The sequence below is a fragment of the Sceloporus undulatus genome, chromosome 5 (genome assembly GCF_019175285.1).
Source record: "Sceloporus undulatus isolate JIND9_A2432 ecotype Alabama chromosome 5, SceUnd_v1.1, whole genome shotgun sequence".
Lineage (NCBI taxonomy): Eukaryota > Metazoa > Chordata > Lepidosauria > Squamata > Phrynosomatidae > Sceloporus > Sceloporus undulatus.
The window spans coordinates 28,041,567-28,303,713 of NC_056526.1; the positions used below are offsets into that span (position 1 = coordinate 28,041,567).

The 262,147-nt window shown below is 39.9% G+C and overlaps 7 protein-coding genes across 21 annotated transcripts in view; 4 read left to right on the forward strand and 3 right to left on the reverse strand.

Annotated features, from left to right (window-relative positions):
• The first annotated feature begins 63,332 nt into the window (after positions 1-63,332).
• STAB2 (stabilin 2) lies at positions 63,333-161,929 on the forward strand. 6 transcript variants are annotated; one of them, XM_042467108.1, is made up of 69 exons: positions 63,333-63,605; positions 65,078-65,211; positions 68,571-68,686; positions 71,774-71,859; positions 72,215-72,284; positions 74,382-74,477; positions 76,382-76,507; positions 78,084-78,280; positions 78,546-78,679; positions 80,432-80,565; positions 87,251-87,333; positions 89,935-90,084; positions 91,458-91,601; positions 92,049-92,111; positions 92,220-92,339; positions 93,112-93,165; positions 94,406-94,486; positions 96,021-96,173; positions 96,482-96,544; positions 96,806-96,889; positions 98,553-98,639; positions 100,797-100,908; positions 102,717-102,897; positions 104,859-104,952; positions 105,157-105,315; positions 106,892-106,987; positions 108,353-108,448; positions 108,840-108,887; positions 110,154-110,290; positions 110,846-110,960; positions 111,253-111,330; positions 111,912-112,010; positions 112,402-112,509; positions 113,770-113,901; positions 114,940-115,068; positions 116,448-116,504; positions 117,919-118,008; positions 118,608-118,803; positions 119,888-119,983; positions 120,894-120,939; positions 122,090-122,166; positions 124,267-124,392; positions 125,848-125,921; positions 127,701-127,772; positions 129,425-129,544; positions 131,557-131,604; positions 131,794-131,877; positions 133,611-133,757; positions 136,802-136,942; positions 138,687-138,746; positions 138,903-139,079; positions 139,216-139,308; positions 140,476-140,622; positions 141,369-141,425; positions 142,985-143,108; positions 143,458-143,607; positions 144,449-144,553; positions 145,393-145,500; positions 147,628-147,821; positions 148,667-148,808; positions 149,352-149,485; positions 150,837-151,002; positions 153,063-153,169; positions 156,343-156,462; positions 157,045-157,203; positions 158,106-158,216; positions 160,161-160,286; positions 161,240-161,356; positions 161,616-161,929. In XM_042467108.1, exons 1-69 carry the CDS (start codon positions 63,525-63,527, stop codon positions 161,664-161,666), a joined length of 7,662 nt encoding a protein of 2,553 aa, XP_042323042.1. In that variant the 5' UTR covers positions 63,333-63,524; the 3' UTR covers positions 161,667-161,929. The 6 variants fall into 6 exon arrangements, 5 of the variants coding, with proteins under 5 accessions (XP_042323042.1, XP_042323043.1, XP_042323044.1 ...); XM_042467109.1 differs by having other exon boundaries at positions 161,243-161,356; XM_042467110.1 differs by lacking the exon at positions 156,343-156,462.
• Positions 156,871-203,247, reverse strand: NT5DC3 (5'-nucleotidase domain containing 3). The gene is made up of 16 exons (XM_042467113.1): positions 202,904-203,247; positions 190,464-190,648; positions 186,614-186,688; positions 184,439-184,494; positions 179,571-179,661; positions 177,492-177,629; positions 176,506-176,566; positions 173,605-173,707; positions 173,382-173,483; positions 172,916-172,997; positions 171,488-171,574; positions 170,200-170,340; positions 169,485-169,549; positions 168,059-168,273; positions 164,772-164,802; positions 156,871-157,051 (listed from the first exon to the last, which is right to left on the reverse strand). Exons 1-16 carry the CDS (start codon positions 203,109-203,111, stop codon positions 157,012-157,014), a joined length of 1,680 nt encoding a protein of 559 aa, XP_042323047.1. The 5' UTR covers positions 203,112-203,247; the 3' UTR covers positions 156,871-157,011.
• Positions 203,248-214,580: 11,333 nt separating this feature from the next.
• On the forward strand, positions 214,581-228,270 carry HSP90B1 (heat shock protein 90 beta family member 1). Its single transcript, XM_042468019.1, has 18 exons — positions 214,581-214,764; positions 218,173-218,272; positions 220,622-220,763; positions 220,846-220,962; positions 221,242-221,573; positions 222,222-222,333; positions 222,960-223,073; positions 223,427-223,543; positions 223,819-223,956; positions 224,043-224,120; positions 224,204-224,269; positions 224,749-225,018; positions 225,214-225,459; positions 225,548-225,684; positions 226,537-226,615; positions 226,861-227,016; positions 227,194-227,307; positions 228,003-228,270. Exons 1-18 carry the CDS (start codon positions 214,713-214,715, stop codon positions 228,030-228,032), a joined length of 2,400 nt encoding a protein of 799 aa, XP_042323953.1. The 5' UTR covers positions 214,581-214,712; the 3' UTR covers positions 228,033-228,270.
• Positions 228,271-230,344: 2,074 nt separating this feature from the next.
• Positions 230,345-233,326, reverse strand: C5H12orf73 (chromosome 5 C12orf73 homolog). Of its 2 annotated transcripts, none has more exons than XM_042468021.1 (3): positions 233,262-233,326; positions 231,560-231,699; positions 230,345-230,667 (listed from the first exon to the last, which is right to left on the reverse strand). In XM_042468021.1, the coding sequence occupies exons 2-3, from the start codon at positions 231,665-231,667 to the stop codon at positions 230,572-230,574; spliced, it is 204 nt and encodes a 67-aa protein (XP_042323955.1). In that variant the 5' UTR covers positions 231,668-231,699; positions 233,262-233,326; the 3' UTR covers positions 230,345-230,571. The 2 variants fall into 2 exon arrangements, with proteins under 2 accessions (XP_042323955.1, XP_042323954.1); XM_042468020.1 differs by having other exon boundaries at positions 233,226-233,301.
• Positions 233,327-234,212: 886 nt separating this feature from the next.
• On the forward strand, positions 234,213-245,664 carry TDG (thymine DNA glycosylase). 4 transcript variants are annotated; one of them, XM_042469436.1, is made up of 10 exons: positions 234,213-234,291; positions 235,641-235,783; positions 238,025-238,251; positions 238,687-238,756; positions 239,090-239,225; positions 239,300-239,382; positions 239,472-239,566; positions 240,459-240,630; positions 240,944-241,072; positions 242,729-245,664. In XM_042469436.1, exons 2-10 carry the CDS (start codon positions 235,690-235,692, stop codon positions 242,860-242,862), a joined length of 1,140 nt encoding a protein of 379 aa, XP_042325370.1. In that variant the 5' UTR covers positions 234,213-234,291; positions 235,641-235,689; the 3' UTR covers positions 242,863-245,664. The 4 variants fall into 4 exon arrangements, with proteins under 4 accessions (XP_042325370.1, XP_042325367.1, XP_042325369.1 ...); XM_042469433.1 differs by lacking the exon at positions 234,213-234,291 and adding an exon at positions 234,369-234,484; XM_042469435.1 differs by lacking the exon at positions 234,213-234,291 and adding an exon at positions 234,369-234,484 and having other exon boundaries at positions 242,732-245,664.
• Positions 245,665-245,686: 22 nt separating this feature from the next.
• GLT8D2 (glycosyltransferase 8 domain containing 2) lies at positions 245,687-260,492 on the reverse strand. 3 transcript variants are annotated; one of them, XM_042469438.1, is made up of 12 exons: positions 260,005-260,492; positions 257,899-258,029; positions 256,979-257,069; positions 254,406-254,454; positions 252,609-252,707; positions 251,492-251,660; positions 250,999-251,116; positions 250,537-250,621; positions 249,762-249,874; positions 248,015-248,181; positions 247,158-247,270; positions 245,687-246,201 (listed from the first exon to the last, which is right to left on the reverse strand). In XM_042469438.1, the coding sequence occupies exons 4-12, from the start codon at positions 254,422-254,424 to the stop codon at positions 246,029-246,031; spliced, it is 1,056 nt and encodes a 351-aa protein (XP_042325372.1). In that variant the 5' UTR covers positions 254,425-254,454; positions 256,979-257,069; positions 257,899-258,029; positions 260,005-260,492; the 3' UTR covers positions 245,687-246,028. The 3 variants fall into 3 exon arrangements, with proteins under 3 accessions (XP_042325372.1, XP_042325373.1, XP_042325371.1); XM_042469439.1 differs by lacking the exon at positions 260,005-260,492 and adding an exon at positions 259,062-259,136; XM_042469437.1 differs by lacking the exon at positions 260,005-260,492 and having other exon boundaries at positions 257,899-259,022.
• Positions 260,493-261,424: 932 nt separating this feature from the next.
• The window catches only part of HCFC2 (host cell factor C2), a 91,627-nt gene continuing 90,904 nt past the window's right edge, over positions 261,425-262,147 (forward strand). For all 4 annotated transcript variants that reach the window (XM_042469792.1, XM_042469794.1, XM_042469793.1 and 1 more), the window contains exon 1: positions 261,425-261,605. In XM_042469792.1, coding sequence (XP_042325726.1) covers positions 261,437-261,605 — 169 coding nt within the window. In that variant the 5' untranslated portion in view covers positions 261,425-261,436. The remainder of the gene's footprint in view (positions 261,606-262,147) is intronic.

The window sequence follows — 262,147 nt, forward strand, 5'->3', positions numbered from 1 at the left end:
CCTGCACTCTCCCCCCCCCCCCCATCTTTCCTCCCCAACAGCTGTTTTTTCCTTGGCAGGCAGGGAGAGGAAATAGCAGCAAAGCATCATGGGGATTGTAGTGTATTTCTATCGAATGCAATCCCATGGTGATCTACAAATGCATTCCACACCTGGCAATTGTGAATTGACTGTGGATTTGGAGGGGAACAGGATTTGTAAATTTGATTGTTCACCGAATTTGCCTAATGCTGGGATGACTAGTGATTGTGTTCAGATTGGGTTTGCATTCTCTCCAGCCTTGTTTGATAATCTCATGCAAAATAACGCTCAACCCATTCGATGCCCCTGGACTGAGGTTAGTTTAAGCTTCCAGTTAAGTCCTCAGAGAGCTCTGGAGCCATACAAACTACAACTCTCAGGAATCCATAGCATGGAACTTTGATAGTTAAAGTGTTGTCAAACTATAATATTTCTACAGTGTAGATACAGCATTTCTAAAAATATTTCAAATAGCATACACATTTTTATGCGTACCATATATACTCAACTGTAGGTTGACCTCATGTATAAGTCGAGAGCAGGTTTTGGGGCCAAAATTATGGATTTTGATATGACCCATGGATAAGTCAAGGGTAAAACTTAGAGGCATGTAACAAAGGATGTAAAGGATGATGCAGAGGAAAATAATACCAAAGAACTTAGAAAATTCTGGCAGGCATAACTGTCTGTGCTCATCCTAAAGGCTGGATGGATGAGAGAGTAGAGGGGATCCATGCTTCTTTTTTGTGCTCCCAGGATGGACTGAGCTCTTGCCTTTTATTCAGGGAATGGGGATAGCTCCTTTTTAATATACTGTATATAAGAGTTAAAGTACAGTACTTACACTGACCCATGGATAAGTCATGGGGTCAATTTTTTGACTAAAATTTCTAGAGTATACATGAGTTTATACAGTAACTTCTCTGCTACACACATTTTAGAATATATGTTTACATGTTTTATTTTTTTAAAATAGAACTCCCATCACAAAATTTTGAGTGGTACAAGTCCCTGATATATTGAAAGAGTAAATGTGTGTTTGTTGGTTCTTATCAGATTAGGAAAGGCGACACAAGTTATTAATGAGGAACAGCATGCAAGAAAGGAGAGGCTACAGCAGTTTGCTTTTGTCTGAACTTACTGGGAAGGGTAAAATTCTGCCCCCTTTCTCTCCTGTCACCCTTGCTGAGTTAATGGAGTACAAACTACTTCATCACGTTGAACTTAGTTTGCAGTAACTATCGTAAATTGGGGACAAAGGAGGAGGAGGAGAGGAAAGCTGGAACATTTAAAAGTAGCTGAAACTGGGTTGACCAAGCATTAATCAGGATGGTCCCTGCCAAACTGGGACAGTTGGGGGATATGGTGCAGGAGGAGGGGGCACAACTCACCCTGGGGTCTCATGCAGCCCTAGGCCTCATTTCAAAACCTTTATGGATAATTCAGTTCTCTCATGTGAACTATTAGACTTTGTCCTGACAGGACTATTAGGATTCAGGAGGAAGAAAGGTAGGAGGTTAAAAGGAGTTCTATAAAGATGGAGCTGGTTGAAAGAGATTGCGAGAGATAAAAGTTTGTTTGGGGGAATTAGCTTTGGTTTCAGCCCTGAAATTCCCAACATGCAGCTCCAGTAGCTTACCTTCAAATGAGCAGAAACAGAAAAGGGGCTGCTCAATCCTGTCATAATGGAAGCTGGACTTAAGATGCATGTGATTCCTGCCACATACAATTTGGTCAGGAATTCCAAATTGCATGGTAGAGTGGTTTGAGTGTTGGACTATGACTATGGAGATCAGGGTTTGAATCCAGCTCAGCCTTGTAAAAACCTCCTGGGTGAACTTGGGCAAGCCTCACTCTCTCAGCCTTGGAGGATGACAATGGCAAACCAGCTCTGAAGAAAACCCCATGATAGGTTCATCATATGTGAGAAACAACTTGAAGGCACACGACAATAACAACAATCCTGTGCTAATGGAAATTGGATTTAGATGCATGTGAGTCCTGGGACTTGTAATTTAGTGAGGAATTCTGTACAAGAAACCAGTGGTGCAGGAATAGGTAACTTCATGGGGGCCAATTTCCACCCCAGGCCTCAACTCCCACCACCACCATTGCCACCACATGAAGCCCAAATGACTCAATTTCCCCCTGCAGCCCCTTCCTGTCTATCCTATCCCCATTTTGAGAGGAAAATTGAGATATCTGGGAGCAGTAGCAGGTCTGCAGTGCTTGTGAAGGTGGGGTCAAGATCTGATAAACCTTATGTAGTATGGCCATTGTTCATTATAAAAATGCAGTTCTCTGATGGCTCATAGCTTTCAAACATATTGTTCATTTGGCAATTGAGTTAGGCCCCATTTCCACTGGTGGTTTTGCGCTGGAAGGAACTGGGCAGATTCGGGGGGGGGGCTCACTACAAATCAGGGGCATTTTAACCCGAATGCCCTCTTGGGGAAATCCGGGTTTAACATAAAGGCGCCTCTGTCAATCAAGCAATAGTCATAGGTAATGTTTGCAGCATCATTGGGGCATTGGAAGTTCCCCCCTCCTTTTTTTTAAAGAGCCAGGCACAAAATGCACCAAAATGCACACATTTTGTCAGATTTAAAAACCGTGTGTGTGTGTGTGTGTGTGTGTTGTGGGCATTTGGGTCAGTGCAGGTTATGATCTGCCCTTGGCCCCATTTTCAACCCCAAAATGCAAGCTAATGCATCCTGTATCCCCAGCTCCTTGCCACCCCAGAATGCCTCTTACACATATAATAATATTATTAATAATAATAATAATAATAATAATAATAATAATAATAATAATAATAATAAATTCCTTACCTTGGAAATGCCAGAAAAGGATGTGATTGCCATGCATTCTTTTTTGCTTTCAAAAGCAATTCAGGGCTATCTCTGAATTCCTTAGAGACCGTAGCAAAAGCATGTATCAATTTCCCAATTAACCAAACTGACAAGAGCAACTTTGTAATATTCGAATTGTAGCATTCATTTGCAAAGGAAAAAAAAGTCATGCCCTTTGCAACATTTCCCCTTTGCTGGAAGCGAGCAAATGAAAGGGAAAGTGGACAAGCAGCTAGCCACATTCTATCCATGCACATTTTTTGTCAAAAATAATTTTAAAAAATAAAAAGGGGGGAGGTGTCTGATGGGAGCTCTGTTCATGCCCTGCCTTTGACCTGAACTGAACTGACCCTTTTCCTCCTGCTTACATTCTCTTCAGAGGAGGTTTGCCATTGCCTTCCACTGAGGCTGAGAGAGAGTGACCTGTCACTTCCAACTAAAGTAGATCCATGTAATTAATTGGGAATAAAAGGGAAATGCAGCGCAGGCATTCTGACTGTAGTATCTACATATAACACAAATAATAATAATAATCCTGGAGCAAGAGGAAATGAAAGTAGCACAAGCAAGCACACAGACATGTCACCCAAAAAATCATGCACATAGATTGTCAAAAATAAAAGAGGCTCCTTCTGCAGCCTGATTTCCCTACATCCCTCCTCCGGTTTGGCCCCACAGCCCAATTTCCCTTGGCAATCCTCCTCCTCCTCTTTCCTTCTGACCCTCCCCTCCCTCTGAGCTGCCCTGGCTCCTCCATCCTCCTCCTCCTCCTGCTCCGTTATAGAATGCCCTCCATGGCTCCCTTCTTCCTGCGACTCCTTCATGATCCTCCTCCTCCTCCTCCGTCCCTTTCTCCAGTCCCCCCCCCCCCTCCCTCTGACATCCCTTTGCAGCCCCCGTCAGTCACCCTGATTTCCCCTTTTAGCCTCCTCTCACCCTTTGCTTCCTGTCAGATTCCTCTTTTGGCATCCAGGCTCTTTCCTCCTCCTCCTCCTCCTCCTCCTCTGATGAGTGGAGGGAATGCTCTGCCCTCTACCCTCCCTCCGACCTTAATCCCTCCCTGAATTTGCCCCGATCATGATCAGAGGCAAGTTCATATTTCGTAGAACCTGGGTATTTTTCAGAAAAGACAGGTTTTACCCCGAATCTGGATACCCCACGCTAAGGAACATTTGCTTGTGCATGCCTTGAAATGGATTGTGACAGAATCGGGCCCAGTATGAACTTCACGTGGAAGAATCGATTTCTCCTCCGGGTTAAAAAGTAGTCTGAATGGGCCCTATGTCATGCAACAGTTTGCCAACTTTGTATCAAAATTTGCATGCAGCACTAAATACACCATTAAAGAATACAACATGTGTGTAACAACATTTAGTTATAGTTGCACAAATTTTAATTCATATTGTGTGCCACCTTGGCTCCCACTTTGGAAGAAAGATAGAATATTAATTAAATAAATAGAAAGAACAGTGACAGTGCATAGGTGTAATCATTACACAGACTTATATTCCAGTTTCTTTCCTATGAAGAAATCATAATTATAATCAGTACAAAAAGGAAATTACTTTCTGAACAAAGATAATCTCAGTTCAACTAAAAAGAAGGGCTAGTATACCGTCTCTCATTATATACTTAAAAGCCATGTTTCTGGCTTTCGCTTCTAGCCAAATCAAATGGCAGGAAGGAGCATGTTATTTGTGTTTTCCATAGCATCATGCTGGGATACTGGCAGCATTTGACTATGTGCTCTCTCTGTTTGCTCCACATTATTCAGAGAAATAGATCCTACATCTGTATGAGTTGTCTTGGCAGCAATCAAGGTAGCCTTTCCTGGAAGCAAAGCATGCAGTTTTGGAAAGATTAATGAATTTTCTGGTACCTCGGCTAGAAACTGGAGCGTGTCCAAAGGAGGGCGACAAAAATGGTGAAGGGTCTGGAAACCATGCCCTATGAGAAACGACTTAGGGAGCTGGGGATGTTTAGCCTGGAGAAAAGAAGGTTAAGAGGTGATATGATTGCCCTGTTTAAATATTTGAAAGGATGTTATGTTGAAGAGGGAACAAGCTTGTTTTCTACTGCTCCAGAGAACAGGACCCGGAACAATGGATGCAAGCTACAGGAAAAGAGATTCCATCTCAACATTAGGAGGAACTTCCTGACAGTAAGGGCTGTTCGACAGTGGAACAAACTCCCTCGGAGTGTAGTGGAGTCTCCTTCCTTGGAGGTCTTTAAGCAGAGGCTGGATGGCCATCTGTCAGGGATGCTTTGATTGTGATTTCCTGCATGACAAGGGGTTGGACTGGATGGCCCTAGTGGTCTCTTCCAACTCTAAGATTCCTATGATTCTATGATTCTATGAGAAGGACCCATTTTAATTTAAATTTATTTTAAGGGTGGACTACTCTGTACTTGCTATCACTTATTATCATAGTTGCAAATAAGGAGTGAATGTTCTTATGTATCAGAACAACCAAAAATGTTGCTGTGTAGTAGGACTTAACAGTCTTACCTATAAAGAATATATTAGGATGGTCAAATGACAAACATGAAGGAATGACATATAACAGAGGAGAACAAGTGTGGAAGGCTGAAGGGCCACATTAGCCCTGCCCAGGAGACCTTGGAGGGCTGCAGCCCCACTGCACCTCTTTGCCCCCAATAACCTCTAGAGGAAATGGGGGTTCCCATCATGTTTGGGGCCTCCCTGTTTCTCTAAAGGGCGTTTGGGGTCATTTTGAGACCAAACAAATTCTGAACAAAAAATAAATAAAATTTTGTTTTGACTCTGTTTTGTTTCAGAGGGCTTCCAAATGTGGTGGAAATGCCCTTTGCATGTCTAAAGGTCATTTTGAAGCAAAAAAAAAAATTACCCAGTATCTTGCCTACCCAGATCTATAAGCTCAAAATGTGCTGTACAATCACATCACCTCGAGAGCATTTGGGAACAAACAAAATGTTATCCTTGAGATCCTGGGGGGCCACACAAACAGCCCTGTGGGATATACTTTCCCACCTCAGTATAGAATAAAAAACAATTTTACAAATACATGTAACTAAAATCCTAATTATTCTGTATATTGAAGAGTTTATACTGAAAGTTTTTGTTTGTTTGTTTGTTTGTTTGTTTTTTACTCAGCACCAGCTTGGTTTTCAGGACCTCTGAAATTTCTTATTTTTAAATCTTTGTTTGTTGGATTGTTGAACTGTAAAAAAGCAAACATAACTAGGCTTCATGCTCACTTCCTATGAAGCTGAATTCTTTTGCATTATTGACACAAACTCATTTTTCTGGGTAGACAACAATTGTGTCTCCTGGCTGCCTTGTTTGTTGAATTTTATACTTTTAGGCCTCCAGGCGAAGAAATTGGCATTTGACTTTAAGTACATATGACAGCCTTCAAATTTTTCCTAATAGATTGACTAGCTATGTTCCTGGGGAAAAGGAAGGCAGGTATTTTTCCTGTTCTTCCAAATGATTTTATATTTTACTTCTCTGCTAAAAAATGCTATATTATTTACACCAGGCTAGCATTTAAAATTTAAAAATGGATAAAGTAATAATAAATAAATTGTTAAAGGTGACAGGAAACAGCAAACTGTAAAATAATAAACAAAATTAAGCAACAGCAGAATTAAACTCTGGTTTAAAAAGGAATTTAAATACTGATTTAAAAAATTAGTCACTCTTATCCATATCGCTGCAGATAAGGGCACACACTGCTAATCGTAAAAGCAAACATTTAAAAAATAACCTTTTGGACTATGGGTCCCAGAATCTCCACCCAACATGACCATGCTTCCCAAAGTAGTCCCAAACAGTAACCTTTTCAAACTTTGCTTAAAAGGCACATAGTCTATATAAAAAAAGAAAGAAAGAAAAGAAATCATGCAGATACTCAGTATGCATATACTATTGGTAAAAAACAGATAAGATAGTCATCATGTTACTGCAGTGCACCCCATCAGACCCCATCAGACCTCAGCAGATGCATGTATCTTTATATAAAATGGTTCCATGAATAGAGAAAACCAGTCGTTGGGAAGAAGAGCTTTGTCCTAGCACCATTTCTCACTCACTAATATGCTAGTTTCATAGGATTTTGTTTTATTATAGTGTTTGCAGATCATATATTTTAATTATATGAGCCATCATATCAAGGTGACACATGCCCTGATTGCATCCAGTTGCTGTAATGCATTCTTCATGGGGTACTTTGGAAACTATTTGGAGAACCTCAGCAGGTCCAAAATGCTGGGGATGGTTACAGGGAGCATATAAGCTCCCTTTTGAAACAGCTTCACTGGCTACTGGTTCATTTCCAGGAGCAGGTCAAAGTGCTGCTTATAACCTATGAAGCCCTATACAGCTTGGTTCTAGACTGTAGCATCACAAGGGGGCATGGGGGTGCACACCACACCAGGTGACATCCATGGTGGGGTGACACAACTGCTCTTCAAACATCTGCTTTTTGGCAGAAATGGGCTGTGGCATTCACCTGTGTCCCTTTAAAACACTGAAGACAAGATGTGAGTGGGATGAGGCTCAGTGGGTGGAGAAAGGAGAGGCTCCAGTTTTTTAAGAAAACATTTTTTCAATTTAAAATTTTTATTCTTTAAAATTTTTAACCACATCAAAGTATGTATTTGTAAATACATTTAGGCAGTGTATATAATACTGTAGTTTAAACATATAATTTCAATTTTGCTAGTTGTTTATGTAACAATTATTACCATTACATTCAGTGTTATATGGGAATGAATAATTTATGGGTAATGTTATTAGAAAAACATTACTAAGGACTCTGTTTGGTGTGGTATGGGAAAAGGTTAATTGGGAGGGTGACATCATGAGTTGCCACACCGGGTAACTACAACCCTAGTAACACCACTGCTTATAAGCAGTCTAAAATTCTGTCTCTCCCAAAATGAGCCTGCCAGAGTTTTAAGATCCTCAGTCCCATCACGGGCACATTTTGTGAGAACACTGGAAAGAGTCTTCTCAGTGGCTGCAGTCAGACTGTGAAATTCCCTGCCACAGGAAGCTAGTTCACCCCTCTCTGCTCTCTTTCCAATAGCAAATGATGACCTTTCAGGTTAGCCAGAATATAGTGTTGAATGTAAGAAGTCTTATTATTATTATTATTATTATTATTATTATTATTAACCTTTATTTATTTAAGTCTTTTAACTGGGGTGCATTGTACAGTCAGCCCTCCATATCTATGGATTTTCTATCAATGGATTCAAGCATCCACAGTCTGAAAATATGTAAAAAATATATAAATACCAGAAAGCAACACTTGGTTTTGTCATTTTATATAAGGGACATCATTTCACTATACCACTCTATTTAATGGGACTTGGGCATCCACAGATTTTGGTATCCACGGGGTTGTCCTGGAACCATACCTCAGTGAATACTAAGGGCTCACTGCATTTTTAATCATTTTAATGATCTTTTAAAACTGTTTAAAATAAATGTTTTAATATGATTGTTTAATTGTTTTTAACTTTTGTACTATCCCTTGTTTTAATGGTTGTTGTTGTTTTTTAAAAAAACTCATATTGGTAGTAGTTCCACATGTAGACTTATGCTGGTCTGAGTCTTATACAACCCCTGGACTTACTGTACAGCAGCCCCCCCCCCCATTGTTATTATGCACCTTATGGAGAGTGGGCAGGATCAAAGCAACATCTGGCTGTGTCCCTGTAGTCAGATGCAAAATGATTACAGTAGGTAGCACTGAGATTTCAGGAGAATCTCAGTGGGTCTCAGCACTGATGTAATGATTTTTGCATCTGACTATGAACCTGTCTGTTGTCCATGAGGCATAGAGTAACTGTTCAGAAAGCCTTCAGAAGCTGCATAGTGAGGAGTGCTTGGGGTGCTGAAGAGGGAACAAACAAGAGATATAAGGGAAGCTTATGTATGTGTATGCCACTAACAGAATATCAGCCACTGAGAGCTGCCTTGTGTCCCATAATGGGGGAAAGGCAAGCTATAATTTAAATAAATAGATCACCTGTATTCTAAAGTGGTATAGGCCAGAAACATATATACCTCCTTATTTCATCTTTGTGAAAATTGTAACAACTTCACCAAAGCAAGGTATATGCCGGTTGTATGGCAATGGGGTGTCAACTCTGATTAGCGCACAGATGTATGTATACAGTTGCTGAAAAATGCATGCATGGCCACAGTGCATAAGCTTTATATTGAAAATACTCGGCCCATGTCCTCAAAACACTACTCTGGTCATACAAACTAGCTTACAAATGTGCAGATAATGTGTCATAGAGAAATCTCTGCCAACAATTATCCAAGGGACTTATATATAAAATCACACTTAGCAGAAACAGACAATACTGTTTAACAGAAATTTCCTTAGGGCACAAGACAGATAAGTAACATTTGTAGCTCCTGAATTGTTAGAAGATAGTGGAAATGTAGTATGTTCTCCTAGCACCTTTTTAAAAAAGTAAAGGAGACATGAAGCGATTTCTAAACATTTTGGCTTTCCCCCCCCCCCCCCCTTATAAATGAATATTTCATATAGGGTTTTTTAAGCCAGTACTTTAATGATGGCAGTCCTCAACCTGTGCTTAGCAAAAAACAAAAACAAAACAGTGAGTAGAAACAGACCCCAAAAGCAGAAAGATTATGCTGTTGATTCACCAGAAATCCGTGTATGGGTGACTAAAATTATACCTAAAGCTCTGAGTTTTGTCTGCTAAGAAAAGACAAGACAGTATGTTCTCAATATTCCAAGCAGAATTACACATTCTGGGAACATGAGGTAGGGGGAGGGTGGCAAAAATCCTTTAAAACAATGTGACTAAAATAGGCCAGATTATCTGGGTCACTAAATTCTCTGTATTTCCCCTGTAGCATTTCATAGTAGCTACTGTTGCCAAGGGAGGGTTGATCTTCTCATTATGTATGTTTGTCTTTCACATCAGAGCTAGCTGCTTTCTTTCTGTACCCTAGCACTGTAACAGAAATAAAAAAGGAAGGAATGAAGCCCTCCCTCACACATATAGGCGCGCACACACTCCTTCCCATTATTACACAAATACCTACAAAGCAGAGGGAGGGACCCTTTCAGGTCATGAGGTCAGTCCTCTAATCATTGATGCACTTGCTCCAGCAGACCCCTGTCTTTTGTAACTGGGTCAAAGCCAAGACCTCTGCTGAGTATCCTCAGTGAAGAATTAACAAGTGTGACAATTTGCGATCCCTCCCCCTAAGGCCCCTGGTCCCGTCTGTTTGAATGCTGTAAATAGAGACATCTGGATGGAGGCCTTTCAGTGCAGTAATTGAAAATGAACATGGATCAAGTTCTGGCCTCTTGTATTCATAAATCTTGAGGCTTAATTACATTAAAGGGGAATCTAGGTCCCAGCTCTATGGAGACGGCAGATTCTATCAGGCGCTCCAATCATGAATCTTTAAAATAAGCATTTTGCCGGCTCTCAGTAAGCAATGGCTAGATGAGAAATTTTCAGGCAGCTTTGGAAGGTCAGACTTTTTTTAAAAAAGAAACTTCTCCTTGGATGCATGCATTCATTTCACATTTCTATCCACCAAAAACCATACATGTAAGAAATTTAAACTGATTACTTTATTATATATCCAAAAAAGCCACACAGAAATTAGAAGAGAAAGAGTTCTTCTCATTACAAAGAACATTTACCCATCGCTAAAGAAATTAAGGTTTTTTTTAGTAGTACCAGATTTTCTGAGCTGCATCTGAAGAACACTCCCATCCCTACAGACCAGTTTCTCTATTTTTCCCCTTTCCTTTTCCTTCCCTCCTTTCTTATAAAAACTATTTTGAAAATAAATTTAAAAACTAACACCTGCCAAGCTGATATATATTGTTTAACTTTTGGTTACCCTGATGTTCTGATAATGTGAAAATGAAGACCAAAAATAAACAAATAAAAAAATGTACAATGCTAAATGTGTTAAATAAATAAACAATTGCCATTTATTTAGATGACTGAAATGAACATAATGTCTACTTTTATTTTAATTGAGTGTTGTTGTTTTAATTTCTGGGATTAATATTATTTTTTATAATGCAGAAGTTTTAAATCAATTTACATTTTATTTTCATTATATTATTATTATGATTATTATGATTATTATTATTACTAATACATTTGTTGAAAACACACACACACACACATATATACATATACAGAGTATCTGAGCATTCCATGTAAAAATCTTAGTATTATCTCATGCAAATTCAATCTTTTTACTATAAACTAGTCTTACAAGCCTGTCTGCTGAAATCTGCAACTAAACTTTGAGAGAGTAGAGTGGGGTCAGGGGGGAAGGCCAGGAGAAAATCCAAGGTGAAGGAAACAGTTCTTTAGTCTTGAAAATCAACATTTATTTATAAATATAAGGCACTGGCTGGTATCCTGTTGGGTATTTACATCATTATACACTGACTTACCATCATGTATAGGTGAATTGACACATTATGTAATGCTTGTGTTCTCAAGAGGAGAGTGGAGATTTAGCTACATCTTCAGGACCACTGCACAAACAATGCCAGCAGTGTGGCCACTGCACAATGGTCCTGATGCACAACTTGTCCCCCAATGCACAATGCATTCTAATGTAGAACAGGGCATAACAGGACCCGGAGTTGTTGTGTACCTTCAAATCATTTCTGTCTTAGGCAATCCTAAGGGAAACCTATCATGGGGTTTTCCTGGCAAAATGTGTTCAGAGAATGTTTGACATTGCCTTCCCCTGAGGCTGAGAGTGTGTCACTCAGTGAGTTTCATGGCTGAGCTGCGAATCAAGCCCTAGTCTCCAGAGTCATAGTCCAATACTCAAACCATTATGTCACACTGGACACAATGTATCCTGATCTACAATGCAGCCCAACATTCCCAATATACAATGTGATCTGATGAACAATGAGACATTTGTACATCAGGATACTTTGCACATTGGGACACACAATGCAATGGAACATGTTGTAGATTGGGATATCTTATGCAATGTCCTATGGTGCATTATTACAATCCACTAGCAAGTAAATGTATCATGTTGATGATGTAGTTTATTGTCCTAAAGTAATGCATTGTAGCCTCAGATACAGAACTCAGCCAAAACCTTTTTTAAAAGATAATTAGCAGTTCTCATAAATTAAACAGTATTCTTTTAGGCTACTAGAATAAAAAAGTATAGGGAGAGAGAAGATGAAACCAGGAGTGTGTATGAATGCCGATATACAGAGCATAGGGTTTCGGGTATTTTAATGAAAATTCCTGCCCAAGAATGAGTAGAGAGGCAGCCTGCTAGTGAATTCTAAGTATGTGGAAAGGCAGAAAACCACATGTGGAAACTAACCCTATTCACGTGTTATTTGAGTATGTGGAAAGGGTGTATGTGGATAAGTGACATCTTGTAAGGCTTCTGGACCCCTCCTTTTCCAGTGGGGTGTTAAACAACTTCCAGTTTTTCCTTTTATTTTCCGTGTGTGTGTGTGTGTGTGTGTGTGCGCGCGCGCGCGTGCTTTCCTTCTTCATTCCCACTCCCCCGGCATCCATTTCATTTTCATGTGGCCCCCCAGTGGGTCTCAGAAGCAAAAGATTGGCCCATCCAAAATTGCCCATCCTGATATAGGGCAAAGGAAAGAAACTTTGTGAAATTACCTGTACCACTTCTGAATGATCAGGGTTCAGTTTGCCAAGTAATCAGCCTTAGTTTCCAATTTTCTGCCTTTGTAGAACTTGAGGGAACTTGCAACAGCCTAAGCTACAGTCTTGTTGCAAGATCATTGAATTTTTTTTGAAAAGAAAGTTTATCAATACTATGTTTGTAGTCGTAGAGGGGGGGGGGGGGGTGGAGGGACAAAAACCCAAACAAATCAGCAGCTGAGTTTGTTGTTGCTGTTACATGCCATCAAGTCAACTGACTTAAGGCAACCCTTTCATAGGCATTTCTTGGCAAGATTTATTCAGATGAGGTTTACTGTTATCTTCCTCTAAGACTGAGAGAATGTAACCTGCCCAAGATCACCTAGCAAGTTTCTGTGGTTGACTCGGGGTTTGAATCCAGAGTACTAATCAAACTCTGAAACCAATACACCACACTGGATATCAATCAGTTAATCGATTAGTATAACTTAATAGGTATGTTCAAAAAGAAGTCTGAATAAATCTGTATAAGATTGCAATCCGCTGTCTTCATTTCCTTCCCTCTCTTCATCAGTGATCTACCTGTCAGGCAGAATGACTACTCAACCTTCAAGTTTACTTTATTGCTGTCTCTGTTGACCTTTGCCTGGATGTTCTTCCTCCACTGTCAGAATGCTGACAGGAAAGCCAAACTGGGTTTGACTTTTATCACAGGCAGAACTCAATGATTTTACTGAACTGCTAATTAAAAACAACACCAACAACACTGAGTTTCTCGATGAAATTTAGCCTATTCTGTAGGAATATCCATTCATTAAACTTCAAAAACTTACATTTTTATCCAAGCTTCCTTTTTTTTGAAAATTAACCTGTGCAATACACACACACACACACACACACACACACACTGGTGTGTTCAGTGAGACTTACATAGCAAAGAAGAGACTGGAAACATCACTACATCAACAAAAACCATTATAAATACAAACAGACCAATTAAGTACCTTGTTCTTCAAAAACGCCAATATGAAATTTCTACAATTGAATAGAAGTGCTAACAAAAATTGAAAAGGGCTGATAAGAATGTACTTAATAAGGATGTGATGGGAGGGAAGGAAGGAATAGGAACAATTCAGGTAACTATGCAGCTTAAGGGAAGTAATTTAACAACATAAAACAAAAATCCTGCCTCTATGCACACCTGGATGTAAAGCAGTTGTAGGCTTCAGCATGTCTCTCCATCATCAAAGCTGTTGGTGGATGAAAGTTGTGTCAATATATGCCTGCCTTTCTTATTACCATTATTCTCTCTAGAACTCCTGAAAATTGCCCATCCAACCTCTAATTAAAAACTTCCAGTTAAAGAGAATCCACCAGGCTTCAAGCAGGCAACCTATTTTACTTTTGAACAGCTCTGACAGAAGGAAGGAAGGAAGGAAGGAAGGAAATTTTTTTCCCAATTTTTAGGTGGAATCTCTTTTCCTGTAATTTGAATCCATAGGTTCAGGCTCTAGTCTCTGGAATAGCAGAAAACAAACAAAACATGCCACCTCTCAGTCTTATTTTCTCCAAGCTAAACATACTCACCTCCCCAAATTATTTCTTATAATGCTTGATTTCCAAACTTTTGATCATCCTTCTCTGGCAACATTCCAATTTGTCAATATCCCTGTTGAACTGTGATGCCCAGGATTGGTCACAGTATTCAAAATGAGGTCTGACCAAAGCAGAATAGAGTAGACTCCCCACAGTCTAGATATTATGGAGATTATCATACATAGATGAGATAGAGATGGGATTGTTCCCCTGTCCTTATCCCATCCATGCAATCACGTGAAAGCCTTTCATAACATAGCACTGATCCTGAACTCCCATTAATGCAAACTACCAGGCCATGCCACTTCAATGACAGGATCAGCACAACACCATTTTAAAGGCTTTTGGGCAATTGATGTTGCTTGCACTTTCTGAACAAGATGATAATGTCCAGATAAACATGACATCATGTGAAAGTCCTTCCTGCTATTGTGTGGGAAGGACAGAATAGGGACGCTGATGTCCCATCCCCCATGTGATAATTTCCTATGCTCTTGTTGATGCAGTCCAGAACTGTATAGGCTTTTTGATTGCTGCATCACTGTTGAATCATCTTTAGCTTGGGTGTACTAAGACCCCTAGATCCTTTTCACATGTACTGCTTTCAAGGCATGTGTCACCCATTTTATATTTGTGCACTTTCTTCCCTGCATATATGTAGTACCTTACCTTTATTCCTTTTTAAATTCCTTTTATTAGTTTTGGCCCAGCTATCCAATTTCAAGGTTCTTTTTTTATTATTTCTATTCCTCTCATCTGGGGAATTATCTACCCCACTGCTCTATTTGGGGTCATGTTGAAATTTGATAAACATGCCTTCTATTCTGTCATCTAAAGCTGTATCCGAGCTTCAGAAATAATCCAGGTTGACACCACTTTAACTGCCATGGCTCAATGCTATGAAATTCTGTGGATCGTAGTTTTGTGAAATATTTAGCCTTCTCTGTCAGAAAGCTCTGGGGACACAACTGTTGGAGTGTTAACATCAGTGCTTGTGTGTACTTTTATGTTTCCTTGAGAAGGGGCTATATCTTCCATACACAGATGCATAGCTACTGTATATGGTCATTTGCTCAGTGTGACTGTTGGAAGATGTCACTTCCCATACCCCTCACTTTCTTGGGGTTGATTATTCTCTTCCTCTCTCTGCTTTCACCAAGCATGGCCGCAGAAACCACACTGTGATACTAAAGATGTTTTCTTCTTACTTACAGACATTACTCCCTCGGAGTGTAGGGAGTCTCCTTCCTTGGAGGTCTTTAAGCAGAGGCTAGATGGCCATCTGTCAGGGATGCTTTGATTTGGATTTCCTCCATGGCAGGGGGTTGGACTGGATAGCCCTTGTGGTCTCTTCCAACTCTATGATTCTATGAGAGTCAGATCTAGGGACTCTTCTACCAAATATAGTTTTCTCTACTGATTAGTTATTTTTGTAAAACCTAGATGTAGCAATAAAATAAGTTTCTTTTTACCTACCAATGTATCCTGTTTATTTACCAGAAGCTCAAATCCAGTTGTTTTTACCAAATACCTGTGGAATACACCTTTCTTGCTGTGCTGCTGCTAAATTTCTTAACCACAAATAACCAAAATCATTTTTCTAACAACAACAAAGTACAAATTCCTGGAGCAACGGCAGTTAAATTGGTGTCAACCTGAATTATTTCTGCAGTGCTGATGCAGCCTAAGTCATTTATAAAAATGTTAAACAACACCAGAACAGTCACTCTTCCTGTGGTCTCCACTCAGTCTGCTGTCTCATTTCTATCAAGGAGCAACTTCAAGGCTCCTACTCTTCCTTCTCCTGTCTTTAAACCAGACTTGGACTGAACAGCCTTTAGGAAGATTATTGTCCTCTATAAAGCAGATCACGTGGCCACCCCTTCTAAGCAGAGTTCCCAAATCCCAGGCCTTGGCCGTTCTTCTCTAGGCCTCAGGGTAATTAACATCATATTGTTGCCTTGCAAAAGTGTTGTGTTTTTAAATGGTGTACTGCTGGTGGCTACTGCTGCCCACTGCTTAGGAATGACAGTTGCAGAATTTCCAAGTCCTTTGCCTCCCTCCACCTTTCCCTCTTTCCCCTCTCAACAATTCCAAATCGGGGGCAATACTAGGGCACAGCAGGAGGGAGAGGTCAGCTGCCTGAATATTTGCTGCCTCAGGAGTAAGAATATAGAATTGAATACAGGATTGCTGCTTTGAATATAGAACTGAATACAAGACTGAATACAGCATTCCTTTCTTATTGTTAATCTTCCCAGTTCTGCTTCCACCTTTCTCACCCTACTCTAAAAAGTTTGAAGGTGGAATACAATTTTCTTTCTTGATCCGATGCACATGTGGGTTGTACATTGTTAGCAAGAAGTGTGGCATAAATGTCTTCCTTCATCTGTTCTCCAGGGTGGGCAACTGCACGTATCCCTTGACAACTTTTGCCTACATTAAACTTCTCCTTCATTCCCCAGTTCCCTTTCTTTCTTGTCTTCTTTCTACCCTCCACCCATTCACAACTCCTGACTAATCATCTTCTCCTTCCTTTCTTTATTTCTCCTTCTCCCACACTGCACATTACCTCCATCTTTGCCCTCCCTTCCTAATCTCTCTGCCTCATCCTGATTCTACTTTTTCACCCCACCAAATCTCCTGTTTATGCAATTTTCCCTTCCTCACCCTCATATATCTCATGTTTTACCCTCACTCCTCCTAGCTACTTTAATCATCTTTGCAGTACTTCCTTTTTTATCTCTCCAATTCTTTTTCCTTTGCTGCTTCCCAAAGAAAATCTTGAAATCATTATTGAAATATATAAGAAGTTCTACATTTTAAAGATATAAGTCACTATGGATTCCCTATGGGAGAAAAGTAGAATACAAATTTAATAAATAAATAAATAAGGTAGTGTGTTGCAGTGGTTTGAGTCTTCAACTGTGACTCTGGAGATCAGGGTTCAAATCCCCAGCTCGGCCATGATAACCACTGGGTGACCATGGGCAAGTCACACCCTCTCAGCCTGAGAGGATGGAAATGGCAAACCCCCTCTGAAGAAACTTGCCAAGAAAACCCCATGCTAGATTCACTGTGGGGTCAGCATAAGTCGGAAACAACTTGAAGGCACACAACAACAATAATCACACAACCATCAGTGGTGCAGAAGCCCTCTCCATTTTTCACTCTGGCAAACCTTTATCAGAACTCCTTACCAGCATAGTTACTGGACATGTTTGCTCAGGGATTTGGGAGGCAAGTCCAGAGATACCACTTTCCCCAACTTTGAAATAACTTGTCTTAAGCAGTATGCACCTTGACTTCTAGTGCCTCTGCTGCAGGCAATAAAATTTGGGGTAGCCTTGTTGGAATCATAGAATTGGAAGAGACCTCAAGGGCCATCCAGTCCAACCCCCTGCCATGCAGAAAGACACAATCAAAGCACTCCCTATGACAGCTGGCCAACCAGCCTCTGCTTGACAACCTCCTAAGAAGCAGACTCTACCACACTCCAAAGGAGTGTGTTCCATGGTCAAACAGCTCTTACTGTTAGGAAAGTCTTCCTAATGTTGAGGTGGAATCTCTTTTCCTCTACTTTGCATCCATTGCTCTGTGTCCTAGGGACTTGTTGCACAGCTTTATAACATGACTTACCACTCCTGAGCTGAAGCATAATTCGGGCTGCATCCTGGTCCTATAGCATGGATTTTGTCTCCCAGTCTGCCATCCGAGTACAGCCCAACTGCATCCGCATCCCTTAACATGCTTCGGCAGCAATTTTTTCAAAGTTGGGAGCTTTCTGACTTTGAAAAATAGCTGCCAAAGAGCATTAAGGGACCTTTGGTCCAATCGGGCTGTACTCAGATGGTGGATTGGGAGACAAAAGCCATGCAAGAGAACAAGGATGCAGCATGAATTAGAATTCAATTCAGGAGTGGTAAGTTGCTTTTTAAAGCAGTGCAATAAGCTCCCTAGTCTATGGAACAGCAGAAAACAAGCCTGTTCCATCCTCAACATGACATCCCTTCAGATATTTAAACAGGACTATCATATCACATCTTAACCTTTTCTTCTCCAGATTAAACATACCCAGCTCCCTAAGTCTCTTCTCATAAGCCATGGTTTCCAGACCTTTCACCATTTTGGTCACCCTTCTCCAGCTTCTCAGCATCCTTTTATAATTGTGCTGCCCCGTGTTCCAGGTAAGGCCTCACCAAAACAGAATAGTATGTACAGTACTATTACTTCCTTCAATTAGCCCAGTGGTTCCCAAGCTGTGGGTTGGGACCCCTTTGGGGGAAGAAAATCCTTTCACAGGGGTCGCCTAAGACCACTGGAAAACACATATTTGCATGTAGTAATAAAATAATTGTATGGTTGGGGATCACTACAACATGAGGAACTATACTAAAAGGTCACGGCATTAGAAAGGTTGAGAACCACTGATCTAGACACTATGCTTCTATTCCTGGGTTTAGGGTTTGTGGATAACATGCTCCTACACACACACAACACAAATATGAAACACACATGTGTTATTTTCCATGTTAGCACACTTAGGAGATTAACCAGAAGGACTCTTTTCACCAAAATGCAGTGAAGAATGCTGTTGTCCTGTTTTAGAAAGCTCAATGTTTCTGTGGGCTATTTCCACTACATTTAGACCAAATCGTAGATTGGCGTAAATGACCTTGTCCCCCACTTGACACTGTTCCGATCCTTATTGGATCGATTTCAGTTGGGATAAAGCAGGGCAAATGCAAAAAAAAGGTTTTGCAGAGAGTAGTTTGAAAGAGGTCCTTTTCAGAAGAATCGATTTTGAAGTGTGTCCAATAAGTGGGAATGCCAGATCAGAATCGATTTTTTCTCAGGGGAGGGACAATGGCAGAGGGGTGTGTAGCATCCCTCCCCAGAGATGTCACACATATACCCAGTGCTGCCTTATGGATTTAAAATTAATTTAATTAAATTAATCACAAAATCAATAGAAGTAGTTGCTTGAGCAATCTATCAATTTTGCAATTAATTTTTATTTTTTTTATAAAAAAATGTCTCATCCTTCTCTCTGCCCTCCCTGGCCTCCTCTGTGCCCTCCCCAGCCTCTCTCATCCCTTCCTTGGCCTTCTCTGTGCCCTCCCCAGCCTTCTCTCCATCCTCCTTGGACTTATCTCTGCTCCCCCCCCCCCGGCCTTCTCTCCATCCTTCCTGACCTTCTTTCTCCCCCCCCCCCCCCGCCTTCTCTCCATCTTCTCCAGCCTTCTCTCCATCCTCCCTGGCCTTCTCTCTGCCCCCCCCAGCTTTCTCTCCATCCTCCCCGGCCTTTTCTCCCTCTCCTCCTGGCCCTCTTCTCTCTGCCCCCCCCCCGGCCTTCCTCCCTCTCCCCGACCTTCTCTCTGCCCATCACCCCCAGCCTTCCTCCATCCTCCCTGGCCTTCTCTCTGCCCCTCTAGCCTTCTCTCCATCCTCCCCACCTTTCTCTCTGCCCCCCCCCACCTTCTCTCCATCCTCCCGGCCTTCTCTCTGCCTCCCCCCCCCCCGGCCTTCTCTCCATCCCCCTGGCCTTCTCTCTGCCTAGGGTTGCCATATCCCCCCCCCCGGCGGGACAGTCCCGGATTGGGCGGTGCCGTCCCGGTCCCGGTCCGGTTTGGCGCCCAACCGGGACGGCCCCGCCCACCGCGGCCACCGCGGCCACCGCGCGGCTCCAAGGCCTTGCTGAGGCCTGGGAAGGCTGTCCGCAGTCAGAGTTCCGGCCGCGGGGGACTCCAAGGCCTCCGCAGGCCAGGGAGGAGGAGGAGGCTGCTTCCACCGCGGCCATCGCCTGATGAGGGGCGGCCCCCGCCTCCTTCCCGGCCTGGGAGCCGGCTGAGGCTTCTCCTCAGGCCGGAGGAGGAGGAGGCCGCTTCCCACCGCGGCGATCGCCGCAATGAGGAACAGCCTCCGCTCTTTCCGGCCTGGGAGCCGGCCTAGCCCCCTCTCAGGCCGGGAGGAGGGGGAGAAGCCCGGCCACCGCGGCAATCGCCAGCGATGCCAAGCTTCCCCCCGCCCCCTTCCCGGCCTGAGAGCCGGCCTAGCTCCCTCTCAGCCGGGAGGAGGGGAGGAAGCCCGGCACCGAGGCAATCGCCGCGATGCCAAGCTTCCCCCGCCCTTCCCGGCCTGAGAGCCGGCCTAGCCTCCCTCTCAGGCCGGTGGAGGGGGAGGAAGCCCGGCACCGAGGCGATCGCCGCGATGCCAAGCTTCCCCCCGCCCTTCCCGGCCTGAGAGCCGCCTAGGTCCCTATCAGGCTGGGAGGAGGGGAGGAAGCCCGGCACCGCGGCGATCGCCGCGATGCCAAGCTTCCCCGCGCCCTTCCCGGCCTGAGGCCGGTCTAGCCTCCCTCTCAGGCCAGGAGGAGGGGGAGGAAGCCCGGCACCGCGGCAATCGCCGCGATGCCAAGCTTCCCGCGCCCTTCCCGGCCTGAGAGTGGCCTAGCCTCACTCTCAGGCCGGGAGGAGGGGGAGGAAGCCCAGCACCGCGGCAATCGCCGCGATTCCAAGCGGCAATCGCCGCGATTCCAAGCGGCCCCGTTCCTCCTCCCGGCTTGGGGCCGGCCTAGGCGTCCTCCGAAGCCGGGAGGAGGAGGAGGAGGAGGAGGACAGGGTTTGAAATGTAGGCCTTTTTTTTTTATTTCCTAGCTAGGAAATTAAAAAAAGTCCTACATTTTCAAACCTGGTCCTACATTTGTCCCTGTTCGGAGGTCCTCCATTATGGCAACCCTATCTCTGCCCCTCTAGCCTTGTCTCCGTCCTCCCTGACCTTCTCTCCATCCCCCCAGCATTCTCTCTGCCCCTCCTGGCCTTCTCTCCATCCTCCCGCCCTTGCCTGCATCCTCCAGGCCTTGCTCTCTGAGCCTCACAATCTCTCAGCCTCAGGTTATACTCTCTCAGCTCAACACCCAAAAAATTTCCAAGCTGGGCTGCCCGGGCTGCTGCTGACATCACATATGATTGACAGGAGAATATGGAAGCAGCGCTACCAGTGGGGACAACAATCGTGGCAAAAAAAAAAAAAGATTACATGGGGTAAGAAAAAAATCCCCTTTCATAGTGGGAGCAAGGGACCTTTTGGAATCACTTTCCAAAATGGAGCAAGAGGGAATCAGGAAGTGATTTAAACTGCTAATGGGAATGAGTCCTGTGACACAAAGAGATCAGGTTAAAGACCTGTCCAGAGTAAGGAAGACATTTTGCAGAACTTCTACAAAGCATGTAGAAGTTAATCATTATATTCTGTGTTGTGAGGGAGCAAGCTTGAAACCAGATAAAATAATTTCCAATATTGCTATCCCCAAACCCAAACTCTTTGCATACTGTTGAGCAGTGTAGAAAGCTTTTGTGTGTGTCCATGTCTTTATATTCCTGTGGAAGAGTACTTGCTTCCTCTCCTGTGGAACCACATCATTTTAGAAAGCCGTCTTCCATTGAGGGGACAATTGTTTTCTATAGAGATGAGAAACAAATACCCATGACCCAGGTCACTTTGCCCCAGCAGGCTTTTGCTGAAGCTTCCTCTGAACAGCTACAACAAAGTCTGGCAGCAGTCAATCCTGCCAGCCCACACTGAGCCACCACAGAGAGGCCTGCTATTTACCCTTCCTATTAATCTGTCAGGGTCCTAGTCAAACACGTAAAACAATATGGTGTGTGCATATCTTGATTAGCCATTGCTAAGTAACTGAAAGGAAACACGAAAGAGGAGAAAACCATCCCACATAGTACAACGCAGTATTCTGAGATATGAAATGTTTGTTCACTTACTTGCCTGTCAAATTAGAAATGGCAGAAACCAGTAGTTTTTCTTTCACCTAAAATGCTGGATGTACTTTCTCAGATAGGAGATCGATGCATATCCTCTGATGTTTCATGGGGAGAAGTGGAACTGTGTCTGTAACTGTCCAAATCTCACATGAGGGCCCTATCTAACCATAGCATTTCCACCTTCTGCATGCTGTTATTCAGTTTAACTCTGAAACTGTTACTGATTTACGGCCAATGTGTGTTTAATCTATTGGTCAATTACATACTTTGAAAAAACTAACTCACAATATAGTGGGCCCTTGGTCTCCACTGGGGTTTGGTTCCAGGATCCCCCTCCCTGGTGGATACCAAAATCTGCCGATGCTCAAGTCCCATTATATACAATAAAGTTAAAAAAAATAGTGTCTGTTATATAAAATGGCAAAATCAGAGTTTGCTTTTTGGATTTAAAAATATCCATTTTCAAGCCATGTATGGTGGAATCTGAAGATGCAGAATTCATGGATATTGATGAGTGACTATATACCTGAGCAGCTTCAAAATGTAAAATAAGCTAGTGCAAATAAACTGAGATGTCAGATCAAACCATGGTGATACATACCTAGATCACATCACATTTGAATTACTGCAGCATATGGTACAGCCTTTGAAAACTGTTTGGAAACTATAGTATGGTCAAAATGTTGGGCCAGACTAGGACTGTTGACCAGATATTGACCAGGCCTAGTTACAGGAAACATACAACTACCCTATTTAAATAGCTTAACTGGCTAGCAGTTCTTAAGGAGCCCTGGTGGTGCAGTGGGTATATGCCGGTAATGCAGCCATTCACAGCCACAAGGTTGTGAGTTTGATGCCAGGCAGGGCTCCGGGGTCCACTCCACCTTGCGTCCTACGAAGTGGCAATCAATGCAGCAAAGAATTCATTCAATGCTGCACGGATTGCGTCGGCAGAGTCTCGTCCAGCAGAGCTGTTCAGGGTGGTCAGGGAATTAACTCAAGTATCAACCACCCTGAACCCCTTATTAGAACCGACTACAGCCTGCTGTGACGCTTTTAACTATTTCTTCGCCGATAAAATCTCTCAGATAAGGGCTGATCTTGATGCTGGTCTTTTGGCAGAATCAATAAGAGAGGTACCCAGTGACTCTGGAAACAAGGTTATTCTGGATCGCTTTGAGTTTGTAAGTACCGATGAAGTGGACAAGCTCCTTGGAAGTGTAAGGAGGATGACATGCCCTCTCGACCCATGCCCTTCTTGGTTGATTGTTCAAGGAGGAGATGCAATGAAAACACTGCTACATCTTATTATTAATGCATCTCTCCGGGAGGGTATATTTCCAACTGCCTTGAAGCAGGCAATAGTAAAACCGATTTTGAAAAAAAACTCCCTTGATCCCCTGTTGAGAAACAATTATAGACCAGTATCCCTTTTACCATTCTTGGGCAAGGTGATTGAGAGGGCGGCTGCCTCCCAACTCCAAGCTGTCTTGGAGGAAACCGATTATCTAGACCCATTTCAAACTGGCTTCAGGGCGGGATACGGAGTTGAGACTGTTATGGTCACCTTAGTCGATGATCTTCGTCTGGGCATTGACAGGGGAGACGTGACCTTGTTGGTGCTCTTGGACCTCTCAGTGGCTTTCGATACCATCGACCATGGTATCCTTCTGGAACGCCTGAGGGATTTAGGTATCGGAGGCACTGCACTCCAGTGGTTCCGATCCTATCTCTCGGGAAGGTTCCAGATGGTGAGGCTGGGGGATTGTTGCTTCCATAAAAGGGAGCTAACATCAGGCGTCCCACAGGGCACCATTTTATCCCCCATGCTGTTTAACATTTACATGAAACCACTGGGACAGATCATCTGGAAACATGGAGCACAGTGTTATCAGTACGCTGATGACACCCAGATCTATCTCTCCATGCCTCCGACTGATACAGTGACTAAGGAAGGCATCTCTCCTCTGGATGCCTGCCTGGAGTCAGTAATGGGCTGGATGAGGGAAAACAAACTCAAGCTGAATCCAGAGAAAACAGAGGTATTTGTGATGGGTTCCCCAAGTCCAGGCAGGGAAATTTTTCATCCTGTCCTAGATGGGGTTACGCTCCCCCTAAAGGACAAAGTTCGCAGTCTGGGAGTACTGTTGGATTCATCCCTACTTTTGTCATCACAGGTGGACGTGATGGCCAAGAGTGCTTGGTACCAGCTCCGGCTGATATGCCAGCTGCGTCCCTGTTTGGACCAAAAGGACTTTGAAACAGTAGTACACACACTGGTAACCTCTCGTTTAGATTTCTGCAATGCGCTCTGCATGGGGCTACCTTTGTACCAGGTTCGGAAGCTTCAGTTAGTTCAAAATGCTGCAGCCAGGCTGGTCGCCGGAACATCCAGGGCAGAACATATAACCCCAGTATTAAAATCTCTTCACTGGCTGCCCATCAGCTTCTGGGCTCAATACAAAGTGTCAGCTATTACCTATAAAGCCCTACATGGCTTGGGCCTGAGCTACTTGAAGGAGCGCCTCCTCCCACACAATCCGCCCCGCTCTCTCAGAACATCAGGAAAACATCTATTAGAATGTCCAAGAGTGAGATTGTCAATAACTCACAAGAGATCATATACATCGACAGCACCGACTCTCTGGAACAATCTTCCTGATGAAATTCGAGTCTGCCCTACTTTGGATGCCTTCAAGAAGGCTCTGAATAATAATAATAATAATAATAATAATAATAATAATAATAATAATAATAATAATAATAATACATTTTATTTATAGACCGCTATTCCGCAATGATCATAGCGGTGTACAGTAAAAAATTGCAATACAATACAAAATACAATGTGACAGTTAAAGGAGGGAGAAGTCTCGTCCTTCAGGCAGTCCCTGATGTTGCTGGATCTGTCTGATCGCTCCCTCTGAGGCCGAGATGACAGTTAAGGAGGGAGGGGCCTCTTCCTTCAGGCAGTCCCTGATGTTGCTGGGTCTGCCTGGTCGCTCCCTCTGAGGCCAAGGTGACAGTTAAGGAGGGAGGGGCCTCTTCCTTCAGGCAATCCCTGATGTTGCTGGGTCTGCCTGATCGCTCCCTCTGAGGCCAAGGTGACAGTTGAAAGAGGGAGGAGCCTCTTCCTTCAGGCAGTCCCTGATGTTGCTTTGTCTGCATGATCGCTCCCTCTGAGGCCGAGATGACAGTTAAAGAGTTAATTATTTCAATTAGCATACCAGTCTGACTCTCTGTAGTCACTATTCTTGATAGAATTGCATTTTACTGACTGATAGATTTTTTACTGTGTTTTTATGTATTTTAATATTTGAAGATTTTTTTAAAACTGAATGTAATTATATTCTTGATGTACACTGCTTTGATAATTGGAAAAGCAGTATATAAATAAAGTTATTGTTGTTGTTGTTGTTATTATTATTATTATTATTATTATCCTTCTGTAGGTCACTAAAATTAGTACCCAGTTTGTTGGGGCCAATTAGCTTACACATTGTAAACTGCTTAAGGAGTGCTTAAGTGCACTAATAAGCAGTAGTATAGAAATGTATTTGCTATTACTTGCTATATTCTTTTCTTGTAACAATTTCGTGACATATAAAGCTTAGTTCCAATCTATCTGAAAGTCTGTATCTCCCAATTTGAGCTTGGCCACATTTTAAGATTCTTCTGGCGGGGGGGGGGGGGCTTCTCTCAGCTCCACAACCATCGCAAGCACATTTAGTGACAATATGAATCATAGAATCATAGAGACTGCAAGGGCCATCCAGTCCAACGCCCTGCCAAAGTGAGCCTTCTTGGAGAAAGTGAGCCTTCTTGGTGGCTGCTTCCAAGCAGTGTAATTCCTTCTCTCATGAAGCTAGTTTGGGGGTCCTTTCTGTTCTCTTTCCTCCAATAGGCAAATGCTTTTTTGTTTATTCAGGATTTGGCCATTAAGTGGTCATGCAGATCTCTTAACTGGGGTGTGTTGTACTTTTTATCATCCCTATGATAACAACTTCTTGTAGATGAATGTTATTAAAATAGCTGTTTATTCAATAGTTTTTGAACTTTATATGAGGACTTGTTTTAACTGATTCTGTTTTAACCTATTTTAGAAGCAGCCTTTGGTCATATATAAGGAGAAAGGCATGATATAAATAAAATAAAATAATTAAAAATTAAAATTAAAAATAAGAAGCTGCTTACATTGAGTTGACTTCATCTCAATATTGTCTACACCAGAGTTTGTTTATATTAGATTGCAGGATGTCCCTGGACCTTTTTTGCAGTAACACAGATCTCTTCATAATATCATTTTGTTGTTGTTGTGTGCCTTCAAGTTGTTTCCAAATTATGGTGACCTTAAGGCTACAGGGTTTTCTAGGGCTAACTTGCCAAGTAGGTTTCCGTGGCTGGGCAGGAATCAAAGTCTAATTTCCAGAATTGTAGTTCTATGCTCAAACCACTATACCATGCTGGTTCTCTCACAACATTACTACTGCTGGTGAATTAAGCAATGCATTGCTTAAAATTAGCATAGTAAGGGAGAGGAAGCACTTTGCTTTCATTTTAAAAGAAAGCATGTATGAAGTGTACACCTTGAAAGCCTCCTTGAAGTGTGAGTCTCTTTCAAAACAATGTGCATTCCCCCACTTTAACCTATTTCATAGTTGAATGTGGGTTCCCACTGCCAATGTCAGCTGTAGCAACAGGGGGATGATATCCCCAGCAAAATTCCACGATCTAGATCTTGGGGCCCTTCAGACAGGCACTTTGGGCTAGCTGGGGGGCAGAGTTGGGGCATAGCATCTCCACAATGCATGCCCCAGCTCCGCCCCAGGAGAGTCACAGCACTGGAAAGGCCAAATCGGGGCTGCAGCATGAGGTTGCCGCGGCCCTGATCTGGCTGAAAAGGGGCTGCCTGCATAGCTCCACTGACCTCCAAACCTACTGAAATTGTCAAAAAACTGGTCTATGCACTGATGGACAGTAGCTCATCAGTTTTCAGACTCAAATGAAAATGGAGACCCAAGAGGAACTGGCAGGTAATCTACACTGTATTCTTATTTAACTTGCTCCTTTGAGCAACAGGGTTCCCTTAACCCCAAATGTTGTCTTCTCCCTATCTTTGACATCAGTCACAGTAACTCAGTGTCAAAGTATGTGCATTACATGCAGAAAGCCTCTACTCAGTGACATAGTTAAAAGGATAAGTAGTTTAGTCTATTAATTTAAGGTACTTCTTTACCAATTCACAGTACATAGTGCTAGAAACCAAAAGGCCTTGTTTGGGATCCTACCTTTTCCTCATTAACAGATTTTTTTCTCCTGATTTAAAAAAACGAGAGAAGGATAGAGGAAGATGATTATGTTCAGAACCTTTATAAAATTCCTTGTTTGAGATAATGATTGCACCATTAAAGTTTTTCTGAAAGTATGAAAATGGAAGCAAATGAAATTATACCTTTTCTGCCTCTTGTATGGAAGTTGCTGGATTGTACTTTGATATCCCAAATAAATATGTTTAGTGTTTCCTGCAATTTTGAGAGGCTTTGAGAAGAGGCTACAAGGCAGAATCTACTTATTGATTCAGAACAATGTACTTTATTACTAATAATTACTAATCATATAATAATATGATTCATTGTGTGCACAAAGCTGGCATAAAGACGCCTGCTGGTTTCAATGAGCTTCAGATTAGATCTTTTGTGAAAACCTGTCTGTATAATCCTCTCCTGTATGACCTTCATAAAGTGAAGATTCTTCTTCAAGACAATCCTAAAACAGCAGGATTTTTACTTTGAAAGCCAGTGTCCTGAACTGCAGCTTTAAAAGCCCATGTAATAGTCCCAGCTAGACCCCATACTATGCTAAATTACAATATCAGTTTCCATACTAAGCCTTGTTTTATTTTCATTTTATTTCTGATGTCAGTGTTCTCAGCAATACAAGGCAGATAAAAACAATATTTTAACATGAGGTGGGTTAGCAAACACAAATCTTATTTTATGGGAAACCATTATAGCAGTCTGCATTGTAACTACAGTTATAGATGTTTTTCCTCAACAGTTTATACACGAAGCAGCATCAATTCTTGTTTATTACAATTGTACAAGCGTTACCTCATAATCTGATTATGTTTCAAAAGATATAAATGGTGGATTAAATACCTGATATTTATCCTTCACATATGATGGACAGTTACTACTATGCTGATGTGAATGATGCTCAATTCATTATTGGTCTTAACTTCCGATTCTAAAGTAGTCTTCCACAGTCTGGTGCCCTTCAGACTAAATTGCAGCTTGGACTAACAGCCTCCACCAACATGACCAATGAAGATAATCCACGTGAGCTGAGGTCCAGCACACCTGAAAGGCACTAACTTGGGGTAGGCTGATCTGGACAACTAGCTGTCTGGGAATCATACCTGGAAGACACTGGGTTATATGTGAATGTTTCCATTAAAGGCAGTGGTGGCATAGTTTCATATAGGTTTGTGTATGTTCCAGTCTTAACCATGAGAACATTGATTCCCACTGATTTCTTAACTGAGTATATTTCAAAGTAAATATCTTTAGGAATTTAGGCCTATGTATATTGCCATATCTTATACCTCTTTATTCAGAAGTAATTCCCACTGAGCACAATGGGATTTACTTCCTTGTAAGTGTGCTTAAGGTTGCACTGTATGTATATGCAACTGTGTATGTGTGTGCACATAGTTATTTTTTAAAAAAGTAATTAGTATTTTCCATGTGGTAGCCTTGTGTTTGTGGATTATATGCTGCAATATCTACAAAGGTTGGTGTATCCTTGAGGTGATAAATAATAAAACAAACACAACCTATAAAATGTTCTCAGATGCCACAAAAATCCTATGTTTTCAACTACCATTGTAGTAGGAGTAGGGGAGTTCCTTTCACTTTTACTTTGTATTACTTCTTCTTCTCATGCTGCTCCTCCATTTGTGGTATATAAAATGTGAACTTGAAGCTGAAAAAGCTCTGTTGTTCTCAGCCAAGAAAGGCTGCGTAAACCGAAAAAAATTACTTGTTACTTGTATTTATTTATTTATGTTTGTCTCACCCAGCTCCTTCTTTGTCAGCCACTGGTGTTTAGGACTATACAGTGCTTCAAATGCATCCAAAAAGAGGGTAATGTGAAAAGCTTTTCTTTTTCCTTTCCACTTGTCCTAAAACTACTTGCAGAATGCTGCATGTGTTCCACCAATCTCCATAAAAAATCAAGAAACAAGTAGCTCTCTGTAAGCTGGCCCAGCAGCTCCAGTATGACATGAGTTAAGACAGCTTTGTGACCCTCTATTGTGCAGCCTTTATGCATAGAACCTGTTTCTTTTCATTTTTTCCCCTCGCATGTGTTTGTGTGTGCATGCATGCATTTCACCCTTTTAGGGGAATAAAGGAGCATCAGGATATTTTTCTCTACTGTAAAATAGACAGGGCAGGGGGAGGGAGAGAGAATTTATCTTCAAAAGCTATGGAACGACTACTTGAGAAAACACTGTAGTTATGGTTTCCAGAACCACCTGCAAACAAGTGAAGATAGGGCCATAGCAAATGGTGCCTCTTGGGGTTTTGTTGTTGCTGCTGTTGCTACTGTATAGAATATCTCTTTTCAACTTTTTTCACTCTCTTTCATTGGCACAAGACTAGCAAACAATTTATGTGACAGCTATGAAGGTAGGATACAAATTGTGAGTAAGAGCAAATCATTTTCAAGCCTTCCCATTTGATATACAGTAGTTACAATTTGCTACCCAGCATTGAATACTGAGCCAGACCTGATGAATGGGCGGTGGGGGCAGTGGGGGGGGGGAGAGACTTTACAGTCTGAGAGCTGTCCAGATTTCCTTCATTTCCTAGCCCATGAGTGTTTAGATTGGAAGAAAGTGATGCCAAAAAAGACTCCACTTTCCTTTATTTTCTTCTATCTCTAGGAGGCTGTGTTTTAACAAAGGAATGTTGGGTTGAATGGAGGGGGTTAGACTGTCTCTGAAGACCAAGCTAGATGTGCCAGGGGCATCTGAATGAATCTTGACTCTTTAAAATGTTGCAATAGAAGCCATTGGAGATCCCTGTCTGGACTATTTTCACAATGTGAGAGGAACAAGGGTTAACACTTTCCTCCATGCCATTTTTCTAGTAGTCCCAAGAAGATTTTTTAAAATCAGGTTCAAAAATGTAGTTAAATTCAACAATGCTTTAAAACCAGGAGTAGGCTCATCAGCTTCATGCCGCCTCCCACCATCTTTTTGTAGATGCTCACAGGCCCCATCCTCCAAATCTTCCACACACGTATACACAACAAATCATTTTTCACAATGCTCACTCACTACTTCTAGAGGCCTCCAGGAATGATGCATTTGTTCAAAGTACTCTTTGAACTGCCTTGGTCCAGGCCTTGGAGGTAGAGAGGAACTGCTGGACCTCATCCCCTTCCCCTCCACCACTTGCTTCTCCTTTTGTGTCATGTCTTTTTAGATTGTAAGCCTGAGGGCAGGGAACTGTCCAATTAAAAAGATTGTATGTACAGCGCTGTGTAAATTTACAGTGCTTTATAAATAAAGGTTAATAATAATAATAATACTCTCAAAGCCTTTAATAAACTTAAAAATTGCAGCCAGTTTTTGAACAAAAATGAAGCAATGAGGCACATTCCCTCCACCATTTTTTTTTCAAGAAAGTGCCATGTGGGGCTGATAGGATAACTTTTCCTGCCCATGAGAATATTTTCCCTATACATACAAACATAACAAACCTTCTATCAGCCCTTGAGAGGAAAGTGATCACTGGAATCTCTCACTGGCATATTTGTGGGGTATGATTTTCATCAGGACCACAGAGAAGAGGGAAAGGGTTGTATCTTCCTTGTGCATTACATCTCCAGTCCTCCTTGCATGAGAGGTAGTTGGCTATGATATCTGTGGGCTTGTGACTCCACTCCAATATTATTCTGAACTTAAAAGGAGCTATCCAGAATAATGGACCTATTTAAGGGGACAGGATTCAGCTAATTTAAATTTTAGACTAAAATTACATGGCTGACACCTGACGCAGCCATCAAGCCTGCCTCATTGGGACACCCAGAGGTATTGGAACAAGCCTTTGCCTTTGAAATCCATGCACTCCAGCCAAGGAGGACGGTTAGGGAACTGATCTGTTACTTGAAAAGGCAGCTTAACTTTTGCATTCTTGGTGCATTCACTGATATGCAACTGCTGCTAACAGTACTATTTCATGTAAGTCTACTCATAAGTAGTATTCACTAATTTCAATTAAGCATATGCATACACAACAGCCACACACACACCCCAATGCAGTAGTGGCTGCTGGAATTATCATGTCAGGAGGTGGTGAATCTGCCCAGGTCTTAGGCTAAACTTTAAAGGATCTGCCCAAGGCACTGAACTTATTTAGGGAAAGGGGGTTCAGTACCTTGGATAGCTCCTTCAGAGCCTAAAACCTGGGGCAGATTCACCACTTCACTGACATGGAAATCACCAGCTGCCTCTGTCATCCAAGAGGACATTTTCCAGTAGCCTTGGCCAGTGAGATCACTGACCAAGGATGATGCGAACTGTGGCACAGCAACATCTTGTGTACAAATTTTCAGTTTTAGTCTCCTAAACACAGGCTGTTTTATTCCATTTGGCTCTTGATATTTACTGTTCCAGATCAATCACACAATCTCTCCCATCTACAAGCCTCAGTAGGAATAGTGTGGCAGCAGTGATCATTGATTTCATCAAATTATAGGGTTGCATGGGACTGCAAGGGCCATCCAGTCCAAATACACAACTAAAGCACATCCAACACCTTTTTTAAGACTCCCCCCCAAAAAAAGAGTCACCCTCTGAGGCAGTCTTTTCCATGGTCAAACAGCTCTTACAGTCTAGACATTATTTCCAATGTATAGGTGGAATCTCTTTCCTTGTAATTTGAATGCACTAGTTTGTTTTCTGGTTTGTGGAGCAGCAGAAAACTAATTGACTCCAAATTCTACATAACATACCTTTGGGAATTTAAATTATGGCTATCTATCACCACTCGGGATGCGCCTACACTGTAGAAATAATGCAGTTTGACCCCACTTTAACTGTCATGGCTCCATTTTATAGAATCCTGGGGTTTGTAGTTTTGTGAAGCACTAGCACTCTTTGGCACAGGAGACTAAAAACTTTGCAAAACTATAAATCCCAGGATTCCATAGGATGGAGCTATAGCACTTAAAGTGGTGTCAAACTGTATTATTTCTACAGTGTAGATGTACCCTGGCTCATCTCTTCTCCAAGCTAAACATACCCAGCTCCTTAAGTTGTTCCTCATAGGGCTTGGTTTCTAGATCTTTAACTATTTTGATTGACCTCTTTTAAACATATTCCACTCTGCCAATATCTGCTTTGCACTCTGGTCCCCAGAACTGGACATAGTATCCCAGATACAATCAGGCTAAAGCAGTGCAGAGGGGAACTATTTCATCTCTTGATCTGAACACTGGAGTCCTGCTGATGTAGCCTAGAATTGCCCCAGCTCTTTTGGATGCCACACCACACTGTTTATTTATGTCAGGGGTAGGCAACCTGCGGCCCACGGGCCGGATGCGGCCCGGCGAGGCCTTGGGACCGGCCCCAGACTGTTCCTGCCGCCGATTGCCGCCAGGGCCTTTGGGGGGCAATTGTCTATAGAAGCCTCAGAAACATGCATTTATATTTAAAAAATTTTAAAAATCAGCAAATTTTTTTGCGTGTCCTCCACTTTTAAAAAAAAGTGTCCACCGTTTGAAAATTTTGTCCTACATTTGTCCCGGTTTATTAATTTATTTAAAAAAATTTTTAAATTATTTCATTATTTATTTTTTGGCTTCAGCCCCCCAGTTGTCTGAGGGACAGCAACCTGGCCCCCGGCTCAAAAAGGTTGCCTACCCCTGATTTATGTTGATATACTGGTGATCTACTAATACCCCTAGATGATTTTCACATGTACTGTTATCAAGGGAGGTGTAAGTTTCAAATCTAGGTCAATGGAAATCCCAGCTATGAAACTGAATTATTGACTCTAGTTCACCAACACTGTGCAGCATAATTCCTTTTAAAAGCTGTAGGTAGACAGCAACCTACTGAGGTTGAGAACCAGTGTGGTATAATGGTTTGAACACTGGACTACAGTGGACCCTTGTTATACGCTGGGGTTTGGTTCCAAGATCCCTCATGGATAACAAAATCTGTGGATGCTCAAGTCCCATTAAATATAATGACATAGCAAAATGGTGTCTCTTATAAAAAATGGAAAATCAAGGTTTGATATTTGAAATTTATACTTTTTGGGACATTTTCAAACTGTGGATGCTTGAATCCATGTATAAAAAAATCTGTGTATAAGAAGGTCCAACTGTATTACTCTGGAAACCAGAGTTCAAGTTCCTGCCTGGCCATGGAAACCCACTAAATGACCTTGGGCAAGTTGCACTCCCTCACCTTCAAAGGAATGCAAAAGCAAAACCCCTTTGAACAAATCTTGCCAAGAAGACCTCATGATAGATCTGCTTAGTGTCTCCATAAGTCAGAAGTGGCTTAAAGGAACTCAACAGTGACAGCAACCTAATAAGGCACAGATAATCCTTTAATTGTATGCAAGTTGGATGAAATAATTTGTCCATTATTAGAGTCCATTATTATTATCTAATTAGTATTAGAACTTATTCGTGTCAACAAAGGTAATGGCTATACATTCATTACAACAAAAATTGGAAGTACAGGAATTAAAAGAGGGAAGGAATAAGTACACTGGGAGTAAAATGGAAGTTGCATATGGGGTGCTGCCCTGGGAATTTATTTGAAGGATAAATTTCTATAATGAATAAAATTCATAGATCAGTCTACTCTACCAACCCTAGGAATCCTTTGCTACTTATGGAGATATTGCAAGGGCTTCCAGCTGTGCCATGTACGCTTGGAATTGCAAAATGCTTTGGGTTGGTCATGAGCCAGACATTTAGAGAACATATTTTTAGGGCAAAGCAATGGCCTAGGCTAGGTGATTAAAAAAACAGCATGGGGTGAAAGAAAAATTGGATGTGGAAGGCCATCCTCAGATAGCAGGTTTGTCTGTCATAAAAGAATAGCAACTTGTTATTTACTTGCATTACTTGTGGTACTGTTGTCAGGAGAAAAGAGAAACACTAAAGGGATTTTCTGTCTCAGATACCAGGGTAATTTGATCAGAACTGGATATTGTCCATCTCGACTTGTGGCAAAATTGGGGTGGAGTGAGGAAGAAGACATCAGTTGCTACTCTGCCTCAAACTGCCAAATATTGTGCCAGCCCTAACATCCCTTCTCCTTTTGTGTTGTGCCTTTTAGAATGTAAGCCTGAGGGCAGGGAACCGTCTATTATCCCCTCTGTTGTAAACCACCCGGATTCCCAGTGATTGGGCGGTATATAAATAAATCCTATTATTATTATTATTATTATTATTAAGCCCTCTCCCCTTTTAAATTTGTGAATCCTTTTTTTAATGATGACTTAAAAAAAAAAAGAAATCAGTCCAAAATAGGTCCAGCACTTTGGCTAGCTTCCTTACAGTTCAGATCAAAAGCCAGCGCAGGCTCACCACCACACTGACATGGAAGATATTATTTACCTTAGTATAGGTCTCTTCATTCTTGGTGACACCACTCACCAGGCACCTTCTTTTGGATTGAGAAGGGTGAGGTGGGTACACCATGTGCTGTTCTGGAGTATGTATCACAATGTCTTACACCCCTGCCTAAGCTTCCTCCCTCTTCTTCTGCAAGTAGGTTGTTTATGCAGAAATGCGGAGAGAGGGAGAGAGAGATGCTTTCAAGTTTATTGCTTCCTCCCTCTCCCCTTGTATTACTATTCCCTATTGGGATAAGTGAGAGAAGAGAACATGCTGGGTAACATTAGGCTAGCTAGGCAAGGGTGGAGGGGGGAAAGAGCCCAAGTAAGAAAACTTGAAGACTGACACTGCATCCGAAGAAGAGAAAAGGAGCAATATGATCAATATGGTTTCTTTGTTGGGCCTCGCTTACCTCGGCGGGAGACCATCTGCTCCCTGTCAATGGATCACCTGCTTGTCTGGCTTGTTGGCTGGGCAACCAGTGGGTGGAGGGATTAAGGAGAAGGAGCAAGCCTTTGCAGCAGGCTGTGGGGAAAGAGCCTGTTGTGTTCTTGCACATTGCTGGAAAAATAAATGGGAGGGGGAGGGAGGGGACTGGCAGGCCTGAAGGCCGAAGAGCAGAGCTGGAAGGCAAAGGGGGGCAGATAGAGCAACTGCGCAAAGCTCACTTGATGGGCTCTTAACTTGTGTCTTCTCATAAAGGCCGCTAGGCCACAGGGCCCCATGCGACGGGTGTGTGAGGAATTGCTCACATTTCTCAGAGATGCTGCCAAGGGTCAACCACACCCCTTCCATAGCTTCTGCTGAAATGCTAAACTCTTCTCCCTCCTGGGGTGGAGAAAGGCCCTACTATGACAAGGATGACAATGCACACAGTGTCAAAATTTTGGTCACTGCGAGCTTGGTTTGGGGAAGGGAGCAAATGGAACAAAGGAAAGCAGCGGACTTCACGCTTTCCGATATTCATGTGCTGTGCCCGGAAGGCACTTTTTTATTTTAAAAAATGTGAGGCTTCCCTATCGTTAAGAACAAGATAATTGCCTGAGTAAGCAAACACAGAGTTGTTGCAGGAGGTATGTGAAAATTTTGGAAATAAAACCTAAGACAAATTTAGGCTTGCTTCATCCAATGCATATTTACTCAGTATTCACTCCCAATAAAGTATTATTATTATTATTATTATTATTATTATTATTCCTCCAAAACAGGGACTCAGGGCAGCTTACAATATTAAGGGATTTACTCACAAGTAAGTTTATCTGGGACTGGACTTTAGGGTGACAGTCCTAAACATATTTACCAGTGCAGGTCAGAGTCATGTGGCACATTAAAAACTGAAAACAAAAAAACATGTATTTTTAGCATAAACTGAAAGCTTTTGAGGCCTAAAATGAGGGACACTTTTCTGTCTGACACTGTGACAAAGGTACAAAGTAGGATTGTCAGAGACATATCCTGTATCTTTAATGGTTGTGTAGATGCAGGGATTTCAACAGGTGATGTTTGTCATACAACCAAGTAACAAGTAATAGCTGCTAAAATTTCCTCTTCTGTGCATACATTAAAAGTACAGGAGCCATCTCTAGTTTTAACTCTGGCAAGACTAAGGCCCCATACAGACTGCCAAAATAAAGCTGCTTTGGGACACTTTGGAGGTATGCTCTTTAAATGTTGTATGCATCCTAAGAGTCTGGAAGCTGAATCAAAGCCACGTTCCAGTCCTTAGTACTAGACTGTGGCTTTGGTGTTGCTTCTGGATTCTTAGGATGCATACAACATTTAAACAGCATACCTCCAAAGTGTCCCAAAGCAGCTTTATTTTGACCTGTCTGTATGGGGCCTATGTCAGCTATATTTTTACAGCACCTGGGTCAAAAGAAATTGCACACTCATACAAGTTGCTGTCCTTTCATGATAGCCAGAATGTGACCCTGTCCTGTCTAATGGTGGTGTCCTACCTGCACTTCAGTTCATGATTTGTTGGATTTCTATATGCCATACAGTACTTTAATCTGCCACAACAAATCAGTATGATTTACACCTTGGAAGCTGTTAGTAGATTGAGTCCAAGTGAACTCATAATAGTGTGCACACACATCCTCATTGTGTCTGTTAACAATATAAAAAGTTATGATGAGAACTATTGGCTGTGGTTTCAGAAGCATTGCATAAGGACCTTATTGTTTTGCTTTCTGTTATATATATATTTTTAATGTAACATATTTTTACATTACATAACTGAACTCTGTTGATTTCCAGATAAACCTGTTTAGAACTAAACTACAAGAACCTGAGACAGGCTCTGTCTAACACCAGAATAAAAAACATTGTGTTTTTCAACTGTGAAACACTGTTTAAAATACTGTAAATCTGTAAAACACTGTTTAAATAACATGGTATTCCACTGCAAACCTATTATTTATCTGTTTAGAGTATCTCACCCTTCAGCCAAAAAGTCTTCTGGAGTGGTTTATAAATCATTTAATTTGACATTTCCCTGCCTTCAGTCTTACATTCTAAAAAGAAAGGAACACACAAGAAAAGGGGTTGACATTGGGTGAAAGTATTAGGTTCAGCTAATGCTAGATGCTCTTCTCTCTGGAGATTATCACATGGGGATAGGATAGGGATGTGATCCCTCCTCCATTCTTATCCCATCCATGACCCAAGTGAAAGTGATAGTGCAAATCACTTTCACATGAAATCGGGCTGAAAAGCACTTTCAGCCATCAGCTAAAATGGGTTCTTCCATTATTACAAAAGACTGGAAATGACAGTAGAAACTGCTTTCAGCCTGGTTTCATGTGAAAGTGATTTGCTTTCACTCGTGCAACCTGGGCAGCTGAATGATGGGTTCAGCACACTTGCTAGTGAAAGTGATTTGCACAATCGCTTTCACTGGCGCTTCCCTGCCAGGTCACATGTGAACATCCTTCCTGCAATCAGACAGGAAGGATGGGACAGGGACAGGACAATGATGCCCCATCCTCATGTGATAATCTCATCCCTCAGAGGCTGGAGCAATGGTAGTTAGAATATGGAGGGAGGGTAATTCATAGCCACTGGGGCCAAGCTGTGATCAGCTGTACTTGGCTGATCTTCTCTCCTTCAGAGGTCAGAGCAATTGCAGTTGGAACATGGAGGAAGGGCCTCTTCTCACAGGTACTGGGGGTGAGGGAGGTGAACTGTGCCTGGCTGCTCTCTCTTCTCCCAGAGGCTGAACAATAAGAAGATCACTGCCTCAAATTCTTGCTCTTCATGTGAGTAGAATGACATTAGAGCAAAATAAAATGAACATGCATGAGCCTATCTGAATTGGGCTTTATTAGGTGCATTTCTATACTTACCAATCATGCTAAAGAGCATATGGCCTTCCATATAATGTTGGGCTACAACTCATATCAGTCCTAGCAACTATACACAATGAATAAAGGATTCTGGGAGTTGCAGTCCAACAACATCTGGAGATTATGTATTTCCCCAGCAGTGTCATATTAAAGTTTTCAGGGCAGTTCATAAAACCAAAGTAAAAAATATAAAGCACATTAATATAATAAAACAATGTAAAATCTAAGATCAATTAAAACAGCCATGTAACAAAACCAACACATTTAAAATTTATATTGGAAAAAATTAAATGTCTGTCTAATTCAGCATTCTGTTTCCACAGTGGCCAATAAGATGCCTTTGGAAAATCCATAAGGAGACATGAGACATTAGCTATTTGCTCATGTTCAACACAATTTTACTCCCCTACTCTCCCCGTTGTAGCACATCATCCCACAAAGCCACCAAGGAGTCAAATTACCAAAATGCTTTTTGCAAATTCACAGCCTACAAATGGGACGGAGAATCAGGGGAGGGAGCACATCTATCCTTCACCATCCCAATCCAAAATTAAGCATGAGTATGTGTAAATATGAGAGCCAGTGTGGTGTAGTAGTTTGAGTGTTGGACTATAACTGTGGAGACTCATATTGAAATCACCATTAAGCCATGGAAAGTCACTGGATGACCTTGGGTAAGTCACTCTCTCACCCTCAGAGGAAGGCAAAGACAGTTGCTTCTTCTAAACAAATCTTCCCAAGAAAACCTCAAGATAGGGTCACCTTTGGGTTGCCATACGTTGGAAAATACTTGAAGGCACATAACAACAACAACAACCTTATGTAAGTATCCCATACACTCCTGCTCTGATTTGGCAGGAACAGTTCCAATTAATCCTCTGTTGTCCCCCTTTCTCAGCTGTTATTAAAATGTCAAAGTTTCTCTCTCTTCCTCTCACTTTCCTGCTTTGTCCTCAGCTTACTGAAATTGCTGCAAACTGAGTTCAAAGTGCATAAATGTGTATTCAGTTCAACTACAAAAGAGAAGAAGTGTATGAAGAGACTTACTCTTCCCAGGAGCGTCAACCAAAAGCAAACAGCTCCTGTATACTTCCTTTTGCCATCTTGATCACATTCTGATGTTGCTTGGCCACATGTGTATGAGTTTTCATCTTTTAAAAGCTGGAGTGTATGGGGCTCTCCAGACCGGCCTGAAAGTGTAGTCTGGAGGCATCCAGTTTTCCTCCAGAGGGACACCACAGCAGCCAAACCGCATGGTGTCCCTCCACCCCAAAAAGAACCCGGAAAAACCAGGTTCTTCTTGGGATGCCGTGCGGATGTCACGAGTGTGCCATTAGTTCACTGTGGGGCACCAGTGATGTTAAGTGACACGCTGAGATGTCTATACGCTGTGTGTTTCTTATGTCACAATGGTGGCCCTGTGTTGAAGTGAGGTTACCATTATGCCACCACTGTGATGTGCTAAGGTTAGGAAGCATGCGGTTGATGCGCACTCCCTAACCCTAGAATTGCCACCATGATGCCACTTCCTGGCAGTATGTACCAGGCCAAAGATATATTTACATATATCCATCCCATTTTATCCTTTTCTTTCCCTTTCCGGCTTCCTTTTGTTTCCTCTGATATCTCTCCTCCTTTAAACATATAGGCTGTGAATTCCTAGGAGCAGAGAACCAACTTCTTTTGTTGTTTTCGTTACACTTTAGAACAGTATGTATACCGATAGGAGCCTTTTCCATTTCACTGCCCTTTCCCTGTTGTCATTTCAGTTTCAAATTTCAGATTGTATCCTCTTCAGTGGTAAAGACCTGTCTTCCTACACTATCTAATGTGTAATAGTCAGAGCTTATAGAAATAATGAGCAATATGCTCGCACTGCTTTTTTAAAAAGACACAAAATTTTACTATAGTATTTTTATTACTGTGAAGGTACTATTGCTCTTAAGGACGTTTGCTCACTGTACAAGAGAATTCTCATATACTAAATCAGCTTTCATGAATAAAACAAAGAGTTTGCAAAATAAATCAGTTTCATAAAGAACAAACTGCCAACATGTGTTAAACAGAACTATTTGGCATGAACCTAGGACTGCAAAATAATCCCCTCTTACCACACTAAAAAAAAGACAATTAAGTGGCAACACTGAATATTGTTATGTTTTCTGGCACACTGAAGCTTAGTTTGAGCATGATGATGTGGCGCTCAAGGAGGACTTTCTAAAAGCATCCACTATGCATCACTGAAAGACAACACATGGCTTCAAGTTAATCATTGCTGTTTCTCAAGAGGCTGTCAAAACATGTAAACTGCTAGAAGAAGATATCATTTTAATATGAGAGTCTACCTCTAAATGATCTTTTCATAGTTTAAAAAGACATGCTTTGGAACAATTCTTTTCACACGAGCAATAAGGCATGTAAACTAATGTACATCAAGAGGACAAGCAAATTCCCTGTTCATTCAACTGTACTGTGATGTGGGTGGGTGTGTATTTTCTTCCTGTTTCACAGAAGAGTTGTGTGTTTTATTTTTTGGTGCACATCTCCCAGAGGTAGAAAAATTAGCATATTATTAATAAGATAAAAAAAATCTAAATCAATTGCCTTTGCATTAAAAGAGAAATATAACAGTTTTATGTAAACTGTCGTATTATTATTATTATTATTATTATTATTATTATTATTATTATTATTATTATTATTATCCTTTATTTATAAAGCACTGTAAATTTACACAATGCTGTACATACAATCTTTTAATTAGACAGTTCCCTGCCCTCAGGCTTACAATCTTAAAAGACATGACACAAAAGGAGAAGGGAGTGGGGTTGAGGAAGGGAATGAGGTCCAGCAGTTCTTCTCTACCTCCGAGGCCTGGAGGGAGGGCTTGGCTTCTTAATGGATGGGTAATCTTCTTCCAGGAAGGCCTGTTGGAGCTAGCCTGCCTCTCTAGTAGGATAATACATATAAAATACATAGCAATACAGGAAATGATTCAATAAAACAGGCAACAAAAGAGCATCAAATAGCAAGTGACAATTATGCAATGCCTGGGAACGCTTATCTGAACAGGATGGTCTTCAACTCCGTTTTGAAACTGGTTAAAGAAATGATGGCTCTTGCTCACAGAGGAAGAAGGTTCCAGGAGTGAGGGGCAGCAAGTGAAAAGGGGAAAATCCGAGATGGGGCAGAGGAAATCCTGGGCTGGGACAGCTGACCTTGACTACCAGAACGGAGGACCCGAGTGGGAAGGTGCGGAGAAATAAGGTCTGATAAGTAAGGAGGGGCCAGCCCATGGAGGGCTTTAAACGTCGACAGCAAGAGCTTGTACTGAATGCGGAAAGAGAGTGGGAGCCAGTGAAGGGATGCCAACAAAGGAGAGATGTGGTCAGAGTGGTGGGCGGATGTGATAATGCATGCAGCGGAATGCTGGACAGAGATTAAAGGACGGAGGTGAGAAAGAGGAAGCCCAGCCAGGAGGACATTACAGTAATCAAGTCGTGAGACCACTAGGGCATGGACCAGGATCTTGGCAGTGGAGGCGGAGAGATATGGTCGGATTTTGGCAATATTGTACAAAAAGAATCTACAAGCCTTGGCTGTGGTCTGGATCTGAGGGATACACAACAGAGAAGAATCAAAGATAAAACCAAGACTGTGGGCTTGCTAGACTGGTTGTATAGAAATGTTGTCCACACAGACAGAAAAGGAGTGTTGAAGGGTGGGCTTAGGAGGAAAGACAAGAAGCTCTGTCTTGGACATGTTGAGCTTCAAACGCCGATGGTGCATCCACTGTGAGACAGCCGTGAGACAAGACGAAAATTGCTGTTCAAGCCTTGGAGAAAGGTCAGGGGTGGAAAGATACAACTGGGTGTCATCAGTGTACAGATGGTAGGAAAAACCAAAAGAGATAATGAGTTTACCTAAGGACAGTGTGTAGAGAGAAAACAGAAGGGGACCCAGAACAGAGCCCTGGGGAACTCCAGCAGATAAGGGAACAGAGGATGAAGTCTGACCACCTGTTACCACTGCAAAAGATCTGCCTGACAAATAAGATCTAAACCAGTTGAGAACAGAATCTGAGAACCCAAGGTCAGAAAGTATATCAATTAGAAGACCGTGATCAACAGTGTCAAAGGCTGCAGACAAATCAAGAAGGATGAGAACAGAGTAAAGACCATTAGCTTTGGCCTGTAAAAGGTCATTCGAGATCTTAGTGAGAGCTGTCTCTGTAGAATGCCGTGGGCGGAAAGCAGACTGAAAGGGATCGAGGATGGAGTTGGCTTCAAGAAACTCAAGACAGCGAGAATAAACAACCCGTTCCAAAACTTTAGAAAGAAAGGGAAGAAGAGAAATCGGACAATAGCTAGACAAAGAGGAAGGGTCAAGAGAAGGTTTTTTCAGAATTGGGAAGATGAGAGCATGTTTGAAGTCCGACGGGAAGGAGCCTGTAGAGAGAGAGAGAGATTGAAGATATGGAGAAGCGAGGGCAGAAAAGAGGGAGCTATAGAGATTAGAAGACGAGTAGGAATTGGATCAAGAGAACAGGTTGCAGGTTTGGAAGAGTTCAGAAGTGTAGAGAGTTCATCCAAAGAAGCAGGAGGAAACACAGAAAATTTTTTAGGCGGAGGCGATAGAAGATTAAGAGCAGAAGAAGAATCAGGAGGGACTATCTCAGAGCGAATAGTGGTAATCTTTGAGATGAAGTAATTAGCCAAGTCACTGGGAGAGAATGATGAAGAGTCAGGAGGAGTATAATGATAGCTTAAAAAGCCATATGATGCTGAAAAATGTCATCCATTCTTTTACACACACACATACCTTGGTCATGGTTTGTGCATAAGAGAGAAGGAAACAACTCCATCAAGTTTTGAAAATCCCATATCTCATCTACCACATCAAAAACCCTTCTCTTGATTTCCTTGTCTCCCTCCATTAAAATCTCACCTGCTTACCCATGCACCTTTTTTAGCTTATTACATCCTACATAATTTACAGCATAAGTCACAGAGTTAAGAGCTTCAGTATTCAGTTTCCTAGGATAGGTATTGAGGAGTGCACTGGGCACCAATATGTGGCCCCTGAAACATCTTCAAGCCCCAAGACCACAAACAACAATGGAATTCAGGGTGATTTTAGTGAATTAAAAGGTATTGAAAACTGGAGGAACTGAGAGTTTCAAGAGGCAGTCCCTCAGCAGTCCATAAAATATATGATCTTGAGAAAATTGCAGAAGCCTGCCTGAGGGGCAATGCATCATGATAAACAAACAAAAAAAACCAGGGTAGTCCAGTGGCAAAAGCAAAAGACTGGAACATGAAAGATTTGGATTCTAGTTTCCAACAATCCATGATACTCATTCACTTGGTGACTGAGTCAATGACTTTCTCTTAGCCTGTCCTACCCCAAAGGGTTGTTCTGAGGATGATGTGGCAAAGTGGAGAGCTTGAGTTTGTTGAAGGAAAGCTGGAGCATAAATGTAACTAATAAATGAAAGAAAAATAAAAAGAAGCAAGCACAAAGGGTCTCACACAGATCTGTTCATATTCTGCCCCACAGCAGTCACTGAATAGGGCCAGAACTATTATTTCACCAGTATTAGTACAAATATTATTCTTTTCAATGGGAAGACAGTTCACACATGCCACTGTGGGGAAATGAGAGAGAAATTGGGATATTTTAAAAGCAACAGAAAAAATGGGATGACTGAGAATTAATCGAGAGTGTTTCTGCCAAATTGGGACAGTTGGAGGGTATGCTTCCACCATTCCCAGTTAGCTGGAGAAGACAGGAGTGTGCATATGTTGCATTTATAAGTATGCTCACCTGACAAGTTGACTGTAAAGGTAGGTTTGTACCATTAAGCAGAGCAAGGCACCTCCCTCAAGTGACAGAATTGGTGTACAATGAAAAAAGCAGCAGAATGCTACATCTTTATTTTATTACTAGTCTCTTTTTTACACCTAGGGATCTTCTGCCTCAGAACTAGTTATGCTATGTTTTGGGTAGAGGACCACTGTAGGATCAGGCAACCCTCCTTCTGTGCTCAGACCAAAGGTTGCTGGTCGATTCAGGTGCATAAACAACTTGTCCAACCATCTATACAATGCCCTTTGACTTACAAGAAGGGGAGCATTACTTGCTGCTCTACCTCATGCAGCAAAATACCTTGGAATGACCATGAACTATATAATTCTTTATACAGTGTGCCCGCTCTATAGGCGGGCACCACATACGCAGCTTCTTGCTTACACAGAAGCCAGGTGACGGGAGAAAGAATGGTGTGTGCACCCACAGCGCATGCGCTCTCTCCCGTGCCACGGTCACAAGCTCCATTCAATTGAATAGGACTTGAGCATGCATGTTTTTTGGCTTACAGGGGGGGGGGGGTCCAGAATAGATCCCCTGCATAAGCCAAGGGACCACCGTACTAATTTTTTTCCTTAATGGAAGCAATGAGTAATTTTAGTAAATTTCTTCCTGCTGCAAGAAAATCTTTGAAAAAGGGACAGCTATTTGAAATAGTGGGAAATTATTTGCAGCTCAGGACTTATTCTGTGCAACATTCACACATGTTCATGCGAAGAGCATTTCCTGCAAATAAAACCATCATTTTCTAGGCAGAAAATAAAAATTGTTTGCATAAATACTATTTGCTGTGTAGCAAATGTTGTGGTTTTGTATTTATAGCACTGTTCTTTTGCAGACAGTGCTTTACAGTAGTTGAGAAGTTATTCTGCACAAAATTCACATGTGTTTATTGTGCAGAAGACAGCACTTTCCATACACAAATATTATTTTCTTCACATAAATGCTGTTTCCTGTGCAGTAAACACTGTTTTATGTGCAAATGAAGCACATGCAAATTTTATGCATAATAAGTTCCCAACTGCAAAGATTCTTGTCTTCCCAGGATTCTCTTCATCAAGGTTTCGTGACATGCAAGAAAGACATTTTTCAACCACTATTTATTTATGTATTTATTTACTATTTTCAAATATTCTTTCTATTCCTACCATGAACCCACAGCAAACATGCTTGTGCAAACATATCTGAGTGAATATTTGTTATCACTATCTTCTTCATTTTGAGTATAAAGCAGAGCTGTTCTAAGTTTGGAATCCTGAACTGTCCTAACTGCATGAATGAAGGGCAGATGTACCAAATATTCAACACAAGAGAGAGTGAAAAACAGAGAGGGAGTGGACACACACTTAGTTTCCTTTAAGAAAGATGCCATTTGTCTGCTCTTGGGAGTTCTGAGCTTTGAAGGTCTTTTATTCCATTGAACTCTCTCCCTTGCTCTGCAGCATTCACCACTTGAGCCCTAGGAAAGGTGGATGAGCACAGCAGCCACCATTTGTGTGGAGTGGGAAAGTGCCATGTGCTGCCCCTGTTTCTTTTGAATGGCTTCGAAGCCTTTTTTTTTGTCTTTACACAAGCGTAGGGCAAGGGGCCAGGGCACTTTGCGTTAAGGAACTTGCCAGCACTTTTACGTTCCCGACAGAGAAAGAAATCTAGTTATCCTGTGTACCTGTATTGCTGTTTTTGAAAATACAAAAAAAAAATTACTTCTAGGTAGTGAACGTTTAAGGTGCACTAAGTTATATGTGTACAAATGGGTATGGTTTTTTGCAAGTAATTTTTCCTGCCATGTTTTTTGTTTGTTTCCCCCATTAATATGCACTGTTTTTGTGCAAATCTCTGCCAGATATAAGAATTTTGGTATGCATTTTTGTTTGTTCAGAGATACGTATCACAAAATTCTGTACTGTGAAATGGTACTAATTGTGATCAATCCATTCCATTGCATTGATGGCACTTAGTTACAACTGTTGCTGGATCAGAGCCATTGCTTCTATTATGGATGATCCTTCATGCAACAATATTAGCCTAAAAACATTGACAGATTGGCAAGAGTCCTGCTGGCTAACCCTAACCAGGCCAGATCCATTGAGTCCATTGTTGAATGGGGAGTCAATACACAGATAAATCCAGTTGATTTAATAGTTCATCTCTAGTCAGGACTAACAATAAGATTTAAGCCATTGGTATCAAAGCATTAATACCTGTATCTACAGCTTGTTCACATATTTTCTGTCCCACATAAACATAAGCTAAATGCTGGACCTAAGCAGAGCAATGGAGGAAATGTCTCATCCACAGGGACACATGAGTTGGAGTCAATTGAAAGGCAGTTAGCAACAAAACAAATGCTGCATGAGGTTGCCATCTTCTCTCTCTCTCTCTCTCTCCTCCCTCCCTCCTTTTAGAGACTTCTCATCTTTAATAACTATATGATGGTGTCAAACTTCATTAATTCTGCAGTGTGGCAGCAGCCCATGCTGGGAATGGTAGCACCTATTGAATTTGGTGCAAATATGGGAGAAATTTACTTTGTTTTTGAAGGCTTTGGAAGACTTCATAAACTTCATATTTGGGATGGGGAAAGTTGAGTTTCAAAGTATTTAAATAGGAGAAATAGGGTTGCCAGGCTGAATATGGGACAGTAACTCCCCTGCCTTTAATTTGTTGTTGTTGTTGTTATTGTTGTTGTGCGCCTTCAAGTCATTTTTGACTTATGGTGACCCTAACGTGAACCTATCATAAGGTTTTCTTAGCAAGTTTCTTCAGAGGGGGCTTCCCATTGCCATCCTCTGAGGCTGAGAGAGTGTGACTTGCCCAAGGTCACCCAATGGGTTTATATGGCTGAGCTGGGATACAAACTCTGATCTCCCAATGCAATGCTCAAATCACTACACCATGCTGGCTCTTTAATAGTTTAATAGTTTAGTAGTTTAACTTTTAACAGTTTAGCAAATACAGGGAAAGGAAAGACATTGCATAGCAAGTTCCTTGAGGGGTACTTGTCTTCTTTCTTCTGTCCCCCAAACTCTCCACCTTTCAGCTGCTGTATCTCCCCAACACAGCCATTTACTAGTGGGAAAGCAGCAGTAAAATGCTTAGCTATACTGTATTCTTAGATCATTATTCAGTGCTATGTGTCTTGCAATAGAGAAATATAGCTGGATGTTTCTCCTCCATCTCCCTCCAGCCAGTAAATGGCTATATAAGCGGATGCAGCAGCTGAAAGAGTTTTGGGGAGTGAAGAAGACATAGTTCCACATGGAAGAACTTTATGTTACGTCTTCCTTAAATTATTTGTTCTTATTTTATTTTTCATTTTGATACAATTGGAGTGCCAAGGCACTGAAATATAAGGAGCACCTGAACTATAAGGAACCTCCTTGGTTTTGTCAGTTTGAGGTGAAGGTGAAACATCCCAATAAAAACAGAAGAAACCATCAACATTAGTAAAAGAGAGAAAATTAGTTTGTCATCGCTCATTCTCCATAGTATCAAGCAGATATAATGCAGTCATTCCCATAAAAATAAAAAATAAAAACCCTGATATCAGAAAGCCAAGGCTAGACACTGTAATGATTTGATATGTGATGCACATAGTCTTACACAAAACTCTTCCTCTTGCATAGACTTTAGAAAGGATTTTGGGAGAAGTAAATATGTGAATACCTTGTCTGAAACATGATATTCATCATTCTAAATGAATTTTTTCAACAAGGTGTTTCTCCTCCCCCCCTTCCCTGAGAAAAGGCTTGGGGGAGTGTTTTTTCCTCTAATTTTTCTAGTTTGTTTTAGGCCTTCATATATCTAACTGTATGGCTGCTCCTATAATAGGCAAGAATGTCTCAGAGCCTGTTTGCATCAGTCCTCACTGTCAGAAGTCTAACAGAGGCCCGTTACAGACAGCCAAAATAAAGCTGCTTCGAGTCACAGTGGAGGTATGGTGTTTCAATGATGCATGCATCCTAAGAGTCCAGAAGCCACACCAAAGCCACGTTCCAGTCCTTAGGGCTGGAGCATGGCTTTGGTGCGACTTCTGGACTCTTAGGACGCATGCATTGAAACCATACTCACTGTGATCGAAGCAGCTTTATTTTGGCTGTCTGTAACAGGCAAAAGACTGAGACTCTGAATTTTTGCTGGATGGCTTTGCTGGGGATTGTAACTACAACATTTTACATTTATTATATTATTTAATTTATATTATTATGATTAGTATTCCTTGCCTTTGCAAAATGATGAAAAGGGATATGCTGTGGTTCCTGATGGTGGCACTAGGTGGCAGTAATGCATTCTATTTCAAGTAATGCAACTATTGTCTGGACTTTATTTGCATTTGTATATATGAGACCATCTGCCTTAATACCCTAAAGGAACCCAGTCCCATCTGATCTTGGAAGCTAAGCAAGGTCAGCCCTGGTTAGTACTTGGTTTGGGAGACCACCAATGAATACCAGGTGCTGTCTACTATCTTTCAGAAGGATCTGGGGAAACCACTTCTGAATATTCCTTACCTAAGAAAACCCTATAAAATTCATAGGGTCACCATATGTTGACACGTGACTTGAAGGCACATACACACACATATAAGAGTGTAATAACAGCAGAACTTAGGAAAGTCACTTTTTAAATTAGAGCTCCCAGAATCCCACAGCCATGATGGCAGTGGGGTGTCCTGGGAGATATAGTCCAAAAATGTAATGTTTCAAAAATCTGGTGAATGGGCATATAAATGAGGTGTGTATATATTGAATCGTGTTTACATGCATATTATCTCTGTGTGCAGCCCAGTGATGTAATGGATCCAGGGCTTGCCTATATGGTTTAAATACACCTCATTCTAATAGAATAAGCTGCAATCCAGCCACACTCAGTTCAAAGGAATTCAGGGAATGGAGACTCCATAAACTCCACTGAAAAAGGATTTGCAGTTTTTACCAGAGTATCCACAAGCATCTGTGAGGATGCACACTGTGGAACATGTGACTTTCTGACTGCTTCACATGGATTCACATGGTTTCTCATGGCTGTGCATTTTTGAGAGAGGGAGGCCAAATAGATGCAAATATACACAGGAAAGTGAAGAAAAATAAGGGTTGATGTGAAAGTGCAAAAATCCACAGCAATTCACTATACATGTACATGTAATCTAGCCCTAGGATATCACCTTCCATCCTTCTTGGACTCTCCTGTTCTCTCCCTTTGAGTATAGCAACAATTGGGACAGTAACTAAAGGGGACATGAATTTTACCAGCAATTATGTATTCTTATGTATAACTATGTATGTGATAACCCAGTTGTAATCTAAAGTATCTGGGGAGTGCCTTGAGAAAAGATTTGTTCCAGGTAGAAGTGAAAACCACTAGAAACAGTTTTTGCTCAACAACACCTGCACTTTTGGAGTCTGAGAGTGGGGAGCCTATACAGATGTCCTGGTGAGGGCTTGCACTGCTATTTTTACTGCTATGCTCCTCAGTTAGATTCAGCAATTCCTTCGACAAAACATATTTTAACTCTGGTGGTATAAGATAATTCTTATACTGAAGATTTCAGAGTGGTGACTTTCACCTAAGGACAATATGGAAATGTTAAAGCATATTGGGGGTAAGAGATTCTATCTCATAGAAGCTTCCAAATATTGAAAAAGTTAGTTTGACAGCTATGAAATTCCATAATCTCCCAGACAGCTTGGGTACCCAGGCTAGCTGGGGAATTCTGGGAGCGTAGTCTTAAAAGTGAGAGCCAGTGTGATGTAGTGGTTTGAGCATTTGACTATGACTCTGGAGACCAGGGTTCAAATCCTGCCTCAACCATGGTGACCTTGTCCAAGTCATAATCTCTCAGCCTCAAAGGAAAGCAATGGCAAACCCCTTTGAAAAACATGCAAAGAAAACCCCATGATAAGTTCACCTTAGGGTTGCCATAAGTCAGAAATGGTTTGAATGCATACAACAACAACAACAACAGCCTTAAAAGTAAGTCTGGATGGTCTCTTGGATCTACACTGGAAATTGTTAGGAAATGCCACTTTGGATGTGAGAATTCAAGAATCTGCTGCAGTACATCAGTGACTCATAGAATTAGCCCAGTGCTGTATCTATGCACCTTTATGTATAATGTGGCCTCCAAGTACAAACAGATTGACCTACCCATGAATTGCACACAGAACCCAAAACCCAAGATGCTGGACACACTTGTTGAAAACAAAAGAAAAACTGTGGCCAACAGGATAACTTGAACATAGTCAGTATACCCTGTCTACTGGAAGTGTGTGTGAGCTACATTACAGTCTTAGGAGAAGAGCTTGACTTCCTTTGGTGCATAAGGAAACTGATGACTGTACAGAAAACCTTCTGTGTCTATGTACAACTGTACTGTGGCCAGGCTGGCAATTAGGAGATAATGGCTGAAACTTCATTGCTAAGTGAGAATTTTTCCGAGGACTCACTATAAAATATCTAATTTCATGATTTCTTTTCAATTGCTCCCCAGACCTCGCTATGACTGTGTATGAGACAACAGTATAGAGAGGATTCCCACTAAGTTTCTAGGTATCTTCATCACGTTCAACGTGATGAATAATGTAATATCTGCTCACCTAAAATATAGGGTAGAGAAACATACAGTGAATGTGTCTGTTAACAACTGATTCTAATACTGTAGGAGGGAAGAAGAGGAAGCAAAAAGTTGGTAAAGTTGCTGCATTCTGATGCAATTTCTTTTATTCTGCTGCCACCTGGTGGCAGTATCTTAAAATTGCTTTCAACAACAGGACATGCAACTGATGGGTGAAAGAACGTTTCTAGGCATATCAACTGTTCTATCCAAACCACTTTTAGATCTTGCAATGCTCTTAACATTGGCCTCTCTAAAGAGCAACTGAACCAGCACACCTGATAACAAGCAAAAGAACAGAGCCCTTTTCTCACAATTTCAGAGCGGAGCAGGGGGAGAGCTTGTCCATGTCAAGTTGCAAAATCTCTTTCTTTTCTACTCACACACTGAAATGAGTGTGCAGTTTCATAAGCTTGAGGGGGAGGATGGTAACAGTGAAAGGAAATGGGCCTTCCTTTCCTTTACTCAACACTTTGTTATTTTGTGCCGCCAAGTCATTTTTTTTTAACTAATGGCAACCCTAAGGAGGACCTATCATAGAGTTTTCTTGGCAGGTTTCTTCAGAGGGAAGTTGACACTGCCATCCTCAGAGGCTGAGAGAGTGTGACTTTCCCAGGGTCACCCAATGGGTGTTTATGATCTCCAGAGTCATAGTACAACATTCAAACCACTATTCCAGTCTGGCTCTATATACTTGAAAACCTGGCATGCAGGTTTGATCCTGCGATATTTGGACAAACTGGGCACCATCCACCTAATTGTCAGCACCCCTACAAAACAACACAGGAGGTATTTGGACACTTCAAGGAAGGAGATAGTCTAGGAAAATAGATTTAGTTGCCTCTGTCTCTTAGCCCCTTAGCTTTGCCCCTAGGGAAGTTGCCCTCTGCCCCACCAGCCTCAGGGGGATCCAACTGCTGCTGCAGAAAAGACATAAAGGGCAGGATTCCCAAAAGATAGGGGGATATTGTCATGCCTCCTCTACCCTATACCTTCTTGCTTTCCCAAAGGAGGACTATGTTCTCCAAGGGGAGGAATTTTCACTGCAACTGTTGAAAATGCCCAGATTGCAGTGCTATCTTCAGAGCAACATTGGTCAAGCCACTGCAGCAGCAGAATGAGAACTCTTGTTCAGTGTGTGACATCAGGAGTAGTAGGAAAGAAGGAAGACACAAGGGGCAAGGAGCATATGGGATATGATTTAGAGCAGGGATGGGAAACAGATAGATTGGAATTTCCAAGTCGATCTGTGGTCTGGGTGATTTGTAGGAGGTACTGGATTAGCCATAGAAATAGTTAAAAGGTTCATTACCCTAAATTACAGCAAATACAGCCAAAAAAAAAAGCCATTCTCTAATCATTTATGATTTAAACTGAAGAAAAGGTAAGCAGAAGAAATGAGTAACATAATGCAATAAGCCGACAGTTGTAACACAACACTAATAGATCACTTCTTTGGACTTTATAACAAGTTTAATAACATGTTGCTTTAAAAGTAACATTTCAAGCTTTGCTGCAGAAGAATGTGGATTATATAGCATCTTTTCAAACTTTCTTCATTCCAATTATCAATTTCCCAATTCCTGGTTTGTTTGTTTTTTAAAAAAAAGAGTTTAAAATAGAATACATGTTTGCTTGACTTTGATAAGGAGAAAAATGGTTGGGAGGAGGCCAACAGGCAGCTGAGATCCAGGTTTTGTTTGTTTGCTTGTTTCTCTTTTTAAATTTAAATGCTTGGTTGTATTCAAGGGAAAGAGGTCCCTCAGTTACTATTATCATGAAGAAAAGCTTTCACACAGCCCATGAAGAGAGGTGTAGGTTTGCAACATAGGTGACTGGAAGGATAGGAAAGAGATCTTAGAATGGAAATGAACTTATCTAGTCAGAGGTCACTTTTACACAAGGCTTTTATACAGGGAAAGGGTTAGCATCAGAAAGCTGAAAGTCCTTTCACACATCATTGCTGATGTTCCATTTTTCTCCTGGTGTAATCCCTGTATTTCCTGCAACCAAAAAATATCTATTTGTCAGCCTGGGTTACAGTACTGTTCTGTTTTTTTTTTTGTTTTGTTTTTTACTGGTAGAAAAGTTCCATTTCACATGTATTCCAGTTTAAAGGTGAGGTGGGTATATTTGGGGCATGTAGTAGTCATAGTTACCCAAGGTTTGTTCTCTTCCCCCCCCCCCCTCACTTTTTCTTGGAGTTGGAAGAAAGAGCTGGGTACACCGATGGATGATTTTCTATTTTTCAACATCATCATTATTATATTTTTATCGTTGTGGTTATATTTTAGCTGCCTTTTAAAAACTGTTTTTAAACTGGGCCATGCTGCAGCATCTGAAATCATCCAGAACAGGTTTTTGAAGGAAATGTTGGCACTTCCCTGAGAAGTCTGGAAACTGACCTTCCTTCCATTAAGGCAAGGATTTGTCAAAAATCCATGCTTTATGGGAAAACACTGATGAGGCTGGAGTCTACTAACCTAGCAAAACTAGGCTTCTCCAAGCTATCACTCAGGACAAAAAGGAATGTTTTTGATTAACAAGTGTCTCAAACTTATTTTCATGATGTCTAGGTCTAGTTCATCCATAAGGACAAATATTCTCTTTGAAACAGATCTATGTAGTCCCCAAAGTTATTTTTTCCACCTCAGGTTTGGAGGCAAGCAAGACCAAAGTAACCAAAAGCATAGAGTGGCAGGAGACAATGCTGCTGCATTACTGTGAGAAGAATGGGTGCTTAAAGACCATGAAGAACCATATCGATAGTATCCAGTCACTTTGCACTCTTGGTGTTGTTTAGGAAAATTATCAACAGATTAAAGATTAAACTGGATTGTGGGTGACCTTTCGTGCAGGGAAGTCACTACTTGACACTGCATTCCCCAAGAGATAGATACATGTATCTCTGGTCCTATTATTATTATTATTATTATTATTATTATTATTATTATTTCATCCACAGCCTTTAGGTAAAAGGAAAGGAATGGAGGCCTCGAAGAGTTATTATCAGACTCCCTTGAGATCTAATACAAGGCAGCCGGTGGTCCTCTGGCCTCCTCATTATCTAAGCGTCGCTTGCCTCACTGATATGGCTTCTCTTAATGTTCCTCCTCAGCAAAGCCTTCTGCACTATTGCCTCAGATAGATGGGGCTTTTGTCTGCGATTTCCCCAGCTGAGAGAGTCTTTTAAGAACAAAGGGGAACAAGCAAGCTGGAGCGGCTAGATGGATCTAATCTGTGGATAAGGCTACCTCTTGATTGACAGTGTGTGCCATCATCAGCTGTAGGCCCCACAAACACATTCTCTTCTCCATCAGCTGTCTTTGCCTTTTCCCTCATGAATGCTGATGAAAAGCAGCCGGCTCCAACAGACGCAGCATTCCTTAGCATACCATCTGCAGCTCCTCAGACCTAAGACTTCCGTTGAGCTTTTCAGAATCCATTTGTTCTGTCAGTAATGCATACACACAAAATGGCTGCCATTGTGACTGACACCAGGATTTAAAATTACACAGTAGGGAGAGGATTCTAAATCAAGGCCAGTCTGATGCTAATACTTCAGATTCCCAGAAAGCAGAAATAGCTCGATTGGTTATGGGGGGGGGGGGGGGGGGGGGAGAGAAAAAACTAAAACCCATATAAGAACAGTCTTTCTCAAAATATTTCACAATTACTTTGTTCAGCTAAAGTTCTTATTCTTGTTGCTAAATAAATTATTTCTCTTTTTCTGCTTTCCAGAGGGGAGAAGTGGGACAGAATCTGAAAGAAACAATATTAATAGTATTCAGTAGTCTAAAAAATCAGTAAGCAAGGGAATCTTGCAGCACATTTGAGCATTGGACTACTTAGGCATTTTGCATCTGAGAAACTAGGCTCATGTCTACGAAAGCTCATGCTACCAAATTCTATCTTTCAGTTAGTCTCAAAGATGCTGAAAGATTACATACTAATAGTAGTAGTAGTAGTATGTATGTATGTATGTATCCTTGAAAGCTCCTACCTCTATAAGCACTGTGCAGATGTTTGGTCTTTCCATCTTAACAGATATTTTTAAAAATACATTACAATAAAAAAAAATACAAGAGGAAAAAAGCAATGATTCAGAGGGGGTTCACATTTACCTCAGATGGTGAAAATAATCCAGGATGAATCCAGGTTGAATCCTTGTTGTTCACATGCATTATGAATGCACTCAATTAAGTTTTTTTATCCAAAAGCCCACTTAATCCAGGATAATCGATATCGGTGGGGGGGGGGTCTTGAGTTTTGTTTTTTGTTTGTTTGTTTTTTAAGATTTACATCATCAGCAGTGTGAATAACCAATGCAAGTAGATCTGGGTTAAAACTCTGCATGCCTTGAATATGTTTCGAATACATTCACATTGTCAACTCCATATTTATTCTACTGTTGGCATGTGTGAGCAACCAAACTCATAGAGATGTCCATACTGTGAATAACAAAACCCAGAATGCGTGAATGAAATTATTTGTATCATCATGCTAAAAAAAGACAACATCTGAATGACCCCTGAGTCTGAGTGTGACTTGCCCAAGGTGACTCAGTAGGTTTCCATGTCTGAGCAGGTATTCAAACCTGGTCTCTCAGAGTCATACACCATTGCTCAAATCACTACACCACACTGCCTATTTTAAATATCCTTCCCTAAGCTGCAATGCCAGGATACCACTGGATGTTGGCATGGCACATACAGTGGTGCTCTGGTCCATTACAGGAAGCTATTTAAAGAGAAAGTTCTCAAACCTAATTCAGTAATGAAAGGAAAAACAAAACTGGGTGTCTGGACATATTGGTTCTAAGTATGAAAAGGTCATCGCTAGGGATGAGTAAGTGTCCGTTTTGCTTTCTCCAAAATTCCAATTTTGACAAATTCTTATCAAAAATGAACTGAAACAAAATTCATACCCACCCTTTATCCACAGTTAAGCCTGAATGGACCCTCATTCAGACTTATCTGTACACAAAAGAACTCAGAGCAGGCTGAACACATCATTTTAAAATTTCCCCGAAGCCCTTGATTTAGCATCAGAATAGGGCATATAGGAAAAGTTAATATCAACTCCCAGATACAAGTACTCAGCATTTGTAGGCAGGAAAGCATTGGTAAATGGCTAAAGAGCAGGACAAGAATCATTGGTGGATTCTGCTATGGTACAAGAGCCCATCAGCTACATAAAATGCACTTCATTGGCCAAAACCTAGACATAACTAGTTACAAACAACAAGTTGCTTGGAAGTGATTCCTTTTCCTGATATGTCATTGACAAACATTCTTCCTTTCACTGTGTAGTTTCAATTATTGTTTTTTCTTGTTATAGAAGTTTGGCCTCACAAGTGGTGGAATAATATCAAGTCGTTCAAGTACTGACTTGTGTTGTGTCTCATGCTGTTCCATTCACATTTTTTTTCAGAGCTTGAAAGGTTACTTTTTTCCAAGACAGGTAAAAAGCATCTTTTTTTATTTTGTGAAATGTGCAATGAAAGAGTTGCTTTTTTAAAAGTTACATGATTGTTATCCAACATTATTTTAATTTGTTGTCTGCTATGTTTTATCATTTGAATGTTAAGATGTATTAATATGTATTATGTTTAATTATTTTCATAGAAAGTACACTGTAGGCAAGCTTATTTTATCTATTTTAATTGATTGTATGTACAGCACAGTGTAAATTTACAGTGCTTTATAAATAAAGCTTAATAATAATAATAATAATAATAATAATAATAATAATAGCTGTAAGTACAGTGTGTCCACATCATACACAGCTTTCGGCTTACTCTGAAAGCCATGAGATGGGAGAATGAATGCTGTGGGTGCCTGTGGCATGTGCAGCACATGGAGCGTCCTGCACAAGCCCCATTATATTCAATGGGACTCGAGCATATGCACTATTTGCCTTATACGGGGGGGGGGGGGTCCGGAACAGATCCCTCGCATAAGGCAAGGGCACACTGTATAATAGTAGAGTACTAATATCAGGGGCTTGGAACTACATCTGTAAGTAATTAGTTCCTAAATGTCTGCCATGTTTAAGAACTTGAAAATGAGATTTTGGGGGATGACAGCTGCCAGAATCCCCTCCCCAGCATAGCAGCCAGAATGGGAGGGAGACCTGTGGGACTAATAGTCCAAAAGGCAGCTTCTCTGAGTTGAGTTAACAATGCACCCAAGTCCTCAAGAAATCACCTACAATATTTACAGCCAGTGGGAGTAGAATATGGGAGAGTTAATGGAAGACTAGATGATAACTGTTTGGGGTTTGTTTGTTTTTAACTTAGTTATTGCACAGGAAAGGGAAGTGTATGATTTCTAGCCTTTCTGGAAGCTGTTTTGGTTGACACAGGATAACAGGAAAGAAGTCACAATGACCCCAAATATCTGTGAGCTCTGAACAGGAACAGGGGCACAAGAAAAGCAAACATATTTTGTGAAACATGAGTTCCTAGGTTTTCCTCTCTTTCCTTCTTTTAGTGCAACTCAGGAAATATGATGTGAACATTACTTTAAAAAAAGAAAAAGCAACTTTCTCTCACATTTTTATGTTTCTGTTCTTCCCTTTAGTTTTCCTTGCCTGCTCTGTGCATCAATACGCTCTCTGTCCTAACGCAGGGATGTAGCTAGGATTTTAGGAGGGGGGGGGGTCCAGACTAAGTGCCACCATTATAATGGTGCTTGGGTGCGGCTGTGCAGCAGCACACATCATTCATTTTTCTAATGGAAGGGGGGGTCCAGACCCCAAGAACACCCCCCCTTGGCTACATCCCTGCCTAACGTAAGCTCACCCCAATGAGGAACAATTTTAGAAAGCTGCTGATTATATAAACAGAAGTAAAACATCTGGCTTCTTCTCTTCTCCTCTCAGTGACTGGTTTATTCTGTCTTTTACTTCAGGGTATCACTCCTGAGATCCAGCAGGGTGTAGTGGTTTGAATATTGAAGTAAGACTCCAGGAAACCAGGGTTTGAGTCTCTGCTCAACCATATACACCCAGCTGGTTGACTTTGGACAAATCACACTCTATCCCCCTTAAAGTAAGGCAATGGCAAACATCCTCTGAATAATTCCTACCAAGAAAACCCCAGGATAACATACTAACATACTAAGTACTAATTTTTGTGGGTGTTTGTTTTGTGGGGTGTGGAGGTTGCATGCAACAACAAGCTGAAAATAAAGGGATTTTGTTTTCCACTCATTTATGGGCAAATCAATCTGCCCATGAATCATGCATTGTGTACAAAAGCCAAGGAGAGAAGATAGACTTGTTGAAAACAAAGGAAAAGCAATGGTCGACAGGATAACTGCAATGTATACATTTTTGGTGTGCTGAGTCTACTGAAATGTATACATTGCAGGCTCTGGAAATGGTTTACTTCCCTCATCACATAATGGACTGATGATCATGCAGGAAATTTCTCTGACTTGTTACTTCCTGTGTATAATTTTTAGAATTTTAAAATCCTTGTCTTAACTTAAAACATTTGAAAAGAAGAATAGATCATCACAATGACAGGTTACCATTTGGAGATTGATTTGTTTGGTGCATGTGAAGTGTTTAATGTTATCCACCAAGATAAAGTCTGTTTGGAGACAACAACTGAGATGATACAGCACTGGCAAGAGAGAACTCAATAAATGAATATGAAATTTAGTTAGTTATAGTTACTTATGCAATCAAAATGCTCTAGGTACTATGTAAAGCAGATATGTAAAATGCTACTTGCACATGGTATGTAAGTGATGGAAAATGTTCTAGGTAACCACATATAGTCTAAAACAATGCATGCATTCTTGTTCAGTAGCACTCAAAATTGCCCTTCACTAGGTCAGTCCATATCCATATAGCCCAGTATTAATATCTACTCTGACCAATAGCAGATTTCCCAGTTATCTACCAAACTCTTTGATATTACCTCCTGCAAAAGCATTTTAATAGAATTTGCCAATGACTGAACCCAGGAAATTCTGCATGCAAGGAATCTCCTGCCACTGGATTATGTTAGCACCCTATCATTTTTAATGTTTTAAAATCTGCTGTATACCACATTGGAAGACTTGTCCATATAGTCCAGTATTGCTTCTTTAAGATGGCAGCCATTAAAAATAACTTCAAGGAATGGCATTTTCCAAATTTCACACAGGACCTTTAACAGCCACAGACACATTGTTTGTTCTGCCCCTGAGCCTATCATTGTGGACCTACAAATCACCATTATTTTTATTTTTTTAAAAAACAGAAGTTTAGTTAGGATGACCATGTGCATTTCTGCAGGCAGTCATCTACTTGAACATGTACTCTAGCTGAAAGGCTCTTCAGCCTTCTTGTGGTTATTTGCCTTCAAATAATTTCCAACTTATGACAGCTGTAAGGCAAACCTATCATGGAGTTTTCTTGGCAAGTTTCATCAGAGGGGGTTGCCATTGCCATCCTCTGAGGCTGAAAGAGTGTGACTTACACAAGGTCACCCAATGGGTTTGCCTGACTGAGACAGGATTCAAACCCTGGTCTCCAGGGCCAGTTTGAGCATAAAGAACCATCAGAAAGGAGACTAGGTACCTTGAAATTGTCCACCAACAGCAACTGACCAGTAAACTAAGTGGCTACAAGATCACAGTTTTCCCCTGCTATGTGGCATTGCTTTTACATTTAAAATTATAATTCTTTGTAAATGTGTGCCTATGCATATAAATTAGCATATTCAAATCTTACTTCTTTTTTCTTTGCTTTGGTTTGATGGTGCTTTTTTCATTTCGGTGTCAAATATCATCACTATCCAGGTGCTAACTATTGGTGGTTACTAATATTCATAAATGGATAATATTCATGGGGGAGAGGGATGCACCACTGTGTGGTATAGTGGTTTACAGGTTTTAGACTAGGACACTGGGAGACTAGGGTTCGAATCCCTACTCAGTCACGAAAACCCATTGGGCGACCTTGGACAAGTCGCACTCTTTCAGCCTCAGAGGAATTCATGCATATGCCAGTGAGGGGAGGCTGATTAATAGTGGATGTTTCCCTGCGTAGGGCACATACAGGGGAGTATCAAGATAAACTGAAAGAGGTTCTCAAATGCGCTAAATGGGAAGGAATGGTGCATTTGTTTCCATGTGTAGAATGTTAGATGTGTCTAAGAATCAATCTCTGCATTACAGTGTTATTCTAGATATCATGAAACAAATCTGACATGAAGCCACAATCAATTATGATCATTTCCATGCATTCTAAAAATAGCTGCCCCACTAGATTCCCTCACAAAGAATTTCACACTGTACTTGCAGTATATTAAGACATTGTCAAAAGCAATGGAAACCATGTTCTTCTCATATAGGCATCAATTTATTAAAATCTTGGGATGTATTTATTTTACATTTGATCATGTACAGACTGTCATACAGTATAAGATGAAAGAGATGACATGAACATGAAGCAGAGACAGAGAATCGATCAACTCAAGGGACTTTCCAAGAATGCTTTTATGATCCATCATTCTACATTTATTAATGAGGATTAAAAGAGATGAAAGATTTTGCAGAAGGACTGATATATCCATATGTATCCCAGGTAGTTAATCCTATGTGCTAATGAAAATAAAACAGTATTAAACTGAGTCTGGTCAAAGATTTCTCATAAATAGCAGCCAAGAGGAAGAACGACAAATAATAGTAGCATATTTGGGGGTGGGGGGGGATAATTCAACCTCAAAGCAGTGATGTGGAGATAAATTGTGGAATGAATGCACTCATCCTGACAGCCCTCATAGAATCATAGAGTTGGAAAAGACCGCAAGGGCCATCGAGTCCAACCCCCTGCCATGCAGGAAATCTCAATCAAAGCATCCCCAACAGATGGCCATCCAGCTTCTGTTTAAAGACCTCTAAGGAAGGAGATTCCACTACACTCTGAGGAAAGAGTGTGTTCCACTGTTGAACAGCCCTTACTGTCAGGAAGTTCCTCCTAATGTTGAGGTGGAATCTCTTTTCCTGGAGCTTGCATCCATTGCTCTGGGTCCTAGTCTCTGGAGCAGCAGAAAACAAGCTAGCTCCCTCCTCAATATGACATCCTTTCAAGTATTTAAACAGGGCTATCATATCACCTCTTAACTTTCTCTTCTCCAGGCTAAACATCCCCAGCTCCCTAAGTCGTTCCTCATAGTGCATGGTTTCCAGACCCTTCACCATTTTGGTCACCCTCTTTTGGACACGCTCCAGTTCTCAGTGTCCTTTTTGAATTGTGATGCCCAGAACTGGACACAGTATTCCAGGTGGGGCCTGACCAAAACAGAATAGAGTGGCACTATTACGTCTCTTGATTTGGACAATATATTTCTATTGATGCAGCCTAAAATCTCATTGGCCTTGTTAGCTGCCACATGGCACTGTTGACTCATGTTCAATTTGTGGTCTACTTGGACTCCCAGATCCATTTCACACATAGTCTCGTTCAGCTAGGTGCCCCCCACAGTCTTTTCCAGAGGAGGATTCCCAGTTTTAACCATTTGTATCTCTATGAGGTACAATTTAGGAATTCTAACCACTTACGTCATTGTATAAATAGGCCTTGTTTTCCACTTCAATCTACACCCCTAAAATTGTTTGCATTAAAGCAGGGATAGCTCACAACCATCTACTTTGCTGAGGAAATTGTATGTACTGTAATATTTGGGGATGGGGGAAACCATTTTTGCTCTTGAAACCCTGTGGTGGCCCTCAGGGAGACATTTCCATCAAACCAGCCAAAAATGGTTTCATTTTTGGCTGTTTAAGAGGAGTGACGTGTGCTCATGGAGCAGAATAATTCAAAACAAATGTGGATAGTCTAGCACCATTCAGGAATGTTTTAGGGTAAAACTGGTTTAGAAGGTTGTTCCTGAGGGATTCAGGGAGGGCTGCAAAATGGAGTGAGGGACCATAATTGGCCTACATATCTCACCTTCTTCATTTTCCAGGTATAGGAAAATAATAATACATTTTATTGACAATGACATCAGCATCATCTTGACACTGGTGTATTTTCTTAACAATTACGTTGCAGTCATTGATGAGCTTTGGATGATGTGACAGAAGCCAGACATGACTACAAATATAGGCACATGCAAATTTCTCTTGTAGTACAAAATGTGTTCAATGGGGGCATGAATGTCACTGCTGGACCAAAATTTGCCTTACGTTGTACCATTTTCAGTGAAATTAGACAAGAGCTCTGGATAATTTTCAGTGTGTTAGTCTATATGATTGCCAACCAACTTGGTCCTAACACATCAAAGGCACTTCTGGTATTTCACCTATTCATTATTATTAACAGTTTATTTTAACTGATCAATTTTAATTTTAATGTGTTTAATTCTTTTTTAGGAGGGATGGGGCTTTTATATGTACAATGTATTGTATATTGGAATGATTTTTAGATGTAAGCCACTTTGATTGTTTAGCAACAGAAAAGCGGGATATAAATAAAGTTTTTTTTATTATTATTATTATTATTATTTATTCATTGTGATACTGCAAACAGATTTAATGAAAGAGGTAAAAAGGCAATTGGGGAAAGCTGTAATATAATACAATTTCTGCAACTACAAGGCTGAGGACATCTTTGCCAAATTAAAGAGAAATGTAGTTTTTATTTTTTATTATTATTATCACAGCAAAAGCTGACAATATTACAAGGAAATAGCTATGTACTAATAAGGACACTGATTAGCAGCCACTTAAGCCACACTCCATTTTTTTCAGTGTCCTTTCCATTTTCAGACAAATGGGTCTGACACAAGTCAGTAAATAGGAGCAGGATGGGCTCTTATATATGATTGCAAATGGAGCTTCGATGTGACTAAAAAAGGAAATAAAATATGACAGTGCCAAAGGAACCATTACAGTATAATACATGTTGTACATATTAATGCACATATCAATGTGGTGCTGACAGCCAGCTTAGTTCTTACATCTTTTCCTTAGTCAAGATGCAGAATGTTCAAGGCTAGCCATGTTATTTTGGTGAATCTCTCTGGCAGGAAAAAAATTAACAATACCTATTTCCTAACATTTGTGGGACTCAGAATGTACTGCCTCAGGCAACGTTGTATTCTGCCTAATGGTAAGGCCAGTACCATGACTGATCCAGAAGAAAACAACTTTCAGTAACTAACTGAACAGTTAACAATATTGCCTGATTTATCTCTGATGGCCTGTCATTCAGCAATACTGTAAGTGGAAGCTCAATTCTTACATGTTATTGGGTGCCTTCAAGTTGTTTCTAACTTATGGTGGCCCTAAGATGAACCTATCACAGGGTTTTCTTGGCAAGATTTGTTCAGAGGAGGATTGCCAATGCCTTTGCTTTCCTCTGAGTTTGAAAGAGAGTCATCCAGTAGGTTTCCATAGTTCAGGGACATAGCTAGGATTTTAGGAAAGGGGGGGGGGTCCAGACTAAGTGCCACCATTATAATGGGGTTTGGCTGCGGCGGCACAGCAGCACACACCATTCTTTTTTCAAGGGAAGGGGGGGTCCAGACCCCTAGAAACCCCCCCCCCCTTGGCTACGTCCCTGCATAGTTGAGCAGGGATTCAAACCCCCATCTCCAGAGTCATAGTCAAACCACTACACCACTCTTTTGTGCACATCTTTTCAAAGACGACAAACCCAGTTGTATCAGATTATACTTCATTTAAGAAAGATTAGGACACAATCTACTGTGTTTAGCAGCCCCTTTTTGAATTTAGGTCACTCATGTCCAGAATGTTATCTTCTGTTACCAGTCAGTGTCCTTGGAACTGTGCTGTCACCAGTGCTAGAAACTGGAAATGAGGGAATTAGCAGAGAAGGGACCACACAGTAATGTCTGGCAGGATGCCTGTTAGGAAGTGTTAACTACATTTGCTGTGAGCATTCTCATCACCAGCCCTTTGCCTTTGAATAGCCTTTCCTGTCTCTGGTCATATTTCACATGCTCCTCAATCTTAGCTTGTTTCAGGAGAAAGAGAAAGAAAAGCTGTGTTATTGGAACTACATGGATATTTGTCTAATAATGTGGATGAACTAAGCATAGCAGCATTTGGGAGAAGCTTTGTTGCTATAACATTGATAGTTGTGATAACCAGCTCTTTTTTTCATTATGAGTAAGCATTTGACAGTCTTCTTCTTTCTAACATCCTTGACTGCAAATACCTTCAGTTTAATAGAAATTGCTGAGCAGGTAAGAAGTGGGTTTTGTTTTTTGTTTTTATATATGAGGCTTACAGTGGGACTGCCTTACTATCGGCCTTCACAGAAAGAAGATGTACCTACAGGTGAAGATTTGCCTTGTCAAATTTAGTTTTATACTTGTTAAAAGCAGCAGTCATTTTGAATTCTTATTTACTTGACATATAGAGGAGAAATGGGATCACAATCTCTTGGGAAATTTCTTTTTTGGCAGAGAGGGGGAACTATACCTTCTAGAATCCCCAGACCTTTGGAGGATTCTAAGACCTGCAGTCCAAAAAAGTAAATGTTTCAAGATCTACTTTCCTGCATAGACTCTCTCCATCAGTGGTGTCACTAGGGGTGTGTGGAGCACACCAGGCAACACACTAAAGGGGGGTAACACCATTGCTCCTCAAACATCTGTATTTTCACCAAAACAGGCTGTGGCATTTGCCTGTATTTCTTTAAAATGCTGAAGAGATGGTGTGAGTGGGGTGAGGATCAGTGGGAGGAGAAAAGAGAGGCCCTAGGCTTTTTTTTTTTTTAATTAATATGTCAAATTTGAAAAAAAAAAATTTTTTTTAATAAATTTTAATTAATTTTGAAAAATTACATTTTACCAAACTTTCACTTCAGTCACGTGAAACTATGTATATACGTAAAAGCATTTATTCTATGCATATGATATTGTAATTTAAAGGTAATTTTAATTTTGCCAGTTGTTTATGTCACAACTATTACCATAAGATTCAGTGATATGTGGACATTATGATTTATGAGTAAATACAGTTGAGCACAATTAGACAATCTTTTCAAGGAAAAACCTTTACCTTTACCTTTACTTTATTAGTCCAAACCAGCCAATAAAAAAAAATCTGAGATTTTGTGATGAATTCTGAAGTTAATTCTAGAGCTCAGTATTTCTTGGCTGATACCAAATATTTTGTTAAAATGATATATTTCGGGGTAATATATTCAGTTGTGAATAAATCTTACTAAATACATTAGGACATACTTTTCAGTGTATGTATCTCAATGAAAACAGATAAAATAGCTATGAACGTATCTATCCAACTAAATATAGCTGCCTAAACCAAAAGAAACAGCTCAGCCATAAGTCAAATTGGAACAGAGAAATACAGATCCTCCCATCTTTGAATAATTTTATGATGCTGTGTTTTAATCTATTGCTTCTGTTGCTGTTCTTCTATTGTTACTATTATTGTACTGTTTTAATACTGTGGGATGTTAATATATAGTTATTCATCACCAGTTATGCTATTAGCTGCCTCATGAGGGAAGACATCCAGACTATCACACATCTGTTAAATAAAATTAGTGACAAAGTTAATGATACTCAAAACAGTCTAGAAACCACTGTTAATTTCTGTAACTGAAACTGTTTTTAAAGGAGTAGTGATAATGCCTCACTAAAAAGTTGGCAACCCTATACTCTTCAACTTGTCTTCTTCCCTCCTTTAGAGGAAGAACATTTGTGATAAGAAGACACTTATTACCACCAAAACCAAATGCAGATCTTGCTCTCTCAACTATGAAATACAGTGTCCTGAAGGTTATACCAAAATTACCAATAACTCTGGGATACGTGACTGCAGGTACATAATTCTTTTGTTAATTTGACTTCCCCCTATTCTGAAAGAGATGTTTTCCAACTGAATGGGCTACACAATATCTGTAGATTTGAAGTTCATGTGGAGGGTGGACTTATTTCTCAGTCAGAAGCTGCTCCGTTGGTGATATTTTATACACCTTCAATGAACATGTACAATGGTAGCTATCAGGACCAGGACCAGCCACCTAAAGGAGCAGATTTTTTATTCTTTGAAAGGGCAATATTTTGTTAATTTGGGTATTACTGTATTTTTACTGCAAGGTAGGGTGAGGATAGGTGATCATGAGATTTTCTACCACATGTGCCAAAATAACCTAGTTGGCATTGAATACAATGTAAATTGACTTGTGGGGGGTTGGCATTTGTTGTTCCATGCCAGGCAGCAAAGTCTCCAAAGAAGGTATCAAAATAGTTGAATCTGTCTCCGTGTGTGTGTGTGTGTGTGTGTGTGTGTGTGTATCTTGGTGTATGGACTGAAACGATCTCCACATATACAACTGTATTTGTTGGTAGTTTCTCTGTGCTTTTAGGAACACTCTTTTCCCAGGATGCATGTGGAGGAGAACTCTAGGTAGGTGTGTCACTAGGGGGTGCAAGGGGTGCAGACTACACTGGGTGACAGCCCAGGAGGAGAGTACACCTGGTAGGACTAGTGTGGTGCTGAGTGAGCAAGAAAGGACATTGCCAATGGAAGTTCCATCGCCACCTTCTCAACAGTGGGTGCTCACTGTATGCATTTAAATGTCAGGAATGGTTAATGATAAACATAAACATATGCATACATACAGGATTGGCCTTCCTATTGGGCAGAATGAGGTTTCTCCCATATCTGTTCTTCCTGAGTCCCCTAGCTTTTTCCCCCCTTTCCTTTGAAGGTCAGAGCTGGATCACACAGCTTGTCTTCAATCCACTGAGACTGATGTTTACCACAGGTGTGACCCCCTACTCCATTACCAATATAGAAAAGTTCAGCCAGCTAACCAATCAGGTTCTGTCCATAGCATAGAGGAGGCACCACCTTTTACCTTACCTTTAACAGCAAAATGTCTTGGGCTAGCCCAACAGGCATAATAATAATAATAATAATAAAATTTTTATTTATACCCCGCCCTTCCAAAAGATCAGGGCGGCTAACAAAATGCACCAAAGTGCAACAACATACAGGTTAAAAGCACATATATAAACAACAATCCTAAAAACAATAAAAACAACCCCTTAGCCCAACCTCACGGCCACGAGAGAGGAGGGAGGCCCACAGGATATTTAGTCGGGGAATGCCTGATTAAATAGGAAGGTTTTTAGACCCTTCCTAAATTGGGCCAGGGTGGAAGATGAGCGGAGCTCCGTGGGCAGCGTGTTCCAAAGGGCTGGGGCAGCTGTGGAAAAAGATCTTCTGGCTGTAACAGCCAACTTAGCCCCAGGCACCTTCAGGAGTTGCTGCCCAGATGTTCTGAGGGTGCGAGGCGAAATGTACGGGGAGAGGCGGTCCTTCAGGAATCCTGGGCCCAAGCCATTTAGGGCTTTATAGGTAATAACCAACGCCTTATATTGAGCTCGGAAGCGAATGGGCAGCCAGTGAAGATCTTTTAGCACAGGTGTTATGTGGCTGGTCCTGGATACGCCAGTGACCAGCCGGGCTGCCATGTTTTGCACCATTTGCAGCTTCCGAGTTTGGTATAAGGGTTGCCCCATGTAGAGTACGTTGCAGAAATCCAGTCTCGAAGTTACCAGAGCATGTACAACAGTTTCTAGGTCCCTCTGGGCCAGGTATGGGCGCAGCTGGCGAATCAGCCGAAGCTGATAACAGGTGCTCTTGACCGTCGCATTCACCTGAGCAGTCAGGCGAAGGGACGAGTCAAGAAGCACCCCCAGACTGCGAACGGAGTCCTTCACAGGGAGCGTGACCCCGTTCAGGACAGGTGGAACCACCTCCATTCCTGGACCAGGAGAACCTATCACTAGTACCTCCGTTTTCTCTGGATTCAATTTGAGTCGGTTTTCCCTCATCCAGCCCATTACTGACTCTAGACAGGCCACGAGAGGAGAGACGCCATCCCCAGTCACTGCATCAGTCGGAGACATAGAGAAAATAATTTGGGTGTCATCAGCGTACTGATAACCCCGCGCCCCATGTCTCCGGATGATCTCTCCCAGCGGTTTCATGTAAATGTTAAATAGCATAGGAGACAGAATGGCTCCTTGAGGGACCCCGGTTTTAAGGGCCCGCTCGCTGGAGCACACGTCCCCCAGCTGCACCATCTGGGACCTCCCAGAGAGGTAGGAACGGAACCACTGGAGCGCAGTGCCCCCGATTCCCACCTCAGCCAGGCGCCCCAGAAGGATACCATGGTCTATGGTATCGAAAGCCGCTGAGATGTCCAAGAGCACCAACAGGGACACGCTTCCCCTGTCGATGCCCAGACGGAGATCATCGACCAAGGCGACCATGGCCGTCTCATAAACCCTATGTCTGTAATTAGGGACCCCAGAAAAATGGTTAGTAGAGGACTACAGGTTAAATAAGCAATATGCACAATTGCCCTCAGCCTTTCATTCATCTTGTGATATTTGCACATAGAAGTACATTTCTAATCTGCATTTCCTGTGCCCTTTTGACTGCTAAAAGACTGATACTCGGTTACTGGAAAGATTTTTTTCCCCACCTGTGATCCAATGGACAGATCTAATAAAGTTTGCAACACTTGAAAAAGTGATGTTTAAATGAAATTTACAACTGGACTTATATTTAGCCAACTTCTAAAGAAATGGACAACTATGTGGTTATTTTTCCTCCTTTTGTGTTTTTATTTTCCTGCCTTTTGCTGTACCAGAATGCTATTGTGGGTAACTGAGTTCCCTTTTGAATGCAGATAAAAATATAAAAAATATAAAATTATAGGGGGAAAATATGTTCATTTACAGAACATGTTAAAAGAAATGTATAATTAGTAACTAAGTTCCAAAAGAAGAACATGACTTCTAATGGCCTGTTAGAGCTCTGAGGGAGAAAAGGTAAGCCTCACAGATGCAATACTTCCCATGAGAGTGCTGGAGTATTGGAGAAAATTGCAAAGATCCCAAATTTATTATTATGAACGTATGGAAATTATCACTTCAGACATCCAACTCCCAAAATATAAGATTAGAACCTAGTGTAAATGGTGCTCCTTTCATGCATTCTGGGAATATGATTGATTGAGTGAGTGATTATATTTATATCCCAGTCTTTAGAAATGCTCTCAGAGTAGCTTACAAATTGTTAATTGATGTGAATAAGATCCCTAACAGGGCTCACGTAAAGGCACTAAAAAGTTTAATAAGCCTTCAATCCTTTACTTGCAGATATGATCTTGAAATCAGGGCTTTCACTCTCACTCTCTCAGGATGTCGACATATATGTGTGAGGGAGTTCCTGCAGCCTCAATGTTGCCAAGGATATTGGGGACCAGACTGCTTAGGTAAAAAGCACTTTAATGGCATATATTCATGTGTCAAAAACAACAACAACAACAATGAGAGTGTTCTTTTTTCTTGTCTTTCTTTCAGAAATCCAAAACTGCAGTTTAATCTTTCTTTAATCCCAGATATCTGAAAATTATTTAGGTATTTTTGCGGTTGTTGTTGTGTGCCTTCAAGTAGTTCTGAACTTTAATGGAGATCCTAAGGCAAATGTACCACTAGGTTTTCTTGGCAATATTTATTTAGAGGAGGTTTGCATTTACTATCCTTTGAGGCTAAAAGAGTGTGACTTGCCCAGGGTCACCCGGTGGATTTCCATGGCCAAACAGGGGTTAGAACCCAGGTCTTCAGAGTTGTAGTCCAACACTCAAACCACTATACAACACTGCCTCTTATTTAGTTATTATTTAATAATTATTAAACACCAGATATGCCTTGTTAGAGATTTATCAAGAAAAAGCACATTAAGAACACACTTTTGAATTATTTAGGTAAGGCACATAATATGTTCTCTGTGTATAAAAGGTCTCACATTCAATCCCTAGGACAGGTTAGGAAAACCACCTGTCTAATAATAATAATAATAATAATAATAATAATAATAATAATAATAAATATTTATTTATATCCCACCTCTTCTGCTTTGAGGATCAAGGCAGGTAACAGCAGAGTTAATACAATGTACAACAACAAAAACAACAAGACCCACAAGACCCCGGCCCAACCCTCCCTCCCTGTCTAAAATCCTGGACAGCTACTGCCAAGTGACAACTCAGTGTACAGACCAGTCTCTTTTTATTTGGCACCTTCCAAATGTGTAGGACTAAACTATCATCATACCTGGATTGTACAGCCATCAGCCATTCTGGGTTAGTTAGCAGCGGTTGTGGCCCTATGTACCTGGAGGGCACCAAGGGGAGGAGGGGTGTTTTAAATAATACTGAGCAATGGCCTGACGCTTAGAAAGGTTAAAGCAGATACAACTAATAGATTAAAATATTAATCAAAATAAAAGCAATTAAAAGCATGTTCATTAAAGAAAGTAAAACTCTAAATAAAGACAAAATACTAAAGGCCCTTTCCAATGAGCAATTTGTCCTCAGAGGACTGACAAAAGGAAAAGGTCTTCTCTTCATTCCAAAAAGGATAGCCTCTCTTAGAAGGGAGCTCCAGACCCTGGGGGCAGCAAAAAAAGAAGGCCCTTTCTTTTGTTTCCACTTGAGTTGCCAGGTTTTCTAAATAATTGGACCATCCAACATCATGACATGTGGAATTGACAATTTTCTGTCTTTATTAAAATTCATAGCTATCTATATTGGCAGTAAGCTTCTGCAACTTGGTCTTCTCTTTCCTCAAAATGCCCACATCCCCAACTACTGAATTTGTGAATTCTCATTCAGTCTATATAAAAATACAGGCTCTCCAACCCTCAAATTAGGCAGATCCTTTATAAAAAAAACTGGCAACCCTAATGTCTAGTCTACCACTTTCCATACTATAGCACAGTGGTACTCAAATGTTTTACCCTTGGGATCGCCCTTTACATCTGCATGTGGATGTCACCAACCCCCACTTGACATATGAATAAAAATATTTTATTTAGTGTGCATGTTTTCACACACACATTCATTCAGTCATGTATATTTGTATTTTAATATTTTGTAAGAAAAACATTCAAATTAGAACAGTTTTATTTACATAAATTCAATATTTAACTCAACACAAAAAAAGTTTGTGGAGGAGGAGAAGGAACAGTGCCTCCAAGTTTCACACCTAACCTTGAGCAACTCTCATGCTGACCCACGGTTTGAGAACCACTGCTCTAGAATACTATAAAACAATACCTTGTCTTTTAAAATGGTTACAACTACCTTGTTCATGGATTTTTAAAGAGAACTTTGAAAGGTTCATTTCATAAATTTATTTTGTAATCGCTTTGCATCATTACATAATTACACTGAAGTTTTTTTGGTGTTTTTTTTTTGGGGGGGGGGTTACCTATGATTGGCATTCAATCAGGACTAGACCAGAAAGTAGTGATTACTGGGTGGTGGGATGAAACAAAGGAAGCCTTTAATAGATGCTATTCTACACATGTTAATCTGGAAGCAAGTATCATGGAAATGAATGGAATTTATGCCCTTGCATTGTACTAAAGGCTGTAGCCTTAGCTTGCAGTCCTATAATGCAATGTTGAACTGGGGGTTAGGTCCCAATGAACTTTGTTATTATTGCTGTGTGTTTTCTGACTTATAGCAACCCTAAGCCAAACCTATTATGGGGGTTTCTTTGCAATTCACTTCAGAGGGGTTTTTCCATTGCCATCCTCTGAGACTGAGAATGTGACTTGCCCAAGGTCATCCAGTTTCCATAGTCTCCATAATCAGAGTCCAGTGCTCAAACCACTACACCATGCTGGTGGGGGTTATATCTGGATAGATATGTATTGTGTGTCACAAAGGAGATAATAAAGCCTAGAACATTCTGAAATGTAATAGGAAGTGCTTTTTTGGCCAAGGTATAACTGGAGAACAATGCAGTAATAGTGTGACCTGATTGAGCACTGGCTATTGTAGTTTCAAAACAAGAAACAACAGGGGAATGGAATGGAATTGTCAGCAGTTTTCAATGGGCTGCTTATTTTTAATATTTAGTTGGATGTTACTGATGATCTGTATCTGTTTAACTTGGTCTGAGGACTAAAGAAGCCTCGAAAGCATGAAGATAAGAGGAGGAGAATGCAACCCTTTTAGGTTCTCCTAGACTTGTCAATATCTTTTGTTATCATCAACCATGTTGTCCTTCTGGATGATCTGGCTGGTTTGGGCTGAATGGGAATGATGTAGTGGTTTTCATTATATACTCTCCCTCTCTCTCTCTCTCTCTCTGTGTGTGTGTGTGTGTGTGTATACACACACACACTTCATTATATATATATTTCATTATACATATATTTCTATTGAACCCAAAAATGTTAAAACATAAAACTATATATAAGGGAAAAGCATACACATCTGAGTAGATTTTAAGCAGCTCACTAGCCTACTGTAAAACTCATTGGCATTTTGTTTATTGTTCATTTCCAGAATGTCCAGGTGGAGCAGTGTCACCATGTAATAACAAAGGGCATTGCTTTCAAGGTGTTTTCGGGAATGGAACCTGCACATGTCAGGTATATGTTTGTGTATTTAATGTGATTGTTGTCATCATCATTATGTAAATAACATCAGAAATATTAACATTATTAGACCTGGGGAAAGGCACTGAAGGAAGAGTAATGCTTATAGTGAGTTTATTCAAAAAGAGAAAGAGGTGGAAGGAACCTCAGTGGTCATAAGGTCTAGATCCTTGCTGCAGGCAATCAACTGTGGCAGCATCCCTATAGAATTCTGCCACCAGACACTTGAATTATCTCTGAGATTCAATAAGTTTTCACCCTTAGCCAGTTTGGTAAGGATAGCAGTTTATTGTGCCCCCCCCCCCTTGATGTTACTTCTTCACAACCACACGTATTCTTACTGTTACAGAAAGAATTTGGTGGAACTGCCTGTGAAAAATGTGCAGAAGACAATCTTTATGGACCAAACTGTACATCAGGTGTGACTGCTTTGGATTTTAGAAACTAAATGAAATAGATTGCAAATTAAAGTTGTATCACTATTACTGCTTAATATACTGCCCAGATAAGTTACTACATGCATTATTGCAGCATTCAAAACTTCAAAGAAAACCTGTTGTTATTATCAAATCATGACTCCCATGAGCAGGATCCATGATCTGAGAAATCTAGTGTACTGCTGTCCAAAGGAATGAAGAACTGTGACCGCTGTGTGGTAGAAAAGCTGTCTGTGGATTGTTTCTTGCAACAAGATATACCTGAGAAATACAGTTGTTTCCAGGTCCTTCCAAATAAAGGAATTCCTTCCAAATGAATGCTCACTACTTCTTGACAATTCAGTTATGTAGTCATGCTATCTCCAAGGTTCATGTTTACCCAGAAAAGGGGTAGAAGGAAGTTCAGAATTAACTGGTAGATCAGTGAACCCTTCTGACTGCCTCTATTTTAACAATAGTGCACCAAGTTACAAGTTACTTTTCTTTTCCCAGCCATAGCTGGCCTTGAGCTAATTGCTTGTCAGCCTCATCTGTAAGCCACATTTTTGTCTTGTTAGCTCTCTTGTAAAAAAATAATAAACCAAATGCCTTTGAGCAAGTATTCATACCCCTCCATCAACCAGTTTTCAGGCTTTAACGATTTAATGAATTTTAGTGTTCAAATCATTGATCGCTGTCATAACCCAGATATAGATTTGTAGTCTATATTGGTTGCTCTCATACCTAGTGTATGGGAGGCAAAAAAAAAAAGGGTAATCAGCTCAGTCTCCTGAACTTCCATTTTGTTGGACTAGTTCTAGCAAAGTAAACCCCCACAAACTTGAATTCTGGCTATCACAGCCTACAGCAATTGCCATGATACCAAAAGCTATGTGTAATCATGGAATTACAGAAGTATAAGGGACCCCATGTGTCATCTGATCTGATCCCTGCCAATGTAAGAAATCCACAGCTAAAACATCCCTGGCAGGTGACCACTGAGCTTCTGTTTGTAAATGTCCAAAGAAGGAGGGTCCTCCATCTTCTAAGCTGATCTATATCAAAGAGTTCTTACCATCAGAAAGTTCTTCTTAGTGTTCAGTTCATGTCTCCTTCCTTATAGTTCGAATTCATTAATTTGGACCCTACCCTCTTAAGCAGCAGAAAACAACTGTGCTGTACCTATGGTCCTGTAACATACAGGACGTTCTGCAACATTTAACCAACTGCAGCCCTCTGTGCACCAGTCTTCTTTCAAGTTCTTGGATACAAGTATGTTTCCTGTAGATAGTTATGATCTATGTATAGAGTAAAACTGCAAAGGTCAAGGTTAGTGGGTGCTGCTGACACACTGAGAATGTATTGTAGACGTTTCCTACAGATATTTCCTATGCAATGCAGCTGATGTTTTCTGTGAACTGTTTCTAAGTAGATCAGTTCTGGTAAATGGAAACTGATGTGTGCCAGGGGACAATATGTTCAATTTAGAATTGAGGTTCAAACCCCAACTTCAGCCAAATGGACATGGGGAAAACCATTTAGGTTACTATCCCCAATGTTTAAATACACCTTTAAATGTAATCAGTCTCTGTTGCCTTTAAATACATCCGTCTCTTAAAGTTGAATAGTATAATCATTTGTAGAGGAAAATATATAAATATCACAGTTCAACAATAATGGTATCAGCATGATTAATAAGTGTGAACTTTTAAGCAATATACATTTACTTAAGGGTAAGTCATTCAGAATGTGCCTTAACGTGAGATCGTTTTTCTGGCAATCATAACTGCATTTTGCTGACACAGGATTAGGAAGTTCCTCGATACATCACCACAACAAGTTTAAGAATAAGTGAACAACTGTACATTCAACCAATCTCTCTCCTATGTTGGGCCTTCTCACAAAGTTGTGTACTATAAGCAGCTATAGGCAGGCTGGAGGTGAAGTGGTTGATATGGACTAGCATGTACGTATTCCACATGGAGACTCATTAGCATATACCACTGAGTTTTTAATATTTTACTTATTAAAGTATTTCTGGAACTATGTATATAGTTTAAATATCATTGGCTATCTTAAAGACTTCACTCTTATCCATAGAATGCAACTGTGTTCATGGAATATGCAACAGTGGAATAACTGGAGATGGCAAGTGCACATGTTTATCTGGATATAAAGGTCCTAGATGTGATCAACGTAAGTAAATGTTAATGTTTATATTCATGGATATATACAAGAGCTGGAATGTCACAGGTTAACAACCAAATCATCATATAGTGGCAATGTATAGCAAGCCATTCAAAAGGCTAAGTTGCAGTGGGTGTATCAAGGTACATCTGCCATATTTCACTTTCTCAAATCCAACTAAACTATTGCTTCTGATTGTCCCAGCCTCATTCACTGATAGGACCATCCTCTTTGTGCCACAATCAGCACATGAACAGAATTCCTTCACCTGATCTGGCTACTTGTTAAGGTGGGCTGAGGGGCATTTACATAAACTTGTAGGAAGAGTATATTGTCTTTTTTTAATATGGAGCAGTTACAGAACTGTAACTTTGTGTTATGAATCTGGAATAGCAACACTGAATGCCAGCCTTTATCTTTCCTTCATAATTACTTGCATTTACTTACCAAGAATCTGAAGATTCATATTAAGCAATATCTTTGGCCTGTTACAGACTGCCAAAATAAAGCTGCTTCGGGTCTCTTTGGAGGTATGCTATTTAAATGATGCATGGGTCCTAAGAGTCTGGAGGTCGCGCCAAAGCCACACTCCATTCCTAAGCACTGGAGTGCAGCTTTGGTGCAGCTTCCGGATTCTTAGGGTGCATGCATCATTTAAACAGCATACCTCCAAAGAGACCCAAAGCAGCTTTATTTTGGCAGTCTGTAACAGGCCTTAGTTACCTTCTAGCTGCCCTCTCCTCTTGCCTTTTCTGAGTTCTTTCTTGAAATAGATTTTATTTCTCAAAGGTCTATGTAGACCAGCCATTTTTTTTTTTTACTAGTATAGCAATGGTAGCATATGGTATGTTACGGGGTAAGAAGAATTGTAGCATGTGCAATGTAGGTACATTATTGGGAAAGAAGAAATATCACACAATGAATCTCATTGCACGAAGTATCACCAACTTGTGTTACAGTTTCTGTGTGTTTTTAAGCTGACATTTCAGAGAACTTGTATATGTGGTCAGATTGCAAGGACATCTATTCACTCCCTTCTTCAGCTTATTTTAGATTTCCACTCAGCTTTCTGAAGTGTAGCACTTTAGCTTTAGGTGTGTACATAGCTACTCATGTATATACATAGTGTACATTTTTAACCATAGGGCATTCTTACAAACCTCAAAAAATTCTTATTTTCAGAAACTACCAGTACAATGAAGCAGCAACAAATAAAAAATCCTGGTCCAGGCTTGTCTAAACCAATAGATTACATTATTGGCTACCATGCTTTGCCCTGAATATATACCAACCCTTCCCACAGTGTTTCCAATTCCAGATCAATTCTAATTTGATAAACACTACTGATACCCTCCATTTTTGCTCCCTAAATCCTAAATTCAACTCCTAGCTAATCCAAAATCACAGCTAGAGTAGACCCATGCAATCAATAGGAATTTGCTAAATCAGTACTAATGTACTTGGGATTTACACATGAATTTAGGCCTTGGTATCATCCCTCAGAGTACTTGAGTATTATTCCTCTAGTATGCATGAAACTGTGTGCACTTCATGGTTCAACGGTCATTGTTAAGCAGTGGTGGAGAATCTTCAGCCGTCCTGATGTTTTAGAATTAATTTCCCAGAAATCCCAGCCTCCATAGCCACTGATAAGAGAATGTGGTAGTTCAACACATCTGGAGAGTTAAAGATACCCATCACTGTTTTAAATGGTTGATCCTTTTTATTCTTGCTACATTAATACCTTTGGAAGGAGAGTCTTCTAACATATTGATTATACACTCAGCATGTGTGAGCATCCCAGATTCATCCATTTGTCTTTGTTATAGATGACATTTGAGAGATTTTTGTTTGTTTGCTCAGAGTGGTTAGTGTGGTAACCCATGATTCTATAGAACTTCTTTTTGCCCTAGCAATACCTGAATGCCAGGAGCTGCAGTGCCCAGAAACCTCCAGGTGCTCCATATCTGCTGCCAGCGGAAACCAACTGGAGTGCAGATGCCTTCCCAACTATGAAGGGGATGGCAGACAATGTGAGCGTAAGTAACTAGGTTTTATCTAAATTTTTAAAAAATTAACACAGCAAAGACCAAACCTGCATATACATTAAGTTGTTGTGGTTTTAACTGCCTTATTTTAACTTGTTAATTTGTTTAATGTGCTTTTAGTCTATTTAAATTATTTTTACAGATTTTCATTGTTTAAATCTGTTAAACAGATTTGATTACATGCCACCCTGAGATCCTATGATATGGGGTGGGATATAAATATTTTAATAAACAGATAAAATACATAAAAGTGAATCCATTTTAATTTCAGAACACTGTTTTCATGCACATGAACATGAGAAAATGAGGAGTTTTAACATTTTTTAAAATAAACCTTTTTTCAAAATTCCCAATATATTGTCATATTTGGAACAGAAACAACTTTATTTTTACAAAAAAGTTAGAACACATTTGCCCACACAAGCCCAGGGCTTTGAGTGTTTAATTCATAAAAAATTGACTTTGAACCATTATGCATTTAACCATATTAGAGCTGAATGAGGGTACATGCTGTTGTGTGCTTGCAAGTTTGGGGGGGGGATTTGTTTGTTTGTTTTTTGGCTTATGGAAACCGTAAGGCAAACCTATCACAGGACATTATCAGACAAGCGAAATTGGAAGTATAATCCAATGGCAATCCGAATGCAATCCTGGGGTTTAACATTATTGCATGATAGACCACCACACACAATTTCGGGCAATGGGAAGTCAGTCTGAATGCAATCATAGGGTTTCACATTATTGTGTGAGAGATGATCACACACAATTTCTGGCAATGGCAAGCTATTTTCAGGCAATGGAAAATCAGTTCAAACACAATTTGAATTCACGTAAATTCGCTGAACTAGCGAATTCATGTGAATGCATTCTGGCCCCACTTTCTTTTCATTTGAAATTAAGAGAAATTCTTCCCATCTGATAAACTCCACAGTGTTTTCTTGACAAGATTTGTTCACAATAAGTTTGCCATTGCCTTCCTCTAAGGCTGAGAAGGTGTGATTTGCCCAAGGTCACCCAGTGTGTTTCCATGTCTGAGTGGGGATTCAAACCTTGGTTGCCAAAATCCTAGTCCAGTGCTAAAACTATTAAACCATACTGGGCTTGTAGCATATCAACAACAGCACCCTGTTTGGGCAGTACTAAGCGAGTTATCATCATCACCAGTTTCTGAAGTTAGTAGGAAGCAGACCTAGCCCTACTTTTACACTGAATGGAGCACTATTTTATCCTTTACCTCAGGTAGCAAAATATATTGGGCCAGTCTCAAAGTCAAAAATAATTTTTCTCATCTACTTTCAACTGTCCTCTTGCAATAGCCAGTGCTAGACAGTTTTTTGGTCACCATCTAATTGAACTACTTATAATGGTCATTGTACCATTCTGCCAAGAGGTAAAGAAAAACATATCACTCTCTTGTTCCCTTCAGTTTTTGATATGGTGAGATTATGTTTATCACTAGAAAAAATGATAGAAGTGACACACCCTTGTTTGATGTGAAAAAAGAAAACAATAATTGTTTGTTCTTTCACTTATGTGTTTTACTCTTCTCCTCTCCACCTCTACCCAGCCATCAATCCATGTGCAAAACTAGTCTGTGATCCTCACGCTGATTGCCTCTATCTGGGACCCAATCATCATAAATGCGTGTGTAAATATGGTTACAAAGGAGATGGCCAAGTTTGTATGCCAATAGATCCTTGCCAAGAAAAATTTGGGAATTGCCCTGTAGAATCTACAGTTTGTAAATATGATGGACCTGGAAAGGTATGTGAAACAAATGCTAGCCTGAAAGGGTTAAACACACACACACTGTCACACAGACAGACAAATGCTTTGGTATACAAAGTATTAAACCAACTCAAACAGAAAACTCTTATCACTATTTCATTGGTACTGTGTAACTGAAAGAATCTTACATACTTAATGCTCCCTGCTATACCAGCTTTCTGCTTTCATGGCATTGTTTGAGTTAGAGCAGAGTTTTATATTTCCTCCAATTAAACCTCCTTTCTTTTCTTCCCAATGTAAGTCCCACTGTGAATGCAAAGAACATCTCACGAAGTTTGTGCCTGGACTAGGATGCAGCATGACAAACCTCTGTGTAAATAACAACCCCTGTCATAAATATGCTGAATGCACAATGGTTGCACCAGGACAAACTCTGTAAGTCCTTTATCTTCTAGCATCTTTGGGGGAAGTGTACACTGTTAATTCATTAAGTTGTTTATAACTATAGGAATGGTCCAAAGGTAAGCTTTCATGTAAAAATAAATACTATTTATTTATTTATGTATTTCCCACCTTTCTCCAAGTATAAGATCAAAAGCGATAGAACAGAACAGCAAAATGGCTATTATATCTTTTGTGAGAAAACACATTCAGAATATGCATTTCCATGTGTGTATTTCCAAATGCATATCTGTACTAGGTCTTGGTCATTTGTTCATAACAGACACAGCAATCAGATCCTGGCTCAGTATTCTAGTTAGGAGACCAATGTTAACCCAAAGATTCCAGTTGTAGATATAAGAGGGATGAAACAGGGAACTCTGGCTGAAAGAATCCAAGATATCCATGCAGAATTTGATGGAAGGAGGGGAGATACAAGTGAAATCTAAGCAGTGGAAGCTGGTACCTCTCATTCAGCAGGGTGGTACATCTGCTCCAGGTTTGAGCTTTAAATGACCTACCCAAAGTATTGGGCATTATCCCTCAGACTGGTTCAGACCAAGAACAGATTAACAACCGCACAGATATCAGCTTTCACTGACTATGAAGGAGGAATATATGAATCTGATATTGATTTCCAGCTTTGTCAAACACAGTCAACAAAACTGGGAGCACTGCATCTAAACTGACCCATTTCTTCTTCTTCTTCTTCTTCTTCTTCTTCTTCTTCTTCTTCTTCTTCTTCATATTTTTCAATATTCAATATTTGGAGTTGCTAGGTTCCACTTTCAGTGGGTTTCTGCAGCTTTAAAAGGGTTTTTCAACAAGCATATCTTTTCCAATCACAATGTTCTAACATGCTGGGTTTTTTTTTAATCTGCTGGTCCATGACTGAAATAAACTGGACCAACTAAGAGTGCTTATTTGGAAGAGGAAGAACTGCACCTGCCAAATGTTTCCTTAATACATATTATTATCTCATTTCTGGTGACAGGACTGTGGCCTGGAGAGTGTTGAAGAAAGTGAACTCTGGTGTTCAGCCATGACAACCACCTCTAGTTATGCCAAAACATAGCAAAAATAATTCTGTCTTGAGAAAAGGGTGTCAGGCAGTGCATAGTTGGAAGAAGAAGGTTCTGGGCTCCCTTTTTGAGCAACTCAAAGGGGTTCTGCCAGCAGTGCTAACAAAGAGGGCTCAAATGAAATAAATGTGTAGGACATGTGGATTAAATTCCCATATTGTATTATCTAAATGCATCATGTGATGACAGCTCTTTTCAGTTACAAATACAGAATGAATTAATCACCTACTAAATGTCTGCTGAACTAATACAAGTAAAGTCCTCGTAATGTGAATGTAATGCTTCTGAGTTCTGTTGAAATAAATTTATTAACTCCAAAGAAATGCATTTTAATGTAATTGGGATATAGGTCCATATCAGAAATAAAATATGTACATATTAAGCAAGATCCAAAGAGCCAGTGGCCCCATGCTCAAGAACAGCAAGAGCAATAAAAACATTTTTGAAAATGAAGAGGGTAGCAATAGCAGTCTATGTTATTGTATAAGACTTAATAAAAACCAAATACGCCTGAAGCCTCTCCCCTCCATGATCTAAAATAGCTCTTTGGATAATAGACATTATAAATTACAAATAATAAACATTTAGTATGGGACATTTTACATATTACTATGTATGTTTGTTTATTATCTAGCAAACCAGTAATACTTGTTTTTCTGCATAGATGTACCTGCCAAAAGGGATATGTAGGTGATGGTTTTATATGCTATGGAAATATCATGGACCAAATTAGAGACATAGATGCCAAACCTGGAGGACAATGGCAAGGAAAACTAATATCTGCAATAGAACTCTTTGGTAAGTAGATGTGCTCAATCAAAAAGGTAGAACTAGATGAGTAACTGCTTGTAATCTACATTACAACTGACTGAAGCATAGCAATTTAGAACTATTTGTCTCCTAAATTCTAATCCTAGATGCCAAAGCTTGCACTTTTCAGGGTTTTTTAGTATTTAAAATAGAACAATGAACTTGAAGAGTTCTAGCAAGTTGTTCCTTTCTGGCATCTTTTCAGAGTAAACAAATAAGCACTATGATTCTACTTTAAGTGCTGTAGTTCCATATGTGGTCTTTTGTAAAAATGTTGACATGCTTATTAGATAAATTAAGGTAAAGTGTGATTATGTGCATGATGTATAAGGCAAGTGATATGTTGGGAGAGGAAGAGAGCATGGAACATTGAGGGTAACTGGTGACTGGCTGAATGTTTGAAGGGATTTTTAATTTCAGAGCTAGGAATTAGTTAGAAATATGATGTAGAGTTTGTTGGAGTTATTTAGTGTGCAAAGTGATCTTACAGCACTTTTGAGACAAACTGAAATATAGGAGTGAGTAGCATGAGCTTTCATATACTTGAGCCTACTTCCTCACATGCCTTTGGTGGAGTGAACAGCCTCGATCCCCAACAACCATCATTAAAACTGAGCATGTCACCTCATATCCACACCAAAAACTCCACACACTCTTGCATTCCTATGGACACTCTCACACCCGCAGACTGCTATATAGGTTTGTCTCTGGGCTTTCCACTCCATCAAATGTATCTGTGGAAGTAGGCTCAAATCTTGAAAGCTCATGCTACCAACATCTATCTTTCAGTTAGTCTCAAGGGTGCTACAAGATCCCTTTGCATATAATTTTCCAGACTATGTGGCTACTTCTTAGATTTAGTTACAGAAAAGATGGCGCAGTGTGAAGTGAGAGATGAGATAGTGAAAAAAAGTGTTTGTCTTTGAGGACAGTTAGGACAGGTTCAGTTAGGATCATGAAGAGATGGAGAAAATGTTAGTGAGTAAACATGTGGAGTTAACCTGTACCTAGGAAGAATCTTTCTAATCAGACTGTATGAATAGCCATAGAGATGCAAAAATTATGGGTAAGGTGATGGACTGGATGTCCCTTGTGGTCTCTTCCAACTCTATGATTGTACAGTGGATCCTTGTTATACGCTGGGGTTTGGTTCCAAGATCCCCCGTGTATAACAAAATCCGTGTATGCTCAAGTCCCATTAAGTATAATGACATAGCAAAATGGTGTCCCTAATAAAAAATGGAACATCAAGGTAAATTTATACTTTTTTGGAACATTTTCAAACCATGTATGCTTAAATCCGTGTATAAAAAATCCGTGTATAAGAAGGTCCGACTGTATGATTCTATGAGGTGACAAGTTCAGTGTTAATTTTGGTTGTTGAGGGACAAAGGTAGGAGGAAAGATGTTGCCCAAGGTCAGGGTGGGTGGATGACCATATGAATGATGGAGGCAGTTTTGGAATGTGTTGGTGCAGGCTGGGAACCACAAAGGAGATATGATAAACTGGCTAAGAGTGTGTCCTTGTGAAGCTGGGGTGTTAGACAGCATTACATGTTGTGTTCCAGGAAGCCATTGTGAGATTTCTAAGTACACCAGGTAACTTCCAACAATTTCTGTGTAATATATTATTCTGGCAATATACACACATGCCCCTGGGAATACTAGAGACTAAGTCTGTGATTGCAGCAGTTGTTCAATGTTGGTGGTAATTTTGGTGCCATAGTGATGGGACAAGTGGAGGACTCCAAACCATCCTATGCAACTGTGTGTCATTTGGTTTGTAGTTAGGTGAGGCACTATTGGTCATTGACAAAGAATTATAAACACTCCTTGCTAAACTGTAAATCCCAGAATTCCACAGGATTGAGGAATGGCAGTTAAAGTGGAATTATAGTGCTGTGGTTATGCAATGTGAAAAGAGGCCCCTAGTCTTTGGGAGGAGTGTTGATTCTAAGTTAAGGTGGGAGTGGCTGAGACAAAGTACTAGGACACATCTATATTTCAAGAATGCAAGCTTTGTTTACTAGTATTATATAGTGTTGTTACTAGTATTTTCTATCTTTTCATATATTTAAGCTAGCACCCTGTTAGTTTCCCTTGTGTGTGCATATGTCCATTTTTAGGTTCTGGGGAGTTGGTATTCCATCCCTCCCTCCCTCCCTCCCTCCCTCCCTCCCTCCCTTTCTCCACAGTACCCAATGCTACCCTACTTACTGAACAGCCTCTGAATCACATCTCTCTCTCTCTGTCTCTCTTTCTCTCCCTCACACACACACATGTACACATACAGAGAGAGACAGATTCCCCAGTTTACAGGGAACAGGCAAGACTGTAGAGGCATCTCCCTGTGTCCAGACACAAAATGATGACATTAGTATTGAGATCTGCCAACATCCTACAGGGGTCTCAAGTACTGCAGCAATCATTTTACTTCTGCCTATGGGTGTGTAACCAAACACTTTTGCAATGGCCATGCAGGAGAGGTTCAGAGGGTGTTCTGGTGGGTGGCATTTCACTTAACCTGGTGTAGGCCTGCAAGTGGACCTACTGTGGTATTGAGGCCTATAGGATTGCAGCCACTTTCTGTTTGTAGGCCACAAGAGGGGTTTTCTTAAACTCTGAAACATCTGAAACATTTATTTTTTCCCCTCTGAAACAGCACTGGAAACTGCAGCTAATTATATTCTAGCGATTCCCTGCTATCTTCCATTATCAGTTTCCACTTCCAACTTCTTCATCCTGTTTCCTTCTCAAGTTAGCAAAACTCTTCCTCCCATTCCTCATGTAGCAATAAAATGAAAACCTACAATAGAAATGTATGGCAGTAATCCAAATGAAAACGATAATTTAGTCTAGTATTTTCAAAGAGACAAAAATGATGGCCTAAAACTGAAGAGGACTGCATTTTGTTGCACAAGAGATGTCTTCATTTGGGAAGACTTGTGTAAACTCACTTAAACAACAACAGCAACAATCAATTACCTTTGTCCCCAAACAGAGTTCAGGTATGTTTAAAAGCTCTTAGTAATGTAGAGAAGCAATGCAGTTAATTACCTAATAAATATTGTTACAAGTAACAGTAGTAATCTTTTAAAGTAATTTTCCAAGCTCAGGACAACAAATACCACAAGATAGGTCATTTTCATAATCAACAGATCTGGATGCACATCTGGACCTCAATATTTACTGAGGTCCCATTGAACTCAAGCCAAACTACCTGTACCAGAAGACTGAACCTAGCATCTTCTCATCACAAAGCATATGTTCTGTCACCAAGACACAGCTCTTTTCCATAGATAGGCCATCATTCCACTGTATCATTTCAATTTCCTAACTCTGTATTTTCCAGCTGCTATGTTTCTAATACAGTCGGCCCTTCTTATACACGGATATTTTATACACGGATTCAAGCATACACGGTTTGAAAATGTTCCAAAAAAAGTATAAATTTACCTTGATGTTCCATTTTTTATTAGGGACACCATTTTGCTATGTCATTATACTTAATGGGACTTGAGCATACACGGATTTTGTTATGCACGGGGGATCTTGGAACCAAACCCCAGCGTATAACAAGGATCCACTGTAGTAAACTAGAATAACTCATGGATGATATTCATTTATAACAATAGTTCTGATTTTCTGTATTTGATTCAAATTACAAGTGTAAGGAAAATTTATTAAGCTATTATCACAGCTTGTGCTACAGGTTACATTTTAAAATATGGGTTCAAACAATCATTTACTAAGAAATATTTTATCAGGGCCTTACAACAAGCCTGATAGTGATTGGTACCCATTATAGGCCAGCCATAATGGGTATAATATGAGTCCTACACCTAAACCTTCTTGGCAGCCAACTGTCTTGGACTGCGGCCAGCACACACAAACAAACGCCGATAAGAATGGCTCAGCAAGGAAGCCAGCTATGCAACTGAAAATCAGTCTACAGACCTTGCAGAGAGAGCAAGCCACAAGCCAAAGCCAGAGTCAGGATATCAGAGGTCACGGTAGTCAGTTTGGTCCAAGGTCAGGGCAGCCAGAAGGTAGCAGTAGTCCAGTCCGTTCCAAAGTCAAAGAGTCAAGGCAACAAGGGTTCAAGAAACATGGAGCCAGTGCCAGCAGCAATCACACCAAAAAAATCTTGCAATAAACTCTGGCACTGAGTTAGTGTCTCCCAGCTGGTTAAATACGAGACGCTCTCCCTGGTGCCAGCTGTGGCTTGTTTGTAATTTGCCTCTCTGCCAGACTCCTGGACCAATGCACGCAAGCACTCTCAGCTCTTCTCTGCTTAAAGGAAGGGACCTGCATGCTTGGTTCTTCCTCAGGAGCCACACTCAACTGCTGAGCCTCTGGAGGGGGCTCCCCAGAGCTAGAGCCTGGCTGAGCCTCAACCACTGGGGCTGGAAGAGCAAGGCTGGGGTCTGACAGGGCAGAACTGGGACCTGGTACAGCCTCACTCTCCCCTTGCACCTGAGGAGTCACAGCTTCCTCTGAGTTCCTCCGAGTCCTTCACTTGGCTGGTCGTGACACCAACAGAAGTATTTTGTAGCAGCTGAAACTTCAAAATGATCTTCAAAGGATGTTTGATATTATATACATTATACAGTGGGCCCTTGGTATATGCGAGGGATCTGTTCTGGAACCCCCCGCATATACCATAATCCGCCTATGCTCAAGTCCCATTTGTTCCCAGTGGCAGCTCGTGTGAATGCGCACCGCCATTGGGAACAAAAGTCCCTGGCCTCCCTTCCTCCCTTCCCTCCCTCACTTACCTCCTCCCTGCCTGCCTCCCTTCCCTCCCTCTTACTTACCTTTCAGGCTGGGAGGCCTCCAGTGCAGCTGCTTGGCCTCTTTGCTGCCGCCGCCGCCGCCACCACAGAAAAAGCCAGGTGGCAGTGGCGGCGGTGGAGGCCAAGTCTCTGCCTCCTTGCTGCCACCGCGGAAGTGCCAGTGGCAGTGTTGGAGGCCAAGAGGCCCCCAGCTCCAACACCCGGCCTTTCTGTGGCGGTGACGAGGAGGCTGAGTGGCAGTGCGGAAGGCCTTGAAGGCCTCTGGTGCTGCTGTGCTCTGCCTCCTCGCCACCACCACAGAAAAGGCCTGGCGGCGGCAAGGAAAAAAAAGTGGAACACAGCAGCGCCAGAGGCCTTCAAGGCCTCCCGCACCATCATCATCGCCGCCACCACCACGGAAGGGCCGGGTATCAGTGCTGGGGGCCTCTTGGCCTCCAACACCGGTATCTGGTCCTTCTGCGAAGGCGGAGGTATGGAGGAGGCGGAGGCATGAAGGAGGCCGAGTGCCGGTTCTGGAGGCCTCTTGGCCTCCCACACTGCCATCGGGAGGGAGGCAGGGAGGGAAGGGAGGAGGGAAGCAAGGAGAGGAGGGGAGGAGAAGGAAATTATCCGCAATGGCACAAGCGCTGCCATTGGGGACAACTTCCCGGTTTGCCATCTGCGGATGCTCAAATCCGTGGATGGCAAATCCGCGTATAAGAAGGGCCTACTGTAACACACTGGTGGTGCAGTGGTTGAATGCCTGTTCTGCAGCCACTCACTCACAAACCATAAGGTTGTGAGTTCAATACCAGCTCAGGGTCGACTCAAGTTTGCATCCTTCCATGGTCACTAAAATGAGTACCCAGATTGTTGGGGGCAATTAGCTTACACTTTGTAAACCACTTAGGGAGTGCTTAAGTGCACTGATAAACTGTATAGAAATGTACTTGCTATTGCTATTGCTACAGTACATCAGTAGTGGCTGTTAGTGTCCAGGTTGATAGGATGATGAATCTGCCCACAGAGTTTTAATCTTATTTTTGAAAGAACTCTCCAAGGTACTGAATCTTATCCTCAGGCTATATTCAGCACATTAGTTAGTTCTTTTACAATTCAAACTAAAACCCAGTGGATTCATTGTCCCACTGATATGGGAGACATCATCTGCCACTGCATACACTGGACTTGAGGTAAGACAAAAGAAGTTGAATTCGGACTATGTAAAAGCACCTTACAAATGCCAGCTGTCTCCTTAGAGATCTGCTGCAGGAGCAGTGGATTTCAGCTAGCTATCTGTTGGAGTTGTGAGATCCTCCAGATCATTTTATATCTTTGTAAATAAACACAAATATTACAACGTGCCAATTACATGTCAGTGTTGAAGCGCTGAACCCTGATTTTAAAAAAACCATAGATATGGGCATTTAATGAATGAGTCGTTTTAAAGGCATAAAAGTGATGCAGCATTTCTCTATCTATGAGGTTAAAAGAGAGGCTAGCAAATGTAGCCCTCCAGATGTTGCCACATTGCCAGTCTCATCAGTCCTAGCTAGGCAATAGTAAGGAACACGATCGGTGTTGCAGTTCAAGAACATCTGGAGAGCTCCACCTTCCTCATGCTTTGAACAACAAAGAAATGGTCAAAGCAGCAATGGTCAACAGAGATGGTGCAAGCAAGAAGGTTACCCAGGAACCTCAAGTGTAATCCCGCTTTTAGGGATTAGTTGGGCCACATCATTTATTTCTATTTGTTTTGTTCCAATACATTTGTTAAAACTAACAAATGTTATTTTATACACTTAGAAAGAAACTCTTCCATAATATTCAGATTTGTCTTTTGTGTTCTTTTTCTTTCTTTCTTTCTTTCTTTCTTTCTTTCTTTTTTTCCTCTCAAGAAAGTACTTATGAATGGCCACTGACTAGTTTGGGACCTTTCACGGTGCTCGTACCAACAAATGCGGGATTCAAAGGAATTAAAGTAAGTGCAGTGTTCAGAAATGGTATGACATTTTAAAGGATGACTTTGTTTAGCTCTATGAAAAACCACACCTCCAAAAGCTAGAAAGGAACAGTTCTCCAAGCACTAGAAAAAGAAGAAACAATTATCCAATCATTTCAAAAATACAGCTCCTTCTTTGGGATTTTGTGTGTCATTCAAGATTAAACTCACTAAAATCTACTCCCCTAGCAACTTGAACCAGACTCTCATACAAATACAAAAACAATGGAATGCCAAATAGATATTTATCTTGGAGGAAAATTAGCTTGTGCACTTTCTTTTGGATATCATGTACTTTTCCTTTTTTCCTGGTTTTGTTACAAAACTGACATGACATCAAACTTAGAGCTTCATGCATATATCCAAAATGAAATACAGTTCTCTTCAGGCTATTAGTTTTTTTAGGGGTTTAACTTACTCAGTGTGAGCCAACTGGGCAGCTGCTAAAAGGCCCACGCCAGCAGGGAGCCTACTAACAAGAGTCCTTTGGATCTGTGCCTCCTCTTTTCCATGGCATTCAGTAGTGTAATGGGCTCAAGGCTCAAAGAGTCAGAGACCAAGGACTTTTTGATTATCAGCAACAATGGCATGATCTGCCCTCCTCCTCAGGATTCCCCATCCTTTTTATGTTTAGTTTCTTATATTACAATGAGAACTGTGAACTGAATAGAAGAAGTAGGATCCTGAAGAAGCCTGCAATAATTCTGAGTACAGTGGTACCTCGGGATACGAAATACCCAGGTTACGAAATTTTCGGGATACGAAAAAATCCCATAGGGAATTATTGTTTCGGGTTACGAATGTTTTTTCGGGTTACGAAAAAACTTTTGGTGCTTTTTTCGGCTTTTTCGCACGGAATCGCAGCTTTTCCCCATTAGCGCCTATGGCAATTCGGCTTACGAAGGCTTTTCGGGTTACGAAAGCGGCCGCGTTACGAATTAATTTCGTAACCCGAGGCACCACTGTATTCTGTAACTGTCTACAAACCTCAAAAAGATAATTATATTTGTTAAGAATAATAATTGCCTCACCCTTATCATCTGGTTTTAGAAATAAGACAGTTAAGGGCACAATATTGCTGTAAGGATAAATTATGCCAAGGATGTTTCAGAGAGTACTTCATGTGTTCTATGTCTTTTAACACCAGATCCTCAAACATGGTGTAATTGCATTATGATTAACTGCAAGAGTGAAACAAGATCTCACCTATGAGCTATGATCTCATCTATGACCTGATTAATAATCCTTTGATCCAAAAATTGTATTTTTATTAATCTAATTAATTACTTTAAATATGTCTACTTATGTCTGAAAAGGATTATAACCTGACATAGGTACAAAAGGAGGACCATAACATCTGTTTTTCTGGTGAAGACAATTGATATTGAGACAGATTAGCAACTAAATCCTGCTGCTCGTGTCCCTGGGCTGATAACATTTGAATTGCCTGTGTTTAGGTTTAGTTAACATTCTTCACTGTAACTGTGGAGGAAATGGATTTTCCCACAATGTATTTTTGTGAGCTATTCTTGTTATTACAGAAAGCATATTGGGTGGTTTGGTCTCCAGTGACATTTAAAACACATTAGCTTTACAAAAGATACTGGTAGAACTTCTTTGTTGGTCAGAGTCAATACAGCTGCCTACATTTTTTTTTTTTTTTACTCATTGGAAGTGTGGCTATGGAGAGGTATAATGATCAACACTTGTATATCAACATTTTTGAGTATACAAGTGATGACAATCTGATAATAAACCCATCTCTTGGTCCAGACAATGTTTATGGTATAAAGGAAAAATAGCAGTCCCTGCCTATATGTTCAGATATTCTCTGTCAAGCACACTGGTGTTTTGTTTTATTTTATTATTTATATCTTGCTGTCTGTCTGAGGATCTCAGGGCATCATACAATAAAATCAGTTTACAACAGTTTACAACAATGCGAGTATTGTTAAGAGTGAACGACTATTCAACCATATTCATATTACTGTGTGCTTCTAATTTATGGTGACCTCCAAGGTGACCCTATCACAGAGTTTTCTAGGCAAGATTTTTTTTTCAGAAAGGGTTTGCCTTTCTCAGCCTTCCTCTAGGGCTGAGAGTGTGTGTCTTGCTCAGGGTCACTTAATGGGTCTCCAAAGCCAAGCAAGAATTAGGACCCTGGTTTCTCAGAGTTCAATCCAAGATGCAAACCACAACACCATGCTGGCTCTAATAAAGCCATATAATTCTCATTAAACTGTACAATACTTTAAATAAGACAATATAAAACCAGTTGAAGCCATTAAAATAATGTACTAGCAATGGGAAGGAGATGGGGCAGCAAAGCAGCTAGCACCGGTGCTAACGAAAAAGCAGACACATGGAGTGCATTACACCTAAGAGTTCTCCAAAATCTGAAAGCACTGCTGCTCAGATAGTAACCTCCCCTTACCCTTTGAAAATTGCAAGCTGTCCATAGCAATCCCCCCACTACATTGTTTCAATAGTGTCAGCCTTTCACATTATTTTGAAAATTGTTCATATTCCAAGTGTACCGCAGCATGATATGCTACATAATTCATACATTTAATTTTACAGATTAAAGATCTTCTTTCTAATAAGGAGCATGCCCAATATTTTATGAAACTCCATATCTTTCCTGGACAGCTAGAGCTGAATAGTCTGAATAATGCAAGTATGGTTTATACACTGACTGGCAAGCCAGCAGATATATTAAATGATGAAAAGGTACAGTATATTTTAATACTTTTTTCATTACAATATCACTGTCATAGACTGCATCTACACTGCAGAAATAATCCAATTTGACACCACTTTAACTGCCTTGGCTCAATCCTATTGAATCCTGGGCACTGCAGTTTGTTGTAGCACCAGAGCTCTCTGACAGAGAAGGCTAAATGTCCCACATAACTACCATTCCTAGGATTCCTTAGCATTGAGCCATAGCATTTAAAGTGGTGTCAAACTGGATCTTTCAGTCATGTCATAACAGCAGTGTGAAGGGAGAAGCTCAGCGAGCTTGGAATTTGTCTTCACTTTCCAGAATACTCTGGGGTGTCCCCGGTGTATTCTAGCCCCTAATTTCCAACAAATTCACTCCCTTACCTACTCTCTTTTGCTGCTGGTTTTTGGTTCTTGTAGTGAATGACAGGCAGCTGCCTCTTCACACAGTCTCTGTCCATCACCTGGCACTCCTGCAGAGGTCAGAATGAGGTGCCCTCCTTGCAGGGCTCCACAAGTATTAAATTGAGATGTGAGTCAGATCACGGTGACTAGGACTGCTCGTTCTTCTTCAGGTTGTTTGGAGTATGAGCTGACAATTTTTAGTTATTGTGATTATATATTGTCCATTTTTTGATGGCAGGAGTGTTGTGTTAGCATTTATCCCAGTTTATTTAATCTCTCTTGCTATTTCTTTCATTGTTGTCATTGAGCATCTCATGAAACTTTTGTTTTTCCCTTCCTCTCTGTGCATATCTAGCTATTTTTAACTTCAATTCTCCCTACCAGTGTGTCTGGGTATGTGAGAAATCAAGTTGCAAAACTTCATGTAGTAGTTTCCCAAACTCAGAAAAGGGATTGGTGAGAGGAATAAATACGTATTTTAGGGCCCAAACAGACAGGCCAAAATAAAGCAGCTTTGGGTCACTTTGGAAGTATGCTGTTTAAATGACACATGCGTCTTAAGAGGTTTCCGGCCACTTAGGATGCATGCAGCATTTAAACAGCATACCTCCAAAGTGATCCAAAGCAGCTTTATTTTGGCCTGTCTGTTAGGGCCCATAGTTTTTAGTAACACAATGATACATTCCCACTCAATTTCCTATTTCTGGGTGATCCATATAAGTAATGTCACCACTTCAGCCATGATCTTTGAAGACACTCCTCTAGTGATTTCTATGAGCACTATAAGTAATGTATGGACTACGGACAGTACTGAATTTCTATATGTTCTCTTTCCTTCATTTCAGGCAGCTTTTTGATGATCTGGGTGCTGAATATCATCACTTTATATAATATTTCAGGACTTTTGTGAATGAAATAAACATAAATTCATTATTGTATAAAATATTGTATATTCCTTCTCTTGGGCCTTCTAGGACAATTTGTTAAGAATTAGAATACATGGAGGTAAGACGAAAGGGAAGATCTTACAAGGAGATATTGTTGCCTCCAATGGAATTGTGCACATTATCGACAAAGCCCTGGACAATATGGAACCCACTTTTGCAAGTGACAAAGAGGTGAAGAGTAGTATGCTTAATTGTAGAGCTTACAGTTCAAGTTGTGAATAAATTCAGATATTTATTGTGACAGACTCCTAACACACAAGAAAGTAAGGGAATAATATTCATATTTATAGAGCACTGGAATCTAGTGTGAGTAAACACAGCAGTCAAGTGGCAGGCTTCAAGAGTGAGAGTGCTATCTTACATCAAGGCATTTATTCCATTTAGCTTAGGCAGAGTTCTTTTCTAGCCCTATCTGGAGAACACAGGACTGAATATGAGATTTCTTATTCTACCCTGAATCACAGACCTTTACTCATGTTGAGTTTCTGGGAATATAAAGTCGTACAAAAGTGTCTACACATACATACATGTACACTTCAGTACAAATAGATTTAGAGACTCCATTACCATCAGTGTTTGTAATGCTCAGATTAATAAATCTGTTTGTGTTTTCTTAAGAGATCTATAATGGCAGTGCTTCAAGACCAAACAAGATACAGCAAATTTAGATCCATGGTGGAGGTAAGGCTTATACATAAAGTCAACTTTACAGATATTTTTTTAAAAAGATACATTTTAACCACTGTGTTTTCCCTGTGTGTTGTTGTTGTTGTTGTCATTTTTAAACAGAACACTGTTGTGGGACCAATGTTAGATACACATCCTGGACCTAATACAGTTTTTATTCCAGCCAATGATGCTCTCGATAACTTGAGGGATGGAACTCTGGACTACCTCTTGTCAAGTAAGGTATAAGTCTTTCAATAATGTGTACAGGCACTCAGCCTGTGAAGTAATATGCAGCAATATCAACTTAGGATGGAGGAACTATATGAGCAGCCATTCAAAGTAACCTATAATACAACTGGTGTCGTTCTGTCTACATCTGTCTATCCTTGACACTGGTTAATTTGTCAGAATTAGTTTTTTCCCAAATGATTACTATGTAGATAAGTAGTTATTCTCCCTCTCTGTGTAATGAGCTCCCAAATGCTCCCCCGCTCTATCCAGAGTGTTACTTTAGCAAAAGATATTCCACCTTATACTGCCTCACTGACTGGATCATTACTATTCCTAATTGTGTGAGAATAATGTGCTATATTCCAGGTTACTAGCCCCATTACTGCATTGATATACACTTCTCCAACTCAGAAAGAAAGGGAGAGGAGTAGGTGATGCTTGTTGAGTAAAGGGCTCTGACCTCTGCTTGGAAACATTATTGATTGGACTACAACTCCCAGCATCCTCCAGTCAGAATGACTAAAGTTGTAAATCCAGAAAATAACTTCTCCAAGGTGTCTAGGATGATGGTGATGAGGATGATAGTGATGGTGGTGGTGATGATGATGATGATGATGATGATGATAGCTGACATAATTCCCAGTAGATCCAAAGGAATGTTGCAATAAACATGTTTTAACACCTCTGTTAAAGAGATATTTCTGTGTGAGTTAACACATAAAAAGATATTTCATATTATTCCTATGCAGATAAAAAAAAAGTTCATTCTTTATTTATACAGGGTTCCCGAAAGCTTCAAGAGCTAGTTCAATATCACATTGTTTCTCACACCCAGGTTAGTGCAAGTGATATCTGTGCTACATTGAGTATGCTCACACAATCACCAGCTGGTATCTTGTTGAGCAAAGGTTGTACAGAGTTTTTAATACATTCTAAATTTCAATGCATAATTGTTTTCACTTTTAAAATTGTTTAATTGTGTGTGGGGGGGGGTTACTTTTATATGTATACATATTTATATACATTTGTGGGAGAGCAAGCGTGGAGTAGTGATCTGAGCACTGGACTAGCACTATGGAGACCAGGCTTCGAATCCCAGCTTGGCCATGGAAACCTACTGGGTGACCTTGGGCAAGTCCCATACTCTCAGCCTCAGGGGAAGGCAAAGCTCCTCTGAACAAATCTTGCCAAGAAAACCCCATGATGGGCTCACCCTAGGGTTATCATAAGTCAAAAATGACTTGAAGGCACACAACAACAACAAATATACATATGTATATTTATATTTATACAAGAATATGGCCAGAGATGCCCGTGTTTTAGTGACATCTAGGCTTGGTTATGCAGAGGTAGACATTACAGACATTTTTCAACATCTCTCATGATTCTTCACGTAGTCAAGGCTGATTTTAATGGGAATTGCAAACCAACAGTATCTCAAAAAACACTGGTGTCAGTTCCTGTTGTAGTGCACTTTAGATAGGGCTGCCTTCTAAGCTGGCTCAGAAACTTAACTAGTACAGTTGAAACTGTCACATGCTAAGCCAGGTATACATGCTTTCAGCAGTGACTCCATATTGGTTGAATTCTGTTCTGATTTATATCTGCTGGGCACCATATCATTATAAACCTCAAAGACTCACCTGGTTAGTTTGTCCCATCATTGAATCAGCATACTGCTGGGACTATTGTATGCATGGTGCTTTGGGGGTTTCACTGTGAAGTTTGATTTTATTATTGCCCTTACTCGCTGAGTAAGGAGAGAGCTGATAAAAATGCATATGAACCAAAAGCAAAAGAGGAGACAAAGCTCCATGTGCAGATAGATGGTCACTTGTTTTATTTGTTATTAAATAACACCACTGATCTTACTAGGTTATTATGTTCGTGACTTAAATTTAGTTGTACACTACTTTGTGAGGGTTTATCTTTAAAAATGCCTGCAGTAAATAAATTCCTAGCACTTTCAGTGGAGCATTTCTTTGTTTTTCTTTTGCAGTGCAGGAGTAGGGGGGAAATGCACCATTGCTCTTAAATTAAATAATAATTTTATAATATTTAATTCTTCCTTACAGCTGGAGGTTGCCAGCCTTATCTCCATAGGACACATCAAGACTATGGCTCAACAATTCATATATTTTAACATCACTGAAAGTGTATGTCCAAGAAAATAAATTCTTATTTATTTTTCTCTTCTTGTCAATTTACTTTGAACAACAGCAGTCACATATTTCTGCTTTCCCTCCTTTGTTTCAGGAAGCAGTTTAGTGCCCTCCAGATGCACTGGACAGCAACTCCCATGATTCCCAGTCATGCCAGTTAAGAATGATGGGAATTGCAATCAAATCCTTTAGCTGTTATAGGCCTGTAGACTCACTCAGTCCAACAGCTTGTAGCCATTTTAGTTACTTTCGAATAACAAGAGAGTAAAGTTACAAGTTGCTTGTAAATATAACAGCAACTAACTACCTTTGCTGCTACTATGAATTATAACTAATTGCCTTTTAAAACTAACTGTGTGAACTCTGGACTGTTTATGTCTATTGAAATGGTGCTTTCCATAGAGATAGAATTCAAAGATATAGCCATGTTAGTCTGTAGAATCAGTATGTAGAGAGTTCTTGTAGCACCTTTGAGACTAACTGAAATAAAGAAGTTAGCAGCATGAGCTTTCCTGGTCTTCAGTCTACTTTCTCATATGCATATAGACTTAAGTCTACAAAAGCTCATGCTGCCAACTTCTTTATTTCAATTAGTCTCAAAGGTGCTACAAGATCTCTCTGCATACTGATTCTATTGAAAAGGGTTGTGTTTGAGATTTCGTTCATGATAATTGACCACCTGAGAAGGACCTATGCACATACTCACCACTAGATGCTCATCAAGTGATGAGTGTGTGTCTATGAGTAGGAGAAAACATGCCTCTGTTAAAGCTCTGCTACAGTGCTGAACAGTGGCGCATTCACCCTAGACAATTGCAGCATTATGGTTCCACTTTAACTGTCATGGCTTGTCATTTGCTGAGATAATAGGGCTCTCTGGCTGAGAATTCTACATACTCTTCCCTAAAATGCAAATCCTAGAATTGCATAGGATGGCAACATGACAGTTAAAGTGGAATCACAATATAATTGTGTAGTATGAAAGGGTTTCCGGTCCTAACTCATGTCAATCAGCCATCCTATTGCAAGTATCTCTTCACCTGTTCTTGTCTACCCAGCAACGTGGATGAGGAGTGGTTATACTCACAATACTCATTCCTGTTATTCTGTAAAAAAAACAACCAAGAGTCCTGCACACCATAAAGTCTATCACATGTATCACAGCATGAGTCTTGTGTACTACAATAAGCCCCACTTAAATGCAATTGTCACTATTAGTACTTTCTCTATTTAATTTCTCTGTGAGCAGTGGTATATAGATGTTATATTAATAATGCTACTTTTTACTGTATTCCAACTAGTCTCTGTTATTTCTGCAACCATTTTAAATGTCCAATAGATTTCTTATTTTTTAGAAAAGTGAGATTTTATAAAGAGTGTAAATGAAGAATGACACTGGAAATAAATACAGAAGCAAGAACAGCTTACAGTATAAAACAGTACAATTAAAACATTTTGAAGTAATAATAAGTAATTTCAAAAGGGAATTTAATTTCTTTCTCCTCCTCCCAATTATTTTTTCCCCTAGGGACAAATCCTGGTCAATGGTGTACCAATAGAAGAAACAGATATCACTGCAAAAAATGGACAAATTTACACACTTTCTGGCATTCTTATACCTCCATCCATAATCCCAATTCTGCCACAGAGGTGTGATGAAGAAACAACTGAGATTAGGATGGTAAGGTCCCTTAGAACCATAATGTAAGAGGCAATTTCCAATAAGTGTTCTCTGTATAGTTCCAGGGCATGTACAAACTTCCCCTGGACATAAGACTCTCTTAGTCCATACTATTATTCCACATGGCCATTCCCTTATGGATGCAGGCCAGCTCTTTCTACGAACATCGGAATCCTCAATGATCATTAAAAGGCTCATAAAACCTTTAAGAAATACTATAGTTAGAAATCACAGCTCTAAGTGTACCTAACATTATGTTCTCAGGGCAATTATGTTCTCCTAAACAATAAATGTACTGTTTGTTTCAGGGTGCCTGTGTAAAATGCCAAGTATCCCACAAGAACAGTTGTCCAGAAGATTCAATACCTGTTGTAAGTAAACAAATAATTGCAATTATCAAGAAAAAAAATACATATTTCTTTCTGCCTGCATGCCAGTTATCTAACAACCATAAAGATAACATTTGCTTGTGATAGGAAAAATAAAAATAAACACAAGCACCATATTATGACAGCAATGTGAACTCTTCTTCAGAGACATTAGCATGGTTCCATCATTTCTAACACTGATTAACTCTGATGGTTATGTAGGGTTTAGCTGAATGATGACTTTGTTGTTTTTAAATACTATAGGCTTCCACGGGGACTAAATGCATTTACCATGACCAGACCCATCTAAGATACGGGTGTGCTAAGTACTGCAATATAACAAAAAAGGTGAGCAATATAATAGATCTCTGAAGATGCCAGCCACAGATGCTGGCGAAACGTCAGAAAGAAACTCTGTTAGAACATGGCCACATAGCCCCAAAAAACCACAAAAAAACTATGGATGCTGGCCATGAAAGCCTTCAACTTTATAATAGATCTTTGTGTTTGTAGTATTGTCTTCACTAATGTAGTTCTCTCCCCCTACATTCTATTCTTTAAATGTACTAGCTACTTAAAACAAAAGTTATCTCCAGGCACAGCAAAACTATCCTATTTGTCATAATAAAAAATATCATATTTGTTATGACTGGTAGCAAGCGGCCTGAGCAAGGAGGTTGCTGCATTAAAAAAAAATGTTGTTGTTGTTCTTACTGTTGTGTCTCCAAGTCAACTTATGGAGACCCTAAAGCAAACCTATCATGGAGTTTTCTTGGCAGGTTTCTTCAGAGGTTGCCATAGCCATTTTCTGAGACTGAGAGAGTGTAACTTTCCCAGAATCACCCAGTGGGTTTCCATGGCAGAGCTGGGATTTGAACCCTGGTCTCCAGAATCATAGTCCAATGCTAAAACCACTACACAACACTGCTTGGGAACAAATAAAAACAGCATCAATTAAATCTTTGGTATTGAATTTCTGAGGAATGTATACACTGGTGAGAGCCAGCATGGTATAGTGATTCGAGCATTGGACTGACTCTGGAGACTTGTTTGGACATGGAAACTCAGTGGGTAACCTTGGCCAACTCACACTCTCTTCATCTCAGAGGAAAGCAAAGGCAACCCTCCCCGCTGAACAAATCTTGCCAAGAAACCCCCATGATAGGTTTGCTTTAAGGTCACCCTAAATTGGAAATAACCCGAAGGCACAAAACAAAACTAGTGCCCAAATGCTGGTAGCCTGTGGTGTGTACAGGGAAGAAAATGCTTCATCCTGCATTGGTGGAATAAGCCAATCTTAGTGCTCAAGTCACATGATGCTGGGGCCAGTAGTTTCCATGTGAGTGGGGCAATGAATCCACAACAGAACCTAGCCCAAATTTGTTGAGCCCTATCTCACAAATAGGTTCAATATCTTGGATAGCTTCTTTGAAGTTCATATGAAAATGTGGAGTTTATTTACAAAAGCATCCATTTCAACATGTGATGATAATCAAATAGAAGCACTGATGGTAAGCCAAGTGTCTGTTAACGTACCTGGGTGCTAAAAACAATATAGAGCAAGTATAGACCACTCACACTACATACACAGTGATAGCATTATAATTCCATTTTAACTTGAAGGCTCCATAGTCATGCCTCCATCGTGTGGGATTTGGAGTTTAGGAAGGTACATTTAGAATTCTCAGCCGGAGTTCTCAAGTATCTCTCCAAACTATAGACCCCATGATTCCATAAGATGTGCAATGGCAGTTCAGGTGGAATAATAGTGCTAAAACTATACAATGTGAATGGGCCCAAGGAAAAGAAAGCACTGGCAGTACAGAATAAGGGGAGCAAATGCTGCAAACATGATTTGGTATTCCATCTTTGATCTTTTAAATCCAGATTTTTACTCCCCATTACAATCTTTTTAGTTAAATCAAAATTTGCAGAAAGTGTACACACACTGTAACAAATTTGGTTACTGTGTATTTTGCATTGCCATGAAGCTTGTTTGCTTATTTCACAGGAGCCTAACTGTTGCAGAGGATTCTTTGGCCCAGATTGCAATCAATGCCCTGGTGGCTTTTCCAGTCCCTGTTCAGGAAATGGTCAGGTAAATGAAATTGATATATTTAGAGTAAACTGGAATCTATGTCCTTGGTAGAGCTCTTTTAGTGAGATGGTGTGATGATTGATTTTGACAGAGTCAGCATGCCTTCTTTATTCATCATCACCGGCTCACTTTGTTTTGGTGCACAAGAACTTGAGTGACTGTAGAATGACTGCAGAAAATTTTCCATGACTTCTTAAATAATGAATACACAACAGAGCAAACTAGAGAAAATGTTGCCATCTATGCTATGCACCTAAGTCAACACCACATTACAATCAAGCAGGTCTATAGGCATCCTGCCTAGGACCAGAAACTTAAAAAGTTACATTTCTGGTCTACAGCTTCCACTTGCCAAGCTGGCAGGTAGCTCTAGGAACTGAAGCCTATTAAGTAACTTTTCCAAGCTCTAGCCTGAACCACTGTTCAAATAGCCAAGTACTGAAACTTTATACTGAAATTTGGGATGAGGCATCAGCTGTTGGTGGTTCCCATGTCAGTGGGCAGTGAATCTGCTCTGGGTTTCAATTTGAACTTTAACCTGTCTCCAGATAAGTTCAGCACCTTGGATAGCTCCTTTATATTTCGGACTAAATCATGAGCAGATTTCTTGCCCCAGTGACATGGAGACTACCAGGCCTGACTAGGGGCAGGGAATGTAAACATTATTCTTTACCACCTGCTTCTGGGTTTTTAAAATATATATTTAAAGAGGGAACTGCCATCTCAGCACATATATACTTGACCAAGAACTGCAGTCTGCAAAAGGGGCCTTCCTCTGTGTTCCATGAGTGAATGCAATATGAAGTGGGAGAACATGAGAGAGAGCCTTCCCAGCTGTCGCACCACAATCGTGGGATGCCCTCCCTTGGCAGTCCAGCTGGCACCAACTTTAATTTCATTCTGGCACCATTCTGGCTTTAGGCAACAGGTGTGTAGATAACCATATGAATGAGTATTGGAATGTAGTGTGGAAACCAGAAAGAAGCCTGTTATATATGTATGTGTGCTAACTAGTGTACCATTGTCTCTGTTCAACCCACTGTTGATGGAGTGGAGTTTGTGGATATATTCTAACATGGTTAAGTCTCTGACTTTAAAACTATGTACAAGTACCCTTGAAATAAATTAGAACACAAGAGTCAGTTTTTGGCTTGGTGCCAGAATGAAATCAAAGGGGAGGGCATTCCACAATTGTGGTGCCACAGCCAGGAAGGCTCTCTCCCATGTCCTCCCACTTCATATTGCCTTCACTCATGGAACTGTCAAAACTGAACTTGTCATATCATTTCCATACCCACAAGTTTTGCATTTCTAGTGATATTATCACACACAGCCTGCTTATATAGATCTGTCTCTGGACCCTCCATTCCATGGATCTGAAGAAGTAGACTCAAGTCCACAAAAGCCCATACTACCAGCTTCTTTCTTTCAGTTAGTCTCAAAGTTGCTACCAGATCCCTTTGCATATATAGTTTTAAATTGTTGTGGGTTTTAAAGTGTTTTTAACAGCTGTTTTAATTGTTGTGGTGTTTGGTATGCTTTTATATTGCTAATTATTCTTTTCTTCTCAAAATGTTTTAAATTATTTGTATTTTACACTGCCCTGAGATCTTGTGATAAAGAGTGGGATAGAAATGTTTTCATAAATACAGTGGAGCTCAATATCCATGGACTTGCCACCCATGGATTTTAAGCATCTGTGGATGGCAAGCCTCTGTTGTCACTAATGCACATGGCCTCACTACCATTAAAGACAGTCCTTGTTGTCCCCAGTGCTGGTGCATGCATGCAGCCGCATCACCATTAGGGACCATGGGATTTCACCCAATGTCCCATTATCCTTAATGGCAGCATGACCACATGCATGCACTGCCATTGGGGACAATGGGACTTGAGGTCCTGCAGATTTTGGTATCAGGGGGTTCGGAACAGATCCTTCATGGATACCAAAGTCTCATTGTAAAATAATATCAAAATAATATCAAAGGATCCAAGGGAATGTGAATATTATTCTTTACCAGTTGCTTCTGGGTTTTCTATTTTTAAAGAGAGGAACTGTCATCTCAGCAATATTTTTCCTAGGAAGAAAATGTTTCAAATACTGTTGCATGTGAATCTCACTGCACAAGTTTCACATCTGTTTCCTTCACATTGCAGTGTGTGGATGGGATGAAAGGAAATGGAACTTGTATTTGCAACACTGGATTCAAAGGATCACATTGCCAGTTCTGTTCAGATCCCAATAAATATGGGCCACAGTGTGACCAAAGTAAGCACTGACGTTTTGTCTTTCATTGAATATTTTAAGCCTTACTCATATTACAGGAGAAATAACTTGATGAGCTTTCATGGGAGACTACTTTGTGATGTCCAAAAGCAACTTCACCCCAGGGGCCAAAAAAAAGTTATGAACTTGGAAATGTGGGTGAGCAACAGTGGCTTGCTAGACCATGCCAATTTGCCACATGTCTGTTGGCAAACACATTCCTGACATTTAAATTAAATTAAAAATAAAATATACTGGCAAGCCATTACTTGAAAGCTGGATGGTGATCTTGGTGACCCCACCTCCAGATGCTATATCAGGATATGTTGGTGGTTTGCTCTGAGCTTGGAAACAGCACTTTTGGACTACAGTTCCCAGAATCCCCCAGCCAGCATATCCACGTGCCATGCTGGCTGTGGGGTCCTGGCTGTAGGATCCAGTCTCTAGTTCATTTACCTTTAAAGGAAGAAATTGTTCTGAGATTGAAATAGACAGAGGAGTTTCTTTTTCTGGGCCATGTGAGTTTTATGTGTGTTAATTCATAATACTATTTCATCTTGTTTATTCTTTTAAAAATGCATAAAATTCCCTTTTAAATTCACTTTAAATAGCAAAATGTACTTTTATACATACATTATGACCCCTGTATCCATGGGACTAATACTCATGGTTTCACTTACCATGTCTGAAAAAACATATTCTCTGTAGTCGTTTTCTTGGCCCTCAAATTCTATGGTATACTTCTTGTGGAAGTTAACTATAGAATTGAGCTGAAAGACTTAGAAATGCCTAGAGGTGGTTATCTCTAGGAATCTCTAGGTCCCCCAGTGTTACTGTATGGTCAACTGGCGCAGTGGTTAAATGCCTGTACTGCAGCCATTCACTCAAGACCACAAGGTTGCGAGTTCAAGACCAGCAAAAGGGCCCAAGCTCGACTCAGGCTTGCATCCTTCCGAGGTCGCTAAAATGAGTACCCAGACTGTTGGGGGCAAATTAGCTTACTTGCTAATTAGCTTACTTGCTGTTCACCGCTATGATCTTTGGAATAGCGGTATATAAATAAAAAAACAAAACAAACAACTTCCCCTGGAAGTCATTCATTTTAATAGGTTTTGCTATTTTCCACAGTTTTCTGTTTCCACAATGAGTCCAGGAATGTGTCCCTTGTGAATACAGGGGTTGTATTGTATTATATTATATGATATTCCTTTTTATGCACATTTTATACTCTTTTTATGCTAAGAACTTTATTGAAAAATTCACTGGCCAAGGATAAACTAGTGTGGTTTAGTGGTTTAAGTGTTGGGCTATGACTCCAGGAAACCAGGATTTGGCTCCGCACTAAGCCATAGAAACTAACTGGTTGATTCTGAGCAAGTCATGCTCTGTCATCCTCAGAGGAAGGCAATGACAAATCCCCACTGAACAAATCTTGCCAAGAAAAGTCCATGATAAGATCACGTTAAGTTGGAAATGACTTGAGAGCCACAACAAAGACAATAGAAGCAACAACCACATAGGATAAGTGCATTTAATCTACATTTTAGTCCAGAAAGTAAGAATCAAATCAGTTTGCTTTAAAATATATGCCAGACAAAATCCTCAAGCATAGAGATTTTCTTACAGCCGCTGCTGTAAGGGATTCATTCCTGTAAAAAAAAAAAAAAATTAGAGAGCATCCTAACATCTAGGAAATATTTTATTTAAAATAAAAGTATATAGTTCAATTAAGTGTACTGTAATATTTTAAATAATAGGATGTAAAGTTATATCTTTATTTCAGATGTTACACTGCCATTTATTTTTCACAGAATGTAAGTGTGTTTATGGAAAATGTGACAATCAAATAGAGAGTGATGGAATCTGCCTGGCTGGTTCATGCAAAAATGGTTATACTGGGAAATTCTGTGACACACAGGTGTTTCCATGTGGGACGTTCCTTCAGTTCTGTCACGCACATGCTGATTGCATGTTTGCCAATGGTGCCATGAGGTAGGATCATAATGTATGTTAGATTGTATGTGTATGTGTGTACACTACTTAAGTAGTTCAGTTGTGCGATACTATGTTAACATAGTCATCTTCCCAGCTGATATCCTTTGTGGGCATTCATGTGTTAATGCTACTGTGAAGATGGGGCAAATTCTACCTTTCCTTAAAGGCCTTTGTCTTCCTGACTGCTCCAGTTGATTGCCAGATGGAAGGGAGGAAAAGGTTGGTTATCTGATGCTATTCCTTGCCCTGTCTCCTTGCTTTGAGAGGTATGGAGACATTCAGGAGATCTTGCACCTTATATGCAGTTCTTCTAAGGTATAACAACATGCAGATAGACATAAACACATACAAACACAATGACCATCATCATGCACATCAATTGACCCTTAATTCCATAGAGGCGATAGTAGCCACTTGTTTGAAGGGAATATTTAGGGTTGCACAGGTCTGGCCCTGCCATTTGACAACATTAGTCAGTTATCTCAAATGGAAGATGCTAGGAGACAGCTGTTGTAGCCCACTACCATCACTACCATCATTCTTTCTGAGTCTTAATGTAGGGTAGAGAAGTGTTGCCACATGGCCTGCCCTCCACCTTGTAAACTAACCAATCTACTCTCAGGTGTAGTGAAAAACACTGTCCAATTGTGACTATTGACACAATATTCAACTATCAGTGCACTTTTTTCTCTAGGTGATATGGGGGACACCATGTTATCCTTATCCTTACATATCAAAATACTGTTGGCTGTAGAAGCAGTATAGTAATATTCCTAACTTCCCCCCCCCCCCCACCTCAGTTGCTATCAAAGAAGACATGACTTTCCATAGTCCACTTCATTTCCATGGTCCCTCATTACAACCTAATTTTATTTTTCCCTCTTCATCTCATTTAAACTGTGCCTCTTGGGAAAGGCAAGATTCTACCCTTCCTTTTCTCTGTGCTACCGAGATTGCATGTACACTGTAGAAATTATACAGACACTACTATAAGTGTTGTAGCTCCATCCTATGGAATCTTGGGATTTGAAGTTTTAAAAAGTCTTTAGCCTTTTCTGGCAAAGAGTGTGGGTGCCTCACAAAACTACCAATCCCAATATTTGGTAGCCATGGCATTTAAAGTGGTGTCAAGGTGCATTATTTCTACAGTGTAGATACACCCTGAGTTAAGTGAGCGTACACTAGGTTTGCATTATTAACTCATTTTCCAGCAGTTACCATAAGCTGATAACAAACTGGGAGAAGAAAAGTGGGGACATTTTAAAAGCTGCTAAAAAAAAAAGTGGGACAACAGAGATTTAAGCAGGTTTGCCTCTACAAAACTGAGACAGTTGTTGGAGTGTATGAACATGCACTTCTCAGTGTTTATTAGACCCAAACTGCAAGGATGGAAAACTTCTCAAGAGGATAAGATATAGATGGAACCTTATCCCAAAGCAGGCCATTGGTCTAGCTGATTCAGTATTGTCTATTTTCAGAAATGCTGAAGAAGCAATTCATAATAATTGAGATATTCCCTTGCACCAGCTGGTCAAGGCAGTAGATCAAAATCCCAAATCCATTTATACTGGGTCCTTGCTCAGCAACAGAACATGTTTTGTACATCCAGATGAAATCTGGGGGTAGAAATCAAATGCCTCACTCTGCAGAATGAGCAGGAAATTGCTTCCAGAAGGGATAGTCTAATGTTTATTACCATGTAAGATGCCCAAGCCACCATCACCTCCTAAAAACATTAAGTTCAGAGACTAAAATTATTGATCAATACTACTGCTTGCAGGTTACGAGGGTTCAGTTCTCAAAACCTGTGGTCAAAAATGATTTTAGACAGCAAGTGTAGGAAAGAGTGTATGAAAACTTATAGAATTGCAGCCCATTGAGATTGAAATGTATGTTTGATTTCATTTTTTTCCATTTTTATGACTTCTAATTTCACATACTTTGATGTACATTTTTAGCTGTATTTGCAAACCTGGATATGAAGGAGATGGAATAATTTGCAGTGAAGCAGATCCTTGTGCTAACTTAATTCCACATAGTTGCAGTGATAACGTATGTATACAATTCCTTACTATTTTTATTTGCTGTAAAGAATACAGAAACACAGCTGTAGACATACCAGATGTTCATGTATGACTAGACTAGGCAAGATCCAACCCATTCTGAGCTAAATCATAAGGTGAAGTGGTGATAAAATGTTTATGCTTACTCCAGAAGTGTCTATATAACATTCTACTTATTCTAACATATCTGCAGGCAGAATGTATCAAGACTGGCCCTGGAACCCATGAATGTGTATGTCAGCCAGGATGGACAGGAAATGGAAGAGACTGTTCAGAAATCAACAACTGCCTGCTGCCAAACTTTGGAGAGTGTCATAGTAATGCTACTTGCCTGTATATAGGTCCAGGTCAGGTAAGTGCACTCAGTTGTGTCCTTAACATCTATACTATATTAAGCTCTTATGTAGCCTGCATTTTGCAAACTAGTACTCACATATGGTAATAAAGAAAATGCCATCCTATCAAATTCAGTAAGGTGTGCAATTGTGTGTCAAGTGTAACTTAAAGGCCACATGTGCCCTGCAAGGTTGCTTTTGGGTCCCTGAAATCTCTCAGCACCCCCCCCACCCAAATTCTCTCCACACGCTAAATATGTTTGGCAAAAAAAAAGCATGGCCCAAAAGGGGCGGTCTCGGGCCACTGCTGGTTGCAGTGCGGAGGAGTCGCAGCAGCCAAACCGCACGACTCCTTCACACTGCAAAGAAAGAGCTCGAAAATCGCGCTCCTTCTGGCAAGCCGGAAGAGACACCACAAGTGCCAAAGTGCGCACTCGCGGTGTCACTTCCAGGCTGCGACATGTGGACGCAGAGCGTCTGTTATGTCAAAATGGTGGCGGCCGTGTGGAACGGCCGCTGCCATTTGTTATGGACTCTGTCCGTAACAGGGTAAGGGGCGTCTGGAAGAGACGCCCCTTTTTCAAAATGGGATGTCCTAAGGACGTCCTTTATGGCAGTCTGTAACCCGCCTAAGTTTCCAGAGGCAGCAGTTCTGCAATAAAATGGTAATATGCCTTTCCAATTTTTCAAGTAAGGTTTTGCCACTTCTGGACTGGTGGTAGTGGGTTGTTGGGTTTTTAAAAAAACATCTTCAGTATTGGTGGATCCCATGGTCCATTCTATTGTTGAAGAAGGTGTATCTGCTTGGCTGCTAAATCTTCCTTTCTTAATGTTTTTTGAATTTGAAACATAGGAAGCTGCTTCATGCCAAGTCAGACCATTGGTCCTGAAACCCAGTATTTTCATTTCTGACTGGCAGCAGCTCTTTGAGATTACAGTCAGGATTTGTTCCCAGCCCTACCTGGAGATCCCTGGTATTTCTTTATGACTCTCCATACATGTACTAACTAGGCCTGACCCTGGAACAAGATTTCAGGGTGGGGTGGTGGTAAAATAAATATAACTCTGTGTTTTAATTAAGCTTCTGTTTTGATTTTGTCTTTTAGTGTTGCTGTGCATCTTGAGTTCCTTTCCTAAAAGAAAGGCAGGGTATAAATTAAATAAACAAAGAAAACTACAATGTCATAGAAGATAGAAAATAGGGGTTGGGGTTAGTTAAAGTGTAGCTAAGTAAAACATGTTGGGGAAAGTGGGCATGAACTGAATTTCTATGTGTATGTTCACTAATGCTTGGAAAAGTTATTTTATTGATTACAACTCCCAGATACCCTAGCTAACCAGTGGCCATGCTAGCAAGGGGATTCTGGGAGATGTGGCCCAAAAATAGTGTTTCCAGAGTCTAATTTACACATCTGTAATAGTCTTCTAATTTATCAGTATGACATTCTTAGTCAGCTCCTAGTGTCAGTCTGTTAAGCAAATATATTAGTCTGCTTTGCACTTCTTTTTAAGCTTTTCTTGATAGTAACTCATACAAGTGATCCAACATCCTTCAGTCTAATAACATTATTCATTGTTTCTCATATGATGCAGAATGACTGTGAATGTAAAGCAGGATTTTGGGGCAATGGATATGAATGTGAACCAATAAAATCTTGTCTGGAACAAAGTGAGAAGTGCCACCCACTGGTGAGCTATCCATTTTAAAAAGTTTACTATATATCCCAATGATGTGCCTTCTTGAAATTGGATTATCATTTTTAAAAAATCACATGGGAAAGTGAAAAAATAACCCTTTACTACTTAGGTATTACATTTCTAAGCTCTTTAGCCCTTCCCCCTTAACTGTGGCTAGTATGGTACATTAATAATGCCAAGCAAACTGCTCTAAATGCCCCTTCTCAGATTCTGGCATCTGTTGTTGCATGCTGGACAGCTCTTTGGTTGACATGTCTCATTGTCTACTTACACCTATCAGTGAATATGAAAAGTTTGAGAGCCAACATAATGTAGTGGGTTGACGTTGGAGTATGACTATGGAAACCAGGGTTTTCTTGATTATATTTATTCAGAAGGAAGTTGCCTTTCTCTGAGGCTGTGTGACTTCCCAAAGTCATGTAGTGGGTTTCCATGGTTGAGTGAGCAGTTGAATTTTGGTTTCCCAAAGTCCTCGCCCAACACTGAGATCAGTATACCACACTGGGTCAGGGTCCAAATGCCTCCTCAAAATCCTCTTCTAACTCTATAAGTCTCTCACAGAGTTCTAAACCCTGTTCCAGCACTCTTTTTACTTCCCTTATTTTCTTATTTACTTTGCAATGGTAAGAAACCATAAATGGAGACCTCTCTGAGGCGCTTCCCTCCCTACTGGCATATTGTACAATTTTATCTATGTAAGATTAATAACAGCTTTACAGAAACTCTGAATTAACAACTGTTAACAATGGAGCTATGCAGACTTCATGGATATAAAACAGAATAATGGTTTTCATGGCAGAAGTTAATATTGCCTAGGGGAAATTTTTTAAATTTAGCTGTCTAGTCTTTGCAGCTAGTGCATTAATTAATGTACAGTATTTGAATTAGAAGGCTATACTTTGCCATTGCCTTGGTTCACCAAGCCTTGTGGCTAGCAGTACGCTGACATCTTACCGTAGTTCATTTCACTCTGTGTGTGTGCGCGTGCGCACACACACCTTCAAGTTGCCTATCAACTTATGCTAAACCCATGAATTTTATAGGGTTTACTTAGGCAAGGAATATCTGAGGTGGTTTTGCCTATACCCTCCACTGGGATTCATGGGCGGTCTCCCATCCAAGTAATAACCCAGGCTGTCCCTGCTTAGCTGCATGGATTAGACAAGATATAGTGCATTTAAGGGTGTTTAGAAGGCCTCAAGAAAATGCTTGATTTCAATGAATAGCAATGTTTCCATCAAACAGAACCTACCAGAAACGCTTTCCTATATGTGAACACTACAATCTTTTATGCGGTATGCCATATCAGAAAGATTGCACAGTTATCACAAATCTGAACAGCTTTCTCTTTCACAGGCAGTTTGTCAGCTCATATCTTCTGGAGTATGGGAATGTGTGTGTTCAAAAGGTTATGAAGGAGATGGAAGTATGTGTTATGGAAATGCAGCAGAGGTAAGCAGGAAAATCCTAAATCAGGAATGGGAAAAATATGTCCTTCAAGACATCATTGTACTGAATCTCCCATCATTACACACTACTGGCTATTTGTAGCACTGGTATGTAGTAACAGGGATATAACTACTCCAAGAATATGCTTATGTATGTACCTGAGATTACCCCATTTATGTTAGGAATTAATAATTATAGAAAAGAATATTCCAGATAGAGCATCATACTACCTGCAATGCCTAACATGTTTTTTCAATGAGATGCAAAATGTTAATGGCTGAGATTTCTTTATTTTAACTGGAGACGTCAAGAACTCAATTGGGATTTTCTAAAGCATGGGCTCATCCTCTACGCCTTGAATACTCCCTAAAATTATTTTTTTCTCTTTGCTCAGGAATTGTCTTCTCTTTCAGAAGCTGCTGGATTTAATGAGTGGGTTGATGTGAGTATCTCTTGCAAAACATATTCAGAAAGGGAACAAATGTTTGATTCTGAATTGTTGAAATATTAAATCACATTGTTCTGAATCCAGTTACTAGCTCCAATGAAGTAGACCTACTGAATCAATTGCTGAATGATAAATCAACACTAATATGTATCTCATTGATTCAAAGGATCAACTCTAGCTGGGACTAGGGACTGTAGTTAAGTTAAATTAAAATACTAAAACATAAAAACCTATACATAATGAATGAATAGGAGTGACAAAGATCAGTGATAAAATAATCTGTAATGCACATTAAAATGAGTACTATAATAATGTTTAAAGTGCAGCCTACCCTTACTAGCTACCCCCAGCATGTGAAAAATGAATGTACCTGAGTTTGGCCACCAAAATGGAAATCATAAGAAAAATCGAGGTTAGTGAAAGAAAAAGCAACCCGACAATACATTTTAGAGTGATCTCTAGAAGATTCAAAATGCTTTTGTTTACTTATCCAAGGCATGGTGGCTTTGTTTCACATGTTCATACTGGTCGTTTTGACTAAAAACTCCAGTGATACATATCAAACTTTTCTTCCTTTTTTGCGGTATAGTAACCTATCCCTATTCTTTCCATGTTATTTCTACCTCTGCTACAAAATTTTCTGTTAAGCTAATGTCAAGGAACTCATCTGTTTTGTGAACTGTAATTTAACTTAGACATTGAGTGCTGAAGTAGGGCACCTGAACACCAGAGTTTGAATCCTTGCGCAGCTATGGAAATCCCATTCAGTGACCATAAGAAAGTTACACTCTCACACTAAAAGGAAGGCAGTGCCAAATCTCCTCTGAATAAACTTTCCACAAAAAGTCTGTGACAGAAATGCAATGAGGCAGAGTTGACTTGAAAGCATTTAACACCAACAAGGCAAAAGACAAATGATAAACGTAGGCACAATAAAAACTCAGCAATAGACAATAACAGCAGCAGAGTATCATCCTGTTTCCTCTGAAAGAATGTGATATAGATGATGAACCTAACTACATGTACCTGAGAGCAATCCTATTGAATACAATGGAATTTATTTCTAAATAATCAATAAATAAGATCATGTTGCTAGTGAGATGGCCAAGCATGTTTTTACCTTGGCAGAAGATTCTACTGTGTGAGGGTTTTTTTCATAGAAAATAAAAGAAAACCATGCTCTTGACTCTTTAACCTAACAGGTAGACCTGAAACAGGACCTGTAGAATATTAATGCATTTTATCCTGTGCTTCGTTCAGATAGCTGCAATGAAGATGCTGCTGACACATGCAACAAATTTAACAATCCTTGTGCCATCTCACCAAGCAATTCAGAATATGGACCAAGATGAGAAAGATTTTTGGATGTCAAAAGACAATATTCTAACCCTAATAAAGTATGCTGAGTATTTCTTTGTCATCGTCGTCATCGTCGTCATCATCATTGTTCTGTTCATAATGTACAAGACTTTGTCCCTTAAAATCATTAAAACTAATTTTGTCACCTTGTCATCATACCCACAAGCTTTGCATTTCTATGGCTATTCATACAGTCTGATCAGAAAGGTCCTTACTGGGCATGTGTTCACTCCATGCATCTGAGGAAGTAGATGTAGTCTATGAAGGCTTATGCTACAACATTTTTCACTCATTTAATGTCAAAGCTGCTATGCATACTAATGTTCCAGACTAACATGGCTCTGTTTGGTAATGGTTTTGCAAAGTTCTTTGTATATTGCAAACACTCTTTCCTTAATTATTTAAACAAACATTGTCAGCCAGAACATTCACAAGGTTGCAATTTACCCACAGAGCCTTATTTCACAAGAAAACAAAGTGAAAACAGAGCCTAATAGCAGCAGCTTTTTCTGGGTTTTACCACATGACATTGTAGTGCTTCATTTCCAAGAGTTGTATCACATTTGAACTTAACTGTGTTTCTTTTCCATTAGGCATCACATATTAGAGGGAGCATACACAGTGGCTGATCTCCAGCATTTGTCGTCGTTGAAGGGGGTGGCAACATCTATGCATGGCAACTTCTTGTCATTGTCCAAGAGAAGTGGAGTAAGTTTACCAGTACTCCTTGATAATGTTACACACACACACACTTCCCTAGAATTGACTGGAGCCTTGGAGAACCACAAGAATCAAGGTAGAAAATACTGAGCTATCTTGCAAGATAACTTGATCTACCCCTCCTCTTGACATTTCTATGAATAAAGCATGGAGTAGTAACCTCACCTGGAAGTGGCTTTGGTATAAAACAGCATCCATTCTATCTCTCCATCTGCATGGGCAGGAAGCTGGTAAAATTATAATACCACAATAAACTGTATTTCTATGCCTTCTTTTCTAGGATCTTTCAGTTGATGGTGCAAACATTGTAGCTAGTGATATTGCAGCAACAAATGGGATTATACACGTAGTGGATAAGGTATTTGAATCTTTACGATAAATAGCTAGGATTTTAAAAGAACTTCTTAAAAAACCAAGCTAGTTTTTATTCCTCTTCCACATCTTTACCTTGCTAAATGTCCTGCCTAGTAAAGATTTCAAAAGCATGTTAATCACTTTGTAATATTGATTGGCCCTAATAAAAGTATTTTGGATTTTTCCTTATGGAAAAGCTCAACTGCCTTTCCTTTTTGTGAACTAAAGTATGTACATTATTAAAATCATACAATATTCTTCCACTGAAAATAGTGTCTGTCCTACCATGCTGTCTCATAAGAACAAGTAACCAGAAATGATCTAAAGAGTCCTTTCAATTTGTGGTTAAATACATCTAAACAACTCTCGCTTGCTATGAAAATCCTGGTATGGGTTTAATCTCACACTTTTGCTGAAGTGGTGCATGTTATTTTCTCTGCCTTTTGGATAACTAACAAGTAAAATGCATTGCCTGTTCCCCCCAGAATTATTTTATTTGATATTTTATTTCACCATATGAACATTATAAGAACAGTGAAAAATTGTTTCAAACTTGTCTTCTGGTTTGTTTGTGTTTATTTTCAGGTTTTGACACCCATAAGAGGAGTGAGTGGCACATTGCCAAAATTACTCCCCCGCTTAGAACAGATGCCAGATTACTCCATTTTCAGAGGCTATATAATTGTAAGTATATATGCTTTAATAGTCAGAACTTGGAAAAATTGAAGTTTTATTAAAAGTTCAAGAATCCCCTAGGCCAGTATTTCTCAGGCTATATGATATGGAGAACTAGCATTTATGTTTTCCAGGGTGTCAGGGATTCACACCATATATGTATACTTTGAGTGCAATTATTTCTTTCCTTCCTGGAAACTTACCAGGGACCATCAGCCAATGGCTTGGAGAACACTGCAAGTCTCAGGACCACTATTTTGAAAAGCACTGCCCTAGGTAGCATAGCCGATGGTCATGGTAGCTCAGGAATCTGGCAGCTGGTATACCAAAAAGTGATTCTTTTGAGCTTTGAGAACAGTCATGCACATTTTACAATCATCCATTTGTGTCTCTGCAACAGCAATACAACTTGGCAAGTAAAATTGAAGCAGCTAGCACCTACACCATTTTTGCTCCAACCAACGATGCTATTGAAAATTATCTCAAAACTAGACAGTCAGTTTCTTTGGTATGTATCGGTTTTTACTTTTCAATAGGGCATTTTTGCAATAGAATTTGTTTGCTGCTTGTTTGGTGCTTTAGAGCAAAACTGGAAATTGAAAACTAGAAATTGCTCACTGAAAGGAAGTGTTAGGAAGCTACAAAGTGTAGTGCACTCATAAGGAAATGTTTATGCATTCATACTGTTGTTGTTATTATTATTATTATTTTATAAAGTGCTGTAGAGAAATACTAATTTCTTTGCTTCATTTCTGTGATTCTAACACAGTTGGGATTGGCATAGTTGCTGAGTTGGTTACCATGAAAGGTTCCAATGAACTCAAATGGCAAAACTGAACCACCTTTCCACAGGACTAGCAATGGAATTTTATTTTATTTTATTTTGGACTGTAACCCCAAAACATGACACTTCCTTGGTCCCTTTTGGTGCAGGGCATCAGTTTAGGTATCAACAGTCTACAAACCATTGGAAAAGTTCTTATAAATCAAACTACAGCCAGAGTCTGAAAAGTTACTTTTTAAAGACAGATTGCCATGTAACTCATTATGAAAACCCAGAAGTGACTTGCTACAGTTGCTACTGTAAAAAATCTGTTTTGTAACTTGTTTTATTGTATCAGTTGTTGCTTTTGAATTCTTTTTTAAAGTCTAGAAAGGTAAGAAAATACTCTAAAAATTGCAAGGGGGGACTTCAAAAATGTTCCAAGAAACTGCTTTTAGACCTCAAAGTAATGAGAAAAAGTAGCACAAATATTAACAAATGTTTCCAGTATTACTATTTATCTCCCTTACATTACAAGAATAGTTGTTATTTGCAATGCATTACTTCCAAGTTCCAGTCATAGTCCATTGTTTAAAACTGGGAAGGTAAAATGCCCTAATCCAGCCCCTGAATCTTCCTCATTAGGGAGTGAAGAATATCAAGGAATCCCCTCTGCATTCTCAACTGCAGTTGCAAACCCAGGACTCTCATCAGGATGCAGATGGTTTCAATAAATAATTCCTGATAGTACTTTGTCCCTCTTTGCCCTTTTCCACAAGGGAAGTGCATCAGGGGACAGAGAAACCAGCCTTGCTTTCAGCCAGCTTTTGCAGGTGGCAGCTGAGAGCTCCTCTCAAAACTGAGTCAGCACTTCATTCCTATTCACTTTTCCCTTTATCAAAAATAGGAAGGAAGAGCTAAATGAGTCAAACTGTGTGCCAGCATTTGCGAGGAAATCTACATCTTCCTGAAGTGTTTAGTATCCATAATTAATTTAATCTACAGGATGAAAACCAGATCCGGTACCATATTATTCTGGAGGAGAAGCTCTTGAAGAACAACATGCACGATGGGATGTTCAAGGAAACCATGCTTGGATTCTCATTTAGAGTGGGATTTTTCATTCATGATGCCCAGGTGCTACAGTACATCTAAAATCAGTCAATAGCTCTTGCTGTGCCTTATTTATTTAAATACTTGCTTCAGGAAAAAGATTTATATTTGCCTTACTGACGGTATTAGGGAAAGGTTCTACTGAAACCAGGATCTTAAGTCAAACTCATCTGGGAGCTTGACTGGCATAAGTATATTTACATTCCCAGCTAATGAAGTCACTCATTATATGTAAACATTAAGCATGTGCATTAAGTGGTGAACTTAGAACTTGAGATAGAAAGTAGAACTGAGAGTTAATGAATCAGTATTAATGTCTGGCCTTAACTAGAGGTCATCTATTTCAATGTACTGTACCTCTTATTGTTTCAAAAGCAGTCATATTGAATGGGTTGGTGATTTTTTTTTTTAAGACAGCCAAAATCTCCTCAAAGTGAGGAGAAGATAAATGTAATAGATCTATGTCAGATAGTTATCTGATATCTGATGTTTTTAATTTGTCTTTTCTTTCCTGCATTGTAATTTTATCTATTCCTCTATCTAATTGTTATTACTTTTAGAGTGTATGCCTCGGGCAGGCTTTTATATATTTCTTAATGTTATTGATTTTGTACAGCGCTGTGTATAATTACAGCACTTTAGAAATAAAGTTTAATAATAAAATAGTTGACATTTGTGGAATGATTGATTGGTTGCATAAATCAAGCTGGAGAAATTAGAAGAAGGAAAGGAGTAACACTAGGACTATAGACCTGCAAACAGCCAGACCAGAGCATTATTAAGACTGGGACATATTATGATATGCAAAATACTCCAAGTCTTACATGGGGTTTAATTATAGGCTCGAAGAACTTTATAGAAAGGACTAAAATTGCTTAGAATGGTCTAAAATACAGCATTTTGAGTAATGAGCTATTTTTCCAGGGCTGTGTTCAGTGCTTTTATATGCATTTTTATTGTTTTCATGCAGAGACAGATGCACTCACTTTGTAATAATTATACGACAAATATTTATTTAAACTTGTCTCCCTAACATCTTCTAAACTGATATTTTGTGTGTAGCTCTATGTAAATGAGGCACCTATAAATTACCCAAATGTTGCAACTGATAAAGGAATAATCCATGGAGTGGGAAAAGTAATGGAAATTGAGAAGAACAGATGTGATTACAATGATACTGAGATCATAAATGTAAGTTATGCCCTTCTGTGTGTGTACTCTCTCTCTCTCTCTCTCTCTCTCTCTCTCTCTCTGTGCGTGTGTATGTGTGTGTGTGTGTTAATGAATATAGTTATAACTGAATTATATACCACTGGAACCAGTTTCGGCTGGTTTAGTGTGAAAATTCTGATTGTTTTCTGATTGTCTGGTTGTCTTCTTAGAATATTTGCAATAAAATCAAGCCTAAATCTGAAGTTATGAGAAGGGGAGCTTCCCCTGCTTAGACCATGAGTTGTTGAATCTGACTGGAACAAAGAACCAAAACCTATGCATTGATCAGGGATGGGAATTGTTAGGCCCTCTGGACATTGCTGAACTAAAATACCCAGCATCACTGGACAATGTAGTAAATGGAGAGGAATACTGAGAACTGCAGTTCAACATTTATGAGGGTGATATATTTCCCACCCCTGGCACAGACACTTATATGTTACTTATTTTTAAGGTTGCTTTGGATCACGTTCAATAGGAACTGCAGACAACACAAACAGAAGACCTTCCTTCTTACCATTTGAAACAAGAAATAAGAATACTTTCTTGAAAGTAGGCTTTCTACTTTTCCATTTTAGTTGTGGATTCAGTTTCGTTCAAATGGTTTCTGACTTATGGTGACCCTTGAGTGAACCTGTCGCAGGGTTTTCTTAGCAAGATGTATTTAGAGGGTTTTTTCCTAAGCCTTCCTCTGAGGCTGAGAGACTGTGACTTGCCCAAGGTCACCTAATGTGTTTCCATGGCCAAGCCAATTTCTAAAGTCATCATCCAGTGCTCAAACCACTATACCATGCTGGCTCTCAATAAAACTGTCTTACAAATATGTCAAAGCTTCATTTTAATATTTTTATATATTTTATTAAAAAATTCTCTCCCAACTTGAAAGGAGCTTGGAATAGCACATATCATTCTCTTTCCTCTCATTTATCCACACAACAGCCCTGTCAGGTAGATCAGGCACAGAAGCAATGATTGTACCGAGGTTACTGATGAATGTTTTCACTAAGCAGGAATGGAAGTGGCACATTTTGTTTATTAGTGTGGCCTTTATTCCTCATTTCTGAAAATTAAACAAATGAAAATAGTAACAGCATGAAGGGAATAGAAAGTTAAATTTTGCAACATTCTGTTTTATTAAAGCAGAAAGAAATAAATCTAGTGGACAGTGGGGGGGGCAGTGTAGCCATCTGATCAGGAGAATTGTCAGGACAGTAATCAAAAGTTTCATTCAGATGAAAAGTAAAAATGTCTCTTTCTGCATTTGCAATGCCTTTCTACGGTTTGTACAGAGGAGCTGCTAGTGATCTTTTCTACATGCTTTTACATAAAAGAGAATGTGTGTTTATTTTGTTTTTAAGGGGAAATGTTTGCACTGTTCATACCCACCTGGATGCCCTCCTGGGACTACACCAGTGGTAAATATCTTGGAATTAGATTGGTGTAAATAGATGCATTTTTTCATATATATAAAATTTTGTTTTTGTATAATAAGGCCGTGATATCCCCTCGAGTTTGGTTCCAGGATACCAAAATACAATGGTGTAATAAAAATGGCAAAATCAAGGTTTGCTTTTTGGAATATATATGTATACTGTATGATGGCATAGATGGTTGAATCTATAGATAAGGAATCTGTGAATGTGGAAGGGCAGGTATTTATTAACTGATTTGCTATTACAGCAGACCCTTGTTATATGCTGGAGTTTGGTTCCAAGATCCCCCGTGGATAACAAAATCCATTAAATATAATGATATAGAAAAATGGTGTCCCTTATAAAAAATGGAAAATTAAAGTTTAATGTTTGAAATTTATACTTATTTTGAACATATTCAAACCATGTATGTTTGAATCCATGTATAAAAAAATCAGTGTATAAGAAGAGCTGACTGTATGTGTAAGTTGACATGTAACTTACAGCAATCCTGTCCTACAGTTTTTTTGGCAAGATTTATTTAGAGGAAGTTTTCCATTGTGCTCCTCGGGGCTGTTCCCATTGGCTTATATTCCGTGTTACAAATCAAATACAAGGTACATCGTTCCTATTAGAAACCAAATTAATTCTAGAACAGTTCTAGAGCAACTAGTGTCTCTTGTGTTCCTTGATCCGCAAGAATCAAGGAACACGAGAGGCACTGCAGACTGGGCCAGCCAGAAAAATCAGCAGTAGCAGAACATGCCACAAACCATCCTGGGCATAAAATACTGTTTGAAAACATTGAAATTCTGGACCATGCCAACCACTACCATGTCAGGATGCACAGGGAAACCATTGAAATCCACAAACATCTGGATAATTTCAACCGGAAAGAAGAAACCCTTAAAGTGAGCAAAATTTGGCTACCAGTCCTGAGGAATAGCAAAATAAGGACTCAGCAAATGCAAATGGGAAACCATTCAGAGTCAGGGACTTTCCCAGCAGATAATGATCACCAACTAGCAGACATTAATCCTCTTTTGCATTAGCCTCCCAGCCTGAGGACTGCCATCAACATAGAACAATACACATGCAAATCACTCCTGCATTCCCAGGCTCACACAGTGTGTGTGTGTATGTGTGTGTACACAAACCCACTTTTTTCCAGGCAAAGCATTCTCTGAAGATGCCAGCCACAGATGCTGGTGAAACATCAGGAAGAAAATCTTCTAGAACATGACCACATAGGCCGAAAAACTCACAAAAAAACATGGATGCTGGCCATGAAAGCCTTCAATTTCAGAATATATTCATTAATTGAAGTATAAAAGAAAGCTATTCTGACCCTGATGTAATATTTTATGCATAAAAATCACTTGTCTGATAATGTTCTGTTCTTTTTATTTTTCTGCAGCCAGGCAAGAGGGAAATCTGTTTTTATCTCCACTATTATAGGATGTCTTTTCGTTCTGGATGCCAGCCAAAATGTGTTAAAACCATAATTGTGAGTACTGATTCCCAACCCAAGCCAATATTTTTATTTCTCAACCGTTGTTCCACTGTCAGAGCATAATAAAGAGGAAGAATACTGAGAATTGGCTGCTATATCTATAAGTGGGAGTTAGGTTTTCTTCCTGAGTGATGGATGTTGTAGTCGAAAAGAAGAACACCAAGGAGGAGGACAATGAAAGGCTGTTGTTCTTTATACAAAAATAAATAATCATATCTTCTAAAAGTTTTTTGCACTATTGAAAAGAAGAGCAGGCCCAAATTCCAGTTAATTCCTTTTTCCATATGGATAATAGTGTTTGTGCTAGATAAGCAACAGCACTCATACCCTGAACATGAGAAACAAAGTAAAATATATAGAGAGATTAATGTGTGCTTTTAGCATAGCAGCCCAAGCAAAGCTTGGAGAAATAACATTTGTGAACTACAACACCCAGAATGTCCCAACATCATGAGGAATTGGGATTTATAGTCCAAAAAAGTAACTTTACCAGGCTCTGTGCTCTGGGTGGCTTTCCTGACACATCTTCCTTCTATCTTTCTTCTCTTCACATGTAATTCTGGTTTTGCCTTACATCATTTGTTTCTTTTCAGATCAGAGAATGTTGTGCAGGATTTTTTGGCACACAATGTGAGCCTTGTCCAGGATTGGTTGGAAATACTTGCTTTGGCAATGGAATTTGCTTGGATGGCATCAATGGCACAGGTTCTTGTGAGTGTGAAACTGGATTTGAGGGAGTCGCCTGCAATAGATGCATCAAAGGCAAATATGGCACCAACTGTGATCAAGGTACTTCAGGTTTCTGACTAGTGGAGTTTTCAAAATGACTGCCAGGCATTTGTAGTCACTGCTGTGGCAAATTATTCTATACCAATCATGTGCTCTATTTTGTTCTAGGCAGCTAGATCCAGTGCACATTTATACTCATGGAAGAACTGGTCATGGGAGGAGATCTGCAGGCCTATTCTTCCATCTTTATAGGAAACTATTGTTAACATAATATTATCTGTGAAATTCAAAATAGTGGATCTAGACTTGTCATATGTGGACAATGAAGTTCTGTAGAAGGTTCTTCATAATGAGGTTGTGTGATCACTGTCGCTCCTACAGCCTTCCTCAGACTGATGTTTTCCAGAAATTTTGAGCGGGAATTACCAGTATGCTTGAAGATTTCCCAGGCTAGTTGGGGGTGATGGGAGTTGTAGCTCAAAACATCAGGAGTGTAGTACTGCATGCAAAAACAGATCATTGGGTCAAGATGACACGCTACAGGGCTTACTTCTCTCTGTCTTCAGAGCTTGATCTGTAGTGAAAAGTGGGAGGAGACAGAAATATATAACATTCATAACATAAAAGTTATACTATAGAAAGTTATATAAGTTACATTTGAAATATAATACAGAAAGTTATACAGTGCGCCCATGCCATATGCGAGCGCACTATACACAGCTTTCTGCTTACATGGAAGCCACGCGACAATCTAAACAATGACTGCCATGTGCACGTGCCTCATTGTTTTCTATGGGGCACAAGCATATGCGGATTTTCCCTTATGGGGGGGGGGGGGTCCGGAATGGATCCCCCGTGTAAGGAGAGGGCCCACTGTATAAGTTACACTCAAAATGCTGTATATTTGGGCAATAATGTTTTCCAGTTAAATAGACTTTGTTGTGGCTCCCATAGTCTGGAAAATGCAATATATCTGGAAAATGCAATATGTAAACTACCCATTAAAAGGATTAATTCAATTTCAATGTTATGAAAAATGAAGAATATGCAGCTGGAACACATTAAGGTAGATGTTATCATAAAACAACCAATATTACTGTTGTGTGCAATTTTTTGAAGCTTAAATCTCCCTCTTTGCATTTAGATTGTACCTGCATCCATGGGAGATGTAACAGTGGTATTAAAGGAGATGGCACTTGTGAGTGTGATGTTGGCTGGAGAGGTGTGAAGTGTGAGAATGGTAAGTGCAACTGCCGTCCATTTCTCTGTTTTTTTGAAGATGCAAGTTTGCCAGGAAACCCCCATGGTAGGTTCACTTTGGGTTTGCCATAAGTCAGAAATGATTTGCAGGCACACAGCAACAGTGTGTGTGTGTGTGTGTGTGTATAGTAACCAAAAACAACTTGAGTGCTTTTCAACTTCTTACTACTTGTGAGAAGTAGTACTTCTCATTACTACTGCACATTCTAGTTCATTAAGGTCCCAATCTTCATCTCAGTTACTATATTCCCACGGTTCTAACAACATGTTTATATCTTCTGATGTATCATTTTAATTGTCTCTCAGCTATTGGTTGTGTTCTGACAGAAAGATTGTTATGGTATTGTACTGAAACCTGTACACACACACACACACACACACAACTTGTTTTTAATACCAACTAACTTCTGTGGAGTTCCTGACAATAGCCTTGCCTGTGTTTTTATCATACACAAAGAATCATAAGGGCAGATAGATTGCTGTTCCATCTTACAGCTGATTAAGAGAAAGTAACTTCCACTTATTAGTATTAAATAACAATAATACAAATGAAACAAAACATCCGTGATGGGAGGAACAAATTTAGGGAGGTTCCAAATGAGAATTTTGTCAGGCACTCTTCCTACTTCATTGAAAATGTCTTCATCCTGTAACCCTCACATGTACTCTCATTGTTTTTCTTATCATTTTACTCTGGGCTTTCATGCAGAGATGAAGAAGCATTCAAACACTTCTCAAGCTGAAATGGTATAATCCAGAAAAATGTGTAGATCAGCTATTAGGCAATGGGATAAAAGAGGAAGAATGGATATCATTGTAGACTACTTTGAACAACAAAAGTATTTATTCTTTCTTTCTTTCTTTCTTTCTTTCTTTCTTTCATCTCCCAGAAATCAAAGATGATGAATGCAATGGTACCTGCCATAGTAGTGCCAAGTATGTATTATCTCAAACTAGCTCATAAGCATGAGACAGAATTCAGATAGCATTCAGGCAGTATCAAATTTGAACTTGGAGCTGGGGAGGAAATATATTTAAAACTTACTTTGTTTACTCTCTTGTATTCCATTATGCTATGGTGGTTCTCATATAAATTTTTAAATATATATAATTCAGTTTAAAACCAACAATCAAACTGCAACAGAATAGCAGTATATGTTTTAAAAAGAAAAAAACAAGCAAACAAATCAAGTAACATGAATAATAAACCAAAATCAGTCACCTCAAATCTGAACTGAAGTGCGGTGTCACTCTGAAGTTCTGAAATGAACTGAAACCACCCAAATGGGTTCTAAGCTTTATTTTTGTCTTGGCTGCTACTGCTATTTGCACAGCCCTGCTGAGCTAAATGACAGATGAAAAGTTTTTGTGTGTTCCATCAACCTGCTTTGAGACACAGATGCTGATTTAATCACAACTTGTGTTTTTATTTGCATTTTTCTCTGTTTTGCACATCATCTTGAATCCCAGTTGGGGGAGGGGGGGAAGCAGGATGGAGGGTCAGCATGGTATTGCAGTCCCTCTGCTGGGCTATGACTCTGGAGACCAGATTCAAATCCCCTCATGGCCATGGAAACTTACTGGGTGACCTTAAGCAAGACATAGTCTCTCAGCCTCAGAAAAACAAAGCTTTCCAAGAAAACCCTATGATAGGTTTGCCTTTTATATATGTCTGTGTGCTTGTCACCTGTTGACTTATGGTGACCCCATAACTTTCTTAGGGTTTCCTTAAGCAAAGAATGCTCACACGTAGTTTTGCTAGTTCCTTCCTCTGAAATACAGCCTACAGCACCTGGTATTCATTGGTGGTCTCCCATCCAAGTACTAATCAGGAACTGGCTCTACTTAGCTTCCAAGATCAGATGGAACTTGGTACCTTGATGCTATTTAGGCAGCAGATTCACCTTTGAGTCATTGTAAACTGGAAATAACTCTAAGGTACACGACAACAACAATAAAGGGAAGGAAAGAGGGAAATATGCAAACTGTTTGGAAGAATATAGCTTGAAAGAGCAGTGGAGATGCTATAGAGATTAATTTAGTTTTATACATGTTGCTTTCCTCTTTCACCCAATTCCTCTTTTAGCTGCTTTCTCAATCCTGGAGGCACAGCGTATTGCCAATGTGCAGCTGGGTTTAAAGGGAATGGGACATATTGTACAGGCAAGTGGACTTTATTCTCTTCTTTTTAAAAATTTGTGTTGATTTTTGCAAGCAATTGGTCTGATGTAACAGGGTCCATAAAACTGAATGTGTTAAATTAAAAGGTAGAATCATTCCCTGTTTGTGTGTGTGTGTGTGTGTGTGTGTGTGTGTGTGTGTGTGTGTGTGTATATATATATATGTTTGAAATGAAGAGTTCCCAGTTTATTCGTATTTTTTATAATGAAGTTTGTAAATGTATTTCTTATGATTTATTTGATATATTTGATTTATATCATGCTCTTCTTTCAATATGGGACCCAAAACAGTATAATTTGAAACACAATAACTAGGATACAGGTTTACAGGATGAGAACAGTGGAATTTTGCAGGTAATGATTATTCTATGTGAGCAAGTCAGAGAGGGATGAAAACCAACAAACAACTCAACTGGCTCAAGAAGAGGGAGGGAGAATGACCAGCAGAGTTTTAGCAAAATTCATCCACCTGAAGACACCCATGCAGTCTTTCAGGACCTTGGACAGAGTCTAGGGAAAGCAGGCCACTTGTCCAAGGAGACCTTCTCACATCAGCCTTTTGTTGACCAACTATGAAATAATGAGACCAGACACAGTATTTGGGTTAAACAAGGACCATTTTATTGACCTAAAACCTGTTTAAAAGTTTGAGGCCTGGGGTTGAGCTAATGAAGTGGGGAGCAACCTAGTGTGGGTTTAACTGAGGTCCAGATGTCAATCTATGACACCTCCCCAGCCACCCTTGTGTGATACACCAGACCTCAAGGGCAATCCAGAGAGATTGACTGCTATCTTGGGTGGCCATTTTGGAAGGCCAACCTGGAGGGCTGCTTCCCAAGCCCCGTGACTTTATAAGAGAGTAAGCCCCCAGATCAGCCTCAAGGGCAGACTCTTTCACAAACCCCACCCCATCCCAGCCAGTCCTAGGTCCTGTGGCAGATCCAGAGCCCAATGCTCCACCAGAGCAGAGTACCAAGGTGTGCACCAATCAAATATCATCTCCCACCACACTACCTACCAGATAGAGGCCTATTTAATGACACCACCATGTGCCAATTGTCAAAGCTACAGTATGGGGTAGGTGAAAAACACCAGATAAAGGAGAAATTCCTACCTGGCCTCACAACTACCAGTGATGCTCATACTGCACTGAGGGCTGGTGGTGGGTTGTGTTGATCAGGGGGCACATGAGGAGGTGACAGGCCCTTCCTTTCCCTCTACACATGACCTCTACACATTCCCTCTACACATGACCTCCTTTCCCTCTACACATGGCCCATAGGCACCTGGTCTCCTTTCATGGGGGACAACAAGAAGCCCTCTGCCTCACAGTGACAGACACCACACAGCTCAGGGACCAGTTCAATACTCCCTGAATGTGATTATCCCCTCAGGCTCTTCTCTTTTTGCATAAGTCCAGTGCACAGGGGCATCTCTTTATGTTTTCACCTGTGGTGGGAATCATGCAGCCTTCCAGTTCTTCTTGGACTGCAAGCTCCAAGTTCTTAGCTAGCATTGCCAATGGTTAAGAATGATGGTAGTTACAACCCATTAACATCTGGAGGGCTAAATCATTCCCATCATTCCCATCCCTGGTTTACATGGGGATTACTTCATTGCTTCACATTTCCTTGATCACAGAAGGGAACTAGTCCCCATGTGATAGCCTATCATAGAGCTGCTTTGCTCATTACTAGTGCTAAGTGTTCTCATCTTTCTTAAGGAGTTTCAGGGAGTATTTTCCTTCAGAGAAGGCACTGAGTTCTTTAAATGAACTCAAGGTGATGTTGGGCAAGACACCCTTTACCTGCAAAGGAAGGCAAAGGCAAATCCCCTCTGAACAAATATTGCCAACAAAACCCTTCATTGATTAGCCTTTGGATTGCCATAATTAGAAAATGGCTTGAGACAAACAACAACAACAACAACAACAACAAATACTTGTCAGCGAGCTTGTGTTACATTTTTCTGTCAAATGTATTTAGGGCAAACCAAGGTGTGCTACTGTATGGGGGCTGCAGTCATAGCTTATATTGCAAGTCAAGAACTGCTTTCATAGCTTATATTTTGAATGTCTTTGTAGCTATCAATGCGTGTGAAACAAGTAATGGCGGTTGCTCTACCAAAGCAGAATGTAAACGTACTACCCCAGGAAACAGAGTGTGTGTCTGCAAAGCAGGGTACACTGGAGATGGAATAGTCTGCTTTGGTAAGTGCTAATAATATTTATATGGCCATTATGAAGTAAAGAAATAGCTAGTGATGTTAACATAGTAATGTCTATAGTCTACGCACTGTGAGTTTTGTTTCTTTTAGTACATGAAAGTATAAACCATTCATTCCTTTTTAAAAGAGAAGTACATAGGCTCACAAGGTTACTTAGTTATTTAAATATATCACAAGATGTCAAGGTGGCATTCTCATAAAATCAATTTAAACCAATTTAAATTTAAAATAGTAAGGAACAAGTTAACAGTCTAGAATCATATTAAACAATTTAGCTAATGAAAACAAATTATACGTTTAAAAACATGCCCCTGTCCTGTACAGATTTGGACATATCATTATATGCTAGTGGCTTTACTGAAAAGCTGTGCTTTAATTTGGCACCAGAATAAAACCAGCATTGGCATGAATGAATTGGGCTTCCAAGGGCAGGGCACCACAGTAGACAAGGTCCTCTCCCATATCCTCCCATATTTTATTGCTCCACTGGTGGTATACAGGGAAAAGCCCCTTCAGCATACCTCAGCCCTCATGCAGGCATAGCTAGGAAAAGGCATTCTTTCAATTATTGAGACTGTAGGCCATTTAGAATGCCATCACCAGCATCTTGAATTCAAACCAGCACATCTAGAAATTACCAGCACATGAATTGCTGTGGCCAGGTTATCCATTTCCAGGAAAAGCATAGCTTGCAGAGGAAATTCATTTCCATCCAGAACACACTACTTCCTAGACATGGGAACCACCAATTCAGAGAACCACAGTCATATGTTAATTCACCTTTAGTTTATTAATCAATCCATCCCATTACCTGGGAAAAGTTCTTGGTCAGAGCAACTATGCTTGTATTAAAACCAGATGGAAATGGATCCAGATAATGTTTCATCTAAAAATATCTGATGTTGATTAGTCAATTAGAGCTAGTTAGTTACCCGCATTTGTTTACCCAGATGGGGTGCTACAGGACACAACCTCACTGGAGATTGCAGTTTGTCTGAACTATGTCTGGGGGTCAGGTTTTTGCCCATTGCAATTAAGTTATATAGTCATCATCAAGTTTTTCATGTGACTCTCATGTCCAAAAAGAGAAAATGTTGAGTTGAAACACAGAACTATTTCATAACTCACATGGAAAGTGTTTTTGTTTGTTTGTTTTTTCAGTGTTCCATTCCATAATCTGCATGCTACTACATCCAGGAGACTATTTTGAATGGGCTTTTGATTAGTCTGTTTTACATATTTCAAAAGGGAATGTATAGCATTGCCACCTCAAGCTGCAACAAATATTATCATTTTATTTTACACTCATTGCAAAACAGAGGGAACAACAAGGATTACTTCAAATAAGCAGATTTTTACTGACTGTGTTTCTTAAAATGAGCTTTAGAAGACGTGAAAAAGTATTCACTTTTATCTTTTGTTGTTTGCTCATATAAAGAGATTAACCCCTGCTTAGAGAAGAATGGTGGCTGTGATACAAATGCAGAGTGTACTCACACAGGACCTAATCAAGTAAGTAATGTTCTCTTGTATTAATACACACAGTAAGCAATTATTTCTGGTGAGTCATGGATTGTCCAACTCCTACTCTCCCAGGCTAAAATGAAAGCAATGGAAAATCTCCTGTGGATAAATCCTGCCAAGAAAATGCTATGCTTGGGTGGCTCTCCATAGGTCTGAGTCAACTTGAAGGCATATAACAACAACAACAACATAAGCTATAAAATGATAACCTATACTTATAAGAAGCTGCTTTGAACAGAGTCAGGTCATTGGTCCTTTAGGCCTAGAGCTCTATGCTCTGACTGACAGTAGTTCTTTAACATGTAAAGTTTTTTCCATCACCTACTGGCCTGAGATTTTTTTTCAGTGATAAAAGACAAAGTGTCCCTCATATATTCTCTGACTCTGAGCAGAGGTCCTTCCTCATATCCTGTTCTAACTGCAAAGTTTTGATATAGCCAGGAAGATAAATCTCAGTTTAGCAATGAATTTACTGAAGGAGGTTAGATAATCCTGTGCTTCAAGATTTTAGCTGTAATATGGGGATTCCAATGTTATCTTCCCTTGTGAAAATTACTGAAATAATGTGTTTTGTGGTGGGCAAAAAATAGATCAGGACTTACTACTTGGAGGCTTCCAGTAGACTGACAAGGGCACTGACTTCCAACTTTTTAATAGCAATGACTACATATTCTCTTTGGCTAGTTGAAGAAACAAAGCAAAGCTTTAGAAAAGTGCTCGGTAAGTAGGAACACATTGTGTGAAAAGGTTGAATTCAGTTGTGGTATCACAAACAAATACCCTATCCAAGCACATGCTCAGAGATAAACTTTGTTCTTGTTTACTTCCAAGAGTGCGCTGGCCCCAGTCAGCTATCTCCTATGCCCCTTGGCAGCTATTGAAGAATCTTGTTATTTTTAAAAATCACACAAACCTCAAGTTTGTTGGCTGTATGTGAAATGGTTTGATCAATTTTAAAGTGGTTTCTCAATTAATTATTTGATTCTACTTTGGAGATCATACTGTACATATACCTTTCATCACAAAGTTCAAAGACGGGAAAGAAAAGGATTATTATACTATAACGTCCAAAATCTTACATTAATAAAGAAAAGAGCCAGAAGCCTATATTATGAGAATGCTGCAATTTAACCTGTATAACCTGAATGGAAGTTAGTTGCCTAGGTAACCAGATCTCTGAGTATTTGTATTTCCAGTGAGATATATGAGATAAATTGAAATAACAAATAAAGATCTAACTTGAAAAGCTATTTTTGAAACATTTTTGTTATTATTTTAAATGATGATTTCAAATAGTTTGCAGACTCTTTGAACTGTTTTATCTGACAAGAAGCTCTAGCACCTAGAAAGAAAGTGGGGCAGAATACACAGCTTATGTGCTCCGCATATACGAAAAGGAACTTCAAAAGAGATATGAATTCAGAATAGGCTTCAGTTATTCTATTTCTTATCCAGATTATTTTAAAATTATAAATTTTAAAGTATGATTTTTAAAATATGGGGTGATTGTTTGAATATGTGTTAGTCTCATATGTCCTTTTAAGCTGATATGTGTTTTAAACTATTTACGTGCTTCATCTGATGTTATGATTTGTATTTTAATCTGTTGCTATTCCCTGCCTTGATCAATGGCGCTGTGTGTGTGTGTGTGTGAACATTTATTTATTTATTTTTCTATACCCATAAATGTAGCCAATTAAATTAACAGTCTGTAAAACTGTCATTATACTGTATCACTTGACATTGCTTATTTCCTTATTCTGGCAGGCAGCCTGTAATTGCTTAAAAGGATATTCCGGGGATGGCAAATCGTGCACCTACATCAGTCCATGTTCATTTGTGAGTACATTCATATCAGTACAGTTTTTGATTGGCATAATATTTTTAATGTGTGCCTCTTGTTGTCAAATAGAAATCCAAAGGTACTGCCAAAGTATATCTTGTAATACCTCCCGCAAACTGATGTAAAACTGACCTCTGTACCTGTTGCCATTTACTAATAATAATAATAATAATAATAATAATAATAATAATAATAATTTATTTGTATACCGCCCTTCTGAAAATCAGCTGCATGTGATTATTCAACCTCTCTGTTGATTTTGCTCTAGACTTAATTTGAGTGAGGATTAAACTTCACTCAGATCATCCGGCTGCATTTCCCCCGACTGTTTGGTGATTACAGGCCATCAAACAAATTAGGAAAAGGAACTCAGGTCAAAACATTTTTAAGGAAGGCCCCAGTGTCCCCTTTATCTTTATCCATCTACAGTACAACACTGTACTAAAGATGTTAACCTGTTCACTGAGTCAAAAGCAACATTTTCTTCTGTAGTGCCACATGAGAGCATAATTAACAGTGGTGCAGCCTTGAGAAGAAGACCAGGTCTCCATTGTAGTTTCCTCCCACAAGTTCTTCCTAAAAGCTTCTTGCTTTGATTTGGCTTTTCCCCATGTTTCAGAACCATGTTTTCATGCATTTCTTGAAGGAAAACTAACTAGTAATCAGTCTGTGGGTTGGGAAAACAGGCAGGAAAAGGATTAAGCACTTATCTCTAGCCCTAAGCTACTCCTCTGTATGTCATATCCTTCCAGCTCTACTTTGCTTAGAAGAGCAGATTTATAAAATTATACCTAGTGTGGAGAAATTGGACAGAGATAGGGTTTTTCTCCTGTTTTCATAATACCAAAAGTCAGAGCATCCAATACATGTCCATGAGGTTCCGAACAGACAACAGGAAGCAGTTTTCCAGACAATCCATATTTAAAATCACTGAATGTGCTGGTAGCCAATAACTTGCATGGCTTCCAAAGGGATTAGAGATATTCATGAAAGATGAGGCTATCAGTCACTTTCTCATCTCTCTTTTATACTGGGTTCTTGTAACATTAAAGAGGAGCCAAAAAGTCACACAATATTTCAGTGTTTGTTCATTCCTCTCCAGTGCTTCGAGTCACAGAAGACAAGAGTCACATCTCATTGAAATAAGTGAAACCTAAACTTAAAAGTGAAAGGCCCGTTACAGACCGCCTAAAAGGGGCGGTCTTGGGCCGCTGCCGGTTGCAGCACGGAGGAGTCGCAGCAGCCAAACCGTGCGACTCCTCCGCACTGCAAAGAAGGAGCATGAAAATCGCGCTCCTTCCAGCAACCTGGAAGAGACGCCGCAAGTGCCTAAGCGCGCACTTGCAGCATCACTTCTGGGGTGCGACGTGCATACACAGAGCGTCTGCTACATCAAGATGGTGGCCATGTGGAACGGCTGATGCCATCTTGTACGGACTCAGTCCGTAATAGGGGTAAGTGCATGCATAAGCCACGCACTTACCCTAAAGCTAGTACGTCCCCAGGACGTACTAGCTGCCCATGTGTAACGGGTCAAAGTTAAAAGTGTTCCACTTTTACCTACCTTCTTTTCCTGTTGATTTAGTCTTTTAAATGAAATGCATGTTGACAAAGGAGATTTTGTTTAATGTTGATTCTCTTTTCACAGAACAATGGTGGCTGTGGGGAAAATGCATACTGCAATGATACAGCACAGACAGAAATAACCTGTACATGCAGACCGAATTATATTGGAGATGGATTTACTTGTAGAGGGAGCATCTTCATGGTGAAACATTTCCCCTTTTGTACTGAATACTTATTAGATAATTTAATGCTCTTTAAAATCAAGTCAGCTACAGTGAAGCGAGGGGAAGGGAGGACTATTTGCAGAAGTAAGTCAATGTTGACAGAAAAATGCTTACCATTTCCATCATATCCTGTTCACCTGACATAATCTCCCACCCGCCACTACTTTTCATTGTAAAGCAACAATCACATGTAGATCTAGGAGTGGAAAGAATATTCACTTCATGTCCTAGGTGAAAAAAGAGCACTTCTCAAAATTACAAAATATCATTGAGAATAACAGAGAAACAGCGAGGTTTTTTGCACTTTGTAAAGCCTTTGAGGCCAGTTCATTTGCACAAGAATACACTTGTTTTTCCTGCAAAAAAAAATCCATGAATTGCCAAACAGAAAATATGTTTTCTATATTTCTGCACTAAATGAAATTCTAAGGAGACTTTCTGGGGATGGGGGAACTGTGCACACTTGATTAATGAAAAGCCTCCTCACAGCAGAGAGAAAGCTATGGTATTTATTTGCTCTTGCTTATCTGGTCAACAGCACAAAGACTTACATCCCATTCTACAACTCTCTGTCCTTTTCTCTTCCCCCTGAAAGTCTCCTCATCCTGCAGTTTTTCAACTGTTCTGCAGAAACCTAGGTTCCAAAACTCTTCTGTTGAATATCTAATCTGGTGCAAGAACCTGGAGATGTTACTTTTTGGCTGCAATTCCCAGAATCCTCTAGCTAGCATGATTGCTAGTCATAGTGGTTAAGGAATTCTTGGAGCTACTGTAGAGTTTTGTGTGTGTGTGTGGTTTTTTTTTTTTTTTAATAGTATTTCCAAGTTCTGTCTAGTACAAACTGAGGTGGTTTACAGACTACCCCTTTGGGGCTGCCTGCACCCGCCCCTTTCCCCAATGGATCGGGGCCTCAGCTGCCACAGTGGCAGCCCTGAGGCCCCAATCCACTGCTTTTCCAGGCCGCGGAGAAGCAGCAAAAGGCTGCTTCCCCGCGGGCTGGAAAGGGGTGTCCTTGGGGCTTCATGCCCCAGGGACACCCAACAGTGGCGGGGAACAAGAGAAAGGGGTCACTCAGCCCTTTTCTCCTTTGTGTCACTGGCACAGCCTTGTAAATGCTGCGCCAGCAACACAAACCCAGGAAGGAGCTCCAAAATGGAGCTCCTTCCGGTGCCGTGGAAAGGGCAACACAGCGCCTTCCACAGCGCCAGGATGTCACATCCACGCCACTCCATTTGAAGGTGGCACGGCCGTGACGTCGTAATGGTGGCGCCCATGTGGACAGGGCACTGCCATTTTGTACATACTCTGTACGTACAAGGGTTGGGGGCGTCTAAAAGAGACGTGAGTTATCATTAAAATACACTTTAATTGCTTAGACATTATTTCTTTTGAAATGAATTTGCAGCATTGTCTTTGAAGTGACAATGTAGATAAATCTCCAAGGATTCTTTGAGAGGCATGCATCTTTTTTTTTTTTAATTTTTAGTTTTGATGCTACCATCTCTGCATACTGAAATGTTTAGAAAGCTGGCCTCCAAGGTGAGGCTGACCAAAGTGCAGCCTTCTAGACATTGTCAAACTGTAACTCCCAGCATTCCTCAACACTGTTGCTGGCTATAGCTAATAAGAATTGTAATTCAATAAATTAGAAGTGCACTTGGTCCACCCTGGAACGAGAACATTAAACATCTGGTGTTAAGAGATATTTTTAAAAGAAGCAATTGATTTCAAAATGGCTGGAAATCTTATTAGCAGCTGATCTACTACTGTTATGCATATATACCATTTACTACATATACCACCAGCCTAGAACAGTCTGGTCTTTTTAGACAGATCTGCAGAGTTCCAACCCTGGCAAAATCATCAGCTGCTTATCCAATGAAGTATACAATCCTGTGCATATTCTAGTGCTGTATGTTACACGGGATTATTAAAAGAGTTGCAATTATGATTACCACAATTTATTTTGTTGTTCTTATTATCATTGCAGGAGCTTTCAATGGATTTCAATACTACTCGATTTAATGGATATTTAATGGTAAGGAGGCTGCATGTCATGTTTTCTCAAGTCCTAATTTCTCTTGGTAAGTGTTATTGCATATGTACTGAATGTTTAACAAAGGAAAATGTCCTTCCTGTTGATTGACATGATAAGTTGGAAAGTGCCACTGCTTGAATCTAACAATGGTAGAAATCAAAGTTAACATTTTGCATTCTTTTCTTGTAGGATGCTGGTGTTAGAGACATGGCTGGAACAGGCCCTTTTACTGTCTTTGCACCAAGTAGGGAAGCATTTATAACTGAACTAAAAGTAAGCAAAAAGACTTTAATGCTTTAATAACAATTTATTATGTTATTTTCCCAAATAATGAGAAGTTTCAGGGCTACTGAGTTTAATTTTCTGCAGGATAAGAGAACACTGGAAACCTCAGGAGTCCTCAGACTTCAAATATTTGGTTTCTTTGGAAATATTGCTGTTATGTGCCTTCATAGAATCATAGAGTTGGAAGAGACCACAAGGGCTATCCAGTCCAACCCCCTGCCATGCAGGAATTCTGAATCAAAGCATCCCCGACAGATGGCCATTCAGCCTCTGTATAAAGATCTCCAAGGAAGGAGATGACACTACCCTCCGAGGGAGTGTGTTCCACTGTCGAACAGCTTTTGCTGTCAGGAAGTTCCTCCTAATGTTGAGGTGGAATCTCTTTTCCTGTAGCTTTCATCCATTGTTCCGAGTCCTGTTCTCTGGAGCAACAGAAAACAAGCTTGCTCCCTCCTCAATATAAATAATAAATAATAAATAAAGTTTTTATTTATATCCCGCTCCTTCCTGCGATCAGGGCGGCTTACAACAAGGTTAAAAACAGCAATACATGAAGCATTAAAATACAAAAAATACATTAAAATACAAATACATCAGCCCTCCATTCAAACAATAAAAATAACAGGCGAAAAAGCCCCATAGCCCAACCTCTTGGCCACGAAAGAGGAGGGAGACCCACAGGATTTTAATCGGGGAATGCCTGTTGGAACAGGAAGGTTTTCAGGTCCTTCCTGAATTGGGCCAGGGTGTTAGTCGAGCGGAGCTCAGTGGGCAGCATATTCCAAAGGACTGGGGCAGCCGTGGAAAATGTCCTCTGTGTGGTGGAGGATAATCTAGCCCCAGGTACATCCCTTCAAGTATTTAAACAGGGCTATCATATCACCTCTTAACCTTCTCTTCTCCAGGTTAAACATCCCCAGCTCCCTAAGTTATTCCTCATGGTTTCCAAAGCCTTCACCATTTTAGTCACCCTCCTTTGGACACGTTCCAGTATCTCAATATCCTTTTTAATTGTGGTGCCCAGAACTGGACACAATATTCCAGGTTGGGGCCTGACCAGAGCAGAATAGAGTGGGACTATTACTTCCCTTGATCTAAACACTATACTTCTATTGAGGCAGCCTAAAATCACATTGGCCTTTTTAGCTGCTACATCACACTGTTGACTCATGTTCAACTTGTGGTCTACTTAGACTCCTAGATCCCTTTCACATGTAGTCTCATTCAGCCAGGTGTCCCCCATCCTATACCTGTGCATTTCATTTTTCCACCCTGTGCCATTCAAGTAGTTTCTGAATTATGATGACTCAGTCTAAGGCGATCCTATCATGGGATTTTCTGAGCAAGATTTGTTCAGAGGGGGGTTTCATTTGCCTTCCTCTGAGATTGAATGAGTGTGACTTACATGGCCATGCAGGATTTCAAACCTTGGTCTCCCAGAGGCATAGTCCAATGTTCAAACCACTACACCATGCTGGCTCTTATTTGGAAATATACAGCAGAACATAAATGGAGGCAAAGATGTTCTTCTATAAGGCAGCAAATCTGCTGACCTGCATCAGAGAGTGAGAGATGAACAGACAGACTGGCTGTGTATCTTCCACTGTTCTATTTTACTCAAACTAATGTCTTGTCATGTTTATAACCATGACAATATGTGTAGTGTACATTATTTGCCATTTCCCTTCTTTAGCTGTTATGTTTTCTTATTCTCTTCCAAGGTTAATGACTGGTTTTCCAAAGGTGTCATGCCCCAGATTCTTCGTTACCACGTTGTATCGTGTGCAGGACTGCTCTTTAATGACCTGACATCAGATAAAACTGTCACCACTCTTCAAGGAGAGCAGCTTAAGATCACATTTTCACAGGTAACCAAGCTTGGGAGGATATGGCTATAATTATATCTTCATTTGTCTTGTCAGAAAATTGATGCAGCACTCTGTGATGTAGTGATCGCTGACATAATAAATAGAAGCCAAAAGAAAACTAATTTAAATGATTAATGACAGATATGAAAGAGAACAGTCCATTAGCTACGTTCTTCTTGCAATTTTCATGTTTTCTAGTGAAGCTTGTGCATAAGAAATCCTTAGATTCTGTTACCTAGTTAGCCAAGGGCTCATCCCAATTGACCAGAAGCCTCAGGATTTTGCAAGCTGCATGTCCTTCATCCCCTAAATACATAGCTTGTCCTTCATCCCCTAAGAAGCTCTTGGGTAGGTCCCCTGTGGTTAAGTCGCTGGTCTAGTTTATTTTTGTGCATGAGATGGAGGTGTAGGAATCATCTTGCCCATTGCTGTCAGTGGCAAAATGTCGAGCCAAGGAATAGCACTGAATTGTTTAATTCTTCAAAGTGTTAATATGTTTTACTTTAAAAAATGCAGAATTGTGTTCAAGCTGTGACATGCTACTGCACTGGATATTGTCTGATCTAGAACGGCAGTTTCTTTGACTTAATGTTCCTGGGCTTTAAATTTTCTTCTCATAGTCCAAACTTATGGAACACCTAATGCTTTGCAAATACAACTTGCATTGTTGCAAGTAACATATAATCAAGTCAAAAGCAAATGGGACAAAAGACTCTCTGTTCTCCCCAGAGCTTGAGGAAAATATTCCTTCACTGGCTACAGTATGATGACAGAAATATTCTGGAAGTCACAGATTTAAAGAGTAAATTCTCCAAGTATTGTTCTCCCAAATGTAAAACTAAATTGGCCAGAAGATGATTGATAACTTTCTAAGTAATACCTCTTCTTGCTGTACTTCAAAATATCATCGTTCTGCCCAAAGCCTTATGTATGCTTTGGCAGAAGAGTGCTAGTTCACAGTATTACGTGTAAGGAATTGTTTAACATTAGAAATCCAGCTTCCCATCTGTCAGATCTGTCTACACCTTGAGAGTCCCGTAGTTGTCTCACAAGTAGTGGTGGGTAATGGCCAGAAATCTATGGTATTTCCACAGTCAGATAAGAAAGCAAGACCTTGCTCAGATTAATTATTCGCCCCAGAGTCATCTGGTGAGGAAACTCATGTTGTCACACACGCACATCCATTTACCTTCTCCCAAACCACATCATACAGAATCCTTAATAGTGGTTTTGTACTGATGTTACTCATCAATCATAATTCCTATATATCACTGAATGTAATAGCAATAGTTGTGACATAAAGAGCTAGCAAAATTAAATTTATGCCTTTAAATTACAATATCATACACCCAGCAGAAATATATTTATTTGTACATGGCTTCATGTGCTCCCAATATTGCTACATTTCCACTACTGTATCTGGTGCTATATATGCAGGTCCAGTCCCAGACTTTGGAACTCCCAGACTTTGGAACTCCATCAGTCACATGGCATGGGTGGGCATCATTCTCCTTCTGAGTCAAGAGATTTTAGTTTCCATACAAAGATGTAAGGTTTTAAAGAAGATTTTAAAATAATTTTTGAAATTAAAATAATTAAAATTTAAACATTTTAAATTTTTATTTAAATTTTATTTTTAAAAAATAGAAAAAGATGGGGAGCCCTTCTTTCTCCTCCCACTGAGCCATGCCCCACCCACACCATCTCTTCAGCACTTTAATGGGGCACATTGAACACCACAGCTCATTTCTGCCCAAAGGCAGACAACTGGAGAGCAGTGGTGTCACACACATCCCCCCCTTTAAAGTGTCACCTGATGTGGCCCTCACCACCATGACCCCAGTAATGACTCTGCTTCAGCATAATATATTGTCTGAGGGATTTGTGTAGCTTTCTATGAAGGTTTCTTTCACTTGAAAAAAAGCTTACTCAAACAGGTAATCTGTTCAACACTGTTGAATATTAACTCATTATATGAATGAATGAATGAAACTTTATTTATATACCGCCGTTCCTTCGATCACGGCGGTTCACAACATAGTAAAATACAAATTGTAACAGCAACATCCCCCCATATTAAAACAGTACAATACATCATTAAAAACCATCATTCAATCATAATATTTAAAACCAGTAAAAAACAGTAAACATTCAATAAAAACATTCACAAAACACAGGAGAAGATAACAATTAGGACATGTGGGGGAAAGCTTGGCGGAAGAGATAAGTCTTAAGATTTTTCTTGAAAGACTCAAGGGAGGGGGCCGAGCGGAGCTCGTCAGGAAGAGAGTTCCAAGTCCGGGGGGCCGAAACAGAAAAGGCCCTATGTGCGGACACTGTGTATCTAACCTTAGGAACTCTCAGAAGTTGTTTCCCTCCTGACCTGAGAGTGCGGGGCGGATTATATGGGGAGAGGCGGTCCTCCAAGTACTCTGGGCCCAAGCCATTTAGGACTTTATAGGTAACAACCAACACCTTGTATTGTGCCTGGAAGCGGATAGGCAGCCAATGCAGATCTTTCAATATAGGTGTTATATGGCTGGCCCTGGAGCTACCAGTGACCAGCCTTGCTGCCATATTCTGAACCAATTGTAGCTTCCGAGTATGGTACAAGGGTTGCCCCATGTAGAGCGCATTACAGAAATCAAGTCGAGAGGTTACCAGTGCATGTACCACTGTTTCAAGGTCCCCCCGGCCCAGGTAGGGTCGCAGCTGGCGTATCAGCCGAAGCTGATAACAGGCGCTTCTAACTGTCACATCCACCTGAGAAGTCAGGTGAAGCGACGAGTCCAGAAGCACCCCCATACTGTGAACTGTGTCCTTCACGGGGAGCGTGACCCCGTTCAGGACAGGTGGACAAACTTTCTTCCTGGGACCGGGGGAGCCTATCACAAGTACTTCCGTTTTCTCTGGATTCAGGCTGAGTCTGTTTTTTACCATCTACTGCCACCAGGGGCAGGTTTGTTTCTCTTGTTCTGTTTTGTCATATTAAAACATCATGGGTCCATGAAAATAATGTGGTGCTTTATGTTTTATGCTTTCAGAATTCAGTTTTTTTGAATGGCAAAGCTAAGATTCTAACTAGTGATCTGATCTGCACAAATGGAGTAATACACATCATAGACAAGGTCCTAATTCCACAGAGGATTCAAGACTTCCCACGTGGGCAGCCAACTCCTGTAAAGGTGCATAACCTTTTTATTGGGAATGATATCTATTTGAAAGTTGCTCAGTGAGTTTTTATTACTGTACTCTGTTTTCATTCAAGTGGTTAATTAGCTATTTAACTGGTCAAACTAAGGTTGCAATATGTTAATTATATGATATGTTAAGGATTCTTTCTTTTTGCTGAAATACCAAAATCATTCTTTTTGCAGTTTTTGGAAACATGCTTTGTTTTATTCAAGAGCTGCAGTTTGATTATTTGCCTCAGTGCTTCAAGTAATTACTGTATTTTTACAGCCTGCACATCTGACATGATGTTGTTTTCCTTCTTCAAACATATGTGTGGAAGAAGATTTAAATTATCTGAAAGGAAGTAAGGAGAGATGGAAGGAGGACTTGTAACTCTTCAAACTGTTTCCTGCTCCTATAGCAAAACAAATGTCCTAGCCTAGTGTTACTTCTTCCTTAAGTCCAAATTAGCCTTGATGCTATATGTATCACTTCAAATGCCACTCTTTTGAAAGTGGTATTAACAGCTGCTGCAGGCAGAGAAACCTTCCTTTGGAATATGGGTAAGGGTGAACATCTTCCTGTTTCACTAAAATCCTGATGAAAACTGAGGGAGTAGGGCCTTTGGCACCTATTAATAATAATAATAATAATATTTATTTGTATACCGCCCTGTGGTGAACCAATCCGGGCGGTTGACAACAGTGAATTATAACAGAGTAAAATATAAAATTAAAAACATTATAATCCCTCCCCTCCTTATAAAAGTATTAAAAAATATGACAGATTAAAAACACAATATCAAAACATAAAATATAGTTAAAACAAACTAAAAACCCTGGTGTCCCTCTGGAGATCCTCAACCATCACTGAAGATGGGGCCACGAGAGTTGTTGGGGGGTATTTTTTTTTTAAGTAGCCATGATCGTTTAAGTGACTCGAGTAGCATCATGTCTAATTTGGCCTTTTTTTTTTGTTCTGTTCCTTTGGTTAGACAAGGTCTGTTAGAACTTAAAACCCTGTTTTAAGAGAGCAAGATGGCATGTTTTTGTGAACACATTTACCCATGTGGGTGCAATTTGGGTGCAGTCACACTAAAAAAATGTTGGATGAGACCAAAGGCTTATTGAACTCAGCAGCCTGTTTTCCACAGTAGCCAGTCGGGTGTCCATAGGGAGCCCACAACAGGAAGCAAGAATGAGCCTTGTTCCACAGCATGCAATTTCTAATCCAGGAAATAACATAACCACTGTGATGCTACTGATAGCTTTAGGACTTGTCACACAAGGCTGGCAAATCACAATTACAGCAGGATATTTAGCCTGGTTGGTAGTGGGTAAATCTCACACAATGTCATGTCTCTCATGTTGCTGCTTTGCATTCCAATCATTGGTGGTCAGTACCTTTTCACTAATGAGAAAAAAAATCAATGGCTCCCAATATTGCTACTTTTCCACCACTGTATCTGGTGCTATATGTCCCTTCCAGTGCAGTTCCACTATTCTGTCAGTCATGAGTGGGCATGATTCTCCTTCTGAGCCAAGAGATTTTAGTTTCCATACTTCCCAATTCATTCTCACAATGCTTTCAGCTACCTGGACGCTTCAGTTATAAGATGTTTCTGAAGGCAACAAACATTTTTTTTATAGTAAGCATATAAGCAATCAACACGTCACTAATTTCTGAACCACACTGCTTTTGCTATTATGTTTCCTGGGCAGAGAAATAAACTTAGCAAACAATTTACCTCCTTAGGAAAACCTCAAAATGGTTGCAGCAAAAAATGGGTACATCCTCTTCTACAACATCATAGAGGTAAGATTATTTGGCTTTGCAAGTCTTTAACACAGCATTTGGGTCCACAAGTCCGATTGAAGGAGACTTACCCATCCTCCTTACCCATACTCAGTAACTTAAATATAGCTTAAATACCATTGTGGCAGTCCTCATTTCCTTTCTTTCTTATTGCAGAGTTCAGGATTGATTAGTCTTATTAATGACCCTCTTCATCAACCAGTCACCTTGTTCTGGCCCACAGATAAAGTAATCAGGGGTCTCTCCAAGGACCAGCAGGATTTACTGTTTAAAATGTCTGACAAGGAAAAACTACTGCAGTACTTGAAATTCCACGTTATTGGAGGTGCTAAGGTGGGTGTTCAGCATTTCTGAATAATTTCTGAAACAGAAACAATTGACATTTTCTGTTGTGTAATTCTGAATTCTCTGTTCCTCCATCCCTCCTTTCTTTTCTCTCCCTGTCCTACATTTCCCTGGTGTCTTCTAGATTTTTGCTTATGCACTCCCTAACTCTGATTCACTGAAGACACTTCAAGGCTCTGATCTCACTGTGACATGTGGTGATGATGACACAAATATTGTGAGTACGTCAGAGGCTGTCCAGATTTTCAGCTAGGATATTTTCTTAGTTTTAGCTGGATTTGCCAAGCATTGAATTTTGGGCTTCCTACATGCAGAGGTTATGATGTATCACTGAGTGCTATTGTCATTTCTCTTAGTATGTATAAATGACACTGTGGCCTGTAGATGATACTGAATATCAAACATTTCTTCCATTGTTTTTATCTTATTTATCTTGATGCCCTTGCATTTGAACACTCAGTTTCAGCCAGAATGACCAGTTCTAGTCAGAAATTTTAGACAATATAGTCTCAGATGTTTGAAGGGCACTAGTTTGAGGGAGACTGGAAGGGAGCATGGGAAGCAAAACTGAATCCCAAGGAACTCTGTATGTTCCAAAGGGGAGAAAAAGTAGTCTCCCAACTACAACCTCTGTAAACCTGTCCTCTAGAAAGGAGCAGAAGGACTGTAGAACCTGCAACTTTTTAAAGGAATAGAAATAATGCAGAATCCACAACCCAGAAAGCAATCCAGAAGGATATAATGAGTATGACCAATGATACTGAAAGCAATGTAGAAGTTCAAAGTGTCGACAAAATTAGACTACCTCTATAGTTCTGCCAGCATAGGTCATTGGTTAAGTGTTCAAGGGAGTTTCACTCTCCAAACCCCAACAGAAGCCATATTGACATGGATGCAGAAGCTTTGGCTTCATTAAAGAACACATAAAATTGACTAGGGTTAAAGAAATGACTGTTCATTTAAGAATGAGTGTTTTAGTCATATGTAAGTACTTATTTCCAGTAATTTCTTGACATCCAATAGCAGTGTCCACAGAGGGATTTATTATTATTATTAACCTTTATTTATGAAGTGCTGTAAATTTACAACAATAAATTCTTATGGTACAATAATAATTTATCACCAATTAATATAACAATAAAATAAAACATAAAAATGGCAAAAGCAATATGAATATACAACATCACTAGACATATTGAATAAAAATATTATACAGGAAATATTGGCTTTAGTTTTTTGTTTTGTTTTGTTTTTAATTCATATGTTGGTCTAATCTTTCTTTGCAAACAGAACCAGTGAGTCAGCTAGCATTCCTTTGATTGTGCTTTCTAAAATTTCCTATACTCGGTGATCTTCTAAAACAGATACAACTTTTCTTGTTAAGGGAGAATTGTTCCTCAGTGAAAAGATGTGCAAGATAGTACAAAGGCACTTGGAGTTTGATGGTGGTATTGCTTATGGTATTGACTGCGTGTTAACAGATCCTGTTCTTGGAGGTCGTTGCGACACTTTCATCACTTCTCAGTTACCGGTCAGTCTTCTTACCCTTCTCAGTTTTAGGCTGATACAGTGCATTTTTCGTATGTGGGTACCCCTGCATGTACATGGGAATTGTTGCATGTGAAATGTTAGATTAGAGTATTGCAATGCCAATTCAGATATGTTCCACTGAACTCTACAGAATTCAAAGACATAGCAATGTTAGTCTGAAAAATCAGTATGAAAAGGGCTCTTTGAGACTAAAATCTCAAAGGTGCTGCAAGATCCTTTTGGATTTGAATTCTATAGTTCAATAAGAGTAATAGATTTACAGATTTCTATAGCCAACTACAGGAAAACCCTATAGTTGGCTACTCAGATGAATGCCCCATTGAATTAGTAACATCTGATGTGCTGCATGATTTCCAGCTCTATGTAAGAATATGTTCCAGCTCCCATTTATCCTCCATATTGTTCATTAGTATGAACTTGTTCTTATTGTTGTCTCCCACACATCCATTAAGTAGATCCTGTGTTTAATATGGGCAGGGCTTCTACGTTAACAAGGAGTTTTGATCTTGTGAGAAATATCAAAACATATACAAAGAGGGAGAGAAAGAGAATGAAATATAGTTTTGGAAAGAAAATAGTTGTAAATATGGAAATTGTGATCAGGGTTTCAGCTGATGTAGCTGGATGGGTAATGATTTTGAATTTTAATTATTTTTTTTACTGCTGTGTTAGCAAACTTTTTATTAAGTCTTCTAATTTAAAATATGTAACTCTCTTTCTCAACAGGGAGACTGCATTAGTTGCTACAGAACCTTTCAGTGTCCTTTGGGGAGCAAAGTAGTGGTAATTATAGCTCTATACTTTTGATTCTAACTTAAACATTCTAATTGAAAAGAAAATGGCAAACAGACAAGCTGTAAATACGTTGGTACATAAAGGAAAGCATCAAAATGATGTAAATATTTTTGCATTGAATCATGTACACTCTAGTCCTTGAAAACCTGTGCCATAATAGTTTTTAAGATACCAAACAATTTTTGAGCACTTATTGGCAAAGCACTCCCCAGGCTAGCAATTAGAAGGCACTATTCCATCTTTTTCTACTGAATAGGCTTTTCATAGTAAGACAAAAAGATGGAATAAGCAGTAGCAAGAAATAGAGGGTTTTCTGGTCATGTTGTGGGTGAAATGAGAGAGTTATTAGACTGCTGGGCAGTGAGTGACAGACATCACTCAGACACTCGGACACCCATGACTGCACTGTACACAACAACTCAGAAGCAATGCATAAAAAAGACCAAGCCCTTTCAGAGGCAAGCTGAAAGATGCATAGATCTAAAATAAATTCTACTGTTAGTTCCAAGTAGAGCATACCTATTAAATCCAAGAGATGTACATATATGTTGATTTATCTTAAAGCAGTTCATGCTATGGGTCTACCTCACTTAGAACTAATCAATAGACAGTTATCGGAAGGAAGAGGGCACATAGGGCATGATACAAAGTGGCGGTGGGGACCTATGGGGAATAGCACAGCTGATGAAAAGGAGGGGTAACCTGCAGTTGGAACAAATGTAGAACACCCCTCCACATGCCCTTTAAAGCTAAATCACACTGACTGGACTGGGTACAACCCTTACTCGGAGATTTAATGCACAGGAGCAAAAGGAAGCTCTGCTCAACAATTGGCTAAGAATGGAACTTTTGGGCCCCATGTCCCCTCAACCTGAATGCACATGCAACTTGTCATAAATGATTATTTGTCTTTGGCAGTGATTGATTTATGATGGCTTTATGATTGATTTGTAATAGCATTATGAGAGATTTATGATGTCATTATGATTGATTTATTATGGCATTATGATTTTTATTTACAACCTGATTATGACTGATTTATGATTGAATTATGATTTATTTATGACCTATGTGTTATGTCATAAAGTTGTGGCCATCTTTGTTATCCCATGAAATTGTGTCCAGCCCACATTATCGCACCACAATGAGCAGTAGCAAGAAGTGGAGGATTTTCTGGTCCTGCTGTGGGTAAAATGGGAGAGTTTTTAGACTGCTGGGCAGTGAGTGGAAAACATCATTCAGGCACCCATGACTGCACTGTACACAACAACTCAGAAGGATTGCATAAAAAGACCAAGCTTTTCAGTGGCAAGCTGAAAGGTATTCATGCACTCACAGGCCTGAATTCTACAATTACTCCCAAGTACAGCATACTCATTTAATCTATGAAATGTACTTATGTGTTGATCTACTGTACAGCAGCTCACTCTGCTTGGAACTAATCAGTAGGATACGGGCCCAGTACTGTATTACATGTAAAGACTGTTAATGTCTTGTTTTTAATTTTTGGTTTTGGTTTTCCCCATCTACAAATTTGAAATCTTCAGGGAGAAACAGAGTCATGCACTTACACTATCGCTCATCGAATCCTGTCAGGCTGTCGGAAGGCTTGCTCTATGGTGGTCAGGGTGCCACAGTGTTGCAAGGGATATTTTGGGAATGAGTGTCAAGGTGAGACTTCCCTATCCTACTTTTCTGTATCCCCTCCCCAACTCCACCCCAGTAGTGATAAAACTACTGCTTTGGAAAAGACAGCAATTCTGATCTAGAAAATGGCTCAGAAAGGAACAAGGTCCACTCTTCTTGTCAAATCACACAAAATGATTCATTTCTGATGGATCATTTCTGAATCTGTGCATGGTAGCCTTTGACATTACTAGGGTTCTTCTGCCCTGGAAGATTAGTGCCATAGCTTTTTGATTATGTAAAATAGGTCCTTTTCTGTAGAGATTAGTTGCAAAATAGTCACTCTAGAAACAATTCATGCAAGATTGAATCTGTGCTGTTCACTATTTTCCAGCCTGCCCAGGAGGGCCAGAAGGTTCTTGTAATAACCGTGGTACCTGTGATGAAGGATATGCTCGTACAGGAGAATGTTCATGTAACAGTGGTTTCAACGGTACTTCATGTGAACTCTGTCTGCCTGGAAGATATGGCTTGGATTGCAAGTGTATGTTTATTGTTCATGTTTCATGTTCATATTAAGTAACTGTATCCCAAATTCCTTAGCTGAACCTGAAAAGGCTGACTTCAAACTTACTTGCTAAGCAAGAGCCTTAGTTCTAGAGCATGACAAGAAGTATAGGATACACTTGCTTTGCAGTAGATATGTAGCTTTGGGTCTGGTCAGTACCTAGATGGGAAACTGTCCTTCAACCCTAAGTCTGTATGCCACTTTTGTAAGGCAACATCATATTATACATGTAGCATTTGTATTCCCTCCAACTGTCCCAAATTTAGTTGGAAAGTCTTGATTAATCCTTTGATATCCCACTTTCTCAGCTGCTTTTACAATGTCCCAGTTTGTCTCTCCTCCTCTCACTTTCTTCCTTATTTCTTGGCTTAGCTTCAAACTGAATTCAAAGTTCAAAAGTAGTTTGGGCTCAGTTAACACTGCAGAGAGAAGCAGAATCCTGTCCTTTCCTTTACGCTCAGGCAAAGTAAACTGCTGCAGCTTCTCCAAACTTATCTGTTTTTCCTGATTAATAACCTTTCCCATCATAACCATATCCTCATGTTCTTTGTTAAATGATGGAAAGTATGTGCTTGGCAGACAACAATATATACTATAGTTAACATAACATACTTGTGCAAGCCTGAAAAAAAAGTGCAGATCTTTCGTCACACACATCTCCTATTCAATGGCTTCAGTTTACTTTTTTATTATTATCAAGGGCTCTAGGGAAATGCTTTTCTGGTGGTTAATGTTCATAATGCAGTATGGGAACTTTTGAGTTAGACAGAATTTTCTTTATGATTATTTGAATAATCCAAACATATTCTGTTTTCAGCCTGTGAATGCACAGCAAACGGACAGTGTGATGAAGGGATTACTGGATCAGGTCAATGTTTCTGTGAGACCGAATGGACTGGACGGCTCTGTGAGACCAAACTTGGTCAGGTTATTTAACAGTAGGAATAAATAGTCTCATAAATTAGTGCTGTCACTGTTCCTCTCTGTAAAGCAGATTTCACCTTGTCATTACTTTTTAGAGTTGCCACCTAGTGAAACTAATTTTTCTCAGGATCATACAGAAATCAGTTATCTCATTCATCTGTATACTGAGATAGTATGAATGCCCAATCAGAAGGAATTCCTGCTGATCCTAGTGGGCCCTACTTCCAAGTAAATATGCTTAATGTTGCCAACGTTTAATTAAGCAAAATAATTAGTCACCAGTCTCAGGGTTGTTGTGAGGGCATATCTGTAAAGCAAATGTGCAAATTGTTATGTGAACAGCATTGGTGTCCTAAGACAATAACTCAGTGTAAAACTTGAAACCACTGTGAATTGACTTAAAATAATATTTTCAAATCTGGGCTGGGAAAGGATTAGCACAGATTTCTCCAACATTTTGCCTTCCCACATGTGTTGGATTACAGCCTTTGTCATCTCCAGTTAAGATGCACATGCTTTATACTAGTGATGTAAGCTCTATCCGAATACACCTGAAGGCAAAAAATTAGAATAAATTAGAGAAATTAGTGCAGTGTCTCCTAAGTTACAGTATGTGTTCTTCCTCATTAATAACTTTTGTCATCTTGACCACACTCTAACACTAGTTGGTCAGATGTGTCCCAGTTTTCATCTGTGAGATATTGGAGGGTATGTTCAAGAACACCAGTTAGGCCATAACCTCACATTTTTCTAAAATTTCAAATTGGGTTTATTTATATCATTCTGAGAAGCTAGAAAGGTTTGAATATAAATTGTAGTTCTGAATCTTCTTGACAGCTTCATCCCCAGTGTGTTCTCCCAGCTGTTCCGTAAATGCTGTGTGTAAAGAACATAATACCTGCCAATGCAAGCCCTATTACAGTGGCGATGGAATCACCTGTACAGGTAAACTCTCCTTGGAGATAATGAGAAAATCAACTGCCAATGCAGTTTAAGCATTTTTGATATATTGTTATTTTAGTCATTTAACTCCTGCCTTTTTTCAATACTATGACTCAATGGCCTGTTACAGACAGGCCAAAATAATGCTGCTTCGAGTCACTTTGGAGGTATGGTATTTCAATGATGCATGCGTCCTTTGACCTGTATGTAACAGGCCAAAGTTGTTTTAAAATTATTAAAACCAGTATAGATTTAAAACATACCAAAAAAGTAGTAAAAATATATAGGGCAGTTTTTTTTAAAAAAAAAATTAAACAATCTATGAGTTGAAACAATTTAAAATTAAGATTTAAAAAGGATATAAAATCAACAAAACACACGATTAAAACCCTTTGCAGTCAATTCCTAAAAACCTAACAGAATAGGAAAGTTTTTATTTGCCAGTGGAAGGAGAGCAAGGAAGGAGTCAAACTAGCTTCCACAGAACAGGAGTTCCAAAGTCTGGGAACAGCCACCAAGAATACCCTTGTTCCTACTAAATACGCCTGGGAAGGTAGTGAGACAGGGAAAGGGGCCACTCCCAAAGATTTTAGAGCTCAGACAGACTCAAATTGATTTATTTTCCCCCTTTCCCCTCTAACATTCATGTATGCAGACATGCACACATTTCTGTCCTTCAAACAAAAGCACTCTTATTCCTCAACCCTCATACAATTCCCATGTTGCACACTAAAATATGAAGATAGGTATATGCTTACACCTCAGAGACATAAGTTATTGTGAGATCAATATGAGGTAAATAGAGCTGAAGCCACTTTGCACAAAGGCAATTCACATTTTTCACTTAAGAATAAGTTATTCACAGTGGATATATATTTACATTTGCACCATAATTGAACTTTATCTTGCTAAAGGGATCCATAAGCTGAAATATAAAGTTCTGCTTGTAAATATCATATCCCAAAGAGTACAAAAAGGGAAGTGGAAGCACATCTACCCTTCTTTGTAAAGTACACCAACAATCCAATAATTAATTCAAAAGCATAAACCACACAGCTTTCCCCGAACAGCTGTGCTGCAGTTGTACTGGACTGCAACTGCTGTTGCCTTAGGCAATCCCATTGCCTGTGGATAGTGGAATTTGTAGTCTTGTACATCTTTGCGATGTCTGAATTTCAGAGGCTCATCTAACTAGGAATGGGCATCACTCTCAGATCTGGCAGTGCTGCTCCTTTCTTTGGCACTGGAATGGAATAGAGTGGGAGAAAATCTCCAGGTACAATATGTCCAGTTGCAGCATTGGACTAACAGCCTTCTGTCACTTTCAAAAACATCTCTAAGTCAGGCCACATTTATAGTGTTTACAGTGTTTCTTTTTTTTCTTCCTTTCTCCCTTTCTTATTGTGGCACCAAGTTTTGATGAGATAATTAACCTAGCAAGTTGGGCCAAATCCAGCTGTCCATTTTAGCTCTGACCTTTCAGTTCTAACCTTCAGCTTAAAGAAGCATGTGATCATTAAAGCTCTCCTCTACAAAGCTGGCCCATTTGTGGTGGGAGGGGGGGCAAATCCAGACAGAGATGAAGAGTTGAGCTGATGTAGAGAGCCAAGTAAGCATTTGCTTCTTCCTCCATTTCAGGCAGAATTTCTGTCTGCCTTACAACACTCTTTTGCAATGAACCAAAATATCAATAATACCCTTCATTGTTAAAGATATTTGCACTGTTTTCTGTTGTCATTCATATAGCACAGGAGGTAGTGCCATGTTCCTATGTTGCCTGAAGCTGCCCATACTTTAAAAAAATGCATTTTCCTATTCTTTAGGGACCATTTATAATTTTTCCAAAAAAGGAGTAAAGTAACTCATGAAATTTTTTTCTACTTAAGGCTAGTAATAGTAGTAAATGCATTGATAGTTTATATACAGTATTAATAAACAAACCAAAGATTTTCTAGGCAATTAAGAGAATGAATAAGAACATAGTTTTAAAATAAGATCCAACACTAAACTACAGGTCTCAACACAGTATAAAACTCAGATAGAATTTTAAAATACTGTAGCCCAATACATTAAAAATATAGGAGCTAAAGACATCATTTGTTTGTGGAATTTTTTCTTTTCACTCTACAGCTGAGAACCTCTGTAAGAAAGCCAATGGTGGCTGCCATAAGAATGCAAAATGTATACAAATTGGTGTGACGGTCAATTGCACATGTCAGAAAGGTTACAAAGGAGATGGCTACACCTGCATTGCTATCAACCCTTGCACAGATGGACTCAATGGTGGATGTGATGAACATGCTACTTGTACAATGACAGGTCCTGTAAGTGTTGTAGCTTTTTTAAATTACATCATGGACAGAGGTTGTTTCTCTCTTCTGTATTAAGCTGCTTCTTCAGACAGCATCTGCCCCTACTTGGAGTTGAATACTTTTAGTATAAAAGGGAGCATAACAAGCTTGCCAAAAAAAGACAGACACCCCTTAGCTATTTTGGCCAGCTATATTGACTTGTACATTCTATATTTTATTTAAGTATTTTAACCCTGAGACCCAGTGTGGTGCGGTGTTTTGAGCATTGGACAATAACTCTGGAGACCTGGATTCAAATGCCGCTCAGACATAGAAGCCCACTGGCTGTAGCAATAGTATGTGACATCAGTGGAGCAACATCTGTGGAGCCAAAGGTTCCCCAGTCCTAGTCTAGAAGAAGGTTTACAGACTTAATATTATATTATATAGAACAGTCAAAAATGTAATAACATACAGCTAGTATTCCATTCTGGTGTCATAGGGAGCTGGATCATTATACATGGAAGTACTGTACATATGTAGTGCACAAAATAGAAATGGAACAATTATACAGCTATCCCCTAAGTAAACAACATGTAGATGTTTGACTTCAGTGAAAAGTAATAGAATTGATAGTTGATCTAAAAATGTATATTCTGTCCTAAATATGTTCTACAGGACTCGGTCTGTAGAACATATTTAGGGCACACTTGTAACAGTCATTTTATGAGGGCTTCCCAATAATTGGAAAGGCTAAAAATTTTGTTTTTCTCTTGCATGGAAAATGTTCAGAATTCAAATGAGTTGCAGTTCAATATCCACATCACATCCTTGTGTACTTTTGATATTTAGTAGCAATTATTTTTTTTTCCTTCCAGGATAAATATAAGTGTGAATGCAAGGATAACTACATTGGTGATGGACTGAGTTGTGAAGTGAAAAAATTACCAGTGGACAGATGTTTACAAGATAATGGACAGTGCCATGCTGATGCTAATTGTGCTGATCTTCATTTCCAAGGTAAGTACTACAGAAATAAGCACAGAATTGGTCAAAAGTTTGGATCTTCCTTTAACAACCATGTATCAAGATATTTTGGGATTACATAATCCTATAATTCTTTCAAAACATATGTATTCAGTTTGCATGGGAAACTGGCTACCCCAGAGAGTGTTCTGTTCTCTGGACAAAAAGATTTTACTACCCGAGTCAAAGAACTGGAAGCAAAGAACTAGACTGGACTGAGAGTTAAATCATCCTTTCCCAGTGGTAATGCATCAGAATTCTTCACTACACCTGAATACAATAAACTAGATTAGGGGGTCCAGGGCAGACTCTCTCCTCCAATACCTTGTTGTCATCTCACAATTTCTGCCAGCTGAAGCAATTGTCGCATGTGGAGCTGGATATACTGTAAAATGTGGGTGTTGACTATAAAACTGTGCAGTGGACATATTTGATTTCAGTTTTCTTACCTTTAAAAAAGCATATTGTTTAAAACTGATGCCCACTCACCACCAGCATCATTCCTTGATTTTATTTTTGCCTCTTTCTTCCTTGCAGATGCTACTGTTGGAGTTTTTCATGTACGTTCTCCAAAGGGACAGTATAAGCTGACTTTCAGTCAAGTAAATAAGACCTGTGCAGATGAAGGAGCAACAGTAGCTACATACACTCAGCTTTTATATGCTCAGAAGGTAATGATGCTCATTTCACATAGCACACAGGGCAGCTGTGCATTGTAAATAATATTATGCTCAGTATTGAACAGTGAAACCTGGCTGCTTGAAGGATTCATTCTAAAGAGCAGATACAGTAGATACACAATTTGTTTGGTCCAAAGAAAAACGAAATTCAAGTGATGAAAGTTGAAATGTATGACCATTGTCTATTGCTGCAAGCTTTTATACAAACCACCAAAGACAATTCATATACCTGCCCATATATTTTAGCCTCTTCCTTTCAATATATTATATGTACATTACAGCCAGTAGTGTAATAAGTGCATTGCATTTTGACCAGTCAAGATCAGCAATGAATCAGTAGAAACCACTGCAATGAATGCAAAGGCCTGTATTGATTGAATTTTCTGTGCATAGTTTTTTTGTGGGTTTTTCGGGCTATGTGGCCATGTTCTAGAAGATTTTCTTCCTCGGAAGGAAATCTTCTAGAACATGGCCACATAGCCCGAAAAACCCACCAAAAAACTATGGATGCCGGCCATGAAAGCCTTTGACTTCACATTTCTGTGCATACATTCCTTCACTCTTTCAAGTTGCAGAACAATCCCAGGGTTTTGGCTCGTGTTGTCTGAGCCATTCTGTACCTGAATGTGCAAGAATTCCCAGGTTTGGGAAGGTAGTGGGACAAAGAAAGGGGCCTCTCTCAAAGATTTTATTGATCCACAAACAATGTAATGGCACAATCAGTGCATCAGACCATGCCATAATTGGGCATAAGATGCTGCAGGATTTGACAAATAAGGCAGAATTAGGGGCTATCTGCACAGGCCAAAAGCCCCTTATCCTACTGGCCTTGTAGTCCTGTTTGGACAACATGGGCCAAAACCCTGGGATTGGGCTTGATCCTAGTAAACTGAATGTGGATTCACAGGATCTGGCCTGATTCCAGGATAAATAGCCCTTACCTTGCATCAATTTGACCTCTGATTTGCTGCAGAGGATCCTGGAAACTCTGTAGCAAACTCTGGCACTGCAACTGGCCCACACGTGCTCCTTATGTTTCAGCACTGTTGCTCATACTGTGAAGCCCCTCGCCTCATCTTTTATATAGTTGAAATGTTTTTCATTGTTAACATATTTTGTCAGTAAATATTTTTCCACTCAGTATTGCACTTTGTATTACATTTTTATTTTGGAGATTGATATTCCCTATCTTTTGGTTAGCCACTTTCATTAAGAGATCTTTCTGTGTTCTCGTATTTGATGATCTACCATGGGCAGCAAAATGTGTTGGGCCACACCTGACTTGGCCTACAATAACTACCCATTTTGTTTTATCATCTTATTGTTCATCTGCTAATGACAGGCAAACTACCATTTTTGTGCTGCTGGCTGGCTGGCTGATGGCAGGGTAGCATATCCAACAGCCTTCTCTGCCCCAAAATGTGGTGGGGGAGTCGTTGGAATTATTGACTATGGGCCTCGATACAACAAAAGTGAAACCTGGGATGGCTTCTGCTACAGAGTCAAGGGTAAGAGTGTCTTTACCCAGTACTGCCTATTGAAAACTCAGCTCATTTCCAGAAATGCAAGTAGTCTTGAGTTCTCATAGTATTTTATTCTCTTGGCAGCAGGCTCCAGGCTTGTTTTTATATATTCTCAGAAAGTTTTTAACACAGCAGAAAATGCCACCATTTGAATAGAATAGGACTTTATTTCTTCATGCTGATAGATTGCCTACTTTCCCAAATTCAGATGGCTGAGGATGCATTATGGAGAAGTGTCTCATAATTATCTGTGTTGCTACTAGCAATGGTCATGAGCTGATGGATACATATCCTGCAACATTGTGCAGATGGAAACTGAGGCACATGTGTCCAATAAGCATCAGAATGTGTCCAAGATGTCAAAAGTTATTAATGAGGAAGAGCACAGAAACCAAGGAGATTCTGCAACAGTTTTGATTTTGCCCGAGCCTGCTGGGAAAGGCCACATTCCCTGCCCATCAATCTTTTTCCCTCTTACTGAGTTAACTGAGCATAAACTTTTGTATACTGAACTAAATTTGCAACAAAGTGGAAAAGTGGGAGGAGGAGAGAGAAACTGGAGCATTTTAAAAAGCATTAAAAACTGAGATGACAGAAGATTAATTGAGACTGTCCCTGCCAAATAGGGACACTTGGGGATATGATAGCTACTGTGATGAACTACTGGATTGCAGCTGTAGCCTCTAATTATCTTTGGTGTCTAAATCAGGAATGGGGAAAATCCAGTCCATATGCTGCATGTGGCCCCAGAGCCCCATTTTGTGGCCATCAAAGCTTCTCTAAAGATCCCTGGAGCCATCAAACTACATCTAATTTTTTTTTTAAAATCAGTTGGAAAATGGCTGGAAAATAGGGGGAAATGTTCAGTAGGTTCAAGCAAAATTAAACTTCTGCAGTCTCTCCTATTGCCCATGTATGGGAAATGGCCTTTGCTCCCTCCTAGTTCCCTAACTGTTCCCTTTGCTTTAGATTGATCCACTCAATGCCATCAGGTTCGGTATTGGATCTTCCAGGAGAGGGAGAGATATGAGTTCCTCTTGAACTAAACTATGGCCCTTTCCAGACGCCCCCAATCCTAGTACATACACAGTACATACAAAATGGCGGCGTCCATTCTACATGGGTGCTGCCATTTTGATGTGATGGACGCCTAGCATCCGCATGTCCCGGCGCATTTGTGACACCGCAAGTGCGCCATTGGTGCCTTAGGGCGTCACAAGGGCACCAGAAAAAGAAGCCGCTTTTTGTGGCTTCTTTTTCTGCCGCTGGGAAGCCTCCCCATTTGGAGGCTGAAAAGGAGGAGGCAGCAGGCCGCCCTTTTTGGGCGGTCTGTAAACCACCTGTGTTTCTGTATTCTTTCTTATTCTTACTGACCCCAAAGATCCTAGTTCACTTCAGACCATGGATAGGGGAGTAATTTGGACAACATTTGAATGCAAATGTATCTAATCTGAATGTGTGTGAACCTAAACATAAGTTATCTTTTGAAATCATATGTCTTAAAATTTTGCAGCGGAGTTTTCCGATAAAAATATGCACATAAAAAATTATATATTGGGGCAAAATAAACAGAAAAATATGTATATTAGCAAAAATTGACTGGTTCATCAATCTCTGTGCCAGATTCCTGTGCATAAATCATCCTTAACCATAGCTGAGGAGACAAGGATGTTGGCATGGACTACTAGACTGACATACTTGGATAAGGATTCTGTCAGTCTAGCACTGCACTGAGCATGTGCTCAAGACTTCATGATAGGCTGATCATGCATATACAAGCGAATACATCAGTGGTTTCTAAAATTGGATCTCCAGATATTGCTTGACTATGTCTCCCAGAAGCCTGAGCCAACATGTCCAGTGATCAGGAATTTGCAGTATCTGAAGCTATGTGGTTATCACTAACCCGAGCCTTTCTGAATAAACCATTTTTATTTCAAAAATAATGTTGTTTTTTTTACAGTTGCAGATGTTTTTGCAAATATCAATATAGTGCATCATTTTGCTGTCTAAAACTCATCTCTTTTTATAAATTTATTTTATAGATGTCAACTGCACCTGTAAAACAGGTTATGTGGGTGATGGATTTGCATGTAGTGGAAACCTGCTTCAGGTCCTTGTTTCTTTCCCAACCTTTACAAACTTTGTGTCAGTAAGTACCAAAAGCGGATCCTTATTCTCTGAAACACATTTTGATCAAGAACTTGTCCAACAACAGCCTCTGTCCAGTTTATTTATATTACTTTACCAGGAAAAAAAATCTGCACCGATATATTTTGATCTTTATATTTTGAACTATATTCCATTGCCAATGTTCGATATAACTAAAATGTTCAGTCAGTTATAGTAAACAGAATATCTGATGCTACCAGGCTGAGACATCCACAACTCATAGTATCAGTGTCAAAATCACCCAATTTTAAATTCTAGTCCATTTAGGGTAATTCTGGACTTTTTAATTGCCTTCTTGAATACAGTGTGCCCTTATTATCTGCTGTGGTTTGGTTCCAGAACCCCCCATGGATAACAAAATCTGTGGATAGTCAAATCCCATTAAATACAATGGCATAGAAAAATGATATCCCTTATATAAAATGGCAAAATAAATGTTTGCTTTTGGGAATTTATACATTTTTAAAATACTTTCCGGAACGATCAGATAACACCTGTTCTGAAGTCCCTTTATTGGCTGCCAATCAGTTTCTGAGCAATGTACAAAGCGTTGGTGATTACCTTTAAAGCCCTACATGGCTTGGGTCCAGAATACTTAAGGGAACACCTTCTTCTGTACTGTTCGTCCCACACATTAAGGTCCTCAAGTAAGAACCTATTTCAGCCAAAAAGAGCTAGGCTAACTTCTGTCACTCAAAGGGCCTTCTCTACTGTTGCAGCAAAGTTGTGGAGCAACCTGCCGGAAGAGATCCGCCATATCCCCACTCTTACAGCCTTCAAAAAGGCTCTTAAAATGGATCTCTTCTGGCAGGCCTTCCCAACCTAGCTAATAAATACTAGCTTCCTCCCTTTGTGTATGTTTACGAATATGATCTCAATTTTGTGATGTCTCTCTGTCCGCCAATTTTTTTTTAACTTTAACCTAATGCTGTATAACAATTTATTGTTTTTAAACTTTGATTGTTTAATTGTAGTTTTAATATCAGGGATGGGGTTGAGAAGGGATCAATTAGTATTTTATTGTATTTCTAGTGCATTTTTACTGTTGTAACTTACCCGGATTCCTAGTGATTGGGCAGGCTATAAATTATTGTTGTTGTTGTTATTGATGCTTGAATCTGTGGATGAAAAAATCCATGGAGACGGAGGGCTGGCTGTATTAGAAACTTTAAACAGTGGCATCAAATGGGAGTGGGGGATATGGGCCGCACTGGGTGACATCCCAAAGGAGGGTGTCATCTGATGGGGCAGTACACCTGGAGGGACTGGCACAGCCACTGGGCAAGTGAGAAAGGATGCTTTCCTGCTCACCCAGCAGCCACACTAGACCATTAACCTCCCTTAGTAGTGGCTGCTGCTGGGGGAAGTTGTACCTTCAGGGTCCAGCATGGCTGAAGCCATACCAGGCCCTTAAGGTCTTTGTGGGGCAGCTGCCTTGGCAGAGGTCTGAGTGGGCTGGTGAGTGAGGAGCAGGCAAGGCAGTTTGGTGACACCAACCTTGATGACGCCACTAATTTTAAACAAGTTTAACATCAATGAGCATCTTTTACATAACCAGTTGGGAGAAATTGTCCAAAATAAAAGCAGAGAGGTTATTCTTTGGATGAGGGAGAACAAACTCAGTGTGAATCCAGGGAAAACGGAAGTACTGGTGATAGGTTCCCCGGTTTCGGGTGGCGAGATCTGTCATCCGGTCCTGAATGGGGTCACGCTCCCCCTGAAGGACTCGGTGCACAGCTTGGGAGTGCTCCTTGATTCGTCGCTCCAGCTGACTTCTCAGGTGGATGCGACGGTCAGGAGTGCTTGTTATCAGCTTCGGCTGATACGACAGTTGCGTCCCTACCTGGACCGTAAGGACCTTGAATCTGTTGTACATGCTTTGGTAACCTCTCGATTAGATTTCTGCAATGCGCTCTACATGGGGCAACCCTTGTACCAAACCCGGAAGCTGCAAAAGGTGCAGAATATGGCAGCTAGACTGGTCGCTGGCAGTTCCAGGTCGGACCATATAACACCTATTTTAAAAGACCTTCACTGGCTGCCTATTCGCTTCCGAGCTCAATTCAAGGTGTTGGTTTTGACCTATAAAGCCCTAAATGGCTTGGGCCCAGGGTACTTGGAGGACCGTCTCTCCCCATATAATCCGCCCCGCACACTCAGAACATCCGGGACAAATTTGTTGGAGGTCCCTAGGTCAAACTTTGCACGGACCTCACAGAGGGCTTTTGCCATCGCTGCCCCTTCACTTTGGAACAAGCTCCCCGTAGAGCTTCGCTCCGCCGCCTCACTAGATATTTTCAAGAAAAATCTGAAAATGTATCTATTTCCGTTGGCCTTCCCTTAGTTAAATTGTTTATTTTCCTGCCCCTTAATTTTTTTTTTCCCTTTCGACCCCGGACCATTGTAAATTAATCTCTCTTTCTCTTTGCCCTTCACATGTGTATTTTATTGATTTCCTGTTCCTGATCCTTGTAATAATGCTTTTAACTTTTATATTGAATTTTTATCTTGTATTGTAATGTTTTAAATTTTGTAAGCCGCCTTGATCATAACTATGGAAAGGCGGGGTAAAAATAAAATTTATTATTATTATTATTATTATTATTATTATTATTATTATTATTCATGCTTGTTTAAATCTATTTACTAACATCACATGTCATTTGGCAAGTACCAACCAGTGGCTAACATGTCAGTTCTGGCTTTTAGTCTAAAGGAGTTATCCAGGCTTCTGTTGCCTATCCTCAAGTAAGTTTGGCACCTTGTTTAGCATTCAGACTAAAACACAGAGTAGATTCACCAACCACCATGGAGTTTAACCCTTAGGATTACACCATGTGGGTTTCACAACAGTCTCACAAAAGCAACATGTATCCCCTTGCCATTTACCTAAGTAAAGATAAATATATCTGGAGCAGCATTCTAGCTAAAAAACAGAAAGGTATTTTCCAGGTTATGAAATCATAATTTTACATCATTCACTCCACTGCTTGTGCTTTTATGTGCCTTTTTGGACTAAAAGCACATTTTCCCAAATAGATGTGTGCATATAAAAAAAATTTTCATAGAATCATTTGCATATCTTTGCCAGACTCTTGTGAGAGAGAAATTGCATTCCATTATATTCTGTAATCACAATAAATCTCTTCACAGAAAGTTCTGACTTATTCAAATGCCTCAAGGAAAGGCCAAGAATTCCTAAAATACCTCAGCAATTTGTCCATTAAAGCAACATTATTTGTACCAAACAATGATGGACTGAAGGAAAATGAGGTAAAAAAATAATGTAATGTTCTTTTTTTATAATTTTGAAAGCAGAAGTTGGAAGTACTGAATTAAAAGTACCCTAATTACTTAAATATCTTGCCCCTCTTCCTCTTTGTAACACAGATAATTTGAAGTTACATTGAAAATGGAATGGAATGGGTGAGAATAACATCATGTTTTGTACTGTAATGACTAGAATTTTCTAGTTACATTTTAGTTTATTTTAAACTGGGTACAGAGACTCAATACTTGCTAACCTAAGTATTTATTTATTTATTATGTGCAAATTCTTCAATACCCTTCATTCATGCACCTGATAGAATTTTTCTGAAATGGGGTTACATTTAAGGATGTAGTCTTTTAACAAGGATCAAGTCTTAACATTAAGACCCACCCACCTCCCCCCTATTTAGCATGGTGATAACTGCTATGCATTAGTGGAAAAACTCTGAAATCAAAGAAATTTTTAAGATTAACTTTTAAAAACTGGTGTGTATAGTATGAATATCATTGCATACAATCTACAAAACCTGTCCAATGTGGTCATCTTGTGAATTAACATTCCTGTGTCTTGCTTGCTGTCTTCAGACACTTTCTGGAAGAGATATTGAATATCATTTATCCAACATTGGCACACTGTATTATGAAGATCTGACCAACGGAACTACACTGCAAACTAGAATAGGGAAAATGCTGTTAATTACACACAAAGAAGACCAGGAGTATCAGATTTTTGCTGCTAAAAAGGTGTGTGATTTGTACAAAGATTTTTGTGGTCATCTAGGCCCTGTGCTGGCTTCAAACCATCTCCTAGGTTTGCACTAAGGTTTCCTTGAGAGCCAACATGGTGAAGTGGTTTGAGTGCTGGACTATGACTATGGACACCAGGGCTTGAATACTGGCTTGGCCAAGGAAACCCACTGGGTGACTCTCTCAGCCTCGAGGGATGGCAAGGCAAACCCCCTCTGAAGAAACTTCCCCCCCCCCAAAAAAAAAACCATGATAGGGTCACATTAGGGTCATCATAAGTCAGAAACAACTTGGAGGCACGCAACAAGAACAACAACACCTTGGCTACCACTGCCATGCTCAATAAATTGTTACTTGCTTGAACTGGAATACACTGTATTAGTTCAGACATACTGTTTTGCATAGATATAAAAATAAAAAAGCAAATAAAACAGGGCATTTTCAGTTCTGAGTAGCATCCAATATGTGCAAGACCACCCCAGAGTTCTCGCACATTCCTTTAACATGTTGGAAATTCTGCAGTATATAATGTATAAATTACAATAGCAGAAAAATTACCATATCTGGGTAGGATAGATACTCAGTGAGATGGAAAGAATGTAGCATTAGTTCAACAGGTGATACATCTGTTTAAAACTAAAGTGTGACTGAAGTGAGTTTACTTGCATGAGAGATTAGCTTCCTTCTCTAGCCAGCTACATACAGTTATTCCAGCCAAGGAAAACATGAATCTTTTTTAGGCGGACGTCCAACAACACAGAAAAAGTTGAGTTCTTTAGCCAAGAGCGGATCATATGAGAAGGATCTAAGCATTGAGAAACAAACCCCAGCTCTCTTAGAAAGGTCATATAAGGTATTCATCATGTTACAGCTCTTTGTGGCGTTTTCTTTCTTTTTAGATGAAAACAAAGTATGTTGATGGAAAAGCTATCTTGGGATGGGACATAATTGCTTCTAATGGGGTCATCCATGTCATCGCAGCACCTCTGAAGGCACCTGCTATACCTGCTGTAAGTGTATACCTGCTGTAGGTTCAGCAGAGTTTGAGAAAATTACTTCTGGGACTACAACTTCCCTAATTTCCCAGTCAGCATGGTCCATGGATTCTTGGAGCTGTAGTCCAAACACTAACTTTTCCATTCTTCTAGTGATGCCATTTTATAACTTAGATACAAATAAGCATCCAGCTATCAAAACACATTCTCTACATTTGAGGCACAGGTACCATCTTCTTCACACTCAAGGGAACACTTAAACTGTTGAGTTGACAGCAATAGCTAGATTCACCCTTTGGTCCTTGACTGACCATTGTGTAAGTCACAAATCCAGTTCTTTCCTGTGTAGATTAGGGCTGTGCACAACACTGACTGGCTGCTATTTGGGTCAGTAATAATAGTACCTCCCCCTTATTTGGATGGCTGTTTCAGTTCTTTGAGTTGACATTTAAGAGCAAATAAAAACAAAGTGTATCCCTATTTCAGCTACATCACTGATGGTTAATTAATTAAGATCAATGGCAGGTAATTGGAACAGAATCCCTTTCACTGTTAGAGTACATTATATGTATTTGTGCTTTGTATAAAAACGTTATACATCTTTCACACATTTTTGGCCTCTTGGAATGTATAAAACCTCTTTTCCTCTGTTCTAATATGAACTTAAACCACCAACTATGAAATAGTCTCTTATTTCATGGTCTTTGCCCAAACTGTAACTACAGATGGAAGAATCAGCCTTCTCACAGATCATGTCAGTTTCATATGATGTAAGTTTGTTCTACTTCTTACAGCTACGATTTAATTTATACAGGATTGAATCCTATTGGTTAATCCCAACTGGAGTAGACTGACCGAATCAATTGTTTAGTGGTGAGACAATATACAGGTAAATCCCATAGACTGAATGGATTTACTTTAGAGTAACAATTGAATTCCAACCATAATTTATATAATTTACATATATATAATGTACATAATTTAAAACAGTGAACTAGCATGGTGATTTGAGGTTGGACTATGAGTCTGGACACCAGGATTCAAATCCCTGCTCAGCCATGGAAAACCTACTTGAGCAAGCCAAGAAAAGCATATAATAGGTTCACCTTAGTCACCATACATCAGAAACAACTTCAAGGCACACATCAGTTTAAATACAGTGACATGACAATTCATTTATTTCCATATGCATTTTTTTCTAATATATGTAGTTTTGTATTGCAACTACTATATATACTCATGTATAAGTCTAGAAATTTAGGTTAAAAATTGATCCCAAAAACCTGACTCGACTTATCTACGGGTAAGTACTGTATTTAAAAGAAAGAGCCATCTCCTGGTGAAAATCAAGAGTATAATAGATGAAGCACTGACCCCTCTACTCTCTCATCCATCCCAGTCTTAAGAGTAAGCACAAAGAGTTATGTGTGCTGGAATTTTATAAGTTCTTTAACATTGTTTTGCTTTTCTTCATCCTTTAAATCCTTTGCTATATACTCCTGAATTTTACCCTCAACCTATCCACATCATATCAAAATCCATAATTTTGGCCCCAAATCTTGCCCTCAACTTACACATGAAGTCGACTTATAGTCAAGTATATACGGTAGTACATGAAGTTTTATATTACAACTTTATCTAATATCTGCATTTTCATACCCTTTCTGGATCTAATACTATACTGCCAAATTCAAAGAAGTGTGTAGGTTGGGGGGGGACCACTGTTCTGATCTACATATTAGTCCAGGAAGTGTGAATTAGGTCTATACAATTTAAAAAGGTACATCAAGCCAAATGCTTCTTTCCTTATTTCTTCTACTCACTTCAAAAATCTAGGGCCATAATATAGCTGGTTATACTGTATTTAATGTCCCACATGACACGCTCCCCCCCCCCCCCCCATGTCATACTAACAGAGCCTTTTCTTTGGAATTAATTGACTTTACCATCTTCATGCAGACTTTACATCCCGGAGTTGGAACTGGAATATTCTTTGTAGTTCTTCTTGTGATTGGAATTGTTGCTCTTGTTGGATATTTGTTCTTCAGATTTAAGCGGGGAACCATTCGCTTCCAGCATTTCAAGGTAAGAAGCAGATGGAGACATATGTCCCAAGTTCTTAGTTTGCCACCATGCATGTGCTTCTTTCTAGCCATGTTCCTAAATGGCTGCCAGAGACTTAGATATCTGGGTAGGGGATCTACTGTAAACATTGCAGCTTCAATCATGCAAGGGAAAGGCAGCCCAAAAGGGGAATGGAACAGTCCTTTTCAGAGTCCATTATCCAAGATACTGTTAAGTGCTGAAAGCTCAACATGTTACAGCTTAATATGTATATTCTAGTCATTCTCAGGAGTAATCTAAACATCTCATCCTCTATCCAGTGGCTTAACATATTTTCTTATCGACTCTATTGTCTCCTATTGTTATAAAAGCATGGATCAATCATCATAAATAATCTTTGCATTCTTCATGCAGTTCATATAGGAGTGCAAAGATCCTAGTCCGTATTCCTAGTTTAATGGGAACTATATTTTTCTGTGTTCACATTGAGCATACTACATTCACCACAAACCATGTCTTATCTTCAGTTCAGGTTTGGAAACTACAGTTTGAAGTATGTCTTCAAACCCCCGCCTAGGTTGAGAATGAAGATATGGCTTGTGGTGAGCTACGTTTGCCCAATTTGGAGATCGTTAATGCAAATCAGGTAGTAAAGGAAGGAATCAGAATGCTTGTGTCCATTTATTATGACCACACTATAGTTTTAAAATTAGAGCTCAACTTCAGTTGTTAACCCAAAATATAGACTAATCAATTGCTGAATGCTAAGTCACCCCGATACCTGTTTTACAGTGATACTTGTGTTTCAATCTGTTGTTGTTCCCTGCCTCAATCCATGGGGGGAGGCGGGTAAGAAACTGTTGTTGTTATATCGGTGTAGTCTACGTTGGACTAGCAATTACATTTTAGCGATAGCAGTATTTTTTATTCCTTAAAGTGTATATGCAAATTGTAAATAACTTCCTTTTATAAAGCAGGAAAAAGATGACACTGATGTAACACTGGACAAGGCACAGTCCTCAAGCATCTCCAACCCTAACTATGAACACTCAACAACTTCTCCACTGGATTCTTCTTTCGATCCATTTTCTGTAAGTTTGATCTACCAGAATCAAGGACTTTTCTGTGGTTTCCTCTGCCCCAGGCAATACTGCATGTGGCTCCATCAGTTTTAGAAACAAACAAAACTATAAGTAATTTATCAAACCTTTAGGGTAGAAAACGTCCATTTTAAAGCAAAGGTAGTGCTACAATTGCTTGGAAAAATTGTTTTCTATGTTGGTAACTGTTTTATAAGTAACATCAAAAAGCCACAAACGTACTGAGTATTATCTATTTTTTAAAACACAGGTCTCTGACGAACAACAGCTGGTGAACAGTAGCACCCCTGAGGGGTTCTGATTTACAACGTTGCCAAAGGAACAAATTTTCAGCAAGAATATAACCTAAAGATACAAGGAAGTGTACAAAAGCATTTATAGTTTTAGGGATGGATCTTTGAATATTATAGAAAATTCTCAATAGTGAAGGCAGATTGGATCCCTTAGAATCCTGATTGTACAGTATGTTTTTCCAACGTCAAATAAGTGGAAAATGTGGTGTTGATATCCTGTTTGTAAGAATATGTTTGGCTACTGTATGAACAGAGTGCTGGACTAGGGAAACTTTTGGTCTCATCTTTGTGCTTCATTCTTACCTCATAATTTCGCTCCAGGAGCAGAGGACAGGATGTGAATGTTCCTTTCTCAATCTCTCATTCACTGCAGAAGTAGCTTATGTTACATATTTTAACAGTGCTTAATATAGAGTTCAAATCTGTGCTCAGCTTTGGAAACCCACCAGGTGACCTTGCGCAAGTAATCCTATCTCAGTCTCAAGGCAAACTGTCATGGAACAAATCTGGCCAAGAAAACCTTAGGGTCATCATATATTGGAAATAACTTGAATGCACACAAAAACAACAATACAGTTTTAGTATGGCAGTGCTGATCCACACATAATATTGTAAGGATCCTCATGAAATTTATGTTAAAATAATATGTATGAACAGTTCAGATAACAGCATTGCAACTTTCGAATTCTACATATATGCACACACACACACACACACACATTACTTTACACACATATTATCGTTTTTTAAAAGGACTCCAAAACAAATAAAATTGCAATTAAAATTTTAAAATATCAGCCTGTTCAAACAATTAAGAGATGTAAAGTGGTGGCATAATACTTAAGCTAGTATCATACAGCTCTGTTTACAAGAGTATAAAATGTGAGTTTTGAAATAAGCGTTTACAATAATAAATCCAAAGGTCAGCAACAGATACTGGTCCTACAAAGCTAACAACTGTATATTCCAGCAGGCACCAACTGAACTCATACCAATAATGGGTCTTCAAAAGCTTTCAGGAGTTGCTTAGGTTCCACCATGTTATGCCAATTACTTAGGGCTAAACTAATAACAGTGCTATCAATGTTTCATAATATTAAGTCTTTTAGGGTATATGGCTACAATCCAGAGGGGCATGTGTCCCCTCTACTACTACAGGTTTTCCTCTTATAACCTACCCTTTTTCCACTCCACAAAAGTATTTAGTGTTGCTGATCTTCTTGAATGCCATTTTCATTTCTGTTGCAAACAGTTCCTATACCAAAGCCACAAAGTCTATGCTTGGGCTATATATTTTCCATCATATCCCTTTAAACATACATTGTGTCTTTCTGCTGAAAAGACTTGCATTATGATTTTACACTAATTAAAATCTGGATGAATGTGACACAACATTTATTGGTATACAAATTAACAGTACTGCAATATTTAAAATGTTTTTTCCCCCCGGTACAAAATGGGTGGCTTGATGAGAAGCTCCATCCTGTGCATCACATTCTCACTTTGGTTTATTTCTCAACAAATTAGAGGCCCAACTTCTTCATGTTTGATATTTCAATCAAGTATACTGATAAAAGTCCACATGGCACAATATCAAAGTGCTTATAGGTAACAGGTTTCAAAACTCAAATGGTCATACATTTTACATCACAGCAGTAACACCAGTGTTTGCGTGAAAGTTAGTTCACAGCTATATGACGATGGGCCAATTGTCTTCATGCAAAATGTTTTTACAACATAATAAGCTAATATATGTAGCAGCAATCAGCACCAAGTAATAAATGTATTGTATATTATGAAATAAAGTATTCAATCTAAAACAGAAGAGCTTTTTTCCAAAGCAAGTGTCAATATTGTCAATTAACCAATCTGGAACAAACACAAACTCAACTACATTCACATCATTGCACAGTCTATAGAGGTTCTGATAAATGCTGGAAGATTTTACATCCTGTTTAAGTATAGTAGTAAAATGGGCCCTTGGTATCTGCTGGGGTTTGGTTCCAAGTCCCCCCGCCCCAGCATGGGTCCTGGAGGGGGTTAATCCACCCCCATGGATACCAAAATCCATGGATGCTGAAGTTCCATTAAATACAGAATAGTAAAATAATGTCTTTTATATAAAATGGAAAACTCAAGGTTTGCTTTTTGGAATTTATACATTTTTTTAAATATTTACAAGCTGTGGATGGTTGAATCCATGGATATAGAGGGCTAACTGTATACTCCTTTCTTGTTTAGATAAATAGATCTTGAAAGGTGCCATGAGGAGTGATTGATGCAGTTCAATCAGGTCCTGTTTTAATTTTCATTGCCCCTCCCCCTAGGTTTCCTCCTCCTCCTCCTCCTTTGTTTTGAAAGCAACAAAACAGATGTTAAATTATTTTGACACAGCTTGGCCTATGAGTCAGCAGGGTTTCTTTCTCTCTAGCAAAGAGCATTATGGTAGTCAGTAAAAGTCATGCACTGCATGTCAAGTACGATATTTATAAGCATACAATGCTTAACAGGCCAGCAACACTGAAAGACAAGAATCGCCATTGTGCCCCATGGCCAGCATTTCAGAGAATTCAAAAGAAGGGCTGAGTCAAATAAGGTAGGACATTCCAAGAGCATGGTGTGAGCCGGGATCTACACAAAGGGCTGCCTAAAGTATTTCATATTTGAATGAGTGAATAGGCTTTCCCATGTGACTGGCATAGAAAGTGCTACCCCCCACACCAAATGGGCTTTATTTGTCCTTTATGATAAACACATATAGAGCGACCCAACTGGTAGAAAGTATTGGAACATCACATTTATCACATGATCCCCACTGGTCAGGATCAAATCAAGAATATGTCAAACAGGATAATAATATCAAAATAGCAGCCAGTGCAGGGAAATCAATAGTTGAATTAAAATATATTTCTTAAGGATATTTAAGCCTCCAAGTGAAACTTCATCTCAGCCCTCCTCAGAAGTCTGTTCCAAGGAGATGAAATCTTTGACAAAATAGAGCCATGCCAGCAGGCTGTTCTTAAATTATGCAACACACAATTCAGAAATCTATCAATGCAACTGCAAACTTACACATACACAGAAATGCTAACAAACTTGAAACACACATTTACCTGACCAGCATTTGAGGGACCAAATTATTTCCTAAAAATAAAATGAAATTAATTCTTAATATTTTTTTAAAAGGTTCAAAAGAAATACATGAAAAAATTAAAATATTTTAAGGAATGTTATGTTTCCAGATTCACAGAGTAACTGAATTGGGATACTCATTTTTTAAAATGCTGTTGTCTTTTTTGTTGTGCTACCAAGTCAATTTTGACTTCTGGTGAGAGAGGCCTCTAATAGACTATTATTAAAAGCCTTACAACTCAGTCTTATAGCTGTGACTTTAGTTAGTCCTTTAATTTTAAATATTTTAGAAACTTCTGCAACATATGTTTGATATGCATCACTATGTAAGCTCCTTCCCTCTTGGAGAGAACTGGAATTTTAGATTACAAGAAGAGTATTGGTATTTAAGTCATTCCATAATTAACTATCACTACTGTCCTCTATTTAAATTGGATTATGAACCTCCCACCTTTAAAATATAGTTATTGAGAGCAGTTCCTTGATGTCTGCCTAGCTAATAATAGAGGAAGTAAAGATTAGTTAACAACAGAGGAAGCGAAGCTATCAATTAGAAGCGCAATCTTCCAAGCAACTCTTCCACTGAAATCCCAGTTCATAAAAAAGGACTATGTAACAGTGGAATTTGGCCTAAAAATGAATTACTTTTAAGGACATTTTAAAATGTAACCCTGGAACTCACATATACAATACCAAGGTCTTATATTGTAATCACAGCATTACACAAGTTTATGGAGGATAACGTTATCAATGGCTACTTACTTCTGATGGCTATATATTACCTATTGCTGGCTCAAGAGGGCTAGTGTGCTCATGCCCTGCTTGTGGATTTTTCATAGGCCTTTTGTTGGGGAATATGACTTTATTAAATAAAATGTTGAGTTATGAAAAATACAGTTGTGGATAAGGAAGATGAAGACTCTAGTTTATAATGGACAACTAAAATGATCTGAAGAAAACCCTATGCCAAATTCTTTCACAAGACAGAAGATCTCAAAGGGTTTTGGATTAATCTTCTCACTCAGCACTTCTGTGAGTGGAAGAAGCTTTTTGCTCATAGAAGGGCATCATTGGAGCAACTATATCCTAGTTTCATTTTCTGTATACTGTACTATATAATACCTACCTTTCTTAATAAAAGCTGTCTTACATGCATTAACAAATTGCTAAGCTAATTCATAACTTATTATGGAGGAGAGTCTAGGGAACAATAGGTTCAGCCTACTGCATTTAGCCAAAAGGCTGACATGCAATACCTACTGCATTCAACAAGTGAATATAATTGGCACCATCAAGAAAAAAGCTAGTGGGAATTAACCTGTGTTCTAAGCAACCTTACTGGGTAGTAAACTGAACTGATCACAATGGGGCTCATTTCTGAGTAAACGTGTATAAGATTGAATTATATACTACACAACATAAAAGCAAATGGACTGCATCCATGTGCAAATTGGGATTCTGAGTTGGGCATGAGGTTGACAATTTCAGGAAAACCTTTAGAAAATATTATCTGTTCTGCAGTGATAGATGCAATGTTTCCTAACATTTGCTTTACATGTTTGACTGCTGCCCTTCCTAATACATATTTCATATGAAGGCACTTTAAGAATACATACTGTTACAGACCGCCAAATAAAGCTGCTTCGAGTCACAGTGGAGGTATGGTGTTTCAATGATGCATGCGTCCTAAGAGTCCAGAAGCCACACCAAAACCATGCTCCAGTCCATGCATCATTGAAACACCATACCTCCACTGTGACTCGAAGCAGCTTTATTTGGGCTGTCTGTAACAGGCCAATGCAGTCTTTTATATACAGTACAGATCCCAGTCCAGTCCCACTGAATTCGGCTGGGCTTGCTCCAAGGTAATTGTCTATAGCACATTATTAATAACAATACCTGTGTACCATAGACTTACCTTTATAGTGCATTACAGCCCTTGACTGCAGTGCACAATGGTGATATACAGGTAAAGTACACAGTGCTATTTTTCTGTGTGTAATATCCATAGGTATTGCTATAGTATATGTAATACTATAAATATGATGGATACTTCAAGGATATTCATTTTTAGCTCATGCTGGAAAATGTATTTTATTGTGTAATAATATATATTTATTTTTTGTAAATGACTATGTCTATTCATTTGATGCTTTACTTCCTTTTTGCAAACTCGTAAAACTTGTTTATGTATTTCATAATATAGCAAACTGCAGCTCTCTTTCCCACATTGTATTCAAATAACAAAAAGTTTAATCAAACTAAAAATATGAGTTTCATTTTATAACTGCACCAAACATGCTGCTTTGGATGTTTGGACCCCAATTAGCTTATGCATTGTTAACTGCACAGGAACTAGTATCCATAGATGGAGTTACATACTTCATCTGAATCTAGACTCTAAATTAATAGGGCCCAAATCAGCATATTATGAATGCCCATGCTGGTGTACATCTTTAGAAAAACCATTTTACATTCTTAAAAAGCTACAATAATTTTTAGATGTTGCAAATGTTACATATACCTATTTCCCCTGGTGTCTAAAACATGAGCCAATATAAGCAATTCCCCTTAACCTCTTTTAAAACATCATACCTAGCAGAAAACTGGTTAAACTTTTAGCTAACTGAATCAGGATTCAAAATAAGCACCAAATCCAAATGCAAAGTCTTCCAATAAGAAGATACAAGATAATCAGGTTTTGTAAGACATAGTTAAAAGACATATTTAGAATTTGATTTATGTTCATATAATCTTCCCTTCCAGCAAATACTCATCTGGGGGATGAGAACTATTCTCTCTCAGTGCAATCATATCTCCCATCAATTCTCACTAAATTCAAGAATAAGACAGAATAGCTAAACCAGAGGTGGGAATCATGTGGCCCTCCAGATATCTCCCAGATTTCCTCACCCTATCCCACAATTCCTCACCATGTGATATGCTAGCTGGGGCTGTTGGGAGTTGAAATCCAAAATATCTACAGAACTACATGATTGCAACCCCTGAGCTAAACAGATATTTCTTTTTGATAAATTGATATTTACTCTATACCCATATACAGCAGTAAGAACTGCTACAACTATTATTAAAGAGATTATTGCTTTTAAAGATACATTCATGTTATGATAAATATACTTTAACCTACTGAACCACTGGGGAAAGGGAATGGTAGAAGTTTGACATTGCAGAAAGTGAGGTGAGATTGAGAAGAAGAAAAATTATTTAATCTGAATCATCTCTTGCAGAAAAGGTATTCTGAATGTACCAGTGCACAGTTGGTCTGACCAAGTCGGGAGTTCATGCTGCAAAGGAGTCCTCCTTGGATAAAAGGTGTAATCATGGTCATAGTTCAAAAGGCAGCTCAGGGATGCCATGTAAATATCAGCAAAGCGTGACAAGCGTCTTAAGAAATAGGTTGGGTTCTGGTCAGTCCTGAATAAGCTTCCAAACTGAGAGTTGAAGAAGTTCCTGGTCATTTCCCTGGAGAGAGAGGGGAAGTGATATTTTAGGATTTCCAATCTACTCCTTATCTGCCCCTATTAGCTGGGAGAAAAGAAAACTGGGATGTAATGAGACAGTCATCTCTAAATATCTGAGGGGATGCCATGTAGAAGAGAGAGCAAGTTTGTCTTCTGCCACTCCAGAGACTAGGACACAAGACAACAGATACAAATTAGAAGAGAGATTTTGTCTAAACATTAGAAAGAATTTCATTATGGTAAAAGCTGTTCAACAGTGCAACAGACTACCTCAGAAGGTAGTAGACTCTCCTATGGAAAAAAATTTAAACAGGGGTTGGATAGCCATCTCTCAGCCATCTCTCTATCAGCAACACTGGGCTGTTGTGGGTTATCCCTACTCCAGTGCAGATTATTTGGGGATGGATTGGTCTTGAACTGTCAATTAAACAAACCCTCATTCTTGAAGCAAATTTATTTTCAGGCAAACATCTTAATTACCCTTTCCTCCCCAAACAGTGAGCATTGTCCTTGATCATGAAGATGCAACATTGTTTAGAAAATTATCAGTTGCATTTAAAATATTATTGCAATTTGAATAATACACTACCCCCCCCCCATTTCTATCTATTGCTTCTAGAGTGATTAAAATTCTAACCGTGGCTAAGGGAATTATCACATGGACAAATTACCCGATTGCTCTCTAATGGGATGCAGCTGGGTTGCAGGATGCAGGTGGGTACTATAGCTTGTAATCTGCCACCAATTCCACAGGCAATTGCATCCTGGCTGCATCCCGGGCCCCAGGCGCACTTTGGAGGCCACTTTTCAAATACAGAAGGCTCCCAACTTTGAAACACAGACTCCAAAGTGCACCTGGGACCTGGGATGCAGCTGGGATCAATTAGCTGGTGGAATCAGCAGCAAATTATGAGCGATAATACCCGCCAGTATCCCATAACCCGGCTGCATCCCATTAGAGAGCAATCAGGTTATTTGTCCATGCAATAACCTCCTAGATTTTTCAGGACAACAGCCACCTTAAGAAATTTCCAGTAGTCATATTTGGAATCCAAAGGGTTCTCTGCTGCAATTTTTCTTCTGCTACTTCTGATAATAATATTGATAGAGGTAGAGAGGAAAATACAGCCAATAGGAACCATCCCATTTTTACTAAAAGGGAAATCTGGATTTATTATTTTAAAACCTTGAAAGAAGCACTTCAATGTTTACCTCATTTCCTTTCTTTCCTTCTTCCACTCCTGTAAAATCAGCTGAGAGTCAGGATCCTTGTGAACCTGAAATGACAGAAACCAAGGGCATAATTGCAATTTATTAAAGAAAAAGGGCACAAAGCCCATCTTGGCTTGCTGCCCCACTGCAGAAATAAAGCAGTTTGATACCACTTTAACTACCATAACTCAATATTATGGAATTCTGGGATTTGTAGTTTGGTGAAACACCAGAGCGTGCTGACAAGGAAGGCTAAATATCTCACAAAACTACAAATACCAGAATTCCACAGCACTGAGTCATGGCATTAAAAATGGTATCACACTGCTTTAATTCTTGCAGTGTGACAACAGCCTTAGTGTCAGCATGCCTACACAAAATGTTTGTATGCTATTAAAAATACGACAGCCACAGAAATATTGAATTAACAAGAGCATTTTAAAAAACAATAGCAGCACACAAACTGAATGCAGTATGAGAGGGCTAAATTTATGTTACTTATTTCTAACAGCACCACTACAATTTCTTTTACTGCAAGGATAAAAAGAATAAAAGTATTTTATTGAGACTGAAACAATTCCATACAGTCACAATGGGCTAAATTCAATGTTAGTGCCACCTAATAAACTCACCTACTTAAATGGTGACTAATACCATTTTGGAAGGGGAGGAATAATGCGGCGGTGGGGGGAGGTAAGGGAGAAAAAGAACAAACCTGCATGTGTTCCAGTAATCCAGTGAGAGTTTGCAGCCAGGTCATGGTCTGAATATACCGCTCTGTGTTCATGATCTTAATCTCTGTTCGTAACTCTGGAATAATTGCACCTGTTCGCCAGCCATGCTTTAGGGTCAAATCCTATTTGGGAAACCAGGATTGCAAAACACAAAAGCATTGGTGTTAAGATAAGAGAGAGCAAGGGTAGTTTTTTTAAAATCCATTTTAAAACCAGATCTTAGAGCCAGGGGAAAAACAAAATATAGCTGAACAGGAAGGACGTTTTTGTTTCAGAAGAACAGAGAGGAAATATTGTAACATTAGATGCAATAAAATACCAAGCTCCCATTTATTCAATGAGTCTGCTCCAGTGAGGATTAACAATTATATTCAGGCCTTTAGTTTATTACACCTCCATTCTTTCAAGATAGCACTCAGACCATTATACTGTCACTATAAAATGGTTTTTCTGTCATAGGTACTGATTTTAATGTTAATCCAAACCATCACAAAATTCCTTGTGTCAATATGGTACCAATGAATGTCAAGGTTATACAAGGAATTCACCAGTTTCAGTTGTGAAGCTACTATCACCAAGTTACTGCTTTAATAAGATTCAAAAAAGGGGAAATGTTCAGCAATTTATACTTTTAAAAATTAGAATTAGCTATTGTGGAGATCCATGACAACATAATGTGTTTGTTAAAATATGAAGAACTACTTCTCAAAGGTGGGAACATCTACAGGCTTCACTCTAATGCTACAGTATTCTACAAGCTGAGCAGTATTTCCAAATGGCAAAAAAGAAGACAATCCAATTGTCTGCACCACAGGCTCAATACCCAGAAACTTGTCCTGCTGATATGCACAGATGTGGAAAACTGCTGTTCTGCCACATTTCAAGCAATGCAGAATCATGCAGTACGATTTCTGTTTTCTATTTTCCATTTAAATGTTTATAACAGTGGGCAGTAAATGCTTTTTAAACAACAATTATTTCTATTTTCAGTCCACCTACAACTCGTATTTTATATACAGCAGAAAAGTATTTGTTCTATGGCCTTGTTCTTAATAATCAGTATACAAGTACAAAACTATATGGCAAGTGGAATAATAAGCTTAGGTTTTGCTGAACTGAAAAGTAATCCTATCAGGGATTTTCCCACTTTTATGACAGAAACATGGCACTCGTTTTATTTTCATAAGTCTTGCTGACTTAAAAAAGGAATTAGTTCATTCCTGTAGACAGTACCCGGTTTTTTGAATCAAAAGGGAAAAGACTACTTACTGCAAGATCACTGTAAATATGATCACCAAAATACAAGACTTTGGAACCCCTCCAACCAGTCAGTTTCAGGAACTCATATAAGTTACCCTACAAAGCCAGAGGTAAAGACAGAAGTTATGAACCGTTAATAAAATATGGCAATGGGAAGGAGTAAAGCTTTTCTTCACATGTGAAAACCCAATTATAATTCTCTCACTTATACCAATTTTTCCCCTGGCCTTACATTCTATCTCCATTACCAAGACAGAATGTTTGTTTTTTTGTTCTCTGTTTATATATTCTTTGTTGTTGTCTATCTGGATGACTGGTTCATTTTTCTTTTTGAAATGAATTTATTTAGAGTTAAAATATTATGTGGGTGGGGAGAGGAGAGGGGAAGTATAGCCTAATAATAACAGGATTGGGATTCTACGCTGATCTGTGCTGTATGAGATCCAATCTAATATGAACAAAACTATCCATGTTATAATCATATAAAATCTGTGGAACTGCTTTATATCTACTGCTACTGTCTAATTTGATACAGTATCAATAATGTCAACTTGGTTAATAAAAATTATTTTAAAAATAATGTCAACTTGATATACTGCATCTTTAAACTAAAAGCTCTCCAAGTATCTGTTTTATATATATTTTTCCTAGCCTTTCTCCCAGCACACAATCCAAGACAGTGTACAACATTTTAAAATCAGAACATATTTTAAAAAAAACTCTGATACAATAGTTTAATAATTTTTGTGGGGGTTTTCGGCTATGTGGCTGTATTCTGGAACAGTTTATTCCTGACGTTTCGCCAGCATCTGTGGCTGGCATCTTCAGATAATGCTGTCATGGAAGTGAGTGGGATATATATATATATATATACACACACACACACACACACACACACACACTGTGTAACCCTTGGTTGAGAGGAGGTGATTTACATGTTAATCTTCGTGTTTCTCTGTTGTTGAAGGGCAAGGCATCAGGGTGTCTATTTAATTGGTGATCCATTGTCTGCTGAGACAGACAACAGTTTAAACTTAAACACCTATCCAACCAAAACAGTCCTACCTATATTTTTTGGTCTAAGCCTAATTGTAGTCCCAACTAAAGAAGACACACTGAATCAACAAATTAACATGAATATTGACTTTAAATTAGCAATTGTTTCAATGGGTCTACTCTGGTTGGAACTAGAAATTTGATTTACACCATAGTAACCATATGAGAAATATAAAGGACTTATGATAAAATGTACATACAAACAGAAAGCATAAAATGTATATACAAACAGCAAACATACACACATCTTTCCTGCTTTTTTAATTTTTTTCTGGTTTTGACTTATATCTATGTATTTTTCTTATTGCCCCTGTTAGTTGTCTAAAGGTCCTCATCAAGGAAGAAAAGGAGAATATAAATATTTTAAGCAATAAAAAATACCTGTTTATAAATCTGGCCTTTCTGCAATTCATGGATTTTGTCCCAAAGCAAAACACCTCTTTCATTTACCTTACGGAAAGGTCTAAAAACAAAAACAAAAAAGCCAAGATCAGGACCTCAAGAGCACCAAGTGGAAACAGGCCACCAGCAAAAAAAATAATAATAATAAAGGATGAAAGCCCCCCTTGAAGATTGGTTCCTTTTCTCCAGAATGTAAGTAAATGCATTTTAATTTCTGCCTGAGAAAGAGGATATTTATTTTAGGAGGCACAGGGAAATCAATGCTACAAGATACGATGGTTACACTATCTCATGAGTGGCATAAAGGATTTTGTCATTTTCTTGTCCACATAGCCTTCCTGATACAGTACTATTCAGTTGTGTCACACTTCCACAATATAGGGAACTTGAAACAACTATGCTGCAGTTGCTTACCCACACTTTAAGAAAAGCTACTGATACTCACCTTCTCTTATCATTAAAGAAGTTTGGTTTGTCAGCCTGGACAATGACAACATCAAAGAGATCCCTCCAGTCTTTCCCAACAATGAACCTCATGCCTCTGTCCCTGTAAGGAATAGATGAACTATTAAAAAAACAAGTGTAAATCAGCTTGCATTTTAAGAAATGACAAGTAATATTTACTACGTAGAGGCCGTTTTTTGGTATGTACAAAGTAAGCAACCTACACAAAGCTGCTAGGACTGTTTGTGATGAGGAACATCTTTTTGCCATGATCTGCTAGCTTTGCTAGTACAGCACGTGTTTGATCCGCGTAACAAACATATTTCTCTGGAATGGAAGGTGGGAAGAGAAGGAAAAGAAGTTATTGCTTTATTCGTTGCACATTTAAGCCACCACTGACTAAGGTTTTCTGGGTAATGTACAGTCCATTAAAAATATAATACGCAATATAATAGTGACTAAAGAAGCAGAATATAAAACCAAATAAATCTACCAGATGCAGTGAATAAATTTCCACTACTAAGATTCCTGACTACATTAATAAATGTAACACAGACATGTCTTCAAACTTGTCTAAATCTAAAACATACGACCATACATCCAAATTACAGCAGTAGTGGTAGAATTCAAACTGCATGTAGAACAATTCAAATGAAAAGCACTAGCCTATGTGCTATAGTTAATCATTACTGAACAATGTTCTTCCCATAGGAGTGCTTCTCAGGCTTTGAGCTGGCATAGAAAAGTGGTTCCAAAACAAAAGGCTGGGTTCACCAAAAAAAAAAAAACCTCTACCCCTTTCAGTCTGAGTAAAAGTAAACTTATAAAGCATTTTAAGAGGAGTTGCTAGTGGAAACCAAAAGTTTATAACTACACTAGATTACAAATCCAGTGTCTCTATAGACACTGGCATTCTAAAGTCTTTATATGGTGCAGAACATTTTTGAATTGTCTAAACATTTTAAGAATGTAGCATATACCAAGACATTAAAAATTCTAAAGCATTTCAAGAATCTGTACTGTTAGTAATCCTAAGTGTGCAAGTTGAACCTCAAAGGTCTGGGGAAATCATCTTTAAATGACACCTAGAAGGGAAGTTTGTTCCAGTTCCTGCCATTTCTCACTATCAAGGAGGGCAGAGTTTAAGAAAATAAGCTGGGATCTGGGTGCAACACGCTGTGTAGTCAGCAAGTCCTGTATAAAGAAAAATGCTACCTTGCTTAAAACAAAACAAAATAAAGAAAAGCAATAGTCTCAGAATCCATCATATAGAGGACTTCAGACAATTTGGTTCACTGAATCTCTGTTACTCATCATAGATTTTGAATAAGGAAGGGAGGGAGGCAGACAAGTACCTGAATCCACCATGGCATGTCTGCTAGAAGAATCTGTTCCTAAATGTGAGTTACAACACATCTGATAAAAGCCATTTGTTTTTCCAAGTTTTCACCTGCAATTAAGTACTATTACTCCAAGGCAAATTAAGCAACATGCTTATTACTGAACCTTACTCATCTGTGAGTTCTATTCATCTGTGGGACATCCAGGTTACTGTCCATATGGTACAATTAACTACCTACTTTCACTGGATGTATCCACATATATTGCTATATCTTCTATGCCAATCCTGCCAATCCTGACCACTGACAAAGACTTTCTGTCGAAACACATTTGGTCCTATTTTATCAATTCATCACTTGTAATGGGCTCGCTATGTTATCCCTCCCATCTGATTCCTTGGAGGTGTTGAAAACTTCATTTGTATTTGTATTTTACATGTATGACATCTCCATATACTCAATTTATTGGTTGGGATTTATAGTTTCATAGCCTAGTACATACTGGTTACATCAGCTCTTTTGTCTCATAAGCTTTTGATTTTATCTTTGGGCTCTGCACACAGACCACAGCATTTCTGTCTGTCTCCAGGATTGACTATATTTTACCTATCCCTCCCATTTTTTTATCCAACTCTTCTAGTTTGCTTCCAATAAAACCTTTTCTATTTTTTGATCATTGCTCCTTTTTTTCCCTAGACCTTTTTGTTCTGCCACTTTCAGTTAGGGTTTAGGGTCACACCTCTGTGTCTTCATCAGATCACTGAATTGAAGGCATATCCAATAGCAGAGGTTCAGCCAAAAGAAATTTAAGAGTTCAGATCACATACATCAGCATACCTACCTTCGCCATGATAAGCTGTAATGGTCCAGCTGAGGATGGTGTCAGATGTTGCTGACATAGCAAAACGGAGATGCAAGAGGAACTTGTGCCTCTTCATTTTCTCCATCTAATACAGAGGTAGGCAACTGCGTGAAGGCCAAGGGTCAACTACCCTCTTTGGGCTACACACATATACATACCAGCATTACAAAATGTCTCTGTTCCCTTCCCCTTCTCCACCCAAAATGGTGACTGAGAGTTATGTCGCATCACTTCCTTTCACCATTTTGGAAAAGACATAGAGAGAAAATGGGAGCAATTAAGGACGATGGAGGGGGGTTCTGGTGTAGTTTTGGGAGGATGAGGAGGCCCTTTTTTGGCACCTTTGTATGCATCTAGTGGACGTTTGGCACGGTGAAAATGGTGAAGACTGTGATACAATCATGCCAGGAAACAAAAAGGGAGTTGTGGGCTTTGAAGAACTGGCTGTTGGTTTCCAGGGCCATGTGCAGCCTATGGGCTGCACCTCCCCTATCTGGATCTTATGCAATGTTGGACATGGCAATTGCATCTGGAACTTGCATTATTCCTCTTGGGAGACATCCACAGCTTCTTGCTTACAAATTACTTCAGAAGTGTGATATGATAAGATGCATATGGAGTGACATGAATATCCTCCAAGGAACATCCAGACTAGCCCTTTTGAAGCCACTTATTGTTCAAAAGATACCAACTTCCCATTATATTTAAGTTACCACCCAACAACTCTTACTGCAATTCATACCAAGAACAGAAATGAGCTGAGTAACTTTAAGGAGGCAATCTTTCTACATCCTACATCATTTCTGCAATTACATGATGATATATGCTTGTGAAACAACAAGAGACACCACCTGCTGGAACTAACAATCATAAAGCATTAAACGTGAGAGCTCTCTTTTTTAGAAAACCTCATCAATGCTTACCAATATCTGCTTCAATTGCACGGTACATTATTCCCTTGATGTGGACATCTCTGATTGAATCCTGTCAGGCAAATTAAAGTGAAGTTAACAGCAAAATTCTTCTCCATGCTTAAACTCAGTTAACAGATAATAAGGATATTAACAAAAGGCACCTTCCACACACCAGCTAATGATGTGATTTGCAAGATTGGCTCTGAAAGCTTGGGCTCTGAGGAAATGTAGTTCAAAAAGCAACTTTTCTAATTTGTTATGATTAGACACCAAGAACGGAATGAGACCAAGAACTGCAGTACAAGACACTGGCAAGGAAAACTCCCAATCACTAAAAAAAAAAAAAAAAGGACTTCAGGAAAGAGCGGGAAACAAGAAAATATGGGGAAACTCAAAATGGTTTCTTCAAATAGCAAAACTGTGAATTTTGCTGTTGTACTTTTGTTATCAGAGAAAACAGAGCTCTATTTGCTTTTGAAGGCCTGAAAATATTTCTACACTCAGAGCAATAAAGATACCACATAAAAATTAGAAGATTCATGTTGGAAAGCAATTTGCTCTCTTTGTACCACACAGCTACCCACCCACCCATCCAGAGTGACACACACATGAAGTCAATAACTAAAGCAATGGTGTTTACTACTTACTGCTAACAAGCCTGACTCAAGTGCCAATACCAGAAATGCTCAGATTAATTTCTTTTAAATGTAGTTTTCTGTTAAGATCAGGGCTTGAGGGGAGAGGGGGGGCTCTTTCAGATCTACACCTGCAAGCCAAAACAGGTAATCACTAGAAGTCCCATCCCTTCTCCCAAGCTTCTAAGATTTCATGACACACTTCAATTTTATGATTCTAGAAATGTAGGCATATAGTGTGTAGCAATGAAGTAAGTTAGCCTGCTGAAGCACAAATCCAGAAATGAGATAAAATAGCTTCATATATTCCAGAAACACAAAAGATGCATTGATTACTTTTATGCTGGAACAGCCCAGTACCTTTACATCTTTGTAGAGATGAACTGGTTCATAGTCTATGTTATTTTTCAGGAAGTACTCATTCACGCAAGACAGGAGTGTCATCTCAGGCAAGGAGAAGATATCCATGAACTGTTTCATGGTGTTACCTTGTGAACTCTGCAAAAAGCATATGTGATTCAAACCTTTGTTACACATAAAAACATTTACATACTTTTTTTAGCTTTTATTAAATATTTAGAAGTTATTATCCCCATTAAATCTATAGGAGCAGAAGAAAAAGAGACATAAAATAATCAGGTCTCTTAAACTGAGAATTAACCATTTTAGACTGAACTACACTGGCAGGCACAAGAATGGAGCTTTTTTGGCAATAGCTCCCTACTTTCAAAATGCTGTTTCAGGGGATATACCATTGCCTCCCTCCTTTAGACAGGCTCTCAGAACTTTGTGTTGCTTTTAGGTAAAAATGCTCTCAACTGTATTTCCAACTGTCTACACTTCCAGTCTTTCCATTTCAAATTGTTTTAGTAGACTGCTATACGGATTAGAAAGTGTTTTAGACTGCTGTTTTTCAGTTTGTACTCTTCGATTAACTGATTTGCATTTGTATTTTATGTTATAATTTTATATGCAAATCTACTTGGAAAGGTGTTATGCTCTATGAGGATATGAAAGTATCTGCAGTAATTAAATAAGTTGTTAGAGAATGATATTCACTCCCCTTGCAGAATCAGTTTCTACGTTCTCTAAAAAAGCAAGAATGACAGCATATCCATTCAAGAAGAGTAATCTTGCCATGAACATCTGTCATCTTGCACCCAAAGAATGCTAGCTTAGCAATGACACACCAAGGATACAATCCAAAGGACTTTCTCCCATAGAAATACACACACTAATGTGTCCAGCAATGTCATTTCTGTGCCATTTACCTCACTAATCAGATTTACCTTAAACATACAGTGGTGCCTCGGGTTACGAAATTAATTCGTTCCGCGGCCGCTTTCGTAACCCGAAAAGCCTTCGTAAGCCGAATTGCCATAGGCGCTAATGGGGAAAAGCCGCGATTCCGTGCGAAAAAGCCGAAAAAAGCACCAAAAGTTTTTTCGTAACCCGAAAAAACATTCGTAACCCGGAACAATGATTCCCTATGGGATTTTTTCGTATCCCGAAAATTTCGTAACCTGGGTACAGTATTTCGTATCCCGAGGTACCACTGTATTCTAGAAACACAGGCAGAAAAGAGAAAGAACGCTGGAGAAAAAAAGCTGTGCAAGCCAGAGATTGTCTAGCATTAGCATAATAAATTGTTATCATAATTATTTATATTCCACTCTTTTCCCAAAACTGGGACTCAGAGTGGCATAATAAATGGACTATTGTGATTCTGCCTCTTACTAGTAACATTCATATTAGCTGCAATATTACTGAATAATCTACCTTCCTAAATCACTGGCACTTCATTAAATCTTCCTCCATTTTTCACTGTTTTTCAGCTGAACTGCAAGTGGTGACTCATGCCATGTATCGGTAGATCTTATTAAAGCCATGTCAAAATTGAGAAATGATACAGTTCAGAATAAACGTTTTTGTTTGTGTTTCTGTACTCAATTGTTTTAGAAAGAGATGATATTAAAAAAAAACCCAGAAGGAATAGCAGTCTCAAAGAGCAGAGAGCACAAATACCCTTAGAGAGACAATCACTTGTTTCTTAGACTGGCAAGAGTCAGTGTGATTTAGTGATTAGAGTGCTCAACTAGAAAGATCCAGATTCTACTTCCCACTGAACTATGGAAATCAGTAGGTACCTCTGCCTCACTCTGATTTTACTGGGTTTTGTGAGGATAGTGATGAAGTGAAGGCCCATGTATGCTCCTTTGGGCTCAAAGGAGGAAAGGCAGGATATATAAATCTAACTAATAATAAATATTCTTTCCATGACCCAGGTATTTATGCACTTCTAGACAACAAGGTTATATAGTAGTTTGAGAGGTACTGAGACCGCAACAACAGGTTCTCACATAGCAAGATGTGAATATAAAACATAAATCCAATCACATCATTTACATTTATACTGGCATATAATGGTTTGAACTTTACCTTTCCATAGAAGTCACTCATTTGTTCCAAGGGGACATGGGATCCATCGTACATGGCAATGACCTCATCATCTGGGACAACACTCAACCCTCTGATGAGAGCAAGAACAGCTTCAGTGCAAAAGCCAAGCAGTTTTCAAACAGCAATATGGAGATACTATGCAAGAAACCCTTGGGTCCTCCATTCTTACAGAAGCAATGGAGCAGCCCTAACTATCTGTTATATTTTAGTCATTATCCAACATCATGGATTCTGCCAGGAACATCATTCACTGCAAAGTGACTGAAAGCCCTAAATCAACAGAGTAAACAAGACCACTTGACAGCCCCCGCCCCCTGTGATGAATTTGCAAGACACCTTGCAGACAAAACCACTCAGATCTACTCTGACATGGATGCTGTAGTTGAGACAAATCCAGTAGAGGTAATCTTGGTGTCTCCTTGTCCTATATTGGATATGTTTCAATTTGTGCAGGATCCTTGGAGAAATTAGAGCCACCTCATGTTCACTGGACCCTTGCCCTTCCTGACTCCTGAAAGCAGCTAGAGGGGGACTGGCCAAGTGGGTAAAAGCAGTGATGGATGCCTCACTGCAGCAAGAGAGGTTTCAATCCTGCCTAAAGGAGGCTGTGGTGAGGCCCCTTCTAAAAAAAGCCCCCCTAGATCCCAGATTCTGAGTAATTATTCATCAGTTTCTATCATTCCATTCTTGGGCAAGGTCCTGGACTGTGTAGTGGCCTCCAAGCTCCAGGGGTTTCTGGATGGGATGGATCATTTAGATCCATTTCAATCTAGATTCAGGCCTGGTTGTGGGATGGAGACAGTTTTCGTCACCTTGCTGGATGAGCTACACAGGGACCTAGATGGGGGAGTGTGTGTTGGGTCTGCTGGACCTCTCAGTGGCTTTCAGTATCACCAACCATGGTATCGTTTTGCACCATCTCTCTGGGATGGGACTGTTATGTAGTTGCCCCAATCTTTCTTAGGCAGGTGAACTCAGAAGGTGGTGCTGGGGGACTCCGTGGTTATTGGACTATGACTCCCTGGCCTATGGGGGAGGCTAGTATGGGGCTGCACAGGGTTCTGTCTCTCTCCCCCCCCCCCAATGCTGTTTAACATCTATATGGAACCACTGGGAAAAGTTATCTGGAGTTTTGGGGTACAGTTTCCCATCTGTTTCCATGGAATCTGTCTCAGTACTGAACCAATGTCTGTTGTCAATAATTGGCTGGATGAAAGCAAAATATTGAAACTTAATCTGGACATGACAGAGGTGTTCATTGTTGGTCAAAAGACAGGTCAGGGAATGCTGATTCAGTCTGTGCTGGATGGGGTTACACTCCTCCTGAAATCATAGGCTCACAGCTTGGGACTCAGCTCTGAACCTGGGTGCCCAGATTTCAGCAGTGGACAGGAGTGGATTTCCACAGTTCAAACTAGTGAGCCTGCCACTCTCATTCCTTGAATATCAGATTGGCAATGGTAACACATGTCTTGGTTAAATCCCTTTTTGACTACTGTAATGCTTTCTACATGGGCCTGCCTTTGGAAACTATTCAGAAACCTCAGCAGGCTCAAAATGCTGCCATCAGAATGCTGACCGGTGTCAGTTATAGGCAACATATACCTGCTTTGTGAAAATAGTTTCACTGGCTACTGGTCACAATTCAAAATGTTGATCATGACTTATAAAGTCCTATACAGCTTGGGTTCAGACTATTTGCAAGACTGTATTTCCCAAAACAAACTTGCCAGAGCTCTAAGATCTTCAGGGGAAGTCTTTCTCTTGGTCCCATCACCATCCCAGGCTCACTTGGTGAGGACATAAGAGAGAGCCTTCTTGGTGACCATGGGAGGCCAGGCTGGCCCCCTCCCTGCTTTCCTTTCACCAGCAATAATCTATTTAAGCAATAGCCACATAGCCCGAAAATGGCCACATAGCCCGAAAAACCTACAAAAAACAATAGCAATAACATTTACATTTTTAAACTGCTTCATAGTGAAGTCAGCACTCTCTAAGAAGTTTACAATCTATAAGCCAATTGCCCTCAACAAGTTGGGTATTTATTTTACCAACATACAAAAGAATGGAAGGCTGAATCAACCTGGAGCCCTCTGGGATCGAACTCACGATGTTGTGGCTGCAGTACTGGCATTTAACCACAGTGCCACCAGGGCTTTTAATATATGAGTATGGCTTTTTATTGGGGATGTTTTATTTATCTTTTAAGCTTTTGGTTGTTTTTTAAGGTGATTTATGAGGTGATTTTAATTGTTTTTAAATCTTATTGTAAACGTTTTTAATTTACCATTCCTGGAAGCCCCTTGAGTCTCACGGTGGGATAAAGTCAGCATATAAATGAAATGAAATGAAAGTAAGCTAACTGGTACTAGACTAACATATAAGGGATAAAGTGTAAATCTTAAACAATCATTCCTTTCCATTAGTCCCTGTTCTTATGGGCAGGTTAAGCCATTAAGAGTATTAAGCATCTCCATAGAGAGAACCTCCCTCACCCAGAAATGCTTTTTCAGACATTATTTTGTAAAGCAGAGGTGAGCAACTCTATTTAAAACCGGATTATGGCCAACATTTTTTCAATCTCACTAGAATTTGGCCTCAATTACTTTACTGTAAAGATTTGTAAGACTGTATTATCCTGATTAGAAGCTGGCACATTCAAAGCAAAAACACCAGAAAGCTGATGCAAATGACATCTCCCCTGATTTACTAGTTAGAAGGATTTGTTTTATCTTCCATTTCAAGCCAACTTTCTGGTTAGAGAAAAGGGGTCAGACTGACCAGACTCATGCTTAGCAGTGGTACACTACTCTGTGATCCATGATGTTACACTGCAGGCTGGAAAACTGCACAACTACCCCCTAGATCAGTGATGGTGAACCTTTTAGAGGCCAAGTGCCCAAATTGCAACCCAAAACTCACTTATTTATTGCAAGGTGCCATATCCCTCTGGCTTTCTAGTAACAAACTCTGGCAAACTCTGTGCTGAGGTGATGGCACATGTGCCCACAGAAAGGGCTCTGAGTGCCACCTCTGGCACGCGTGCCATAGGTTCACCATCACTGCCCTAGATGAAAATCTGAGCAGAAGACAGAAAGCTCAAAATTAATTATAATCACAGTTCGCAACATGAGCTTTCCCAGGAACATTATAACTTGGAGGGTAATTATTTTATGCTCCCCAACAAGTCATATGTCACATCTATTTCATTGCCCTCCTACACTCCTACAAGTCACTTCCAAAAGATCACAAATGCAGTGTAATAAAAAACATCTCTACTCAGAAGCAAATTGCACACAGTACAATGGGGCTTGTTCCAAGGTAAGTGAGGAGAGGGCTCCAATCCTGATGTGCTTTCTTAAATGATAAGAAAGCATTTGAAATGTTGTAGATTCTGGGTATAAACTGTGCTGTTGCTGTTGTTTGCCTTCAAGTCATTTCTGACTTATGATGAACCTATCATGGGTTTTCTTGGCAAGTTTGCCATTTCCATCCTCTGAAGCTGAGAGAGTGCGACTTGCCTTAGATCACCCAGTGAACGTAAATGGCTGAGCCAAGATTCAAACCCTAGTTAAAGTCCAGGGTCGTAGACCAGTGCTCAAACCATTACAACACGCTGGTTGTCAGCTGCTTTAAATGAACTATTTTACAGGAAAGAAATGCTCTGGGTGTAGAATACAACTTTATATAGCAAAGTACTGTTTCTTTAGGATTTTTGAAAAGATAGCCAAAGTGGTAGAAATTTTCTCATTCTGTAAAAAATTTAGAATTACAATTTAACACTGATTAGCATCCTTAAATATTTACACAGATTTGAACAAGACTGCATGTGAATTAGTATAGTATTCACCACTGTGTTTCATCAAGCATGAGGGGGCCTTTACCAGTAGCCTGCGTAGCTTTTCATAAAACTCAGTTCTCAAGAGTCAAGGTATTTTTAGCATCCCACTAGTGCAATTTAGCAGCTGGAAGCAAGATCATTAGTCAGTGCCATGTGAACAGCCAACTCTCTTCGCAGCACAAAAGCTACAGAGCAGATTTTAATAGTTCAACCAATGTTAACATTATAATTTCAATATGGCATAGGGATTGATTAACAAGCTGGGATACTAACAGGGCCCTATAAGAGACTTTGCTGCTCCTGCCATTGTACTAGTCAGGATTTAAATTATAGTTTAAAGTTAGCTTCCAAATCCTGGCTGATTTGGATATAATTTACTATAGCTTGCTATTTGCACAGGGAGTTATTATTAACTGCAGATTCCTGTGTTTCATTACTTGTACAAAGGGAAGAGGAAACCAGATGCCAAGAAGATGTAGGAGCGTTAAAGACCGCCTAAAAGCAGCGGTCTGCCGGCGCTGCCGGTTGCTCCGCGAGGGAGCTGCAGCAGCCAAACCACGCGACTCCCTCACGGAGCAAAAAGAAGCCCCAAAATGGCGCTTCTCTTTGCGGCGTGCTTATGATGTCACGAGGCGCCAATGACACAGTCGCGGCATCATATGTGCTGTGCGACATGCGGACACAATGCGTCCGCTACGTCAAGATGGCGGCGCCTGTGTGGAACAGGCACCGCCATTTTGTACGAACTCAGTCCGTATTAGGGTAAGGGCGTCAGGAAGTGACGCCCCTTTCTAACCCTAGTACGTGCAGAGCGCGTACTTTATACCCGTGCAGAACGGGCCATAGAGTACAATGCAATACAAGCCAGGATTTGATCATCTGGCCACAACAGATGTTGGTTCCATCATATTATACTGTTAGCACTGTGATGTGTTAAGGTTCAGAGCCCCAGCCCACCCTAAACTCCTCACAACAAATTAGCATAAATCAAGCAAATGAAACTTACCTGTATACTGTTCCTAACTGAATGTAATGAAAAGCATCAATCTTCATTAACACTGCCTTTAAAACAAAAGAAATTCCAAGTGAAATTTAAAATCTGTACCTGACAGTTCTAATGCAATTACAGCCAACTATGAAACCCTCCCACCACCTTCCCCCCCTAAAAGCCCCCCAACCACCCATTTTTTTCAAAAAAAATAGTGTAATTTTGGGATAATTTATGCCCTACAATTAAGCAGAACCCCCTCCAAGCACACAAAAACATTTAAAATTGCCCCCATCCCATCCTAACAAGTACCCCGGAATTCCATACTACCCCAAATATCTGTTTTCTTCTGCAGTTTCTCTCAAAATGGTGACAGGAAGAGACACATCTTCTGTAGTCTCTCTCAAGAGACACACCATTTTGAGGACATTTGCAAAAGATATCCACTATTTGATCTCACTCTGAAGGGTCCCCTAACTCTCAAGAAAGAAGTATAGATTGGGAAAAGAACCCAATAGCCCTACTGAATCAAACCAAAAGCTGTTCTCATGCAGCATCCTGTTTCTACAGTGGCTGATCTTTGAAAAGGCCATAGATCAGGACATAGGTACAGCAGAACTCTTCAACTCACATTCCCTAGAAACACATATAAAGAGGCACCCTAACTCCAATGTTGGTAATAAATAAATAAATAATAAAATTTTTATTTCTATCCCGCTTTTTGCCAGGCAATCAAAGTGGCGTACAACAGGTTAAAATACATCCATATATACATAATACCCCCCTTAAAACAAGATTAAACAATGTAAGATTAAAAACTACACATTAAAACCGACTAAGCTAAATAAAAATCATCATGGGCAAAATTTACTGAATGGGAAGTCTTATTTGTGATCCCTTGTTATCTGCATACATCAGTGCTCAAGTCCCATTAAATACAATGGCATAGTAAATGGTGTCCCTTATATAAAATGGTAAATCAAGGTTTGCTATTTGGAATTTATAATTTTTTTGAATATTTTCAAGCCATGGATGCTTGAATCTGTGGATAAAAAATCCGTGTATAAGGAGGGTCGGCTGTATAATGAAACAGTCATCCTAACTAGTAGTCATACAGTGGCTTACCCTACACCAAATATCTAACTCCTTTTAAAGCCATCCAAACAAGCAGTCTTCATTACATGTTATGGCAGTCATTTCCATATGGTAAAGGACTGTAAAATGCATGGGGTGTGGGGAAACCCAGGAGTTGAATCACATAGATTTCACTGGAATCAACTCTATTTTTTCTTCTCCTGCTTGCATGTAAGCAATAGTATTAAGAACACACTTGTAGCCTTATTAATTGGAACCATTCAATGGTAATAAATAGCTCAAATTATTATTTTTAAAAATGTCAGGATTTCTATACCCCAGCTTGAAGGACCATTTAAAACAAATGAAGCTGGGGGGCTAATCTCTCCTAGCTTTGCCCACCAGGGTTCTCTGTACAGCAGCAGGGGGGTGGGGAGGTGGAGTTGCAATGCTCTATCAGGATTCCATCCCACTCACTAGGTGTCCTTCCAGTCCCAAAATCTACTGGTATGGGTGTTTATTTATTATTATAAACACTATTTAAAGGTGGGTGGCAGGAACAGAATAGGGATTCTGTTGGTGTATTGTCCACTCTGCTGCTCAACAGTCTCCTTTCCTGAGCTGGCTGAGTTGGTCTTAGCAGTGGTGTTGGAGTCTCCACGGCTGGTTGTGCTGGGGGACTTCAGCATCCATCCAGAGACTGTTCTGTCAGGAGCGGCTCAGAACTTCATGTCTGCCATGACAACCATGGGGTTGTCCCAAGTAGTATCTGGTGCACCCATGTTGCTGGACACACTCTAGACCTAGTTTTCTGTGCAAGTCAGGATGCTCATGATCTGGGTGTGGAAGAGCTTTCAGTAGTTCCGTTGTCATGGGCAGATCATTACCTTGTGGGGTTTAGACTCAGAGAACTCAAAGCCTCTGCACGGGTGGGGAGCCAATAAAGATGGTCTGCCCACTACTGAAGAAATCTTCCCTAGATCCCACCAGATTGGAAAACTATCGGCCAGTCTCAAATATCCCTTTTTTGTCCAAGGTGTTGGAACGTGTTGGCCTCCCAGCTCCAGGGGTTATTGGATGAAACTGATTACACACAGGGATGAAATAAGCTGTACCTACCCGATGTACATCATAATGAAGCCCTCTTATTGCAAAGTTTGGATCATAGTCATATTTCCGGATTTCTGCAGGATACTGGGAGAATAAAAAAAGGCATATAAACAATTATATGTCAATAGCTTTCTTATCCAGATGAAGTACAGTGGTACCCCGGGTTACGAAAATAATCCGTTCCGCGGCGCCATTCGTAACCCGAAATCGTTCGTAAGCCGAAAAAGCCATAGGCGCTAGCGCTAAAAGCCGCGATTTCGTGCGAAAAAGCGCCGAAAAGCACCAAAAAAATTTTTCGTAAGCCAAAAAAAAAACGTAACCCGAAACAGTTTTTTCCTATAGTATTTTTTCGTATCCCGGAAATTTCGTAACGCGGTGCTTTCGTATCCCGGGGTACCACTGTACCACTATTTTTCCCTTATAGAATTAGTCCACCATGCTCTACATAAAATTTCCAATAAGGCACAGGTTAATGCTGTTTTTGTAAAAATTCTATCAAAATCTTATGATAGTGGTTTTATCTAGCTATGAATCCATGGAGATAGTTAGTATGGTATAGTGGTATGAGTTCTGGATTAGGACTCTGGGAGGTCAGGATTTGAATCTTCACTGAGCCCTGGAAAACAACTGGGTGATCTTTGCAACTTACACTGTCTTAGCCTAAGAGGAAGGCAACAGCAAACCTCCTCTGAATAAATCTTGCCAAGGAAAACGTATAATAGGTTACTGTAACTCAGAGTTAACTTGAAGGCACATCACAACAACAGCAGCAAGGGAGTCATGTGTCACACATAACACAGAAAAATTCCAAGGATGTCAATAGATAAATCTGAACTGTTCACTGTTTCAACTGGTGAGGTACATCATACTATCTAGGCATACTATTCTGGTGGTCCCATAAAGTAGAGCACAAGAACTACCATAGACAGGAATTCTGCATTAGTCTGTATGACTTTTTTTCATGATTCATCACACAAGGAAATTGAGAATGTCCTCACTTTTAAAATTTCCAACTTGTATTGTAAGAAAATGTGGATACAGTGACCTATTATCTATATTTCCAGGCTTCCTCTTTTATCTTTATGTGGAGGGTTTTTTTTTCTAGAAAAAGAATCCTGCCAATATCTCTTAAACACTTCTTCCAAGACACTACAGTACCACCAGATTATGGTGTCAGGGCTCTTCACTAGTGGTGTTTATTTTAAAGCACTCAAATTTTTCTTCTCATTTTCACACTGTCTCAACCAACAAAATGTCTTGTCTTTTTATTTTAACAGATGGCTTAATCATGACGACTTCTTGTCAAATTATAGCTTCCAAAAGAAAATACCAAAATACCAACAGAAAAAAAGCAGGACTTCCACCAGTCATCATCAACATAATGCTATACATATGCAAAGGTTATCTTGTAGCACCTTTGAAACTAACTGTGCAAAAGAAATTATAGCATAAGCTATTGTAGAGTATGCTACAATGTCTTTTGCACAGTTTGTGCTACGAGATCCCTTTGCATACAGATATTCCAGACAAACATGACTATGCCTCTGAATAATGCTATGAAGTTCATGAAAGTGTGGAAAGATTAGTTCTGGGTTGGCTTTCACGCTTCACCCCTTTGCACCCCCACCATATTAAAAAATGCTCTCTGCCAAAATATGATGCCAGTGACTCTGCAAAAGAGGATATTCTCCTCCACATATCTCTTGCAATAACAAGCAGTCCCATCTCTGCTCCCCTAAAATGTAGTGTTTATGAACATTCCATTACATTATAAACACAGGTTTGTTTCCTCAGGGAGGGCCAAATTATAGGTACTTTTGGGGTAATTTTCTATTTTTCTGTGCCTTAAAATGAGTTCACAGATCTCTTCTAAATACATAAATGGGTACAAAACCAATATTTTGTGGAACAAAAGCAAGTATTTTGAAGAAATGCAACACACCCAACTATGCACGAAGATCTAGTTTCTATTTACTACTGCAGATGTATTTATAAACATGTGTATATATAGCAACTGACCTTTAGACTAAAATGTAGTATCGAAAGTGTCTAACATACACTGAGAACCCTTTCCAGAGGGAGTGATTAAAGGAATATTCCTGCTGAAGTTACATCAAGGGGCTAATATCTGCATCTCAGTCAATGGAGTAGGGCAACTTTGGCTCAAATGTATTCTAGGCAGCAAAGATGACATCTCCTTTTATCAAACCAAACTATTTTTTTCACCACTGTAATGCAATATATTAACTGGTATTTTGTATGTTACCTACTGCTAAAGACACACAATAGGTAAACATACTATTTATGCATTTTTTATACAATTCTTCAATTTGTGTTCTTCACCAAGAATAATTTCATTTAAAATTCTGGCTAAAATAATCTGGATTTAATTGGGGCACATTACAGACCATACAACCTCATAATGAAGAATAAACAATTTAGCACACACATCTGATTCACATGTCACAATAACCCAAGTTTCTGCATGTGAAAGTAGTGTGCTTGTATGCACTACTTAATCATTCCCGCTGAAAATGGGAGCAGCTGAAAAACAAGCCTTCCATCCATAGTATATTTACTATGACATAAAAACCCAAACTCTGATTTATGACTCTGGCTTGCTGGGGGACAGATATACTAAACTGATAGTTTTCAAAGTCATATTAACCAAACGAAAGATTAAACATTTTGCAGTTTCTTTGGCTGCTCATGCCTGCAGTGAGGACATTTGCAAAGTGTGCATCAGGATACTGGAATTCTTTAGTATTCTGGTTGACTGTGACATCCAAATATATCTATTCTGTCTAAGGCTAATCTTCAGAGGCTATCAAAAACCAGTTATTAAGGTAGGATTTTTAACAATTCTGCAGAGGCCCAAGATTGTGTTAAGGACATATATTGCATTTCCCACCACCCCAATCATTTCTTCCTACCCAAGTGACAGCAATATGTTTTTCAAAAGTTAAGTTTTAAATTTCAATTCCAGAGTTTGCCACACTCAATTTATATTATTTATTGCTAGACAGAATAAAAAAAATCTCAACTATTTATTGAAACCACTACTTTCCCTGTAAAAGAGAAACATGTAAAAAAAATCCTCTGATTTCAGAGGTAAGTAACATATGTCATTGTTTATGTATTCATTACTGTAAATTCCCTACTGGATCTAGTGACTACCAGAATCCTGTAAACACCATTCAGTATTTATTTTATTTAGGTGATTTATATCCTGCCTTTCTCCCAAAACAGGATTTAAGGTGCCTTCACAACTTCACAATATCACAACAGGATCGTCACGAAACCAGTAAGTAGAATCTTAGTGATCTTATCATACAAAAACCTTATCCTTAAAAATATGTTTCTTGTACAGTGGTACCCCGGGTTACGAAATTAATTCGTTCTGCCGCCGCTTTCGTAACCCGAAAAGCATTCGCAAGCCGAAATGCCATAGGCGCTAATGGGGAAAAGCCGCGATTTCATGCGAAAAAGCGCCGAAAAGCACCAAAAAATTTTTCGTAACCCGAAATAACCTTCGTAACCCGGAACAGTTTTTTTTAATGGATTTTTTTCGTAACCCGGAAATTTCGTAAGGCGGCGCATTCGTATCCCGGGGTACCACTGTATTCTCATTTTATACTCTCCAACAAGCTGACCTTTGTAATGTGCTCTGTTCCCATATTATGGATCTTTACAATCCCATGGACAACTGTGTTCCATCTCATGAAGAAATACTATTTTGCTCTGTAAACACCAGCCCTTACTTAGAGCAAGTCATTCCAGCCCAGCCCAGTTTATTCTGAAGCTCTACGCACTTTTCAATTCCCTTTATATTTAAAACAAGTAACAAAAAAAAACTTACCCGATGTTCATTAATCAAAAGATCCCGTGCAGCATTAAAGATCAACGTGTGCAAATGTTTGGAATAGAAGACCAATGTGTAGTCATAATCAAAGCCATAGATTTCTACATCTGAAAGACTCATTTCATTGTTGGAAAAGATAGCATCTGGGTTCAGTAAATTACTCATGATTGAAGGAACTAAATCTGTGGAAGAAACAAACCCCAAAAAAGAAAATAAGATTGCAAATTTTACAGGAAGAAAATACTGATAATGGCAAAATTATATGCACTGACAAAGTGAGGAAGCTTGATGTAGTTTCACTGTAAATGTAAGGCAAGTCTCAACCTACCATATTCAGTACTAGGCTGGGATAATGCCTGTGTTTAGCTTCCAGTGAAGAGTGGGATATAGATACAACAGACAAGCACAAAGATACTACAAGATCCCTTCAGAAGCACAAAGAAAGATCAGTGTAAATTGCATAAAAATGGGAGAGATAAGTAGAACACTGGAAGGTTACTTATCCCCTATGAATGGAAAGCTACTTGCCAGCTACATAGTCGGTTGAGTGGACAGGGTTAGACTTCAGCTGAACACCTAGTTTCAAGCCAATAAAGATTGCTCCAATAGTGTACAAAAAAGAAGACACAACCATGCAAAGTGGAACTTTACTGTTAGTACCTTTCATTAACAATACACTCTGCTCAATAATGGTGCAGGCTTCCAGTGGCAATTCATAAGCCACACATTTCAGAAGGTGAACTACTGATGTTTCTCAAAAGCAGAAAGGACTGAAACAATTCTAGTGTTGAGTAATAGAAGCACATTATACCTCAGAGAGCCATGAGTCAGGGGGGCACACACATGCTATAAATATTTATTAAGATGGAAAATTGTTACAGAGATGAAACAAGGTTGTTTTAAATGAACCTCACTGCCAATATAACATCTTGTCATGCACTTATTATACTGAGCATTCATGACTCAGATGCTGAATAAAGAGATTTCCATCTTCTTTTCATCCAAGACAGACTTCAGAACTGGGAAAGCATTTTAAATGTGATATCACAAGCAATGCATCAATGTAGAAATATGAGCTGAAAGTCAGATGTTGGCTGACTGAAGGAAAGGCAAACTGTAGTTATTGTTGTACTGTAATACGAGAAACCTAAACTCTTATTTAGCAGTTAAAATATTTTTATGGCCTTTTTGAAATATTCCCTTTATTGTCATTCTGATCAGTTTCCTGTTCCTTCTAATTTAAGGAATTTTAAATGTTTCATTTGTTTCATAAACTCCCCATCCCTGCATCTAATCATTAATTGTTGTCTAATGCACATGTAAACATAATTTACTTTGCTTACAGCCTTTAACAAGGGAAATTTAAAGTGAGATTTAAAATAAACCAGAACTCTGGTACGCAGATAAACAATAGTTTGCTTGTAACATAAATACATAAACATGTTTGGTATTTATGTTTAGAAATCTGCAATGCTTTTTGAGACAATAGATAGAATAGGAAACTAAGTGGTCCAGCCTTAAGACAGAGCCTAACTACCTGAAAGATAAATTAAAGATTCTTTAAGTCAGTACCACTACCACCAAGAACCAGCTGCAAAAAATAAGAATTTTTCAGTATAGAATCCTCCTGTTTAAAGAAGTGATTCCGTTTTGTAGGAGTTGTTCTACAGTATACATTTATAGGGTCATTATTTCACTTAAATAGCCATGGTTCCACCCTATGGAATGTTTCAATTTAGGGAGGAGTATTTAGAATTCTCAACCAAAGAGCTCCAAGATATTTCACTATCCTGGATAGTCATTTCTCATTCACTGACTATGGGTATATTCAGTCCCCTAAATTTCTGGATAAATTCTTTTTATGTGTTGGTGATGCTATCAGAGCTACCTAAGGATAATCACATGTGAGAAGGATTTTACCATTATAACATATAACATATAGGATACTTAACATTTATGCAGTGCTTTCACAAACACTGAAAGTGTACATCATATGGATTCTCTGGCTGTAATACTTACAATAAACCTGTAAAGATGAAGCAGTGTTATTGTCCTGCACATTACAAATGGGGGTGGGGCTAGCAGGCTGAAGGAATACCTTTTCTAAAGCCATTTAATGACTCTTTTGGAAATGAGAAATCAGAATTAGTAATCCCCATCCAGTAGGGCAGGGAGGAAGAGAAGGGAGGGAGGTCAGGCTATCTGCCCACATAAACACAAGTATAGGTATGTTTTACCATCTGCTGCCTGTTTATCTCTGGCTCTTTGCTTGAGTAGGCTTGCCATATCCCACCTGGGGGCGGGACTTTCCCGGTTTGGGGCGGGACCACACGGTCCTGCCCCGGTTTGGCCCCGCCCCCAGGACACCCCCCTTCCAGCGAGGGCCTGGAGGCTAGGGCTTGGGAGAAGCTCTCCCAGGCCCCTCTGGAGGCCCTGGAAGCGGCTCCGCAATCGCGGAGCACTCTTCCAGGGCCTCTGGGGCTTGGGAGAAGCTCTCCCCAGGGCCCTCTGGAGGCCCTGGAAGCGGCTCCCCGGTCACGGAGCACTCCTCCAGGGCCTCTGGGGCTTGGGAGCAGCTCTCCCCAGACACCTCTGGAGGCCCTGGAAGCGGCTCCACAGTCAGAGCTCCGGCTGTGGAGTCCTCCAAGGCCTCTGTGTGGCATTCCCTGGGAAGCCCAGAGGATGCGACCCCTCCCAGGATAGCAATGTTTACCAAGATTGAAATGTGATAACCCTACTGGCAGACCATAGGCTTATGACTTGCCTTCTGGTAGACAATGCTTTATCCGTGATTGGATAAGCCCATGTTGATTCGGCTGAGACAGTGTACACACCTTGCTCCCCCTTGCTAATTAGAACTCTCCTGAGTACACATTGGTCCCTGATTCCTTTAATTGCCTTCTGATGTACAGTGAGATAAGGTGAAACCTAATGTTACCTTGATGTCAATAAAAGGGGCTGGCCAAGACCTGGCCAGCTAAGCTTTGCACCCCCATTCCTGTCTCTGCGTCTCTCTCTGCCGCGACACCTCTGCGAGGCCGAGGAGGAGGCCGCTTGCCACCACGGCGATGGCCGTGATGACAGGCGGCCCCCACGCTCCTTCCCGGCCTGGGAGCAGCCCGAGGCTTCCTCCCAAGCCGGGAAGGAGAAGGAGGACAAGGTTCAAAAATGTGGGACTTTTTTTTTTAAATTTCCTGGCCAGGAAATTTTAAAAAAAAAGGACCTACATTTTTGAACCTTGTCCTACATTTGTCCCGGTTTGGAGGTCCTCAGCTATGGCAACCCTATGCTTGAGGTGCTCAGTGTCTAGAAAGTTTTGCCTTCTAGAGGGAACCAGCCCTGACCCAGGCATTTTCAACAGCCTTCTGAATCCGAACTATATCAGCTGTTTGGGTCAGGAGCTTGTTTTAAAGATCATCACCTTTAAAAGCCAAATACACTATTTTGCTTTACTATTTTTTTTAATTATGTGCCTGGATGTTTTAGTCTGGGAGGGGATGGGAGTGCTTCCATTAGGTGGTTATACTAAGGTTCAGACAAATCAAGAAAAAGGAAAAGTATAATTTGCAGAGCTTCCCAAAACAGACTTGAACAGCTTATCCAGAAGGATAGCTTTGTTAGTGATTCTTCCACCTTTACCTGGAACTGGCTGCTGCTGGAAGTTAGACGCTCAAGAGATCACAGTTGCTTAAAGTGACTTTTCTCTGCTTCAGCTGATATGCTGACTGTAATAGATCTGCCACAGTTACCTGTGCTGCAAGAATAGTTTTACCATTTTCTTCCTGCTTTCTGCAATGGTTTCTAGTTAATTACTGGGTCAAATATTTAAACATTTAAAGTCAATAGATTGGGACCGATTACCTCAAAGTCTGTCATGAACATGTGCTCCTGCCTACTAAAACAAGACAGGTTAGGAGGCATCCCATTTAGAGACCAGCCATCTCAAAACTTTTACCTGGTGCCTTTTTGGCCTTTTCAGTGTTTACTAAAAACATTTTGGTTTACCTTTCTCATAATTCATGTAGTTTAAGCCTCTCAGTTTTACAGGTCTGTGTTTAAATTCTGAGGTAATTTGTGTTTTTGTTTCAGGTGCTGTATTTATGCTATTTCTGATTTAATAGCTTTTTTAAATTTCTATTTTCTATTCTATAAATCTTGGAAAAAATAAATAAATATTTAAATTGTTATCTAAATAATGTGCTTTGGGGGAAAAACAGACAAATATATTTTGGCATGGCATTAAAATAGCATAAAAACAAAGATCTTAATTCATATCTTTTGTCGTAGCTACACTATACAGCATTAAATCTTTTCTTCCAGGTTGTTTAGAGTGATTTGCAAACACCTAGTTCAACCAAAATCACTGCTCAAAAATCCTTACTCAATAAGGTAGATGGAAAGATATAAGAGCAGCATTGAAAACCTAAATCCACATTGTTATTATTATTATTTTAAATGCATACCAGGAAGGCAGTGTTTGGAAACATTCCTAACTTAATCGAGGAACAATCTACCTCACTCAGACAAAGTGAGAACAAAATGTATACTTCTGTGAGTGGAACACAGATGGCTTAACATATTTAACTAATCCTAAACCTGTAACCACTGAAACATAGCTAAACTAAACAGTGTATAAAACCCTGCTGAGCAATCAAGTATCCAAACATGCCCACTGATTTACAAATGTGTATTAAATCTGCATTAAAATGGCTATCATCTCCTATAGTCAACAACTGGTGGCTTTGCCATAGAGTACCATGTACTTCTCCCTCCTTTCTCTACAGTTAAAACCCAGCAGCAAGTGGGAGAAGATGCTGTGGAGGTGGATATCACGAGAACAGCTATTAACTGTAGTTCACTTTCAATTAGAAAATACATGACAAGAAATCCATCCCCATCTCCAATCAGCCTTCTAATAAGACCAGTTGTGAAGGACTTTGTGAGAGAATGCAATCTGCACATGCTTAGGAATTTTTTCTTAGTCCAGGTACATTTAAGGCTGGAGTCATAGGGCCAAAACACACTGCAGAAATAATCCAGTTTAACACAGCTTTAACTGCCCTGGCTCAATGCTAAGAAATTCTAGGAATTCTAGCTTTGTGAGATATTTAGCCTTCTCTATCAGAGAGCTTTGGTGCCACCCAGGATTCCCTAGCATTGAGCCAGAGCAGTTAAAGCAGGTCAGACTGGATTATGGATTGGACCATAGATGTCTTCTCTGTCCCTTGCCCCTTGTGAATGTTCCACATTTATACATGCACATCCGCCTCTCCCCCACTCTTTTTAACCCAATCCTGTCCTGCTTCAAAAGTTTCTGAAGTTCAATTTTACAAGTATATGCACAACCTCTAATCCTAATCTTCACTAAAGTACTGAGAAAGAGAGAGCACGCATTTTTCTAGTTCTCTGTTGTGATTATAATGCAAGTATCTGAGCTGAAAGACATTGTTAAAGCCCAGTATATATAACTTTCATTAAACACCAGGAGAAACTGTATTTAAGCAAGAAACCAACATATGTAGTTGTCTGAGCTAAAGACTATGACTTTAGAGATCAGAGTTCAATTTCTGCTTGACTCACTGGGTGACCTTGGTGAATCACAAATTCTTACCCCCAGAAAACCCTGTGATAGGGTAGCCATAAGTCAGAAACAACTTGAAGCCACACAACAACAAAGTCAAAGATACTTGGCATGATCCAATTCTGCCCCAAGATCCAACCCCATCCCATCCCATTTGTTTGACAAAAATAGAGAAAACAAACAAATATTGGGGTAATACACTACAGGCCAGTCAACTCAGGGATGCATTGATTGCCCTATAACTGCAGTACACCTTTACATTAGTTGTGTTGCTGAAATATGAAATTATTATCAATCTTTGTTGTATGCAGTTTCCATTTTTAACGCATGCAAAATTGCAGCAGTCATAAAAACACTGACCTTCAGATTCACAACTGCTTAAATGCTTAAATTGTTATGCAATGATGATGAAGTTATTGAATGCAGCTTTAGTTCTCTTATTCTAATACCTAAGGCTATTTTACCAACAAGGAAGAAACTCCAATAGAATATTGTCAAGGTTACAGCAGAAATTAATTTGACTCTTGAAAAAGACCTATCTACAAAGGACACACTAGTATGCAAATAGACAGAGAGAGAGAGAAGAAGAAAAATAAAGCAGATTTAATTATCCATTTCAGGTTTGATGTCTTTTCTTCCCAATACTGCTGTAATTAAAACTGTACTCAATTTCTCTGAAAGGTATTTGTGGAAATGAACTACACCTCCTTGAAAACTGGTGGGAACAGTATAACATCACAATGAATAAATAAATGCCACAGGTATTTTTAAAATACAGCACGCACACACACAAACACAAAATCACACTGTCACTAAGACTCAATGCAAGTTCCTCCTCCCTCACATTTCCTCATCACAATATTCTGTAGCTGTGAAAAGCAGACTATTTTTGCATGGTATCTAGTTAATCATTCCTTCTGTTTGCTCCCTTACACGTTATTACTTTTTCATGCAAGGAATTCACAGCTATTAGGAATATTATTATTATTATTATTATTATTATTATTATTATTATTATTAACCTTTATTTATGAAGCGCTGTAAATTTACACAGCGCTGTACATACAATCTTTTTAAGTAGACGGTTCCCTGCCCTCGGGCTTACAATCTAAAAAGACATGACACAGAAAGAGAAGGGAGTGGTGGAGGGAAAGGGTAAAATATCTCCTTAAACCATACTTCTACATGCCATCTTGGATATCACAACCATTATTTCTAGAACTGCAACCTTAAGCAGCACCTGCTAAAACAAAATTTGAATGTTTGCAACCTCCTTCCACATTCCAGCTGAGCTGAAGGCCATGTATAAATGCAAACTCCATGGCTTCAACAGTCTATTTTCTCCACTTCTTCCTCTGTTTACCACCTAGTTTAATGAACTCAAAAGCTAACAGACTATTTCTATTCTGACTTGCCCGCATAAAATCTAACATGCATTTTGGATTTATTTTTATTTATTTTTTTGCCCTTAGGGCTAATGCAGCTACCTTTGTTTTGAGTACAAGATGTAAATGGGGATCAAAGGAATTAATGGGGAGGACTAGTTTATTGTTTTTTATACAGAGATCTCTAGATCTCCCTTTGTAGTACCAATCTCTCATATAGCCTCTTCAATGTGCTTACCATGTCCCTGGCCTCTTTTATGTAATGGTTTATAAAGAACATCATACAGCTGACATATCTTTCTTAAAAAGAAAGAAGAAAAACCCAGTAACCTTATCAATTTAAATCCACTGCTTTAGATAAAACAAAACAAAACCTTACTCTCCTTTCACCACAGTTTACTGTTCAGTTTGCTGATGGGCATAAACTGGAATTAGAGTATGAGGAATATTTGCAGACATCCTGTAAAGGGAAAAAATAATCATTGGATGTACTTCACTGAATTGTGTAGGCAATCCCTTGGCTACATACTACAAGACAGCTTTGTACTTCCTGTGAAGACACCCATTCATTCAATCTGATTTTGCTATCTTAGTAAATCCATCCACAGCTTACTACTTGAGAATGCTCAATGGTAAATTTGCAGGGCAATGCATGTCTTATGGAACAAGAGTTCTCACCCAAATCTATAGATACATTTTTAAAAGAAAAATAAGAATCTGACTTCATAAATTCTATTACAGTATTGTATTCCAGAACATCACAAGGACACACTTCCTTTGATACTGCCAATTAACCACTGAAGTAGATAAAACAGCTGATATTTGCTGCTGTCAGCTTTGACTTATGGCAACCCTATAATGAGAGACCTCCAAGAGACACTATGGTTAACATTCCTGGTCAGGTCTTGCAAACTCTGGGCCATGGTTTCTTTTACATCTGTAATGCAGTTTTCCTTTTCTTCTTCTTCTTCTTCTTCTTCTTCTTCTTCTTATTGCCTTCCAGTTTTTCTACATTATCTCTTTTCACAATGAATCATGTTGTCTGACAACATGTCCAAAGAATGACAGCCACTGTTTAGTCATTTTGTCTTCTAGGGGGAGTTCGGGATTAATTTGATCTTTGGACCCATTTATTTGTCTTTTGGGCAGTCTCATATATTTATAGAACTCTTATCCAGTGCCACACTTGAAACTACAGCGGGCCCTTGTTATCCACTGGGATTTAGTTCCAGGACCCAGCATGGATAACAAAATCAGTTGATGCTCAAGTCTCATTAAATATACTGTAATGGCACAACAAAATGTTGTCCCTTATATAAAATGGAAAATCAAGGTTTGCTATTTGGAATTTATACTCTTTCGGAATATTTTCAAGTAGATGCTTGAATCTGTGGATAAAAAAAATCTGTGGATAAGGAGGGCTGACTGTAGTTGATGTTCTTCCTGTCAGCCTTCTTTCACCATCCAGTTTTGGAAACCAGTATTATGGTGTAGATTATAAAAGAGTCAATTTACACCTCTCTTAATGGAAACAATTACTTAAGATTGAGCATTACTTACAATTGAGGATCTTGTGTTCATAAGTGAACTGAGAGCAAGAGGGAAACCAGCTGCTCAGGACAAGTATGAACAAGAAATCTGTCACAGACCTAACAGTTTTCATTTCCTAGTAAGGATCAAACCCCCAGCCAAAAATACTAAGCTTCTAATGATTGGTTGAACAACTAGATTTTAATTTGGTGCTAAAAAGTGGCCAATATCCCTGGCCATTAGGCCATCAGGTTGCTTACTCTATTTCCATACTAGGGAATAATAATAATAATAATAATGATTTATTTATAGCCCGCCCAATCACGTAGAATCCAGGCGGGTTACAACAATAGCAAAAATGCAGCAAAGCATAAGACTCTCTGTATGATCAAAATTAATTTTCAGTTTATGGGATCATACACCACTGTTTCCAAAATCCACACACTAGTCTGACACTGTCATAGCTTCACTTGACATAAAGAAACAGAGCTGAGTGTCACCAGCATACTGGTTGTGCCTGGTTTTAAAGCTCCTGACCTAATGATCTCAGCCAGGGAGTTCATATGCCTTTAACATCAAGGGAACATAACAGAATCTGTACCACTCCACAATAATTATGGCCTGTTACAGACTGCCAAAATAAAGCTGCTTCGGGTCTCTTTGGAGGTATGCTATTTAAATGATGCATGGTTCCTAAGAGTCTGGAGGTCACGCCAAAGCCACACTCCATTCCTAAGCACTGGAGTGTGGCTTTGGTGCAGCTTCCGGATACTTAGGATGCATGCATCATTTAAACAGCATACCTCCAAAGAGACCCGAAGCAGCTTTATTTTGGCAGTCTGTAACAGGCCTGAAATGAAGTCCCTTAATGCTACTTTCTTTAACCAGCCCTGCAGCTAGGAACAAAATCACCTTAAGACATACTTCCTACTCCCATCTCAATTGCCAGTCAATTGGTCAATGATATCAAAAGCAGCCTATTATCCAGAGATATTAACAGGGTAGCACTCCCCCAGCTTCTCCCAGGAGAAGGTTATCTTCTAGGGTGATCAAGAGTGTTTCAGTCCTCAAACTCCTCCTGAAATGGTTCTAGAATATGTGTTGCCTCCAAGAATAGGTGATGTGTTCTAGCCCCCAGTCTCTCAAGCACCTTGCCTCCCAAAAGGAATATTATGTAGTAGGACAGTAGTTCTCACAAACCTCTAGAAGAAGGAAGTCCTCTTTGATGATAACTATCTGTAAGCCACTCTGAGAGACTTTAGCGCTGAAGAGTGGGGTATAAATACCGTAAATAAAAGGATGCACGATTGCCCTTTCAAGGCAGCAGGATTGCTGCGCAGACCCACTGAAAGGTCCACCTCTGCTGGATTTTACCAACCAAAATGAGAAAGAACTAAGTTTGCACATAGTGGCATGGACTGATTCAAGAGTCTTGAATATGTTACCAGGACACAGTAACTGGAACTGATCTCAAATAGTACTCTGGTCACTGTCATAGATACTGCTATAGCTGTTGCATCATGTCCCAAGTGAATGACTTTCTCCTCAGAGAACCTAACAAATTTATCACAGCAGGTAAACAATCCTGAGCTAACAAATCCTTCACTACCCAGAACAACTATCCTGGGCAAGAGCTTGAAAATGCAAAGGAGGAGGCAAAATAGCATTTTTTTAAAAAAATCACTACACTAGGAGATACATTTTAGTTTCTGTATATTAGCATACAGAAAGAAGTACCTGCAATATACACTACTGTTGTACTGTCTTCAACCAGTGCTCCGTGGATCATTTCTGCATTATTGATGAACTGTTGGTTTTATATTCAGCTTTCATAGAAAGGAATACAATGCCAGCCTTATATCACCATTACTATCCCCCAGCCTGGTGCCCACCAAATGCACCGCACCACAATTCTCATCCTCCCCAGCTAGAAAAATGAGAGTAGTAAAGTATATTCATCTCAAGGGTTCAGGAAACCTAATCTAGAAAGTACAATAGTTTGGAAAGCTACTGTCAGTAAGGCTGATAAATTCTGATTTTTAAATAGCAAGTTCGACCACATTTTATCCTGGAGGTATCTGGATTTGAGGATGGCCAATGTAGAGTTTTGTGGTGCCTTCATAAGTCTTCAAGCTTCTTCTTTTTTTTTTTAACAATCATCCCTTTGAAAGGTCTTACAAGCACTTTCATCGTTCTCAATGTTGGAGATGTACTACTCTGTTCAGTAGAGCCTACAACTATGCATCAATATAAGGCTCATCAAACAGACACCCTCTCCTTGACTAACATCACTGTGCATTAAAAGGCCTCAAGAAAATCACCCAATTGAATATTCCTTCCCCTGAGTTCTGCCCTTTGGAGTTCCCCGTTCAGAAAATTAGCCTGAACTGAGCAGTATTTGTCCATTTTATCCAACAACTAACAACTTCATCCAAGACATGTAGATCTTCAGAAATACAACAGTATGTAATGTTATCAATTATATGTATCATAATTGTTTCCACCTTAGTTTTTTGTGGGTTTTTCGAGCTATGAGGCCGTGTACTAGAAGACATTTTCCCTGACCTTTCGCCAGAACTGTGGCTGGCATCTTCTCTGAAACATCAGGAAAAAACTCTTCTAGGATATGGCCTCCTAGCCCGAAAAACCCACAAAAAAACTATGGATGCCAGCCAGGAACGCCTTCGACTTCACATGTTTGCACCTTGCTTTGCAATTCCCTAGATTCTGTTCAAGTCACCAGTGGTCGAAAGACAACATCTGTAATTGGAAGCCTTCCTTTGTTTTCCCACTGGTTCTCCCTTCTTTTTCACTGCCTGAAATAAAAAAAGATCCTTTAGGAATAAAAGACAGGTGTGACTTTTAAATGCCAGTGCTAGGTGCCAAGAGATGCCCCAGGTGAACTCACTGTTCAACCAGGCAGCCTACTGCTGGTTGAACAGAGGTTTGTTTCCTCAAGAGCATGCAGTTTATCACAGTCAGTCTTCCCCAGCAGCAGCCCCAGGAGAAAAAGGATCATGTGCGCAAGGTCACTAACGGAATATTGTCAGCCAGGCAAGCCACTGCATTTTGAACTCAGAGCCTCCACAGCCCCCATACACTTTTGTCTTGAACTCCTCATAACATATCAGCTCTAGGTTCAATTTTGGTGCCCAATGATGAAGCTACTCCTGCAGTGACCTTGGCTCCCATGTTCCAAGAGCAGGATCGCATCACTCCGAAACGTCTACTCAGGAGGCATTTTAAGGAACCAGCCCAAATGCCCAGGTATATATTTGTTGTTGTTGTGTGCCTTCAAGTTAGAGGAGATTTGCCATAGACATAGACACACACATGAGAGAGAGAGCCAGCTCAGCCATGAAACCCACTGGGGTGGCCTTGGGCAAGTCATGCTCTCTCAGCCTCAGAGGAAGGCAAGGGCAAACCCCCTCTGAACAAATCTTTACCAAGAAAACCTCATGAGAGGTTTGCTTCAGGGTCGCCATGAATTGGAAATGACTTCAAGGCACACAACAACAACAACAAATATATACAGATATATACATATATACAGACATAAGAGACAAACCTCTGAACAAATCTTATGTGTATATATATATATATGCATGTCTGTATGTGTATATATGTGTGCGCGTATGTATGTACATGTGCATGTATATATATGTGTGTATGTGTATGTATGTATGTATGCATATGTATATGTATGTATTCACGTGTGTGTATATACATACGTGTGTATGTGTGTATGTATATGTATGCATATGTGTGTATATGTACTCTATATGTATATGTGTAGGTGTATATGTGTGTATACAAGAAGCCGAAAGGAAGCGGGGGGGGGGGGGACCAAGCTGGAAGGCGGGAAGGAGAAGCCAGGAGGAGCCCAGGACCCTCTGGGGAGACCCCTTCTTCGCCCTCCATCCCCGGGAGCCCAGCCTCACCTTTGGTCACCTTTTTGGCCTCGTTGTGGCGCTTCCAGAGGTAGTCCTTCATGGGGGGCTGCTGCTGGGGCCGGGGCTGGTGCGGGGCCAGCGTGCAAAAGGGATTAGCCGCCCTCCTGAAGCCCCAGCAGGAGCAGGAGGTCTTGCCTTTCCCCGCCGCCCCCAGCAGCAAGACCCGGGAGCTCCAAGCGGCCCCCGGGGCTGCCATCAGGAGCAGAAGGAGGGCTCCTTTGCGGGGGAACCAGGGCAGAAGGAGAAGGAGACTCCACCAAGCAGCCTCTCTGCTCTCCTCCTGCAGCCAAGGCGGCGGCGGCTGCTCCTCTCGGGCTTGCAATTGCAAGGCTGCTGCAGGCAACTGAAGTCACTTCCTCAAAGCAGCACGCCTCTCTCTCTCTCTCGCTTTCTTTGGGAGAAGATCAGAAGGGGGGGAGCACGTGGAAACTCCTCCCACCAAAAAGAGGCGGGGTTACTGCACAGCAGACGTCAGAGCTGGCCCCTGGAGTGCCCTCATCCTCCCTTAGGGCTGGAGTCTCTCTCACACACACACACACACCCCATTGACCTCCTCCTCCTCCCATTTCACACACCAGGCAGAACCCTTAGGCATGCTCTCTTTGGCCCTCAGGTCACTCATTATTCCCATATAAACCACTGAATTGAAAACAAATAAAAATTAAAAATTAATTTTAAAAAAATTAAGAATTTGGGACTGATGGCAATGTATGAACATCCCAGCTATATACTCCAACTGCATATATAGTTGGCATCTCAACTATTGCCATAAGTCCCAAATAACTTGAAATTGTTTGGGACATATAGCAACCCTAAGGCAAGCCTTTGTTGTCATGTGCTTTCAGGTTGTTTGGAACTTATGGGAACCATAAGGCAAACCTTTGTTGTCATGTGTCTTCAAGTCATTCAGAACTTATGGCAGCTCTAAGGCAAACCTATGTCATCATGTGCCTTCATGTTGTTTGGCGCTTATGACAACCCTGAGGCAAACCTATCATGGAATGTTCTTAGCAAGAGTTGTGAGAAGTGGGGTAGTTGGCCCCTCATACACCAAAAGCAGCAGCTAGATTATGGCGCCCAAGAGAAATCATGGAATCCATGAAGCTATCTGGCATACTTCATCCTTGCCAATTGTCCCAATTTGACAGAAACCGTCTCACTTAATCATCTGTCATCTCACTTTTGTTTCAGGTGCTTTAAAAATGTCTTAGTTTCTCCCTCCACTTCCCATTTTTTGCCTTTGTCCTAGCTTAATTCAATTGCTTCAAACTGAGCTGAAAGTGAAAAAGTAATTTGTGCAAAACTCAGTGGAGGGATAGGAGAGGGCACAGTCTTGCCCTTCTCAGACAAAAGTAAGCTGCTGCACCATCTCCTATTTGTGTGTTCTTTTGCCACCTTCACCACACTCTGATGTTGCTTGCCCATGTGTGTCTCAGTTTTTATCTGTGAAATGTTGGAAGGGATGATGCTTCATTGTGTTTTCTAATAGAGGGAATGGCTAGATAGTTTGTGGAATAAAACAGGAACCTGCCATTACTGCTTTCCAGAACTTGCTGCCTGAGGCAGTAATGTCACGCTGCTTGATGTGATAGAGCCAGCCTGATTTATGGTGTGCCCCATATTACTTAGGGTCATCGCTGCACCAGATCCTATCCAATCATGGAAGCTAACCAGGGTCAGCTCTGTTTAGTACTTCGATGAGAGACCACCAACAAATACCAGGTGCTGCAGACTATATGTCAAAACCACCTCTGAGTACTCCTTGCCTAAGAACACCCTGTGAAATTCATGGGGTTGCCATAAGTCAACGGGTGACTTGAATATACACATTCACACACATGTGGTATTCGACCAGTATCCAGAGCCATCTTATACATTTTCACTCAGAAAATAGTCCCACTGTGTTCAAGACAAGTGTGCCTAGACTTTCAGCCTCAATTGAATGCGCTATTGCAATCATTAATATAGATTTGTTCAGTTTTTTAAATAGCAGCTCACTGGAAGCAAGCGTGGGAAGTGGAGAGCCATAATGTGGAACGATCTCTCACTTTCACAGCTAAAAGCCCTCCTGTGAAGCCAAACTGCAGTCTGTTCTAGAAACAGAAAAAACCATTCCAATAGATTTGCAAATTCTGAGGCTGTTAAGCATATCTACTAACATCAAAGGATTAAACACAGCACCTTTAATGCTATATGTTACCTGGATCCTGCAAACACCTGCTACTCTGGCCTTTATATGCTTGTATGCTTATACAGTATTACATTGTATGTATTGCAGGCTTAAAGCATTTGAGGCTTAAACTATAAACTGCATGGCATTCTGTGCCACTTTTCTTTGAGGATGCAGTCAGCTGCAGACAAATAGTGAAGACCTGAAGAAGTTTGGGGAGGAGGGGTTAACAGCAACTCTCAGAATCACCCAGCTAGTTACAGGAATTTGTGGAGTTGTAGTCCAAAAAGTAACTTCCCCAAGCTTTGAAAATGTAACTTTCCCAAGCTTTGCTTAGCCTGTCTTATGTCACCCTCTCCCCCAAGATGCTTTTTTCTTCATGAAGAAAAGAAGGAGGGGGCCAAATTCAGTGGCTTAAGAGCAAAACTAGAAATTTGTCAACCAATATAAGATTTATTGCAAAAAATCAGAAGGGGGGGGGCATTTGTGAGGTTGAAATAGCAAGCTGGTTGCTTAACCCTTCCCTACCCCTGATTTTCCTTTGCAATTCTTCCATTGGAGTACAGTTTTCCCACTTGCCAAGAAAACACATGCAGAAGAAAAGATATCAAACATATTTAAATATTTAAATAAACATATGCAACTCTGATTCTATGATTCTAATACAAAAAGCAAGATACCCAATCAAGAATCCTAGATTCACAGATCTTCACAATTGTGGTACCAAATGTCTTCTTTGCTTAAAAGAAAATCTGGCTAGTGTTCTATTTTAAATTCTTTGGCAAAGAGTGTAAATTCAATTGTCCATTGTTCTTTTGTTGAACAAAGTGAATGGCTCAGGAACACTGTGAAAGTTCTTCAAACATACAGCTGTTTAGAACTGCCTGTTCACAGTGGGATCAACAGAGCTTAAGACAACCAAAAGAAACAACAAAAGAAAAAAAAATCCACAAACACTTATGCATAACTGTTCCAGATCCGTTCTTTTGGAAGAGGGAATGCAGACCATGTAAAATTCCACATAAGGGTCCCTGTATCAGCACAATAACAGGACAATACCACTAGACCAACAAGAAGGTATTGCTGTGTATTCCCTGTTAAGGACCAGAAACAGTATAGCTGGAAACTGGCATTCTACATTTTCCCAACAAGCAGATTCTCTGAGCCTGCATTGTTATATTGTCTCCTCTCCAGAAAAAAAAAAAAAAAATATATATATCTATATCTCTCTATAGATTTTTATATTACCACACACACACCACACACACCACCCCACACACCACACACAAAATAAAGAGGGTGGTACTGTATCTTCAAGCATAAAAAAACTTTAAGGTATACAGAAGTACCATCTTATTCTTTGCTTCAGGCAACACAGCATCTAGGCTAGTCCTGGAGAAGAGGTTTGCTTTTCACAGTCTCTCTTCACAATCTTTTGGCATAGCTATAGGTCAGCCATGGCAAACCCATGATACATATGCCAGAGCCAGCATGTTGAGCTCTCTCTGTGGGCATGTTTGCCTCTCAGTGCCATACAACTACTTCAAGCCCCCCAACCAAAAAAAGGACTGCTCCATACTCCCACACAGCCTGGAAAGGGGTGGAGGGTCGACCCCCGCCCCATGCCCCTTTCCAGGAGGGAGAGCTGCCTGGTTTTCACCTTCCTTTCAGTAACTTCACACCAAGAGTGTAATTCCAGCTATGTCTATTCAGAAGCAAATCCCTCTAAACTGAATGGGTCTTACATCCAGATATGTATAACTTTAAAGCTTGGATCTTGTTTGAAAGCAGTGGAGCTAAGAAGTGCTCGATTAATTCTATAATTCTATAAACAGGATTGATGAAATCCAGTGTCTCTTGTTTTAATGTAAAATGGGCCAGCGTTTCAGCCCCTTCCTGGATCATTTATTCCACAAAACCTTTAAATACATTCTTATTTGTTTCATGCTTATCTGTTTAAAACATCTGTATTGTTAGCAATTTCCTAGGTGGTCTATGTGGCACATGGAAGATTATATATTTTTCAGTTTTCAAAAAGCACTAGAGCTTTCAGCTAATGACTTGACAGGTTATTTCAGATCAACATTCCAGCCTTTTCTCTCTGCTGCTGCTTTCTGTCCCACCATGATTCTCTTGTGGTTCTTCCCTGTGTTCTCAGTCCCTATGGATCTGCTGCTTCAAATTTATTTAATGAGATGGCTCACATGTAAACATGTAAATGGTTGGAAGGTCTAAGTACACAACATATCTCTCTGATGTGGAAGGGTGTTGGAGAATTATGTGAGAAGTGCCCCATTTCCCCCAAAAGTGCTGCCTTATTTCTCAAGACCCTGTGTTCTCTCAGTCCCTATGGATCTGCTGCTTCAAATTTAATCAATGAGATGACTCACATATAAACTGCCCACTAACCCAAGTTCTCTGTGCATTGTACAGTCACTTAAAAGCAAACATAAAAACAATGACTCAGGAACAGAGATAAAACCAGCAGAGGAGAATAAAATATATCACCATAAAACAAAATTAAAACCAGCAGCAGGATAGCAGTGCAAAGGACTTTGGTACCACCTGCCCCTGGTCACAAAAAGAAGGTAGAGATAGAAACTTCTGTTCTAAAGCCAGCCACCTCCAAACTTGTGGCAGCTTTTATTTATTCTAGCTGTGACAGGCTAATAAATAGGCTATCAAATGATGAAACTGCCACTGTACATCATGTTGGGTGGAGCTGATGGGAGATGTAGTTGAAAACACATGGAAGGCTACAGCTTCCTCAGCCTTGCTGTAATACTTCACCATATCCTCTCCAACAGTCCTGATTTGTCAGGGACAGTTCTGATTAATCCTCTGACATTCCACTTTTTCAGCTGCTTTTAAAATGTTCCAATTTCTCTCTCCTCCTCCTCCTACCCCCTTTTGTCCTCAAACTGCAAATATAGTTTCCACTCAACTCAGCAGGAGAAAAGGAACAAGGGTGAGGTATTTTGCCCCTCACAGTAGACCAAGGCAAAAGCAAACTGCTGCAGCCTTTCCTAGTTGGTGTGTTCTTTCTCATTCATAACATTTGCCATCTTGACCACATGCTGAAGTTGCTTGGCCACATGTGTCCCAGTTTTTGTCTGTGTGTATTACATTTGATACAAATATCTGCCAGGACTCCACTAGTGGCTTGTGGTCTAGAAGGGAGCTATTACAGTGCCACAGCATGACACTTTAGCCACGGGGGCCATGGACCACCCTTGCCTGGTTCTTTACAGTCATACCAACTCAGCTGAAGAAAGCTGAAAACATTCCTGTTTTCTCTACCCCTCTGTGACCAAACAACAGCTCACTATTACCAGAGAATTGTAGCACAGTCCTATATACAGTATATGTATTCAGAAGTAAGCCACACTGTGCTACCTCCAATAGCTACATTTGAATTGCAATACAGTAGCTGTTGTGGCTGCTTTCTCCAGGTATTATGGCTACTTTTTCGTTTCTGGTTACAAATTCTCTCATAGTGTATCACTGTTTCACATCATGTCTTTGAGTATTTTTGTGAGAAAATGTGGTTTAAAACAACCTGGAATAATGCCAGTATTTTTGTCTAAAACCTTGAGGGTGTTATTAAATGCATCTGCAAAAAAAAAAATCAACACATTAAGAATTCTTTGCAAGGCTTTGGCATATCTTCTTGATAATTTTATTGGTCACGCCAAAGCCACACTCCATTCCTAAGCACTGGAGTGCAGCTTTGGTGCAGCTTCCGAATTCTTAGGATGCATGCATCATTTAAACAGCATACCTCCAAAGAGACCAGAAGCAGCTTTATTTTGGCAGTCTGTAACAGGCCTCAGTAAAAATACACACATTATTTTTCTCTGAGAAAAGTAAACTTGTTTTCCACTAGGGTGCACTACAATCCAACTAATGCTTCAGAAGAACTAGCAAAGCAAGTGGAGTTTTCTATATTCCTTTCAAAAATTCAGATGTTGGCTTCTTTCTAAAATATAGTAGCCATATACATCCTCATGTTTGGTACAGGTCCAAGATGTCACAGGACTTTCTTTATACCACATTTACTGCATGAATGTTTGTTTTGTAATTCCTCATAATAAGGAACCTAAATGGGAATATCCTTTGGAAAATGTTCCTGCCTACAGAGGAGAAAGTCCAATTGATTTAAATGAAACTTACTCATAGGATAGTGTGCTAAAGTTGCAGTCATCACCCAGTAACTTAAAAATGTCGTCTCTATTCCTGCTGTTGAAATTCAAATAGTGAATTATATGGGCGGCATAGTGTTGTGGTGATGAACCTATGGCATGCATGCCAGAGATGGCACATGAAGCCATTTTTGAGGGCATGCAGAGGGCAAGGAAGAGGAGAGGCATCTGAAGGCCCATGGGGGTGGAGGTGAAGAGGAACAGGCATGTGTCTCTTCCCTGCCATCCCAGGCTTTCAGCTGTCTCTGAGAAAGTCCCACCTCTGGAAGTCCCACCCCCCGAAGTTGGAAGTCCTGCCCCAAGACATCCTGTCCCCCCAGAAGTCCTGCCCCATGGCACCGGGTGATACCCGGTGAGGGAACACCTTTGAATTTGGTCACTCAGTCTCTAAAAGGTTTGCCATCACTGGCATAGTGGTTTGAGTGATGGACTATGGAGATTATCAGATGGGGAAAAAACACCGAGAGTAAAAGGCATACTCCTGGCATGGTTGTTTGTGTGTTGGACTGTGACTCTGGAGACCAGGGTTCGATTCCTGGCTCAGCCATGAAACCCACTGGATGACTTTGGGCAAGTCACACTCTCTCAGCCTCAGGGGAAGGTGAAAGCAAACCTCCTCTGAACAAATCTTGACAAGAAAATTCCATGATAGGTTTACCTTAAGATCACAATAAGTCGGAAATTACTTGAAGGCACACAGAAAGCAGAAGTGGTGGTGTTATTTGCACATATTGTAGAATAAATTTCTGGCATTCTAGACCTAGAGTCCATGTTTAAATCTAACATACTGTACTGGGGGACCTTCCAATAGTGGATCAGGGCTCATCAGCTGAAGAGAAATGGAATAAAGTTTATAAAAATGGAAAAATACATACATGAGTCAGTTTCAATGAAATGAACAGGATAAATTTACAGAAGCATCCCTACTGATAGGCAGAATGAGGTGGCTTCCTCAAGGCAACATATGCTGGGGGATGGAATAGGAAGGTGTTGGAGGACAGAACATTATGTGCTCTATATGACCTGGTTTGGGGGATAATAGAAGTTGATGTCCTTTTGCAGTTGCTGAAGTGACATTCAACCCCTACTCTAGTAACTTTCTTGAACAGAAATGAGAGGAAGTGCTATCTTGTACTTTGCCTCTGGTAGCAGAGTTCATGGGCTGGCCTTGATAAAAGATTGTAACATCTAGCTTGTGTTGCCCCAGTTTGTATGAACAGCTAAAAGAGAGTAAGAGATGTCTGTATACACATCAGGTTTACAAAAATGAAGTGAAGACAAATAATAGGAAGCAATATATACCAGAAGCCAGCAATGTACATTCATGTGATGCAACAAGGGTCCAAAACACACTGCAGAAATAATCCCGTCTGAGACTGCTTTAATTACCCTGACTCAATGCTAGGGAATTCTGGGAACTCTAGTTTTGTGAGACATTTAGCCTTCTGGTGCCACAACAAACTACAGTTCCCTAGCATTGAGCCAGGGCAATTAAAGAGGTCTCAGATTGGATTATTTCTCCAGTGTGTTTTGAACCAAGACTATCTAAACTTTCTGAACTTTCTAAACATACATAAAATGATCTATGCATTAATGTTCAGCATACAATTTTTAAAAATACACATTTCAGTGGCACCTTTTATTAGGCTGACCAAAAGGCACAAAATACGTCACACTAGCATTAGAAGCCTAAGGGATTCTTAATCAGGCAAAAAAAAATATTCTTAAATGATGCAGGGAAGAAAAGTGATTGTTGGTGTCCCAGTTCTTCATCTTGCTTGAGGTGTTTACTTAAAAGTGATCTTGAGGAAGTGTCAAAACAGATGCAGGCCACACACCGCCATGTCACAAGAGGACAAGGAAAACAAAGGCAGGAAAAGAAATGCAACAAAATTCCACTTTCCATTGGCAGCAACAAAGTATCTCCTTCTCAGAAATGAGGATTTCTCTGACCTGTTCAAGGCTACAAGCCACTGAGAAAACTGAGACAGGAGAAACTTCTAATGCTCTTTTTAACAAGTGAGCTACTGTTTATTCTGACAACTTTATTGATTGATTGATTTGGGCTTACATCCCACCTTTCTCCCAAAATGGGATTCTAGTTGGCTTACAATAATAATTTAAAAAGAATAAAACTAACACATTAATTACAAAAGTTTTTTTAAATTAAGAATACCAGTATTAAAACATAAGATAGTTAAAACCATTTCAAAAATCATTAAAAACATTAAAGCACACCAACTGCACACATGCGCACACAACACGAGCAAAATTCACACTTCAAAAACCTATCCAAGAATGTCTTCACCTACCAGTGAAAAGAGAGCAGGGAGCTATATGACATTATATGACATTGCATAATCCCCACAACAGCTGATACTTGGTGGAAGGTGGCAAAACTAATTCCAGGTTTTGTTAAGCTTTTTTTAAAAGGCATCAAATGCTATTTACTACTAGTCATATCAGTACATACAACTGTATGAAACTGAACTAAATGGAACATCAAAAGGCAAATAATCTAATCAGAATAAAATAAGTTCTTAACAGTATGCCAGCACATCAAATGATAACTAAGGATTAGCACATATGTTACACGGCTCAACACTCAGTTACTGTACTTATATTTTCCACTTCACTCCCGTATCAGCTCTCCTTGCTCTAAAATTTCGAATGGAAACAGAAAGATTTCCTAGCATACAGAAATAGCTAATGAACTTAAATCTTTGAATGGAGTCTTGTATTGGTAGTAAAATCCCATTCCATCCATGCACTAGTGAAAATGGTTATTGCAATTCATTGTTTAAAAAAATAATAATTCATGAAATGGGCATCATATGTCCATTTTTCACCCAACTGCTGCCCTTGTATTTCAAGGGACAAAAGCTCATTGACCAGCTGTGAGAGAAAGCAATTGGATTCCTTTGCAAGGCCATGAGAGTTTGAAACCTGGATAAGTGATTTGCATGTGTCTTGTTCTGTTGCTAATGGCAGGTCTCAGGGTGGGAGGGTATGCAAAAGAGGTTTAGTGTCTGCTTGATTACTCCTGCCTTCCCAGGGTCACACAGTATATATTTACCCAGCTCCTTTCCAGGCAAGCATTCTCTGAAGATGCCAGCCACAGATGCTGGTGAAACATCAGGAAGAAACTCTTCTAGAACATGGCCACATAGCCTGAAAAAGCCACAAAAAAACTAAAGCTCATGCTTTTAAAAATGTGTGGAATGGATAATATTAGGAAGTGAAACTAAAATGTCCTCTTCTGCACAAGTGTCGCAGGTGTCAGAGCTCAATTATTTGCATCTGCACACTTGAACCCAAACCAGTTCTTTGGTGCGCATGAACGCTTGAACATTGCAAAACAGTATAGCAAATAATAATAATAATAATAATAATAATAATACAGATATACAGAATAAACTGTTGTAGACTCAAGTAGGCAATCATTTTCAAGAAAAAGGTCTGTCACTTTCTCATTAACAGCACAGACTCCATCGACACGTAAAATACATATTATTCCAATATACATCACTTTTACAATTGTTCAAACTTTTATTAATAGGTTTGAGTTTTTGTCCAATTATCAACCACTGCTAGGTATCTTTGAAATGCAGAGCAACCTTTAAAGTGAGAATAGACACTCCTCAGATGCCACACATCTCTGGCTCACTCATAAAGCACTGGAAATCTCTGCAGCAATTACACAAAAACCAATGCCTTTTGCTTTCAAGGATAACAATTCCCATTGTGCTGTATTAGAAGGTGGTTCCTGCATGCAAAGCAGTATTGATGTCAGGAGTGAGAACACCTAGGACGATCCAGAGCAGTTTCTGTTTGCAGGCTGCATTTTAAAATGCACTTAAGATAATTCTGAAATGTAGGCTTAGAGGCTAGCAAACATGTTTCTGTCGCAACAGGAAGGGAGACATTGGCCTCATCTGTACTGTACTGCAGAAATAATGCAGTTTGAGACTACTTTAACTGCCATGCCTCAATGCTATGGAATCCTGGGATTTATTATGTGAGTAAATATCTCAGAAAAATACAAATCCCAGAATTCCATAGCATTGTGACATGGCAGTTAAAGCAGCATCAAACTGCATTATTTCTTCAGTGCGAATGAGGCCTAACTGCTGAAGGAAGACTATCCTGCTGACTTTCTTTGCATCTGTTCCCATGAGAGGGACAGGACCTGGACTGTAAGGTTGTGGTGGTGTAGTGACATGAGCTTTGGACTAGGACTCTGGAAACCAGGGTTCGAATCCTGGCGCAGCCATGGAAGCCCACTGGGTGACCTTGGGCAAGTCACACTCTCTCAGCCTCAGAGGATGGCAATGGCAAACATGATCTGAGAAAACCTTGCCAAGGAAACCCCACGATAAGGTCACCTTAGGGTTGCCAAAAGTCAGAAACAAGGTTGTCATATGCTGCATCCACACTTCAGAAGTACTGTAATCCAGTTTGAGACCACCTTAACTGCCCTGGCTCAACGCTGTGGAATTCTGGGAACTGTAGTCTTGTGAGACATTTAGTCTTCTCTGTCAGAGAGCTCTGTTGCCACAACAAACCACAGTTCCCAGCATCCACAGCATTGAGCCATGGCATTCTGCAATTCTGGAAATTGAAGTTTGTAGTGGCACTAGCGCTGACAGAGACGATTAAATGTCTCACAAAACTACAGTTCCCAGGATTCCCCAGCACTGAGCCAGGGAAGTTAAAGCCCTCTCAAACTGGATTATATCTGCAGTGTGTTTTGGACCTATGTCTCCATCCACTTTTAACTGCCTGGGCTCAGTATTAGGGAATCCCGGGAATTGTAGTTTATTGTGGCACCAAAGCTCTCTGACAGAGAAGGTTAAATGTCCCACAAAACTACAGTTCCCAGAATTCCACAGCACTGAGCCATGTATCTGAGTGGGAAGCTTAAATGCATGTCAGAATGCTTATCTATTTTCATTATGGCTCATTGACTGGGATTCCACATTTGATTGACACAGAGTCACAGAGAGGGAACCCTATTTAAAAAAACCAAAATTTAAATAGGGAGGGAAGAGAAACCAAACCAAGGCCTGCTCCTCCCGCCCTTGCCTCTGATTGGTCGGCTCACGCGACGCCAACCAATCGGACCCGGCCACGCTCTGGCGCAGGGACGCCTCACCTGGAAACCGACGATTGGTGGGCAGGGAGCTCCGCCCCTCCCTCCGGAGCTCCTGATTGGCTCCGTGTTTGGCGTGGTGCGCTGCGATTGGCTGCGACGGGAGGGCCTCGACCCCCTCCTGCCGGCGTGTCTTAGTGATAAGGTTGTGGAGGAGGGAGCGAGGGAGGCGGTCGGGCAGGATTTTGATTTAGTGGCTTCTGAGGGGAGGGTTCTCGGTCCTCTCACGCTTTCGGCGGCCACGGTTCGGAGTCACTGCCAGGCCCTTCCGCCATGAAGCCGCTGCGGGGACTCGGCCTCCTGCTCGCCGTCCTCCTCTTGGCCGGTAAGCGCTGCCGTTGGGGGAAGGGGGCTTCTGGAACCTTCTATGGACGGCGGTTGGTTCGGGGAAAGGCCTCTTGTGGGCCACTTACTGACTCAAGGCCTCGGCGGGTCACACTCTCTCGGCCTCTCTGTGGAGATTTGCCGAGAAAACCCTGCGATGAGGGGCCTCCTCAGGGCTGGGCAAACGACCCACAAGAGCGAAGTTGGACTCTGCCTGGAGGCCAGGGTTCAAGTCGCGCTCTCTCGGCCTCTCAGGAGGGCAGTGGCAGGCTCTCCTCCTCCCCTGGAGAGAATGATAGGCCCCGCTTCATGGTAGGAAAAGGACTCGAGGAAAGACTCCTTTTTAAACCCCCTTTAAAAGCATTTCCCTGGCCCTTTTTCTCTCTGTCTCAATGATTCTCTATGGGCCCAATGTCTCTATGGGAAAGTGTGGTTTCTCTGTGGGGAAGCCTTTCCCAATGGCTTCCTATGGGCAAGTATGGTTTCTCTATGGACAAAGACACTTGTCCCTCCACAGGACCCCCTGGATGTAGAAAAACCCACGTTTTTGTTACCTGAGAGGACACCTCTCTAGGTATCTCTAGGTCCTCCACTGAAACTCTATGGCCAACGTCCGACAGACTCTGACCATAGAACTGCCCTGGAGGGGCTACAAAGGTCTCTCTAGGGATCTCTAGGTCTTTCAGCACAACTTTCAGTTAAAGTTGACCATAGAGTTGCACTGGAGGAGCTACAAAGGCCTAGCAGAGACATACTTCCTGACTCAAAGGCCTTGCTTCCCATTTACAGTTGCCCCTCCACATTCACAGCTTTGCCTTTTGCGGGTTTGATTATTTGCAGCTTTGATGAATATCTTCTCTCTAGGGATCTCTAGGTCCTCCAGAGCAACTCTGCCAGAAGGCGGCCATGGAGTTGTGCTGGAGAACCTAGAGGTTCCTAGAGAAAACACTTATCTAGGGGTTTGTAAGGTCCTCCAGCATGATTTGTGATCAACTTCTGGCTGATGCTGACCACAGAGTTGCACTGGAGGACCTGGGGTTGCCTAGAAAGGTTTCCTCTCAGGTAAAAAGGACAATGTTTGAGGTTTTAATTAGTTATGTATATAATTCGGCTTTGATTTACGCATCTGAAACAAGATAGAAAGCTAAGCCCCTCCCTCCTTTGTAAGGCAACTGTGAATTATGATAACCATTCAGAGAATCAAAGAGAATAAAATTCTACCTGGAGTTAGAAAAGTTGTAGTTTATCCCTGCCCCCCTCTTCTTCTTTTTTTTTTTTAAAGAAAAGCTTTAATTTTGAATTCCCCTTTTAATGCCTCTTGACAGCAGCCCTCATTTCCTAACTTCAGGGGGAGGTGTTTCCATCCTGTTTGTGCCTTGCTTGCAAAGCACTTGAAAGGCAGAGGGGAGTCTGTAGTAAGGGCTGTGAAGCTCTGTATGCCCAGGGTATACAAAGGGACGCACAAGTTGCAATTGTCCCTATTCCCTTTTGTGATAACTAAGGCATGACATCGATCAGAATGGGGACTATAGTCAAGAAATCAGAGGAATACTAGGAATGGGAAGGGCAGCCGTGAAAGATAAAGTAAAGATATACAATAGACAATTGATGTCAGAATCATCCAAGCCATAGGATTCTCCATCACCGTACAAAGAAGATGAAGCTGTGAAAGAAGTAGGCAAAACCTTAAAGTGCAAAGATATAGAAGTAAACACTAAAGTAAGGATAATCCAAGCCATTGTATTCCCCATCACTATCTTTGGATGTGAGAGCTGGACAGTGAAGAAAGTGAATAGGAAGAAGCTAAAACTCATTTGGGATGTGGTTCTAGAGAAGATGCTGTGGAGGGCCAAAAAGACAAAAGAAATGGGTCCTAAAACAGACTAAGCCTGAACTCCCTCTGGAAGCCACATCATGAGGGAAAACGAATCATCTGAAAAAACAGTAATGCTAGGGAAGGTAGAAGGCAACAGAAAGAGAAGAAGACCCCAGGCCAGATGAATAGACTCAGTCAGGGAGGCCACAGGGTTGAATTTGCAAGACCTGAGCAGAGCAATGGAGGAAAGGGGGATTGTGAAGATGTCCCCTCCACAGGGTCCCTATGGTCGGCTGGAGGGCACTTAACAACATTAAAGCCCATTAGGGTTTTAAGATCATCTGGAGAGGCCTGATGGGAACAAGGAAGAGGGTCTTCTCAGTAGCTGCTCCCAGACTTTGGAACAGGCCAGGATGGCCCCTTCCTTGCTCTCTTGTCAGGTTTCCTTATGAATAAAACATGCCTTAGCCCTTGCCTTAACCTCTCCCTGCTTCATTTGACAGTCCCCTTGGGTTCAGTGTGGGCCTTGCGTCTGACTCAGCTGTCACACACCCCTCCTTTTGTGGATGAGGAGTCTGTGGGATGTTTCTGACAGGTTTGCTGTTTTTAGCTTGGGAGACAGACAAATGGAGGAGAGATTGCACCAGGGAATCATTTAAATTGAAATATTTTTCTTTCTTTATGGGGCTGGGTAGGTATCCTGGTATTAGGGTAAAGTAATAGTTATGCCTTAGGCAAGTGGTTGCACTTCTCCCATGATACTCCTATGAAATAAGTTACTGTTTATCAATAATAGGCATGAAGATTAAGAATTACCTTCAGGCAGGGAGGTCTGCTGATGATGTGCAACAGCCCTGTGTGATATTTTGCAGTGGCCTGTTACAGACAGCCAAAATAAAGCTGCTTCGAGTCACAGTGGAGGTATGGTGTTTCAATGATGCATGCATCCTAAGAGTCCAGAGGTCGCACCAAAGCCACGCTCTAGCCCTAAGGACTGGAGCGTGGCTTTAGTGTGGCTTCTGGACTCTTAGGCCAACATGCCATCATTGAAACCACCATTACCTCCACTGTGACTCGAAGCAGCTTTATTTTGGCTGTCTGTAACAGGCCAGTATATGTTAAGTCATACTGCCTCATGTAAAACATGTATCATGTAAAACAGGGAGTGCTTAGGAAATAGGTTATTTCATCATCTTCTCCTGGGAGCAACATTGGATTGTAGCCTCTCTTCACCATGTGCTTGGAACCTGAAAAAATGTTCATCCCACCCAGTGTTTGGTTGACTCTTTTGGCTAATCTCTCACCATAATAGAATATGGTTTGAAAGATTGCCTCATCAGTTTCCAATGTATTTTGCTATGCTAAATATTTAATTGATAGAAATGCCTCTTATATTGTTCAGTACATACTATCTGGTCCCCCCACACTTGACCATACCAGAATAAACCTTAGCTTGTATGATGGGTTTCTGCATGACAAACTCCTTTATCATAAAGTGTTGCCTATTTCTTCTGTGTTTCAAGTATGGAGAGATTCACAGTTGTACCTTGACTGATGTGGGACTAAATAATCCAGATTATTCTCTTTTTACAGTCTCAGCCCAGGCTGATGAGCTTGATGTGGATGGCACTGTGGAAGATGATTTGGGTAAAAGCAGGGAAGGATCTCGAACAGATGATGAAGTTGTTCAGAGGTTTGTTTGTTTTTCAAAAATCTATAAACCTGATTTAAAACACACATGTGAAACAAATGTCACCCAAAAGGGATTAAATGAAAGGTAGTTAAAATACAGTCTAATCTCTTCTATTAAAATAACCAATTTGCTGGGTTCCATGTTGGCATGGAGCTTATCGCTGAATCGTAATGCTAATGGAATCTTTCCTGTAGAATGTTTTCCAATAGAGACTGGAAAAACTTGGCAAGAATAGTTAGCTTTGATCAAACATACAAGAGAGCACTTTGAACAAAGGGTTTTAGGTCATCATCTAATGAGGACCATAAGTGCTTTGTTAGGTCTACTATTGTTAAACTTAAGTCTTAGACTAATCATACTTTTTTTTTCCAGATTCACAGCTTTTGGGGAAATTAGGAAATTTTTCCAAACAGAGCGTTTACATTTATACTACATAATTTAGTTACAGTGATAATTGCAGCCACATCTCTCTCTGGCTTTACTTTGCAAACGAAGATTCAGGAAGGACTCATCCCGTGCTTTCTACAAGCACGTTGATGACTAAAAAGGCCAATTCGAGATAAACAAGTCCAGTTGCAGAAAGCACAGCAGAAAGTCTCCTTGGGTGATTGCAGCCACATACTGCATGAGAGACATATCTCATGCTCTTTCCTGTATCAGGAAAGGAAACTTTATGCTGAAGGAAAAATCTTGTGAGTGAAGATGAGGAGTAAGGACAGCATTGGGAACACCTAGGAATTCTTGCTAGAAAATAGTGTTTGGGAATTGAGTATGAATACTGTATCTCCTTACAGTTAATCAGTAATAGGTCTCATCTTGACCCAATAGTAAGATACTAGGAGGAATTAGCATGTTAATGCTTGAGCTTTCACTACTGATAGGGAAGAAAATAGAAACTTTCATCAGTAAGTGGTGAAGAGGAGGAGCTATAGAGTCTAAGGCCCGTTCTACACAGACCTTTGCCACGCCCCCAGTATGTACTAGGGGTTGGCAGAGGATGCAGCGTCCAATCAGGCCTCACTCCTAGGACGTACTGGGTACGTAAAAATGGCGGCGCCCTGTACACATGGGCGCTGCCATTTTGGCATTGCAGACACTTAGCGTCTGCATGGCGCAGCACTGCTATGATGCCGCAAGTGCGCCATTGACACCTTGCAACATCATAACAACGCCACAAACAGAACCCGCTTTTTGCTGTGCCAGGGAATTGCACGGTTTGTCTGCTGCAGTTCCCTCTGTAAAGCGCCCAGGGCACTATTTCTAGAACAAGATATGGTAAGAAATGCGCAAGCCTTTTTTTATTCAACGATACTTTGAAACTAATTATTAATGAAGATGGCAAACTTGCTAAAAAGGCCATGAGACCTAAAGCTTAAACAACATGATTATTAAAATACCATGTATACTCTACTATAAGTCAACCTCATGTATAAGTTAAGGGCAGGCTTGGGGCCAAAATTATAGCTTTAGATACGATCTATAGGTAAGTCGAGTGTAAAACCTAGGAGCATGTAACAAAAGATCTAAAGCAGTGATTCCCAACCTTTCTAATGCCGTGACCCTTTAATACAGTTCCTCATGTCATGGCGACCCCCAACCATACTATTATTTTCATTGGTACATGCAAATATGTGTTTTCCGATGGACTTAGGCGACCCCTGTGAAAGGGTCATTTGACCCCCAAAGGGGTCCCGACCCACAGGTTGGGAACCACTGATCTAAAGGTTGAAGCAAAAGAAAGCAGTGCCAAAGAACGTACAAATTCCAGCAGACATAACTGCTTGTGCTCACATTAAAGCCTGAATGGATGACAGAATAAAAGGAAATTAGTGCTTCCAGGACAGATTATGCTCTTGCCCTTCATCAAAACATTGTTCCTTTTTTAAAGAGTTAAAGTACAGGACTTTGACCTGCGACTCAGTCGATCCAGGTTTTGGGGGTTGATTTTTTGACTTATGAGTATATACTCATACTAAAAATACAGCATTACCTCTCTTCACCACTGCTCCAAGTTTGAACAAGGGAGCTTGGAGTGATTAGAAGTCTTTGGGACAGGTAAATCCAGATCTGACAAATGTATTGCTGATTGGATTTTGAATACTAAATGTGTGAACACCAATGAGGATGGACCAGCATTCACCTACATACAAATCTTGAGCTTGAAAAATAAATTCCAAATTTGGCAAGGGAAGCTCCACTTGAGACAGAAAATGCTGTTTGTTGAATTGCCTCTACAGATGTGGATTGGCACAGGTGTAATTTGCATTTGCATCTTTCAGAGTAAAAGCATATGTTCTTAAAAATTGAATTTAAACTCTTAACACATAGTATGATACTTACTGTTTACAGGGAAGAGGAGTCTATTCAATTGGATGGATTAAATGCATCTCAAATAAAACAAATTAGAGAGAAGTCAGAAAAATTTGCATTCCAGGCTGAAGTGAACCGAATGATGAAGCTCATCATCAACTCACTTTACAAAAACAAAGAGGTAAACTATATATTCATTGCAGGGCCTGCACTGGTATAAATGTTTCTGCATGCGGGTGACTAACTTGTCTTTATCGTTCCAGATTTTCCTGAGGGAACTGATTTCAAATGCATCTGATGCTCTGGATAAAATACGCCTGATCTCGCTGACTGATGAAAATGCTCTTTCTGGTAATGAAGAGCTCACAATAAAAATTAAGGTAAGATGGCACTGGTTTCTTTTGATGCAGTCTTTAGAGGCAGCTTTTATAGTATTGTTGTAAGCTGTTTCAGGTAGACTTAATAAAATTGAGATGTGGCTCACTATTTTCTTAGTGCACCAGGGAAAAGGGAAGTGAACAAGCCAGTTGAAGGAATATTCACTTAATTGAAGTTGATTTCGAGGTCTTGCTTAATTTAGTGCATTTCTTAATGGTCATCATAGCAGGCTTGTATTGAACTGATATGTTACTCAACTAATTTTGGGGTTTTTTTTGCAGTGTGATAAAGAGAAGAATATGCTTCATGTTACAGACACTGGCATTGGCATGACCAAGGAAGAACTGATCAAAAACTTGGGCACCATTGCCAAGTCTGGTACAAGTGAATTTCTGAGTAAGATAACTGAGATGCAGGAAGAAAATCAGTCAACTTCTGAATTGATTGGTCAGTTTGGTGTTGGGTTCTACTCAGCCTTCCTTGTGGCAGACAGGGTTATTGTCACATCAAAGCACAATAATGATACTCAACACATCTGGGAATCTGATTCAAATGAGTTTTCTGTAATTGATGATCCTCGAGGAGACACCTTGGGACGAGGCACTACAATAACGTAAGTATTCTAAAGGAAAGTATCTTTGTTTTTTAAAGCAAATATGATTGGTTTCTGTCCATCCATTCCCCCCCTCCATTTTTAACCCCAGGAGAGTTCCAGTTGACTTCCTCTTGTAAAAAGATCTCTCTTGGGCTCAAAACTCACTGTGGGAGGCTGTAGGGGTATTGGAAAAACTAGTTGCTCTTGCTCTTCGGTTTATTTCCTGGAGAAGCTCACAACAAAGACTAAAATCTTAACTTACGATATGGAAGCGAGCGTTCCATGAAGAGAAGAGTCCTCACTCTGATTAGATTAGAGATTAAATGTTTAAAATACTGGCTACCATGGTTATGGGAATACTAAATTCATACAGCATTCTCCTTAGCAATATACTATTGCTAATGCTAACATAAAATTGTTATTTCCATCATGTTACCACTAAAGAGGCTAGTACCACAGGAGGTAGATTGAACTTGAAATGCCAAGTGTCTCTGTTAAAGTATCCAGACTGGGTTAGCATTTACCAACTGAATATTACTACACAACATACCTTGTGATGCAGTATTTTTAAATGGGGTTTTACTTTGAGTAACTTAGAAATCCTGATTTTTCAGTTGAAATTTAAATTATTAAATGCAACAATGAATGACTTGTTCTGTTCCACAGCCTTGTTCTAAAAGAGGAAGCATCGGACTACCTTGAGCTGGATACAATTAAAAACTTGGTCAAGAAATACTCACAGTTCATAAACTTCCCTATATATGTTTGGAGTAGCAAGGTAATAAATTCTTTAAATACAGATAATAAGAAAAATAGTTAAATTCTCAATTGTATCAGTTGCAAGCCTTTTCATAGAAGAGAACTTGAAGAAAAATTTGCTCTTATCAGTAGTTAAGCAAAAGGACAAACTACCTACATAAGTATGATAGGAAAAACAAAGCTCTGCTTGAGCTAATGAGACTACAGAACAAGAGAATTTTTTTTAGTCATCTGCATCTTAACTTGAAGACTTGAAATAGGATAGTTTCACTGGTAGTAGACTCAACCAAGTCTATATAGGGACTCTTTGTTTTACTTGTATACTACTGTTTTTATAAGACACCTCTTATTCTTAATATGTATAGGAACCCTACATCTTTCATAGAGAGTCAAACTTGAATATCATGCTTGCCAGACAATTGGGAAATTAGATTTTGGTTGTAACACATTCACTACTGAATAGTATAACTTAGTATGTGATTCTTCTAGTGTATAGAATGGTTTAGCTGTATTTGCTGAGATACAGCCAGACAGGTTTAGTTGATGTTCAGCCCTGTAACATTTTCATAATGGACTCTAGTAAGGATGTATGTATCTAGTTTGCTCTGAAAAAATATGTGAGCACAACTTGAAATGTTGTTGCAGACTGAAACTGTAGAAGAACCTGTTGATGATGAAGAAGTAAAAGAAAAAGATGATGCAGATGATGAAGCTGCAGTGGAGGAAGAGGAGGAGGAGAAAAAGCCAAAAACTAAAAAGGCAAGAAATATATATATTCTTTACTTCAGAGCAGCTGCCAGCTGGAACTGGCTGAAAATCTAAATAAAATAAGCCATGATCTGTGTGTTTCCCACTCCTCATGTTGACTTAACAGTTTGCCTGCTTCGGTTTTCTGTTGTAATGTTATCATCAACCTTGCAAGTAAAGTGGGATATAAACATAACAGAGATAAGCTATTATGTAACATCTCAACTAAAAATGTTGTACGATCACCATATGTGGGAAGCTGCTACCATTTCAGTTGCCTGGAAGTATTGAATTTCAGTTGTTTGAATTGAATGTGGAAACACCGAATATTCTATGAAATAAATGATTCTGGAAATTCTTTACAGGTTGAGAAAACTGTCTGGGATTGGGAGCTCATGAATGATATCAAGCCAATTTGGCAGAGGCCATCTAAAGAAGTGGAAGAAGATGAATACAAAGCTTTCTACAAATCATTTTCTAAGGTGTGCTTCTCCTTACATCTCGAGACTGGTATAAACACGCTGCAGCTAAAGCCCATAGTTTCAGGGATGGGGAGACTAAAGTATTTCATAAAATCCAAAAGCTGTGGTGAGCTTAACTTCAAAGAAGCTATACAGACTTAAGGAAAGTCTTTGAGTCTGAAACTTTTACATTAGTTGGCATACATTGGGTATCTTGAATATTTCGAAGATACAGTCCTGGCAGGAATAAAGAAAGCGTGGATATGAAATTGAATTTGTCTTTTTTGTCTGTGCAGGAGCCTGATGATCCTATGAGTTACATTCACTTTACTGCTGAGGGAGAAGTGACATTCAAGTCCATTTTGTTTGTTCCCACCACTGCACCACGTGGCTTATTTGATGAATATGGATCAAAAAAGAGTGACTTCATAAAGGTAAAAAAAAAAGAAAAGAAAGGTGTGAACTTTTATCTCAGAAGAAAAGTTGCAGGAATAAACTTGACAAATTTGTTCTTTTGTAGCTTTACGTCCGGAGAGTATTTATCACAGATGACTTCCATGATATGATGCCCAAATATCTTAATTTCATCAAGGGTGTTGTAAGTATCTGCAGTATGCAGTGCCCTGTTTAGATTACATTTTCTTGGTAAACTTCTTCAAATGTTCCCTTTTAAAATTACAGGTAGACTCAGATGATCTTCCTTTGAACGTATCTCGTGAGACTCTGCAGCAGCACAAACTGCTAAAGGTATGTGTGTTATTTTGGCACAATTTTAATTAGGTCTTTCTGAGAGTTATACTATGACATTACAACATGGATTGCACAACAGACAACATTTAAACGACAGGGAGTGGAATTTTTCATCTTTGTCAAGGGGCAGGGCTAGAATTTATTTCCTTTATCTGAAAGGTGGAGTTATCAACTCAAAGCATCCGTCTCTCTTTCAGCAAAGTTGAGTTTTTGTTCTCATCCCCTCCAGTAGTCCAACTACCAACTTCTTCCCAATTTTAACAGTGTGGGATTGAGGATGCAGGAAATAGTTTCTTCTAGAAGCTGGTCTCTTGCCATATGTTAAGCAAGAAGTATGCAGAGGAATATACTGTCAAGAAGCATCATGTGACTAAAGTTATATTTTACAGTTGGTTCCTACATTTTCTGAATACTATTGATGCTCTAAATGTCAACAGACTGTACTCTTTACCCTCATTTATTTTTATGTATTTTAGGTTATCAGAAAGAAACTTGTCCGCAAAACACTTGATATGATTAAAAAGATTGCTGAAGAAAAATACAATGACACATTCTGGAAAGAATTTGGCACAAATATCAAACTTGGAGTAATTGAAGACCATTCAAATCGTACTCGTCTAGCTAAATTGCTTCGTTTCCAGTCTTCTCATCATGACAGCAATCTTACTAGTCTAGACCAGTATGTAGAAAGAATGAAGGAGAAACAGGACAAAATCTATTTCATGGCTGGCTCAAGCAGAAAGGAGGTAAAAAATATTAAAATGTTTATCCATTACAGCCCTTCCATTGCTATAGTACTTTTTCCTATTCAGAAAGATGTTAGCAAATCTGTCTTTAGAATGAAAACTAATGATGCAGAATAAACATGTTGGCATAAATTAAATAGCTTGCTTTTGGAATCTTGCCCTGTATTCTACTCACAGTTTGAACTTACTTTGTAGGCTGAATCTTCACCATTTGTGGAACGACTTCTGAGGAAGGGTTATGAAGTAATCTATTTGACTGAGCCTGTCGATGAATATTGCATTCAGGCTCTCCCAGAGTTTGATAATAAAAGGTTCCAGAATGTTGCTAAGGAAGGAGTAAAGTTCGAAGAAAGTGAAAAATCAAAAGAAGCCCGTGAAGCTTTGGAAAAAGAATATGAACCCCTTTTAAACTGGATGAAAGATAAAGCTCTAAAGGATAAGGCATGTAAAAAGTTGAAAAGTTTGGTGTTCTTCCAGTAATATTTTGTGCTGTGCTTGAGTTAACATAGCTAAACTTTTCTTTCTTTAGATTGAAAAAGCTGTGTTGTCTCAGAGGCTAACTCAATCACCATGCGCTCTTGTAGCTAGTCAGTATGGATGGTCTGGCAACATGGAAAGAATCATGAAGGCTCAGGCTTACCAGACTGGCAAAGACATCTCTACAAAGTAAAGTTTTAATATATACATATATGTATTACAGTGCTTCCTAGACAGTGGGTGTTGGTTACTTGTTAATGGCTAACTAATTCTGTACCTGCTAGTGGTCTTTATACAAAGTACTGTATTTTAACAGCATCTAGATGGAAGTGGACAATTGTGATCCCCCTCCATTTACTATTGACTCCACCCCACTCCACATTGTTTCCCAGAACAATTGTTTAACCAACTCATAGCCCCTGTCTTAGGGAGGTGCTGCTGGCCATTTTATGTTGGGCTCTTGCTGTGTATTAGATCTATGGGGGTACAGAATATTTGAAGTCACTTTTGAACTATTTTTAAAAGTTCATCTCAAATGAGAGGAAATATATTCAAATACAGTAAGTCATGGATTTCAGTCTGTTAGTCTAGTACAGGACTAATGTCTTAAAGACCACCTCTCTGTGTACTGAATCTCCATACTCCAATCTTCATCTGCTTGGCTCAACTTATACTACCTCAATTTATAGTACTTACATAATGTGAGTTATATGCCACCAACAGCCCCTGCACTCATCAAAAGTGGTCTCAGGGAGGATTCACATCAACCCTTAGGAATGTATTTTGAGAACATGCTGGGGAAGGGGTATCCTTCCCACTGGCAGATGGTCATAGTTGGATATTGTAATGTCTGAATACTGTCTTTGGTTTTGCATTTGGGCAGCAATCCTGTGAATAAGCCCCCTTAAACATGGTAGGATATGCTTCTGTATATGCATTTGACTGTTGTACTGCAAAACTACCTCCTCTTCACTATGAAATTCTTTGACTTGACTTAAATGCAATCCCATTAATATATTCTTAAATATTTTCTTCCATCAGTTATTATGCAAGTCAAAAGAAGACATTTGAAATCAACCCTAGACATCCTGTTATAAAAGATATGCTCAGGCGTGTTCAGGTAAGAAATATTTGAGGCACTGGTGTTCTGTTACTGGTACTGAGTTCAACTGTTAAATGCTTTGAAGCATAAAAATGTGAAACTGTATCAAAGGAATGTTAATAGAATGGAATATTTAGGTAATATACTATCACAGCCTTATTGTGCTACTTAAATACAGATCCATTAAAAATCTAGGGAGTCCTACATAAAGTTCATTTTTGTTACATTAAATGTGGGGTCTTTTTTTTTTTTTTTTAAATCAGGAAAATGAGGATGATCAAACGGTTGCAGATCTTGCTGTGGTTTTATTTGAAACTGCTACACTAAGGTCTGGCTATCTCCTGCCAGATACAAAGGAATATGGAGAAAGGATAGAAAGAATGCTTCGTCTGAGTCTGAACATTGACCCAGAGGAAAAGGTTGGTCGATCTCTTCAGTTTTGCAGTTCAATCCATAGCTTAATTGCCATCTTTTCTAAAAGCACTATTACCTAAGAGCTGAAAAATCCCAAATACTAGGAAATATTTTGAATAGATTGGTATGGGCCTGTTTTTGTTTTGGTGGGTGTTTTAAACTAACAAATCTATCTTTGAAAGGTGGAAGAGGAACCAGAAGAACCAGAAGAGGCTGCTGAAGAGGTAGAGCAAGAGGAAGATATTGATGCTGATGAAGATGCTGAAGATGCAGAAGACAGTGAAACAGAGAAAAAGGTTAGTGTATTTAAGAAGAGTAATGGGGCTAGTTGATGAGGTTCTTTCAACACAAACTATTGGCATAATTTCCCACATGGAAAAGTATGATAAAAATATTACATAGACTAGGCCTCAGATTAAATGAAAAAGTTTTTAAATTTCCAATATTTGTGTGAACATTATACTGAAAACAAGAGGCTATCTAAATTTAACTTTGATCTACAGTTAAAAAGCTTATGTCAGTCATGAAGGATTTGCTTTATAAAAATCATCAGAAAAATGTCAGTAGAATGAAGATTATGAGCCAGTGAGCCAAATTTTTGTTACCTTTGGAGATGTTAAACAAGACTGCAATGGTGGTGCAGGTTTAATATTATTAAAAGTAGAAAGATCATGCCCTTCTTCTCAAGAGCAAAACATCCCCTCTCCCACACATACAACCATATACAGCTTTGAATTTATCCCTATGTTTTTCCTGAAGACCTTGGTATCGTATTTTGTCCTCTTAGCATTATTAATTAGACTAAAATGAAGTTTTTGCTCAAGTAGTTAAGTGCAGTGGGCAAATAGAATAAAAATTTGGCAGACTAGTACAGATTAGTAGCAGTTAACCCTCTCTTGGGAAGCATGCCTAACACTCACTCCTTTGTAGATAGTAAGTACTAGAGCCTTGAAGCATGTGACTCAATTCTTTTTTTTTTAATCTTTTGCAGGAACCCACAGATACAAAAGATGAATTGTAAAATGCACTCTCACAAATAGTATCCTGTGTCTTGGATGGAGCAGGAATGTGAACTAAATTTGTTTCTTTTTCACTGTAAAATGTTTTTTGGGGGGAGGCTTAGGGTTATGGACAGAAAAGGATTTTTTTAGTTGCATTTTTTAAACATTCCTCACAATGTAAATTTGTACTATTTAACTGACTACTTGGTGTAAAATCTTGTTGTGTACAAAATTAAAATGTTCACACCATTAGCTGAATGAGACATTGAAGTACTTATTTATTTGAAAACAATCTATTTTCTGCAGCAGGGGACATTGGAAGGGAAACTCTTGAAACAAGCATGGTCTTACAGAAGATGGTAATGTTAAATAGTTTATATACCATCCTACTTCCATTAGTTATTCACCATATAAATAAAGCGGGACTTTTAAAGCTTGTGTTCAGTAGAGCCAGTTGCTTACTGAGAATATGTTTCTGATTCATTTAATAGATTATTGACTTGCTCCTGGTTCTCTTCATATAAAGAGAAATACTGAATTTAGTAAGGGCAGAGCTAAGCTTAACACTGTCCTAATGCCATCAGTTTCCTTTTGTTTCTATTTGTTAGTGGTAGATGTGACAAAATACATCATGTCGGCAGCATAAGGTATGCTGCACTGGGCAGAGGAGAATTTGATATAAGTGTGATGTTCATGGTACCTGTCCTGTCACAGTAGTTTTGAGGGAAACCTATCATCTCATTATAAAAATTAACCACCCTTACTGATAAGATGTTTCTTGCATAGTGTCCTTTCATTTGCAAGGGAGCCTTGCTGACAGGACCTGTTGCATTAAAGTACGCTAGATTCCAGGATAGATGCTGAATACATGACAAAGTCTTGGCTTCAGATTTCCTCCAATTAATTGGATAATGATAGGCCAGTCACTATCATTGTTGTTGTCCCTGTACCCTCACATTAATGTACTGAAGGAATTGTCATGATAAAATGAGGGAGGGAAAACTGGCCTGAGTTTAGTTTTTTGTGGGTTTTTCAGGCTATGTGGCCATGTTCTAGCAGAGTTTCTTTCTGATGTTTCACCAGCATCTGTGTCTGGCATCTTCTCTGAAGTTGAAGAGATGCTGGCGAAACGTCAGAAAGAAACTCTGCTAGAACATGGCCACATAGCCCGAAAACCCCACAAAAAACTATGGATGCCAGCCATGAAAGCCTTCAATCTTACACTGGCCTGAGCTTTCTGGAGAAAGTGCAGAAAGCTTACCAGACTTGCGCATGGAACGATGGGCAAGTTGTACAGCATTCCTCATGCTGCCTCAAAAGCAGAACGGCCTTTCCTTTTGATTTAGGTTTCTTATGATACAGCAATTGGACATTGTACAATGCTTTTCTGTGACTGGATCACACCTGCATGCTTAATCCCACCTTACTACATTGGCTCATGAAGAAATAAAAGAACTACAACAGTGTTACCAAGAGTTGCTGCACTTTCATCATCCTTACAGCAAGCTGTTAGGAGTCAAGAAATACATAGAAACTTTTGTATATTTTACATCACTCTCCAAAGACACAGGATGGATAGCGACTTCGTGAACAAGACATCCCTTGTCCAGAGGTTCTACATACTATTTGTAACTGGAAAATACTTCCCTGATTCTGTGGAGATAGTCTGTGTTCATTAAATCCACAATACTTAGAGTAATGTATAGAGGGGGAAACTGAAAGCTGGGCTTGACTAAACTTAACCCCTTGTGGCTTGCCATGGATATGGTCTGATGCCAGTGAATTTGCTACCCTTAAGCTTGGACACATTTTCTAAACACATTTACTTTCACACTTACTTTTAACAGAGCCCCATCTGATAAACAAATCATGCCCTCAGCCCCTGGTTACAGAAAGGCTTAGAACTCTTCCAAGGAAGCTTTGCCACAGATGCAAGCAGAGGAATGCCTTGCTCTGTAGATGGTACCTGTTGATCAATATCCCTTGTGCTTAATGTATGTGCAGGATTTAAGAAGCCAGTTTCCAAGGCAGCCATCCCTTTCCTGTGTAAAAAGGATGGATGGTGATGAAGTCCAGTATCTGGGAGGGTGTTATAGGATATATTGAACCCAAAGTGCTTACGACTGTTAGGTATTAAACACATACATAATGAACTGTATGCAAACCTAACCAGCTACCAATAGAAACTACAGATGTATGCTGTATTGTCATGTAACATATCAGCTGTTGATTCTGAACCATGATGGATGGCAGTGACTCACCATACTCCACAGGAAAGGATGTCATTGGTACCAACACCTATAATGAATACAGGGCCTTTATGGGCAACTTCTTTTGAGAAAATAATCAGAAAATATATTCACATTTAATTAAACCATTGCAGTGATTACATTATCTGAAGATCTCAGTCCAAATAAAGGTCACAATAACTGAACTCTTTAAAAAAACCCATAGGCACCAAATAACTGTACTTGTGGCCAGAAACCATTGTCCAGTTGTACACATTCAGTTTTAAATAAAAGTGCAGCTTATGGAGAGATGCAATGGCCCTTGGCACAGTCACTGTTGTGAAGGCTGAACCTGCTGGTTTCTTTCCTTGAGACCCAAGAGTTCTGTTCTGAGTTCTCCAGGTTTGGGAGGAACTTCGGGTATTGTCTGTAAAACAAAACCAAAAAACCATATCTCACATGAACATCCAACTAAAGGTAATCCATCTGATGTTCCTCAGCAGCTCAGAATCAAAAAAACTAGGATGTAAATTAGTATCTATCTACAAACTGTTAATTGGGGAAATATTTGGGCAAATTGAAGGTTTGAAAGTAGCTTGGAAGACAAATTAACAGATCTCAGATAAAGCTTGCCACACCATTTGATCAACGTCTCCATACAGATTAATTTCTGCCCTTTAAGGAAAGTATTATATAATTGCACACATGTGGCATCTTTAGTTAAAATTCTACCGTATAAATGATGCCCTGTTTGGTAGATGTGTGAGGAAAGGGTCTCTGGTACATATATGGATTCATTGTTATAAAGTCCACCAATTTTGGGATGATAAGGCAATATAGACCATTTTGAGATACTTTATTCTACCATTTGACATGGACAATACAGATTTACCACATTAGAAATGAATCTTTGTAATGTTAGCTGTTGATTAAACTGAGATGCCAAAAGTATGAGAATCAGCAGAGAATCTATCAGGAGGTGGTTAGATAGATTCCTGGAGGGCTGCCTTAGAAAAGTTAACTTCTCATGCTCAGCAGAACAGGACTCTGTTGTGGAAATCTGACCCCTATTCATCAATTACACTGGATCATCTCTATACAAGGTCCACCATCATCGCATCCAAATAACAAAGTATGAACTGTGACTCGGTTCTGTACATGGTGACTGATCACTGAACCTTATTGTAAATGGAAGGGGTGGGTTGATAGGTAATTATAATCAATGTATAGGTAAAATTTAAAAATCAAATCTACCCCCCCCCCAGAAAAAAAATCAGTATCCCAAGCAAAAAAAAATTAATGGGGAAAACATCACTTACTAGATCAGGCCGGTAATATCTATGGACAACCTCTGCACCAGCAAACATGGCCAATATACTTGCAGTCAGTGCTTTCAGGTAGCGAGGCCAAGGTACTCCTGCAGGCATGGCGAAAAAGGAGTCAGGAGCTAGAATACAAACTGGAGAGGAAGAAAAGAGTCTGTAGTTAAGAAATGTGGGGTGGGGGAAAATGCCAAGAGTTGGGCTCCGTATTTAAAGAAAGGTGAGATGTATAATTTTTAAAAAATAATTATTATTTTAAAAAAAGATGTGATAGCCTTCTGATAGATCCTGCACTTTGTGTGCAATATGGAACAACAAGAGATATCAAAAGCAAAGTATGGGCAGGCTTTGGCAAATAGACAATCAGGTATGAAGAAGTTATCATATTTACTTCATTTGTCATGGCATATTGCGGCAAGAATGGTTCAAGCAAAATCACACGACAAAGACGGCACTGCAAAGATTTTGGAGTTTTTTGACATTAGAAAGTTTGAGACGCTGAATCACAAAAGATGCTCATCCGATAAAGGAGGCCAGCCCACCTATAGAAATGGACACTTGGAAAGTATCTCGGGGGGAAAACAAAGAAATTTTCAAAATCCCCAAATCTCCATGAAAATTTCTGGGAAATGGAGCATAGGTGGCATCTGGCCCCTAATAAAATAGCCAAAATGTATGAAACATAACAGCAAATTGCAGGTATAGACAATAATAGGATGCAGATACGATAAGATAAATGCAACTTAAGAAATAATTATGGTTTATTGGTCATTGGTTAGTATTCTACTTTGAGGTAACATGAAAATAGCTAGAAAGGGGAAAAGAAAAAGAAGTACTGTATGAGAATTCTATGTACAGAGTTGAGAGTTGATCTCAAAGTAACTATGGAAGTCTTTGTTTAAACGTTTCCATGTATTTTTGGACACCAAGAAAGGGCCCATGCCCTTATCATGCTCTAATGAAGAGTTGTGGTTTTTTTAATCTTTTGCATATAAAATAAATTCTTAATAAAAAAATTAAACGAAATAAATAAAGTAGGCCAGCCCACCAAAGCTCCTGCCACCATCGTGTGATAAGCCTTCTTTATCCTGCCACAGACAAGCAAGAACATAAGGCCATAATCTGAAAAAGCATAACCTCAGATCTACTTGTTAGAAACTGGGAATCACAAAGTTGTATTTCTATTTGAAATTAATTATCCCATTTGTAAGCCATGAATGATGGAGAGCTGAACAAAAAGAGTAAAAACCGAAGCCCCTGCCATGCAGGAACACACAACCAATGCACTCCCAAAAGAAGGCCATCCAGCCTCTGGTCAAAAACACACTGCAGGAACAATCCAGTTTGAGATTGCTTTAACTGTCCTGGCTCAGTGCTAGGGAATCCTGGGAATTGTAGTTTGTTCTGGCACCAGAGCTCTGACAGAGAAGGTTTAAATGTCTCCCAAAACTACAGCTCCCAGAATTCCCTCGCATTGAGCCAGGGCTATCCCAAACTGGATCATTTCTGCAGTGCGGATGTGGCCAATGAGGCTCAAAAAAGAGTCCAGTAAACATGTGTCTGCGGGTCTCTGCATAACTCCAGAAGGAATGAGGCAAGTTCTTTCTTGGCTGGACAAAAATGAATGTCCGGAACGGATTCTTCACTGAAGCTGGTTACTAACCTCGCCTGCTCTGCTCTCTGCCCCCGAGCGACTCACCTGCCCCAGCCCCTACTGGGTTTGAGCTTGGAGTAAGACGTAAGAGCAAGGGCAAGAGAGGCGGGTCCTCATTGGCCAGGGAAGGACCAATAGCGATGGCGAATGCGCTCGCGCAGCTACGCGCGATGACGTCATTACGTTCTAAACCCCTCCATAGAGATTGAAATAATAATAATAATAATATGTTTTATTTGTATACCGCTTTTCCTATGAAATGTAGAATGACTGCTTTACAAGTGAGAATCGTCTGCATATATATATATATATACACACGCACACACGCACACACACATACATATGCATATGTATACATATATATGCGTATACATATATATGTATACAGTATACTGTATATGTATATATGTGTATGTGTATATATATGTGTGTGTGTTTGCGTGCGCATATATATAGGGGGAGAGAGAGAGAGAGAGAGCGATAGCCCAATGGTCAAACCACTACACCACACTGGCTCTCTCATGAGACTCTGTGTCGTTCTCTGTCTATATATATATATACAGTATATGCTGTTAATAAAAATATAAATTTATATATATATTCTGTGCAGAGGACGTTTGCCATTGCCATCCTCTGAGGCTGAGAGAGTGTGACTCGCCCTATATATATATATATATATATATGTTGTTGTTGTTGTTGTTGTGTGCCCTCAAGCCGTTCCCGACTTATGACCACTCCATGTGTATAATACTGTACTTCCAAAGCTATTGTATCCCAATAAAAGTATCACTGCTTGGTAGATTTTTTTTAACTTGCTCTAAGGCCAACAGGGCTACTCCTGGATGTTGTTTTTTTAAATAGTAGTAGAATCTGTGGAGAAAGAATAAATAGTAATAGTAATAATAATGATAATGGTGGCTACAGAGAGAAGGCTCAGTGTAATTTCATGCGGCGTGCGTGTGTCACTCTATCCTTTTCATACCTCTACGGTCCGGCGGCCTCTGAGGGAAAGTAGGAAGGAAGGGAGGAAGTGACTGAGGAAGGGAAGCCGGGAAGCGCGAGGCCGCAGAAGGAGGTATAGAGAAAGGGGGGAGGGGAGGAGGGGGCGCGCGCACACGCTTTGCTCCGATTGGTCCGTCGGTCTCCTTGTGAGGGGCTTGTGGGCGGGGCTTGGCGGGGCCTGACTGGGTGAGAAGAAGAACTTCTCTCTAGGCCTCATTCACTCGCTCAGCCTTGGAAGCCATGGAAGCAGAGGAACCGGGTCCCAGGTATCTTTTCCCGGAAGGAGGGGAGGGAAGGGAAGGGAAGGGGGCTCTGGAGCTGGGTCTCCCGGCCTGCCTTGATCTCCTCTTCGCCGAGCACAAAAGGCTTCTTCTCCTTTAGTGTGCAGCAGCCTGCAAGGGGCAGCTCCCGTGATCAATGGAACCATTCATTCATTCATTGATTCAGAGCATTTATACCCCGCACTTCAGCCGCAAAGGCTCTCAGGGCGGCTTACGAAACGGTTAATTAGACGGCTCTAATTACACATATATCTGCTGTGCGTCTGTGTAATTTTTTAATATATATATATATGGGTGTGTGGGTGTGTAGTTTTTCATATCTATCTATCTATCTATCTATCGATATATATAGATATATATTGTATATGTGTGTATCACTGCATTTTTTCATTTATATATGTGTGTGTAATTTTTTCATTTCATATATCTGTGTATGTTTTCATTTATATATATACATATATTTGTGTGTGTGTGTTATTTTTTCATTTAAATATGTGTGTATCCGTGTTGATTACTTTTTCATTTATATATATGTGTGTGTGTGTGTGCTTGTGTGTAATTTTTTATTTATATGTATTATTATTTTTCATTTCTATGCATGTGTGTCATATTTTCACTCATATATGTGCGCATGTGTGTAACTTTCATTTATATATATGTGTGTGTGTGTATTTCATTTCTATGTGTGTGTATGACTTTTCCAATTATATATACATGTGTGTGTGTGTAACTTTCATTTACATATATGTAAATGAGGCTGCATCCACTTTAACTGCCATGCTCAGTGCTAAAGGATTCTGGGATCTGTAGTTTGTTGCAGCAGCAGAGCTGTTTGACAGGGAAGGCTAAACGCCTCACAAAACTACAAATCCCAGTTGAGCCATGACATAGAAAATGGTGTCAGGCTGCATTATTTCTGCATTGTGGACGCAGCCTCAATGACAAAGAGGTTTGTTTTCCTCTGTTTGGCATACAGTAATCGATCACGTCAAGAACCTAAGTGTGTAGCAGCTGTGTATCGGGAGGAAGGAGGGAGGCTTGGTGGCAAGAAATACACCAGATCAGCCATGATACTTCTAAAATGTTGTCCTGACTTGGCAGTTTCAACATTAATAATGGCCTTTTCCCTTTTTCAAAAAAGATACTACACTCCTCTTCAGCCGGCATTTTATCCTTTTTCCTTCCACCAAATGATGACTTCAGCCACAGACATGGATATGATAAACGATCAGGAAACTCCTCAGGGAATTTTGGAGCCAAATGTGGTTCAGGAACCTATTCAAGGTATCTTTTTATTTTTCCTTGAAGTATTTCAGTCAACTATGTCGTTTCAGTGGAACTGCTTCAGTGATATTTTTGCCTTGGACTAGATATTCTTATCGTACTAAAGTACTTCTGCTTTACACTACAGTATTTGAATAGTATCATTGGTGAGACATGAGTAGGCACTTCCAGCTTATTTTTATATACTTACGTCTGAACACTTGGCAAAGCAATAATTTGTATGGTTGTTAATTTGAAAACATAGTTGGTGCATTTCTGTAGTGTATGATAAGAATAAAAATTCTTATCTAAACAGCTCAAATAACTTCCCCATGACATTCTTGCAAACAAGCTAGTGAAATGTGGGCTAGACAAAGTAACTGTTACATGGGTTTGTAATTGGTTGACCGTCCAAAGCCAAAGGGTGCTCAACAATGGCTTCTTTTCATCCTGGAGAGAAGTGACCAGTGGGGTCCCACAGGGCTCTGTCCTGGGCCCAGTGCTATTCAACATTTTTATCAATGACTTGGAGGAAAAAATTGGGGGAATACTTATCAAATTTGCAGATGACACCAAATTAGGAGGAGTAGCTAATACCCCAGAGGACAGGATCAAGATTCAAAATGACCTGAACAAGACTAGAAAACTGGGCCAAAGCTAACAAAATGAAATTCAACACGGAGAAATATAAGGTACAGCACTTAGGGTGGAGAAATGAAATGCACATATATAGGATGGGGGACACCTGGCTGAATGAAACTACGTGTGAAAGGGATCTGGGAGTCCAAGTGGACCACAAGTTAAACATGAGTTAACAGTGCAATGCAGCAGCTAACAAGGCCAATGTGATTTTAGGCTGCATCAGTACAAGTATAGTATCTAGATCAAGGGAAGTAATAGTGCCACTATATTCTGCTCTGGTCAGGCTTCACCTGGAATATTGTGTCCAGTTCTGGGCACCACAATTTAAAAAGGACATTGAGAAACTGGAACGTGTCCAAAGGAGGGTGACCAAAATGGTGAAAGGTCTGGAAACCATGTCCTATTAGGAACGACTTGAAGAGCTGGGGATGTTTAGCCTGGAAGAGAAGGTTAAGAGGTGATATGATAGCCCTGTTTAAATACTTGAAGGGATGTCATACTGAGGAGGGAGCTGACCTGTTTTCAGCTGCTCTAGAGAACAGGACCCGGAGAAATGGATGCAAGCTCCAGGAAAAGAGATTCCACCTCAACATTAGGAGGAACTTCCTGACAGTAAGGGCTGTTCGACAGTGGAACATGCTCCCTCGGAGTGTAGTGGAGTCTCCTTCCTTGGAGGTCTTTAAACAGAGGCTGGATGGTCATCTGTTGGGGATGCTTTGATTGAGAGTTCCTGCATGGCAGGGGGTTGGACTGGATGGCCCTTGCGGTCTCTTCCAACTCTATGATTCTGTGAACTTTTCTAGGCATATAACCCATCTAGGCAATTCATAGGCACAAATCTGATGTTACACTAGATTCATGGAGTTTCCTTCATTTCTCCTTCTTTCTGTAGCCCAGGAGCCTCTGGAAAATTGACTCTGGAAAGATTCCCAACCCAGTGGAGCTGATTTTAGGGGTGTTTGTGGATTGACAAGACTTCTTGATTGGTTTCTGAAAACTTCCTGCCATACACTTAGGGAGCTATTGCTTGGACAATCCACAAAAGTGACCTAAGTTATTTCTGTACCAGCAGAAGTGATTTCCTATAGTTAGTGTAAAAGAAGAGTCCAGCTCAGATTTATCTTGTGCAGGCCACTTGTGTTCACTATTTTGTACGCTGTTAGATGCACAACAGTTAAACCCAGTGCAATTATATTGGCAGCGTTGTTTGCTAGTGGAGAGTTCTTTGCTAGCATCACATTGGATCTACCCCACAGTATTTTAATTTAGACCAGACAATCTGTTCTTGAAGACTTGTCATTTATAGCAAGCTGGATTTATTTTGTAAGAACCAGTATCTGGGATAAAATTTCTTTCATTTTAAGTTTTCTTCAGGGACAAGGCAAGAGTAGTCTGACTCAGTTGTAGCAACGAGCATTTTCCTCATACACAGGAAACATAAAATGGCACAATGTGGAGTTGGGAAGTGCTCCCCCAACTTTTGAGGTCTTGCTAGATATTACTTAGCAGATAAATATTTTGTTAATGTAATACTTTTTATCAATCTTAGACCATACTGTTCAAGGGTTTTTATGTTATCATCTTTAAAAAGACTGTTAAAAGTCTCGTTCTGTTTTCCAGCAGCAGTTAAAGGAAGAAAAAGAAGAACTAAATCTTCTGAACCCAAAAAAACTACTGTTAAAGTCCCTAAAGTTACTAAAGCTGCCAAATCAAAAGGCAAACAGGAGAAAATCACAGATACCTTCAAAGTCAAAAGGAAAGTCAATCGTTTTAATGGTGTATCTGAAGCTGAATTGTTGACCAAAACTCTTCCCGATATACTCACCTTCAACTTAGACATTGTAATTGTAAGTTCAGAATCTTTTTCCTATAAACGTTTTGTAACCCGTCGGGTAGCAAAAGCACTCTGTTTTTAATTTAGTATACAACTTGGCCTCTGCATAGAGAAGTCAAAAGACCAGCTGTTTTCTCTTCTATATCATTGCCTTATTGTTCCAGAATTTAATGCTTTGGGAACTACAAGTGACCATCTTCTAAACTTTCCTTATGCCTAGGCAAGGAGTTACGGTCTGTTCCTATTTTTGCTTTTTCTTTGCTGCTTAGAAGTAGTTAGAGGTTTTCCCTCATGCAGCGAATAAGCCTGTTATGAGGCAAGTAATTAAATTCCTATTTGTTTCAGATTAACAGTCACTTATTTCCTGAGTTTCTTGTCCAAATTTTAGATTAATATCTTGCCTTATTCCAGCAGATAACAACTGTGATTCCTTTATGTTTTTGTCTAGATTGGTATAAACCCAGGTTTAATGGCGGCCTATAAAGGGCATCATTATCCAGGACCTGGAAACCACTTCTGTAAGTGTCTTGGTTCATAATCTGTTGAAATTCAAGAGGTCAGTTCTACTTTAGATTTCTCTGATTGTAGAAGCAGTGTGTGGAGTGGTTGGGTGGGTGGGTAATATTTCTTTGGGATAGGCCACAGCCAAGATTTGACTGGCTAGAAAAAATAGAGAAAAATACATAGATAAAATGGTGAGAAAATAAATTTTATTCCTAAACATGGAATACCATGCAGTATACTGTTATACTGTTAAAATTTGAGAAAGAAGCATCTTTTTGAAAATAAATTGGGGTGGTGTGACATGTACATTTCTAAGACTACGGAAGATGTATTTCCTTGCTCCACAGGGAAGTGTCTTTTTTTGTCTGGGCTAAGTGAAGAACAGTTGAATCATATGGATGACCATACTTTACCACATAAATATGGAATTGGATTTACAAATATGGTGGAAAGGACAACACCAGGTAGCAAGGATCTTTCCAGGTACAGTAAAGTTCAAATACCGTACAGTAGATCACTGCTAGTTGTGGTCCTATTTTTATTTGTGTCTCTTTTAGCAAAGAGTTTCGGGAAGGAGGACGAATTCTGGTGCAGAAATTGCAGAAGTATCAACCTAAAATAGCAGTTTTTAATGGAAAATGTGAGTTTATTTAATCTGCAGGGTTTCTGCATTTTGATTCCACTGATTTTGTCTTGAGACTAACAATTGCTTTATCTGTTTCATTGTAGGTATTTATGATATTTTTAGTAAAGAGGTTTTTGGAGTCAAGGTTAAAAAGTTGGAATTTGGTCTACAGCCACATAAAGTCCCAGATACAGAAACAGTAAGTTCCTATAAGTTTTAGAAATGTAACCACAGTGGCTTCACATTTATAGAAATAAGCATTTATTAGAGTGCAATCATGTTTTATGTATGCATTGGGCAAGAATCTACCCTGCTATTCTGAGTACAATATATCCTTGACATTCATAGGGGTTAGAGGCACAAGACCCCCTGTAAAAGTCAAAAATCACAATTAAAGTGGAGGGGGGGTCAAGAGCAGTGCACACGTGCATACCCCCATCTCCCTTCCAAAGCCTCAAACAGCTCTAGTAAGCGCTCTAAGGTACTGGAGGGGCAAGGAGGCGTGCATTCGTGGCTTCCCCCCTCCCTTTCCTCTGGGAAGTTCTCTGAAGCCTTGGAACGACAGGAAGGAGGCTGTATTCATTTTCCCCAAACCCCTTCCCAAGGCAAGAGAGCTGTCTTTCCCCAGGCAGCTCCCTGTCCTGGAAAAGGCTGAAGGATTATTTTCCCCAAACCCCTTCCCAAAGCAAAGAGCTGCTTGGAGAAAGAGGCAGTGCTCCATCCTGGAAAGGAATGGGATTGGTGTGCACACCCTTCCCAGCTTCTCCCTCCTGGGCTTTTCCCCTCCCTGCATGTGCAGTGGCCTTTTGCTACAAATGTTGGGGATGACTATATAGATCTTTGTTCAAAATTATAGTTATTCACTTAAGAGTTTGAAATTTCAACACCAGCGATAGAGACTATGAAGCTTTCATGGAAATAGATCTAAATTCAGTTGCTAGTCCCAGCTAGAATAGACTTGTTGAATAGTCAGTACTTATGTAAATGCCACCTATTCATGATTTAAGGCTTAATGTATAAGAAAGCATACCAGCTTAATGATTTTTCACTTAACATTGCCTACAGCTTGTGTTTGTGATGTTTTTGTACAGCTTTGCTATGTTATGCCATCGTCTAGCGCAAGATGTGCTCAGTTTCCTCGTGCACAAGATAAAGTTCACTATTACATAAAGCTCAAAGAATTGAGGGATCAACTGAAAGGTGTTACATCAAACACTGAAATTCAGGAAGTGCAATACACATTTGACTTGCAGCTTGCACAAGGTACAGTATATGAAGTCAGAATAGACATGATTTTCATAATATCCAATACACGTATAAAAAGTAATAATAACAAACTATAACAAATAATAAATAGTAAATAAAATAGGCCTAGGTCACTACTCATTGTCATAAACTAAGATTGTAGATGTTAAATATTTTGATCTTGTTTGATCTTGTGCTTCAGAAATTATCACTAATTAATTTGAAAGTTTGCACAGTTTGGGGTTATCTCTTGAGATAACACAGTAATGTTACTCTATTGTAAAACTCTTTGTAAGGTACTTGACTTGACATTGTGGGTTTGTTTACCCAGAGGAGGCAAAGAAGATGGCTGTCAAAGAAGAAAAATACGATCCAGGATATGAAGCAGCCTATGGAGGTGTTTACGGTGAAAAAACAGTGGCAGAGAGTGATTCCTGTAACTTCCCATCAAATGGAACAGGTAGAGTAAGGGGCATGTTTGTTTGTTTGTTTGTTTCAGTGTATTTTAAATCCATTTTCATTCATGTAGCGTATGCTTGGACTATTTCAGGTCAATTGTAATCCAGTGATCCTAGGGCAGTATCCTATTGGCCATAGGAAGGAATTAAAAAATCCCTGTATGATTTGAGATGACAGTCTGACCTCAGAGGAGATATGACTTCTGTGTCTTAATGCCTAAAATGAGGAATTGTGGAAGGAGCCAGATGCCATCCATACTGTCCAGACTTCAGCACTTGATATTTCCCACCCCCAAAATGTCTAGAAATAATTTCTAGTTGCAGTTTCTGGGCTTATGGCAGGAAGTGGTGGCATTTGGTGGGTTTTCAGGATAAAGAGGTTCAATGAAATGATCTGCTGTTTCTGGAAACCTCAAGGAGTGGAATTTTTTTATCTTAGATTTTAAAAAACATTTCTGGGGAGATCTGTAAGGACTTGTGCGACTGTAAAACAAGTGCTTGGAGCCTCATGCAACCTGGTGGATTGAACTTTCTGTACCCATCTTACATGATCATCAAAATATGGTATACTGACACAGATGTCCTCTTCAGCCAATAGGGAGCTGGATTTTCTGCACAATAAGTGGTGGACTGTGGGCCTTGAGGAAGGCCTGCTCATATATACCCAATGGCTAGCACAGTTGCCTAGATCATCACTCACCTTGGCCCTGAGCAGACAAGCTAGTATAGCACAGGTCTGGACCGAGTCCCAACCCAGATTGGTCCCCAGGCTGATGTAGGGATGGGTGGGTGTTTACATGCCAGCCTGTCCGAATGCCACAAACATATGGACTATGATGTTTATCACACTATACTCTTAAAGTGCTACTATTCCACTTTGACTCCTCTAGCTGCCTTCTGTTGCATTCTGGGATTTGCAGTTTTAAGGAGGGGTATTTAGAATTCTCAGGCAGAGAACTGCCTGAGAATTCTAAATATCCCTCCTTAAAACTGCCAGTACCAGAATGCAACAGGAGGCAGCTAGAGGAGTCAAAGTGGAATAGTAGCACTTTAAGAGTATAGTGTGATAAACATCCAAGTTTCAACAGTCTTCTCCCTTTGCCATCCCCAGTCCTGTTAATCAGATGGTGCTGAGGATGGGCTAAGCGAAAGTTGACATGTTTTGTTTCACTTAATACCCTCCATTCCCCACACACCCAATTTTGTTACATATCTGAGGCAACATGTGCTGTTTTAGGCCCGGGATAGGCCTTTTAAAGCCAAGAAACATATTTGGTCAACTTATTTGCTTCCTGATGGTAGTGGTTATTATTACATGTATGTCCTGCCTTTTGGAATAAAAGCCTCTCCTGGGCCTAAATAGTTGGGAGTTGACAAAATTTCCCCCTTCAAGGGAGGGTGGGATGTATTTTTACTTTCAAAAAATTAGGCGAAATTTTTAAAAAGAAAAATGGGAGGGTGTGATCCAGTTCAGCTTCACAGTCCCTGGCAATTGCCTTTTTATTACCTTTTCTAAAGTTGCTCTAAATAACAGCCAAAATGTGTAACTGCATCTTAAAAAGAAATGCTTTGTCTTTTCTTAGCCCAGGACTGTCTAAAGATGTATACAGTGGAATAATGCCAACTTAAACTATTACACTTGTTTTGTTTTTATGCAGCAGCCACTGCAGAGTATAGCAGTGGGTCTTACTTTGGAGAAGTCGTCAATGGACAATGGATGACACAGTCTTTCACTGACCAGATTCCAGAGTTCAGCAACTCTAGACCACAAGAGGAAGCAAGTGATGCTTAAAGTCTGCCTTTAAAAATCAAGCCTAAGTGCTGCAGGATTTTTAACAAATTTGTGAAGAATGGTACCTCAGTTTCCCAACTGAAGCATTTTAATAGCATTTTACCTCTTAATTTTCTTATGATAACCATTTGTGTTGGTAGATTTAGGCCTATGAATTATGTCACTTTAAAGAAGTGTCCAATTTTTTTAAAGATAAAAAATCCCCCCTTTTCCCCATGAGACTTTTATATTTCAATTGTTCCATAGTTGCAGTTTTAGCAAACTGGCTCATTTGTGACAACCCATTTCTTGTTTTAAATCTGTATTTTGTAATGAAGTCTGTGAACTTATATTTTTATCAGTCCCTTCATATGTAGGGATATTTCATAGGTAGTTTAGTACATCTGAAAAGGTGAGAAGCTTTTAGATTTAACATTGTTACTGGACATTGACACAACATGCAATTGTCCACTACATCTGTTACACAATAATAGACATTCAGACCTACTTAATAGAGAGCTGCTTTGTCACAGGAAGAAACACCAGGAGGTTTTTTTTTCTTAACTCTGATTCTTAACTCAGTCTTGGATCACACATGTGTTTGTTTGCATCATTTACTTACTAGCAGTTTAATATGTCAGCTGTCTCAGTGAAAATGCATTAGGACTGAAGCACATGATTTCTAGCTTCACATGTAAAGTAATTATTTTGCTAGAGCCAAACACCTTCATTCCACCTTTGTCTTGCCCCACCTTTGCTTGCTTCAGCTTCAGCTGCCATTTTCTTCTGTCTCTTTAGCAACACACCATTTAAAGTATCTGAATACTGGCAAATTGTTTGGAATTATATGGTGCTGTCTGTTGCTGGTACATGAAGATCAAGTGGAGCCCACCTAGAATAAGGGCAGTGCTTCTCATATCAGATAACATGGTTTGTAGCCATTAAAACAGAGATGGGCAACTGTAGACTTCCAAATTGTCTTGTCTTAGTAATGAAGGTTTATAGGAGTTGCTGTTAAACAATAGCAGGAGGTTCACAAGTGGCCCACTTGTACCTGGAGGGATTACAAAATGAATACTTCACATCTTTTCACTACAATACATGAAAAATCACTGAAAGTGAGAAGAGGGGGCATCTTTAAATTCTGACAGGTTTTTGCAAAACGTCTTATTTCTCACCCCCCCCCTTTTTTTTTTGGCTCAGCCTTAAGATGTGTTGCTTGTGGGGGGAAAGATACTATCTTTGATGTAGTATCTGTGGTGGCTCTTCCTTTTGATATTGCAGTTATCATGTGATGAAGAGACTACTTGAACCAGTCTTTATTGTTCAGAAGGCAAGAGTTCCCATGCATATGTATGTTTCTGAGCAAGAGTCTGACATTCCACTTTATCTCAGGAAGGCAATATGGAATTCTGCATCATATATATAGCTGGCAAGCTGCTCAAGTGTTAGGCATTTACAAGCATGTTCTAGGGATTAAACATAGCTAATCATTTATGCAACATTTCCATAGGGTTCAGGGCATTATTCACTTCCATTGCAGGTGCAATAGCATACTGAGCAATTGGGGGAGGGGGGCGTCTGTGTGCTACCTTACACCCTCTTTCCCTGTGCCTTGCAATTAGGTGAAAAAATGTTAGATATGAATAAAAGGTGCTGGCTCCTAATATACCAACGCACTGCTTGCACGTATTAGTGAAATTAACCCTGACTGGAAAACTGCATGTTGGTGCTGAACCCACAGTCCAAGTGGATTATTCCTGCTTTTATTCATTTGACTGGGATTAAGAACAGTTGTCCTTTTATCTAACATTTAGTTTTCTTCTATCCTCCTCAACCCCCTTTTCATTAAAAGGGGTAGGATATACTTAAAGAAAAAGCAATAAGTGGATTAAGCAAGTTACTATCAATCAGGTGCTTTGGATACTTGAATGATGCACAGGAACTGTGTCTCCATAGTGTATACATAGTTCAGATCGCTATATAACTGCAACACATACAGTTAGGTTTATAAATGCATTGTCTGTAATGGCCTTAGGAGCGAGTAGCTGAGTGGATAAATTGGAAAGTAAAATATGTCCATAGCCTATTGGCAACTTTGGAACATTTTCACAATATTTTGACTTGCTGCTTATTAAGAGGTAAGCATGTCTGTGGACTCCCTTCAAAATCATGTACTTTAATCCTAAAATATGGTATCTTTTAAAATTAAGATTCAGGTGTATATTCAACTGATCATGTTGGTTAGCCCCTGTAAGCAATTGGTCATTATCTGGTCAATAGTCTAAAATGATTCACTTGCAGCATAATCCTCTGCTTATTTACTCAGAAGCAAGATCTCCTGTGTTCAGTGGGATCTAACTTGGCAGTAGGTATGTCTAGGATCACAGCCTTATTTTTATTTTATATGCATCGCTGTTTACATGGACACTTTTTAGCAAGTGCTTGAAGTGCCTTGCATCAGGGATCTGGAACAATTTTTATTTTTTAACAAACCTATATTATTCCAGATATCTCAGTAGTAACTATTGTAAATGTGAAAAGGGAACATCTTGGTTTGAAAGAGGCATCCATTAAATTACTGAGAAATAATGTGCACAAGAGGTTAATGAAATGTGAATACACTCTTCTCAAACATGGTGCTTTGAAACTGTAATAATTTTGGTCTGCCAGTTTCTTGCAAAAACCCTAACAGGAATTTGTGGTGCTTAATTGTGACATTGTTTAAAAGTCTTGATGCTGGATTGCTTTTTGCTGTTCAAAAGAAGCAGTGATAAATTATTTGAAATGAATAAAAGAATTGATGTTAATTATTGTTTCAGTTTAATATTGACCACAGAAAATAAAGAATGCAAACTTTTTTTATTCAAAAGTGTTATAAATGGCTCATCAGTAAGAAACAATATTATTTACATAGTATGACATAAAATAGTGATCTGTGTTTTATAAAGAATAGTGTCTCAAAACATTGTAGTCTCATTAATAACACTTGAAACTGAAGTTTCTCTGAACTGTGCTTCATCAAGGGTCCATTGAACCCTTCACTCAAACAGTTTAGCTTTTATTAAAGTATTGGTCTCATACAATAGCTGTATGTACAACAAAGATGGTAAACTACATTACAAAATATTATATACCTTGTTATGTACTTAAGACTAATCTTCGTGTCTTCAAAATGTAAATGACATCAGCTATTGGGACGAATCAGTTTAAAAGTCCCTGAAGGGTCAGGAACAAACCACTTTTCCCATAAGTCAGTGTGAACACTAGGGTAATCCCAAGGCTTGTATCTTCCATTCCAGTGAAGTAACTTGGCGTCATGAAGAAAATGTTCTGAGTACCTGGTATCAGGACTCCAGCCTATGGCGTTTAAAAAAGAAAAGCTCCTTGTATACAATCCTTACTAGAAAACTATTTCTTCTTTACAGGTAAAATAAATAAATAAGCTTGGGTACCACTCAATTTAACCCCTTCCTCAACTCTGTCTCTGAAATGTGGTATACACAATATGTATATCAGCTCAGAAATAAATCTTACTTAATTCAGTGGGATTCAGTTCTTAGTTAAATGTATAGAAGCTTGCAACCATGAATATTTAACTATGGGTGGATTTCATCTTAAGGTTTTATTCAACAAATGTTACAAAGTATGCATTTTGTTCTTTATGAACCAGTGGGTGAAACTGGCTTTAAAAAAACTACAGTTCTGAGACATTTTTTACAGACAGCTTGAGATCAAAGCCATAATCCAGAGGAAGTCCAATTTAGTTAAATTCAATAGCAGATAATGGGGAGGGGACTAGTTGCAATGATCTTGTCCCACTGATTTCAGTGATACTTAAATGGAACATTGGAGTGGGGTTCAACTGTTTGCATTCACAACCCTACACCTAAGGAAAGTACAAGCCCTGCACTTGGAGGTTGTCCAGTTGGTGACTTAAATTGAGGGTGCTTTGTGAGTTCTGCATGACAGAACAGGGCTGGACTGGATGCCCTTAGGGGTGTCTGTTAGGTATGATTCTATGATTCTAAATATTAATTCTGCAGTATGCTTTGCCTCAACATAAGATGACTGAATGCTGAATACCTGGTTAGTTTTGTGGTTTCTGGGATGTATACGTTTGTAAAAATGCAACATGATTGATTTATCTTGCTAGTGTTGCATGTTGTCCAAAGAAGGTTAATTATATGCTTCTGGCTTAAATTCTGCCAAATTACAGGTTGCAGTAATAAAACAAAAATACGCACGACATCATCCTAAGTGGTTACTCAAAAATCTTCCATTTTCAAGTACTCATTCAAGAATCTAAAACTTACCTAGGTGCCGAATGTGCCATAAAGGATTAATTGCTGAATATTTTCCATGGAATACAATGAGCATTGGGGAAGTTGCCACACCTCCTGCAAGGGTGCTGCTATACAGATTTTCTCTGAAAAACATATTTTTAACTCTCAAATATTCTGAAGGTGTTGTAAGTAGCTCTTATAACAACAATGTGAGAAAGCAGTAAATGGCAACAGTGAGCCCAATTCAGTTAGCAAGATTTGGAAGAGTATCTGACAGCTGCCCAAGTATATTTATTTCTTCTCTGAACAATGCTACTGAAGCAAAAAGAGCTTCAGTAGCAGGTAAAACGTTGTATTATATAGTACATCCTACCCCAGTTATTAGGACTCAAACATGGGTCTTATTGTTACTTAAAAAAAAATCAGAAATGAGCCAGTCTTCATTTGAAAATATATTTGATCAAATCATTGGTCAGTAAATCATCCATTCTGCATTATATAGTGTCATGTTAGTTGCCCTCAATGATTTGATCAAACACTTCTGTATTGTTCACTAATACACACAGGAAGTATACAGTTTGCAAACATAGCCAAGTAATGTAAAATACAGCAGACCCTCTGTTTTTGCAGGGGATCTGTTCTGGACCCCCCACCCACCCCATGCAAACCGAGTTTTGCATATACTCAAGCCCATTGGCTTGAATATAGGCGTGTGGCTGCATGCACACCTCAAACATGCTCCCCATTATTTCCCCCTCCATTTGTCCCTTGCATATAAGCGAGGGACGCAGTTTCCAAAATCGCAAGAACGGAAGGAGGACTGTACAACACAATCAACACCATAATCAGTTCAGGGTATTACGAATGAGAACACCAGTCATACATACTCTACATTTTTCTGCATCCATTTTTCTAATTGCTTTGTGATTCGCTGGTGCTTCCATTCTGTCATATTGGCAACAATAACACCAGGATTAAAAGAACAGGTGCTGGGGCTTACACCAAGATCTCGAATTGTTTGCTTTCGGTAGTCCAAAAATCCCATATAGGTATTCTAGAGGAAAGAAATAAGTGATTACTTTAGGTTAGTCAAGGTAGTCCCAGAATTTATTTAGCGAATAGTTTCACTCATGATATTTACCCATATCTTATCTCTCGGACATTGAGAGAGAGATGGGATTCTTGACAAGAATACTGTACATGGACATGCAAAATGGTCCAAAATCCACAAGGCAGGGATTTCAGAAAGGAAGTGTTCTACATTGTGTTTAGTGTGTGGAATTTAGCTGTTGTGTACCTTCAAATCATTGCTGACACAGGAACCCTAATGCAAACCTACCAGAGGCTTTCTTTTCACAATATTTGTTCTAAGGGGGTTTGTCTTTTCCTTCCTCTGAGGCTGAGAGTGTGATTTGCCCAAGAACAACCAGTGGGTTTCCATGGCTGAGTAGGGATTAGGCTCCCAGTGTCCTAATCCAACACTCAATCCATTATACCATGTTGTCTCTTGTTTGTTCATTACAAGTAATAAAGAGACACCAAAGCTATGTCATCTAAAACTGCCAGCTTACTTAAATCCTGACAAGCTTCTAATAAGGACTTGAAGTTGAGTGTGTGCAGCATTGCACAAATATCCTGCAGCTGCTTATATAGCAAGAGCAGACAAAGTTTAGCATTTCAGGTGTTGGTGGATTACAGTTTCCATCAGTCTTATCCTGTGGTGGGCTAGAAATGCTGAACACTATGGTTGAACAACTTCTGTACAGAAGGGCAGCCAGACTGTTCATAAGGGCTACTCATAGAAACTCCTTTGTTACAACAGCTCCACTGACTACTACAACACTATTTCTGGGCAGTTAAAGGGATAATCATGACCTATAAAATCCTACACAGCTTGGGTCCAGGCTATCTGAAGGACTACATCCTCTTATGCAAGCCTGTGTGAGTTTGAGATCATTGCAAGGAGGTTCTTCTTTCAAAGTTACCACTCATATCTGGTACAAAGGTGGGAGAAAGTCTACTTAATGACTATTCTCAGGGTCTGAATCGCTTCCCAGAGATATTTGACTGGCACTTTCCATTAACGGTAAGATTTTCATTCCAACATCCTTTAAAAAATTATTGTTCTAACATGTTGTAGTGGTTTCAGTGTTGGACTAGGAATCCAAGGTTCAAAATCACCATTCAGCCATGGAACCTTAAAGGAATGGTAAAGCTCCAATGAACAAATGATATAACATTGCCATAGGTCAGAATCATCTTGAAGATACATAACGAATTTGAATAGTGTGTAGTACTATATTTTGCCATTATAACTAAAATATTTTAAACTGTTCTTATATCTTGCAGTAGTCTAATTGTATCTTAGCCACTTTTTGTATATTTTTACCTATATATGTAGGAAACAAACAGCAGGGCCACATTTTTCCAGCCCTCTTACATAGCAGTCCCAAGGCCTCTGCCAAACCAGTTTCCATTACATCAATGGAGCCCCAGAAAACCAGTTTAGCACCTGTGCTAATACCACCTTCGTTCTCTGAGATTATTATGCTAATGGTGGAAAGAATTATGAATAGCCCAAGAATGAGCTGGGAAACGCAACAGGAACTTTTGATTTTGGTAAGGATTTCTTACCTGCATTCCTACACTTCTAACCATTTCATGAGTTGAAGGCAAATCACAGTCATCTGAAAAAGCTGCAGCATGGCCACGGGCTAACTTTGTGTCATACAGATCTTGGATGTCACCTAAAAACAAAGAAATGTTTTCCCCCAAAGGCCTCATTGGTCTGTGTACTGTATATACTCATGTATAAGTCTAGAAATTTTAGTCAAAAACTTGACTTCAAAAACCTGTGACGACATATCCCTGGGTCAATATAAGTACTATACTTTAATACTTATTTTAACAAGGAACCATATCCTGTAGAAAGGTAAGAACATACTGTAATCTGTCCTGCACTGACTACCCCTCTATTATCTCATTCATACAGCCTTTAGTATGAACACAAACAGTTAAATGTCTGCTGGAATTTTGTATGTTCTTTGACATTGTTTAACTTTGCATCATCCTTTACATCCTTTGCCATTAAATTTTACCCTCAACTTATCCAAGGGCCATATCAAAATTCCTAATTTTGGCCCCAAAATCTGCCCTTGACTTATACATGATTTATAGTTGAGTATATACGGTACTCTAACTGTTTCTACAAGCCAATCTGCTGATGCAGCCTGACAGTCTTCAGAACTTCCAGTGTAAGGCTACTTCCTCTGTTTTCAAATTCTGGCACTCAGCAAATCAAACTATTATCAAATAAATCTGTATTTGGTGAAGATGAATAACATGAAAATTTCAGATTGTTTTTTTTTTTATCTTCAGCCCTCACAGTATTATTTTCTGGAGAGATTACCTTGCACAATTACATCATCGTCAAGATATATCACTTTTTCATGTTCATGGATAAGCAGAGGTAGGTAAAATCGAACAAAGTTTAGCTGTTGAATTAAAATAAAGATGTGTAAACAAAGAAGAATGTATTGTAATAACATATAGTTTAAAGTATTTAACATTCAAGCCAATAAAATATCCAGTTCATATGTGTATGTGGGGGGGGGGGGGGGAATCAAGCAGCATAGGGAGACCTGAATCCTACTAGTTTCAGCTACCTTAGACCTATATTTTTCCTCTTCTTTAACATCCTTGGTTTATCCAGGTTTATTAAGATAATAAATGTGTGCAGATTACATTTTTTTTTATCAAGAAAGACATAATGGTAATAAAAGGTCTCTTATGCTAATTGAGTTCTCCTGTCTTATGGTTCCATTTCAAAACAGCTTTTTCATTCACTACTCCATAGAGCCAGTATACTTACAGGCTGAAGTAACTCAGGACGAGCTGCATCTGGCCTCATTTTCCCTTTTAAAACCATGGGATTGAATTCTACAATTTTAAACTTTATATCCTTTAGTATAGAATTTTCAATCCACTTCCTGAAACAAAGAAAAAAGCATATTTGAGAAGCCCATATTTAAACAAGTGTACTGTTATATTACTCTCAGCTCATTCCTTCTCCCATTCCTGGCCCTCCTGTCCATGATCTTCCTCTGCACAATACAGTCAAGAAAGCCCAAAAAGAAGATACTACAGTATGTACAGTATAATTGTTAAGTCTTCCCAAATACTATGCTTCAAATTGAAATTCATCTAATACATCTGAGTACTTCTGCTTCCTAGTATAACATTCACATGAAATTCAAACTTTCTCAATGGTGATAGTGGAGCTTGCTTGGTGCCCCTCAGCTAATGAATCACAAGTGTACAATTGTGCACTAAATAACTGAAATAACCTTGCCTCATTATTTTACCTGATATGTGGAATTCCATTCTTTAGCCCAACTACATAGAACACAACATTAGAATCGGTGTTGCTGTAAATGCTGTTGATTGCTGCTATTGCTGCACCCATTCTGCCTGCAGCAGCACATATCACCACAGGAATTTCATCTTCCATTTCCTCAGGGCCCTCCAAATCAACTGAGAAAGGGAAGAGGAGAAACAAACAGGGGGAAATATGTTATTACACATATTGTATGTTCTGTCTTATTTAGCATTTTACAGAAACCCCCCAAAAAGGACAGTACAGTAGTTCTAAAAGTCAGTGCTGCTCCTGCCTCTTAACAGCTTGGTAGACATCACTATTTTCAGTATATGCGCTGTTGTTCCTGACTTCTATATTTCATCATGAAGCCACTAGGAATGGAAAATGAATTTGTTTGCTTCAGATTTCCATATGAAAAGATAGGCTCTGCACCTTGCAAGACTGGGAACAGGCCAAGGAGCATTTTGCCTGGAAATGTACATATCTTCACATGGGTACATTTCCAAGGGTTGTAGCACATTTCAGTGAAGCAAAAAATACAAATAAAACCATGTACATGACAAGAAGCTGAATAGATTTGGAAAATACACACAAACACTCTTTAGTCAGTGAGGAAAATCTGTACAAAAGTGTGCACATTATGGAAAATGTGTACCAGAATACAAATTTCCATGCAGTGAGAGGGGAAACAGTATCCTATTGGGACAAGATTGAAATACCTGTAGGATTCTGAAGAATTCAGAAATGTTCAGGGGTCAGCAAAAGCGACAGTCTTATGGAACCTTAAAGACTAATAATTTAATTTGGCATAAACTATCATAGACTCCAGCCCATGCACACAACTGACAGACTTTCACATTCCTTGATACTGCCCTTGTGATCATGCTGGTTTACATGCAGAAGGAGTACATGTACAGTAATGTGAGCTTGAGCATAAGAATACACAGCAGAAACACCTGAAGAGCTGGAAAGGTTGCAGAAGGAAAACAAAAGAAGCTCTGGCCTGAGATTCCTATTTACAGCATCTTCTATCACAAACATAAAACATTCAGTCTTTGTTTTAGTTTTAAAAATAAAAAGTGTTTCTAGCAGTGAATGCCTACCTGACTCATTCTTCAGAATAACAGGTGGCATCTTGTGAACTTTGTTATACAGAATGACACAGACAGTCAAAATCAGAAGAAACAGTAGGATTTGATTAACTAAAATAGAAAGGAAAACAGATGAGTAACTAATGTTACATACAATTAATAGCACAATCTGGAGCACATTTAACAGGGCCAGTTCCTGACATTAAACAAAGGGAGAATATCACCTAAGGCAGCTGATCTAGGTATCATAAAAAGGCAGAAAATTATTACTGAATTTATTATAATTGTATTTTTACTCCTTGTGAGAAGAAGATAATTTATAGATATTAATTCTAGCATAAATGATAAGGTGACTGCCTGTCAGGAATCACCATGCATATTCCCATCTCTGTTTTTTAACAGCATATACAATGGCCCTTAGTAACCTCTGGGATTTGGTTCTTGGATCCACTGTGGATACCAAAATCGGTAGATGCTCAAGTTCCATTCAATACAGTGGCATAATAAAATGATCTACCTCAAAGAAAATGATAAAAATCAAGGTTTGCTGTTTTGGAATTAATACTTGAAAAAATATTTTCCAACTATAGATGGTTGAATGCATGGATAAGAAGGAACTATTGTATTAGCAGGGAGGGACTAATTTAGCAAGCAGAGATTTGTTCAGAGAAGATTATGCTGAACCTTTCTCCCAGCCAGTTGTTCCCCCATTCCAGTTCACACACATTCACATTTCAACACCCACATAAACACATACGGAGTTCCAAATGCATGTTTGCCATTGTGGTGAAGGAGAACTTCTTCACAATCCTGCTGGCATCAGTATTTATTAATCTGCTTTAGAATTAAACTATTTTCTAATATTCCTAGGGACAAAGTTACTCATGTGCTATTGTAATTTGTTTTCTAGTTCCTTAATTACCTTTTTAACCATTTTAGTAATCTGCATGCAAAAAGGAAGTGTTGGGCTACAAAGCTCCAGAGAACGAGGAAGACTCTCTCCTTTGATCATCTCAGGAAACAGCCACCAAGACACCTGCTCTTCCATAGATGGAGAAAGAGCCTCACACAGCCATGTTTCCTTCAAGCAGACTTCCTTGCCAACATCCGCAGATATTGATGATTCCTCCCTGGAAGCCCCCTCAGCATTAGACATGCAGGCATTCTATGGCACCAACTCCATTGCAAAGTCAACAAGAAATACACTAATCATGCAGGCCTCTTAGATACAACACATTTATCTTTAAAGAAGAGATCACCATCTCCAAGGAGGAAAGGTCCTAACTTTGTCTAGTTTTCAGATCAGTGCTGAAATAACACTCAGACCAGGGGTATCTGCTCTTTGGTTTGTCCCTTAAACGTATGCCCTAGTCTCGTTTCTAGCTCACCAAGGCATCCTCTTCACTAATGCCTACTTACAAGTTCTGCTACCACTATGGACAGAAGTGCACATATTCCACAAACTCCCCCTTTCCAGCCATCACTGGGAACTGGCTTCTCCACAGGCTTCAATTCAAAACATACAAATGGAACAAAAGTCATGCTAGTGCTGCATTTTGGCTCCCAAACTTTGGTCCTCCAAGTATATGGGACTTCAACTCCCAGAAGTCCCAGTCAGTTTTGCTAATAATCAGGAATTCTGGAAGCTGAAGTCTGAAACATACTTTTCACAGCTGCCTTTAGAAAACCTGGCAGCAAGACATGAGGGCAACTGCACCCTTCCATTTTCAGCAATTAACACTACCTTTGACACTGGCAGTCATACAAGGGGCCTAATTGGTTGGGACACAAATTTTGAAGATGTCTTACGTTTCCGTAACAGAGCCATGGGATCCTTTCGTTTGGTTGCAAGCTGCAGCTGAAAGGTAAAATTGCAGAAAGAGATTGCAGATTGACACACATGAAAAAATATACACATATGTATCCTCTGTGTTTAAAGAGCCAGACTTTTGTTTGACCATTTGATTTTGCTTTGGGTTTAAATGGGAAGCATCTCAAATCTATCCAACAGGTATTAGACATAGAAAAACATCCACCATCCCATAAAAAACCCCACAATCAATTAAGCCACCTCTCTGCCCTGCCTCTGCAAATAATATAATAAGTTGCTCCAGTTCTTACATAGGCAAAAATAAAATATGAGGTGAGCTTCTCTGAGGAAATACAGGGCAGACATAAATGCTTGCTCGTTTTTTCCTCTCCATTTATACAGTGGTACTATAGGCACATGCTTGTCCTGTACAGTATTATTGGACATGTTTCAATTTGTGTAGCCTGAGGATGTGGACAAGATCCTTGAGAAGTGAAGGGCACCTCATGTATACTGGATCCTTGCCCCTCCTGGCTCCTGAAAGCAGGACTGGCCAAGTAGGCAAGGGGAGTGGTGAATGCCTCACTGCAACAAGGGAGGTTTCCATCCTGCCTAAAGGAGGCTGCTACTGTAAAAGGCCTCCATGGATGCCATCATTTGGAATAATTATTCACCAGCCTGTAATACTGTATTTTTGGACAAGGTTCTGGAGCATGTGGTGGCCTAGCTGCAGGGTTTTTGGATGAGATGGATTGTTTAATTCATTTCAGTCTGGTGTCAGGTCTGGTTAAGGGATGGAGATAGCTTTTGTCATGTTGGTACATGGCCTATGCAGGGAACTGGACAGGAGGAGTGTGTCCTTGTTGGTTCTGTTGGACCACATGGTGACTTTCAGTACCATCAACCATGGTATCCTTCTGGGCCACCTCTCTGGGATGGGACCTGGGGGCATTGTTATGCAGTGGTTGCAGTCCTTCCTGGAGGTGCAAACTCAGATGGTGGTGCTGCAGGACTCCTATTTGACTTCCTGGCCTTTGGTCTGTGGGGTCCCACAGAGTTCTGTGTTGTCCGCCATGCTATGTAACATCTACATTGGGGCTTCCATTCCCTATCTGTTTTTTTTAATTTAAACACACAACACACAGGCACACAAGTCAAAATAACAAAATATTCCAGTGATGCCAAGGTAGTTTTCCCTCCTGTTTAACTCTCATATATGTAGGGTGATTTTTTTAAAAAAGCAGAAGGAAGGAAGATTTAATCTTCCTCTACCCACCCATGATAGTCCTAAATTTGGGCATGCAAATATCTAGCTTAGAGTAAAAAATGAAAATAAAAAATCTTTTAACCGTATGCTACATATACAATTTGACCCTGAGATACCATCATAGGGTTGTGTGGCCCTCCTTTTCATAGGACAGAGGTGAGAAACTTCAGATCCTGTTACCCTTCAACTCCCTTCAGCCCCAGGCATATATTCAAGAAATCACATAACTGAACATATGCCAAATGCTGCAGAGATCTATCTGGTTTTGATGTGTGGAACTAGTTTTAGTTATAATTAAAACATGTAGAAAACATCATATAATTGCTCTGTGTTTTTGGAAATTAGGAATATGCATGTGGACTATTTTGCTTTCTCCTGATTACTTACATATGTTATACAAACATAGTAACTGATCCATTTGAAATAGAGATGTACATCACACTGTTGGCTATGGATACCAGATTCCCCCCTCCCCCCCTCAATATTTTAGGCTGCATCTGCACTGAAGAAATAATCTGGTTTGACACCACTTTAATTGTCATGGGTCAGTGCTATGGAATTCTGGGAATTGTAGTTTTTGAGACATTTTTTCTCCTCTGCAGACAGCTCTGGTGCCACAACTACAGTTCCCAAAATTTCATAGCATTGAGCCATGGCAGTTAAAATGGTGTCCAACTGGATTATTTCTGCAGCGTAGATTCAACTTTACTGTTCTCTAATTGCAAATGCTCTTGTAAATTGGAAGATTCTCTGGCGATCAATCTGGAAAGCCCTCAGGGCAACTTCCACATTCATTTCTGAGCAACACTTCAAGGGTCCTTTCATATAACATAATTATAGTGCTTGAAATCCAGTTTGAATTTGGATGTGGAATCCTGGGATTTGCAGCTGAGGGAGGGGTATGTAGAATTCTCAGCCAGAGAGGTCTAGTGCTTCACTAAACTACAAATCCCAGGATTCCTCAGACTATTGGCACGACAGTTAAAGTGGAATCATAGTGCTGTAACTATCTATTGTGAAAGGACCTTAGTCTTTTTGCTCCTGTCTCACCAAAAATTATCACAACAATTCCCTTGGACAACCTGATTAACATTTTCTCAAGATTATCAGACTATGATCAAAAGTCTGCTGTTAGCCCTTAGAGTGAAAGTTGAAGTAGAGCCATTGAATCAGTTGGGTTTACCTATGTGTTTACTCACCATTCAACAATAGACTCTCAAATGGGAGTAACCAACAGAAGCCAATGTTATATATTACTAAATAGGCCTATAATAATTAAATCCATGGTGGATCTCTAGTTGGTACCTTGTAAGGAGAAAGGAGGTTCTGGAAGATCTCTGGAATTATCTCCCTCCCTGTCTCTTCACTTGTGTTGCTTTTAACTGTATTTCATAATCTATCAAGGATAAAATAGAGCCACCATTAAATGCAATAGACCATAAGAAGAAAGCAACATTATTCTGCTGAAAATAGCCTGGTATCATGAAAACAGAAGAGCACCTTACTGATATGGTATTTCATAATTCTCATTTAATTTTTTTTACTCTACATTTAACTGTTTTGTGTGTGTTTCTTAGATAACGTCTTGTACTGATCCATCATTGTTGTACAGACATATATTCCTAAACATTTAAGACACGTACTAAAGCAGAGTGTCCAGAGATATTACCTTTACACACATTGTTCTCAGAATGGCATGGATAACCCAATTTCACCACATCTGTTTCATCTATCTTAAGTTTCTTTTCTGACACAAAGGACATACACATTTTCAACAGAGAAAACTCAGTGCAATACCTGGAATTCACTAGTGCCCCAGATGGGGGGAAATGAGCTAATATTCACCATCTGTAATACATTAACCCTATAAGTATCTTATGCTTTCAGGATAGACATTAATATTGGAGTAACTTGCATCCCATTTTGAACTTTGAACTAAACTTTGAGAAATATGCATTAAAACAACACTGAATTCTTGTTGTTGTTTTTGTTCAATATGTAGAAAAAATTAAAAAAGCAAAAGCCGAAGTTTTAATATTTGGAAAATCAGATCATGTCCATACACTGCTAGGCAGATATTTACTGAAGCAAACACAGATTTGTTAATGAACACTGACAGTCTACAGATAATCACGAGATCATATAATAAAATGAGAGAGTGCAGAAGGGAAAGCAAGAAAAGGAATTTGTGAAGGCAATTGTTTCTGCAGAATTAAATATTTTACCTTTCAAAGGCAGCAGAACAACTGAGAGTTCTTTCTCCAGAAAAATGACTCCGAAGCAGCTGCTTTTGGGAACTGGATGGTCTAGTGTTGTAAACATTCGTGCCAGAACTGCCTCTCTCTTGAGATCCCCACTAAAAGGCAAGAGACCTGAAAGTTTTTTTTTTCTTTTTGTAATTCTTCTAAAAGTGCTCAGTCGAATAAATATCTTTTAAAATTCTTTTGCGGTTTACTTGAAGCTGGTATTCTCTGCCACTACGGAGCTGCACAGAATTTAGATGCTGCCCTTATGGAGGGAGAGAGTCATATAAACTACTTCCAGATGTGCTGGATGATGCAGCTTCAAAACTGCCTAACTTTTCTCCTCCCACCATGGTTGATCCCTCTTAGAAAGAAAATTCCAGAGGCGGAGGGAGAAGATCTCTGCACAACGCTTCTGAGCTCAGATTACTTTTGTGCTCAGTATTTATTTCTACTTATCTCAAATGGGTAGCTTCTATAAATTTACATGTATGAATAAAGGACAATTACAGGACAGTGGAGTTTGTTTATGAAAAAATAAGAAGTATATGGTGCTCAGGGAGAAAGAAAGGTACAGATGCCAGCAGTGCCTTTCTAGAAGTTATCTCCTGATTTATGGTATACAGACTTGTATACAGCTGCACAAAAGTGTTCACACACACACACACACACACACACACACAATATGCATGGTAGACAGCACTGGAGGCAGGCAGAACACGTAAATGTCCACAATATTCAGCATTGGTTAATACTGCTCCTCTCTTTAATTGGGTTACTCTTCTTTTGGTGGGAAAACCTTAATTTAACTAAAATGAATATAGTTTTTCTCTGAAGATGCCAGCCAGCCACAGATGCTGGTGAAACATCAGGAATAAACTCTTCTAGAACATGGTCACATAGCCCGAAAAACCCACAAAAAACTATGGATGCCAGCCATGAAAGTCTTCGACTACACATTAAAAAGAGTATATTTGCTGTTCTGTCTGGCATTGTAGGTGCTGGATCATTGAGCTTTAAATATACAGTAGTAATATCTGTCCTAATAAATAGCTCTTTGAGAGCCAACATGGTGTATTAGTTTGAGCGTTGACTACAACTCTGGAGACCAAGGTTTAATTCCCACCTCAACCATGGAAACCCACCGGGAAACCCACTCCGTCTCCACTGTGGTGGAGCCTCCGTCTTTTGAAGTTTTTAAACAGAGGCTGGATGGCCATCTGTCGGGGATGCTTTGATTCTGTGTTCCTGCATGGCAGTGAGTTGGATTGGATGGCCCTTGTGGTCTCTTACAATTCTATGATTGTATGAGTGAGTCACACGCTCTCAGTCACAGAAAAACCCATGACAGGTTCACCTTAGAATCAATATAAGTGGACTTGGAAACAAAGATGCACAACAACAAAATAGCTCTTTAGGCAGTAATCCTCAGATTGGATAGCTGCTTCTGAAATACAAGCTCCATTCAAAGATGTGGTCAGTTGTTACTTTTAAAAGTACTTAGTGTTAATTAGAATTTTTCCCTATTATAATTGCTATTTTTAAAACAGTAACTCTGTAATTTTCATATTCAAAAGCAGAGTTTGGGAAAGTAACTTTGTATACTACAACTCTCAGGGCTCCCCAGCCAGTATGGGTCAGCAGTGGTGCTGACTGGAAGGTTCTGGTAGCTGTAGGCCAAAGAGTAACTTTTCCAAACTCTGTTCAAAAGTAACTAAACAGATATATTTAATTACTTTTAAAAAGTCAGAACTTATGCAAGCTGCTGGGCAGTGGTACAAAATGAACTGTTATAAGTTGGATGTTATATTTGTTGTTAATTTTGCAAAACATAAACCCCCAAAGCCTGCATATTGAATGAAAATAATGGAAATAAGAGTGACTGGTGTCTTCACAGAGTTAAGATCAGTTGTTCTAAAGCAGAAACATTCTCTGCCAGCATAGGTATACTGTAAATATAAGATGAAGAAAGGAAGATTCAGTCCATCATAAAGGTGTATGTAACTGTAACAATGCTGAGCTATGTATATCATACAGTCACTTGATGGCAGGTAGCCAGAATAACAGTGACCAATTCAAGATATGTACCTGCATGGTAGCCTGTCAAAAGGCCAGTTACAACTCTTTTATGATGACAGCAAATCAACTCTGAAGACCCCCTAGAAGCCAAAGTGTCTAAACTGACCCTGTTGTACTTTGGCCATATCATGAAAAGAAACAACTCCCTAGAAAAGACAAAAATGCTTGGTAAGGTAGAAGACAGCAGGAAAAGAAGACTACATTTCAGATGGATAGACTCAATCAAGGAAGCCATAGCCCTGAGTTGGCAAGAACTGAGCAGGGCCGTTGATAACAGGGTGACCTGAAAACAGTTTGAGTGTTGGACTGCGACTCTGGAGATTTGGGTTTGATTCGTTAAGGAGTATTGTATATGGCAAACCTATAACAACAACAAGTGGCGTAGTGATTTGAGCAATGTTAGACTATGGCTCAGGAGAGCAGAGTTCGATTCCCTGCTCAGGTGAGAAATCCACGGGGTGAACTTGGGCGAGTTACACTCTCTCAGCCTCAGAGTGATAGTTTTGTCTTGGGCTCTCCATAAGTCAAAATGGCTTGGAGGCACACAACAATGGACTGAGTGTTGTACTGTGACTCTGAAGACCAGGGCTCCATTCCCAGCTCAGCCATGGAATCATAGCCATAGAGTTGGAAGAGACCACAAGGGCCATCCAGTCCAACCCCCTGCCATGCAGGAACTCCCAATCAAAGCATCCCGGACAGATGGCCATCCAGCCTCTGTGTAGAGACCTCCAGTGAAGCTGAGAGAGTGTGACTTGCCCAAAGTCACCCAGTGTATTTCCTTGGCTGAGTGAGGTGTTCAAATCCTCGTCTCTATAGAGAAGGCAATGGCAACCCCCCCCCCCCACCCAATGAACCGATCTTGGAGGCACACACAACAATGCTTTGAACAATGGGCTCTGGAAATCAGGACTTGACTCCCATCATGGAAACCTGAGACTGAGAGAGTGTGGCTTGACCATGGTTACCCAGGTGGGTTTCCTTGGCTGAGTGGGGGGTTCAAACCCTGGTCTCTCTCTCTCTAGTCCTGCGTTTGAATCCCTAATCAGTCAGGGAAACCCACTGCCTCAGAGGGAAAAGGCAATGGCAAAAAGCCCCTCTGAGCCTGAACACACAATCTTGCCAAGGAAAGGGTCGCCTTTAGGGGGTGGCCATAAGTCAGAACCTGGGGAGTTAATTCAGTTTGACACTGTTTCCTGCCTCAAGGCTATGGAATTCTGGGAGTTGGACTTCGTTGTGGGCCCACAGCAAACTCCAGCTCCCAGAATTCCATAGCCTTGAGGCAGGAAAGAGTGCCTTAGTGAGTTAATTCCCGAGCGCGGATACATGACAGCCAGGGCCCCCCTTGTCTTTTCCCTCAGCGAGGCCTATAATAATAAAGGGGCCGCCGCCTTTGGCCTCCCTCCCGCCGCCGCGGTGCATTGTGGGAGCGGGGGACAAGATGGCGGCGGCGGCGGCGGCTGCCCTGAAGTGGAGGCGGGTCTCCTCTTTCACGGGCCCGGTGCCCAGAGCCCGCCACGGACACCGCGCCGTGGCCATCCGGGAGCTGGTCATCATCTTCGGGGGCGGCAACGAGGGCATCGCCGACGAGCTCCACGTCTACAACACCGGTAAGGAAGGCCCTAAGGAGCGGCGGCTCTTCTTGGCCAGGCCTCGCAGCGCGGGTCAAAGAGAGGGATGCTGAGAGGAGACTCCATCCAGAGGAGGCAGGAGGGGGACCCAAAAGGTGAAGGGCCTGGAGACCATGCCTTTGAGGAGAGGCTGAGGGAGCTGTTGGGGATGCTTAGCCTGGAGAAGAGAAGGTTAAGAGGTGATGTGATGATAGAGAGCCCTATGGAATGTATTAAGTTGCCATAAGTCAACAGGAAACCATGCCTGATGAGGAGAGGCTTAAGGAGCTGGGGATGTATGTTTAAAGAGGGTTAAGAGGTGATAGCATAGCCCTGTTTAAGTATTTGGAGGACTGTCATGTTGAGGATGGAGCAAGGAGCTGGCAAAACCTCCGTCTTTAGAGAATGCTGGCATGGAAATGAGTGGGTTGCCATAATTGTCCACTATTACCAGGGCAAAATGTAGGACAAATTCTAGACCAAAGTGTAGGACAACTGCAGGACAAAACTCAGCCCAAAATGTAGGACATTAAAGGTCCTCC

What these genes read in the sequence shown, in the direction of transcription:
- STAB2 (XM_042467108.1), top strand. Translation starts at nt 63,525, where the DNA reads ATGAGTAAGCATTTGACAGTCTTCTTCTTTCTAACATCCTTGACTGCA. An exon ending in CGGGATTCAAAGGAATTAAA is followed by an intron (nt 87,334 to 89,934) that starts GTAAGTGCAGTG and finishes TTAATTTTACAG; the next exon opens with ATTAAAGATCTTCTTTCTAA. An exon ending in AGGCACCTGCTATACCTGCT is followed by an intron (nt 158,217 to 160,160) that starts GTAAGTGTATAC and finishes ATCTTCATGCAG; the next exon opens with ACTTTACATCCCGGAGTTGG.
- NT5DC3 (XM_042467113.1), bottom strand. Translation starts at nt 203,111, where the DNA reads ATGGCAGCCCCGGGGGCCGCTTGGAGCTCCCGGGTCTTGCTGCTGGGG. An exon ending in CAGTTAGGAACAGTATACAG is followed by an intron (nt 179,662 to 184,438) that starts GTAAGTTTCATT and finishes TGCTCTCATCAG; the next exon opens with AGGGTTGAGTGTTGTCCCAG. An exon ending in GTCCCTCAAATGCTGGTCAG is followed by an intron (nt 157,052 to 164,771) that starts GTAAATGTGTGT and finishes TATCTCTTCCAG; the next exon opens with AAAGTGTCTGAAGACAGCAA.
- HSP90B1 (XM_042468019.1), top strand. Translation starts at nt 214,713, where the DNA reads ATGAAGCCGCTGCGGGGACTCGGCCTCCTGCTCGCCGTCCTCCTCTTG. An exon ending in TCTACAAATCATTTTCTAAG is followed by an intron (nt 223,544 to 223,818) that starts GTGTGCTTCTCC and finishes TTGTCTGTGCAG; the next exon opens with GAGCCTGATGATCCTATGAG. An exon ending in ATAAAGCTCTAAAGGATAAG is followed by an intron (nt 225,460 to 225,547) that starts GCATGTAAAAAG and finishes TTCTTTCTTTAG; the next exon opens with ATTGAAAAAGCTGTGTTGTC.
- C5H12orf73 (XM_042468021.1), bottom strand. Translation starts at nt 231,667, where the DNA reads ATGCCTGCAGGAGTACCTTGGCCTCGCTACCTGAAAGCACTGACTGCA. An exon ending in GATATTACCGGCCTGATCTA is followed by an intron (nt 230,668 to 231,559) that starts GTAAGTGATGTT and finishes TTTGTTTTACAG; the next exon opens with ACAATACCCGAAGTTCCTCC.
- TDG (XM_042469433.1), top strand. Translation starts at nt 234,459, where the DNA reads ATGGAAGCAGAGGAACCGGGTCCCAG. An exon ending in TCAACTTAGACATTGTAATT is followed by an intron (nt 238,252 to 238,686) that starts GTAAGTTCAGAA and finishes GTTTTTGTCTAG; the next exon opens with ATTGGTATAAACCCAGGTTT. An exon ending in AGGACCTGGAAACCACTTCT is followed by an intron (nt 238,757 to 239,089) that starts GTAAGTGTCTTG and finishes CTTGCTCCACAG; the next exon opens with GGAAGTGTCTTTTTTTGTCT.
- GLT8D2 (XM_042469438.1), bottom strand. An exon ending in AATGGAATTCCACATATCAG is followed by an intron (nt 251,117 to 251,491) that starts GTAAAATAATGA and finishes TCTTTGTTTCAG; the next exon opens with GAAGTGGATTGAAAATTCTA. An exon ending in TGGATGCAGAAAAATGTAGA is followed by an intron (nt 247,271 to 248,014) that starts GTATGTATGACT and finishes TATGTTTTTCAG; the next exon opens with AGAAAATCTGTATAGCAGCA.